We start from the raw sequence: 288,358 nt of genomic DNA on the forward strand, positions 1-288,358 counted from the left end.
TTCATTGATTTCGATAGTTTGATGGATATTATTGGGAAAATTTTGACCTTCGGCAACGACTTTTACTGTCACATAGTATTCACCATCTTCGGCAGTTCGAAGGCAATAGACTTGATCTAAATCCATGAATTCTGGTAAATTATTTTTGGTTACAAATATATCAGAGATTTGAGTTGTATCTTCCCAAGTTCCAGATATTGCACGGAACTCAAAAGTGCGTGTGTTTTCTCTTTTGAGATCTCTGATAAGGCGACGCATTTTTTCCAATCGATTGACCATTGATAGGCGATTGACTACAGATTCTTTACGGGTTAAGCTTTTTATATTGCTAACTGTAGTTGATCGAGATAGACCAGTATCAGAACTGGCAACAGATGACATCGTTTGACTTTTATGAAGACCATTGGTATGACTATCGCCATTTGTTTCGGTCAATCCGTTGGTGATGTTTTCAACTTTTGGTGTTACAACTAGTTCTGTGGTGTGATTAATTCGACCGAAATTGATGTTGGGACGAATGCGATCTGAAAATATTAGAAGAAAAAATTGACAGTTTTAAAAACGGAAACAAATATTCATGTACTTAAAAGAAGGAGTAGGCAATCTGTACTCGATCCGAAGAATTTCCAATTTTAAAACTTATGTTTGAAAAAAAAGTAATAATAATAACCTATTTGGTATGCCACTTGTAAGATGTCTACCAATATTGTTATATATTCTAATCGTGTATACTAGGCCAAAATTGTATTCTGGAAACTTTTTTCCAAAAATCTAATTTGTATTACTTTGGAAGGCAGGGGGAGGTGAATAACGAAAAAAAAGGAAAACTCATCTAATTATGGTAAAAATTGATTAGAATGCTAGAATTTTTTTTTTAATTCAAAACTCTCCAAATAGAGTCGATATGGTCATTTAAAAAACTTTTTTTTAAGTTCTATTTGTCGTATCAGGGAGATTCAGGTTTTCAGGTTAAGGGGTAATGACAGAGCATCAGTCGCATTCCTTATATTTAGAATGTGAATTTGTGTTATTTTAGCCTGCTTTTATTAATTAGAAAACTTTCGTTATTTAACCCCGATAACAATATAAAACCGCGATTTAAAGCTGCCAGACTTTTGAATTCGTTATAAGAACGCATCAGGATTTAAAACTGGGTACTCACATCACTCGAAAATTGTTTTGTTTTTTTAATTTTCTTACTTATACCTACAGTTTAAAAAAAAATGTTGGTGCCTTTGGTACTTTTTGGACCCGAAATTTGTTTACAAGGCTATTTCTTAAAGAAAAGTCATGAAATTTGGTACACTGAAGGATATTAATATGGAGAATACGAAAAAGCTGCTATTTTTAATTCAAAAGGTGGACAGAACTAGCGTTTAAATAGAATTTTTTTCTTTTTTTTTAATAAAATAAATTAGAAATTTATTACTATAAAAAAGGTATTTAATCTTAGATTTAGGTAATAGAAATGAAAAAAATTCCAAACAATTGAGAATACAATCCAAGAAGTGTAAAATTAGTAATTAGCAGTACTTGTAGACATTTTACTATGCTATTTCTTTCCTTCGTATTTTCCTTAAAACAAAAATTTTCGTCAAGAAATGTACGTGCAACAAGAAATACCAAAAGCATTGAACAGTTTTGAAAAATTGAAAAAAATTGAAATATAAAAAATAATAAATAGCAAAATTAATGTGTTATTCTCATGTTACATGTAAGTAACATGCACTGTCTATGACCACCAAAAAAAGGCCGGACATCTAAGAAAATAACTTTTTATATGTATAACAATAATGTATGCTATTTCCTATTATCCAAATAACAAAACACTTTCTGGATTAACATTTTTTATATCTTTTTTTTTCAAAATTATGACCATAAAAAAATTTTTTAGCAAAAAAAAATGTGAATTTTAGTTCCTCTTTCGATAAAAAAAAATTAAAAGTATGATATTTGACTAACTTTTTGTACTAATCCAGTAACTAGACATTATTATCTTTCAAATAAGCCATCGAAACCTAAAAAAATATTTAATAGAATATTTTTTACGAATTTTTAAATATATGTTACATAAGAGTAACGCTGGGTCCGAAAGGGTTAACGATACTTTCCATACGACCAAAATGGAAAAGAATTTTTTTTTCAAAAAGTTTTTTGTGTTGCAGTGGAACAGTAAAAAAATTTAAAAAAAAACAGGGGTATATTTAAGAATTTTTAAGAATTCTATTTAATGTACATTATAAGAAAACAAAATTATTTTCGAAATTAAGTGTGTACACTGTAGTCTTTTGTTTAACAAATTTTTTACCATTTTCAGTTGAACGGTATGGATACATAAAAGTGCGTTCAAAAATTGACTTTATCTTGAAGCAAACGCCTACCTATACTGAAGGGTTTAAAATTTAAATACGATACGACTCGAATTGCATAATTACTTAGAATACCTATATTAATTTTTATTTAACGCATCATCAAGTGAAAATAAGATGCACTTGGGAAGCAAACAAATTAAGAAGGCATAGGATAAAGGAAGAATTTAAAGTTACGAGAAATATTTAAAAATAACAAGAAAGCATTTGGGCGTAATGTCAACAGCGCGACAAATAAATTTCAGCACTTTGTCGAGCTTCAGCACTTTAGAAAATAAGTGTTTGATTTTTACATATTTACAATCTGTATCGGCTTATATACCTTAGTTTTTCGGTACGAAAATTGCAAGGAATATTGTATATTCCTTAGATTGGGTCTTTGTGGGCCTGGTTCTAGAAGGACACAATTGATTTTTAAAAAATCTAGAAGCTATATATTTCTGGTTATAGGTTTTCCGATATACATTACTTGATGATAACATTAATGCATTTTTTTTTTAAGTCTACTCGGTAACTGGTCTAGATTATTACAAATTATATCGAATCAAATTCAAAATGCATATTGCATATTGCTGAGTGGTCACCGTTGGACTTTGGTTATCGGAGCAAATAGATAAAAATTAATATGCAGCAACTTAAGCTGAAATGTAATTGATAGGAAAGAATAGAAAACTAACAGTCGACTCCCTCTAAGTCGAACTCCCTCTGAGTCGAATTTCCCTCTAAGTCGAACTTTTTCACCATTTTTAATGAACAATTTTGAAGAAAAAATATTAAATAAATCCCTCTAACTCGAACCGATTTTCGAATCCCGTGAAAGATCGACTTAGAGGGAGTCGACTGTATTTCTATTTAACCTAAAAGAAACCCGTTTTTAAATAATATTTGTATGTTTATGAGTAAGTCAGTAAAGTCACTTCTTCTAACAAGTGTTCAAAAACGTTACGAAAACCCTGTAAATAGCTTTACAAAGATAAAATGGATCTTAATATAAGTAGATAGGTACTCATTTTTCACCCAATTTAGAAGTAAAGCTAAGAAATCCTAACAAACTCAAAAACGTTATTTAGGAAGGTAGTAAATACGTATTTAGGATAGACTTATGAGTTTGATTAAACTACATAATTAAAATTTGTTTAAAAGGCAGTGTTCATGATTTAATGTCCATATGACTTACCAACAGTCAGTGTAACTTGCATCGACTTATTCACCCAAACAACAAGAAATTGCGTTGAGTTGATAATCTTTGTCTGCTCTAGCACACTATCTTGCAACTTCTCACTGCTAAGTTCCTAGAAAAAAAAAAAACGAAATACAATATCGTCATAAATAAAAATTTGGCACTATACAACTTAAAACAATAATTATAAAAATTAAAATAAAATTACAATAATTTCCCAGTCTTTCGATGACACAGGTGTCACATGGACACTCTTTAAAAGCTGCACATCATCAACCAAAGCACATTTAACTAAATCGTTTTCTTTCAGACCTAAAAGAAAAAGTGCGCCAAATAGAAAAAATATTCAAAAATTTAAATTACACATCTTCATCATCTCAATTATCATCAACAAATGAAAAAAACAACAAAAAAAAAAAGAAAAGAGGAAATCTTCAATTAAAATATCATGGCACTCGCCAATCGGACCAGGCCACAAAATATTGGCTCACCCATTTCCTTGGCAACTCTGGCATTGATCCCAATTTCAGTGTCTTTGACTGTGCCCGCGTGTGGCATCCACATTGCATAGTGGCAATATTTTCCATATGTCAAACTAATGCATCCTTTGTCCTGCAAAACCATTAAATCTATTAGAAACAACTAAATCCCCCCAAAAAATCTTACATAATCTATTTTGAATGTTGTAATCTAATCGGGGACATAGAAAAAAGAGACTTTTTTCAAAGAAGTCTCAACTTTGAACTCACATAAGTCGAAACAAGTTCATAGTAGTTCTCCGGCAGAGCAATGAAATTATTTCTCATTGGACGAAAAGTTACTTTAAATGTGCGTCGGAACATATTTTATATCTTTGTTTAAACAACGTGAATGAAAAGAAATTTATATTAATAAACAAATTACTAATGAAAAAATCTTTCTACTTTCAACACATTTGCTATACGCACACGGCACTAAGCAAAGAACACTTTTAATCTAGTTTCTTCTCTAGCATCTAGCTCTTTTACATGCAAAATACTCGCAGATTTGTGCTGGTAGGAAGAAAAATGCCAGGAATTTTTTGATTTTTTGGATTGTTGCCAAAATAGTGTAGGGAAATGTCATAAACAGCTGATTTGTGTTGTCTTTTCGGGTGATTGGGGCAACAACAAAAAACTATGTAAAAAAAATGTAAATATTGAAGTTTTTGTAACTGGAAGTTTGGAACAGTGCGAGCAGTAGAGAGATTGTGATGGTTGTTGTATTGACTAGGATGACTTTTGTATGTAAACGCAGGAAAATAACACGATAGAGTTGTGCAAATTATAACGAATAAGTGTTCGTTATTTTGCTCGATTATTTTTAAAACTTGCTAACGAGAGGATAATGATTAAATTACGCAGAAATGAACACTTTTATTTTTCAATTTTGATTTTTCAAAACTGCTGATTTGATTAGGAGAATTTACCATGATACAAAAACGCATATTGTGATAATTTTTCCGACTGCAAAATTTACAATAATGATGCAGAACTGTGTAGTTTTTTTCCAAAAACAAATAGTGCTCGAAAGAAATAAAAAATTTTTACTTTTGTAAATTTCCCAATTTTTCACTTTTTAGTTAGTTAAGGCTCAAGAGTTTTCTTAAAATTGTCAGTTTTGGTTCTTGATGCTTTTTTTAAATTTCAAATATTTCAAAATTCTAAATTTAAAGCCTTGAAAAAGACGTTTCAAATCTTTGAAACTTTGAAATATCAAATATTATATCATATTTTGAAATTTCGAAGACGTTTTAAGAAAACTCTTAAAATTAAATAGATAGTATACTAGTCCTGATGAAGAACGTAAACACGTTTGACAGTAATTTAAGAATAATTAACAACGACCTAAAGCCCGATTAGGATTTAAAATATTGTTAAAAGGTCACGAAGATAGAAATAATTTATCTACAGAATAGTAGAATTTGAAAAGCCTTGCAATCAAAAAAACAAACTAGATTATGCAATTTATGAGAAATCTTGAAGATTTCGTTGAGGATTTAAGGTTTTTGCTGGAAGTCAAGATTTTCGGCTTGAGAAATAAAAACAAAAAAAAAATGTAGCGAATTCAATTGAGTGAATGAATTAATTTTTAAATTTTTAGATAATACTAAATAAATGTTGAGAATCGGGTTCTGACTAAATTGTAAAGTATTTCGGACATGGACAAAAAAACTTCTAATTTTGCAAAGCTTTTGAATAAAGGAATCAACTAAATGATGAATACCTACTTTAACTTATTTTCTAGCAATTCTTTGAGTTTTTTAATGTCTGTTAATATCGTTCTTTTTTAAATATAGGCAAAAATACTACTTAGTGCCTAAAAAGTTGTCCCTTTGGTTGAATTTCATTTTTCTTGAAGAAAAAGAAAAAAAAAAACAAATTAGTAGAAAAACTATATTGAGTTATAAAATTAACATTATTTAAATTTACAAGTTTGAAACCCAAATTTTGATTGAATTGTTTGCTAATCACGGTAATATTGTGGTTTATCTTGGTAACTCAGTGGTATTTAAAGTTTTAAAGCTGATTTTTGGTAACACAATGAAATAAACTACTAAGAATATTTAATTTTTCTGTGATTGAACTTCATAGGAAACTCACGTTTTAATATTGTATCAAAAAAGGAAAATCAGCGAGCTTAATTATATGATTTTACAAATAAAACTGAAATTTGCAGTAAAGTAACTCATCAAAAAGTATTTTGGCCCATATAACGCAATACTTGTCAAACGAATTTGCTCTTAGAGTTCAAGTTGCTTACATTTTTCATGTTAAAAATTGGCAAATGTTAATTTAAAAAAAAAGTAAATAAAAAACTTCAATGAAGAAAAAAAGCTTCTTAAATACATTTGAGATCCATAAAGTTCAAACCAGATTAATTAAAAACAAAAACAAATTTCAAAATCATAAGCCATTTTTTTTTAACTATTTTTTGTATAGATAAGATACCTAATTTTAAAAGAAAATAATATAAAATTGAAATAGACCTTAATCTTTGTTGTATGTTTTTGGAGTTGTTTTATATAAATAGTTCAATTTTTGGCAAATTTCAGCAGATATTAAAAATTTTAGTTTTATTAAAACAAGAATTATTAAGAACAACTTAAACTTGTCCAACACAGTTTTTCCTGTTTATCTAATGGTTTTTCGGAATTTTTAATCGATGAAGGTTTTAACATAACCATATCTTCAGTTTCTCAGCATATGGTCATGAGGCTCGTAAGGGGCTCTTCAAACAGTGGCTTAGTTATGGAAATAAAGCGAACGCTGCAATGCAAGGCTTAAGTTATATAATATCTTCTAAAGCAAAAATAAAACGAAAACATTTTTGTTTTAATATTTCAATAAATTTATTTTATTTGCAATTTATTTTTTTTAGTATTTATTTAATAAATCAAAATTAAAATAATTATAATAAAAAAAATAATTACAATATTTAATAACAATAAAAATCTATGAATATAAACTACAAAAAAACTAAAACCACCCATAGAAATTAGTACGAACTTTATATTACATAAATTCGTACTTTCCTTTCAACTAAATCCATATTGCTAAATAATTGACTATGCAAGATAATATTTATTAAAAATATTAATTTCAAAAATTATTTCGAGAAAATATGCAAAGAAAAAAATTATAACAAACAAAAATTAAAAAATAAAATATTTACCCCCAAAGATATGCAAATTTCTCATCTGTTCTAATTCTTAATTTAAAAAATAAACTTGCATAATTAATATAATTTTTTATTTTTTTTTTTTTTTGATATTCGGTTCTGTTTTTTTTTTTTTTGTTTTTTTCTTCAAGCTTTAAAAAATGAGTTATTTTTATTTATAATTTTTAATTCAAAACTTAAAAATTAATTAAAAAATAATTTTATTTATTAAAAAATTTGTTAAATGTACAAAATATTCTCATGCAAATTCATGTAGGTATGTATAATTTTTTTTTTTAAGGAATATATAATATTTGTTTAGGTTGTATATATTATTATTATTATTTTATAATATTTTATTTATTATTTTATATACAAAAAACTTACAAATGTAGAAAAAAAATTCTATGGTTTAATATCAAAATTTGTCATTGTTAGTATTATTTATTATATTTTTTTTTTGTTTTTTTTTATATAATTCAAAAAATTCAAAAATTCTGTTTCATTTCGGTATAATAGTATATATGTATAATAATGTGTATGTATGTATGTACAAAAAATTTGTTTAAAATACATTGACAAAAGTGTAAAATGCTTGTATATATAGAGATTTTACTATTGAATACTGCGGTAGTATAATAAAATGCTTAAATGTTTAAATATTTATTTATTTTTTGTTTTTATTAAATTTAAAAATGGCAAATTTCAGAGACGACAAGTTTTATAAAACCTTTTGTTGTATTATTTTTTATTCAAGTTTGTTTTGGTAGCGAAAATAAAAAAATAATATTTTCGTAATTAATCAAAATTTGTTTCTCAAACAGAAGGCCTCCTGGTATTCTATTGATGATTTTTTTTTGTTTGCAGCAATTTATTATACAAAAAAAAATGAAAAATTGATAAAATGTATTTTTTGTATGAATTACCAAAAATATGTATGTAAACTTCAAAAATTCGTTAGTTTTTTTTTTTTTTAATAACTAATAAAATTTGTGCGCATAGTATTTTTTTTTAAATATCACTAAAAATCGATTTATATACAAAAAATTTCATTAAATTTCGCACAAATTTAACAAAAATAAAAAAAGATAGAGAGCAAATTTCCATCGAATTTGAAAAACAAAAAAGTAGTGAAAGCGATAAATAGATATTCCAGGAATGTAGTATACACAATTGCATAAAAATGGCTTAAAAATATATGATTTTTTAGAATTTTAAACATCCAACTCTTCAAGAGTTCGTGAGAGTCTATTGTTATCTATGCGACGTCGTTGACTTCTTCGAACTGCATCGGCACGTCTATACGGTTCACTTTTTAAATTCAATAGAATATCTTCCAAGGCTCCATTATAAACTTCGTCCTGTTGTAGAATCTTTTGTTCACGAACTGAACTATTTTTGTGAGTTGTTGTTTTACTTTTAAGCTCATTAATAACTGCTTCCTGTAATGAAATCGAAGTCGTCTGAGAACAGTAAACAGTGGGGTGGGATAAAAAGGAACACCATGGGAAAAATGGGGAAGAAAAAAAAAATAAAACAAACCCAAATTAGTATAACCATGACACCATTGTGAAACATAAAATTTTAAAATATAAAAATAAAAGTAAAAATTTTATTTAAAATATTTAAATGAATTTTATATAATTATTTTTTGTTGGTTTGGAAAAAAATGATGCAGAAAAAACGCAGGTAGTTTTTTGTTAGTTAGGGGGGGGTTTCATTTTTGGTAGAAAATTAATGAAGAATTTTGAAATGAAAATTAGCTGCTGACTTTGGATACAATTACAAAACGAAAAACACAAAAAGCACAACACACGCACACAAAAAACATAAAATGTTTCAACAACACGATTATACAATATGAATTTATTTAAAATCTAATAAATAAAATCTAATGGTATATAACTAAAATTAAATAATTAACTACTAAGGATTTTTTTTTAAATTATATTTAAAGCTACATCAAAAAACAAACTACGGTACGTATTTAATAGACAACACTTAATATTAAACATTTATTCCTAATATAAAGCTCTTTTGTATTTATTTATCACTAAATCGATATTCCGATTTTTAAATGGTTTTATATAAATTTAATCGTTTGCTTAGTTGTTTTCAGTGTCAACCACAAATTATTGTCAACTATACTTACAAATATCAAAGGAAAAAAAAAATAGGTACAAAGAAAATGTTTTACTGAGAAGCTTTAAAATTATCACCCTGTTCAAAAAATTTATAAAAAATGACTCATTCTAGAAGCACGAAAAAGGAGCCGCATCGTTTTTGTGAAACGAAATCGATAGCAAATGTTAGACATTTTGTTCCATTCTTCACAACAACCATATTTGGTTGTAATACATGTTTTTTGCAAGAGAAACTAGCTGACTTTAAAGACTGTAAATATAAACGACTAACGACTAATAAGTTTTTAATACATTACATCAAAACAAATTCTTTAGTCCGGTTCTCCATCACAGTCACAAGTTAAGAGAACAACAAAAATGACTACAATTCAGAGCAGATCAGAACTCACAAGGGTAAGAAGAAAAAAAATGAACAAGTAAAAAATGCAGAGGAGCCGTTCTTTTATTTTTAATTTAATAAGTCAAAATATTTGACTCTCTGACCAGTTAAATAATTTAAGTTTGCTATTTGAATGCAGCATAATTATCGAACATATAGCAGTGGACAACACTTAAACTTTAATATTGTTGCTTGCGGTTTTGAACTATCTACTACTATTTTCAGGTTGCAATCGTTTTTCAAATCCAATTTAAAGACAATTTACGTAAACCTATTTATTTAATTTGATTCTATGTGTGTTCAAATCCGCAAAGTAGCATCTCTGTAATTCCGTACCAACCACAATTTGAAAAATTTCTAGTAACTTTAACTTATAAAAAATACAATTTAAATTAACTGACCAATATTTTAGAAAGATACTTCGAGTATCAATCGTTTTTCAAAATATTTGAAGCTCTTCTAAACCGATGTGTACTAAGTTTAAAGGCAGGTCTAAAAACTCCTGCTACAAGTAAATCCAAAAACACTAGCATTAAGTTAAATGGATGTGATTGAAGCCTAGTACGCATTTCGCTTAATTTTAGCTGATAGTTAGATCAAGTTTTGTAAAAAAAAAGACTTGTTTGCACATATCTCGAAAACTGGAGACAATATCGAAACGGAACTTTTAATATGAACTCAACGACATTTTTAAACTTAAATCCTTTGTTAAGCTCTAACATTGCTCCAATTTTTGGTATATTACTTTGGTATCAAAATCTAATGCAAAAAGTTTAATTTTTTTCTGTGAAAATCAAGGTCAAAAACCCAGTTTAACACCTAGGGATGAAGCTTTAAGGTGAGGAATCTCTCAATTGAAATTGTTTTTAGGGTTCCAAAATTTCTATCTGTGGAATTTTTCTTAAAAATATATTTAAAAAAGGCACTTTAACAATATCTTTAGTGCTAGCAATCAAAATCTTTAAAGTGTAGAATACATTCCTAAACATTGAATAGTACACTTTAAATGGAATTTTTCAGCACCCGAATAATTAACTAAATGGTATCATCCGTTTTTGTAAAATCATCAAAAGTAGTATGTCCAGTTTATAAGAATTCCAAATGAAATTGGCAACCTCTTCCTTAAGGTTTTTATACTAAACAGTCAAGCAATTAAAAATGAAAATGCTCTAACTGAACGAGACGACTCAGTTTATAGATTTCTACAGTATTATTCTGAAAAGACTTTCAGCGATTTGCAAATATCAATCGATAGTTGATAAAAATTAAATTTCTTATTACTTAATTAAGAAAAGTTTTGAAAGCAGAAAATGGTCCTAATCGTTATTAAATGAAATCTAATTACAAAATTCGATTAAAAAGTTGACCAGTTTTCCTATAAATTAGGTTTAAAAATCCCAAATTTCAGTATTTATCAACTATCGATTGATAATTGTAAATCACAATAAGGCCGTTCGTCTAGGCTAGGCTATCACTATGCTAGATGATGTATACATTGATTTAATTTTTGGTTGTTGGTTGAGAGAAGCTTGTACTTTTTGTACTTTTATTAGTTGTTGATACCGAAGTAAGCACTAATTTTAATACTAGTATCTTGTACAAATAAGTATACAAATGGGATTTACATTTTTATAATCATAGGTAATCCTTGAAAAACTATTTTGTACTAAATTTCAATTTTTGCGATTCTATTGTGAATTTTCAATGCATTTAAAATAAAACTTAATTGCCTTAAAGCTCTTAAGGGTTAGTAGGTACCTATCTATGGGATACAACAATAACGACAAAACTAACTACAAAACGACACTACATAAAACATAAATACATAAAAGACAATAAAAAAATCAATACAAAAAGTTCATATAACAAAGATATTTAATGTTACAAAAAAATATTTCCAATCGCTCACTTACATTTATTTGAAAAATTATCAAACGACGACTAAGAAGCAACCATTTCCAATTAAACAGATAGAGTATCTACAAGTTTTTTTTTTTATTTTCTATGTGCATGTGTGAATGTTTTTTTTTTTTACTAATTATTCGAGCCTTTTTATGTTTATTATTAATTTATTTTTTATAAATTTATTTTAGCAGTCTTATTTTGTTTTTGTGTAATTGTTTTTTGTTTTCTAAAAATTTTATTAAATCACAACATTAAAGCACATATTCTAGGCTTTTGTTTCTTCAATATATTATTATATTTTATAACAATCATAGTCAACATGAGTAAAAATGTCTATCATCTTCCCGAGCTGAATTGGTTAATGCTTTGTGTAGAAGACTGCTTTCCATAGTCACGCAACCAAGTTTCTAAAAAACGATTTAGCCAATATTCCAATGAAGAATTCGATTACAACAAATAAATGGATAGAAGAAAGTAGTATTGCCAATTTGTGTGGGCATATATATTTAAATAAGAGGAAAATTAATGGAAAATAAAAAAGAAATTAAAAATACAATTAAATTCAAAGCAAGACATGAATTTCCACCAAAAGCCATAGAGACAGAAAGATAAAGCTTACCTGCTGTTTCTTCTGATTCATCTTGTTCCTAAGGATTACCTGTTCGTTTTCCTTTTTGCTAGCAGCCTGAGCGGCTGCTTGTTCTAATCGGCGACGTTGTTCGTTCTCTTGATCGTGCATCTAAAATTCAAATAATTCAGTTAGACAAATTGGAACTTGGGAACAAAATTATGACAACTAACCTTAAAGGCTCGTGTGAATCTTACAATCAATGCAAAGAACGCACTTGCATCGGCTTTCCTCGACGACTCTCCAAAATACTCTACACACTCTTTGAATGCATCCTGAGCAACTTTCAAATCACACTTGATCTTCTTCAGTTTATCCTCCGAGTTGTTTAGGAAATCCCTAAGAATATGAGTGGGTGCACCTTTGACTCGAATGTCAGCTTCCTTCTTCACCAATTCCATGCCCTTTTCCAGATCATGCATATCTGTGATGATATTCTCCAGCGATACCTGAGCTGCTTTGTCAGTACAGAATAATTCTGTATCAAAGTTAAGCAGATCAGGAAACTTTTGCCTTATTGTTGCGACAATATAATGCAAAAGCGATGATCGCTTGTCAGTGGATTTTGTATCGATTAGGGTGTCAAGACTTTGGAGTTTAAAACCATAAGCTGGACCACGCTTGCTACTATTTAAATAATTTCCAAATGCAAGCACTATCTCAAGGACGGCTCTGAATTTACGTGATTGTTTTAACGAATTGGATGCTGTATTGATTGCTATGATTTGCTATAAGACATAAAAAAAATTTAATCTTGAGGTCCAAAACATTTAAAGCTGTTCAAAAGACTTACCGGACTAATCAAATGAACACAATCAAAGAAATTACCCATATAATTCATAATGGATAATTTTGATGATATTCGTTCAACTTTGGCCAATTGCAACATGAATTTATCCTCTTCAGTAAGGAGGTTCTGATCTTTACGTTCGCCAATATATTCCTTATAGGATTTGACTTCAGCATCAGTTGGCACCATTTTTTGTAACAATTCAACATTTTCTAGCGAAAGTTTCTTCAGATCGAGACTATGTATCGCAGCTATCACTTCATCGATTGGCATATCAAGTTTTCGACGAGATATTGCTGTAAAAAAAAATGGAATTCAATTAACTATTTGAGTTGGTTTTTGGGAAAAATAAAAAGAACTTACCAATATTTCGTAATCTCGTATGCTCTAGCAGTGAAACGTTTTCTGGTTTTTTAAAACGCTTACTAGGATATGAATTGAGTCCATCGACTTCGGATTTACCATTTGCGATTGGACCGCCAATGCCTATTTTGAAGCGTTCTTCGAAATCAATAAAATCGATCTGTCTGTGAATTTTCTCATCGTCTAGTTCGTTGAAAATTGTTCCGCGAACCTGGTATAGATCAAAAAGAATATTGATATTATGTATTAGTTAAGTCGCAAAAGTATATAGAAATTGTATCATCAGTTTTTTTGTTGCAAAAACAGTTGTATGTGTAATGGTTGATAGGATGAAAAATGATAACAATATGTATTTTCGAAATGTAAGTGGATTTTTTTTAGATATTTGTTCGATGATGAAGATAAGTATTTGTCAAGTCGATGTACGCAACATGATTTAGGGATTTAGAAAAATTATGAAAAAATGATGCTTGTATGTTTTTATAGTTGAAAAAAAATTTTGTAAATGCTGGTGCATACACTTGCTCGAAACGTCCCAATTTTTTTTTATTCAAACTGAAACCTTCTTATTTTTTCACAAGGTAAAGGCAAGGTAAAATTTAACTAATCAAATCAGGGTATGTAATAATGTCGATTGTCCATTTGGCTTGTTTTGAGATTTACAAATTTGGTCATATTTGGTGTTTTAAAGTCGGACTTTGTTCCTGATTTTAAACATTCTTTTGCAAATTCTTCAAAGAGGCAATTCTCCTTAAAAAAAAATGATATTCCGTTGGATTTAAACTCTAAACTTTTGACGGTTAAATCCACCGAACTACGTGCTACGAGGTAAGTACCTACTTACCATGGTACTTAGGTACCATGCAATCAAGAGTGCAGGTGTTCTTACATGTTAAGAGAATACTCTTATTTCCTATTAATTAATGAGATAACTGTTGATTTAAGAAGTTTTGATGGAGTTAGCAGAAATTCTTTGGGAATGATGGAATTGAATAATAGATAAGTGGAATTGAACCAAAATTTTGATGTCAGACGATGGATGCGTCTTCCTTAGACCTATCAAACTGCATACCTAACTTAAATTCGCCCAAAAGTGGAGTTAGTAGGTTAACACTCTAAACCGATGGTATTAAATTAGGCATTCACTAAATAATTTTGAGGTCAAGAATTAAGCATGGATTCAAATATTTTGTTGTTTGTCAACCGTGTCAACTTTGAAGAAAATTGCATATTCTGGGGTAAAACCAGACTACTTTTACCCACAAAACCGTTTTTAGATACCAAAAGATGAAAAAACTATTATAAATAGTACAATTTCGTTTGCTTAGAGTGTAATGCCGTCTTTTCACGAGGCGATTTTAGCCACACACTAAGAGTATCTCGCACGGCTAAAGTCGATCTTGGCAATTCTTTTACATTTATTAGTATGAAATTCAAGGAATAATTTAATGTTGTTTTGCATTTATTCAAACATTTTATTATTTTATTTTTTAATAGTTTTTTCACGAGTGTAAAACGGAGTTACCCCCTTTTCACGACGATAAGTGGTATAGATAAGAGGAAACATCGATTGGATTGCAATAGATGGTTGAAAATGGGGTGTGGGAAGGAATTAATTTTAGAAACAGAATATTTATAAACATGAGGAAGAGAGTCGGAGGCATAACGGATTTTTTTGACACATCAGCATTTATATTATGGATTTCAGACTTGAATTCATTCAATACGACCTGAACGGATCGAAATGTAATTTCTTATCCAATGAAGAAGAGAATCATCGATACCGAGGTCTTGATGCCAAACTTTATTAAAGGCTTTTGGAATATCAAACGCAATAATCTTACTTTCTCCCAAACGATGTTAAGATTTGTTGATTTGATTTAAAGACCAGCTGACCTATCGCTACAAAAGCCGTACTGCCCGGTCACTAGGAAGCTTTCGTTCTTCAAGATATTTCATTTTCTGAATTTTAATCGGCGTTTCCATGAAAACAAGAGGGCTTCGGCAATCGGTCGATAGTTGAAAGGGCAACAAATATTTTCCTTTTTAAGAGACTGGAAAAATGCTGTTTACGGAGTGGTTTTGCTAGCCTCTTCAGAACGATGGGAGGATATTATCCGTCCCAGTGGATTTGTGTATGTTCGAAAGAAGTTTTGTCTCATGGAACGATGATCTGATTTGCCTATAGACGATAACACTAGGATCAGATCTAAGAATGAAATTCTTGCACAAAAATTGAGAGGCTAGATCTAGAAATCTCTTAAGAATTAGATTTTTCTACGAAAAGAATTTTCTCTACAAAATTTGAAGTTATACATATGTTAAAGGTCAAGTGGGAAAAATGAATGAATAAATGAAATAAAAATGATTATGAGAATAAAAAATATTTGCAATAAAACAAAAACTTCTCACGTATGCTATTTCTGAACCACTGACATTGACATTCTGATCTGATTTCTGATGCAAGATTAAAAAAAAAACACCATAAAAGTTTATATATTAAATTATTCCCTTGATTAATGATGAGCAAAAAACAAAACTATTCTCATCAACTTAATTCGCACCATCAATCAAAACCAGAAGCCTCAAAGATATGAGTTATATTGCAAGCAACGCACGACATCATCACGCAAACATTATAGACCTCACACCCAGTTCCCATCTAGCCTAAAGAACTTAATCATCTTCCTGGTGTGTAATCTCGTTCCACCTCTCCTCTCCACCTAACTGAGAGTTAGTTCTATGCCAGGGATTACTTCTTTCTAATTACACACACAAGGACTTAACACTCACGTTGCTAGAGCGTCGCATAGCCGTCGCTTGCGTCGTCACATTAACACTGTCCAACTGTCATATTTATGTCTCTCTGAAAATAAAATACCAACACGCAAAAAAAAGAAAAGAAGGAAGACTTGCCTCCACGAGTTTAGAGTAGAGGCATCTAACTTACCTGGTTAGGTTTCAGCGCAATCCAATTAAGTGTCGGCAACTTGTATTTGGTTTGCACCTTTCGTTTGATGGTCATCGCACCATCTGGAGCGGGCATAAAGCCAGCAGCTGGTGGTGGTGGCGGTGAGAATGTTGACATAAATGGTGGAGCTGGTGCTGGTGGGGGTGGCATTCGTGTCGTTGTTTCATGAGGGTTAATGTTCGAGTATGTCGACTCGTTGTCCCTCAAACCGCCGCCATTCATGCTTGGTGGCGGTGGAGGAACTGGTGGCGGTGGTGGAGGTGGTGAGACAGCACATGGCAATGGAGGTGGTGGAGGTGGCGGAGGTGATATTGATGATGTTAGAGAATCTGGTGAACCAATATTATTTCCGTTCATCATAATAAAACCACCTTCACCGTTGGAACCGGACCTAGGCAGAGACTTGGTAAGAGTTTGAAGTTCGAGATTCTTACTCTGCAGCATGGATTCTCGTTTCTTGAGTTCCTGCTCATTGTGTTTGAGAATCTTGCGAAGAGTCGATACCTCCTCGTCGAATTTACACTTGGTTGCAAGTAATTCTTCTCGTTCAGCCTTCAATTGCTCCATTTCAGTGTCCATTTCGGCAAGTTTATACATAAACTCTCGCTCTAGTTCGGCATTTCGGTCCATCACTCTTCCGAGATCATCTTCTAGTTCTTGAACTCTTTCCAGAGCTGCAGTTTTAGTCTCAGAATCCTCCATCAAAGCGGCAACATCGAAAACATTGTCCAAATATGCCGAGATCTGTACTTTGAGCTCTTCCGATTCGGTGAGTCTCAGTTTTTCTAGATACTTGTCCAAGCCAAGGGCTGTGAACTCATATTGCAAATGTACCCTGTAATTCATGTCCTCCACCGAATGCACAACAATATTCATAAATTGCATGCACGCCACCATAAAGTCAATATTGAAAGCCTCGAAGTTCATAAAGAACTCCATGAGCGTTTGGAAACGTCTCTTCTCTTGACACACTTCTTTGAAATTGTCAAATGACGACAAAATGATCTCATGACCACCTTTAACCAAACAAATAGCCGCCAGCAGCTCCAGCACCAGTGCCTTCGTTCGCAAGGACTTGTGGATCAAACTCAAGGCAATGCAATTAATCGCCTCTCGATGTTGGATCACCATATTGAATCCATATTTGTTGTTCATGATGGCCCGCAGGCACATAATACAAACATGTATATCATCGGTTGATGCACCCATATTCAATTTGGCAATGTGGCGGGAACGGCGTTTGATACTCGGACTATCAAGGACATCGGCCAGCGATGGTCGCAGAAATCCATTGGAGGAATTGTGATGATTGTGTCGGGAGGATGAGTCATGATGATGACTATTATTGCCGAGGGTCGAACCATTTACACCCTCATTATCACTACAACCCGATTGATTGTTAGTGCTAGCGAGATTCAAACGTTCTTCGGATTCGGTTAGGGCTTCTTGTATTCGTTGTTCGTGGCGCATCATTTGTAAGCGAAAACTTAAATAATCAACGAGTGCATCTAGACCTTGGTTGGTCTCGTCCAGGAACTCTTTTACCCACTCAATGTGATTGGTGCGCAGTGAGATTTCTAAATCACGTAACACTTGTGTGGACGTGGACTCACCGACCATTTTTCGTTTCTGGCAAAGAAAGTAGAAGAAAATCTGTAAGTATATGAGAGGCGCGCGGGGGGAAAAACGAGGGAAAAAACACACTGTGAGTTGGTTAAATACTTGGATTAAGTTTTTGTTTTTTTTAAAAGCAGCTACTATAAAAAGATCTCTAAACTACAAAAGAAAAAAGCAAATAAGTAAATTACAAGAAAAAAAAATAGTTTTTTTTTTTAAATAAAAAAGAAGTAAAATAAAAGATAGAAAATTTGCTAAAAGAAGAAGAAATGGCAATAAAGTAATTTAACAATTCTAAGCAAAACAAGTATATAACAAATTCTAAATACTACTTAAGAGTTTTTCATGCATAAAAAAGTTTAAATAAAGTACAGTAATATTGAACAAATTTTCATAATTTGATTAATTGTCAGAGAATCAAAAGTTCTAAGCTGGTTTTGGCATCCTTTTACGATCCTAGTTTAGGATATAGATAATTAGGTTTTTATCTCTAAGCAACCGAGTCTTTGACAGAAGAATACTTGATAAGACTGGAATAAACAATTAAGTATTTAATGCTTAAAAAAGAAGAAAGTTGAAGTTATAAGAGCTCACATTCGTGAAGTGCGGCAAAAAAGCTGTAATTTACAGTCAACTTCCGAAATTGGGTATAAAAGATGAGTAGCATGAGTGGCAGATTAAATAAGCTGGCTATTTTACTGAAGAAGAAGTAAAGCGTCTTTTCACAAGAGACTAGAAACTTTACGAAGGGCCTTCGGGACTCGTAAGAAACAATTTAAATATATAAACAGTACAAAAGAACAGAAACATTTCTTGGGGAAAATCTAATCACTTTTAACTTGATAAGATTTTCTTAGAAAAACAAGTCCGTTAGAAGTTGAAATCGAGAAAAAACTGGTGTGCATTCCCGACTTTACTTTTTTATTTTGAAAACTGAAAATTTCTTCAAGGGAAGAGTGCGACTGGGTACACTGATGGCAAAAAAAAAAACCACAGAAAAGGGAAATACATGAAAAATTTCGTCCCTGTTCGAGAAAGTCAATTTATTCAAAGAAAGAATAATTCTCTACAATTCAAATTCGTTTTTTCGTATAATAAGATTATTTTCGTTTTCATAATAATAAATTGATTCTTGGGAACAAACAAAAGTTTTGAAAAGTCGGATAATTCTTTTAACAGACAGTACTTGGCTGAATAAATTGGAAGTTGTATTTTGCAGTACTGCTGTAAATTTATTTTTTATGAACTCGAGGTATATATTTTGAAAAGATCTTAACGCACCTTCCTTCAGGTCGCATTCAGCTGTTCATTGAATAGATCAGAAGAAGTTGCCTTAAAAATTTTCATCGATTTTAATGCACGGAGGAGGTCTAAAAAACGATTCCAACGTCCCCCTCCATTATGTACGTTTGTTTTGGCGACAAAGAAATAATTTTATAAAACACGTTAAAACCCTCTACTGCATACGAAGCCAAATATGGTTTTGTCTGTTTGTATGCACTTTTATCTTCTCTGTTACAAAAAAATGGTAAAGATTACATACAATCCTCTTCTTTGTGTTTCTGAGAACCCATAGAGATAGTTTTTTCGTGTGTCCGACACAAAATAAAGGTGTATTTTATGATCACAGGTGAGTCGATCAGTCGTGTGCATTGAAATCGAAAGTGTAGAATATATTCATACTTTAAGTGTTAATTACTGCGTTCGTTTGGAAAGTAAAGTGGAATTAAAAATTTATTTTTGATCGATTGTCTAATTGTGTATGCTATGAACCAATTTTTATTGAAAAAAAATTATTGGCCTGATCTTGGGAGGGAAAAAAGTACGGAAGCCATATTTGGCTTCGTATGCATTGAGGGGTTATCAATCTACACAATTTGTTAAATTTTTTGTTTTAAAATTTTGTTTCTTTACATTGTTATTTTGCTTGGAAGCTATGTTTTATTTCAGAAATGGAGCCCCTTTGCTTTTAGAGACATTTTTCTCATGTTAACACCATTTCCAGTGGCGTAACCACAAAAATTGTAGGGGGAGAGGGGCTCACCTATAATATTTTTCAGTCATTTTATTACTTTTTAGTTTTTGTAAGATCTGGGAGTGGCTGAAAATGTTGGAGCAAGACTAACTTCGACAGTGGAAAGAATGTGAACCAGAAAAAATATATATAACGGACAAAAACAAATTGCTTTTCTCGGTTCCATGTCTTAAAATGAGCCAAATTTGAATTAATTCTTAACCTTTTGTAATGAAATGTATTTATTTTACTTTATTTTGTTTTTAAATGATAAATATTTATCTTTTGATATTTTTAATTGTATTCTTTACATAATCTGAATAAATAATATTTGTAAAATTTCTTACCCCTTAATGCATACGAAGCCAAATTTGGCTTATAAACAAATTTTTTAAACAAATTAATTTAAACAAATTTTTTTAATGAAAACCGTTTTAAAACAACCCAAAGAACCCATGTAAAGCATTTTTTAATTTTTTCGTCCGCTAATATTAATTCATGCAGTAGAGGGTTAAAAATAGAGGCCAAAGTTATTCTTCGATCCTATATTTTGTTCTCTTGCAAAACAAACGCACGTAATTAATTGGAGAGGCAATCTTTGAGGCCATTGCTTTTGAAAACAACAGTCAAAAATTTGATTTATTTTTTGTTGAAAGCTACGTTTGCACAGGCAACATTCGGCTAATACAATCATGTTGCCTTGACGGCAGTGACAGTGAAAGCAAACAATCAGCTCGAAGCTGGAAAAATTAGTTTATTCTCCATAAATATTAATGAAATAGGTAACTTTGTATTCCTTGGGTCATAGGTCATTTGTTCGGAATTTATATTAGTTGAATTTAAACTTATTCATTGGCGTCTTTTCAATATCGTTCATAAAGCCACGTCAGCTTTCTGGTTTTAGCCCAGGTAAAAGTGAGGCAAATTTTCAAGTCTGCCAGCATATTTTTGATCAATTTATATGATTTACTTTCGCTTGCAAAATGTACTGTCAAATCAGATAGAGCAAATTACTAGACAAAAAGAGGTAGAAATATGGTTGTATTGCAACTTAATATTGTAAAGTTTTTCAAGTACTTGTTGGTTCGGAGTTATTGGTCTGCTGAAGTAAAGTTGCAGTTCAAACATTTTTAATTGAACTTTGTCAGATTGAAAACGTTTATTCAAATATTTATTAGGTATAGAACAAGAGCTAAAAAATAACAGTAAACATTTAAAAAAAAAAAAATAGAAAACTATATTCTACAAAACATAAAAATCTAAAAATTGTGTTCATCGTGCATTGAAAAACAACTTTGTCTACTTTATGTAAAAACATGCTTTGAAGTATATTTTTTTTACATAGAATATATATTTTTAACAGAATTTTGAAATAGTTCCAAACCGAGTTTGTTAATAAATTTTGTTAAAAATACCTGTAGCCATATCTTTTTTTTTTTTTGAAAATTAAGATAAAAAAAAAATAATTATAAAATCAAACATTTGTTCAAAATGTGGTTGCAATATTATTTGCATTATTTTTTTGTTATTATTTTTTTTTGTTTTGGTCAAACTTACTCTGTGACTTCGCGAAGCTTTCGGATCTAAATAAGTTCTTAATTTATTTAAATAATGAGATGGTGGATCTTTCGCTCGAACCATTTCCTGAAAAGAAAAAAAAAATACAAAAAATAAATAGAAATTAATAAAAATCAATAAACTTCAAAAGTTATAAATCGACATAAGTTGGAAATTTCATCACTAAAAGAAAATTTTATAACGAACCATTAAGAAAGGAAATAGAAGAAATCATATCTTCCATTAAAAATGTGTCCCAAAAAACCCTAAATTTTATGGAAATGAAAACATCACCAAGCTGCTTTTTGATGGCTTTGGCAAGATTTCAATTAGATTATAAAAACCCATTAGCACTTACTTTATTCAAAAAGATGTTCCTTAACGTCTATCTATCTTACATCTTTCTTCGACTACATAACATTAACTCCCCATTTAAAGTTCTTTAAACTCTCAAAAACCAACAAAATAGAGGGTCGAATTATTGACTTCTTGAAGAAGACGGAACTGAATAAGGATAAGTATATTGATGGGTTTTCGTTATAAAGCTCTGATGTCAAAGAGGGTTGAACTCGTTTTTTTGTTGTTGTTCGGTGTTGAAGAAAAAAGATTTCAATTGAACACTTCGTCTACAAGAGTTAACCCTCATTCTCATCAAATGTTTCATTAAATTATGCAATCAAAATAAATTGCCACTTGTTTTGTGTGTGGCACAAAGTCAGATAGACACAGACAAAAAAAAAAAAAAATACAAAAAACAAAGAGACAACATCAATTTAGTGTTTAAAATTTCCGTTTTCTTTAGTTCAACACTTTCTGTCAAGTCAATAGACGATAGAAACGATTTGAATTGAATTTTAATTGAACATAAAAAGATACTTTTAGTGGAACACGAACAACAAAAGTGTCATGCTTTTTTTTTTGTATAAGACAATAGTTTTTTATTTTTATCGAATTCGCCTGCTGTTTTTCTTACGTTGTTTTTATATGTAAATCTACTCGAAAAAAATTTAATGACGCAACTAAATTGACAATTACTTAACGCTATTTTGCTTAGAAATGGTCACTTCTGGTTTTAAGTGATATCTGATATTGAAATGATAAAGATTATTAACATATTTATAGCTTGTTTTTTTTTAAATAAGAGATGATAACGATTGGATGCACATAAAAATCATTATTTAATATTATTTAGTAGTTTAATTGACAGGAAATAAAAGAACACATTTTCGACCTTCTGATTTAAAAAAAATGCATATTTTTATAATACAATCTTGTTGATAGTTTTTTTTTTTATTTTCATTAAAAGATTTTAATAATATTGTCCATCGCGTGCATATGTACCCTGACTAAATTATTAAGGTGTTTTTTGAATAAATTTGTATTTTAAGTGCATTTTTATTATTGGATTTCTCACGAAAATAACATAAATCTTGTGTAAATTTTTTTTAAAACAAAAAATTTTAAACTGTTTTTTGATGTTAAAATACAAAGTTCAGGGTTTTGGTATTGATTTAAAAATAGAAGACCTTGAATGTACATAATGGTATAGTATTTCATTTGATAAAATAAAATTTGCAATAACGGCACAAGTTTGAATTTTTTTTTTAATAATGCACTGGGTGTGGGGTATTGTGTCATGTCATTGACCTAATTTAATGAAAGCAAGAAATATAAAAATTAATATCAAATAAAATTGGAATATGTATAAGGAGAACGTGAAAGATGTGCTCGTCAAATTATCTAAATTTAATTAAAGGTAAAGTTTTAGTTTGAGTAATGCGAAGAGAGCGGGTAATATGGACCACCACCGTAAAAACTTATTAATTTAATCATTATTATTATGGTATTATTAAATTGAGATAAAGAATTTGTCATAGCATGCACCTATGGAAATATATCCTGAGTTCAAACACCTTCAATGTATCCAACCCAAATTACGTACATTTAGAAACAGTAAAGCCGATATTTTTTTCTTTTGTTTTGAAATTTGTGTTTTTAAAAATCGGAAAAGTCTTGATTGATTTGACAATAAGTACCAGTACGTCGTAGTTGCCTTTTAAAACAAGTTTACCGAAGGTGATATGCTCAAAAAAGCAGGAAATAAGGAAATCGGTTGGGCCTTTTCGGAGGATACAAATACCTTGACACGAGAAAAAAATTCTGAACGTTTATTTTTCATCACGCAGCAAAAAAAAAAACGTTTCTTAAATGTGCTTTTCGTTGAAAAAGTAGTTTTTTTTTAAATTATTTATTTTTTAATTTTTTTTTTTTATTTCGTTTCTTATTACCACAACTTAAGAAAGAACCATGAATCAACAACAAAAATCTAATAAAATATTGAACTTATTGAGTTTGTAAACATGTTCAGAAGTAAATAAATCTGGTTTTGTGATTTTTGCATACAAACATTTTTTGAACATCATTTTAAATTTTTAAAAATTTCATAAAAAATCAATTTGTCAGTGATAGAAATGTGAAATTAAATATTAAAGTTTTTTCATAGAAAAATATGTTACGCATACGCCAGAGTGACATACATTAACATGAAAGAAGATCCATTATATCAAAGAGAATAAAACTGAAGCCTTTAATTCATTTGTACTAAAGTTTGTTTTTTTATTTTTATAAATAAAAATAACAATACAAATTTAGTTATTAGCCGTGTTTTATTGGTACTCAGTATTTTATTGGGAAAACTTTTTATGCTGTAAACAACAACAATTGATTACTTTTATTTGTTTATTAATAATCTTTATTGTTGGAGGGTCAAAAATGTATTAGTTTAGAAAAAAATAAAATGCACGACTGGGTCGCACGTACTTGCTCTTGTAGTTCACAGTATCTTTATGTTAAATGTCTATTGGAAATTTAAGATTTTATTTAGTGTCGAGAAAAAAAAAATCAAAAGTTTAAAAATTAAATTAAAAATTTTTTTTTTCAAAAATGTTTTTAAAAATATTTTTTTTTTACATTTTTAAAATGATATCTGTAAATTTTTAATAAAATTGACTTATGCTTTGGTGAAATATATGAACTTAAAAAACATGTCAATTTTTGAAAAACGGCAACGCCATATTTCCGTTCTCCGAATTTTTTTGAGAAAAACTAAAAACGCAGTTTTTTTAGAACCAATAAGTCTATTACGTATACAAAATTTAATCAAAATCGTTAGAGCCGTTTTCGAGAAAGTTGCAATATCTCGAAAACATTATATGGGAGATATGCGTTAAAAAGGAGATATTAAAAAAATAAAAAAAACGGTCCTAGGGAATAACCTAAAAAGCTTCTGTACCAAGTTTCAAGCAAATCCATCCATCCGTTTAGGTCCTAGCTCGAGGTACAGATGGACGCACAGACGCACACACGCACAGACCGACCGTCGCGACGGACGGCATGACGAAAACCACTTTTTTGATCTTCTCCATCATCGTAATGTTGGTTTTGATTAAAACCTCAAATTTTTTTTTCTACACGAAACCAATACTTGCCCTATAGAGCAAGTAAAAATTCTCAATAAACCAACAAATAAAAAACTTTTGTTTATCCTAAGTAATCTTTTGTTGTTGCTTCCCGTGTAAAATTTTACTGAGCTAAGTACTGAGTTACCAATAAAACACGGCTATTATCATTTTTTATGCTGACCTTCAGTCAGTTTGGGTTTTTAACATCTTTTACTGTTCATAAATTTTCAACAAGCTTGAAAGAAAGTCCAAAAAACTTGATATCACAAAAGTCATTAAACATTTTGTTTCTTCTTTTGTCTACATTAATACACAAAGTCATTTAAATCTGTTCTTTTTTGCGTTCATTCAAGCAACCAAAATCATACACACATATGACCTAATAATCTACTCACCCATTGAATTATTGTTTGAACATTTTTATAATTCAATTATGCAGCTTTATTATTCAATTATATTATTTTATCATTTTTGTTTTTCTTACCCATTCGATGTGCACACACCCTTATTATACTATCATATCCATTCATAACGTAACCGATAGTATCGTAAGAATTAATTAATCATCTCTATGTATAATACGTATACCGTGACCGTATGGATTTCACAGTGCTGTCGTCGTATCAAGTTGAAAAATTTAAAATCTCAATAATTTCAATAAAATTTGATACCAAAAGATTGTCAAATAAATTTATTTGTTATTAATTTTAAAGAGAACATTGGTGACCAAAATAAAAAATCTATATACATAGTTTAATAGTTGATAAAAAATAAATTGTAAAAACAGGACAGCACTGGCAAAAATATATAGTACGAAATAGTAACGTAAAGTCAATGAATCTTTCGAAAACTACTTTCGAAAGGGGCAATCCTGCAACAAATCGCAGTCATGGTCGCATTTATCGATCTCCTCGGGATACGTGAAGGAATGTAAACGACATTTCGGTTAAATTGTTTTATGTTTTTTTTTTAATTTTTTTTTTGCAAATTAAATGGCAATTTATCGACCTTTAAAGTGCAAACAAACTATTTCAATGGCGTCACGTCGCTTTTTTTATTTTCAGTTATTGTTTAAAATTCAAAGTGACTCAGTATAATGTTTGTTTACAATAATGACAGAATTATTGGTGTGTGAGCTAATGATTTTTTTTTTTTTATTTTATCGTTCCCCATTCATGAAAATTAAATAAATCAAATATGGCTTCAAATAATTTGAATCGTTAAAAAAAATATTAGAACCTACTTTACTGAGCATCTGTTTCGTTTCGCATGAATTACAAAGTCCAACGATATGATCGTTAAACGCGCCACATAAAAATGATGTCAATTGACATCATAGAAGGGAGGCTTTATAAAAAGCCAAAAAGTCAATTAAACTTTACACACATGCTTGTGTATGCGTATTGTTATTATTTATTTTTTTTTTTTTTTGCTGACAATCCCAAACAATTTGTAAGCTCTACACGATCAGAGAGATGGAGCTCTCCGCGGATTACTAAAATTCTCGTATAGCCTGTGCCCGAGTGGTTGATGATACTGATATTTTTAACCAGTTCGCTGGTCGTTTGAATGGAGTTTTTTTTTGTAAGAGTCATTTCGCAATCAGAACGCGACGGTCGACCGGAACTTTTAAATTTATTGTAAAGGTCGAAATGGTTGGGTTGGGATTGAATTGGATTGCAATTGGATAGACGGGATTAGAATATTAGCAGCGTGAACTTAATTTTTTGCAAACCAATCGATTGAAACGGAAAGTTGAAATCGTATAATCATTCATTCTGTAAACAACAAAATGTATGTAGTTAGAATAAAAGTTGAACAATATGTTAAATACTGTTTATCATTTAACCCGATATTAAACGGTAGTATTCGGGCAATGTGGATTACCTTTTTGTTTTCAGTAATATCTTTTAAAATACCTATTACTTTTATTGGAAGGTCGGAAGTTCAATAAAAACAATTTTCTTGTAGTCTTTTCCAATAGGATCCATATTACCCGTAAAATCTACATTACCCGAACTTTCTCTACATTCAAAGTGTAGTATAAATGGGGTAGATTTCAAGGCATGATGGCTACTATTCCTACCTTTAGGTGGGTAACTTAGGTTTGAAACTTTTGTAGTGGTAAAACCCTACAGATTTAATAAGTTTGGTGCTTAGATGTTTCCATATGGGTTTATAGTCCAGTTAAAATAGATTTTTTTTTTTTTTTTTTCAAGTACAGAAATTGTAACAGGCTGATTTTTTGTATCCAAGTGAAACGTTATGAATTATCTTACGCAGGGCCTGTTATTAAGTTTTTTTTTCTGTCATATATTATCGATGGCATTTCTAATATAAATATATTTTTTCTAATACCCGAAGAATCTTCTCGAGAAAAATATCATTGAAATTCACGGGTTTGAACGTGACACTACTCAAAGTGTCTTGCACTCCAAATTTTTTGATGCAGAAATGTTCCTTGGGGTCTAAATATTAAGAAAAAAGCTTCTATCGAGCTATTCGTTTTTTGCGAGCTTAATTAGTTATGAAAAACCGTACTTTTACGTACTTTCACTCACGTTTTTGTTAATAACTCTGTTAGTTTTTTTCGTTTTTTGCGAGCTTAATTAGTTATGAAAAACCGTACTTTTACGTACTTTCACTCACGTTTTTGTTAATAACTCTGTTAGTAATAATGGTAGAAACAAATGGCTCTATTTTTAGAAGAAATATGACTCTTTTTAACTGCGTATCAATCAAATTGGTGTCAGTTTTAGATCTTGAGATATTCGAATCTAAGTCCGTTCATTTTTTCTGCCCTATTCGATTTCACCAATCACCAAGGTATACTTTTCTAATAGTTTTTCGTATGCTGAACTCGAATCCGAAGTCAAAAAAAATTCCATCACATCAAGTTTTTGAGATATTACCGTTAGAAAATCAAAAATACCCTTTTTTAACAGTTTTTGAGGTTATGTGCTTTTGCGTGATAATTTTTTATAATTACATTTGTAGCGGTTTCTTAAAGAACTAAATTTCTTCTTTTAAAATCCTTTTAAATCTTTTTAATATCTCTTTTGCTCTCTGAAAAATCCTAAGTTGAATTCAACATGTTTGGTGCATATTCTCTATGCAAAAAATCTTATGTTCGTTTGGCGTTTCATGGCAAATCTCAAAAAGTTCTTCGCTTTCAAATTTTGACATAATATTCTATCTGCATTCCTTTAAGTTTTTTGTTAAGTTTATAGGTAAGAAAATTTTTTAGATTTGCCATGAAACGCCAAACGAGTAGCATTTTTTACTTGCGATATAGGTACTATAGGGCATGTTTAGGATTCGTAAAAAAAATCAAAATCGAGATAACAATTTTACATGACATTACGATGATGGAGAATGCCAAAAAAGTGGGTCCGGCAATTCTGTCTGTGTGTCTGTCTCTATCTAGAGCTGCAGCCTAAACGAGTGAAGTGATTTTCTTCAAACTTGGTAGTTAGCAGTTTTTGGTGATTCCCTAGAGGGGAAATTGACATTTTTTTTTATGACCAAAACTAACGGTACCTGCCATATAACGGAAATAGAAAAGTTAATTTTTTTCAAAAACGGCTCTAACGATTTTGATTAAAATTTTTGTGTGTAGTACTACATATAAGGGCCAACTTTTTAAATAAAAAAAATATTTTTTGTACCGTTATTAACGGTACCTGTCATAGAACGGTTTTTTTCGTTTCTGAATATCTCGTACAACATTAACCCGATTTAAATGAAAATTTTTATACAAAAGTATGTAAGTAAAGATAATATTAAAATTTTAGAAAATTTTCAAAAAACGCATTTTTGGTTTTTTAAAAAATATTTCAAAATTTTTTTTTTGAAAAATCAATTTTTTGAAAACGGATCAATGAAAAATTTTGAAATTTAGTTTTTATGTGTAAATTAATTATTTCTTCAAAATGGCATACCAACTTTTTTTTTGAAAAATGTTAAAAAATTTTTATATACAAAAAATTATTTTTTTAAAAAACGGCTCCTACAGTTTTCGAAAAATTTTTTCTAAAAATACCTTTTTATACGAGAAATAAAATGGCATATTTGTTTTTATTTAAAGATAATTTAAAATGGAGTTTAATTAATTAAACAGATTTAATTTTGTATACTACCTACTTATGAAATATCTTCAAAATATCAAATTTTAAATTTCTTGAATAAAAAGTAATGTTATATTGCATAGTTTTTGACTTTTAACTCTTATAAGCTTCCATGCTAACGAACGCGTTAAACAAGCACTGAATATACGTTCTGTTTGGCATATAAACTGAACGTGAGTTCAGGTGACTGTACTAACTAAGTTTAATATTTTCAAAAGTTATTTTGCAATAAACCCTAAAAAATTGAATTTTTGCAGTTATCATCTTTAAAATTTGTTTGTCGAAAGTTGTCTAATAGAAATATCTCTTTCATTAAAAAAAATACTAACCAAAGTGTAGATTTAAAGTATTGCCCTAACTATGAATTAGCTGTAGCAAGTTCATTAATTTTATTTATGCATTTAATATTTTTTTTTGTTTTCAATTATATGTAATAGGCGTGAACATGTTAGGAAATCATAAATAGTTTAAAAATTAACTTCAAGATTTGTGTAACCAATAGGCGTGTTTTGGTTTCTTGCAACACCATAATAGCACCACTAATGCATATATAAGTACCAAATCAATTTTCCTTGGCCAGTCTTTAAAAATTTAACCTTAAAAAGTCGTAAAAGCTACAAATTGAATAAAATGTTTACAACTATTTTGTATTTTCCACAAAAAAAAAAAACATTTAAACTTCTGAGAATACCCAATTACTGACACGCAAACCCTTGACCTGAATTGTGTTTTCTTTTGTTTTTTTTTTTTATTTCGACAAGTTAAAAACATATAATCAAGTTAATTCAAGTAAATGCATTTAAATTAATCTTCTTCGACAAATGCTATGCTATTGGGTTAAAAGGTTTACACAAATAAACATTTTGTCTATTATCAATTAGTTTAGTCAATTAGCCTAAGGTAAGCCTATCCTCCTTCTTCTTCTTCTGTTGATAACGCCTGATTGCATTTCAATTAAATTCCTTTGGAGTTAAAAGATATTTATACTTCTTCTTGTAGTCAACCCTTACTCTTGAACCTGGTATTTGCTTACTTAGCCGTAAACTTACATACGACTGCTATATGGCTTCCAATATTTGTTCTGGTGTTCGTTTTAACCTACTGTTGATTCAAGGAAGGTATTTAATGAAGTGTATTGTATCCATTACTTGATTTTAATAAAAGGGGAATAATTTCCATCAGAAAATTGATTGGGCGAAATATTCAAATTATTCCCTTCAAGTTAAATTGAAAATCGAGAAAGATTAAAGTTTTGAAAAAAAAAGTTGGAGAGCTAGAAAAAAATGGAGAGTTTGACAAAAAATGGAGAATTTTAAAAGAAACTGTCTCTATTTTATTTCTTAAAAATATTGGCTTGAGGCATCAAACTTTATAATTTTTAGCCTGTGATTCATTCAAAAGTTCAAAAACATTTCAAATTTGGGAGCAAAATATCACACAATACTTTCGTTTGCAGTCAAAAGGCAATGTACCATGTCGCACGTCAAAAGTTGTATCCATCTTCTTCATGCTTTAAACCAAAAACAAAACAACAACAAAAAAAAGGTCAACCCCATCTCTCCATCCATCGCATTAATTATAATATTTCTCTCAATTTGCATAAAACTTGGATGCGCACACCCGGCAGTCAGTCACAGTGTACAACAGTGTACTATGGCTGACTGTATAATCAGTCATTTCCGTTTCCCTTTTGTTTGACAATGATGAAACCCTCTTTTTGTCCCGCGATGATGGTAGTGTGCTATTTTTTTTTTTTTTCAATTTTTGTTGTTTCTTTCTGTCTGGACTGGTAAATGGCTATAGTTTAGACTGCAGTACTTGGTTGTTTCTCTGGTGTTTTACTTGATGCTTTTGTCTAAAAAACAAACAAAAATAATGGCCACACTAAAGAGAAAAATCAAAGCGACAAAAACATAAGGCAGCATGCGCCTGGCTGTAGCACCACTTTGTGTGTACTATTTTGTTCTATCAAATGCCTAAGTTCTGACTGGGGAGAGCTCCAAACTCATAGATTTACTTTGTGTCTTTGTTGTGTATATCTCAAAAAAAGCGGCTTGTTTAGATTTTTTTTTTGTTTTTGTAATTCAACATTTTGTTATCTTTAATTCTGCAGAATAAGCGAAACAAATTGTCGTTAAGTTTTCAGGAAGCATTAAAAAGCTGTTCCTTTTTTTCTTTCCATTAAAAAAAAATAAAAGGAAAAGAGATAAAATTTATGGGGACACTATATTTTTGTTTGATTAGATATTTTGCAAAGGGTACCGCTTCCCGCACAACAGAAAAAAAAACAAAAACACACACCAAAGAAAAGAACATTGAACTGAACATTATGTTTTTGTGGTAGAAATTATCGTTGGTGGGTTGTGTTGCAAATTTTACATCCTGTTGAGTTCTTCTTGTTAATAAAACATTGTTCAAAGAATTTTATGTACACTTCCTGGATTCACATAAATTCGAAACATCAGAAGAGGATAAAAGACTTTTACCGAATAGAGGATTTTTATATAGGTTGTTAAGGTGGATCTGTTGATGGCAAATTTGAGGCAGTACATTGTCCAAGGGTTGAATTCCGGGGTTCTGTGAACAAAATGAATTAAATAATGTGTTTGTTTTTTCTATACCTATGTAAAACAAATTTGGGTCAGCACATTAAAATTCGCTACTTGCAAGCAAGACTTCAACACCTACCTACATCAAACTTTAATACAAATTGAAAAGATAGATTTCCTTTTTCGAATGACTGTCGAGTGATAAAAGTGGACAAACAGAAATTTCTGACAGGGATTGAAAAATTTCGTGGAAAAAAAAAGCTTCCAAAAGTTACTAAGATTAAAAAAAGATATTGTCAAGATGATAAAACAAAGAAAAATAATGACAAATTTATTCATTTAATGAAGGTAATCATCAGTTTCATGAGTTTTATTCGCACAGTGGTGCCTTTAATACTTTTTTGTGTTAAAAATAATTTGCACAGCCATTTCTTGACGAAAAGTCACGATATTTGGTACACTGAAAGATATTGGTATGGAAATTACGAAAAGAGTGCCAAATTCTCTTTCATTCAAATTTGACTTCAGATTCAAATTAAGGCAATATGTATTAAAATAAATTAGAAGCATTTATTTTGTAAATTTTATCTTCTTCGCTGGCTATAGGTCTTGTTTCGATTTTATCTAAACTTCTTTGTCGACGTTTCACGTGTGCTTACACGCTTCTTCAGGACTAAGAAAAAAATAATTCCAATTAATTGCTGTTAAAGGTTTTTTAGGTTTTTTTTTTTTTTTGTCTCGCTTCAATATTTCAAAAATCAATAAAAAATGACATTTTTTATTGATTTTTGAAATATTGAAGCGAGACAAAAAAAACCTAAAAAACCTTTAACAGCAATTAATTGGAGATCAAAAGATTAAAGATAAGTATTTATTCTATACGTTTTAGCATTTTTTAGAATTATTTTTTTCTTAGTCCTGAAGAAGCGTGTAAGCACACGTGAAACGTCGACAAAGAAGTTTAGATAAAATCGAAACAAGACCTATAGCCAGCGAAGAAGATAAAATTTATTTAATAAAGAAAGGTCACGGAATAAGGCATAAGCATTTATTTTGGTTTAATTTAAAATTAAATTTTCAGTTTATTTTTGAACATTGCAATTTTTTAGTTTTTCATGTTTTTGCTGTTATACATAGTTGGCAACAATATAACGTTAAATTGGTTCATTTTTTAAGCATATAAATAGAAAAGTTGTTACCCACTTTTTGAATATATTTTTCGAAGCCAAAAAGCACGGTTACTGTCAGGCTGTTTAAAAGATTTTCGTTTTTGCTTCTATTTTCTCGGTATCAAAAGTTGCGTATAACTTCTAAGTATCTTACTTTTTTAATTTGAACATAGTAACTGTTTGAGCCCTACCTGTTTTAAAAAAAATAAGAACAGGGTATTTATATAATCGCTAATAGAAGCCCAAGAGTATTAAAAAGAACATATATCAACGAATTTTCATGTCAATACGCAACTTTTGAAACTTTTTACTATAAAACAGACTGTAGAGTAGAATGGAAAGCGGTACCAAAAATTGTGTTTTAAAGTGGAAAAAACTCCGTAAAATCTAAACTACTGAACTGTTTTTGATGAAGATTTTAAGTATAATAGGAAATAAGATTACAACACCAGTAATTTCCGCCCACTGCCCCCCCACCAAAGTAAGTAAAAAATGGCTATTTAAGTTGAAAAAACTCGAAAACTAATACTTTTGCATGAAATTTAACCAAAATATACTGCCGTAACCAAAATATACTTTTCTGAAGGTTTTCGGTGTGTTGAACTCGAATCCGAAGTCAGAAATAATTTATTAGCTCCTGTTTTTGAAATATTCTTGTTAGAAAATGCAAAAAAAAAGGTTTTATTTTTACTATTTCGGACCTTATGCTTTTATATAAGGAAAATTGTCTAAAAATATTTAGTAACGGTTTATATAAAAACTGATTTACTTCTTTCAAGACCTGTTTAAATCTTTTTCTAATAGAAACCGTTACTAAATATGTTCAAACAATATTCCTTATATAAAAGAATAGGGTCCAAAATAGTTAAAAAAAAAAAACGTTTTTTCGCATTTTCTTACGGTAATATTTCAAAATCGGGAGCTGATTAATTTTTTCTGACTTCAAATTCGAGTTCAGCACATCGAAAACCTTCAGAAAAGTATATTTTGGTTTCAGCAACAAAAAAAAAAAATTAATTTTGTAAACCAGTGTTATATATTAGGTAGGTACTAAAAAAATCAAGTCAGGTTTAAAATGCATGTAATTTCAACTTCAAATATTTCTAGAAGATGAATCCGGACGATTACGGATGAAATCTTTGCAGGGAATTCTTGCTTAAAGCCAACAACAACAATGGCGGCAAATGGCGGTAGTGCTTGAAACTCTAAAAGTTTAAAATTAATAGCAAGTTTTAAATGTTTGTTGTTTAAAAACATATTTTACCTTATTTTTTCGCTCAAATAATGTATCGATATTATTTATGAATATATTTTTATCTAATTAGTAAAAGAATCAGTCTAAAAAGTTAAGATTAGAGTACCAGAGTACCAGAATTTTTATCTTTTTTTTTTACTAATTTTCAACTTTAAGTGTTTAATTCGACGTTTAAATATATTTTAATTGACAAACGGTTATTATTTCTTGGTCTAACAACTATTTAACTATAAGAAAACAATATTTAATCCTTAAAATTGTCACTTTCGAATAATAAGGATATTTCCAAATATTCCCCACTGTGCGTCGTCGTCGGTCGTTTCTGGTGTCTGCTTTTTTTTTTCAAACATAAGGAAATATGCATTAAGCATATCCAAAAATTTGCCATACAAAAGAAGTTTCATTTTGTCTACTATTCGCACATTAAAAAATAGTTGCCATCCTTTGGCTTCCAGAAAACATACCCAACTGTTTTTGCAATTAAATTATAGCAAATATTTTTTCGCAGGTTTTCAGTATTCAGTTAAATATTTTAGTCAAAGTGACTTCTATAAAATTTCAAAGTAAAACAGAACAATTGCTCACAAATTTCTTGCCGACTGGCTATATTTTTTTTTTTCGTTTGTAACGCAGTTTTGCCTATTATGTCAATTGTAATTTCAAGTTGCAATGATTCATTTATTATGTTGATTTGAATAATATTGTATATTTATCACAATCAGTCAAGTAACAACGTCAAGGAATAAATTAAAGATAAAAGTAGCTCAAGCCTTGAAAATGTCATTTAATGAGTAGTAAAGTTGGATTAAAGTGCAACAGCAATGCGTCTTATCCATTTATTGTTTTATTCAGAAAACGTGAGACACTTTTCTCATTTGTTCCGTTTATCTTTGCATACGATAAAATGAAAACAAAAAAATCTGTTATATTTGACTAGAAAAATTTACTTAAGATTGCAATAATATTTGAAATGCAATTCTTTGTAAAAATGAGCACGAGTAGGTGTACTTATTTGGATAGTTAAGTGGGATTTTTGAGATAAAATTTAAAGCAAATTACAATGAACTCTGATTTTGATATTTTAGAACATATGACATATTTCTAGCAAGTTAAAAAATCGTACGGAAATTTTTAATATTTGATAAAACGCAACTAAGTTCTGTTTCCATCATCAGAGTATTCAGGGTTACTCTCTGATTTCAATACTAATCTATTTTTTTCAATACGGTATTCTTTGACATTTCAGTATTATCGTTATCATTCATTGAATTTTTTGGTGAATTGAAATTTGCTTTTGAAATTTCCTTGAAAAAATTTTTCTGAATCATACTTTTTTCTTGGTGATTTATCATCAGTACGACAATTATTTAGCATCGAAAAAGTAGTTTCAAGAAACTTTCAGATATTTATGTTCTTCCAATTTGTTTTTCTCCTTAAAATCAACTAATTTCTTGGAAAAGTCGCTGATTCGTAGTTTTTAGTATCTTTATGTGTTCTAATGGAGAAACTTTAAATGGATGAGTCATATCATAAGAATCAATGACCATTATGATGTACTCTTGAGTTTCCTTTTAAACTAGACCAAACATCACCGATTTTTTACGTTTAAAAAAGAGTCATAAGATAATTTCGAAGTTCGCAAAGGCAGGCAAGCCCCCGAAGCACTTCACTGGAAATGTGTGTAATTGCAATTTTATATTTAATTCTGATGTAGTTGCGTACAACTTGTTTAGACTGCTTGCCTTTTTTTTACTTTTTTAGTTCCATAAGAGGTTCAAAAGTTCAAAACAAAATGTACAATTGAAAAAGTCCAGTCATTCGATCGTGTTTCAAGATTGTTTTTTTTTTTTTTTTTTTTTGTTATCTTATGAATCACTAAGTGAAAACTATTAATATGCCTACATACAGATACCATATAGATACTAAATGTCTTTTTCAAGTACTGCAATTGGCTACTTAATAGATTTATAGAGACATTCAAGTGTTACGACTTTAATTTGATTTGATATTAATTGAAAAATAGGAAAAAAAATTATTATATCGGATTTGTTTGTATAATTTATACTTGAGTAGTGCGGATAATATAATAGTAATAAGTGTGATTGTTAAATAATATTGAATAACGCCCATTACCAACCGTTTACTTTTGTCATTGTCATTTTGCTTTTTTTATTAATACTTTTTTTTACAAGTGCATTAAATGGCTTTACTGACACGTTAATTTTGAAATAGATTTTAAAGCGCAAACTAAGTTTTCATAATTGTTCAATTACGTTAAAATTGGTAAAGTTCATTAAAAATAAATTGACAACTGATAAGCTCCTTTTTAAAGGATTTTAAAAACCCTTCCAAACATAATCTGCTGATTTATTTTTATTTTTTAACTTAATTTTTTGCTGCAATAAAACTCCATAAATGTTTTTATTTTGTCATAATAAGAAAGAAAAAAAAATAATGTATCCACGTGCTGTTTTTAAATAAAGATGCTGTTTTACGACTAATAAATTACTAAAATATTGTGTCCAACTTTGAACGTGCCTTTATACATTTTTTTTTCGTTTTATTTAAGGTTTTATTACCTTTATGGTAGTAATGGTTATTCTATTTATAGCGCTGCGCTGGTCTTTTTGCAAATTTTTTCGTTTTATGGTTATTAGTTTTTTGCGAGAGGTTATTTACCTCATACTCTTTTTGATATTGAAAAAGATTTTATTATCTTTAGATCGATTTAAAAAAAAAAACACATTTAAGTTAAGAGTATTTATCAATAACAGTACTGAACAACTTAAAAAGTTTCTAACAAAAGTACATATATCCAAATTTCACACAATGTATATCTTTTCTTTAAAATTTTAAAAGATGGCCTGAAAGCAGCCAAAATGAACAGTAAAAAAAAAACTACGAAAACATATTTTGAATAGATAAGAAAAATGAAACTCTTTAAAAGTTTTTTTATAATGTCGTTTTCGATTGGCTCTACAGAAGCGTCCGGAATCATTCAGAAGCCTTCTGAAAGTGTTTTATTCGCTGAAAGAACGCTTCTCAGAATAAAACTCAAAATCTCTAATATTTAAATAATTAAACGTCAAACCAAATTTCCTAGTAGAAAAGCAAACTAAATTTATTTGATTATTCACATGGTATAAAATTTCACTTTATATAAAATTTCAGAATTGAGTTTAAGCGATTCAAACTGTTTTATTGGATTTCAGAATGAGTAAATACTTGAGTGATTATTATCGAAAACAACATAAGAAACTCTCACTTAAACTAATTTTTAATTTTTAAAAAGTAAGTAAAATTAAAACAAAATTTACTACACTTGGTTGCACTTAAGGTTTTTTATTGAAAAATTTGGTACTATAAGAAATTAAATATAAATTTTGTTATTAAAATTACAAAACATATAATTTAATAGTTTAAGCCTCTTAGTTATATACAGGGTGTCCTTTAGAAAATGGATAAGCCTAAAATGGCTGATAGGTGCACTTTTGACTGTTCTGAAACCGAATAGAAAAAGTTTCTATCGCAACCAGTTTAGAAAAAATTAGCTTTTTTCGTTCAGTGTACTTTAAATTTCATCATCTTACGTTTTCTTTAACCTCAACCACGAATGAATGAATTTTATAAATTTCTTATTTTTATAATTTTCTACAATAATTGGCTCACTACATAAGAAGTTAAAAGTTTTTATAACTGTTGCATCTTTTCTTTAAAAAAATTTTGAAATTTGTTTTTCGATGCAAAATGTAAACAAAAATATTTTATGAAAATTTTCAAACACCTGTGATATAAATAAAAATCCATAGTTTAGTTCTGACCAATGAGAAAAATGTTAATCTCTTGTTTGTATTTCTATAATTCCATAATTCCATATCGTTCCTCGCAATTGTTGCCAACCCAAAAATCACATGTCATAGCTTAACATAACTTTAGAATTCGTAACTTCGGTTTCGCGTAACTTTGACGCTCGTAACTCTGTCGCCAGTAACTCTGGTATTCGTAACTTCGTCGGTTTCCCTTTTTTTGTAGCCATTGTTCAACGGTTATAACGCTTTTCTAATAGTTATGTGTAAGAAGAATTATTGTAAAATATGACTGATTAAAAAAACTGATGGAATCCATGCATTTGTGACAGCAATGCGAAAAACTTAAGATTTTACAGTGAAAATAATTTATTAAATTAATAAGCTTTTTTTGCACTTTGGTACCAATTATTGTAGAAAATTATAAAAATAAGAAATTTATAAAATTCATTTATTCGCGGTTGTAGTTAAAGAAAACCTAAGATGATGAAATTTAAAGTACACTGAACGAAAAAAAGCTAATATTTTCTAAACTGGTTGCGATAGAAACTTTTTCTATTCGGTTTCAGAACAGTCAAAAGTGCACCTATCAGCCATTTTAGGCTTATCCATTTTCTACCGAACATGAGATTTAATTTTTCATAAACCTTTTTTTAAGATATTTTTTAAAAACGAATTTTTCAAAGATTACAAAAAAAATAAGGCAACTTATTGCTAATAAAAAACAAAAAGAATATTTAAAAAATCATTTCACAACTCAAAACTTATTTTGCAAAAAAAAAAAAAAAAAAAAACTTGTACATATGTAATCAAAACAAACAACATCTATATAAAATAAACAAATTTGCCTTCGGACTTTAAATGCCAAGAAGTAGTAATAAATATCAAACCCACATGTGTGTCCAATTTGAAATAAGTTAAAAAATTATTATGAACATTTATGAATGTATCTTTGTTCAAATGGATGGAAATGAAATCAGCAATTCGCTTGCTATAATCATTTATCTGAATCTTTAATTTATTAAAAGATTGTTACTATAATTTGCACTCTCCTCTACCTTCGAGCTCTCTATCCGCTTCATTTAATCCCCGTTAAACTTTAAATAGTAAGTATTTGCGCAGAGTAAATCTTATTTATTTATTATTTTTTTTGTATCTGCAATGCAAACAGGAACCGCAAGCGCCAATTACCTATATTCACCGGAGATCGTAAAAAAAGTTAAAAAAAAAAACTACAACAAAAAATAAATAAATAAATAAGTTAAAGAAACCGCAGAGTGCCATCCTACGCACGAAAAAATAATGAATTACGTTGCGAAACCGGACCGCAGCAGCAGCCGAGCCGGCAGCGGTGAGGTGGTGCGGCGTAGTAGGTATATCCATCTACTTTTGGCATTTGCGAATATTTTTTTTTTTTTGGTTTTATTTTGGAGTGAACCAAACAACTGTGAACAGAGAATGTGTAGTAAATTGTTGTTTTCACAGCTGTAGCGATTCAGTTGAATTTCACCAAGCATTTGAAGTGATTGCACATTTTTTTGTTTTTTTTTTTTTAATTTCAAAAAAAAAAAAAAAAATGTAACAACAATTCGTAGGGGTGTGCTAATGAGCGATTTTTAAAGAGCAGTGATAGCAGTGAGTAGCATATAAAAAGAGCAACTTTTAATCACTCTACAATTAGCTTTTAATGTCGCAAATTCCTCTGTAAATTTGTTTGATTTGAAGTATGACTGAAAGTATGATTTGAAGTATGACTGAAAGTATGGAATAAATAAAAAGGAAAAGAGCCGATAACATTTTCTAAAGAAGAGCAGTGAAGTAACAAAGAAAAGAGAACAGTTTTGCTTATGAAAACAGTTTAATCTAAACATAGAACATTTTTATTGTTCTTCCTGGTTACTTGATTTCTTCATGTTCATCATTGTATAAGAAATAAAATGCACCAATGGGATTACACGTACTTGTTCTTATGGTAAAAGTACCTAACTCTTATTTTAAAACTTTTTACCGAAAAAAATTAGAGAAAATTTATATTTTGTTATTTTTAAGAAATTTCATAAGTAATGTAAAAAACATAAATTCTGTTTTTATAATTAATTAATCACCGATTTAAATGAACTTTTACATAAAAGCAAGTATGCAATTTGATTTCTTGCATAAAAATGAATTAAAAAAAAATTCGAAAATCCTTACAGCCGGTTTTTAAAAAAATAATTTTTTAAATACCTATACTATATAAAAAATTTCGAACATTATTTAAAAAAAGTTGGTATGCTATTTTTAGAAAATATTATTCAACACCATAAGAACGAAATTTCAATAAAATTAATCAATCCGTTTTCAAAAAATGGATTTTCAAAATATATTTAAAATATTTTTTTAAAAATCCAAAAATGTGATTTTTGAAAATTTTTTAAAGTTTTTAAATAACGTTTATTTTAAAGTTTTTGTTTACAAATTTTGGTTGAAATCTGTTTTGTCGTTAACGAGAAATTCATAAATAAAAAAAAACCGTTCTATGACAGGTACCTTTAATAACGGTACAAAAAAATATTTTTTTATTTCAAAAGTTGTAATACTACACACAAAAATTTTAATCAAAATCGTTAGAGCAATTTTTTGAAAAAAAATAATAACTTTTCTATTTCCGTTTAAAAAAAGGTGGAAGAAAACCCTTGCAATAAGCGAGAAAGTAACAACATAGATTGGGCATTGAGGGACCGTTTTTTTTATACCAGTTTTATTCGCCCAAGCTGAACAATGAATCTTTTCAATAAAACTAGTTCAAAAAATTCTGGTAAAATTCATCTGAAATACTCCGATTAAAATCGAAAAACTGGTAACCTATAACAACTTTGGGTGCTCAAGAGCCTGCTGATGATAAGTCCATGGCCCGAATACAATTTTGCAAAGGCGCGCATTGCATTTGCCAGTTCAAATCACAACAACAAAGCCCCCGAAGGACTATTGAATCGACCCACGCACTTTGTTATGACAGGTTATAGGCAATTTGAAAGGTGCATTCGCTCGTGTGTAGATACACACACATTGAAAGGTGCATACATTTCTTGTTTTAGGCACAAAATCTATCTGATGAAGCAGAAGCAGAAGGCAGTTAAAAATTGGATTCTTATCACCTTTTCTGTATGTTGGAAAACGTCGTTCGTCGTCCGCCTCGTGGTCCAGATGTGGTGTTGTGTTACACTCAATGCAAAAGCATTCAATTTAAACTCGTATCCTGTCAACCTGGAGGGTGATGAAATCAACTCATCTCTCGTCAAGCTGTAGGCATATAATACAGTTGAAGTTGAAGTCTCTTTTTGGTTGGTTGCTTCTCTCTTTTAACCTATGTGATGGTTTTGTCATGATGTAATGAGGAAGTTGATATGATGTTGTGTTTACGAGGAACAAATTCTCTGGAATATGACGGGCCGTTAGGCAGTTTTCATTTGAAAATTATTGATCGATTGGCATGTTTATGGATTTGTAAATGCAATAAGAATATTATTTTTCCTTTGAGGGTTTGAGTGGAATACAGTTAGGAAATTGCAAAAAGGCATATTAGATTTCATAAATGGGGGGGAAATGATTCTATCTGTGGCGGCGGCAACCGGCGACGATGTGTGTAATAAAATAGTTAACCAAAGGGGATGTGCTCTTTGAATTGATAGGTAATTTCTGGATTATTGGGTTTAAATAAGGAAATTAGAGTTCTCTGATGAAAACATACAGGGTAGATCTAGATATAGTTTTTAATAGAAGTTTTAAACAACAATATGCCGGACATTTAAAATTAAAAAAGGAACTTGTAATTTATTTTAACCCTCATATTTTGAAAAAAAAATAGATATAGCCATTTTATCAAGCAACATAGGTAATCGAAAATTCCTATATTTTTTTTTTTTTTTGTTTTCCAAACAACAAGAAAATTCACCAAGTGCAACTTAAAGTTTGTTAAAAGTTTTCGCAAACATTAAACAATCGAAAGCGTCATAAATTATATTGTTTTTTAAAGCTTGGTTACAAGAAAGGTCCTAATCCACAAATTAAATGGAGTTGTCAAAACTATACATTAGGGTGTGTCTTAAAATCGAAAATTTTAATGGGTAAACCCTAGTTCTATTCTATATGTTGAAGTAAGTAGAGCTAATTATAACTTTTGTTATTGCATCTTTTAGTGCTAATTAAGTGCTTTTTTCAAAAAAAAAAAAAAAAAACAAAAAAAAAATCGAAGAAAAAAATTTATTTTCGTTTGAAAAAATATTTTTTTATAATTTTGGATTCGTAAAGCGCCTAATTAGTAAACCAAACCCTAGCGGCATACTAAAATAAAAGTGCAATATTTTTTTAAATTTCGTTAACCATCTCTAACAGAAAATTCTTTTTTACAAATTTTGTAGGAGTGGGGTTGTAAAACATCATTTTTACTTGCGATATACATAGGTACTATAGGGCAAGTTTAGGATTCGTAAAAAAAATCGAACTCGAGATAACAATTTTACATGTACGATGATGGAGAATGCCAAAAAAGTGGGTCCGGCAATTCTGTCTGTCTGTCTGTCTGTCTGTCTGTCTGTCTGTCTGTCTGTCTGTCTGTCTGTCTGTCTGTCTGTCTGTGTGTATGTCTCTATCTGGAGCTGCAGCCTACACGAGTGAAGTGATTTTCTTCAAACTTGGTAGTTAGCAGTTTTTGGTGATTCCCTAGAGGGGAAATTGAAATTTTTTTTTATGACCAAAACTAACGGTACCTGCCATATAACGGAAATAGATTTAAGTTAATTTTTTTCAAAAATGGCTCTAACGATTTTGATTAAAAATTTTGTGTGTAGTACTACACATAAGAGCCAACTTTTTAAATAAAAAAAATATTTTTTGTACCGTTATTAACGGTACCTGTCATAGAACGGTTTTTTTTCGTTTCTGAATATCTCGTACAACATTAACCCGATTTAAATAAAAATTTTTATACAAACGTGTGTAAGTAAAGATAATATTAAAAATTTAGAAAATTTTCAAAAAACGCAATTTTGGATTTTTAAAAAATATTTCAAAATTTTTTTTTGAAAAATCAATTTTTTGAAAACGGATCAATGAAAAATTTTGAAATTTAGTTTTTATGTGTAAATTAATTATTTCTTCAAAATGGCATACCAACTTTTTTTTTGAAAAATGTTAAAAAAAAATTTTATACATAAAAAATTATTTTTTTAAAAAACGGCTCCTACAATTTTCGAAAATTTTTTTCTAAAAATACCTTTTTATACAAGAAATAAAATGGCATATTTGTTTTTTTTTTTTTAAGATAATTTAAAACGGAGTTTAATTAATTATAAAAACAGATTTAATTTTTTTATACTACTTATGAAATTTCTTCAAAATATCAAATTTTAAATTTCTTGAATAAAAAGCTTTAACATTATAGTTACTTTAAGCATAAGAGCAAGTACGTGCGACCCCAGTCGTGCAATTTGTTTTTTAAATGCATTAAGAGTTTTAAAAACGTATTTTTTTGCCATGAAAAAACTTACATTTAAAAAAATTAAAGGCAGACCGAACATCCTCTACATTAAAAAAAATTATATTGCAAATAAAAATTACATTGAAAATAAAATACTTGATGAAAATAAAAAAAATCTGCATTAACAAAAATTTAATGTTTGCGCGAAATATTTTTTTTTTTTTTTTTTCAAATACCTTTTCGTGGAATTTTTAACAATTTTGACAAATATAAGGCCAAATAAATCACAATTTTAAGAATTTGTTTAATGCAAATTATTATTTGTATTTGCAATACAAATTTTATTTTCAAACCAATTTTTGTTTATTTGTGAAAACATTATTTTTAAGTGCAATTTTCTTATATTTACAGTAAATGTATATATTTTTTAAAATTTTAAATGTATTGCTTTAAAATTGAAATATGCTGTTGACTTATTTTTTTTAACTTCGACAATTTTAGAAGGAACAGTCTTATTGTTTTTTTTTTTTGCAAAATTTTGAACAAAATATCAACTAATAAAAGGACTCCTTTTAAAATTGTCGAAATGGAGCACTATGTTAAACAGAAAATAAATAGTAAAATTAAGATCGAGAAATGATTAGAAAAACACATTTTCCGCCAAATCGCCACGCATTACCATTCACGTTCTCCTGAAAAATTATTAAGATTTGGAAATTCGATTTCAACTAATAAAAGATTCTTATTCTAAGATTTGTACATGCTCTTATCTATAAAAAAAAAAAAGCATTACAGCATCGTGGTAAAAATAAGACCAGTTGGCGAAGTTAAAATGAAGTAAAACTAAAATTCAAAATTTCTTTTCATTTCTTTTCTTAGCGTCGTTGTTTAAAAAATAGGAAATACCGGAGTAATGAACCTATATCTGAATTGTACTTGGTAAAAATCTAATCGAAAACCAAGAACTATTCAACAACTTTCCTCCAGCCTTTCTTCATTGCACTATAAGTAAGATTTTATGTCAAGTTCAACAACTCCATTGAATACAAAAATCTCCTCATGATCTCCTTCGTTCAAGCTTCTATAATATCGATTTATGTGATTCCATTGTTTGCTCTCTATTGCACTGCCTCATTTCTAAATCAATCAAGTATTAAACGTAAACAAATGTTCATCTATTAGCACACGAGAATGCCATCTCTAATCTCTCATGAGAGAGATGTATTATGTGTATAGTCACGAGCACGACATACAACCAACGATGCATATAATAAAGAAAGAAAGCACACTCATTCATCCCATTCAAGGAAGGCAAGCTTACGAGTGTGTATAGAGAATGGAGTAGGAACTTCATTCGCACTTGATAACTCATCACTATGCATAATTAATGTCTCAACAATTCTATTGTCTTTAGTCATAGTCACTATAGTTTTTTTGTTGTTGTTTTTGTAGTTTAGCATTGTATATTCTCTTTTTGCTTCCCGGAGGCGCCGACAAGGTATTGTTGTTGTTTTTTTTTTATTATATTTTTTTTGTAACACTTTTCTTCGTATCTTGAGCACGCTTGAGAATGTTTAAGAAAATTATATGAATCGTTGGGTAGATACACTGCGTTTAACTTGATTAAGGACTAGCACTATTTTTTGTTGGGGGTTACTATGTAAGTCAAGTATCAAATAGAGAAACAAACCTTCCATTGATGATCAATTATGGATTATTTCATTCAAATTAAGAAACCTCTTGAGCAAATTTCGAACGGATTCGAGAACAGATTAAATAAGGCTAGTTTCTAGTTATAACAACATTGTTTTTCAAATGCCAGCAATTTTGTAATAATTTGGAAATCATTTTTTGATACCAAATTCAATTTACAAATAAGTGTCTAGAGTAGAGTTATAAAAATATCAATTGAAAAAAAAAAATGCACTTGAAATAAAACAACAATATTTATTGCAATTGAAAAAAATTTGCATAAAACAAAAATTCGTATTGTAACTGAAAAATATTTGCTATATTTATCGCATTAAAAAAAAATGTTATTGCAGCTAAAAAATAATTGCATTGAAAATAAAATTATTTTTACAAATAAAAATATTTTGCATTAAAAAAAAATTTATTGCAAATAAAAAAATGTCTGCATTGAAAAAAAAATCAATACAAAATATGTGCATTAAATATTTTTTTTTTTTTAATATTCGTCGAATTTCTTAAAATTTTGACAATTTGGCATTACATTATATTCAATATTATAGTTGAAATTAGCCAAATAGTCAAATTTATTTTTTTCAATGCAGATTTTTTTTATTGGCAATAAAATTCTTATTTTAATACAAAATATTTTATTTTCCATGCAAATATTTTTCAGTTTAAATAACATTTTTCTTCAATACAAATTTTTGTATTAGCAATAAAATTTTGTTTAATACAATTTCTTTTCAGTTGCAATAAAAATTGTTTCTTAATGCAAAAATTGTTTATTTGCAATTAATATTGCAAAGAAATGGAAAAAAAGCATTAAAAAAATGAATTTTTTACAACCCTGGTCTTGAGTTATATTTTAAATAAGTAAAAGTGATGACGGTGACCATTCTGACAAAAAAAAAGGTCTTAAAGCCAAGTTCTGACTAATTTTTTAAGAAAAAATAATAACTTATTCAAAAAAAAAAATTATTTTTTATTAAGAAAAATAATAAAAAAAATAAATACATGTAACTGAAACGTAGTGTATATAATTTTACTTCTTATCATACCAACGAAAGACTATGAATTAATTTTAATTTTAGCACAACTGATGCACATAGGGGAACTATTAACACGTTGTAAAATATGCATAATTAGTTCTTTGTCACTGAGTTTTTGTAGGTATGGTGTTTATTATGCAACAGAGTAGGTAAGTTTAAATTACCACCCGTTGTTATTCAATTAGTTAAAATATTTACCACGTGCCTTGGAGTCTTGAAGAAGCTCTTTTGCATTAATTTTGCATAATAAATTCTTTGTTGAAATTGAAAAAGAACAGTTTTTCTAGTAAATTTGTCTTTTCTTTGAAAAAAGTGCTAAATATAGGATCTTAAAACAATTATTATTCTAAACTTAGAGAGAGAGTGCTATGTGAATTGGATGAAAATGAACAGCAGTTGTAGTTTTTTTTAATTATTTTTTTTCTTATTTTCAATTGGAAAATTAAGTTATTTATTTAGATTTAAATAATATTTTCGAAGTCTTCCAGTAAACTACTTCTCGCTGAAAAATCAGACTTTGAACTCAAAAGAATTGTGTTGTTTTTGATAGATAATTAATATCTCAGCATATAATTTTCACACAAAAAATTAAAGGCAGGTTTTGAAACCTTGAACAAATTCTTAATAAGCATAAGCTATTCCCTTAAAAAAAGCTTTTCATGAATTTGAAAATCAAGGAAAAAAAAAATGTTCTCCAATTGAAAAAAAAATGTTTGCATTAAAATCAAATTTTTATTGCAAATAAAAAAGATTGCATTAAAAAAAAAAATGAATTACAAATAAAAAATTGTATGCATTGAAAAAAAAATTCAATGCTAAATGCATTTAAAATATTATTTTTTTAATATTCGTCGAATTTCTTTTAATTTTGGTTATTTGACCATACATTAGCTATTTCAACATTAATAGTGAACCTAATGTATGGTCAAATAACCAAAATTAAAAGAATTTCGACGGATATAAAAAAAAAATATTTAATGCACACTTTTTGCATTGATTTTTTTTTGTTTTCAATGCGTAAACAAATTTTTAATACAAAATGTTTTTATTTGCAAAAAATAATTTAATTTTCAAAAAACATAGCAATAAAGAACAAAGACGATCATGGGTTTTTATTGCAGGAATCATTAAATGATAAATGAAAGATAAAACCGCGGAAAGCCATTAAATAAAAGGGTGGAAATTGAAGATAGGGGACAAAAGCCCCCTATAATTCAAAAAAAATCTTTAAAAATGCGACTATAAGTATGTCTCTAGTAAGTTGAGATAAATTAATCAATTTCTTCAGCATCTGAAAGCTTGCAAAAACCTTCACTAAGAAGTTGTTTCGAAATCCAGACACACCTCAAATTCGAAAACAAAACTTTTCATTTTTATGTAATAAAAATGATTGATAATGATTTTATAATTAGCATTTTCTTTTTTTACCACAAAACTTACAATTACATTACAACATTTTCAATCACATAAGTCAAATCACTTTATTTTCTTATGTCTTACAAATCACATAAAAAAAAAGTGACATAACAATTTTCTTACAATAACTATTACCTGGAGGCCCCGTGTCTATACTATCCATCAATTAACCTCATTTCATTCACACTTCTCTCATGGAAAATTGTTATACTCTTTTCTTACAAACACTTTTTCCTTGAATGCGCTTTTGTGTGTACGCTGCGCGGTTACCTGTCAATACTAATTTTCTACAATGAACACGAAATTTAAAAAAAAAAAAAAATAGTAATATTACCACACAACTAAGACCAGTCAATGAAAAAATGACCGATGAGGATGACGATGATCAGCATCGAAAATGATAACGAATTGAAAATTTTGCTTCAAACAAAATAAAACAAAACATCAAAGATCATGTTACCGCTTTGTCCATCGAGGTGAGAAAGAAACAAAAAAAAAACATAACAAAAACATTGTAATACGCAGACGACTTTGTTCGTTGTTGATTCGAGAAATAATTTTTTACACAATGTTGAGCAATTTTCTAACATTAATCATTGGAATTAGGAAAAAATGACAAAGAAATTACATTTCTTGTAAGTTCAAGCCTCGATGGCACACGTTCGCGCATGTGTAAACGCTTGAGGGCATTCAAGGAATGTGTGCTGCAAATTTTATTTGACAAGAAGAATGTCACCACACAGGGTGTTATAAAATAACAATTTTGTGATTCAGCTTTTTTTTTAGTTTTTAAAGTAAAACTTTTTTGCTCTTTCAAAACGTCGATAATGTTGATTTGGAACAGCTTCCTTAAAGCTTTAAAGAAGTAAGTGGTGGCTTCTGTAAAGCTTTATAGAAGCTGAAATGTCATTTACAAATTTTACACAATGTTCATTTTCTAACTGCCTTGGTTTCAGGGTTGTAAAAAATAATTTTTTTTATGCATTTGTTTTCCATTACGAATTAAAAAAAATATTTATTGCAACTGAAAAAAATTTGCATTAAAAAAATATATTTATTGCAAGTAAAAAATGTTTGCATTAGAAAAAAATTTTATTGCAACTGAAAAATATTTTCAATGAAAATAAAATTTTTATTGCAAATAAAAATATTTTGCATTAAAAAAAAATTATTGCAATTTGCAAATGAAAAAATTTCTGCATTGAAAAATAAAATTAATGTAATGGGCATTAAATATTTTTTTTTTTAATGTTCGTCGAATTTCCTACAATTATGAGTATTTAACGATACATTTGCTTCAATGTATAGTTGAAATAGCTGATGCATGGTCAAATAGTCACAATATATGTAAGTAAGAAATTTGACGAATATTAAAAAAAAAGATTTAAGGCTCACATTTTGTAATGATTTTTTTTTTTTCAATTCTGAAATTTTTTTATTTGCAATAATTTGTTTTTTTTTGCAAAATATTTTTTTTTGCAATAAAAATTTTATTTTCAATTCAAATATTTTTTAGTTGCAATAACATTTTTTTTTTAGTTGCATGCAATAAATATTTTTTTTAATGCAATTTTTTTTCAGTTGCAACAAATATTTTTTTTAATGCATTTTTTTTATTTGCAATTATAATTTTTTCTAATTTCAAATGTATTTTTTTCTTTTTTCAATTGATATTTTTACAACCCCGCTTGGTTAAGGGTTTTAAGGAATTTTTATTTTTCATTTTCGAAAAATTGGAACGAATGGAAGAATCTAAGGAACACCCTTTATCAACATTTCCGTAATCCGCCACAGCCAGAGCACAATCCTTCCTTCTAACTAACAATCAATTACACAAAAATTAATGAAAACCCAGACCTCTTGACAGGAAATTGAGTTTTCATCTGCACTCTGTGTAATAGACGAAGAAGAGGCGAGTTTGGCCATCACCATTATCGGTGTAATAACTTGTGGAGACAACAACTTCTTGTGGGGTTCATTAATCCTTCACTTGTTGTTATGTATTTGCGCGCCACCTACTGCTATAGAGTAAAGTATAGACCTCAGAGCTAAACCATCAAGTCAGTCAAGCAAGTTGAATCCTAAACAGGAAGAGGAGAGGTCGGTATGTCTTCTTTCAGTTTGCCTGTTTTTTGTTTTTTTTTATATATTTTTTCAAGTCTGCCATTTGACTTTTCTGAGCACAAAAAACCACAAAACAAAAAAAAATAAAAAACTAGTTCCTCCCAGGGAGTATAGTAGCTATCATCTATGAAAACCTATTTGTAGACAAGATGGCACAGGGAATAAATACAATTTTCAGGACAGAAGGCGCTTTTTCGCTTTTGCAGAATTATTTATGTGTATGATGTATATTTGAGTACATTTCTTTCTCTTGCAACTCATTTCATTGCTGACATCAAGAAACGCCTCTTAGATTTGTTTGATACTTTATGGCTAATTGCTGCAAGCAAAACACTTGAGAATTTTTGTGTGCCCGCCGCTTGCATCTTTTGCTTTGTCGACGTTTTATATTGTTGTTGTTGAGATAACAAAAGTTGTTTTGGTTTTTTTGTTTTGTGTTCTTCTCTATTTCATCCGCAAATTAAGACAAAATACTAAAAAAAAATGAAGCGAGTGCACTTCAAAAATACAATATGAGTTCATTTTTAAGTGTTTCCATACTATCTAACAAAATATTATACCACATGATGAAAATGGAATGGAATTCCCTTTGTAAAAAAAAATTTGGTTGCTTCCCCACTAGCATTGCATCTCTTTTCTGTTTAGAAATGTCAAACAAAGCAAAAACTAAATTTCAAAAATTCCATCAATTTACAATAAAATTTCCGTTCCAATACTGTCATTTTACTGAAGTTATGAATGCAAACAAATGCAAATTTTAATGAAAAAAACACGGATTATTAAGAGAAGAAAGACCCCACGCGAATGACAGTTTTGATAGTGCTTTATCTTAAAATTTAGCATGTTTACTTGCATATGAAAACATTTAGTTGGCAATCTTTGCCGAAGACAATCGGTGAAAATTACGTAGGATCTATAAATTTTCTAGAAATGACAAAGGCACTAAGATTGTTTGGGGTTTAAAACAAGACCATTCGCTTCGAAACAATTTCTCAAAGTTCTGATTGATAAAAATACAAAAAGCTCCACGCTCAATAAAACCAAATGGTCAACTAAAATATATAGGTGCATTCATGCGGAAAGAACAATTAACAAGTAAAGATGATAGTTTCTTAACATAAACCGAAAACAAAAGAGGACCAAGAATGGATTCCTGAGGAACACCAGTAACATTTGACAAAACATTAGATGGGACATTTTCAAGAAAAAAATTATTTTTTGCAGCACCAAAAAAAAAATCAAAATTGTCCATGAGTTTTCTTTACAAATAGACATGATTGACAGTATCAAAGGCTTTTGAAAAGCCCATAAAAATTATAATAGTATTTCCATCTTTTTTCAATGCTTGTTTTAGGTTGAGTTTTTTGGAGATTTAAAGCGTCGAACAAGTTTTTTTTTTATTTTTAAAGTATAATAAGTTTTACGTCAATTAAATATTCTGCACTTTAAACTTAAGGCTATTTATTAAGATCAATTAATCAAGATATTTATTTTTTAAATTTATTTTTTTTTAGATAAAATTTATTTTGTTATTGTTTTTGGTGTTGTGAAAATATTCAAAAAAATTTTTTGAAGTGAAAACTTCTTTAGTATCGTAGTAATTTGAAACAAGATGAAACGAAAACGCGACACGAACATTCAACTTTTTATAACTTTTTTGTTTTAATAGATAGATGAATGAAATTTGTACTGTAGATAGGTAATTACATAAATTATAATTGTACAAAATTTCAATTAATTTCATATTCAAAATTCTGATATAACGGTAAAAAGATGTTCTTTTTCTACACACGTTATATCTTTTGATCTAGTGCACATACAAATTTGATTTAACTTTAATACGCATGCTGATAACATAACCTTTTATTTGATATATCACATATAACGGTACGTGCTCTACAAGTTACACAATCTTTAATTTAAAAAATCGCAAAATACCTCAAAACACCTGTGGAAATCTGTTGCCGATGACCAGCCACCAGTGTAGAAGTACCGTAATCTCAGTTCGATGTTTCGACATGGTTGGCTTAAAAAATTCTTACTTTTTTTGTAGGCATGGTAGAAATATGATTAAAACGTCATATGAAAGGTGATATAATATTTAGATTTTTTCGACTTTTTTTGTTTTTTGTAAGAAAAACGATTTTTCAAGGTTTAATTTCTACCATGTGTGAATTTTTTTTTTTTAATTTTTCACTTTCAAACTCGATTGTGGTGTTTGACACATTAAATGTATAAAAGTGGTTTAATCATTAAGATAATTTTCAACTTGATTTGACGCACGGTCTAGTGCATAGGGTTACTTAACTAATTTGAACAAGTACATTAAGTTAAAAAAGCACGTATACGCCATAGTGCACATAAGAGATTTTTTTTTTAAACTAGGTTATTGTATTTTTTAAATATTTTTATTTTACGATTTTAAAGTACAAACATGTTCGTAACTGCATAAATTTGAGCAAATCTAACCGCAGCAACAATAAAAGAAACGTAAAATGTTCCTCAAAGTAAAATATTTCCAACGGCAAGTTAAGGTACATTGATACCTTTTGAAAAAGTGCACTGTGCACATGAAGACTTTAATCAATATCGTAGCAGCTACTTAGGATAGAAAAGATTGTTATATGACATTTTCTTACCGTTATTTTTGTCTCAAAGAAGTCTACAGAAACTTCGCAAAATGGGTAATAGGTTTAAAGTGAATCGTACAATAATTTTTCAGCTTGTTACTTTTAAATGAATGGACTTTATAAAAAGCTTAAAAATATTTACTAATTTTTAAAACAAAAACAAATTGTCTAAAATGTATCCACATTCTACTGAAAGATTGAGGGTTAAAAGCTGTAAAAGATAAAATTAAAATCCGATTATGGCCAGTGAAGAACAAAATTTTTCATACTTTGAGAATTTTTTTTAGTTTTGAAACACCCTCTTAATTCAGGGTCGTCTATTAGGTTCACTGCTGTTGTTAAATTGAGTTTGAAATAAAAAGCATTTATCTTGAGTGCATTTTTTGAAAAAAAAAATCACAATGAACTCTTTTATCTTTTATTTCAAATTAATTCTTTTCAGAACATAGTAATGTTAAGAAGTTTCTAGAAACTCTCTTCGACTCTTCGAGTTAATATATAGCAAGGAACTGCATTATTCACCCACCCACACCCTATAAGACACCAACAACAAACAAATATTACGAAGTTCATGTGCATAGGGCCGTAAATTTTGTCACCAGCACCAACCACCACAGACAACTTAAAGTCGCCATTCTTGTGGTTTTCTTCTTTTTATTCTATAGTATCTTCATTCGAAAATAAACAAAGGAATAACTGATTCCAGAGCACAAAAAGTACTTATGCTGTTTTTTTCTTTTTCTTTATATTTTTTGTAGACAATAAGTCTGCAATTTTGACATTAGAAAAAAAAAAAGCAAGAAAACTCGCCGCATTGCATGGATGGCGGTTTCCTTTTACATAATCGTCCGGACTTTGGAATTGATTTTAAAGCGTTCTCGGTTGGTTGTTCGTGTTAACGCAAAAAAAGGGTTTATCTTTATGTATTTTTGGGAAGTAGACGACAACGATTTTTTTTTTGTCAACGAAATCAATAAAAGAAACTATAGAATTATGTCTAGAAAAAAAAAGAAGTCATAAGCTTACCTGATCACATATGATATCCCATTTCTTTTCGTCGTCGTAATTTTTCAATAGTTTCGCTTTATCTGGTGGTAAATCCATGGAGGCCTGAAAATAGAAAAATAGAAACAAAATATGAATAAGTATAGCTCCTTGGCATAGAAAAGGTTAAAGGTTGTAAGAAAAAATATAAGAAAATGGGGGAAAAGTGAAAAATAATGTCACAGAGGTCCTCAAGGGAACAAAATAGTCAAAAGAAAAACAACTTTAAAGGTCTTTTTTATGACATTTATTAAACCTTTGTTTTAATTTGCAAACACATAAAGGAATAATGTGTGCAAGTATAAAGTCACTTTTACGGTATGAGTTTATGGTAATTTTGGAGACTTGTAAATTTAGAAAAAAATTGAAAATAATTTTAAAGTTTAAGTGCGATAACTCTGCAGCTTATCACAAACTTACAGCGTACCGACACATAGGTCTTTCTTGTTTAATGCGAAATGTATAAAATGACAAATCATCGTTGAACACCCTTCGTTTAGGAAATATTCAAGAACAAAGTTTATTAAAGCCAATTTCATACAAATTATATTTTTTTTTATCTTAAAAACATTACTTTTCAAAAAAATTATAAATTTTTAAGGCAATAGTTTGTCCATCGCGATGTGGCCACAAACCAAAAATCATCATTTCGGAATATTCAAGAAACAAAATTTGCACCGAAAAATTCAAAATCTCAAAATTCCCAATTTATTTTTTTTCAAAATTAAAATTATATTCCGAACTCCATATTTTAGAAAACCCAAAATACGGAAATTAAAATGGAATAGTGAATAAACTTTTCAAAATTGTCTTCTCACTGAAACTTTTCTTAAATAAGACGAAAAAATCTGATAATGGGTTCAGGTCAGAATAACGAACACCAAAATCCCGTAAACCCAAAATATATGTCGAAATCCTGAAAATGATAAATTTTGGCAAAAAAATATAATATTTCTATTTTCGGGATTTTTAGTTTTCGGGATTCATTTCAGTACAAATTGAAAATCCCCGAAAATCGCAGCAAAAAAAAATGCTTTTTAATTAAAATTATATGTATTCGTAAGTAGAGCTAAAATTCTTTATGTACATTAGAGTGACCGCAACTCCCATAGAAAAAAATTTTTGTCGAATTTTTTTCGGGGGAACCCCATAAAATGTTCCGCCTTTGCAGATTTTTAGATAGCCAAAATTTCAGCTCGATTGGATAACTCTAAATGGTGCCGACACTCGCTCAAAGTATCAAAAATCTCTGTTTTTTCACTGTTTTTCGAAGAAAATTAGCTCTAGCTCCCAAACAGATCGGGTCATTTTCACTTTTTATATATTTAATTAAAGGTAGTGTTGTTACACATAATTCAGATGCTTAATTTGTTTAGTTTTACTAAAAAAGAAAAATATTGTCATCAATTTAAATTTTCAGTACTTACCACAAAAAGAGCTGAAGTGCAAACTCGATTTAAAATTAAACTTTTTTTTAACTGTTTTATTCTGCGGATTGGGATAGAATGGATGTTTCTCTATCTCTGGGCCCTCGGGTAGCAAAAGTATGAGGTATAGTCGTGGGGTGAAAGAGCTATTAACAATTAAACTTTCTTTGTTATTGGATCGATGTAAGGCATCTGATAGAAATGCTTCTCGCATAATTATAGCTACAATAGAAGCACTAGGGCAAAATCTAATTGACTTTGTAGTTTCAAAATCAAACTTACATTCAACAAGAAAAAACTTTTGCTTGGTTTAATGCCCCAAGAGATTATCTGGCTCCTAAACAAGATCTTGATCTTTTGCATAATTGCATTGAATACCGCAAGATAGACAAAGATATTTCAGAGAAGGCTCTTGCTAAATTCTCAAACCATTTATGGTATTTGAGTTCAGAGCTGGCAGGTCTGGCGTTCTTTGACCTAACTTTACGAGATGGCGAAAAATTAGAAACGGCCAACATAATTTTGAAAACCAGTGAAACGTAAACCAACAGAATAGTAAATCCAAAGCTACAGACACATGAAGATGAACAATTTGTCACAGCAGGGTTAAAAAATATTGTGAACAAAAAAACATTGAACTTTTTCAGCCGATTGAAAATAGAAACAAGTTTTCTCAAAGAACCTCCAAATCTTTGGCCCGAAAACCCGCATTTAAAAACCCGGCTTTAAAAAAGTGCAATAACTCTTAAAGTCGTAAATGACATGACAGAAAGAGGAGTCAAATTAATAACCGATTTTAATAACCTTTTTAAGTAAAGATGAGGAACAAAAACAATATGTACTTCAAGTAGTCAGTGAGGGCCGAAAATTGTATCCTGATGCTTCCAAAACTACTTTGTAAATCTCTTGATTAAATTTTTTTAGTATTTACTTCAATAATTATGTATAAGAAATGTAACACGATGTTATTTTTTTTGTTTTTTAGGCCTATGTGAATTGCGTAAAAAAGTTAACATAGTGTAAAATTTTTGACACTATTGAGGTGAATAAAAAAATTTCAGCTGTTAAAAATTTATTGGGCTCTGGGACCTGGTTAAATTTGAGTTAAATTTTTTTTGCAGATGGTTTTGTTTTGTATTTTTTTTTATTAAAAAGGAGTTTCATAGCAGAAAAGAAGCAGAGAAAAATATTAAACAATAAGCCATACAGCTGAAATTTTTTTGTTCACCTCAATAGTGTCAAAAATTTTACACGGTGTTAACTATTTAACGCAATTCACACACAGCCTTAGAATTCTGTTAAATGTTTCGTTTTTTTAAATAAAACAGTTTAAAAAAAAGTTTCATTTTAAATCGAGTTTGCACTTCAGCTCTTTTTGAGGTAAGTACTGAAAATTTAAATTGATGACAAAATTTTTCTGTTTTAGTAAAACTAAACAAATTTAGCATCTGAATTATGTGTAGCAACACTACCCTTAATTTAATATATAAAAAGTGAAAATAACCCGATCTCTTTGGGAGCTAGAGCTAATTTTCTTCGAAAAACAGTGAAAAAACAGAGATTTTTGATACTTTGGACGAGTGTCGGCACCATTTAAAGTTATCCAATCGAGCTGAAATTTTGGCTATCTAAAAATCTGCAAAGGCGGAACATTTTATGGGGTTCCCCCGACCAAATTTCGAAAATCGATTTCTTGCGGTCACTCTAATGTACATATATCAAAAATCATGGTTTATCATGGTGGAAATATTGAAAAAAAAAAAACAAAATTTTCATACCTAAAAAAAAATCATAAATCGCTAAAATTGTCAAATTTTTTTTTTTTTTTTTCAAAATTCCCTTGAATCTGTTTATCCTCCGTTTCATAACTTTAAGTAGTCATGGTATTTTATTAGTTTTGCAAATTTATCCTAAGAGTGTGGAAGCTTTTCAAGAACGAACCTTTCATAATATTCACTTGGAACGGAACATTCAGTTGAATATTTTTTCATTTTGTTATTTTATTTCACCAATTTTTTTTTATTTTGCAATTTGTTTATTTTATGTAAATTTGGTTTGCAACTTTGTACTCCTACTCCTCTTACTTTGACAAATTATAATGTAGGCTTTTCAGTTAATCTCTTTAATTATAATTTCCCATTTAACCATTTAGCAAAGAATATCGAATGAAATAAATAGAAGTATAGTTTGCAAGAAAAATTCTGACAAAAAAGGTAGTAGTTTTCTATTCAAATTAATATTTTGAAAAGTCATTATATTTATAGTTTGTATGTTTGAACAATTATGTATATCTGTTTAGCTATTTTATTTCGATACAAAATATTTCCGAAGTTTAAAAAAAAAAAGTTGCAAAATTGTACATATTGCTGCGAAAGAGAAATTACGCCAAAATATATTTCTTTTGCGACTGTAAAGTTGAACCATTTAAAGGACTCATAATATTTCAACTTTCAAAAAGGATGTAAGCAATTTTTTAATACTGCATTTCCGTTTTGAAGTCGCATACAAAAGACATTTAATATATAGGTAACGACATTTTTTTTTCTATTTTTTAACCAACAATCATAATAGGTACTGCACACAAAGTTCTTAGCCTCATTTATGTTCTGTTTTTTTCTGGTATATTTCTTTAATGTTTTCATTGTACAAAGAATTTTTTTTACACAACAATACAATATGTCTTCTTAATGGCCCTTAAGCTTGTCGACAAGACTTCATTTTTCAGCAATCTCTTGTGTATGTATGTTCCTGCGAGTGTTGTGCCAAAAATGTCTTGTTCCCTATATTTAATGTTTATAAGAAGAGTGCTCTTGTTTATAAAAGAATTTTTCCATTTCCGCAAATGGATTTGCTGAAATGAAAGTGTGTGTTGGAAAAGCCCACACCTTTTCGTAAGTGATGACTCGTTCTGTGATGATGATGCGGCTTTTTTGTAATTTACTTACACTTTTGTATGTTTGGCTCGCACAATCTACATTTTTCTTCTTTTTTTTTTCTGAGATTTTAATCGATATTTAATGAAAGTCATTTAAAAATCATTTTCCATTTATATACACAACAAAATATTATGTACTGTGGGTAGTGAAGTGTGCATGAAATGAAATGACGTAAATGCAAGCAGACCAGACTCTGAAACTCTTGACACGTTCTGATGCACTTGCTTGTTTGCATCTGCATTTTTAATTCTTTTAAGCTATAACAGAAGCAGAGGTGTTGTTTTTTTTTCTCTTTCTCGAATGGATTAATGAGTTCATGTATTCTGTTATGGATTATTCATCATTTGCAATTGGAAATCCAGACGTTAGGCCAACCAGTCACAAGGACGTTGGGTCCACCTTGGACCTCAGAATTAGTTTGGGCCTCAATCAGTCAAAATAGTAACCCTTCCATTATCAAGAATGATTTTGAAAGAGTCAAAATAAAGCTTTTAAAAGGTCTGGCGGAAAATTCCGCTAATTGTAAAAACAATTTGCCTACTTTTGAGGGTTTACATTGTACACCCAGAGAAAAAGTCGGTGTAAAATTGCCTTAGACGCCTAAGGCAAAATTTTTTCTATGAATGTTAGTTTTCGAGCATAACTTGCCTTAGTTCTAAGGCAATTTATGCTCGAAAATCCTAAGCTAAATTTACCTAGAATAGGCTAATTTGCCTTAGATAGATAAGGTGAATTTTTTTCTATGGATGTTATTTTTCGAGCATAACTTGCCTTAGGACTAAGGCAATTTTTGTTAGTTTTTTAACCTAGAACTAAGGTAATTTTACCTTAGGCCTAACAAAATTTTACCTAGGGCCTCAAATGTTAGTTTTCTAACACAATTTAGCTTAGGACTAAGGCAATTTATGTTAGACTTTTACCTAGGACTAAGGTAATTTAACCTTAGGCCTAAGCTAATTTTTTTTTTGGGGAAAATTTTTTTCAAATGTTATTTTCCTAACACAATTTTGCCTAGGACTAAGGCAATTTATGTTACACTTTTACCTATGACTAAGGTAATATTACCTTAGGCCTAAGCTAATTTTTTTTTGGGGAATATTTTTTTCAAATGTTATTTTTCTAACACAATTTTGCCTAGGACTAAGGCAATTTATGTTACACTTTTACCTATGACTAAGGTAATATTACCTTAGGCCTAAGCTAGTTTTTTTTTTGGGAAAATTGCTTTTTGCGCCAAAAAGAATGAAATGTTTTCCTTTTTTCTCCAATTAAAAAAAAAAGAAAACACTTCAATGACTAAAACGATTATTGAAAAATAATAATAAATTTGTGTTTTTTTTTTTTTTTTCCTTTGTATAGGCATGTATACCATAAAAAAAAAACGAAAACACACATATTTTTTTCGTTTTTTAATAATTATCAAAAAATGTTTTTTTTTTTTCACTTTCAACGAAATTTAGTTATTGTTGTTGATCGGCCATCATGGTTTGATTGAAAGAATTTTTTACCTAGGGCTTAAGCAAATTTTACCTAGGCCTAACGTAATATTACCTTAGGCCTAAGCTAATTTTTTTTTTGGGAAAATTGCTTGTTGCGCCAAAAAGAATGAAATGTTTTCCTTTTTTCTTCAATTAAAAAAAAAAGAAAACACTTCAATGACTAAAACGATTATTGAAAAACAATAATAAATTTGTGTTTTTTTTTTTTTTTTCCTTTGTATAGGCATGTATACCATAAAAAAAAAACGAAAACACACATATTTTTTTCGTTTTTTTATAATTATCAAAAAATGTTTTTTTTTTCACTTTCAACGAAATTTCGTTATTGTTGTTGATCGGCCATCATGGTTTGATTGAAAGAATTTTTTACCTAGGGCCTAAGCAAATTTTACCTAGGCCTAACGTAATATTCCCGGCAAAAATTTCAAAATTTCTTGGTTACCTTAGGCCTAAGCTAATTTTACCTAGAACTAAGGCAATTTTCCCTCCAAAAGTGCGAAAATAAATAAATGTCTGTAATTAATTAAATTATTTAGAAATACTAATTTTTCTTTAAATAAATAATTTGTTTGATATGAATAAATCAAATAAATATATAGTTACACATTTGTATTTTAATTTCCGACAGAATATATTAAATAAGTTTTTTTGATTTTCGCTTTCGTTTAGAAGTTATAGCGACTTTTGTGAAATAAAACATCTCGCAAACAAAGACATGAAATTTTTACTTTTTTCGTCATATCTTTTCTATTTTTGCTTTTTTTGAAAAATTGTCATATATAAAAGCTGTAGATTTTTTGATTTCCGACAGAATATATTAAATAAGTTTTTTTGATTTTCGCTTTCGTTTTGAAGTTATAGCGACTTTTGTGAAAAAAAACATCTCTCAAAGACATGAAATTTTGCTTTTTTCGTCATATCTTTTCTATTTTTGCTTTTTTTGAAAAATTGTCAGATATAAAAGTTGTAGATTTTTTAATTTCCGACAGAATATATTAAATAAGTTTTTTTGATTTTCGCTTTCGTTTAGAAGTTATAGCGACTTTTGTGAAAAAAAAACATCTCTCAAACAAAGACATGAATTTTTTACTTTTTTCGTCATATCTTTTCTATTTTTGCTTTTTTTGAAAAATTGTCAGATATAAAAGTTGTAGATTTTTTGATTTCCGACAGAATATATTAAAAAAGTTTTTTTGATTTTCGCTTTCGTTTAGAAGTTATAGCGACTTTTGTGAAAAAAAAACATCTCTCAAACAAAAAGACATGAAATTTTTACTTTTTTCGTCATATCTTTTCTATTTTTGCTTCTTTTGAAAAATTGTCAGATATAAAAGTTGTAGATTTTTTGATTTCCGACAGAATATATTAAATAAGTTTTTTTGATTTTCGCTTTCGTTTAGAAGTTATAGCGACTTTTGTGAAAAAAAACATCTCTCAAAGACATGAAATTTTTACTTTTTTCGTCATATCTTTTCTATTTTTGCTTTTTTTGAAAAATTGTCAGATATAAAAGTTGTAGATTTTTTGATTTCCGACAGAATATATTAAATAAGTTTTTTTGATTTTCGCTTTCGTTTAGAAGTTATAGCGACTTTTGTGAAAAAAACATCTCTCAAACAAAAAGACATGAAATTTTGCTTTTTTCGTCATATCTTTTCTATTTTTGCTTTTTTTGAAAAATTGTCAGATATAAAAGTTGTAGATTTTTTGATTTCCGACAGAATATATTAAAAAAGTTTTTTTGATTTTCGCTTTCGTTTAGAAGTTATAGCGACTTTTGTGAAAAAAAAACATCTCTCAAACAAAAAGACATGAAATTTTTACTTTTTTCGTCATATCTTTTCTATTTTTGCTTCTTTTGAAAAATTGTCAGATATAAAAGTTGTAGATTTTTTGATTTCCGACAGAATATATTAAATAAGTTTTTTTGATTTTCGCTTTCGTTTAGAAGTTATAGCGACTTTTGTGAAAAAAAAACATCTCAAACAAAGACATGAAATTTTTACTTTTTTCGTCATATCTTTTCTATTTTTGCTTTTTTTGAAAAATTGTCAGATATAAAAGTTGTAGATTTTTTGATTTCCGACAGAATATATTAAATAAGTTTTTTTGATTTTCGCTTTCGTTTAGAAGTTATAGCGACTTTTGTGAAAAAAAACATCTCTCAAACAAAAAGACATGAAATTTTGCTTTTTTCGTCATATCTTTTCTATTTTCTATCTCGCAAACAAAAAGACATGAATTTTTTACTTTTTTCGTCATATCTTTTCTATTTTTGCTTTTTTTGAAAAAGCATTTGTTACCCTTTGTTACCCTGCATTTGTTACCCTGCTTCACTTGCTTTTATTCTTCTTCACTTTATACCCAAAATGCCCCTTAAAGATACGCTCATGTCTTGTTTTCCCTCCAAAATTATTAGTTATAATTTTTACCCAAGCTAATTTTACCTAGGCCTAAGCCAATTTTACCTTAGGATCTAACATAAATTTACCTAGATCTAAGCTAAATTTACCTAGGTTCTAAGCTGAATTTACCTTAGGCCTAAGCTAATTTTTTAGTGACGCCATCAAATCACCTTAGAACTAAGGTGATTTTGTGTTAGTTTTGTTAGAATTGCCTTAGTCCTAAGGTAAATTTTCGCTTTTTACCTAGGGCCTAAGGTGATTTTGTGTTAGATTTTTGGAATTGCCTTAGGCCTAAGGTAAATTCGTTCTCAGATCCCGTTAGAAAGCGTGCTTGAACATCATTCACTTCGTAAATTCATGGCGTGCAGTTCAATTTAGTGCTAAGAAATATTTAACGTGTAAAAATTGTTTTAAAAAGTGAATTATAATATCAATAACCAAGGAAAAACAAAGAAAAGAAGACATAAATACTGTGAACCAGTTAATTAAAACAAGCGTTTTGGAAAATATATCAAAGTAAGTAAGTAAGTAAAGCAACAATCTTTTTTATACAATTTTATCATTATATATTTGCATTTTTATTTCACTCGTAGTAAAGTACTTATTCAACATTTCTTTTTTATTTATTTAATAATACAAATCGTGTGAACTACTCCATTAAATTAAATTAATCTTACAAAATAAGTTTTATTTTGGGCAAGTTTCCTTTTTTATTTGATCTTTGCTTCTGTCCATAAAGATAATTCTGTGATTTAAAATTATTACTTTGAATATTGCTTTAAAGCGGAGCGGCCGCCGCCGCCGTTCGGTGGGGTGGTGCTTCATTGTGGATTTGGGCTTCTCCAGCCACCTTCATCCTTTTATATTCAGTTATGCCCGCCAAGTAAATTGAAACCCCTTCTACGTGAAAAAAATTTACACTCAGCAACAGCGCCCGCCATGTGTATTCCAATTCTTCAACACAGAATGGATCACCACCAGCAAAGCAAACACAGCGTCATTCGGTCGCAGTGCTATAAATTTGCTGATGCTGGTCTATTGTTGATGACAATAAGACAGATAGATATTTGATAATTTTATATTAATTTAATTATTTTAATTTTGTATTCTGATACAAAATTTTTATCGGTGCTGATGGAAACATTTGATAATTCTTTAGATAATAGGGGTTTTTCTTTTTTAGTTCTGAACAGAGTCTGAACTGTCAAAAAAAAAAAATCTTATTTCTTTTTTGTTCAGAGCTTCAAAATGTGTATCTTTTTTGATCTCAAATCTGTTTCAATATTTATTCAGAACCCTCAGAACACGTTCAGTTCAGACTCTGTTCATCTCAACTAAAAAAGAAAAACCCCTAATTGAATCCGTTCAATTTGTTTCACGTTTTCCATTGGCGCGTTCATACTTGAGTCACTTTCCATAACAAAATTCTAAAAAAATAACGAAAAGCTTCAAAATACAATAAAATAAAAACTAACAAATCGACGGTTAAACTTCATAACATCGTAAGTCGAAAAATTCGAAAAAAAATGTTAATCCAAACAATTCAGAAAATTCAGAGCTATCTTTTGGTATATTCAGTTCAACAATGTTGTTTTGAACATTTTTTAGGAATGACGAAACTCAAAAGGTCGTATTGATAGATCCCATACAAAAACACAACATATTGTTTTTTTATTTCTGAAAAACTTGCAAAAACGACTTACGAGGTTATGAAGTTTAACCGTCGAAATGCTTTATTTTAAGTTCCTTTGGTATCAAAAAGTTTTAAAATATTGTCAAAAAATTAACGAATACCTTATTTTCAGTTAAATTAGTATCAAGAACTTTTAAAATACTTTCAATTGAAAGATTAACAAATAGTTTTAAAATTTGTATATCAATATCAAATGAAAAAAAACGAATAGCTAAGGAATACAATGAAACAAAAGCAACCAAGTTTGTTTGAACTCATAATTTTACTTACAAACAAAAGCTATTGCTATCTTTTAAAATATTTGTTTTCTCATTTTTCCACGAAATAAATTAATTGTTAGTTCAAGGCATTGAAATACGAACAAAAAATCCATACTATATACTCTTTAAGGCCCCACTACCACTTAGCTAGCTACAGATTTATTAACGAGTAATTAGCTGAACGCATTCATTTTTAAAGAGTTCAACTTTTCATTTAGTTTGACGTTTACAACTCAAAAAGCCAAAGCCAAATTTTAATTGTGGGTGAAAACCTTAAGGTGAGTGAAATAAACTTTAAATGCATTTAAAATACAAAAAAAAAAAACTTGAAGAACACATAGAACTATATTTCAATTAATACAAACTAAGCAAAAACTGAAAAAAAAGACATACAGAACTTTATTCAAATAAAACGAAATCGAAAAAAAACTAACCAAAAAATCAAGAAGCCACGCTTGAAAATTTTAACAAAACGAAAAGAAAAAGGTATGCTTTTTACATAATTATCATTATTTTGCCATTTAAGTACTAGGCATTTATAATTTCATGCCCACAGAAAGTTTTTGTTTTCCAAAAAAGACATACTGATACCTTATCTAGATAAAACGAAATCGAAAAAAAAAACTAACCAAAAAATCAAGTGGCCACGCTTGAAAATTTTAACAAAACGAAAAGAAAAAGGTATGCTTTTTACATAATTATCAATATTTTGTCATTTAAGTACCAGGCAATTATAATTTTATGCCCACAGAAAGTTTTAGTTTTCCATTTTTTAGTGAGTGGTTTGCAGTGCAGCTTCACAAATGCCAAAGGCATTTTACATGATTATATTGAATCTTGAATCTATACATACTTATATGTTTAAATTCAATGCATTTCTGGCTAACTTTTTCAAGCTCGTTTCGCTTGTTTTCCATTAGTTACAGGCAAAAACCAATTTGACCAAGTTACTTACTAACGTGGTTCATTTTGTTCAATTTAAAAAAAACTTATTTTTTTCTTAATCTATTAAAATTGTTTCTCTTACATATAGACTCATTAAAGCCGATCAAAAATCACCAATCCTTGACGTAAAATAAGACCCAAAACAAGAGCTAATAGAAGAATCGTGAAAAAACTACAACAAGGAGTTAAAGAAAAAGGTATGATTTTCAAATTTCAAGTAATGATTAGGTATTCAAGTACTAGACATATCGCTGGCTGAGAGTTATAGGGTTGTATGTCTGCAGGGGTTTCCAAAAAAACATACAACCTTATAATTCTCGGCCAGCGATATATCTATACCGCCGGGTACAAAGGGATTAAATCACAAAGTTGTAATCATCGGGTTTTGAGCAATAAACTCTTTATTCTCTTTCATTGGACATCAAAAACATAAAGCTAGAGCAAATCATTTCTATAAAAGTAAACCGATCAGTACTGAAAACCCCTTTGTACCCAGCGGAAAAGTCATAAGAATTTGTCCACCGAAAAATACAAAGTCCAAACTCATTTTACATTATTATATTGAATCTTGAATCTATATACTTATATGTTTGAATTCAATGCGTTTCTGGCTAACTTTTTCAAGCTCGCTACGCTTGTTTTCCATTAGTTAAAGACAAAAACTTTAGAAAATAATCAAATTTTATTTGGTAGCAAAAATCGTTTCCATAGGTAGCCACCCATTGACTCAATTCGAAGACCAATTTGACCCAGTTATACTTACTTAAGTGGTTCATTTTGTTAAATTTTAAAATACTAATTTTTTTCTTATCTCTATTAAAATTGTTTCTCTATACTTTACATATAGACTCATTAAAGCCGATCAACTATTTAAAGATTACCATACCTTGACGCAAAATAAGACCCAAAACAAGAGCTGATAGAAGAAAATCAAAAAACTTCAACAACATTGGTCAGGAGTTAAAGAAAAAGGTATGATTTTCAATCAATGATTAGATTTTTAGTACTAGCCATATATTTATGCCACCGGGTACAAAGGGATTAAATCAAAAAGCTGTAATCTTCGGGTTTTGAACAATAAACTCTTTATTCTCTTTCATTGGACATCAAAAACATAAAGCTAGAGCAAATCATTTCTATAAAAGTAAACCGATCAGTACTGAAAACCCCTTTGTACCCAGCGGAAAGATCATAAGAATTGATCCACCGAAAAATTTTATATTTCAATTAATACAAACTAAGCAAAAACTCAAAAAAGACATACCTACTGATACCTTATTTAATTAAAACGAAATCGAACAAAAAAAAAACTAACCATAAAATCAAGAGGCCACGCTTAAAAATTTTAACAAAACGAAAAGAAAAAGGTATGCTTTTTACATAATTATCATTATTTTGCCATTTAAGTACCAGGCAATTATAATTTTATGCCCACAGAATGTTTTAGTTTTCCATTTTTTAGTTTTGTGAGCGGTTTGCTCTGAATTTTGAATCTATATACTTATATGTTTAAATTCAATGCGTTTCTGGCTAACTTTTTCAAGCTCGCTACGCTTGTTTTCCATGAGTTATAGACAAAAACCAATTTGACCCAGTAACTTACTTACGTGGTTCATTTTGTTAAATTTTAAACTGCCTATTTTTTTCTTAAGTCTATTAAATTTTTTTCTCTTACATATAGACTCATTAAAGCCGATCAACAATTAAAAAATCACCATTCCTTGAGGTAGAATAAGACCCAAAACAAGAGCTGATAGAAGAAAATCAAAAAACTTCAACACCATTGGTCAGGAGTTAAAGAAAAAGGTATGATTTTCAATCAATGATTAGATTTTTAGTACTAGCCATATATTTATGCCACCGGGTACAAAGGGATTAAATCAAAAAGCTGTAATCTTCGGGTTTTGAACAATAAACTCTTTATTCTCTTTCATTGAGCATCAAAACATAAAGCTAGAGCAAATCATTTCTATAAAAATAAACCGATCAGTACTGAAAACCCCTTTGTACCCACGGAAATGTCATAAGAATTTGTCCACCGAAAAATTTTAATTGTTTTTTTTTACTTTTGGGAGCTGATAACTCAGCAGCTTCACAAAGTCCAAACTCATTTTACATTATTATATTGAATCTTGAATCTATATACTTTTAAAGAAACTTTGAAGAACACATAAAACTATATTTCAATTAATACAAACTAAGCAAAAACTCAAAAAAGACATACTGATACCTTATTTAAATAGAATCTTGAATCTATATACTTATATGTTTGAATTAAAGGCGTTTCTGGCTAACTTTTTCAAGCTCGCTACGCTTGTTTTTCATTAGTTACAAAGAAAAACCTTAGAAAAAACTCAAATTTAATTTGGTAGCAAAAATCGTTTCCATAGGTAGCCACCCATTGACTCTATATTTTACATTAAAGCCGATCAACTGTTTAAAAATCACCATTACTTGACGAAAAATAAGACCCAAAACAATACCCAAAGAACTTCAACAAGATTGGTCAGGAGTTAAAGAAAAAGGTATGATTTTCAATCAATGATTAGGTATTTGAGTACTAGTGATATAGAAGAATATGTCCACAGAAAGTTTTTATTGCTTTTTTAAGTTTTGTTAGCTGATTGCTTTGCACCTTAACAAAATCCAACCCCATTATACATAATGTTTTGAATTTCATATCTAAATTTGTATCTCTAACCCCTGATATATCAGAAAATAATGCTTATATGAAAAAAACGTTTATTCGTACGAATTAAAAACACATTTAACAAAACTTAGTTGAATTTGCAATCTACAATTTTATCTTTAACTTTAATCGCAATCGTTTTTTTTTGTTTAATTTAAAATTACAAACATAAGCTTGATAAATTTTGATTTGAAACAATTTTAAAGTAAAAAACTTTCTCACTTCTAATCAGCAGCTACTGAGCCAAGTTTGAAAACTTTATATACTAAATAGATTTAGTTCCGAAATAAAAAACAAAAACTATTCTTATTCATATTACAGTCAACAAGCTGAAAATGCATTGCGTTATCTGCTCAGAAGAATTTAATTGCTTAAAAAAATTATTCATGCATTTGAAAATTCTACATGGTTGTGATAAAAAAAGCAATTTGAAATGCTTTGAAAAATCATGTCAACAAATATTTAATGGATTACCTTCATATAAAAAACATTTAAGCACCCATTTGAGGAACTTAGATACAATTGAAATCGAACCACCACTAAATATGAACTCTACGCATGATAATTTAAGCACAAAAGCTGGCAATTCTTCTAGTATTTTTGAAAACATGATACAAAATAATCCTTATTCATCAAATGAACAAGAACTACCAGTATCAAATGGCAGTGCAGAAAAAATTCAAGCGCCTTTACAAAGCATTATAGAAAACAGCATACTTCAATTCGTTCTAAGTCAATACAATAACAATAATTTTTCTAGAAAAGATGCATTTACCATACAAAAAGCTGCTGAGAATTTTATTATATCACCATTGCTAGATATAGTGCTTGCCATTGAAATGTGTGAGGAAGATAAAAAAAAAATAGAGAATGTTGTTAAAGAATATAGAAAAGTTATTAATGAATTAAATACTGAGTATAAGCTTGAAAAGTTCTTAGAAAATCGAGATTTATTTAAAAAACCAAAAGAATTTGACATTAACAGAGAAATTTCTCATGTTATGAAAAACGGGCAGAGCATTTTAGAGGAAAAAGTAGAGAAGGGTATTCTTATGGACCTAAAATTTGAATTCCGAAAAATTTTTGAAAAACCAGAAAATCAAGAAGTACTTACAACTTTTTTGGATGAACATAGCAAGCCATCGAATATAAGAAATTTTATAAACGGAGAATTATGGAAACAAAAAAAAGCAATGTATGAAAATAAGAAGTTGGTACCATATTATCTGTTCACAGACGATTTCGAAGTAAATAATCCACTTGGAGCTCATAGTGGAGTTCATAAATTAACAGGAATATATTTTTCCATTCCTATATTCGAAAATTATTTTAAAGTCAGTGACATTTATCTGGCTGGCTTGATTAAGGCTCATGATATCAAAACATACGGAAATGATTTGACAATTTATAACCTTGTTCAAGAAATTATTTCTCTAGAAATTGAAGGAATTGACCTAATTCTTAATGGCCAGAAAACAACAATTTGCTTAGTAATGGGCCTAATTTTGGGAGATAATTTGGGACTTAACCAGATTCTTGAATTTAGTAAATCTTTCTCTTCTAACTACTACTGTAGGTTCTGTATAGCGCCAATTGCATCGACTAAAGTTATGTGCAAGGAAGATTCAACATTGATTAGAACTGAGGAAAATTATGATGAGAATTTATCTAAAGACTTTTCATCTACAGGAGTTTACAAAAACTCAATTTTGAATAAAATTCCTTCTTTTCATGTTGTAACTAATTTTTCCGTTGATCTTATGCATGATATTTTTGAGGGCGTTGCGCATTATAATCTGACACATGTAATACAACATTATATAAAAAACAAAGTATTTACGTTAGCTGAACTTAATGAATATAAGTTAGCATTTTCCTATGGAGATACTGAGAAAGGGAATGTCTTTAAGGATATTACTGTTCAACATTTGAAAAGAAAAAGACTGAATGCTTCAGCAAGAGAGATGTGGACATTTATTCACCATTTTCCTCTGATGATTGGTCACTTAATCCCAGTAAATGATGAAGTTTGGGAGTTCATCATTATTTTTATAAAAATGATTGATATATTGCTTTTACCACAGTGTAATGACAGCAAATTAGATGAACTTGAACATCTAATTGAAAAACACAATGAGTTATATCAAAATTTATTTGGCGATACTTTAAAACCTAAACATCACAATCTTATCCATTATCCTCGAATTATACGATATTCAGGACTTCCAAAATTTTATTGGTCATTTTTATTTGAAGCAAAACATCAAGAACTAAAATCATACAGTAGAGTTACATCCAGCCGTAAAAATATTTTACTTTCAATTGCAACGAAATTCCAATTCAAGTTCGCTTACCAAATTACTAAACCCAGGGACGATTTTCTTCAATTCTCCCATCATGATGAAATATCTTCTGTTGCTGAAAATATATCCGACCTAAGTTTCGATATATTAAATCTGAATTCAAAACATTTCGAAAAAATTGAATATCTAGGAACAGTCTATAAAAAGGGTTCTTACTTATCAATAACCAATAATTTAAATGTGATTTTTTTTATAATTACACGTATAATCATTTTAGATGCAAATAGAAAAATATACATGCTTTGCCAGGAAATACCAACAATATTTAACGATCATTATATGTCATTTGAAAAAATTAAGCCAAAAGAAGAAAAATTTATATTAAAATCAATTACAGCATTTGATGGACCACCACCGGTCCATTCTCATAAGATTCTTTATGCTGGTGAATTCATTCGCAAAAAACACTTTTTTTCATAGAAAACAACGACTTCAAAATGGATGCTGAATTACCAAGTAGTGAACTTGTTGATGGAAGTGACGTCGAAGTGAATCTTCAATCTGAACAAAGTTCAATAATTTATATGAACGAAAAAGGCGAATTATCATTAGTCAATCCCAATGATCCAAACCAATTAAACAGGGTTGAAGTTACAGTTCAAAATATCATTCCTCAAAAAGACGCTGAAACAAACGATGATGACTTAGAATTAGCCAATCTACTCATGTCGTGGGAACTCTATGACCAACTTTACAAATTTCTTAAAGGTTAAATCTCTTTTTTTATTTTATAGCCTGTTTCGACTTGAGCTGAAAAGGGATAATTTCGCAAATCGTCGCCGTTCAATGAAAACTCCCTAAGTCCATTTTTCGTTTATGGAGAAATTGCATTAGAAATTGGTTATCCAATATTAAAGATCCAAAAATGATTTAAGCTGAGTGTTTCTTTGCATTTTGGTAAAATAATTTTTTTTATAGAATTGAAAAATTAAGCTTCCGTTATTGGTTAACTTGAAAAATTTAATAAAAATCGAAAGTTACTTAGGGAGTTTTCATTGAACGGCGACGAAATGATCTCATTTCGGATGTTAAATTTTTTTAAAGTAAATTATCTCATTTGGAAACTCATTTTATAGAAATCATTTGCTCTGGTCGAAACAGGCTATTAGAAATCTAACCCAAAATACTTGTATTTGACAGACAAGAAAATCAACATTGAGGGGTTGAAATGCATGAAGGAAAGACATATCGACCAAATATTCTTGGAATTCCCAGACTTCAACACAAAAATGATCTTCGAGTCTAAATTAGGAATTTGGCAAAACGAAAATGTAAGCAAAACTTACTTTTCCAAATATGCATTCAGTTTAATTTTTCTTTTTTAAACAGGGAGTTTTTACTGTGAGTCCGAGGCCCGTTAATAAATTGACCAATCAACACTCAGTAGAATCGTGGGTTAACACTTTGAGTAGTCCATCGCCAACAAGTAGTTCATCGGATTCTGATGTAAGGTACCAGGTATATAATATAGATGGCAAAAAAAAAAAAAAATTTAATTTATTTTAATACATATAGATATAATTGTTTAATATTTTAATAAATAGACTAGGATATTCAAATTATGACATCTTGCACTCATTTAATAGATACAAAAGAGATCAGAACGAACATTTTTTTTTTTAAACCTAGAATGATAATCACATTTTTATATGTCTCAGAGAACGGAGATTATCTTTCTAGGGTTTCCAGGGATTTTATTTAGAAAATAATTTAAATATTGGCTATGCAACTCTGTTACATGGAGTGTTGCCTCCATCATCGCAGCAGTTTAATGGTAAATTGAAGAAATTTACAATTGAAGATTCAAGATCTTCTTTCACTCTGGAAGTGGAATATGCAGGCCAGGTCGAACCTATGCTAAAAATAAAAAGGGAGGAATGTTTAAAATCGAAAACAAAACTTCAGCCCCTAATAATTGTTGTTGGTGAGAGATTTCATTATAATAATTTTTATGTGTCCTTGGACAATATTATGTTTAAATTAGATACTTATTTGGACTGCATTATTTTTTATTTAAAGCTTGTTTATGTATTAAAAATATTCAATACCTTCCACAGTGTTTTTCGGTATGGGTTTTTATACAAATATTTTTCTTTAATATTCAAGACGGTAAAAAAATACCTTCTGTTTCCACTTTATTAAATGATATCAATGCATTAATTAATTAAATCATATCAATGGTAAATTGAAGAAATTCACAATTGAAGATTCAAGATCTTCTTTCACTCTGGAAGTGGAATATGCAAGCCAGATTGAACCTTTGCTTAGAATAAAACGGGAGGAATGGTATCCTTGGACAATATTAAATTTAAATTAAATACATATTTAGACTGTATTAATTTTTATTTAAAGCTTGTATATGTATTAAATATTCAATACCCTCCACAGTGTTTATTTTATGCCACGTATTCTTATTCAAAAACATTTTTTCTTCAATATTCAAGACGGTACAAAATTCCTTTTTTAAATTCATTAGTACTTTAAATGATTTACGTTATCAGTAACTCTATTTGAAAAAATTTTTTTTGAATGCAATTTGATTGTATGAAATCCTTCATCATCAAAGCATTTAAAAAACTGACTGTTCAAAAAAGATTTTTCACTTTCGAAGCGCCAGCCAAATATAACCCATCCTGCAAAGGAAAAGAAAAAATGTTTTAAAATCGAATATGAAACTTTAGTAGTAATGAGTGAAAAATCGATTATTTAATTTTAGGTAACTGTACTAGAAATTTTGAAGAAAACAGAACAGGGCAGAGCAATTTTAGAATCCTATCGCCTCAAAAATTGTTTGACTCCAGAGGATCGAACAAATTTGGTCCACAAAATTGTCCAATATTTTACTGAAAATAAAAAGAAAATGACGGTTAAGAGGTGTGAAATCTTGGCAGAGGAAATCGTAAAAATTTTTCCTACAGAAAACTTGGTTGGTTTTTTGGGGGTTCAAACTAAATTCGCTTTATATTATAAACTTTAATTACAGGGTTCGTACTTTGTTCGAGGGTTTAACAAAATCCCCCCCAAGGGTAAACTGTACGACCGATATAGAGGACAACGAAGATCTCTAAAGCAGCTCTATAAAACTGATCCCACGTCATCAAAGAAAGTTAAACTGGCAGAAGTGGAAGATAATTCCAAAGAGGATTGTGATGAAGAACCAATAAACGAGACCGAGATGCAAAGGGTTTGCGACGAGCTGAAACAAAACCGGGACTGGGAAACAGTTACTAAACAATGGAAACAAACTATGCCATTCAGGAGGGATATGATTTCCCAAAGCTCTGACATTGACCTCCACACAGTCCTTCAGGAGTGGCCGCTTTACAAATATTCACGAGCGCCAGAACTGGTAAGAACATTCGTTTTTAATAGGTTTTTATAAGATCAAAAAGCGTAGAGCGCATTTTGTTAAAGCGCTCGACGCTTTCTGATGTAACCATTTTTGATATAAGCCAATTAAATTAGGATAAAAGAGTATTTTCAGTTATATAAACTGTGTATATATTTTATATCACTAAAAAATTTCTTCAACTTTAATTAATTACATTGATGTACACAATATCTATAATCTTCTACATAATAGTATGTTTTATTCTGTCTATTAACAGATTGCCATGGATTACAATTTTATAAAACCGAATAATGGGTTCGACTTCACCAAATGGGAACAATTTTCGAAAATAGCCCTAGAATTGTTCACAGCGAGGATCAAGTGCAGCGCTCTTAAATCATTCCTCAATGAATTCAGGGAGAATATTGACGACCTTGACATAGGTAGAACCTTGTTTTTATTTAAACTCTTTTTTTTTAAATTCTGTTTTATTTTAATTTTTTAATTATTTTTTACTTATGACGTATTAATTTATTTTCAGATAACGTCAATATTGGCTATGCAACTCTGTTACATGGAGTGTTGCCTCCATCATCGCAGCAGTTTAATGGTAAATTGAAGAAATTTACAATTGAAGATTCAAAATCATCTTTCACTCTGGAAGTGGAATGTGCAGGCCAGGTCGAACCTATGCTAAAAATAAAAAGGGAGGAATGTTTAAAATCGAAAACAAAACTTCAGCCCCTAATAATTGTTGTTGGTGAGAGATTTCATTATAATAATTTTTATGTGTCCTTGGACAATATTATGTTTAAATTAGATACTTATTTGGACTGCATTATTTTTTATTTAAAGCTCGTTTATGTATTAAATATTCAATACCCTCCACAGTGTTTTTCGGTATGGGTTTTTATACAAATGTTTTTCTTTAATATTCAAGACGGTAAAAAAATACCTTCTGTTTCAACTTTACTAAATGATATAAATGCATTAATTAATTAAATTATATCAATGTATTATTTTGTACAGTCCATGTTCTACATATACAGTACTGGACAAAATAAAATACGCACTATCCGAACTTTCACATTTATGCTATTCTCGCTCCCCAAGTTATCAATAAAATAATCTTTAGTGAGAACTTAAATTAAGAACTTAAATTATTTTCTCTCTCGTTTCAAGCATTTTTTACATTATTTCGACAGAACCGTATAAGGATAGTATTAGACTTTCTTAATCACTACTTTAGATTATTTTATTGATAACTTGGGGAGCGAGAATAGCATAAATGTGAAAGTTCGGATAGTGCGTATTTTATTTTGTCCAGTACTGTATTTAATGTATTGCTGAAGTGAGTTTGTAAAAAGAAAGCATGTTCTTCCATTAAAAAATCTAAGAGTAATTTATATTTAATCTAAGAGTAATTTATGTTTAAACAAACAAAACGAAAATAAATTATATTTATAATTATAAAATTACATGATTTTTTTCTTTTTTTCAAAAAGGATTTTTTTCAGCTATGGATTCACCTAAGGAAATAGGTAAAAATTACCTAGGAATAAGGTAATTCACCTAAGGAACTAGGTAAAGATTACCTAGGAATAAGGTAAAATCTGCCTAGGAATAAGGTAATTCACCTTAGGAAATAGGTAAAAATTACCTAGGAATAAGGTAATTCACCTAAGGAAATAGGTAAAGATTACCTAGGAATAAGGTAATTCACCTAAGGAAATAGGTAAAGATTACCTAGGAATAAGGTAAAATCTGCCTAGGAATAAGGTAATTCACCTTAGGAAATAGGTAAAATCTGCCTAGGAATAAGGTAATTCACCTAAGGAAATAGGTAAAAATTACCTAGGAATAAGGTAAAATCTGCCTAGGAATAAGGTAATTCACCTTAGGAAATAGGTAAAATTAGCCTAGGAATAAGCTAATTCACCTTAGGAAATAGGTAAAATCTGCCTAGGAATAAGCTAAATCACCTTAGAAACTAGGTAAAATCTGCCTAGGAATAAGCTAAATCAACCTAGAAACTAGGTAAAATCTGCCTAGGCCTAAGCTAAATCACCTTAGAAACTAGGTAAAATCAGCCTAGGACTAAGCTAATTCACCTTAGGAAATAGGTAAAATTGAATTCCGAAAATGTAATTCACCTTAGGAAATAGGTAAAATCTGCCTAGGAATAAGCTAAATCACCTTAGAAACTAGGTAAAATCTGCCTAGGAATAAGCTAAATCACCCTAGAAACTAGGTAAAATCTGCCTAGGCCTAAGCTAAATCACCTTAGAAACTAGGTAAAATCAGCCTAGGACTAAGGTAATTCACCTTAGGAAATAGGTAAAATTGAATTCCGAAAATGTAATTCACCTTAGGAAATAGGTAAAATCTGCCTAGGAATAAGCTAAATCACCTTAGAAACTAGGTAAAATCTGCCTAGGAATAAGCTAAATCACCCTAGAAACTAGGTAAAATCTGCCTAGGCCTAAGCTAAATCACCTTAGAAACTAGGTAAAATCAGCCTAGGACTAAGGTAATTCACCTTAGGAAATAGGTAAAATTGAATTCGGAATATGTAATTCACCTTAGGAAATAGGTAAAATCTGCCTAGGCCTAAGCTAAATCACCTTAGAAACTAGGTAAAATCTGCCTAGGCCTAAGCTAAATCACCTTAGAAACTAGGTAAAATCTGCCTAGGCCTAAGCTAAATCACCTTAGAAAATACGTAAAATCAACCTAGGACTAAGCTAATTCACCTTAGGAAATAGGTAAAACTTCGGAGGGGAAATTTTAAATCACCTTAGGAAATAGGTAAGATAGGTAAATTTTATGTTAGGATTTAGGTAAATTTGAAAATTTTCGATTTGCCTTAGGAAAATAGGCAGAATTAGCCTAGGACTAAGCTACCCCAAAATTGCCTTAGTCCTAAGCAGAGTTAGCCCCCGAAATAGGCTAATTTTACACCGACTTTTCTCTGGGTGTAAGGAAAGACTAATTATTATCAAAACGTCTGCTATCTGTCTTCTCATACTTTAATTTAAGAAACATTTTTATTTATAATTTGGTACCATTATGAACCGAGAATTAACTCAAGACGTCTCCGGATGTAAAAGACCTAAAAGAAAATCATCATTTCCATTCTCAAGTGTAAATTTCCATCAACCCTTTTACTTTGACTCCCGCATCAACCATTTCTATTACATTGCTAATGATGACGATGATGACGCAAATGAGTTTACCAAGTTTGGGTTTCTTTTTTATGAATAAAATCGTGCCGCGCGGTCTTCATTTGTTTATGCAAATGATGATTTTCTTCATTCAGCGCCCTCTTGTTGTTTTTTATTTGTTTTTTTTTTTTTTTCAGTCAGTTTTTCCTGTTTCTATTATTTTCCGCCAGGTTGCTATGGATTCTATTCTTGTTTACCTTGCATTTTATTGAGGTGGAGTTAATTTATTAAATAAGTAGACTAGACATGGTCGTGTTGCTTTAAGAAAAAAACAAAAACAAAAAAAAAAACATAAGCAAAAGGAGGTAGATACTGCGACTGCAACTTGCAGGGAAGCGTGATCATGTTAATTCGATTCTATGGAAAAGTGGTAATGTGTTGAAAAAGAGTGTATAATTCTTTGTATGTCTTGCATCATGGCTTAGAGATTAGACTTTATGGTTTGTTGAAGAATGTAGTTTAGAAAAAGTTAAATGTAACTTACTCATGCCACGAGTATTGACTTACTTATAAATTAATTTATTTATTATTTCAAAAAAAAATTAATGGAAAATTGAGAGACAAAAATAAAACAAAATAATAAGAAAAGAATGCGGAAAAAATTTTGAATACTAATTTTTCAACTATAAAAAAATCTACTACAAAAAAAATTTAAACAAAAAAATCTGCTACATTAGGTACAGTAAAAGCTGCATTTTTACGGCAGTCAATAAAACACTGTGTTTATCTATTATTTCTAGTAGAAAATTGGTCTCAAAGTCAAAAATTATCATGGACATGAAAAAAGGAGCAACTTTAATAATTCATATCTAAGCAACCAAACGAGATATTTAAAATTTTTAACACATTTACAATGAATATCATTTTTTCGAAAAATAAATACCTTTATCAAGTTTTTACCATTATCATTAACAGAGAAATTATACTGGTCTAAAAATTGCACCTTTAAGGTATATGTTTTATGAAGTTTCTTTACTGTTTTTTTTTTTTACTAATTTGGTATCGCTGATTTTAAATCTGCCCTAAGTTTTTTTTAGCAGCTCTAATTTGGCTGATACAGGTATCTCGAAAACTGGATAAAAAATTCTGATTTGGAATCGAGTTGAGCACACTCAAAACATTTAGAAAAATATTCCTTATTTTGTTCCTGAAACCAAACCACTGTTAGCTAGGAAAATGGTTAAAAAGTGCACATCAAAAAAATCTATTTTCGAGATTTTATAACGGTAATATCTCAAAAACACAAGTCGATAAAAAAAATTTTGATTTCGGATTCGAGTTCAACACTCCCAAACGCCAAAACATTTAGAAAAGTATTATTTTGTTAGGTACTGAATAAAAACAATTTTAAGCTAGGGAAATGCATAAAAAAGACATATCAAAAAATCGATTATTGAGATTTAATAACGGGAATTTCTTAAAAACGCGAGCTTATTGAAAAATTCTAACTTCGGATTCGAGTTCAACACACCCAAAAACTGTAGAAAAATATTATTTTTTTTTTTTTTCTGAAACAAATCTACTTTTAGCTATAGAAATGCTTACATAATAGTAAAAAATCGATTATTGATATTTTGTAACGGGAATATCTCGAAAACGCGAGCAGGTAGAACATTTTTGACTATGCATTCGAGCTCAGCAAAAACCAAAAAAAAACTTCGGAAAAGTTCATCAAACTTCGTAAAACAATGTTATCATTATTCTGAGTAAAGGCATACCAAAGTAAGGGTTTTCTTAAATCATCGCAAATAGAGCTTTACTGTAGCACAATTTTTTTCTTAAAATACATCCAAAAATCATCCCTTAAATTTTCTTTATCTTATTTCGGGACACCCTGTATAATACTATTCCCATTTTGATAATTTTTAAAAATCTCAATCTCATGGCTTGATCTTGAACAACGCGACTTGAGGACATGAAATTTTTTCTAGATTTTTGAGTTATGTTATAGAATGTCAATATGAAGATTAGGGTGGTTAGATTAATGAAAAAAGTTAACAAGACCTTTTTTGTGGAGCAATCAATTTCCAAGAAGAATATGTCTTGCGCGTTTGATTATTATAATTTTTCAATTTGTTACAAAATTAAGAACAAAAAACGAATTTTTAAAGATTTTCTCGATTTTTGGACCTCAAATATCTATTCAACGGTTAGATAAACGAAAAAAGTGTATAAGGTCTTTTTTGTAGAGCGTTCAATTTCCTACAAGAATATTTTTATTAGAAGCTTGATGTAAAAATGGAAAATTGCAAAGCGGAGGACCTTGCCATTAATATAAAGAGCTCATATTTGGTGTGTATATTCTAGAGGTGTCTAGCAATCGATTTTTCGGAGTACCAAATAAAAAAAAAGAATTTCGATTTTTTTTTTACCCACCCTAATGAAGATATTGGACAGGCCAATCGATTTCAGTACAAAAAATCCAAATTTATATTTTTTTGGATTTTCGGAAAAAATACGAGTGGTACCCCTACCGAAACAAATTCTGTTTAAAAAAAATTGTCTCCAAATTAATTAAATGAGACATCAAAAGAGAGGTCTCTCTTAGGGCAATTCCATGGTAACTCACGTTACATTCACACAAATTTCCAACACATAAATAATTTTTTTTTGTCAATTTTAATGTAAATTGATACGAAATTACTATCCATGAATAGAGCATAACTATTACTTTCATAATTAACTAAAAAAATTTAATTTATTTTTAACATTTGCTTGGGAAAAATAAAAGTTTGATGGTAACTCACGTTACAAAAATCGGACACGAATTTTAAGAGTCAGTATGAAGTTTTTATGTGAAATTAAGAATCTTTATTTGTTTTTAATGAAGATTCCATACATAAAAAATTACAAGCTTTTATTGTTAGTGACAAAACCAAACATTTTTTCAATATTTCGAGGAAAAATTTTAAAATATTTAGGTAACTCACGTTACATTATTTTGGTAACTCATGTTACCTGTGATTTGTAGTTGTAAATGTAAAGAAAAGATGCATTTGCACTCAATTTTTTTTTAAATCGAATATTGTGTAACGAAGCTTGCTTAAATGTTAATTTATTTTACCAATAACGAGGGGGTGTTGTCATCGTCACTATTAGACTCATCATGTTTTTAGTTTCCTTGTTTTTCCGTCATTTTCATCTAAAATTGAGGAGCGTTTTTTCAAAACTCAACAAGTGCATTTTTCAAATTTTTCAGGAGAAGGTTTTTTCTTTCCCATTTGAATACAAAGTTGAATTTTCAAAAAGTAGAAATGAGGAGTTGTTCTTTCTTGAACAGCTAATCGACAGGCTTAATTGCTATTTCAATATTTGGGAAGATTCGTCCGTATTTTGAACACGAAAACACCGCGTTTTTTCAAAACGCAACAAATACAGGTATTTGTTGAGTTTTGCAAAAACGTTTATTTTTCTTTTAAATAAATAGATAGATAAATTAGTATTTAAAATCTTATTTATTAAAGAAATAAATACATTGCAATGAACTTATATTAATATTAACTAAAATAAATATTGAATAAAAAAAAACATTATTTTTAATCGCCATAGCGTCTTTCCATATCCTCTGTGGACTCCTTAGCGTTTGCGGAGAGAACAGTTTCATAGAAGTCCTTGGCATCATCCGGAATAATAAAAAATTTCATTAGCTTCTGTACGTCAGTCATCTTTTTTTCCGAAACTTTGTTTTCTGGGGCAACTTTTTTAAATTGGCAGTTTTTGGACACGCTGAAAAAACTGGCTTTTCAGAGGTGCATCCGTTACAGGAGATCCGCTGAAGGTGTCACTGACAGATAATGCTACTTTATTTCCCGTCTTTTCGTAGTAGGTATATCACTCTAACTTATTTTAAGAGGCAACTTTGACCTTATAAGTTTTTTTTTGAATCCAGCTTGTAGTCGCACACGGTCCAGTCTTTTCCGATTTTTCTTACGATTCCAATATTTTGAAGAACGTTGTAATATTCTTCAGGAGAAATGATGACTTCTTTCTTCCTATATTCCTTTTCCACTCGTCCAAACACACGATCTGGTGGCATGTAGCTGTGACCTGTTATTGGAAAATAGTGGTTTATATTTTTGAACATTTTGCTTTTTTCCAGAAAAGAGCATAGTGCAATCATCAAAATCGTGTTTTTATTTTGAGAAGCACAAGAGTCAGAAAAAAGACGTAGTTTTTTTGGCTTTGGCCCAGATTGAGTCTTCAGGCTTCCTTCAAGCTTTTTTAAGTATAGTCCACAACGATGGATGCTACTTCGTTTGCTCCTCTTGGGCCATCCGTCTCCAGCCAAGAATAAAACGTTACGTTTTCCTTATCTTGGCTTTCCATGTGGTTGACGATTCCCATGTTGTAAAGCCACACTTGTCTTGTCTTTGCACGTTGATATCTGGACATCATACTCTCATAAATTCCGAGTAAAAAATCTTTTTATATTTGGATAGACTGCACTTTTGTTTTCCAGTTTTCTCTTGTTCCGATACAAAAATATTGAACATTTTTTTGAGAGTCAGCTCTGGTGGAAGATAGCTTCTTTTGGATTTTTTTCTGGAATAATGACTTTCGCGGCAGTAGAAAGATGAAATGTGAGTTCTAACAGCAGTTGTTATTTCAGAATCAACGGGTTTAGCCCTGTTTCCTCCTCGTCGCTCTCTTGGGATGCCCATTTCATGCCCATATAATAATAATTGCTTTCCAACCACAGGCAAACTTTGTGGAGTTTTGCAAAAACGAGCCATTTTGTTGAGTTTTGGAAAAACCTCCAATAATTTTGTTGAGTTTTGCAAAAACCTCCAGTAATTTTGTTGAGTTTTGAAAAAACGCTCGATTTTAAATATTTTTTTAAATTAAAACTGTTCACTTTTTTAACATTTTTATTTTGTCATCTTGTGCGCCTGGTCGTGCCAAAAATTTCTATACCAATAACTCATTTTCGCAAAAAATGCGTTTGTTGAGTTTTGAAAAAACGCTCCTCAATTCTTCTGTTGTTGGCAAGCTTATGCTATAAAAATGCTTTAAGATTATTAAACTCCCTGAATTTTATGTCTATCCATAAGGGAACAACAAAGAATCTCTTCTTGCAACTTGCAAAAAGAGTTGACGTTTGTAAATAGAAATTTGCTAATAAAAAAAGTAAAAAAGACTGCATAATTTGTTCAAAATTCGTGTCCACTTTTTCATGGAATTACCCCTTAGTTCTATTTAGGAAAGAAAGCCAAAAGTGTCCTTGAGATCTGATTGTTGAGGAATTTTAAATTAAAGTTCTTTTTTTCTAAGATTCGCAGATATCTTCGGACCCTATTCTCGAACCAAGTTTTAATATGAAGATTTGAGTTTGTAGTCAACAATGTCTAAACATTTAGTAACAAAAATTAAATATTTGTTTTTATAGATTTTCGGAAAAAAAAATGCATTTTAAAAAGTTTCACAATTCTGCCAAATAGTACTCATATCTTTAAAGATTTTCAAGAAATAAAAAACCAAACAACCATAAAATAATGTTACAGGCATGAGGAGATATAAAATAAGATTGGATAATAAAATAATAAAAAAAAACAAGGTAAAAGTAGATCTACAAGAACAACAGCTGTTTAATGGCAAAAGCATGTTGCCAAAATAAAACCTGAAGGTCATTCTTCCAAACTAAAACAGAACATTTTTTTATTGTTTTCATCACAAAATACAAATAAAAAAAAAAAAAACAAATTTCATCAGGTCCTTAGTTTCTAATTTAAAAATTTTTTGTTTATTTTTTTTTTTTTTTCGTTTTCTCCACTTAAACCATGCTTCGATAAATTTATATAAAAACCAAAAGCAAGCCACACATTTTATTATTACGTATGTGCAGGTATTTGTGATTTTACCTGTGCAATCCATCTCATACCGTCACACCAATCCATTGCAGTATAGTTGGTATATTCTTGTTTATCCATTCAAATGAAGGTAATTCGAATTTTATGCATATTGCAGCAATTTTTATTATTATTTTGTACAAAAAAGGGGTACGGGAACGGGAACAAAGTACAGATATTTGCATGCATGGGAAAGTTTTAATTTTTATTTTTGTTGAATTGGCAATAAGTGACCAACAACGACGACGAAAAAACAGCAACGGGCGACAACAAACACGATGACAGCGAACAGACAGACATAAATATACTCAGTAATATGGGTCAATAAACTTGAGACATCGCATCAAAACATATAGTCATCGGGTGTTTATTTTATATTTATTATTTTTATTGCAACATAAAATGAACGTGAGAATAGGTATTTCCACACATTCAAAGTAAAAAATAAATGATTTTTATTCGAAATTACATTGATTTTTGAAAAAAGAATGGTTATAATGATTTCGGGATTATGCAAAGATCATAATAATAAAGTTACGATAAATTTAATATTTTCAATATTTTTTGTGTTTTGAGAACTTTTGTCAGGACTTATGAACTGGTAAGTTTTATTATTTGATAAAAGTTTTGAAACGGTCGAAGCTAAAATCCAAGTTTGTTATAAAGCTCCGTGAAGCCAAAATTGCAGCTCAAATTTTTGAACCACACTAGTCTAATTCTTTTGTCAACCTTTTGTCCACCCAACGTTAAGGGAATTTTCAAAAAACAATTTTTGTATCTATTGAAAAATTCAAAATCCTACTAAAATTTACATCAGACTTCAGGTGAGACTCTCTTCTATCTTAAGAACCTAAAAATGTCGGGTGCCAGATCTAAAATACGAGCAAATATTCGGCAACCTTTTTAGTTATTTCTTAAGCATTTGAGCAGGGTTGCCGACATTTTTTAGTTTCTAAGATACAAGAAAATCTCACATCTGTATACCTATATTTTAGCCTTTGTCAAATATGTACCATGCATTTTGGTTGAATTCTTGTGATTTTTAGTTTTTTTTAGGGTTGCCGAGTACTTACTCATGTTTTAGAGTTGACACCTTACATTATTTTAGATTAAAGTGAGTTTCCGCTTGATTATTATGCTAGTAAAAAAATATTTGTTTTGTGTTTTTCATTTGATAGGTTTGCCATATTTGTAGGGGAATATTCTTACAATTTTGACTTTTTGACCATACATCAGCTATATGTTATCTATAACATCGAACCTTATGTATGGTCGAATAGTCAAAATTGTAAGAAATTCGACGAATTTAAAAAAAAAAAAATTTTTTCAATGCAAAAATATTTGTATTACCACTAAAATTTTTTCTTGCAATGCAAAATATTTATATTTGCAATTTCTTTTTAATGGAATTTTTTTTTCAGTTGCAATTAATATTTTTTTTCTAATTCGTTTTTTTGTTATTTTCAATAATTATTTTTTTAACATATATTATTTCAAATAAATTTTTTTTGATATTTTTACAACCCTGGTTGACACAAAGAAGTTCTCATTTTTAAAGTGGCAACCTATTTTTTTTTTATTTAGTATATACTTATCTTCCATTTGACACCAATTTTTACCACTGACCTTAAGAGGTAAGTAACTCGACACGACGCACAGTGGGGCAGAATAGGTCGATTTGTGATATTAATTACTTCTGCTAATAATAAGACATTTTTTGTCACTTTATTTGGTTTTGTAACTAAAGTTAACAGACTTCATGAATTTTATGAACTTTTTTCCATTGAAATTTTTATTTTTCTCAAGGAAATTAAGTAAGGGGACAAAATATTAATACATTTGAAAAAACCTATAATTTTGAATTATGTTTTTTTTTGTATAAAAAGTGAACTTTATTTTAAGAAATAGTTCTTCAGTTTCAACTTAGAAAAAATTTTATGGGAAGGGGGCTGTATCACCCCTCGTACCGGTGGGAGGGGCAATTTTCTGAAAATTTAACCTTAAATAAAAAATAAAAATACATAAAATCAAGAAAAAGACATAGAATACTGTGCAATAGCTTTTTTGAAAGCTTATTTTGTATTCTTTCAAATGCTTTTCGATTTAAGTAGTTTTCGCGAATACTGAAAAAAATTGTCAAACTTGATGTTCAAGTCATTTTTTTTTTTTTTCAAATTTGCTTAGTGAGGTGGGACTTTTTTTAAAAAACCTTATAGCCGCATCAATTTTAATTCGAAAAAAAATTAATAATAAATTAAATTAAAAAATGTTTTAATAAAAAAAAAAGTAAAAAACAAAAGCACTAACTTTATATAACAAATCGCCCTATTTCACGAAACTTCTTATAATAAAATAAAAAAAAAAACAACTTTTAAAAACAAAAAAAAAAAATATTGTTTATAAGTAATCAGTGCATGATTGTCAAAAAAGAATGATTTTGTAATTTATTTTAATAAAATCAAAAAAGCACTTTCTTTAAAAAAAAAACCGTTTTTTGATATTCAAAATATCATTCAAAATATTTTAGGCAAACATTTAGCAAAAGTGTTTATATGGGCTTATAGAGTAATTGCTCATCATGCTTTCTCCATTTTTAGACTTGCTAAATATTTGCCTAAACAGAAGATTTTGAGAAAAAACTTTAAGGTGCGTTTCAAAAAATTCATTATTTTCTCATTCAATTTTTAAGTATAAGAAATTTTTTTAAATTTTTTTTTTTTTTTCAGAAGAATAGTAATTTACAAACTTTTATCTATGCGAGAAATTTGTGTTTTATTTTTTTCTCAAATAATTTTTTTTTTAAACAAATAAACAAAAGAACACCTTTATTATTACTTATTAAAAACTGAATTTTTGCTCTAAAACTCTGGACTTCAACCGCATGAATAAACATAAATCAAAGACTTTGAACAAAACAAATATGCTCATCTTATCAATTTTGCTGTTAAGTTTAGAAATCGTGATCTTTTTTTCAAATAGCTTTAGTTTAAAAAATAACCTTTATATCACCACACTATATGGGGCTGCCCCACTGTGCGACGGTCGCCTCTCCAACTAATAGATAAAGGAGAAGCGAAAAAAGGGGGCGAGTGGATGCTTTTCCACTTTAACAATTTCTTTAACAATTTCTGCCAAAAGTAAAGCTCATATGGAAAAATAAAATTACATAACCTTAATATTGAGAAAATTCCAAAAACAATTTTTTTGTTTTGTTTTTTGTATTTAACAAACAAAGTTTGATTTTTATAAGGTTTTTAGAAAATATGCTTTTTTTATAAAGTTTAATATTTTTTAAACAAAATATTTAGGTAATCAGGTTTTACGGTTTTTCCTATTTTTTTTTTAATAAGTTTTTTGCTTTGTCTGCAATTGTCTTATTTTCTTACAAAAAAATTAGTAAAAAATAAGTTTTGGTTATATAAATTTTGGTTAGAACATTTCCTACATGTCTGGAAAAACATTGATATTATTTTTGTTAAAAACGGAAACAACAATAATATGCATTTTTGGGATCAATTTTTCAATTAATACCAGAAATGAGGTGTTTTATACCTATTTTTTTATTATTTTTCATTTTAACACCATATAAAGTCCTGAGCTCAGAAAGAACTTTGATGAAAAAATCTGGAAATATCTTAAAGACCGACGCGACAGAGATATACCTATCATATTTTGTACAACTATAATTTTGTATTTTCAAGTTTGATGCTTCAAACAACTCTATGGACTAACCTAAGCTTCTGTCATTTTCCATTCTTCAATTTGTTAATTGAGGCTCTTGGTATACAAACATTTCAGCCTTTTTTCTTATAAACATTTTTTTTTAAACTTTTTTTTAAATTTTTCAAATATTGAATATGAATGTTGGCAACCCTTCTGTACGTTTTTGGTAGTTCGTCACCTTTTTTATAATTACAATTATTCTTATGGTACTAATTTGCAGCAATTTTTTTTTAACACTCTGATGAATAAGGCCGAGTCTTGCGTTTCAAACTATAATGAAAGATTTAGAATTGCCTTAAAACGCGTCTTTAATTAAAAATTATGAATACAGTGTAGGTTTTTATGGTTCATAAAGCTAACATGAAGATTAAACCCATTTTTTACATTTGTGTATTAAAAGTATGACGTTATTTGCAAAATTATGTACCATTAAAGATTTGCAAACATGAAAAACTTCACCAAACTCTAACGTGAAACAAAACCATAAGTCAAAAACTGACGAGGTCATAAGCATTCATTAAAAAACCGAGCGCATACCTACTTAGAGTTTCTATATTATTTAAATGACTTCCATAAATCTCCATTATTACTTAATTCCATCACACACAACACTTTAAATAAATTAGACAAAACAAGAAAAAATAACAAAACAAACCAACAACTTTTTTGTTTGATGGACTTGGTCACACCCAATGACGATAGTAGTTTTGTCCTTGAATAAAAAAGAAGAAAAAAAAAAACAAAAACAAAATTATTTTATCTTTGCAAACGAACAAACTGCAAACAAACTTTTGCTTTTTCAAAACAATGACCATCATCATTCTGCCACTTTAAGTAAAAACCCATATTTCCACACCCACAACCCGCACCTAATCAAAAAAAATATCAAAACATCCACCATGCGTGAAAAAAACGCATTTCCGTCTTATTTTTTTCACGCCCTGGTTTGCTGTTAATCAAATTTGCCAACTTTCGCTTATTGTTTTTTTTTTACTATGAACAAAAAAATACTTCTTCATACTTGGAGACGTATCGTTTTCCGTCCGTTATATTATCTCAGGGGAAATAAGCGTGAAAAATAAAACATTATCGACGCTATTATTTCAAACATGAAGAAAAAAAAAGAAAAAACAAAAGCAGATTAACAGACATTAATTTTTAACTATAAACATACAAACAAACATTTTAATAATAATTATGATTTGTTTAGACAACAACAGCCAAGCGGTGATAAAGTTAGCAACTAAAACAAAAACGGAAGAAAAAACTGCAACATGAGAAGCAAAGTGTATCTTTTGTCTTAAAGAGCAACTCACTCAAGTTACAAAATTTTCACTCTGTTTTAACTATCACGATTCACAAGTTTGAGTGCGTAGTAAAAAGGCGGTTGTCGAGAGTCAAGATGCATGACGGACTTGATGTGATGAGATGAGATGATTCATGATTCATAGGGTGCGTAGTGTATTGATGTGCTTGTGTGTTATGTTTGCTTTCGTCCTTATCAGCAATCTATCAGAATAAGTGCATTTTACACTCTGGACCAGTTGATTGATATCACTATTTTTTTTTAAATATATTTTAAAAATTTTTTTGCAAGAAAAAAACTTTAGGATGTGTGAAAAATCAATTTTCAATATACGTATCAGTTAAATACTTTTTATTTTAAAAAAAAAAAAAAAACGAAATATTAATATATTTTTTTATTTTCATTCAAAATGGCGGATTTACAAAATCAATGTCTTCACTGAATATCAAAAGCCAATTCTATTGAAATATTTAAATAATTTTTACTTTTTAAACCGAATTATTTTCTATTTAATGAAGCTATTCAATGACTTTAGATTTTTAATACTAATCAATTGACCCTGAGTGTTCTAGGGAACATGAAGGAATTGTATCTGATAAATTGTTATGCTACGCGTCATTTAGCCTGGAACATCTGCTGTTCATATTGGTGTCAATCTTTTCTTCTATCTTGGGTTATTTTTTTTTTCTTAAGTTTGTTTGATTTTCTTTTTATTTCTATAGCTCTTGTGAGTATTGAAGATAGTTGTTTATCGGATGAACTTTCATATCGTATTTCATTCAATTAACTCTAAATGAGTGTGTTTTATCCATTATATATCATTGTAACAACAGCAAATAATGAAAAAGTGATAATTAAAAATCTCTTATTTTTTTTATTAACCCTTAATGACTGTTTATCAATTTTCACAAAGTTCAAAAAATATTTTCTTAATGTACCTAATATTTTTAAAGCAGATTTTGGGTGCATGTTTTCAGTGTGAGATTATTTTGGGTTGCCTTGGTTTTCACATGATAAATTTTACACAAAGAGATTATTTGTAAAATTAGTTATTTTAATCCTCCTGAAAAACACACACTCTTAACAATTATATTCTTGGTCATTTCGCTGTTATTTAACCTGCATATGTATTTAAGTTTACAATTACTTTAAAACTAAAAAAAAAAATTGTGAACAATTTTATTTGATGGGATGTTTTAATTGTATCGGGTGTGACACATTTACTTCATTTTTTTTTTGTTCCTAGCTCGTGTACTATTCACTAAATAAAATACATGTACATTATAATATTTAGTTGTTAGTTTATGTTTAAAATAACATTTTTTAACCTGTCTTAAGTTTAGATGTAACGGGTGTGACGTTAGAAAATCAATTCAGTCTGCTAAGGCTTTAGGAAGCAGAATGAAAATTTGTGGATATCGTATTCATGCAGTTTTTAACATAACGGGTTTTTACCGATTACTATCTCAAACCATTTTTAAGGGATAGTAACTCTCTATTTCGCAGCTGCTTGGACCAGCAAGAAAAAGAAACGGTCTACCATTTCCTATGTCAATGTCCCGCCCTTGCTAGGAATAGAGCACTCTCTCTGGGGAGCGAATTCTTTAATGTCATAGATAACATCTCAGAATCAAAGATCAAAGACTTGATCTCGTTCCTAAATGCAACAAAGTGGATTTAGGACTGCCTAACACTTGTTTTTCCCTTTTTTAAAAACCAATTAAAAAATGTATTTCAAATAAATCCAATTATCACTCACAGGTTTCATAAGTTTTGGTATCAAAACGGCGCATCCTGCGCTAATTGGGTCAATCAAACATGGTTTGCCTTGACCGCCATCTCTACCTACCTACCTAACTCTCTATTTTGTGTTTTGAGCTATTTTTTAGTGGAATCCATAGGTTTTTAGGGTCACTGAAACCTAATCCGAAGTCCATTTTGCCCCATCAAGTCAGGTTTTCAAGATAACCTCAAAAAATGTTACAGCCTCAAAAAAAAAAAAAAAATTGTTTTGATCTGGGAGTTCGACTACGTTAATTATATGTTTTTCAGGTCGCTGAAACCAGATTCGAAGTCTATTTTGCCCTATCACGTCAGGTTTCCGCGATAACCTAAAAAAATGTGTTCGTTTTTTTTTTTTTTTTTGAGGTAATCTCGAAAATCTGTTATTATTGTAGTTACAATTATAAAAAAAAAAAAAAACAACAAATTTAAATAATACACATAAAAATCTTTTTCAAAGGAATAAAACAACGTTTAAAATCAAATTGAGCTCCAAAATAAGTATGCAATTTCATTTGTTTTATTAAGATGCATTTTTAGAAAGAATATTTTCAAAAACGTTAGAGCCGTTTTTTTTAAACTATTTTTTTTTTGAAAATGTAAAATTTTCGAAAATTTGATTTAAAAAAAAAAAAAATGTTAAAATTTTTTTATAAAATCCAAAAATTAAATTTTTTATTTTTTTTTTTTTTTTAAATTAATATGTAAATGATATATGTAAAAGCTTTAGCATGAACAAAGTTGTTGAAAGCGAATTATTAGTTTAGGAAGAAATCAGATTAAAAAAAAAACACGGTTCTATGGCAGGTACCATTAATATTGATTTTCGAAAAAAAAAAATTTCATTAAAAGATAGAAATTGCATTAAAACTACAAATGAAATTTTATAATAAAATTTGAGGAAATTAAACTTTTTCAAAATCGGTTTATGACCGTTATTTTTGGTCCAAAAAAATTGATTACAAAAACCCCTCTGAAGAGTAGCAAAAAAAATGCTATATACCAAGTTTGATGTTAATCGGTCCATCCGTTTAGGCTGTACATCCATATACAGACAGACGAACTAACGGAACCCACTTTTTTCCATTCTCTATCATCGTTCTGTCATGTCTGATTGTTATCTCAACTTTTTTTTTACGATATTATATCAAAGTACCTACATATATCGCAAATTAAAATATGTGTTTTTATAACAATTCAAAAATGTAACGGGTGTGAGATATTTTTATAACGGGTGTGACACTGTAAAAAAATTATTTTTAGAATGTATAAAAACATCAAAGAAAAAATTAATAAATAAATTTGAAATATTCAGGTTCTATTTACACAATTAATATTTTTTACTATGAAAGTATTTAAGTAAAATTTATTAGTATTTTAATACCATCATTAAATTTCTAACATTTTCACTTTAATTTTTTTAACCTATTTGTGGTCAACTTCCGTGAAATTACCCTTTGGAGATTTGGTTATATTTTTATTTGGAGATATTTTATTGTATTATTCAAGTACACCTCCGTTATTAAAAAGCTAAACTACAGAGATAATGCCTTATAGTCAGTGGCGGATCTAGTGGGGGGGGGTCGTGGGGGTCATGACCCCCCCCCCAAAACTCCAAGCATACATTCTCAAAAAATAAAATAAAACTAAATTAAATATAAAAAAGATACAAATATGTATTCTTAATAATTTTGCTAATTTTTGTTCAGTTGTAAAGGTTGGTTTCATAAAGTCAATATAAAGCATGACCCCCCCCCCCCCCCCCAAAAACTCCAAGCAAACATTCTCAAAAAATAAAATAAAACTAAATTAAATACATATAAAAAAATAAAAAAGATACAAATATGTATTCTTAATAATTTTGCTAATTTATAATTTAATAGTTTTCTTAAGTTTTTTAGAATTACTCCAGTCAAAGCGTCATTTGACCTTGCGCTGAGAGGCACTGTCTGTTTTTATTTCATGGATCGATAGGGGTATATTTAAAAGGCGTAAACTCAATTTCTCACCACCTGATCATTCTTTTTAGCGGAGTTATTCACAAAAATGCATTTTTTGGGATATTTTACTTCTAAGCTAATATCTTTGCTCCAGATTGTCGTAGACAAAAAAATAAACATACATTCTCTTCCTTATAATATTTTCTATCGTTGTATGTAATTTCATTGTATTTGAGTGAGTAAATATAAAATGGCAGCCATTTAAAGTCAAATTCTTGTTGTTAAAAAACACATTTTTGTCATTATTTCGAAAAAAGCTTATATCATGATTGACATTTTTCTGGCCTATTTTGTAGCCCTGTTCATGTCCTGCATTTTAAAGAAAAAATGAGCTCTTTATCACCAAAGATGGCCGAGCTATTGATAAATGAACGCATGCAAAACCGGTGCAAAAACACCCAAAAATATTGTTTTTTGGGAATAACTCGACTTCAGAATGTCCTACGGCAAAAAATAAAGGAATGAATTGTTCGTTACAACATTTTCTATCAATTTAGTGCACAATCTTTTTTTTGAAACAAATAAAAAATAAGTAATATTAAATCAAAGTCGTTTTTTTGTTTAGCAAACTCTTGCCTTATTATTTTGCAAGAAATTCCTTAGCATCAAATTGATTGCTTTAACCGTTTAGAAGATATTCGTATCCAAATCATCCAAATATCTTCTAAACGGTTAAAACAATCAATTTGATGTTAAGGAATTTTTTGTAGAACGTTGAATCGTCTACAAGAATACATCTTGGTAATTTGAAAATAATAAATTTTTAGTGAACTGGAAAATTTTTAAAAGTAAAAAATGTTTTTATAATTTATTTTAACTTTGACCTCGAACATCTTTAGAATGGTTAGATAAATGAAAAAAGTTACCAAGACCTTTTTTGTGGAGCAATCTGTTTCTTACAAGAATATGTCTTATGCGTTTGATTATATTCATTCAATTTGTTAAAAAATTAAGCACAAAATACGAATTTTTAAAGATTTTCTCGATATTTGGACCTCAAATATATATTAAACGGTTAGATAAACAAAAAATTGTTCAAGGCGCCTTTTTTAGAGCGTTCAATTTCCTTCAAGAATTTGTAAAGAAATTTGCTAAAAAGTCATTAATGATAATGATAAAAATGATTTTTTTTAGTAAAAGCTTGATGTAAAAATGGAAAATTGCGAAGCAGAGGACCTTCCCATTAATATAAAGAGTTCATATTTGGTGTGCATATTCTAGAGGTGTCTAGCAATCGATTTTTTGGAGTACAAAATAAAAAAAAAATAATTTCGATTTATTTGAATGCATATGCATATGCAGATAAAAATCATAACTTTCCTAACATCAATCATATTGTCACTTTTTTGCCTTAGCCACGTAACAAACACATCACATTTGTTTAGTTTATCTCTCTTTAATTTATTTATTTTTTTTTAAGAAAATTTAAAGCTATGTTATGTGTTCTAATTACCTTTACCTATCATATTTTAAAATAAATATAGAATACCTACATTTTTTTTTAAATACCAAAAAATATCTTTCGAAGCCAAAAGTGAAGGTTTATTCAAATGTAAAAACAATACCAACTCTAGTGACCTTTTAATGGTAAACAATTCCAGCCCAATACACAATCTCAACTAAGTTTTTTGTTTTTTTTTTGTTAAGTTTTCATAATTTATATGTACATAAATAATTTATATGTAAATGATTTATATGTAAATGATTTTGTTCAAATTAAAAACATATTTATAAAAATTTGAATTTGGTTGTCTTTTTTTTTCATCTCGGTCAGTGAGATTAAAGAGTGTTATGACCCCCCCCAAACAAAATTTCTGGATCCGCGCCTGCTTATAGTAGGTAGTACTTATATGCAATTACGAAAACAAAAACCTAATTCCAATGTTAATGTGTCGCACCTTTTTATTCTTCAGAAAAAAAGCAGAGTTATGGCCTTCTTCATTTCCATGATTCTAATCGTTGATTTATGTTTTATAATCGTCTGTCCGGCATATCCACTTTCCAGGCTCTGACACACAAATCCCACCCGCAACTTAAGGATCTACAACAGACATTTACACTTAGTCATTCACGAAGTGTTTTGTTGAAATCGCAAGCAAAAAAAAAATAGAAGAAAAAAAAACACAGAACGAGAGAGGATACAGAGATACAAAAACCAAAGAAAACTTGTATTATACTCGTATATTTATATATGATTATGAAATATTACACAGACGAGTGGAGAGTTTGATTGCGGCTATGAGATTATATTTTTGCCAGGAAATGGGTAGCTCTATAGAGTATATGAGTAGAGTATGATATCATATTCTCCCCCTTATAAATCGAACAGGAGTGAGAAAAATGTCAACTTGGAATATAATATTGTCGGTCGGTCGATTGGCTGGTTGGTCATTCAGGGTCAAAGCAGGGACAAGGATGAAGAAAAAATACCACGTTCGTTTGATGCGGGGTCGATCGTTATAATTCCATTAGATGGAATGAGTCAAATGTTAATGAGGTGACACCGATTGAGTTGGTATCGTATTTATGTCAAATTTAAAGTTGATTTGGGGGTTGAAGTTGATTTATCGAAACGAATGGTTAAAATATGAATCATTTTCAGATCAAGATGTTAGATTTTTTTTTTGCAATTTAGGTAGACGAAATTAATTTTCTACAGAAATTAGGTTTGCTTTTTTTTTAACTTTTATGACTGAATAATCTGGTTTGCATTAGAATAAGCAAGACAAACTTGAATTTTGGAGACTCGTTAATTTATGATGTCTGGAGAAAAATATTTGTACCGGAAATGAACAATAAATAGAAGTTTAACACTATGTTTTAACAAAAAATGTTTGGGGGGTTGGGGTCGATATTCTGTATGTTGCAAAATTCTGTACTCAAAATTCTGTATGCCAAAATACTGTATGTCAAAATTCTGTATGTGCAAAATGCTGTACGAACAAAATTCTGAAAGTCAAAATTCTGTTGAGCAAAATTCTGTTTAGCAAAATTCTGGTTGGTCAAAATACTGTATTTCAAAATTCTGTATATCAAAATTCTGTAAAATTGCTGTAAAAAATATCGTTTTGATAATGTAAAAACAATATTTTTTACAGCATTTTTACAGAATTTTGAAATACAGATATATTTAAAAGAGGGTTTACTATGAATTTCTAAGAGATCAACTTAATAAAGAGGCAAGCTTCTAATGCTGATTAATCTAGGTACTTTATTAGGAGCTACGAAAAAAGAGAGAGAAAACAAAACTACACTTATTTAAAAAAAAAACAATCTGAATTAAACCACGTTGCATACCTAAAACGGATTGAAAAAAAATTAAATTTATATTGATTTTGACATTTTTTTTGTAAAATGTATTTTGTATGTTTAAAAAAAATTTGATGTGTTCCTAGAATTGATCTACTTTAATAATTATGTTTGTATAAAATTACAACTTTACTGTCAATAATTATATTTAAAGCTACTATTTAGTGTTTTTTTATCAAAAGAAATTTCTTTAAAAATACTGTATTGAAAATACAGTATTTTGACGTACAGAATTTTACAAAACAGAATTTTGCAAGTCAGTATTTTGTTCATACAGTATTTTGACGTACAGAATTTTGTATTTACAGTATAATGACGTACAGAATTATGGTCTTACAGTATTTTGACCCTACAGAATTTTGTCGTACAGAATTTTGACAAGCAGAATAATGACCCGCTCCCATGTTTGGGATGTTTCAATATCGAAGAAAGAAATGTTAAAGGAAGGAAAAGCACTGTATGAATTTATAATTTTAATTAATTAAATATGATAAAAATATGATATTGGCAACACAATTTTTTAATCGTTTACGACTTTTTAAATTTTGACTTTTCTTATTTTTCATTCTAATCTAAAACTCATACATATTTTTTTTTAATTAACAAAAATTATAAAATGTTTTTTTTTTGGGTAATTGTATAGGTATGTAATTTAAAAAAAAATATAAAATTTGTTTTTATAATTATGTATGTACTAATAAAAATCCGTTTCTAATGATTTTCACTAAAAAAAAGTAAAGCCATTTCTTGTATTAAAACATTAAAATAATTTATATATATAAAGATGTTCTTACATTTTTCAAAAAAAGTTTGCAACCATTTCTAAGAAGAGAAAATATTTAATTAACACTTCAAATTGAAATATTTATTTTTTTTTAATCAAAAAATGTGTTTTTTGAAACTTGTATAGGTACTACAATTATTTCAAATGCGTTTATGTTGAAATTGATTAATTGTTTACCAGAAATTGAGAAATAAAAAAACGGTTCTATGGTAGGTACCGTGAGTAACGGTTCAAAAAATACTTTTAAAATTGCTATAGTCGTTTTTGCAAAATAAAAATATCTATTCTTTTTTGGTTATTTGACAGGTACCGTTTATTTTGGTCCTAAAAAAAAACAAATTTCAATTTGTAAAATTGTGTTCCCTATTTGAAAATTTGCTGTTTAATACGGTCACACCCGTAATTCATCTAAATTCAAAGTTGAAAGTATATTCTCAAATTGTACATGGTATTATAAAGAACGCTATGCATCATACTTTGTATTTGAAGTAAGTTCAATATGAATTCTATTGAGTTAGTAAAACTGTCACACCCGTAACGATAGAGACACACATCACAAACTTTTTCAACACAGATGTTATAATATTTAAGTAAGAGATTTTTTTTTTTACAAAATTGGACATTTATTGTCTTTTTGATTAAATTGGAAAATTCATAGACAAAGACAACAAACAATTTAACTTTCGAAACATCCATTTAATGGTGATACTCTAAAACGTATCATCTGTCATTAGAGTAATTTAAAGCAATCTTATTTTAATTTCACTTCAAATAACATTAAATTATTTATCATATAATTTACCCTCTAAAATGTATTTTTTCCCCAAGAACTCATATAACGATATTTAAAACACAATCACAATTTTAAATCTAAAATGACTTTCTAAATTGTTATTATTATCATTTTGAGTGTTTACTTAACCATCATCGCACCCATTTTTCTGCACTTCAAAAATTGGATTGACCATGAAGCGTCGTCGGTCGTTCGTTCGTTCGTTCAAGGCGTCAATTAGGTCACACAATATAAAAGAAAAGAATACCAACTAACACTTCTCGTTTATCCATTCCATATCCATGCAGTCATCTATTTCAGTTCTTAGAGTTTTAGAGATAAAAATACAAATACATAACAGGAACCCATTTTTTTTTTTTTTTTTTTTTTTTTGTAATCAACAATTGGATTGGATATGGATGGAAATGTTGTTGTTGGTGCTGCTGCTGTTATCTTCCAATCCAAACCTCCTCCTTCTTCGCTCATCACAAAATATTTTCAGTTCCAAGAATTTATTGAATTCTGCATACCTAAGGCATTGATGGCGGCGGCGGCGTCATCGTCTCATCGTCAGCTTCATTTTTATACCGAACGAACGCGTGTTGTTGGCACACTGCAGCTGGCCAAAAGGTAAACATCTGTGAAATGAATCGAACGAATGTTCTTTTTCAAGTACCCATTTATACCCTCTCGATAGCTATATCTATATGCCTTTATAGAGGCTGACGGCCATGAACTGAGTTCTGTATCTGTTTCTGTGTGTACTTCAAATTGTATTTTCGATTTCAATAAAAATAACACACAAAAAAAAAGAAAACTAACTGAATGACCAGAGGAGGTGATTTCTTCCAATCGAGATTGTAATCAAACAATCCACAAACCACACACCGTGAAAAATTTTATACTAGAAAGACGTCATTGTCATCGAAAAACCAATTCCTTTATACAGATTTTGTATGCTTCATTCAAGTATTCACCCACACTTGGATTATTGCATTTTGGAATTTAATTCAGTTAAAAAGGGATTGGAAGTCGGGAGCATTCTTGTCGAAATATACGACTATATGTGGTTTTTTTTTTTTGTAAAATGTTGGTCTTTTATCAAAACAGATACAAATGTTTATATGACATGGAAATTAGGGTGCCATAAGGCTATTTTATTTTTGGGGCAAATTTTTTATTTTTCTAAACGTCTGGATTGTGTTTTTGATTATCTAACCAACTTCTTAATATTTTAAGATATTACAGGATTTTTCAAAGATATTAACCATAAACAATGTAAACTTTATAATGTTTTAAAACCATTGATTTATTTTTTTTGCTAAGGAACTTGACCAAGACCATTTGATCACTGACATGTGTGCCCCTTAAAATAGAAAAATGCATATTTAATGCAACTTGCTTGTTTTTTTTATACCTTCAGCTTCAGTCCCATCTAACACCACTTTACCCTATAATCTCACTTACAACCTGTCAATAATAAAGTGTGTGGGTTTATTTTTACATTCACTCTTAATACGGTATCAGATTTCTTTTGAATTCCCCTTTATTGCTGGGAAATGCATATTCAACAGATAAATCATGTTTTTTTTTTTTTTTAATTTTTAATGCACCTTTAAATAAGAAATATAAGAAGCCACAACCGGTGTAGAAAATTGCAGCTTTGAATTATAGATATGGGTAGAATATAAAATCAATTGAATATTCACAAACTATTGTGAAGTTTTTATTTTTATTTTATTAATAAAAAATAAATAATTATTTCCTGGAATACATTTAAAACTCATGTCGTATTTATCAAAAGACATAAATTTATTTGTTATTTTGTAGGAATTTCAAGGACTTTTCTGTAAAAAAAAATGAATAATTTTGCAGGTAAGGAGTTTTTTGTGGGAATGGGTTAATTTTGGCAAGTTCTTGACAATATTGAGTAAAGTTTTGGATTCATTTGCAAATTTTAATTTTGAATTAAAAGCTCAATTGTTGTTGTGCTTTGTAGCTTTTTTATACTTTACTTCGCTAAAGCAAAAGGAAGGTAATGTGTTTGCCAGGGGAAACCAAGGAAGTTATGAATACCAGAGTTATGCGGGACGGAGTTACGCGATTCAAAGTTACGAAAAACCGAAGTTATGAAAGACCGAACTTACGAAAAACCGAAGTTACAAAAAACCAGAGTTACGAACACCAAAGCTATGAAACGATGTTTTTGGGTTGGCAACCATTGAGATGACCGATATACTGGAGGAACATACCAAAAAGCCAAATATTATTTTCTTCAATTTTTATGTAATGTTCATTCGATAACCGTGGTCGTGTACCACATCTTAACACAAAAAAACTATATTCCAACAGTAATAAGTGGTATACATATGAATACGACTATCGGAGTGCTAAACACGAATGTTAAGTTGTCCAGCAATTTTTTTTTTTTTTTTTTCAAGAATATATGATAAATTGGTAAGTTAGAAGGCTAATAACACATAAAAACAGGTAGGTACTATCTGATATTATGCACATGAATTTTATGTATTTTGAAATGCTGGATGCAAAAATGTTTGTTACGGGTGTGACACTTTAACATATAATTTTGTGACTTATATTTGTCCAGTAATCTTATCATAAAAACTCTTTTTAAAGCATTTACGGGTGTGACGAAAAAATAGTACGGGTGTGACAATTTTATATCACAGCTATATACGAGTGTGTATTCATAAAATGATATCCACTCATTAAGAATTCCTCGCAAGAAAAATAGCCCCTGCATGTCGTCGGCGTAAAGCAAAATTGTTCTAAGTTACAAAAAGCAAATTTTACAGGGGACGATTTTTAAGTTTGAAATTGATTTAAAGCGACAATTTTCGTTTGCTATTCAAGTTATATTTTTTATAAAGCTTGTTCTTTTCTCTTGAATAAAATATAAAAGTTTACCTCATTAGTAAGTGCATAGTATTTTTAAATATTTTTTTTTTTTTAACTAAAAAACCCAAAATTGGACATAGAACAATTCTTATACAAGTACGTTTTTGATCACACAGGTCATAAACTGAGTTTTTAATACTCGAAACGATCTTCATTTCTGTTGAAGGTTATTATATTTGAATTTTTGACTGTGAATATTATTTTTGACGTGATAACGTCTTATAAATCGATGAACCATGGCAGCCACCACAAAAAAGTGACGCCATTTTCTAGCGTTACACTCTCGCACTTTCGCAGTGCGGCAAAAATTTAAATTCAAAATTAAAAATAAACTATTAGAGATACAAAAATCTCCTAAAGCTTACTTGAAAGATAATAATCTAAAGCCTTATCCAAATGAAGGATTTTTAAAAATTCCGTCATTTAATAGGGTAAACAGGGGTAAAACGGAAAGATGAAATTTTGGCTTAAATCTATTATAGATAGAGGAGACTGATTTGAGGATAACTGCATTTAAGAAAAAATTCTAAAAAATTCTGGAACTCCGCTATAACGTTTTGTTTGAACGTTGATCAGGTGTTGTGGGTATGACAAAATGTTGATTATCGTTAGGGGAAATTTTTTTGACAATTCTAAAGGTGCCAGGTGAAAGATGAAGGAAAAAAAAATTAGGCGTCTCATACGGATTTTTTTCCAACACTCTGCGTTTCGAAATATGAATTTTTGAAAAGTACCTACTTTTTTAGTGATATTTTTGGGTAGTTTTTGATTATTAGATTTTTTTGGAGCGTTCAAAAAATCTCAAGTTATATGTGACATGTAGGGCTGATAAATGCGCATACATGTGGAATCGTTAAAAGAGTTTTGACTGAATGCGGAGAAAAATAAGTTTTTAAAAAACAGGTTTTTTGGCCGTTTTTAACCGATTTTCATAGTTTTTTATTTTTACCCTTTTTTCTTTAATAGATAGAGGAATATTATATATGGAGTAATGATATACCATAACTACGACTATGTGTGTGCGAAATTTCAATCATTTTCGTAAACACAATTTTGAGATAACGGTAAAATAATGAATTTTAAAATTCAACAGGTTATAACTTTTTACCAAGAGCAGATAGAAATTTGATTAAACATTTATGAGCATCCTGATACAATTACCTTTCAATTGGTATATCACACATAACGCTAGACTAACTACAAGCCACCCAATGTTAAATCAAGAAACTTGCGAAAAACATCATACCACCAGTGGAGATCTGTGGCGCTATGAACAGCCACCAGTGTGGGAAGTACCGTAATCTCAGTCTGGAAACTCCACATGGTTGACTTTAAAAAATTCTAACTTCTCTTGTAGGCATCTTTGAAATGAGATTGATACGTCATTTGAAAGGTGAAACAATAAGCTTTCACATGGTATAAAATTGTTTATAGGTTGTTAGGGAAAAAATTCATTAATAGCATGAGAACATAAAAGTAAATGTTTTTTTGCTTTTTTTGATGAAATTTCATCGAGTTTAAAAAATTCTTCTTCTTCTTCTTCCTTTTTTATCGGCGCTGTTATGATCTCGATGTCGAGGGGATCATAACCTTCCCACGTTACTGCTTCACACTAGTGATCCGCCTGTGGGGTTCGCCGGGTTGACCTCAGAAATAGGCGGCAAGCCTCCCGGTTTTGTATTGTTCCGTTTCTGAGGCCAACTGAATGCTGGTGTTTTTGCATTTGCTTGTACCAGGAGTTTTTAGGCCTACCTTTCTTTTTATATCGAGTTTAAAAAATTCTAGCTCTTTTTATTTATATATTTTTAGCTAAGACAATAAGCTTTCAGATAGTGTAAAAATTTGTATAGATTGTTAAAAAAAATGGATTTAATAGCGTGAGAAGATAAATTTTCATGTTTTCTTAGCTTTTTTTTGATAAAAATGATTGTTTTAAATAAATTATTTTAATACTTTTTGCTCATTGTAAAAATTTAAAAATGGTTTTATTATTTAGAAGAAATATTTGGCTTTTTAATGGTATAATTTTTTTTGTGAGCTTTTAAAATAAAAAAAAATTATTATAATGAGAAAAGAAAAACGGTATTTTTTTTTTTAGCTTTTTCTTGTAAATTATGATTGTTTGAAATAAATAAACCCTTCAAATGGCTCATTTTAAAAGCACACAACCTGTTTTCTTACGACGTTATCACGTAAAATCATCGTCCGTAAACCGGATTTACAGACAACCTCTTTTTCTCTCGCTTTATATTTTCATGATTATTCGTCGATTTTAAAATGTCCATTCATTAAATTACTCTTTTGAGAATATTTTTAGGCACCATTGTAACAAACCTTGTTTTTCATGAAGTTTATATTTTATTTCAAAAACTCACCTGCAAAAAAAAAAGAGAAAAAATGAAGTTAGTAAAGTATTGTTATGTGCAACATTGTATTAAATTAAATAATTTCCCCCATATTGTGTTAAAAAAAAAAATGTTTCTTTTTACAAAGCTAAAATATTTTTTAAAATGTTTCAAAACTTCTCCACACCCACTCAACTAACATTTAAAAAGGAAATAAAGTAAAACAAAAAAAGAGTTATAAAAAAGCTACAAACATACTTTTATTTTTAATTTAAATAAAATAAAAACACCCCTTAGTCATCACTTTTAAAGTGCATAATGAGTCCTTATACAAAATCACAATGGATTTCAATGACAAATTTTTATTCTACTCCATATTTTCACATTTTTCGACAAAAATGAAACAAGAGTCCCACATTTTTGGGGGGCAATATGCAAATTCATTGAACCACTTCACTTAAAGGTTTAATTGTGCACTCAAGTGGGTGGAATATTAAAGCAAAATAAAAAAAAAAAAAATTAAAACGAGAGTATAATTTGTCCCCGGCCTAATCAGTAGACAGAGAGTAAAAACCTACATACAAATATATATTCTAGTACCGCCACCGCCTATCCCATATTCCCGGTGCATATTTTCATAATAATCTTTTTTTTCGCTTTCATTTCTAAGGTTTTTCTTTTTTTTTTTAATTTTTTTTTTCTGTGTTTGCATTTTTTCAATAGAATAAGAAGCACACTCGTATAGTCAAATCAGCAATACGACATAGAGCTCGTGTACCCTAGTTATTTAAAATGCGCCCTCTTTCGTCATTCAAGCTATAACACAAGCTCTATAGAATGAATATAGAAGGTCTCTATAGAAGGTATACAATAACACATATCACAGTGAAAGAAGACATAACCACCGCGCGCGCATACTATAAGGAATAATTATTATTCCCTTTGTTCGTTCATCATAATATCGTTTCTCTGGATGAGGAGGAATGAGAGAAATGAAAACCCATCACCAGTTTGTGGGATACACTCTTTCGAAAGATATAATATTCCATATGCAAAATTGCTTTCAAAAGTATCGGTATGCCTTACTTTATGGGATATGGTGTATAGACGACGTCATCCCCAATGTGGTTTTTAGGTGCAGTGTGGCAACAGGAGCATATTTCGTGTCAGTCTATTGGAACAATAATTCTAAAACCTAAAGCTCTTAAACTCCCTCATTTGTTGCATGAATGATGCAAATTCATATGGCAGCATGCTTCTGCTTCATGTGCGATGAGCAAACACTTTAAAAATTGTTTTGATTATTTTAGGCTTAGCAATGTAGAGATACAGGTTAATTACACGGTGTTACAAAAATGAGGTTTTAAAATATACGCGGGCGGAGACCTATCAGGTTTTGTAGAGCTAGTCGCACTGAATACGAAACGGTATTTGAAAATCCCCTAACACCCCCAAAATCTGGAGTTACGGGCAAAAAACGGTTTTTTGGACCTTCAACCATTGAAAAAATTCTAGCTTCGACAATTTTTTACCCATTTTTGATTTTTTTACAGTTTCTGATAGAAAATAAATATACTTTTTTAACAATGTATAAAACATGTAACTCGGTTAAACCACTTAGAATTTATAAGATGTCAAAGTTCAAAAATTCAATTTTTTTTGTCATTTGCCCAACTTCGGCATCAATTTAAAGTATATGTTTTCAAAATAACATGCTTTTTAAAAAATATATTCTAAAACTATATCTATTTTCCAATTAATCGAGGTATTTTGTATGAAAATCACTTCAAAATTGGCTTAGAAAAAAAAAATTTTCGATTTCAACCCAGATACAGAAGCTCGAACTTTTAGGTATAGAACAAAAATGTTGTTTCGGCACGCAGTAGGATAACTTGGGAGCCAGGATTTGATAACGGGTTTTTGTAGAGGAGCTCAATAAAAACATTTTTTTCTTTGGGAGGGGGGTCTATCTCCCCCCGTTTAGGTGGGAGGGGCATTTTTCTAAAAAAAAAATTATCAAAATAAAAAAAAATTATTAAAAAACAACGGCAACACTTACAGTAATAAATGATACCATTTCCGAAAGGCAAAACTGTACATTTGATTTTAATTTTCAAATCAATATAATATAACCAATAATTTTTGAAATAATCGATTTCAAAGTTAAAAATAGACGAACAAAAATTTTTAAAGCTCATTTTATACTATTTTTGTTCAGACTGTGAATTTTAGTAAAAAAATTACTCACACAGAAAACTGCCTCAATTGATTCCTTATCGAACCGTGAAAACTATATGTTTCTATGTCTTCTAGTTTATGAGTAAATTGAAAAATAAAAACAAATAAAAACAAAAAATATTTTGAAAAAAGAAAAATCTGATAAAATAATTTTTCAATTTTCTCAAAAACTAGAAGACATAGAAACATATAGTTTTCACTGTTCGATAAGGAATCAAGGCAGTTTTCTGTGTGAGTAATTTTTTTTACTAAAATTCACAGTCTGAACAAAAATAGTATAAAATGAGTTTTAAAAATTTTTTTTGATAAATTTTGATAATTTTTTTTTAGAAAAATGCCCCTCCCACCTAAACGGGGGGAGATAGACCCCCCTCCCAAAAAAAAATGTTTGTATTGAGCTCCTCTACAAAAACCCGTTATCAAATCCTGGCGCCCAAGTTATCCTACTACGTGTCGAAACAACATTTTTGTTCTAGGTATACCTTAAAGTTCGAATTTCTGTATCTGGGTTGAAATCGAAAAATTTTTTTTTCTAAGCCAATTTTGAAGTGATTTTCATAAAAAATACCTCGATTGATTGAAAAATAGATATAGTTTTTGAATATATTTTTTTAATAGCATGTTGTTTTGAAAACATATACTTTAAATTGATGCCGAAGTTGGGCAAATGACGAAAAAAATGGAATTTTTGAACTTTGACAGCTTATAAATTCTAAGTGGTTCAACCGAGTTACATGTTTTATACATTGTTGAAAAAGTATATTTATCTCCTATCAGAAACTGTAAAAATTTTTTCAATGGGATAATTTCCAAAAAACCGTTTTTTGCCCGTAACTCCAGATTTTGGGGGTGTTAGGTGATTTTCAAATACCGTTTCGTATTCAGTGCGACTAGCTCTACAAAACCTGATAGGTCTCCGCCCGCGTATATTTTGAGTGTTACACCGTGTTATTATATTGTGGGATTATAAGTATTATGAATATTAGCTGCAAGAAGTATCACGAGTTAACCAGTTAAAATAGCGGGATGTCGAAAGTAAGTATCACCAGTTGTCCTAATAAGTACCCTAGTATCACGGATTATCAAGCTTAGTATCACGGAATAGACAAAAAAGTATAACAGGTTTTCGTGGCAAGTATCACGGGTTTCTCACAAATAAATATCACAAATTGTCCAAGTATCTAATTACACTGGTCTGCAAAATTTAACTTTTTTTTCTCCTTCAAATAATTTTTTGATATTATGAAAGATTAGACTTTCCTGAATCTAAATCTGGTTTCAGAAAAATTCTATCAGGTACCATTTTCGTAAAAATGATTTTTGAAAAATGTGAGTAGTTCTTAAAAAATCACCCTTTTGGATTCATTTGAACTTGTATAAAATAATTAAAACTTTTTGTCGCATTGAGCTCAAATTTGGAGGACTTATTTTTCATAATATGACCTATCGATTGACACCAAATATGTTCTTTTACATCCATGTTTACTCATTTTTTTAAAATACTGATTGACAAAAAAAGCGTTCCTCAGAAACGGAGCAATACAAAACCGGGAGGCTTGCCGCCGATTTCTGAGGTCAACCCGGCGAACCCCACAGGCGGATCACTAGTGTGAAGCAGTAACGTGGGAAGGTTATGATCCCCTCGACATCGAGATCATAACAGCGCCGAGAAAAAGGAAGAAGAAGACTGATTGACAAAAAAAGCAGACATTTCGAAATCCTTTACTTTTTAGTAAATCCAACATGAACAAAAGCACCTTAATTAAGGAAAATGTAAAATATCAATGCCTATTATATTTAAAAAGTCAAATATGTAAAGAAAACCAAAATAAAATACATTAAACAAAATTTTTACGTGTTTTGTTATTTTATATATTATTTTTCTATTTAGAAATATCTTTTTTGTAATAAACCATACCTTGTAAAGCTTCAGATTTATTTTTACTAGAAACAATAGTACTTTTTTCTTATAGTTTTTGATGTGCTGAGTTAGAATCCGAAGTCAAAATTCTATCACGTCAGGATTTTAAGATATTCGCATTAAAGTATCACAAAATCAAGTTTTTTTTTAGAAAATCTCAAAACAACTACTTTATCTCAAAAACCAGAGCTGACCGAAATTTTTTGAGTTCGGATTCAAAATCAGCACACTAAAGTCCATTAGAAAAGTATACTTTTGTTCTAGGGAGAAAGATATATTAATTTTTAAAGATCAGTTTCTTTATGGTAAGATATGCGAAACCTACTAAACTTACTTAAATTAGGATATCTCGGAGAAGAAAAGAGATATTGAGAAGATTGAAATTGAATTTGAAAGAAAAAAATAAGTTCTTTCATAAACCGTATCAATTTTAATTGTAAAAGATTACATTGTGCCAAAATATTTCTTCGAAAACAGCAACAAAATAGGTTTTTGAGATTTTCTAACGGGAATATCTTAAAAACGTGACGTGCTAGGTCAATTCTGACTTCAGATTCGGAATCAGCATACAAAAATCTTTTAGAAAAGTATAGTTTTATTTAAAGGAGGATTTCCTTGCAGACCAGTGTTATTAGTGTGACGGGTTGCCCCAGTAAGTATCACAAGTTGCCCAGTGAGTAACATGGACTACCCAACTAAGTGTCATGGAATGGCCCAAAAATATCATAGGTCTTCTTGTCAAGTATGACGGGATTCTTTCATAGTTATTAAGGTTTGTTCCAACTTTTATTACGGGTTTCCTTGGTTATCATGGGATTCCCTGGGAAGTATCACAAGTCGTCCCGGTAAGTATCACGGGCATAGTCACTGGCATTACTCAGGAATGTATTATGAATTGCCCTTGTAAGTACTGCGGGTTTCCCGAGTAGGTAGTAGGTGTCAAGAACAAGAGTTTCCAATAAGACGGATTTTTCTAATAACTATCACGGTTTGTCTAGGAAAGTATATCTACCTGTTGAAAATAAAGGTTAGTAACACAAGTAGTCCTTGTAAGTATGAGGGAAATACTTTCTTCGATTTAGTATTAAGTCAAGTATCACGAGTTTCCTCTTAAATATCACAGACTTTCCTTACAATTAAGATTAGTATCATAGGTTGCCCTGGCAAGTGTCACGGATTGACTAAGTAAGTATCACGAGTTATCCTTATTAGAACTTCGGGTTCCTTCAGTAAGTATCACGAATTATCAAGCTCAGTAAAGAAGAATGGTTCAAAACTATAACGATTTTTTTTTTGTAAGTGTCACGGGTCTCGTTTGTACTTGCTATTAATTTCTCTAGTAAGTATCACAGCTTGTCCCGGCAAGTATCACAGGTAGCCCACGTTATTATCACAGGTTGTCCCAAAGACCGGTTGATCATATAAGTATCAAAAGCTACGATAGATAGTATAGCGGGATACCTGGTGGGTATCATGGGCTCTCCCGAATGATATCACAGATTTCCCTGTTAATCATTTAGACTAAATTTTTAGCGTCAACTAGGGTGGTCTTAGCTTAAAGTGCCCAGTCAGCTTTGTTAATAATAGAAACATTGAAAGGTTTTAGCTATAAGACTTCTATAAAGCTTTTTCCAGATACAATGTTCTTACGGAAGCTATAACTTCGTTAACAACTTCTTTAAAATTGTTTAGGAGTGTTTCGAGAAGCCTTAGTGAACTTCTGTAAAACATGGGTAACTGAGCTTATAGAATTTGAATTTAGGAAGGACTTCTATAAGACTTCTTTAACAGTTTCCGAGTAGCTTTATATCTTCTTTACTATTAAAACTTATTTGGATTGAGCATTTTTTGTAAGTGTATTAAACTTCAACTTCATAAAGTCAAAAATATTACTCTGAACCGTGATGTTCAATCCATATCTTCAAGATACACAACCAAACATACAATATTATGTTGGGAACATGTGTTATAAATGTTTCATATTCGTAGGTACGAATACGCGACATTCTAGAATTATTCGCAGAACTCCATCTGTTGGGGTCGGTTGTTTTATTTTTTTTTTTTCTTATAATCCATAAACTTTAAGAGTAAATCATCATAAGAGTTCAGACAACTACAAAAAAAAAAAAAATAAAAACAACCAAAATAGGGTGCACAACAATGTGGACTTCTTAATAAAATTTATGATGAATGTGTTTAGCTGGTAGTTTTTTTTTGTAAAGGAACATTATATTATGTTCAAAACTACACTGTCGCTTATTAGTATACGTCGTCATCATAAAAAGTATACAAATTGCAAGAAGTATGTATTTTGCATAAGAAGATGAAGAAAAAAAAATAAACATAATGAAGCACATCCTTGAGTTTGTTTTATTTATAAAGAAAGAAATTTTCTTTTTTTATATAGGTACGAGTATTTTTTCTTTCGCGTAATTCTTGTTTTTTATTTGTGTGTTTGTAAAGAAATCGCGCATTGTATTGTATTTGATCCTTTTGTAAAAGAAAAGATTTGTGTGTGTGTTTTTTTTTTTGTTGAAAGGAAAAGTTCGCCACACAAAAAGTCGGAAATGGATATGAAAATTGTGTCAAATGCGTGAGTGCGTTTTAAATAATTGTGTATGTGCAGTCAGAAGATGTTTGTTGAGTTTGTAAGAGATTTGTGAGTGTTCCCACTTTGAGAAAACTGCAGTAGATGTCAGGCAAACGAAGAATATAGCCACAGCAAAATGAGTTCATTTAAAAGTTTATGAGAAACAATGACATTTTTAGGACTCGAAAACTTGTAAAAAAGTTTAGAATTCAGGGTCTAAAAATTTTGAACAGTAAAAAAAAAAACTATGCCAGCCAAACATAATTTTTGTAATTATTTTTGAGATTTTATCTGCTAACTTCAGATTTGTTTTAGCGGAAAATTTAAAAAACTCAAAAACCAAGAGAGCTTAACATTTTTTAGATTAGATATAATTTTTGAACTTAAAAATTTTGGACTCCGCCAAAGTAAGGAGCGTAACAAAGGATCATTTTAATAATTAAAAAAAGGGGCCACGATTTCACTGTAATTCCTTACAATGTTTATAAAACCATTGAAACAGTTTAAACGACTGTTTTTTAATGACACATATTTTTGGGAAGAGGTCAAAATTCTGACTTAAAAAATCCTGGTTTTCAAAACTCTGCCTTTTTAACGAAAATTCTGTTAGTAAAAATTTTCTTTTTTCTATTCGGTTTCTCAAATGTCAGAGGATGGTTTTACAAGTCTTCAAAAATTAAAAAAGGGTTTTGAAAATCTTAGAAACGCGCCTTTAAACACTTTTCCAAATCCATTTTAATATTTTGCAGAATTTTGTAAAACAGAATTATGAAAAGCAGAATTTTGAAGGTAAAATATTGTAAAAAAGAAATTTGACAATACTGTTTTTTTTTTAATTGCACCTCATTAACGTAATTCAACATTTGTACCTTAGTAAAGAATTTTTTTTCTGTCGCAAATATTTTTTAAATGCATAGACTGACTTTCTTTCAACTAGCTAAAAAGAAACCATGTTGTATGGTAAAAAATATTTCATTTTTTATTAAATTTTTTGAATTTTCATCATTATTTGTTAAATTATTACATTTTTAATTATTTTTAGAAAATATTTAATATTAAAAATCTTAGTATGTATATATTTATTTACCAAAAAAAAAAAAAAAAAATAACATGCATAAAAAATGACAAAGTACAGCTGATTTTACAGAATTCTGCAAAAAAAAAAAAAAAGTGTTAGAAAATGTTAAAAATACGCGTTTTTTAACATTTTTCAAACTCAGAATTTTTTAAAACAGAATTTTGAAAAGCAAAATTTTAAAAAGCAGAATTTAAAAAAACAGACTTTTAAAAAGTAAAATTTTGAAAGCAGAATTTTGAAAGCAAAATTTTGAAAAAAGAATTTTGAACACGGCAGAATTTTGACCCCAATCCCTTTTTTTTCAAAGGGAATGTTTAGTAGGGATTGGGGACAAAATCCCGAAAACCGAAATCCCGAAAACCCAAAATCCCGAAAACCCCAAATCCCGAAAACCCAAAATCCCGAAAACCCCAAATCCCGAAAACCCAAAATCCCGAAAACCCAAAATCCCGAAAACCCAAAATCCAGAAAGACCAAAATCCAGAAAACCCTAAATCCCGAAAACCCCAAATCCCGAAAACCCAAAATCCCGAATGGGATCCCGAAATCCCGAAAAATTATATAAAATGAAAAATTTGCGCAAATTTTTCATTTTATATAATTTTTCGGGATTTCGGTTTCCAAAACAATACTAAGTGTGAAATTAGGGTGTTATTACGTAAAAAACAATATAAGTTTATGATTCCGTTAATATCTCTTTTTTACATGATTTCAAGTTCTTAGGTATTGTGATTTCAGCAGTGTTTTGTAATGATTGAGTTAAGTTGGAAAATCGTTGAACTAAAATCAAAAGAATTATGAGTTTTAATATTTAACTTATAATAATTGTTTTTAATTGGTTTTAATTTTATGTTTAAGTTAAAATTTCAGTGAAACACAGTTTTGAAGAGTTTTTTATTTTTTCTGTTTTTTTTTCGGGATTTTGGCCTTTCTGGATTTTGGGTTTTCGGGATTTTGGTTTTTCGGGATTCTGGGTTTTCGGGATTTTGGGTTTTCGGGATTTTGGGTTTTCGGGATTTTGAGTTTTCGGGATTTTGGGTTTTCGGGATTTTGGGTTTTCGGGATTTGGGGTTTTCGGGATTTAGGGTTTTCTGGATTTTGGTCTTTCTGGATTTTGGATTTCGGGATTCTGTCCGTCTCCCGTTTAGTAGTTCTTGTCAAACACAGTCGAAAAAAAGTTAAACTGCATCTGAATGCGGGTATCATTTATTTCCATCGATATTGATGAGATTGAACAGAAGTTAATTAAGTTACTAGCACATTACACTCATAACTGGACATGGTGTATGAAAATTCATTTCAACATTAAAAAGAATAATTTGAAAAAAAAATGCTTAGTGCTATACATTTACAAATCGTAATTTCTCTTTACGAACCACAACAACATAAGTTATTTTTTTTTTTCCTCAATAAATGGAACTTTCTAACCACAAATAAACAAATCATCATTATTATTGATTGATTTTTTCTGTATTTAAATCATTCAGTTTCAAACTAACATGTCATGTAATTAACACCGCTGTCAATGTGGTGATGAATTGGTGTTGAATTAGTTCATTTCACCTCTCTCCAACACATTGAAAAACCGCAAACAAAACAAAAACTGAACAATATTTGCCCCAGTGACATGTCAAAAAATGACAATGCAAATTGGATTGATCTAGATACCCGAATAATAAAAAATAAAATATAATAATAGATGAACATGAACATTGAACAAAACACACAATTCACCCTCTCTTTCACTGCTCTAAATGAATGCATTCTTCTTTTTATTTTCATTTAATTCAAGTTCCAAGGCAATGTCATCGGACTTTTGGTGCCATCATGATATCCATAAAATAGACGACACAACCGACAACGACGCCCGCCAGTCAGCTGCACATTATTCTTTAGCAATTATAGTGGCACATTGTGCATAGGCCTTTAAGCCATTTATAGTCCGGGTTTTTGTCTACTTCTTTCGTCTTCTTCTCTCTTATTTAGTTGTTTGGTTGGTTGAATAGAGTTGGTGCATTAGTGAATACTGGGTGATGCAGTGTATGCAACGTGCAACCATGGCACAGTGATTTGTGCGTCCTTCCCTATGGCAAAAAGCAAACACAACAACAACAACGCAGCAGCATACTTATGCAGAAAATTGATAACACACTGGAATTGGCACTCTGGCATTTGACGTGTTTATTGGCTTCGTTATATGTGCTTTAGGTGATTTTTTGTGATTTTTATACATACCCCATTTTGTTTTTAGGGTAAATTTAGTTTGTTTATGAGAAGATTAAAAATGTTAACGACATTCCAACGATATTTATATTGAGTGTGTTGTAGAAAAGCCCTTAAATATAAACTAGTTTCAAATCGATTGCAAACCAATTTCAAATTGATTGCAAACTAGTTACAAATCAATTGCAAATAAGTTTAAGATCAAACTATAGTTACAAATAAATTAGTATTGAACTAAAACTAAATAGAAAACTAGTTTCAGAGCGAAAGCAACTTAGTTCCGAATAAGTTGCTGACTGATTTCAAATCGATTGCAACCAAGTTGCTAATCGATTGCATTTAAGGTCAAAAAGAATTCCAATTTATTTCAAATATAATTTGTATCGGAAAGAATTCAGTTAAAAATCAATTCTAAACTCGTTTTAAATCGGTTGCAAATTGGTTTTAAATCGGTTTTAAACTGAAAATCATCACTTATTTTTGAGTTCGTAAATTCCTTTAAACTCCAAGTTCTTCGAGAAGTACAAAAAACATAAAATCGATTATTAATTTGTAATCATAGGGTATTGCAACATGCTGTAAAGATTTCATTTATATTTTCATCTGTGCATTTTGTTTTTCTCAAAAAACCGCATTAAACCAAACTAAGACATCGTCGATTCTCAGTAAATGTCGGCACTTGGCGCATAAACTCTAATTAAATCAATCAATCAAATTGATAACTCAATTATTTTTGTCTCGTAGGTTATACCCTTTAAATCTTCTCTACTAGCTGAAGCATCTGCAGGATTTAGTTTTAGTGGGTTTTGCAGTTTTTTTTTTTTTATTTTTAGTTTTTTTGTTTTGTTCTTGTCTTTGCCAATATTTTTGCCATTGCCAGTTTTTTTGTTGAGTCTTGGTAATGGTAAATTGTAGCACTTATCCAAGAATTACGGTTGTACTTGCGTGTCAGAAGGATAAACAGTTTTTTTTGTGTTTTGTATATAATGCAGACGTTGCACACAACGAAATCCTTTTCGATTCATTTTAATTAAATTGAAAGTAAAAAAAATGTCATGTCTGTTTTTTTTTTTTTTTGTTGTTTATTTTTATTTTTTTCATTTTCTTCTTCTTTTGGGTTGGTAAAATGTATAAATGTTCAGTTCAAGGCACTTTCGAATAAAAGTTGAAAATTGAACATGGACACGGACAATGCTATTTTGTTAAAGAAATAAATCGTAGTTGTTTATATGTCATGATCCTAATTATGGTCTCAGATGCACACAGTGTGTGTTGACGGTGATTAATGGAAGCCTTGAGAGAAAAGTGTGCGCATTCCGCTCAATCACAAGGATGATTGTAGGTTATATTCTTTTTCTTTTTTGTATGACTGTTGAAGGAGGACTTTTTATTTTCAATTCAATTGTTTGTGAATGACGACTATAAATAGAATTCCAGATGATATTTCCGCTTTTTGTGGATATTAAACGAAGGAGTTTCTTGTTATATTTTAATTATGCCAGATGTTTTTTTTTGCAATATGAAGATGTTGTTTTTTTTTTTTTTTTGTATTTGTAAACGCGAAAAGAATTGATGATAATTTGGGTGCGTCAGAAATATATATCATTATTTAGTTTTTTTTTTTTAAAGTGAAAATTATTGACTGAGAATGGAAAATATTTTTTTTTCGATTTCTATTATTTGTAAGAATATCACAAAAATAATTGAGAAAACAAAAATATATTTGAAAAGACCAAATATACTATTTTAGACTATTTTAGAGAACAAAAAAAAGCTGAAAATGTGAAAATGGAAACAGATGGTTAACAAAACATTTTTAATCAAAAAATCAAGGTAAATTTTCAGGCGAAAATAAAGTTTTCTAATTATTTGAGACTATTATAGTTTTTCAAAAATATTTCTTTTTTTTATTCAAATTACGTTATTGTACCACAATAAAATGATCTGTTTTCATATAGTCCTTAAGCTTAATAGATATTTACAGTTAGCGATCTCAATTTTGTATTTTCCAAACAGTTTTTTTTTCTCTAAAACCTATATATTCAAAAGTTATTAGAGGTCAAAGTCTAACTAACCATTGATTTTACTACCTTCCAAATTTTATTCGAAAAATTAATTTAACCTTCAAGAGCTTTTAATTTTTGTATACAAGTATTTTTTTACAGGGTTAGACATCCAGAGTTTGCGTGATAGTTGTGCTAAGATAAAATGTTACCATTTGAAATATCAGTAAATATATATATCGAAGGATTTTTTGACCCCTTATTTTTTTCAGACGTTGCAAATTCCTGCAAATGCTATGAAAAGAATTAAACTCAGCAGTGACTAAAATTTCTAGAAACCAAGTTTTAAAAACTAAGGAGCTCCATGAAGCCAGGAACTGCGGCGATCTCAGAACTTTTGAACTGGGGTGGTCTAATACGTTTGTCAAATGTTTTTCCACCGTTTGTCAAACGTTTTGTCCAACGTTTGCCACCGTTTGTTCACCCTTCAATAAATTTGAGGCCACAGCTTTCATCTTAAAATAAAATTTTGGTTAAAACTAAAAAATTAGATCACAGTTTCCAATGAATAGGTAATAACTTTACAAATGAAATTAATACTCTTTCATATAAAATCTACCATTTTGAGAAATTTATTATTTTGCAAATCAAATTCACCTTCGTAATTTGAAGTTGTTATATTATACTTGTTGGTCTCCTTGAATAGACTTACGATTGAACCGATTATATTAAAAAACTCTCACCAGCTAATTTTAAAGAAAACTATGCACAAAATTAAAAAAAAAAAATCTCCAAGTTTCCAAACGACGTGATTTTGTTTTCAATATTCCCATTCAAAATAAGTAGGTAGTAAGTTTTGAAAAGTTTTACTTACAAATTTTGAAAAACTGTTAAAGCTGATAGAAATCTTTCAAAATTGGCATCTGGCTCTTCGACCATTTTATTCACTATTACTTAACTTAAGGAATCAATAATTTTGTTCTTAGCTCCCTTGTTTCGAACCAAAAGTTGCCCAACTTGCTGTTTTAAAAATATCCCTGGGATATTTGTGACAGTTAATAAAATAAAATGTCAATTTCAAATGTTATTTTGAATGATATCATTTTTTTTTTTTTTTTGAATTAATGGTTTCGAATATCATGCTATATGTTTAATTAATCAAACCAATGTGAAGCATTAAAGCCAAATTACAAATAACAAAAAAAACTCCGAACCAATGGTTTTTTTGCGAAGAAAAAAAATCAACTTTGTCACACACTTCACTTTTTTATTTATTTTAAATTATTCAACAACTATCATCTTTAGTGGAGTAACTAAAGCTCAAAAATTGGCAATATTAGGGAACCCGGCCGAACAGCTTAGATTTTAATGATCTTTTTTTTCAAACGTCGGTAATTAAAAATACTTTAAAGTCTATAGATTAAAAATTGCCGGTGTTGCCGTTTTGATTTTTTAAATTTAATTGAAGATTTTTGTGAACAAAAACAATTTTTTTTCAAAAATTTTTCTTAAATTTCATAAATTAATTGATGCCAAAAGATTGTCTAGGAAATTCAAGGAAAAAAAATATATGGGAGTGAGGGACAATCTTCCATAGTTCAAGCGATAGATGCAATTTTCTTATTAATTGACTTCAAACACAAAAAAAAATATTTGAACACAACGGCAACACCTACAATATTCAAATATACATTTTTTCAAAAGCTAGAAGCTTAGTCATATATGTAACATGTCGTTTTTTAAACTTGGTCGTAATATAAAATGCATTTATTTTCAAATTTTTTTGGCCGCATTTATTATGATTTCAAATTATAAAAGGAAATATCAATATGTATTACGTTTTATAAACAAAATTAAAAAGTATTTCATTTTCGAAGAACTTTTTTTAATAAAAGTTTTGAAAAAAAAATGCAACTTATTTTTTTTTTAAAGTTCAACACCTAAACATAAAATTATTTTTTATTCATTTAATAACCCTTACTGTTGAAAGTTTAATAGCAAAAAGTTCCTATTTACCACAGTCTTTGAGAAAATTAATTATTTCAATGCAAAAATTCAGTTTTAATAAAAAAACCATTGAAATTGAAGTAATTTTTCATTTTTTTTTTCAAAAGTGTGATATATTTTACCTTTTTTGCTTCGAAATTCAACTGATAATATTTATGGCCAAAAATTTTTTTAAATTAATTCATATTTTATTAGAAAATTTAAATTTTAAATTTTTCTAATAACAATTTTTTTTTTTTAATTCTGAGTTTGAGGACCATTTTTTCAAAAAGTCTTGATTAAATTTAGTGGATTTAAATTTAAGAGATAAGAATGAGCTTCTGGCTTTTTTTAAATGTATTTTAAAATATTGTAGGTGTTGCCGTTGTTTTCAAAATATTTTTTTTTGTGTTTGAGGTCAGAATGTTAGAAAATTGCATTTATCGCTTAAACGATGGAAGATTGTCCCTTACTACCTTTTATATATTTTCTTTAAATTACCTAGAGAATCTTTTGCTATCATTTGTTTTATGAAATTAAAGCAAAAAAAATGGTTTTGTTAAAAAAAAATTTAATTTTAATTTTAAAAAACAATACGGCAACACCGGCAATTTTTAATCTATAGACTTTAAAGTATTTTTAATTACCTACGTTTGAAAAAAAAAAAAATCGTCAAAATCAGAGCTGTTCGGCCGGGTTCCCTAATAATTTGCTTTAGTTACTCTACTACTTCACTATTTTAAGAAATGGGTACATGAATAATTTCCCAAAAACCAACAATTATTTTTCAATAAAAAGTTCCTTGCTTTTTTTTAAATTAAAAACAAAATTTGAAATAAAAATGAAAATAAAAAATGACATTTCAAAGCAAAATCCCAAGTTTACTCGGCAAACTTCTGATATTTTCGGAAGTTGAGAAAATCAAAAAATGATAAACTTGAGATTTAAAAACTGAAATCTAAAACCGTCAACTTTCAGTGAATAAAATCGAATTCTCAAGATGAAAATAAAAAATCCTCCAGTTGTTTTCAACTTTGAGTGAATAAAATCGCCGATTCGGGTTAGGAAAAAAATACGATAATACATAATTAAATTTTTCGTAAAAATTTGTTCTCAAATAAGAGGTTCTAGCTGTAATACACTTTCTTAATTTCTTTTCTTTTTCATTATTTTATTTTATGAGACATTTAGTTAATATAAAGATAAAATGATAAATCGACATTTTTGGCGGGAAAGTGTTTTAAAATTTTGTATCATAACCTACTACACATGTTATAGCTAAAAAAATAGCTTTTAAACACGTACAATGTTTAACATGTGTAATTACTCAATTAATTTATAATTTTCAACAAACTGTAACGACCTTTGTGAGTGAGTTGCCAATTACTAGAAGAATGATATCATAATAATAATGATAATTGCTTCGTTTTTTTTTGTTTTTTCTTCTCTTTTGATACAGAAAAATGTGCAAATTGGTTTGTCCAGAAATAACTCTATTCAGAAATTCATAAGCTATTTCTGGGTTTTGAGTAGACTGTATTTATTTACTTTTTTTTTCAAAGAACCATTCAAAGTAAGCAAGAAGTAACTACTTAAAAAAACTAAAATACAAACACGGACCATAGAAAGTCCAATAGAATGCAATACGACGAACCGAGTTTAGAGAAGAAAAAAAAAAGAGGTGTTAAATGTAACATTCATCATAAATACACAAAAATACATGAGTTTAGTTGTATAGCAAAGTAGGAAGTAAATCCTCAATGAATTCTCAGTAAACCCTTCGTAGTCTTGTAATACTCTCTTCAAAACATGGTATTTTCTTGTTGTTGTTGTTTTTTTTTTTTTTTTCATTTTCCTAGGCCTTATGAAGCCTTTATTAATTTCTACATCCCTCTCTTACCAATGTACACATAAATAGAACGTGACTTTTGACAAAGGTAGACACTTAACAGGAATAGTATTTGCTAGGTTCCTACCTACAACATGATGTTTCATGGTAAATATATTTCTGGTATGTACATTTCATTTTGTCCCGTCTGGTGGACTTGACTGGACATAATATGAATTTGTTTGTATGTTCACATCAACGACAGTACAAAACCGTCTTCAATTGACTCTCTCTCTCTCTCTCTCTCTCTCTCTCTTTTCCAAAAGTCCTGCCTATAATAAACAGCCAGGGGTCAATGTATCTGAAGAACCATTATAACTCTACCTATGATGGGAAAAGTTCAATATGGATTTTGTTCATCGTCGTTGTTGTTGTTGTTTACTTTTTTTTTTTTTTGCAAATCCTTTGTCTTAAAATCTATGCACGGTTGGATATATGTGATATTTATGTATAAACTGCAGGAGAAGGAGATGTAAAAAAAAGGTAAATAATGGAATTCCCTATACTACCTTTAAGTCGACCATCATTCTGCTGCTAATTAGCTCAGGGTTTTTCTGCTCACGTTTATATAAAATTTCCGGACGATGAAAGTCTAGATCCTCTCTGCCAAAGAAAGAAAGGAAGAATATATTTCCTTTGAAAGGATATCATCGTTCGTTGTTGGAGAGGAAAGTGTGGGAGAATGACACTTCCTAGATTTAAAAAAAAAAAATAAGTACAGTATACAGGGTGTCCCAAAAGTAATGGATCAAACGAAATATGCTGATAGGCCAACTTAAGGGCTCTCAGAATTTGGTAACTTGTTCATCCCAAATCCTTACGGTTTTCGATTTAATGCAGTTTTTGTGAAATTTCGAAAAATGCCGACTTTGCATCAGTATTTTGCTTCCTCCGCTCATAATTGATTTTTGTTTTTTACAATTCTTCCACTAAAACATTGCCTAATAATAGGAAATAATTAATTAATCAAAATATTTTTTATTTCATACGCCATTTTGCTGCAAATTAATTAACAGTTCCATGTTTTATAAAAACTCAATTTCTTACTTTTATTTCAGAGCAGCATCCCGAAAAAAATTTGCATGGTGTGATACTGGTTTATTATTTTAAAAACTTGCCGTGTTATTGCAGTTTTCAAAAATGTATAAAAATTTGCAAAGTTGAAATTAGAACGAAAGATATTACAGTTTAAATGCAACAAAACAGGGCTTTTCAGATAAAAATAACAAACGAAAGTCGAGACTTTTATTCAAAAAGAAATAAACAAACAACAGTCGAGAAAATGTGTTTATTTTTCTTTGTTATTTTTATCTGAAAAGCCCTGTTTTGTTGCATTTAAATTGTAATATCTTTCGGTCTAATTTCAACTTCGCAAATTTTTATACATTTTTGAAAACTGCAATAACACGGCAAGTTTTTAAAATAATAAACCAGTATCACACCATGCAAATTTTTTTCGGGATGCTGCTCTGAAATAAAAGTAAGAAATTGAGTTTTTATAAAACATGGAACTGTTAATTAATTTGCAGCAAAATGGCGTATGAAATAAAAAATATTTTGATTAATTAATTATTTCCTATTATTAGGCAATGTTTTAGTGGAAGAATTGTAAAAAACAAAAATAAATTATGAGCGGAGGAAGCAAAATACTGATGCAAAGTAGGCATTTTTCGAAATTTCACAAAAACTGCATTAAATCGAAAACCGTAAGGATTTGGGATGAACAAGTTACCAAATTCTGAAAGCCTTTAAGTTGGCCTATCAGCATATTTCGTTTGATCCACTACTTTTGGGACACCCTGTATAGAAGAAAGGAGGGAGATTTTTATCGTTGAAAGATTTTTTATAAAATAATATATAGGAAGGTACATGGCCAGTAAGTGCATTACTAACAAAGGATGAAAATTGGAATTGGAAAATATGCTTTTCTGAATTATTTACTGTCTGTAGATTTTGATCAACGAAAAGATTTTCAAGTTAAAGCTAAAAGAAGTTACGGTTATAACAAAATCTAAAATTTGTTTTGTTTTAGAAATTTTAAGATCAGAAAATGTAAGTTGTAAGAGTATTTTTGATTTTTTTTTCTGTTCAATTTGATATTTTCATTTTCATTTCATTTTTTTCAATTGGAGAATTGATAATTCTTTGTAGGTGGCTGCAGTGTGGTCCCATTTTATTTTCCTTCATTTTAAACTTTAGAATCCGTGAGAAAACCATAAATCCAAGTTTCGGTCAATAGAAGTCGGTTTTGTTTTTTTGGTAAAAAGGATTATTTTATTAATTACACTACTTAACAAGGGTTTTGTTGTCGAAACGAAAATACTTTTCCGAAGGTTTTTGGTATTCTGAACTCGAATCCAAAGTCAGTGAAGTGAATTGGAAATTTTTTAAAAATATAAAATGTTTTTATAATTTTTTTTTAACTTTGACCTCGAATATCTTTAGAATGGTTAGATTAATGAAAAAAGTTAATAACACCGTTTTTGTGGAGCAATCTGATTTCAACAATAATATGTCATGCGCGTTTGATAATTATAATTTTTCAATTTGTTACAAAATTAAGAACAAAAAATGAATTTTTAAAGATTTTCTCGATTTTTGGACCTCAAATATCTATTCAACGGTTAGATAAACGAAAAAAGTGTATAGGGCCTTTTTTGTAGAGCGTTCAATTTCCTACAAGAATATGAAAAGAAATTTGGTAAAAAGTCAATTAATAAAAAAATTATTTTTTTTTTAGTAGAAGCTGATGTAAAAATGGAAAATTGCAAAGCGGAGGACCTTCCCATTAATATAAAGAGCTCATATTTGGTGTGTATATTGTAGAGGTGTTGAGCAATCGATTTTTCGGATTACCAAATCAAAAAAAAGAATTTCGATTTTTTGACCCACCCTAATGTGTATGTATGTTCTATGTGTTACAAGATAGACGAAAATTAAATTTCTAGTCTTCCTTAGTCTTTTAAAGTAGGTACAATGTTCATAAATTACAAATAAAATATCATTTTTAAACCAAAATCTTCCACACAACCTTTAAAAGAAAACAAATCCAACTTGAATCCCCTCGTGAGGTTCTCACTCTCAAATGTCAACAAAAATTCAATTTTTTATATACATAGGGTAGGATGGTATAAGAGTGCGCGGTTGATAAGAGTGCGCAAGGCCATTTTCTACGGTTTGAAAGGGAATATAAGACTGAATGCACTTATTTTGGAAAGATCTAAATGATTTTGATCTGCTGTCAAAATTTCATGCAAATGTGTTTGTAAACAGAGGTGCTAGTTAAGTTTAAGTTTTTTAGCACTTTTTTTTCTAATATTTCTTGCCAAACAAATTAAATTTTCCGCTTAACAACAAAAAACAACAATAAACAAAGTATGGGACATTAAAAAGTCGACAAAAAGAAACATTTGAGAAACACGTAAGACTGGTCAAAAAGTGCATTGTGAAATATATATATATTCTTCGATTACATGTCTGAGCGTGTAAGAGTGTGCACCATGATGATGTATAAGAGTGCGCGGGTTATAAGAGCAGTAAATGCTATCCAAGGCTTCAAAATAACAGGCATTTGTCCATATACCAGCAAACAGCAGCTAGAAAAAGCAATTCCAACCAAAAAGAAACCAAATAAAAGTTTTACAAAAAACAAGCGAATGAGAGTAACTAGGAAATATTGAAATTTTCTCGGAACCATTAATCGAAGACTAAATTGATTGTTCCTCATGCAAGGAGTGATGGGTCGATAAATATTCTGTTTATTTAGAGATAGGCAATTTTATTTGCGACTTTTGTGCGAACTTACACCTGTGCGCAGCTGCGCACTCTTAGAAACTAAGCCGCGCACTCTTACACAATAGGATGTATAAGAGTGCGCAAATTTCCTAATGTGGTATTTTGTTTATAACTTTTGAATTAATACATTTTTGTTACCAGTTTTAAGTTTTTTTCGTTGCTTTGATTATAAACTAAAAACTATATATAAAAAAAGTAGTTAAATTCTTTTTGTTATTGTTTTATTTGGTATTTTGTCTAAAATGCGCACTCTTATACCACCTTACCCTACCTACCACTACCTATGTAGGTAGTTCTTTGAAAATGAAAAACATCGATTACTTATATCCCAGCTGTCAAAAACATCCCCAAATTGATTTTCCTTGGGGCAAAAAAGCCACCCTTTTTGAAGAAAATAATGTAAATTTTCAAAAACATACTTCTTCTCTTTTAAACAGAAATATTCTCGTAAAATTCATTCTAAGCCACAAACAAAACATACATTCAACCGGTTTTTCTGTAGAAACTTCGACAGCAAGCTGATCAAAATCAAAATAACAAATAAAATGGTCAATATAAAATAAACTGATATTATATAGCTACAGTGTATCACAGAATTATTCATTGAAAATTTTCAAAACTTATTTTGTGATGGTTTCGTGGAGTGAAAAATTTACAAAAAAAAAAGTTTTAAAACGCAATTTGTGTTCTCTTTTCACAAAAAGAATAATTTTAACGAGAAAATAATCTGTTTAATTTTGTACAACAAAGTCCTGGTTAACTTGTCTGTCTGTACGTGACTTTTCATTATTATTTTTTTTTTTTTTGTAGTATCTTATTTAATGATATATATAAGGAATTAAATTGTAACTGTCAATGATAAATAAATATGTTTAATATTTGAGTTTCATTAAAACTCTTAAAAAATGAACTATAAACCAGAGTTTTGTCTGTACGTGACATTGATTTATCGAATCAAACAATTGTGTTTTTTTTTAGCTGTTTCGCGAATATTATTTATCCATCCTCTCAACTTTCTAACAATTTTAAATTTTAATCTTTAGATAACGGTGCATTAAAAAAAAAAGCACTTTTAAATGCCATCGATCCAGATAATAAAAAACAGAAAAAAAAAAACACACAAACAAAACCTCCGAACAAAACCAATTTCTGGACTTTTGTTCGTTCTACATTTAAAAAAAATCCAGTTTTGGCTCTCCCCAAACACAAAATAGCAACAATACCATAAATGTAGGATTGGATATGCTCGTCGACTGTTGCCAAAACAAGCAAAAAGGGTAAGAGGAATAGTTTTGCAAATGTGTTATGGTTATGAAGCGAACGAACTACTATAAGCCACAAAAAGCAGAGAAATATCAGCCAGGGAATGAATACAAAAAAAAAAAAAACAAACAACATGAAATTGAATTCAATCCAAAGTTTAGTTTTATTTTGTTGTTGTTGTTTTTTTTTTTTTTTTTGTACTAAAGGAGACACGGTGACTGAGTCATCCCGCACAACCAGATCCAGAAGTAAGCAACAGAGTAACCATCAACATCAGCAGCACAATGACTGGTTTGGTTTTTGATGTTTCTGTTTCTATAGTAGTATTGTGCTGTTGATAGTATTAATTTTATTGCAAAATGCTGTGAAATGGAAAAGTATCTTCTTTAAAAATATAATCTGCTCATCATAAAACACAAACAAACTAAATAATAAAAAACAAATAATCAACTAAACAAATCGCAAATTTTTTTTTGTTAAAAGTGAGTGAATTCACACAGCAAAGAGCTTCTTGATGTTTATGCGATTTCAAGGCATATTGTTGTTCGTTTTTTTTTCTGTACAAAATACCAACAGAAGTACAAGAATCTTCTTGGGCTTGGAAGATGAAAATTATATTCATGAAAATATGAGTCACTTTGTAGCAGTTTTTCTTCGCAATTCCTTCCATCTTTCTGAACACACTCTTTGATGCTTGGTATAGACTGCATTATAATACTTCTTATATGTTTTGGATTGGTATTTCTTCAGAAAGATATTTGTCTTGTTTTGCATTTTATTTTGGCGAACAACAAAAGTGGATCCATATTCGTTAGCTACAAATGCACATACAAGAAAAAGACTGACGAATTAGGGGAATCTGGGGCTAAATGGCGCAGTTAAGCCAACTTATTCCAAGAATTAGGGATCTGAAGATTTATGTAAAGAATTTTGACTTTTAAAATTTTTTTTAAAAAGTCCCACAAAAACCTCTAAATGTTGGTTGGATCAAAATAAATGTTTTAAACAGGGTTGACAGATAAGTTCTTGAACTGCATTATGATGGTAAGTGATAAGCAAACCATCAACCCTTCCTCTTGTTTTTTTTTCTGGTTTCGAATTGAGTCATTTCACCAACCTATCCTATTTTAGTCTGAGTTCCCCTAAAAACAAGGAATCGGTTGAGTGGAAATAGAATGCGGATAGTGTAGTGCCGCATGGCCGTATCGTACTTTGATGTCGCGATACTACAAAAAGAATGAAAAGAGTATATGACGCAGTCCTCAAGAATATCTTAAGTCAGAAATTAATCGTCTGGGAGTGTAGACTGTAGAGGTACTTAATACTTATATGCCTTTTGGCACAGGCATAAGTTCATTATTTGTACAAACAACAGGATGAAAACGCAATGAAGAATTTACTGAACCTAAAATTTAAACAGCAATTAAAGAAGATATCTTATTTTTGCAAATTATATATGATTATTCAGAAATAAGCTTTGATGTCATAGTTATACTATACTCGTATGGCAGACGAAAAATTTATTGTTTTCTTTTTTTTTTTTGATACTAATTTTGTAATTAAAACTCAAGGGCAAAGTTGTTGTTTAATGTATCGTAAGTTGATGTTCTTGAACTTTGTCAGAGTGTAAAGAAGTTAAATTTTTGATGTCTACGTTGAACAATTAATTAAGTTTTATAAGATGATATTTTTGGGAGAATCAAAAAATTTTTTGGTGAATGCTTATCTAGATGCAGAAATTACAAAAACATAAGACAAATATTTATATACATTTAGCGAAAAAAAAAAGTTTTCATCAAACAAAATCAAATTTATTAAAAAAGGCTTAAAAATACGAGAATACCAATACACACACGTTTTTTTATTCGCATTTTTCAAATCCAAATAACTTTTAAAATTAAAAAATTCATGGAACTTTTTCGTAGAAAATACTTTTGTCTATTAGTTTGGTGCATTTTTTTAGCAACTAAGCCATTTAAGAGCATGATGGAGCAAAGAACTACTTTGTCGTCATTTGATCAATTAGTAAAAATAAAAGCTGTCAAAACGCAAAAAAACTTGTGAAAACCTTCTCACTCAAATTTATCATTTATAAACCCATAATAATGCAAAAGTGATTAAATTTTTTTAAGTTTTTAAATAAATGGTATTTTGTAACTAATAATTGCAAGTATGGAAAATAGTGTCACGACAATGTTTGTTGGTTATATGAAAATCTATAAAGTGAGCATAAAATAGGTCTTAAAAGCATCAAAATGCTGTCTAGCATCAAAATGCTCTATGACATCTTTTTAAGAGATTTTGACATCCAAACAAAATATGATCTAAAATTTTTTGTGTAACAATATAAATATTTTTTTTTAATCGAAAGAAGGAGGTTCTCAAATCTTCTATACTTATTTTTCTTTTTTTTATATGCTTGTAACGTCAGAACTTTCGACTGGGTGATCCGATTTTATGATTTTGTATTTGAGGACTGGTACTTCCAGACTGTTCCTATATACTAATATTATGAGTTTCGATGCATAGAAGTCATTTTTCTTTTTCTTTTTTTTTTTTGATAAAAAAGATTACCATTTAATTTTAAAGTTCAAGTGACATCAACTCCAAAGCGTTGGTTGATGTTTGCCAACACTTTCCGTTTTCATAAAATTGATTTTTCAAAACAAAAAAATTGAAACTTGGTTATGAAATACAATAATTTATTTCTTTATTTACATAACACTGTGCAAGTCGAAATTCTTGACAGGCTCGCGAATAACTGTTTCGCCCTATTTCGGACCCGAGAAATCCATTGGCATCATTAGTTTTTCGATTTATCGGTACGACTTCGAACAAAATTTTTTTTGAAAGTTTTTTCAATTATTTTGAGAGTTTCCCACTGTTTTTAGTCATTTTCAACCAAAAACAATATTTATTTGCTACCAGTCGAAAGACATTATAAACAATTTTGAACAATTAATTTGAAAGTTTAGTGATTTTTTGAAGAAATTAAAAAAAAAATCGAAATTTTTTACATTTATCGTTTTTTCGCTGTTTTTGTTCTCTTTTGCACAAATACATTGCATGTTTTCCATTAAAAATTAATTTAACTGTTAATTTAGTGTTGGTTAAACTTCGACAATCTATCGATAGCATCGATAACAAAAAAATATCGAGTATATCGATACTTCACAACACTATCGATAGTTTCAATACTTCCAAATTATTTTATCACAAGGCTACCGATATTATCGATAGCTTTGAAATTAATTAAACACAATTTGAACTACAAGTTAAGTTTTCATTTGACATTGGATGTAAACAACGAATTAACATTGTGCTTGGTAGATATCTATAGTTTCCATTGTCGATTGTATCGATAGTTTTAAGAAAAATAAATTGTTCAAAATTGTTTATAATGTCTTTCGACTGGTAGCAAATAACGTTTGAGCAGAATTATTAGCTACATAAATATTGTTTTTGGTTGAAAATGACTAAAAACAGTGGGAAACTCACAAAATAATTGAAAAAAACTTTCGAAAAAAATTTTGTTCGTAATTGACAATTTGACCTTACATTAGCTTCAATATTATAGTTGAAACAGCTTATGTATGCCTAAATAGTAAAAATTGAAAAAATTTCGACGAATATTAAAAAAGTGTTTATTGCACACTATCCTGATTCAAAAAAAAAAATTTTTTTTGTTCAAAGCATTGTTGAAAATATTGTTGGAAATAACAAAAAAAAAAAATAATGTAAAAGTTTCAGTTTCTATTTCCCATACGATTTGTATGGGAAAGATTGTGTATTTGTGTTTAGAATTTTTTATCTTTTTAATGGTTCATCAAAAAGGCTAGATTTAATCATTTTCTTGTATAAAATTGAACGCTATACAAAATTGCATTTATAAAATTAAAAAAAAAACCGACGCGAAAAAATTAATTAGAATAATTTTTAGTTGAAAAAATGAATAATTCGAATTTATTGAAGAAATCTAATATGATAGTATTAGGGGTTTGAGAGTTATACATATAAAAGGATCTGTGAAACCAAAACACAACAATAAATACAAATATTCGAAAATTTTGCCAAATGTTAATTTTGAAATGTTAACATTAAGGGCTGAAACTTTTACAGTATTTTTTTTTCGTCATTTTCAACAATATTTTTAACAATGCTTTGAACAAAAAAAAATTTTTTTTGAATCAGTCTATTGCACACACCTTGCTAATTTTTTTTTTCAGTGCAGATAATTTTTTTTTTTGCAACATTTTTTTTTAAATGCAATATTTTTCTTTTTTTTATCTTCAATACATTTTTTTTGTTTGTTTTTTTTTTTTTTGAATAAATCTTATTTTTTATTTCAAATGCATTTTTATAATTGATATTTGACATTGAAAAAAAATTGCTTTACAAATGGTTACCTATGTACATAGGTAGTGACCAAGTACTACTAAATATTCAATTATTCAAATTGCAATTCTCTATTAAATTCCATGTTTGTATACAAAAATTAATAAATATTAAAATAATTCTGCAATAAAAATAAATACAACTCGAGAGTTCGTGTTTAATTTAATTAAAAAAAAAAATCTTCAGTTATTATTGCACATTGCTAAATAGCATTTCTAATTGCAATTTTATTACATAGCGAAAACAAAAATAAAACAAAAAAAAAAAAGTAAAGAAAAATAATAATTATTCAATTGAATCTCACGGTAACAGGTTATTAACGTTATTGAAATTAAAAAAAAATATATATGTATATATTTATTCCAGGCACGTTCATTTTTACTCATTCAAAATTTTCAATAATATAGTTGAAGGAAAAGTGGGAAATGTTGTTTAAGTCATGGTTAAGAGATTCTGTAAATTTGTATTTCTGTTGGCTAACTCTGACTAAGTGACTTATGATGGAGGAGTCCGTCAGCTTAGCGTTTTCGATGTGGAACCTTCTAATTTCAACTTTGTTAATATGCGTTATACTATTGTTAGAAGGTGTATATATAAATGTGTGTAACTGACTAATGATTATGCGCAATTGAATATGTTTAATAATTTTATTCCCGTTGAAACCGGCGGCGACTATAAACCGCGCCGGAGCCGGTCGCCCGCTATACAGTGGTCCTGTTTCACCAAACAAATTGCTAATTTTGAAAAAAAAAAATTACTTAACCATTTTAAGAAAACATATTTTGTTAAGTCAATATCAGTTCCCAGAAGTTTTTTTGGCAGGATTATTTCTTGCGAGAAATTGGACGTTTAAGTTATACAGAAAATTGTTTATTAATTTGCTGAATTTCTATCTGGAAATAATAAAAATTGGTCTAATGATTTTTTTATTTTTTTTTTTTTCTACATATTTTCGAAAAGTTTAACTTTTAATAATTTTAAGTTTTTTTTAATAACTTTCAAATTTAATTCCAGAATTTAAAAATATTCGATCCACAGTGTTCGTTTGCCGGCTGTTGCTTCCATCATCGTCATACATCGGCACCTTCTCCAACATTATATTTGGGAAGTCGGCGGCGATCGACGAGGACGTGCGGCGTGAACACAAATTTAATTTTTCTTTTTTATTGAATGACTCATATAGCTTTTGTTCAACAAAAAAACCAAGCTGTTTATATTAACAAATGTTGCAGTCATCTATAAAAGCAAATTATATTCGAATAAACAAACAAAGTGACGGAAACAGATTTGTCGGAAAAAATAAAAGATTATTTATGAGTCGTTCAAGCACTCACTATAATAGTTATGGAACCACACAATTAGAATAATTTATTTTTTTGAAAGAGAATCCAACAACAACAATATAAAAAAAAACAATATCAAAGAATTGTCCCATTTGAATCGGAAACAAAAAAAAAAGTTTTGCAGCTGAAAAACGCCGCGACGAATTACATACGAATAAGAAAATTATTATCAACATATTGGAGCCAAGTAGTTTGTTGCTGTTGGTAGTAATTCGTTGACAGTTTTTCATTTTGGAATCACAGTCATGTTTTGGAACGTGCTGTGGCCATGAAAATAACATGTTCTACTAGATTTATGTATTTTTTTCATTTTGACCAGAACTGGAAGCAATGGATGTGGTAATGACTTGACAATTGTTGTGTAGTTTTTTTTTTTTGTTTTTATTTTTTTATTTAAGTGGCGACTGCTTCGCAATTAAAAGTGAAATTAAACAAGGAATATACGAAAACAAAGTCGTATGCGGTTAAGGTCGTCATTGTTATTGTTATTGAACTTGGGTTTCGTTTTTTTTTTGTATTCTGAAGATGAATACCTAATATATGTTGGGAGAAGGAAGCTTGAGTATCTATATAATTAACTATGAGATCTTTTTGTAATTACTCATTTTATAATTAATTGTTGAGAAAAAATGTTCTGTTAATAAGTCGTTGATGAAGTCACTATAAAATTAATTTTTAATTTGACAAAGTAACTTCTGAGACAAGTATCGTTACCCATGGATTATAGTGGCAAATATTAACAAATAAGATTGAATTTTGCTTATAACTTATAGAGAAAATGTTTGTAATACATTCAAGAAATGGAATTTTAATACCAATTTAATGTAATGTTCCTTATAGTCCCCAAAATTACCTACAAACTGAGACTAGAAGAAAAATTGACTTAATAGTACCACCTTTTTAAGCATTTTTGCAAGATTTAATGTGCAATGTTATTAAATTAATACCACATTTCTATGGAAATTTTTTTTCTTGAAGACATTGGTTTCAACTTACATAGAAAAATGGTATTAATTTAATACCATTGCACATTAAAGCCTAAAATTGGTGGTACGATTTTCATACCACTGCCCCAAAAAAAGTTAAGGTTAAAGTGAATTCTGAAAGTTAGCAGCTCCTTTACAATATCGCCTTCCCTACATTTACCTAACTTGATCTTGATTTTTTTTTTATTGCAGCAATGATTACTTGTTCTTTTTTGATACAAAAAATTGTTCCCAAATAAATATTTTTCTAAAACAAGTACATATTTTCCTTAGTGTAGGGTTTTTATTGGATACAAATTTGCATTAAATTTTTCCAAAACTGCCGTATATGAGAAAAAAAATTGATTTAATGGTAATTTTTACTTATTTCAGTTCCAAGCACTTTTTAAAAGCCTTTTAATGCCTAAGAAAAGGACGTACTGCCTATGTACTTTGCTTTTAGGAAGCTATTTTTATAAGACTTTAAAAAGATTGAATATTAAATATAAATCACCGCCAAAACACTTTTATTACAAAATTTAAATTGTACTTAATTGTAACCGAAACTATGTTATTTAATTTAACAATTTTAAGTAGGTAATAAAAAACATCTATCTATTAAATATTGGGGTTAATAATACCAATAATTTGAAATTTCTCGCTATTGTTTTAGAAACACCGATAAACAAGAACAAGATGATACGGGGGAGACTTCCTAAAGTCACACGCATAACATCTTACTTGAAGATATTCTCAGACAATAGTTAGAATAATTCAAATATTAAAAACAATGAAACTAAACATACAAAAACATGCCAAAACCACTCCAGGCTATTTCTTTAATGTGAGGAAGATATCATAACAGCTGACTTAAATTTTATTAATTTAAGTCAGGGTGTTTTTTCCGAAGAGACAGTAAAATCTGTAATTGGTCCCAAAAAGCCAATGATTCATTTTATTTATGGTTTTGATGACAAATTAAACATTTATAAATATGTTCTTACACGATTTACGCGAATCATTGGCTTTTTTGGACCAATTGCAGATTTTACTTTCTCTTCGAATAAAAACACCCTTTCACTCAAGATAATTTTGTACAGTTTATAGATTCTTAATTCTTATAACAACCAAAACATTTACACCAAGTTTTAAAAATTAATAAAATTTAAGTCAGCTGTTATGATACCTTCCTCACACACAACTTAACCCATCAAAAAAACACCTTTTCACCAAAAATAATTTTAAGAATTTTATGAATCCTTTGTTGCTGCTTTATCTAAAACCTTCATCCCGAATTTTATCAGTGTAGCATGTTTTTCACATGGATTTCGGTTATATTTTACTTGTTGAAGTCAAAAAACAAGCACCCTTGTTTTTAATCGGCAATAACTTTTCTTAGAGCAATCGTATTGACTTTATTGTTATGCCATTAGATTCAGCAACAAAAAATACTTTGAAAACATGTGTCATATGATGATATTCGACAAACAATTTTTTTCAGTATATTTTTGACCTTCACCCCCTCCCTCTTGTCCGCGAAAAAACAGCCTTCCACCCAACTTTTTTTTATAGACTTCTTTGGGATAAGAGCAAACTTTTTGCCAAGTTTCATGAGTGTAACAATTTTTTTTTTAAATTATGCCTATTATACCTGTAATAATAGCAGAGTTCTGCTAAAAAACTAAACTAATCTAAAAAGCCATGAAAGCTGTTAAAAGCGGTCTTCGTTAAAGTTAATACAAACATAGTTCAATTTTCAAAATTTTAAATGTCGAAAATAACGGTTGTTCGCACTTTACTTGTTAAATTGTGAGTAGTCCCAAAATGAGTTTATTCATGTCAGGCTATATCCAACTCAATAAAGTGCTTCCGCATTACCTTTCAAAGTATAGAAGGAAGAATATAAAAACTCCAAAAATTGAATTCCATAAATATTTGTTCATTTAATCCAATTTAAACGGTATTTGTCTTTAGTTATTATTTAATTTGAAAAATTTAACGAACTGAAGTATGTCAATAATGGCATATTGAATTGAAATCAATTCCCTTTTACTGGAAAAAGTCATAAAAACAAAAAGAAACATCTACATTTTTGACAAATTATCAAAAGTTTGTTTTCCAATTCCAATAAGAAATAAAAACTATCAACTTTAATGTTTGTTTTAAAAGTTAGCCCACACTCTTCCAACATAAAACACACAAAAGCCATTTGTAAGTATCTTGAAAACGAAAAAAAAAAATAACTTCAAACATTAAGGTATCGAATTTTATTACTTTTTTTCAAATAGTTTGAATCGTCAACACCTAACGCCCAGAGGTGGAAAGAAACATTAGCATGCGTAATATTTTTTAAGCAAAGAAAACAAACATCAACAACAAAAAAAAAAAAAAAGAAGAAGTGGAACGTGGGCAATTATTATGTTTTGATTGATTGTTATTTTTATGTTGTTTTTTTTTGCTCTGAAGATGATGACGATGGTACAAAAAAGCTGGAAAAGAGTATTGATTTTTTTTTTTTGTTACAAGAATTCTTCGAACATAAGAAAATACAAGTTTTATGTATGCGATATTTGTCATGGATATGTTAATTGGAATTGACAGTAAATTTATCGGTCATTACATTTGACATTTAACTGGAACCAAAAATGATAAAGTTTAAACAAAAATATTAATAAATATTCCACAAAAAAAAATGGTTTTTTTTTAAACAAGATTTTTTAAGTATTTCAACCTTTTTGACCAGTTTTTTCTGTTTACAATTTATGTGAATGTATCTAGTCATTAAAAAATATCAACATGACATCTCTCTGACAGACATGACTTTTCAGCTAACGGCATTGTTTTATTGATTACGTTTGTTCGAAAGCGTGCGCTCGCGCAAATGAAATGAAAATGTTAATGGAATGAGTTTGTTAACATCTCGTTTTGAAAAAAAAAAATGTTGTTGGAGTAATTAATGTCAGAGACGTCTTTTTGAAAAGGCCATAAGCAATCTATATGACTTTTTCACTATTTGACGTCTTTTGAAAAGGCCAAAAGCATAATGAATATACTTTTTTTACTATTAGTTTGACTTTGAGCGAGCTTCAATCTGTTTTGCATTTTCATCAAAAGAACTCTCAGGTCTCTACAAAAAAAAAAAAAAAAAAAAACAACATAATCATATGGTTTTAATGTGCACGCATCACGTTCATCTAAAAACATTTTTTTTTGTTTCTATCTTATTCTTTCGCTTTTCCTTCGGTTTGCACTTAAAATCTTTGTATTCTTCTTTTGCTTTTTTTATATTTATTCACTTCACAGTTTTATGTGTGAACTTGATTGGATTACGCCCTTGCCCTTGCCATTTGCGCGCACTCCTCTCATCAGAATTTATATATTGTGGGCCAAAAAGATGATATGCCAAAGCCATGGGCTTGAACATGGCCATCATCAGGCCATTCCATGCCACCGCCACCATCACCGGCAGCAGCAGCAGCAAGCAACATTCGCTCTGATGTGTATCGAATATCTTATTCCGTTCCTTTTTGTGATGATGCTGATGGATTCCTCGTGTGGTTTAGGTTTTGGCGGTTGGCGGTGATGGTGAATCATGAGGCCTCTTTTAGATGCATGCACTCTTTGTAAATAAAAAAAAAACACATATGCCTAGCTGGAGTTTTACCCACACCAATGGACTAAGAACATATGCAAACTCTAATGCTGCTAAGTGTGGTAAAAGTTATTCTTGGAAATGAGAACCATTGTATTTCATAAAAATCCGATTTAAAAGGGTTGCACTCTTTTTTTTCTACCTTCTCCGCTTCTTCTCTTCTATTTCGATGGTAGAGGAATCATCATCGTCGTCGTCTTCGATCACATATCATGCGCCTGTCCAATGTATCTTAGAGCAGAATGAGTATCGCATGTTAAAACAAAAAAAAAAAAAAAAACAAGAGGATTGAATAGATACTTACGAGAAAAGTACGTGTGCTTCATGTGTATGGATTTTATGAATGAAAAGATTTCAAAGTAATTCGGTGTAATAGAGTGCATTGAATAGATAGACAAACATTGTTGCCAAGTTAGTTTTATTTAAGAAGTTTTGGTATGTATTGGAGGATTGGTAAGTGTTGAAACCTAACCTAACCTAACCTAACCTAACCTAACCTAACCTAACCTAACCTAACCTAACCTAACCTAACCTAACCTAACCTAACCTAACCTAACCTAACCTAACCTAACCTAACCTAACCTAACCTAACCTAACCTAACCTAACCTAACCTAACCTAACCTAACCTAACCTAACCTAACCTAACCTAACCTAACCTAACCTAACCTAACCTAACCTAACCTAACCTAACCTAACCTAACCTAACCTAACCTAACCTAACCTAACCTAACCTAACCTAACCTAACCTAACCTAACCTAACCTAACCTAACCTAACCTAACCTAACCTAACCTAACCTAACCTAACCTAACCTAACCTAACCTAACCTAACCTAACCTAACCTAACCTAACCTAACCTAACCTAACCTAACCTAACCTAACCTAACCTAACCTAACCTAACCTAACCTAACCTAACCTAACCTAACCTAACCTAACCTAACCTAACCTAACCTAACCTAACCTAACCTAACCTAACCTAACCTAACCTAACCTAACCTAACCTAACCTAACCTAACCTAACCTAACCTAACCTAACCTAACCTAACCTAACCTAACCTAACCTAACCTAACCTAACCTAACCTAACCTAACCTAACCTAACCTAACCTAACCTAACCTAATCTAACCAAAAAATAGGCCTAAACCGCTTATTTTGTTGAATTTTTTTGAATCCGGTACTTTTTCGTAGTTTTGTCCAGGAAAATCTTTGACAGAAATTTCAAATACCTAACCACTTTTTCAATTCCCAAATTTTCTACTCTCGACTTCGAAACACTCTTATTTTTTCAAATTTCTATCTCCCGAATCTGTGTGTTTTTTATTACTTTTCTATATTTAGGGTCCCACAAGGTAGCCATTAAGATGTTCTTCTTTTTTAGCTAAGTTCGAATTTCTCGTCTTATTTTTCAAACTGTCTTCTCTCGACTTCGATCCAGTCTTTTTTTTATCGTATCTTCCGAATCTATCCTCTTTTACTCTTTTTCTATTTTTTTTTTGGGGTTCCACAAGGTAGCCATTAAGGTCCTCTTCTTTTTGTCGCTAAGTTCGAATTTCTCTTCTCTTCTTTTTTTCAAACTTTCTTTTCTTTGTCTTTTTTTCAAATTGTATCTTCCGTATCTTTCCTCATTTACTCCTTTTTTATTTTTGGGGTTCCACAAGGTAGCCATTAAGGTGCTCTTCTTTTATCGTTTCATTTTTTTTCTAATTTTTCAAAGAAATAAGTGAATGTCTTCCCCCTAATCTGGCAACATTTGGCTCATGCCATTTGGGATTATTGGAAGGAAGTCAGTGTAATGCACATAAGCATTTGTACAGAATATAGATTAACAACAATACAAAGTGTAGGAGGAGGAGGATTGAAATAAAGATGAGGATTGATTTGAAGAATTTCGATTTTTTTTTTTTTTTTTGTATTCCACTGCTTTTACTTTTGGGCTTTTGTTGTTTTATTTTTCTTTGTTTTTTTCCCCTAATGTTAATATCTTTGGATTTTATTTTTTTTCTTCTTATTCCTTTTATTTTCAATCTATATATAAGCCGGAAGTTATTGGAGGGCATATTATCCAAATGCACTCAATTTTTTGTACTCTCTCTGTGTCTAAGTATAAAAGTTAGATATAGCAAATAAGCGAGGGTGTGATTATGATTACTTTCGTTTTCTTTTACTCTACTTTTAATATAATGTTTTTGTTGGGTTTTTCATTTCTTTTACTTTTTCTTTCATTGAGTGATGTAATTTTTGTGGGGAATTTTTTTCTTGATCGACAGAAATATATTTTTTTTTTTTGTATTTAGAGTTCATGGTACTCTCATGTCAAAAAGATACATTTTTGTTTTTGTGAAGGGGAGGGGGATATGGAATTTATGACAAATGCATTTGGTACGCCTGCCAGTCGTTTAATAAATTCAAATAAAGGAAGAAAAAGATAAAGGAATATATTAAGAGGGTGGTATATGTAGACACACATCAGATACACGGAACAAAACAAATATTTATTGCTTCATTACAAAGACATTCGATGAGATATGAAATCGATTTGAATTTGTGGCATTTCTTTTGGAGCATGCTGAGGAGGATTTATGTGATGTAAAGCTGAGTTGGATTTTTTTTTTTTAATGAATAAAAGTTATTAGTTCATCAAATATGAATTCTTCTTAATTTAAAATAGCATAAGTTATTTTGATTTGTTTTTTTTTTTGACAAATTCAAGAGACAGTATTTTGTATCAAATCACTCATAAATTATATACAAAGAATGAAAGCATTTGATTTGGCAAATATTACGAATAACTTAAGAAATAACTTTAACAAGTATTTTTTTGGAAAGTATCACAGATTTCTTGGGCAAGTATCACGAATTACTCTTTGAAAGCAAATATCACAGGTTAGTTTTTAAATATCATAGATAACTCTGCTTCAGCACGGTTTGTCTCCGTACCTGAGTACCACAGATTACTTCGAAAAGTATCATTTATTCCAATAAGTATCACGGCTTATTGCAGTAAGCTAAGTATCACAAGTTTAATTACACCCCAACTTTACAAGCTAACTTATTTAGATCACAGGATCACAGTGGTGAGCTTAACCTTGCATCGGTACCAACTGCCACTTTGAATAATGGGAAGTGGCTCTAGATTAGTCTTCAGGATTGCAGATAGCTTACCGAGAGATCTTTACTGACGATAGAAAAAACATTCGAAAACCTCCACATTCATTTTGTACCTGAGTGCATAACTAAAAGAGAGATTTGGCCCAAAAATTCGAAAATCGTGTCCTCGGCGTTTGGGTTCTATGGAGAAACCTTTGTCGCTTCTCCCGCTGGGCCTTGAGTTTTTTGTTTACCTACTGGCCTATTTCACACCGTATACCTTCCTTAAATAACTTCGGCAACTGGTTTTGCACTGAGTTTCTTAGGGATTTACTAGAAATTACACGAATTTCGTACATTTTTTTTTTTAATGTTTCCACCAATGGAACCAAGGTTCCTATCCGTGCTGCAGCCTGACGATACTTTATCAGTTTTTCCGCAGGCTGTACCCGGCTTTTTGATCCTACCGCTACTTGAAGCTTGATTAACCTTTATGTTACCGATAGGCATAATTTTGTATTATTTCATTGTAACGGGCGTTATATAAAATTCAGTTTTATTACCTAATCTTTTCAGAACCTTTAACACATGATCCGTGAAATATAAAACATCCGCACATGCGTAACGGGTGTGATTTCTTATTTACCATTCTTTTTAATTTTCTCAACGCATTGTGACAAGACAAAACAGATTTTAATAAATATAATTTAAAGAAATAATACAGAATTAGTTGTTAGGGCTTTAAAATACTTTATGGTGAGTACAATAATGAGGATCGGTTGATTATGTCACACTCGTTACAATGAAAATAGGTACCCTTTTGTTTTAAGATTTTTTTTTTCAACCCGTTTTTTCAGTTGTGATTGATCATAAAAATCAAACATAAATACAGTTTGATTATAAAAAACCTGAGATTATTATTAAAGTTAAAAAAACAAAAATTTCAAATTACAAAAACCGATTGGAAAATTCAACTTGAAGTAGGTATAGTTATCTCTCTAGTTCGTGATTTGAAGCATGTTAAACATGATAATAAATCAGTACACATAACATCTCAGACCCAGGTCAATTTCTATCCGACACAGTGTGCTAGTTTAAACAAAAAAATATATTCCATAATCAGAGGAAACTACACACAATTATTTTATTGGAAATTAAAGCAACAATATCAAATGAGGTTCCCTTCTAGAGAATCAACCAACAAAAAACAACCCAACCAACAATTTTAATCTAACTGATGCAGAGCCAATAAGTCCAAAGTCGAACGTCATATCATCATATCGTCGTAGATGGCGGCTCGACTGGCGTCTTTTTCCATGGATTTCAGTTCTGCTTCTTCTATATGCGTGTTTTGAAAAAAGAACAACAACTTTTATTTCTAAGAAACTATTTTTAGAATAATTCCCTTCTGTGTGTGACACAACGGAATGCCATAAATAGCAGAAATTATGTGAGGCTTATGCGTGCGTTTATATAAAAATATAAAAAAAAAGAGCTGAATGCATTTATATGCAGTGGTGCGTTAGAAGGGCGCACGCGACTCATTTAAAATAAAATGGTGGGTGAACACATAACATGCAATGCACCCACCATTACAACACACTCCAACAAAGTCTTAACTTCCTTTTGGAAGCATTACCGACATCTGAATCTTCCGGTCTTAATTTTGCAATTCTGTGCCGCATCATCATTGAACGCACCCAATTGACGACGATAAGCTAAAGCTTCCTGTTATTATGTTCTAATTTTTGTTGGCTAACTTTGTCTCTTCTTTCCGGTGAACTGGTACAAATATTTTCGAAATTTAAATCTTTACTTTGTTTACGAAAATCTTCAAAAACTCGAAATAACAAAAGAAACGAAAACAAAATATGCTTCAAACTTGTTGGAATTTGATTTTGTTATGAATATTGATGAATCTCAATCGAAACGGAATTATAATTAAATCTCTTACGACACATTCTCTTTTAAAAGTTATGGGAATGCGGTTTAAATTAACCCAGTGACCTTTTGATAATGCCTGCATGCATAATATGCATGTATACATGAATTGGTTTAATACTTTTTTTAGGTTTTAATCTTGTTTTGTTTTTTTTTTTTAAGAAAGAAAAAAAAAACACAAACTTAGAATTGGAACGTTGTTGTAATGATGTCACCGGGAAATAAAACTTTGAGAATAGCTTCAAATCAGATCTCGATTAGGCGAACAGGAAATTCAACAGTTGTAACTGAACAGTTTTTTGGTTTTAATTGATAGAACCAGTTTTAGATTAATACTGTAGATCAAATGGCTTTTGTTCAATTTCTTATTTTTCCAAAAAGAATAACAAGAATAGAACCAGTTATAGTTTGTCTATTGCCTACCTACCTGCAAATTGATTGTTTATTGCACTATGAATGAATTCATAATCCAGTCATTAGTGCGGTGCAAAATTAAATTCTGGTTTTTCAAAAGTAGATTAGTAGTTCTTAATTTTTTTTTTAAATTCAAAGCAGACCTGCAATCATGTTTTCTATTTTTATCAATTATGTAAAGAAAAACATTGCAAGTTATAGAAAACAGAAGTGATAGCACAGCCAAGATTGCAAATCAATCATTTACACACGAATCTACTGTAAACAAATTGGAGAGAACTGATAAAGAGGTAACAATCTTTATCAAAAGCGTTGTTTGCATTTTTCGACGAGTTAAAGGAATTAGGTATCTTGGTTTCACCAAAGATGTAATTCAGGACTCCAGTAGTTTTGGTAAAAAAGCAATACTTCAAACACCACCCATTACCTAATCTTGTTAAGTTATATTTTGCATTGCTCATTAGTTTATTGAAGATGTAGGTACAAGAAAAAATCGTACTAGGTACCTATAACATCAAAAAAAAAATTAAAGGAACAACAAAATTCGTGATTTTTTTTAGTGACTTTCGATAAGTATCTCAGTGAAAAATAATCGTATCATGACAAAACAAAAAGCATTTGAAAGCTTCAATCTTCTAGTTTTACATTTTTTTTATTTCAAATGGCGAAATAGCAAAATCAACTACTCAAAACCAAAATTTTCCAAATAGTTTTTGGTTTTATTTTTCAAAAAAGTGGGAAAATTTTTTCTGAAAAAAAAAAATGATCATTATTTTTAGAAAGGCTACTATCTATTGAGCTTTAAGATTCTTTTTTTCTACTCGTCTACATTTTTTTTTTGCAGACTGAATTATCATCAACTATCAATACCTCGACAACGGATCACTTTAAAGAAAATATGTACATTTAAATTCTCAATTTAATTTTCTACAAATTAATTAAGTCTACTTTGAATGAATTTTCTGTGAAAATCCTTTAATTTTTTGGGCTAGTGTATTTATTTCATATAGATAGTTTAAGTTATAGTAATGGAAGTGTTAAGTTTTTTTTAATAAGATTTAGTGCTAAAATTTTTGATTTTATGAGACTTTGAATTTTTTAGTACACATTTTTTGTTTTTAATTATCTTCTGATGATTTTTAGTTTGTATCCATTTCTCGAGGTGGACTAACGACTGCGCCGGCCGTTTGAATTAAAAAAAAGTAATTTTTGGGCATTTTGAAATTTTCAGTACATACACTGTGGCGTATGCGTAACTTTTGTTGGGAATTTTGAAAAACGTTTTATAGACAAACGATGATTTTTGGTATATGCAAAGAACTCAAGGTTGACAAAAACTATGATTGGGGATTTTCAGTTTTTAGTGCAAAATTTGTTTTTTTGAATTTCTCCTAAACGGAGGGTGGAAAACTATAATATTTGGTAAGTATGTTGTATATAGAACTTGAGGTGGACAATCAATTGCGATTAGTTGTATATATTTGCCTCAAAATTTGAGTGTTATAGACGATTGACAAAATTTGCTATATCGCACCCCCGGTGGAACAACGACGTAAGTGCAAATTTTGAATTTTCTGAGTTAGGTATGCCATAGTTCCAAGAAAAGGTATTTCCTTCCGATGAAACAAAGACCCAATTGAAAATGTTCTATTTGTATCCAGGGGGCAGAAATGTATTTGGACCGTTACATTGTTTTCAAAGGTTTTCAAAATGTTTAATCTCGTTTTCTGAAAAATCAACATTTTTGCACTTACGTCGTTGTTCCACCGGGGGTGCGATATGTAAATTTTTTTTAAGGGTGCACAACTGAAAATGTTGGTTGAACAAAAATGGACAAAAGGTGGTCTTTTTTTCGTTTCCTAATAAAATCCGACTTTTGAGATAAAAATTATATTTTTGAAATTGTTTTAAGGGCACTTTTTCTAGAACCGTTTTTTTGTTTTCAAAAATTTATTGCAATAACTTTTTTTTGAAAGTTTCTCAGCAATGAAGTCAACATTTTTCAATATGTTAACAAATTTTGCATTAAACAAAATTATTTTTTGAAGATCAAAAATGGTTTTTATGAAAATACTCACAAAATCTGATTTTTGTTACCCATAATTTTCCTTTTTTTTTTATTCCTCCGTGTTTTAATGTCATGTTTTCATATCAAATCTGTTTCAGTTATTAAACAAGAATTTTATATTATTAAAATTGCAATTCTTCCAAAAAAATGATGCAAATTGATATAAAAATCCGCAATCTCAAATTAGAACGTTATGAAAATGATATATTTTCCCATCTATTAAATATTAAACTAGCGCATGTAACAGCTATTTCATAACTTTTTAATAACAAAACGATTCGCTGATTTACCCACAAAAAACACTTCATTGTGCTTGGCAAAAAAACCACAACATTCCAAGTTTAAATATTTATTCCACAATCAGCTTCATTTTCCGGAATATCAAACCACAAATAAAAAACCTACAATAAACTTGATCAATCCAATTGCAATATCAAATAAAACAAACCAATTACCATAACAATAAAGTTAAACTCGTACCTAACATGTACTTACATCAAAACTGCACCCTTTGTGTTTTATTATAATCTGATATATTCGCACATATTTGCTCCCATTCTTATCAGTCAAAAGGTACAAAATCTCCCATTTCTTTTATATTTTTTTTCTGAAAAATTCAGTGAACTCAAATACAATTCGACACACTATATGCCTTTGCCTACCTTCACCCAACCAATTCAGTAAACACAACAATACCAATAAAAATGAGATTCCCATGAATCATTCCAAACAAAAAAGACAACAAAAAAAAAAAAAAGAAATATGTAAATGAAAATGCAAACCTTATCGAATCCCACAGAGAACCCCAGAATTTTTTGTTTATTTGGATTATTTTCTGTTTGTGTGGTAGAGAGAAGAGATTTTTTATCATTTTGAACTCTACTCAACACACCCAGAACCAGAACCACTATTCTATAATACTAGCCAACAAAAATGAGTAAACCACAAACAAAAATCATGGGAAGGGCTCAGAATCAGAAACAAAAAAAAAGAGAGTAAATTCAAAAAAAAAGACTTCCATAAAAACAAGAAAAAAAAACTATAACATTTCAAAGAGAAAAAGAAAACAAAAACTTACCAGAACTTTAGCAAATCGTTTATCCAATTCAGCAGCATCGGGAATTGGTTGTTGTGGTCGACTTCGAATACTCGATTGTCTTACATGATATTGATTTGTTGTTGCCGCCGAAATCGAACTCTGCGGCGAGTTCACATAGAGCAAATCGTGTTTATTTGGGAAACTAGTGACTATAGAGCACACTCCTCCATTTCCCGTTGAACCATTTCCATTCCCACCTCCTAAACCAACAATTCCATTCATCTGCGATGCATTGCCATCGGACAGAGAATCTGATTGTGTCAGAGGTCGAGATTTGATTGTTCCCATTTTCCCAAATCGCAAAAGACTGATTCCTCCAACGAATCCCAAGCCGGTTGTTCCTCCGCCACCTCCAACTCCCCCGGGCTTGACTTCACGAGGTTGCCTGTCGCTAATACTGCCCCCGCCACTTCTGTAGTCGTCGTTGACTACAGTTGTTGCTGCTGCAGTATCGACGAAGCAAAGCTTTGTCGGGCAACTATAAAGTTGCTCCCAAATGGAATTTAACAGATCCAGACCACCAAGATTATATTCAAACGGTATATTGAAAAATTACTATTACTCTTGCAAAGAAGAGGTTGATGATGCTGATTTATCCGGACAGACATAAGGGATACATACAAAATTTTCGTTAAACACAATTTTTTTTTTTGTTTGGTTTAATTCGCTTTTTTTTCAAAATCAGAAAAAGAAAAGGATCAAAATGATGAACACAAAAAGCAGCAAAAAAAGAACACAGAGGAAATAAAAAAAAATCCGGAAGCAATACAAAATTAAAAAATAAAAATAAAAAACGTGCGCCCAACTCCTACTTTTGTCTCACAGATTTCAAGTGTTTTTTAAAAATTTTGAAGTTATATTTCTTATGCGGCGTTGAAGCATGAAAATTTCCTTTCTTGTTTAATTTTTCTTTATTTATTCTAAAAGCATTTACAAAAATTTAATAAAAAATAATAAAAAAAAAAACATAAGAAAGCAGCAGACAATTTTTATTTCTTTTTTTTTTTCAAAATTTAACAAAAAATAAAAAAGTGCAACAGGTTTAGCGGTAGCTTCACGCGCCCCCGGAATGCAGTTTAGTTGTTTTTTTTTTTTGGGATCCACAAAATCCACACAATTATTTTGTGTAAAAATGTCTTTTGTTTGATTGTGTGTGTTAAAGTATTAAATTTTTCGGGTAGGTGTCCTTTTGACGTTTTGTCGTGTGTGAATTTTATTTCCGCGCGGATGCAAAAACGAACAGAACTATTTTTCTCTTGTTCCGTCTGTCTGGTTTAAATTGTTGGTTGTTGTTGTTGTTGTTTTTTTTCTCTCGTAGTTGTATGAAAATTCTCGATATAAAAAATCCTTTTTTTTTCTTCCTTTGACCAAATAACCGGCTTATTGAAATTAAAATCACTACACTAACTAGGGGAATTGTAAGAAAATAATGAATTAACAATTTGTTTGCATATTTCTTTTTGTATTTAAAAAAAAAATTATAATAATAAAAAAATTTAACAAGAAATTGGATTTATAATTTATGCAAAAAAAAAAAGAGTAGAAAACACACACACATACACAGAACAATGGTTGGTCGCCTTATAGCAGGGTGCGACACAAACACACACACACACAAGGGAAATAGATGAACGTGAATTTATTGCGCGAAATAACCTTTCACGAACGCGACAATTTTTAGACTGTCTGTATTTTGTGGTATTTTAATATTTTACCGAGCTGAATGGTGTCGATGGGATTTTTTTTTTTGGGAAAATGTAAAATTAAAAATTTGGTAGGGGAATTTTTGGTGCGGGCAATGCTTTTTTGCTGAATTGAATTTGACAGATAAAGTGAATGCATTCAAAGATTGTTTTGAAAAAAATTTAATAGAAATTAAGGTCATGATTCTATTGTGAATTTTGTTTATAATTTTCGCGTTAAATTTTTTCAATAGCGAGCGGGGGGGGGGGGGGAATAGTTAAAATTTAAAGTGCTTTAAAGCATGCCAGTGTTGCCCCTGACAACAAAAACCCAAAAAGGGACTCCATAGAAAAAAGGGTTGCTTTCAGAAGATAAAAGTTGCTGAACCACGGATTATATTTGTACAACTGGCCCTTATAATGTGAACTGTGATGTTCAAATGACATTTAAGCAAAATATATTCTTATTCAGGCTCTAAACCACAGTACACATAAAAAGGTAATATATTCCGAACTGACATTGGTCGCAAAATTGTCAAAACATGACAAATTGGCGATGTCAGCTACCGAATTCTTAATTGTTTAAATTACCGACGAAAAACGCACAAAAACCAATAAACCACGCACACCACTAATTTTTAAACAATTATTTACCATTTCCCGCGATGAAACACGAAGAAAATTTGTTATTTTTCAATTTATAATATTTTTAAATGACATTTTATAAATTAACAGGGCTATTCTGGAAAACCTCACTGATGCCTTACAAGTCACAAAAACCTCACAACTAGAGTTGAACTCGATTTTGTGACTTTTTCGTATTCTAACGAAAACCTCACAGTCACAAGAACCTCATAAGGTGAGGTGAGTTTTGTTTTGTGAGGTTTTTCGTATTCTGGCGTACCCTCACAACTTGTGAGCCTCATAAAAATTGTTAAAATTGTGATCTCCTTCAGAGCAGGTCACAACTCACAAATTATTAGAGTTTTGAAATTTTTTGTATTTCCATAAAATATTTTGAGAACAATTTAATTTTTTTTTTATTTGTGAATCAACAAAAATGCAAAACAAAATCTATAAGCAATTCCAAGAAGACTTACTCCAATGTGTCCCAAACGTTTGTCTTTGGATGTTGGTTGCATCTGGAGATAATTTCTCAGTAGTCATCGATGAATATTTGGAACTTGGCCATTCTACTTTAGCTTTGGATAGCCAATCAGATCAGAAAAGGATGAGAAGAAAAAGCTCTATTTAAATCTTATAGCCTGGTACGCTGCTCGCGCTAAATTTTAGCTCCCATACAAATTATCGAAAATTTGTAGCCGAGATAAAATGGATCCCATACAAGTTATCGATAACTTGTATGGGAATTTTATCTCAGCTAAAATTTAGCGCGAGCAGCGTACCAGGCTTATGAAAAAGGAGGAAGAATGAGGAAAGTCAGTTATTGCCACTTAATAAACAAACAACAATATATCGCATGTGAACCAACGGGAGTGCATAAAAACTTATACATATGTCGAATAAGATCCAACTTATCATCTAATTGACTCTTATTGATTGAATTTAACATACAAGCTTCGGATATCTGACAAGCAAAGAATCATTGTATGGGATAAGAAGGTAATTAAAATCCAGCACCTAAAAATGCCACACCTCCTGGTAATACTTAGAATCCACAATTAAAATTATAGCAACAACAACACTATCAACAACAGATTGATCCAAATCAAACATTACATTATTGGAATGTCCCGGAATATTAAAGGTGGCTTAAGTCTAATTAAGAAACGAGTACATACATAGCTGAAATTTTCGTTTATTATTCCACAATTTTTAAACGACGATTTTATTTGTAAAAAAGCAAAAGAAAAAAAAATGTGTCATTGGAAAAAATAAAATAAGAAACAAACCATTGAAATTATACTTTTTTTTTATTTGAATAGCATTTTTAGTACAAAACAATAGTTCTCTTTTCTGGCGAACTAAGGATTTTAAATCTGATTCATTAGAATTGTTTCTAAGGACATTAATCTCCCATATGCGGAGATTCTCATTTGTAATCTCATAAGCGATGGTAATAATTTCGACATCGATAAGAAGATTGGTGCTCAATCCCAGATGATATATAGGTATACTCCAGTACTTCTTCACTCTCTTGATGCAGACAATCGGCAACTAAATGCGTATAGACTTTATACTTTGAGGGTTGGCGAAAGCATATGTCGCAGCATTTCTTGAAGTTAGCGAGAGCATGTCACAGCATTTCTTGAAGTTTATTTGCCTGGAAATGTGATGGTGGTACAATATTTGTTAACCTTCGGCGGTGGGTCGTGGGCATGGGTAAGCAGCAATCGAATTATCTAAATAAAAATTCTTTTAGAAAAAAAAACTGCGTTTTGTTCGTCAATCAATCTTATACTACGTTTCCACCTACCCTAAATCCAAGATTTAGCTAAGTAGATTAAGCATAAATCTCGAGTGTTATTCTAAATCTCGGATTGAAAGTAGGTGAAAATCTTAGATTTAGGGTAGCTGAACCCAAATCTGAGATTTAGCGAAGTAGATTTAAAATAAATCTCGAGATTTATTCTAAATCTACTTAGCTAAATCTCGGATTTAGCGTAGATGGAAACATAGTTTTACCTGTATGGTCTACTGTTTGGATCCTAAGCATATTTTCTAAGATGATGATGCTTGGAGTGCGCAGTGATATAATTGTCTAAGCTCTTTCTATGCCAGTTTCAAATGGTGGTTGACTTTTTTCAGTTGTATAAGCATGAGAATGAGCGACATGTTTGTGGCGTTTGTTTAACTTTTCCACGCAAATCTCTCACCAATCACTGAGTAAAAAGGGATTCAGAAAACTCTTTTACTGCTGATCATTGTTGACTGCGACATGAGAAAGAAGTGGTGGCAATCGACGATCATCTCTGCGTTAGACATTTGTAGATAACTTGCATTGTTGTTAAGTTTGTCAAAGTCGTCATCTTCACAGTTTTCATCGGAGGCACTCGAATTGTCTAAGAAGAAAACAGATGCGTTGTCTTGATATTCTTCATTCTTAGGCTCTGCAGCCACAGCTCCACCGTCAGTGTAACCTAATAGAGAAATGTTAAAGATTTTGGTATGGCTCATTTAAAACAAAAGAATGCATACTTAAAATTGTATTTACATTCTGCTCACGTCCTCCTTCTGTGAAGATGTCATCGGGCTGTGAATTAATAAATCTTATGGGATATGTTCTTTGATTTTGATGACTCTGGCTTATCTTTTTATTACATACGTGTAGTCGAGATAAACGTGGTTCTTGACTGTTTCAGCTAGTTTATTTCCTTACATACGGTTCTCACTTCGCAGGTATCCTTTTGATTGGGAGCTGGAACAATTGAATGTTTCTTTTGTGAAATTGGACGTTCTCTTTGCTGGAATACTTTTCAAGAAGTCAAATTTCATATCACTGTCGATTCATTAACAATGCAAAAATCATGAACACAGAAAGAAAAAAACCTTTTAGAAATAAATTTTCAAATTTGTTTGACAAATCAGCTGGCTGTCAAAATAAGAAAACTCACCCCTATTGTGGTGAATTTGTTGTGAGGTTTATTATGAGGTTTTTCGCAGAATACGAAATTGTGACAACCTCATAAGAAACCTCACAAAAATAACCTCACAAAAAATTGTGACTTGTGAGCATCACAACTCCAGAATAGCCCTGTAAAACAAAAACAAATTTCCTGTTTACTGCGATTGAAATATAAAAATTAAAGGCCGACCTGACAGATTGGTGCCCATTTTTGACAAACAAATTTTGACAACGTTCGGAATATATTACCTTATTATGTGTACTGTGGCTAAAGTCTACTTTGCTAAATTGTTTAACTATGAAAAAGCGATATATGTATAAAACCCATCTAGATCAAGTTAAAAAAAGATTGAGTTGTTATTAGGGGTATTCATATACCCCGCATATGTACCCTCCGGTGTGGTCAAGCCTTTATGGTCTTAAAATGTAGTTAAGAATATACAAATGATTTTTGGTTTTTTGCAAAAAAAAAAAAAATTTGAATCCAACATGGATGCCATGGCCATTCAAATGGTTTTTTTTTTGTGAATTTTTTTTTGCATCCATCATGGATGTAAAAGCTGAAACACAATCACGCTTTGCCGTCGATTTTGACAACTGCGAAAAGTTCAACTATAGGAAATCTGTGTATCCTCACACAATGACGCTTTTCTTACGTACGCTTTTTTTGACAAACGTAAGGAAACGTAAGAAAGCGAGCAAAAGTTCAACCAGACTGAACTTTTGCTCGCTTTCTGACATTTAACAGACATAGTTACAGTCACCCACATTATTATTGCGCCAAATGTGAATAAAAAAAAAAAAAATAATTGCAAAACTATGTGTGTTTTTTAATTTCTCTATATAGATTTTGCACAAAAAAAAACACATCGAGATATTTTAAATCAAAACAATTTACGTATTAAAAACAAAAAAAATTTAATGATGTTTTAGACTGAGTTTTATTGTTAAAAACAATATATTTTGATTGGTTTTGTTTTTATAAATATAGGATTAAAGAATAAACAAATTTCTATGCATTTTTTAAACACATTAATATCCTTTTTCATTTTTCCACAATTAAATCAAGATAAAGACTTGGCCCAATAATTTTGTGAGCGAGTGTGTTTTTTTTATTTGACAGCAGATTTTATGTTGCAATCAGCTGTTCAAAGTCAAAGTGACAGAAGCGCGCTTTGAGGATTTCTCAACGTAACGCAACGAAGCGACGCCCTGAAGCGTGATTGTGTTTCAGCTTTAATAGCCATACCTACAATAAAGACAAGAACAACATTTTTGACAGACAGCATGTAGCTATTTACTGTGGTGCCAGATATTTGGACGGATTTCAAATATCCCGATGCCGTTTTTTTGTGCAAAATCTACACAGAGAAACAAAAAACACACCTGATGTGAAAAAAATCCAGAATATTTTTTTTTATTTTTTAAAATAAAACAAACAAAAAAATTGTATGTAATAGCCTTTTCACACCAAGCCAAAAACGCGGTTTTTGCGAAAAACCCCAAAAACCTATATCAAAAACACAAGTTTTTCCATACATTTTTCATAAACCACAAGTTTTCGTAAAACACAAGTTTTTGATTAAACTCGTCAAAAACCTGAAAATGAAAACATTCAACTCCAAACGAAATAACCAAACAAACCTTTTGAGAAATTCAGCAACAATTCAGCACACAAAAAAAAAAGAACTGACAGCAGACAAAAAAGAAGAACTGACAGGCAAAGATAACTAGTAGTTTTACAAATGCGGTTTGTTAATTTTTTTTGATAATATAAATCAAATTGGTTTTTTTATTTCTTTCATTAATTACAGAAAATGGCATAGCACAAAAAAAAAACAAAAAAATAAAATGATGTGGGGGACCAAAGATGAGGAGTTCCTGTTGGAACTTTGTCTAAAGAATTTGAGAGGCGGCCAATTTATTATTCTCTCTATATTAAAATGAAACTACATAATTTAACGACCAAATAAATAAAATTGTATTTAAATTGTCAGAGTTTATTTTATTTGATCAATTTGGTGAGCTCAAGCTGATTGTAACAACAAAAATAAATAAATCCCACTGAAAACTTGACATTTGGATGTCAAAACATTATAAACGTCAAACAAAAACCTGTAAACTTGTGGTGTGAATGCTTTTCAGGTTTTTGAAAACTTTTTGCCATAAACCGCGTTTTTGGGTTTGGTGTGAAAAGGCTATAAAAAAAACCACTCATGAATGCCCAATGGAACGCACCAATCAGCTTCAATGAAACCACCCCCTTAATCATCGTATCTTCGAACGCACTCCTTTGCTGTCATTTTTCTATTTTTCTGAATTCTGCAACTTCAACAACAAAACACGCTGACCAAAAAGCAGCTGGCTATAAAATTTTTGTTTCGTTCTCAGTTTCCATTCTTTATTTTCACATAAATTCAGTTAAAAAACGTAACTATTTTCATAACAGTGCCGAAAATACCTACCCAACATTTGCAATAAAAAAACAATCCCACAAAAATGGATATCGAACGCCAAAACAAACACAAAAAATCCCCTCGAAAACCAAATGAAAACAAATCCAAAACTACTACAGAAGAAATTCGACCAAATGTCAAAACAAAGAAGCCACCACTGCCAATTGTTGTAATGCAACAACAAAAACCATCTTTGAGTCGAAAGAATGCTGGTACAAATTGGTCAAGTGTATTGGCAGCAATAAATGCGGCCGAAGGTCCAATAACATTACCAGAAGCCATAGAGGCTACACGTAAAACTGTCTCAACTTCTGGTTTACCATCGACCCAAAACCAACCTAAAAACAATCGCAAAAAACAACGCTACGAGATTGTAGCAATGGATTGCGAAATGGTTGGTGTTGGACCTAGCGGCAATGATGATATGCTTGCTAGGGTTTCAATTGTCAAAAAGAGTGGCGAAGTTCTGATGGACAAGTTTGTCAAACCAAGAGAACCTGTCACTGACTATCGGACAAGTGTCAGTGGCATTCGACCACGAGACATTGAACATGGGGAAGAGTTTGACAAAGTTCAAGCTGAGGTTATTGTCCTGCTTCAGGGCAAGATCCTTGTTGGCCATGGCATTTATAATGACTTGGCTGTTCTTCATATTAAACATCCCGCCTCAAATATCAGAGACACGGCGAGATACAAGCCTCTTGCTCGTCTTGTATCAAATGGCCGTACTCCGAGTTTGAAAAGACTTAGCGAGGCTATTCTCGGCAAAGAGATTCAAACTGGAGAACACAACTCCGTGGAAGATGCTCGGGCAGCAATGAGCATATACAATCGCCTTAGCATCGATTGGGAAAAGTACATCGAGAAGAAGAAACGAAGCCACAAATGAAAATAACTTTCCTTTTTTGTTTGAAAACAATTTTATTATTTCTATTTTTCTCACTTCTAAAATATTTAAAAAACAAATAAATCAAAAAAATGTAAAACACAAAAAACACTTTTGTCCTATTTTTCTGATAGCGACCAAAGTTTAAGTTTTTCCTAGCGAATAATTACAAGAAAAAAAAAATCTTTTTATTTACATTTTTTTATATAGATTTTTATAAAAATATGAAAAATTTGTTGTTAAGTTTTCTGCACTTTTTCGCTAAAAAATCCATTTAATCGATGATAATAATAAAGAAAAAATCTATCGCAAAAAAAAAAATTGTATTTAAATTTGTAAATTGAATTTATGTTTTTTGTTTTGTTTTCTCTACAACATGCTCTTATTTTCTTCGTGGTCTTGATATGAGAGAGAGTATTAGTATTAAGCTATACTCGGTGATGTTGATGATGATGACTCTACTGTTGGTATTGTCGTTGTTGTTTCTGTTGTTATTGCTTCTTCTTCATCATTATGCGATGAGGACGGTGATGCTGCTGCTGATGATGATGATGATGACGATTCGTCATCTTTCATTAATTGCTCTAATGGTTCTTCTGACGTCGTTGTCGCCGCCGTTGATGGGACATCTATTTGACTATTTTTGATTGCATTATGACGCTCGAGGAGATCCTTCCATGGATCAACAAGCATTGACGGATGGTAGTAATCGTTTCTAGAATTGTTGTCCGATTTATTCTGCAATGACAAAAATATAGTTGAAATGGGAGTTTTTTATTTTCTGTGCATGCAGAATTCTTAACATGCTATAGTTTGCTGGGTTCTTTCTTCTTAATTCTTAACTTACTTAAAATTATATCCATAACTTACGAGTAGAATATAATTTTTCACTTCTTGTTTTTATCATTAATTGGTCGATTAAGGGTTAACGATAATAATTTTATTTGATTATCTAGACCGGAGCAAAAGCTTCCCGGGAAATGTGTGATTGAATACAAGCAAAACGAAAACTAATTATTGTACATTCTCTAATTGCAACTTCTTCTATTTAATCATTTTTATCAACAAAAAAAAACCGACTTTTATGGATCAAAAATGGGTTTTATATTTTTTCTCATATTTTCTTTAGCCAAAACTGAACGAAATTGTAATGGGACTACACTGCAGACACCAGTTTTCCTATACAAAAAGAATTATCAAAATTGGTTCACTCAGTCCAAAGTTACATAAAAAAAAATATACAGACGAATTGAATACCTCCTCCTTTTTGGAAGTCGGTAAAACAGTTTACTTGGTAACAACTTGCTTGTAAGAGCTGGGTGTTGTTAGAGTGACCTATATCACTGGAATGTTATATCTCGTGATGTGACAAGAGCTGTAGTAGTGGTCTAATACCAATGCATTTAATAATAAGAAAGTTTAATATATCTCTAAAAATGGTAAAGAAAACTACAACTTTTTAAACACGAGATTGCGGATATCGGTCCGCAATGAATTTAAAATGCAACAAAAGCATTGTTTCTATTAAATGATAATGATAACCAGTGTAGTTAGAATAAATTTGAAGGCAAGGAGCTGAATTTAAAAAATTTGCAGCCAAATAATACCGCTTTGAAAAAAAATGGGTCATATAAATATACCTATAATATAATATTAAAATTTCAGTTAATTTGCCTCTGTTCATGTCTGTGGTGGATTTTTTTTTTTTTTTTTGTAAAAAGCTTTAATTTTAAGAGCTATATTTTTATAAATCGGAAATCTAAGTTTTTGGAGCAAATGCATTTTTCAAGGAGCGTTAAATAGCCAGCAATAGAATTTTTTACTAATGCAATTTTTCCAAGGTTCACAAAAAATAAAATCTACTTTAAAAATTAAAAAAAAAAATTGTGGAAACATCGTCCCCATGTCAGACCTTAAGAAATTTGCAGATCGCGTCCGAAGGTAAGTAAGCCTGCTTACCGTTTAGTTCATCAAAGTTAACTAGCAACTTCTGTCGAAATGATGTTGTTATGTCCACAAACGAGATGCGAACTGGCAACAAATTTAAGTGCAGCATATAAAATGAATCGACTAGAATACGTTGAGCTTTTGGGAACTGACAAATTTTTCTGAGAAGCTTTCCGATGTGCGAGTGACTTTTTAGCAAATTTATGAAAATGAAGTAACAAGAATAGATGCTGATCTTTGCGTAAAGAGCTCTATTTAATCGTTTTTTTTTTTTTTTTAATTAATCAAGAAAATTGTAAAATAGATTTGTTTTGTTAAAGGAATAAATAGCTAGATGATAAATTAAGGGGTTTTCTTATGCAAAATGCAAGAAGGTTCACACAGTTTATACTTTTCCTTACGATTGGTTCTATTGAAGAGTTAATGAATTCTTCAACATTTTAAGAATTATTGAGTGAAAATCAACCAAGGGAAAATAATGAAATTTATTAAATAATAGATGAGTTAAAAATTGATGTTGCTTTTTTTTACTATCAGACATGGAATATTTTCACACATCGGCCTAGAATCTAAATCTGGAAAATTGGGAAGACTATAATGAAATACCTATTGGAATATAGTTTCAAATTTGTATGTGGTTTGTTTTTTGTTTGAAAAATCAGGGCTTAATTAATTTAATTTTTATTTTCAGGTTAAGAATTTTTAAATAATAATAATAATAAATATATTTCCAGCTTTTTTTACCCTAAAAACTATTTTGTTTTATTTTCCTCTTTTAGTTGGCAATTATTTGTTTGATTTTTATTAAGGTTTGGTTCAGGTTTTTATTGTGATATTTTGGTTTTCAGAAATGAATTGATGATTTTTTTAGGTGAAAATGCAGTACCTTGCCATATTATTAGGCCCAAGCGAAAAAAATAAAATTTTTTGCTTCATGTTGCTGAGTTTTTAAAGTTTTTGTCGAAATATCTTAAATTTTTTTCTGTCTCATTTACTTACACTAATCATGTAGATATGGATTGAGTTAAAAAAAAAGTTAAAGAATTCATAAATTTTGATAAAGAATAACGTGCAAAAGAGAATAAGCTAAGAAGTTTTCTATGGAATTCATGATCGGAAAATTTCATCTTGAATCAATACAGAAGATCTGATCGTTTGGTTGTTAAGTAATGTTCTTAGATTTGGGACAGTTTTTTTTTCTCGTAGAAGATCAGACGAGCAGAGCTATTCACAGTATGTTTCCACCTTTTTTTTTAACTCAATCCGTATATACATGATAAGTGTAAGTAAATGAGACAAAAAAAAAAAAAACTAAGACATTTCGACAAAAACTTTAAAAATTTAGCAACATGAAAAATTGTATTTTTTTTCGCTTGAGCCTAACAATATGGCAAGGTACTGTAGTTATTTTTGAAAACTTTTTTAGATTTAAGGCCGTCGCAAAAAGGAGACAACTATTAAGTATCGGCCGATAGAAAAGTTTGCTCCCGAAGGTACAACATTTCCTTTAAACAAAAGTATTTAGTACCTAGTCGACTATTATCTTTGAAATACTTTTTCAGTATAGCAAAGTAGTTTTAAGTAATAAAAAGTAGATAAATATTTCCAAAGGAACGCAGCTATTATTATCAGCCGAGTGTGCGCATCCAACCAACCCGACCCAACGGACGCATAGTTTTGCAAATACTTGACATAAATATTTTTCAATATTTTAGTCAGTTGTTGTATTTACTATGGACTATGGTATTAAGCTTCATTTCAGCAATTGAAAATAAAAAAAATAAAGAAAAGTTTAACACACGAAATGGTTCCACGTTAACGAATAGGTACAATTATGTGCCATTTCAATGGAAGTAAAAGACATAAATCAAGTAATACATTCATTAATTGGTTTCTCGTGAATAGTTGGGAGTTTCGTTCTTCCAAAATGGAAATAATAGAAAGTAATGAAAAGGGAATAGGTTCTAAAAATGAACTCAACAAACCAAAAAAAAAAAAATACTGACCCAATTCAAAAAGAACAAAAGAAAAGAAAAGGCTCTTATAAGAAACACTTGTTTCATAAAGGAAGCTTGGGTTGGGACAAGGGACATCGATTTTTAAAAGAAGAAATATTGTCATTTCGATATATCCACATAATTATCATCTTTCTAAATAAATCTAAGTTTTAAGGCGCCAAAATTCATAATCCTCAAAATCATTGGTTTTTCGCTAAGATTGTCTATGATTATAATTTATTAATGTTTAATAGTTTCTTAGAATAATCAAAAAGGGTTTTGCAACCAGGTAGAAAGTGTAACCAAGCGTCTTTTGTCCTAAAAAAAATACCCAAACAAAACCAACTCCATTTTTTCTAGAATACTTACATATTTCTGTCCATAATAAGGTTGTTGACGATTCCCACTATATCTCTGCTGATGATGTTGATTATAATTTGGTTGCAGGTTATTTTGATAATTATTTTGATGATTGTGATGGCCATTTCCACCAGAATTCGAATTATTGCCGCCACCTCCTCGATTTGCATTGAAATAACGATTGTTTCCTCCTCCACCATTGCCACCACGTCTGCGATTATTACTATTATTATAATTTGATTGGTTATAATTTATATTTCCATGATTATTATAATTTGTATTATTTTGTTTATGTGGAGTTGATGAGTGCATTTTGGATTTGCCAGCAAATTCAGGCACAAAACCTTCGGTTTGTGATGGATATTGAGGCAAATGGCGGGCATATGGTGATTCCAAATTTTGACCATAGTTTTTGCGCGGCGTACTCATTTTTAAAAAATCACAAATTATTAATTTTATAAGACACTTTTGCAAAATTTTAGAATATTTTTGTAAACAAAAATTTTTGTTGTTCTTCCGTCTGACAAGCAAGAAAAATGTATCCTAGTTCCACACATGAGAACTTATCAAAATGGACAAATGAAATAGGTTCCACAATAATAATTAGGAAGAAAAAAAAAACTCATTCCATTTCCATTAAGAAAATGGACGTGTTCAGGGAAATAAAATGTGGTAATTGTATTAAGGCGAAGTTTACATTTAAAATAATTTCAGAAATTGACTTTGAGAAATAGTTTTTCAAAAAACTCTTAATATCATTCAACATAGCTTATATTTAAGTTTGAATTTATTTTAAATATTAGGTGTGTTTTTTTGTTTATCTATATAGATTTTGTGCAAAAAAACGACATCGAGATTTTTGAAATCGAAACAATTTACCTACGTGTTAAAAACAACAAAAACTTTATCTGTATAGATTTTTGAAAAATCCAGATAATTATCCAGATTTTACTTTCTCTCGATAAAAACAGTAGTGCCAAGGTAGTTTAATTGTTGTGTTCATACAGAAATATCTGAAAATATTAAAAAAAAAAGCGGAGAAAATGAGGTTTGAAAAAAGCTCTCATAGAAAAAAATAATCAAAAATTTGTTTGACATAGTTGCATTGAAATGTTAATATTTCGGTATATACGCAATGCACTTTTCAGATAAAAGTCTGAAATGGATCCTGATAAGATTGTTGAACAAATACATATATACATAAAATTTCCAAAGTTTTTTCGAAAAGTTAGAAATAAAAATAAAAAAGTTTCCACGTTTGATTTTTACAAAATCGAAAAAAAAATTCAATATGGATACCTTCAAACGCTTATAACATAAGAACGACGCAACTAATTTAAATGGTTATGGTCTTAAAATGAAGCTATGAATATACCAATGATTTTTGGTTTTTTGTGAAATTTTTTTTTTTTAATCCAACATGGATGCCATCGCCATACGAATGGTTTTTGTTTTTTTGTGAAAATTTTTTTTTGCATCCAATATGGATGTAATGGCCTTCCCACTTCGGAGTTAAAATAAAAAAAAAAAAACAAAAGCAACATTTTTGACAGACAGCTGCCAAAGTTTATGTACAGTGGTGCCAAATGTTTGCATGGATTTCAAAAATCCCGATGTGGTTTTTTTGCACAAAATCTATATAGATAAACAAAAAACACACCTATTAAAATAATACATATTTTCAGAAATTAAAGTTTAAGGCCTTAACTACAATGACCTAAAAAGCCATTCAACAACTAAAAAAATTGTACTTTAAACCAAAAAATAATCTTTTTCTATCATTATTTTTAATTTTGTGGTCCGAAAACTGTCACAAAATGAGTTTGAAAATTTTCATTTTCTGCAAAAAGTGGCTGATGTTATACCTTAAAGGTACAACTCAACGGCCACTTTTTGCAAAGAAAAAAAAAACAAAAAGTGAAAACTTTCAAACTCATTTCGTGACGGTTTTTCTGACCACTGCAGAAAGATTATTTTTTGGTTTAAAATACAATTTTGGTAGTTTTTTCCAAAAACAAATAGCGCTAGAAAGAAACAAAAATTTTTCCATTTTTTTACTCTTTAGGTCATTGTAGTTAGGGCTTAATTCTAATATAGTGTAAGAGTGTACAAATTGTTATTTAGACAAAAAAAAGCTTTCTGCATCATAATTTTAATGGTCAAAAGAGACGTGCAGTTTTTTCACTGGAGCAAAATAAAATAACACGGGCTCTTATATGAGAAAAATCTGCATGCAGCGCAGAGTTGAGTCATTCCTACTAACAATACTAATAAACAAAATTGTTTGTCGGGATGTCTCTATTTTTAAATTCATGCCAAGTTTCATTGCAGCCACAACAAGAAACAACAAAAATACAAAATACTTGCTATTTGGCATTACTGATATTAACTGTTGACACAAAAAAATAATAGATATCAAGGTTATCAATTTTTTGACAGAAATCGGCATCAAAAATTTAAAAAGTATAATGCACATGTATTTTGGGCTTAGTTGTTTAAGCCTAGTACGCTGCTGAAGCAAAAAGAAATTTTCCATACAAAATTTCATTAACGAAATTCTGTAGAGTTTTCACTCATTTGTCACTTACTTTTTACTGTCCTGTGCATTTTTTTTTTTTTTTTTGACTCCAAGAGTAGTTTGACGGTTTTTTCACTTTTAATTCATTTATTTCTTGCTTCAAAAATTATTTTCTGTTGATTTTTCTTGATTTAAAATTAATTTTGAATTTTTTTATTTTAACTTTGACAGAATACTTGATGATATTCATTCGTTAGCATTTTCGTTGTCGACTTTGGAGACTTGAAAATTTTTCGTTTCGCATCAGCAGCGTACTAGGCTTTAAGACTAGTACAAAATTTAATCCATAGAGGGTAAAGTGTTTTTGATAACCGTTGCGATGTTTCAAAAACAAAACAAAAAAAAATATCATAATCGGAGCTTTTCGACTCTAGTTTATTATGGTCGTACTCGAGAGCAAAAAATTTGATCATCCAGAACACAAAAATAGTTTTGAAACTACGACAAAAATAAAAGTTTTTTGAAGTTTTATCTAGACCATTTTTTATAGGAATCGCCCTACAACCATTTCTTAAGACTAATATTTTGTTATAAGAATAGAAACTTTAAAGCCTAGTACGCAGCTGAAGCGAAACGAAATTTTCCATAAAAATTTGTTAATGAAGCAAATACGTGCGACGCAGTCGTGCACTTTACATTACTAGTTTAACGAACAAAAAAAGTTCAATGACCTTCAATTTTATTAAAGGCACTTTTTACTGTGTGACTCTATGTGCTCATTTTTACTTCCAACAAAAGGAAATGTAGGTAGGTATTGCTAAAAAAATACCTCCGTTATTGCCTAACTTCAATGCAAAGCTGCATCGATTCTCTACGACAGGGGTGGCAAACCTTTTAAGAGCCCCGCCTATGGCGTGACATATAGTTTTGATCTAGGTTTTTAGTGACTACTAGAAAGTATACAAACTAGGAACAAAAATAAATAAACTTAAGCAACGCATCAACAAAATCTCAAGAAAAATCTGTACTGGAAAAATCGTTGAAAGTTGCTCAAATGTGCAATTGGATTACCCAGTTGGTGGAGTGCCGGAAATATTTCATAGCGTGCCACTAATGACATGCCATTGGTTCGCCATCCCTGCATTACGATTTCTTTTTACATATCATTGCCTCTTATGAGCTTTGCTGACCTCTACTTTTTCATTTGCTTCGGGTGCAAGTGGCCTTGAATGAAAAATCTTACTATACATAATTTTGTCTTAAGACATAACTGAATGCTTCTTATGTATCCAAGCCAAATGCACTAAAAAAGCAATGATTTTTTTAACAAAAATGTACCGTTAGAATCACATGATTTATTCATTCTTTTTCTTTTACCAAATTTTATTAGCAATTTTAATTTTTTAGTATGCTTAAGACACTCTTAGTGAAAAGACTCAAAACCATAATTATGTCAGGCGCAGGTAAAGTTTTCAAAATACGTAGGACCCGTTCAAGTCGGGCTGGAATTAATTTTCCTGTATCACGTGTTTTACGTTATTTGCGTAAAGGCCAATATGCTGACCATATTCAAGTTGGTGCTTCTGTTTATGCATCTACAATTCTCGAATACCTTGTTGCAGAAATTCTTGAACTATCTGCAGCTCGTGCGAAAGAAGGTAGATGCAAAAGAATTAAGCCTCGTCATATACTCTTAGCTGTGAGAAATGATAACGAACTTGATGAGCTACTTCAACATGTAACAATTGCTGAAGGTGGCGTTATTCCACATATTTCTGAGCGGCTTTTACCAAAGAAAAGTCGTTTAAACAAGAAGAAGTGAGAAGATAACAACATTCAGCTAAAATTGAAATAAAATGTTCTTTTGAGAACAATTATAGAAAAATTCTTGCTGTACGAAACAAGGATAAAATTGCGAAAAGCAAAAAAAACGTTCTTTTCAGGACGAACATTTTATTCAATTAAGAGATTGAAATTTATTTCAAAAAGGTATCAAAATCACAATGAAAACAATTTGGGATAAACGCAATGGACTTAACTTCACAGGACATAATTCCACAATGGCTTGATACTACAATCTTGTGGGAAATAACTCCACATTCGATTAGGGACTTGTCTACCAAAACCTTTAGTATCCCCAAGCATTCACATGCAAGCTTTGCAACTTGCCTTCTAACCGTTGTTTTGTTTAACATGGGAGCTAGATTAGTGGACTTATGTCGTATCTTAAAAAAACATTAACTACCGAATATTGTCTCATTAGAGCAGGACATTAGTTCATAATAAAATTGTTGAGTTATGAACCACAGAGATGAGAATCATGAAAATATTGAGTAACGGTAAAATAAGAACAGACAAAAAAATCAATATAAAATTTTCAAAAACTGTGAACAGTTTTTGCTTTAAATTTTTTTTAAAGGTTAACATTAGATTTTTTGAAATCTTTTTTAAATTTGTTGAGAATCCGAGAGTTCTTAGTTGGACCTTCAAGGATTTTTTTTGAAATTTCGTACCTACTTATTTCTGAAAAAAAAAGTTAATATCTCTTCAATTTAAAAACATTTTCGTTCTCAAAAGAACGTTGTAAGTTGTTTTTAGGTTTTGAGGTTTTTTAGGTTTCCCTTTTATTTTTAGATCGGGAAGGTTTTTGTTCTCAAAAGAACATTTTTTTTGTTTTGTTCAACTGAACTTTAAGTTGTCTTCTCACTTCTTTTTCTTGAACTGGCTTTTCCTGGGTAAAAGCTGTTCAGAAATATGTGGGAATACGCCTCCTTCAGCAATTGTAACATTTTGAAGTAACTTATCAAGTTCCTCGTCAGCTTTTATAGCTAAAAGTATATGACGAGGACTGATCCGTTTTCTTTTATTTTGGGTAGCACAATTACCAGCTAGTTCAAGAATTTCTGCAACCAAATACTCTAGAGCCGCAGTCATATACACAGAAGCACCAACTTGAATGTGCTCAGCGTAACGACCTTTACGCAAATATCGTAAAACACGTGATACTGGAAAATTTAATCCAGCCCGATTTGAACGGGCTCTGTGTTTTTTATAAACTTTACCTGCGCCAGACATTATTTTACACGAGTTGTTTCACTGGGGGAGTTTTAAACCAAACTGAAGCAAACAAAAGTTAAAAGAATGCAAAACAATTTTAGCGGTACTTTTGTGGGGAAAAAATTTGTTGCTAATTGGTTAATTGGATAGAGCGAGATAGGAAATTATATTTTGTCTGCAACTTTTACAAAAATTAGTTTTTTTTGTTATGCTGATGGTTGTTTTAGTCAAAAGAAGTATAGGAAAAGTTGAATATCGAGACATTAAGAAAAAATAAATGCACGATGACTAGTTGGACAGAATGAAAAAGTTTTATTTTTTAAATGGTTTTTAACTCGAAAAAATATACTATCTTTAAAAAAAAATAAACAAATATAATTTTTTTTTGGAAATTAAACATACAAATCGTAATATCCAACTAAAGAATAAGAATTCAAGCATAAGTGATGCTGGAATTCTTATTTATTTGCATTTATGTGCAAAAACTCAAAAACCAACAACTTCTTGCCTTTTGTTTCCAAAAAAAATAAGTTTCGTTTTTTTATGAATACAAAACTTTAAGAATAACAACAAAGAGCTGAAAAAATAATTGGCTCTTAAAAATCTAATTTTTTTTCCTACTTTTTTTTAAGTATTTCAAGATGCAGAGTATCTTTAAAGTTGGTAGTAAATAAACAAGTCGACATTTTTTGTCAAAAACGGCAAAACTATGTACCTATATTTCAGTTATTCCTTTTATAAATATTTTGAGTTTTATATAAATGAACCGCTGCACCAAATTCAACCAAAATCGTTGGTCGTTTGTGAAAATTTTTTTTAACTCTAATCTCCTAGATGGCTAATATTTGAGAAGTGACGGAAAAGCGGATACAAATCAGAAAATCGTAAAATTTTAAACCAAAACACTTTTCAGTTTTCACCGGTTTTCAGAGTGCGTTTTGAAGGATTGGAAAAGCTCCTCCTCATTTGTTTTAAATGAGTGTTGCCAGAACATTTTAGAGGCAATGGAGCCTAATTTGAAAAATCTTGAGCCAAAAATAGCCGCTTCCAAAAATGGTCAAAAAAGCGCATATAATTTTTATTTTATATAAGACTTTTGATTTTTTTTTTACTTAGGTGTAGGTGATAGGTGTATGTAAGTTAAGTTCATCAGATTTCAAGTATTATTATTTTTTTTTTTTCATATTGTTCATAAATTTTAGTTTTCATGCTCATTAAAATTAATTTTTAATGAATTAAAAATGAAAAATGTGGGCAAATTATTGTCTCTTAAATTATATTATTGTCTGGTTAAATTTTAATTCGTCAAGTAAAAAAATTAAAGAGCCAAATATTTATAAATCGGAAATCAGTGTTGCCAGAATATTTTTGAGGCAAGGAGCCGATTTTGAAAAATCTTGGAGCCAAAAATAGCCGCTTTCAAAAATGGTCCAAAAAAACGTAAATCAATTTTTTTGTGGTATGAGATTTTTGATTTTTTTTTAAATTTTCAGATAACTTTTATTTATCAGACTTCAAGTATAATTATTTGTTTTGTACTTTTTTGATACACTCTGGTTATTATGCTCATTAACTGGTGTTAAATTGAATTTGTAATACACAAAAATGAAAAATGTTTGCAAATTGGTTGTCTCTGTTCACATCTTTGGTGGATTTTTGTTGTAAGATCCTTTGATTTCAAAAAGGAGCCTTATACAGCTATGTTCAAAATTAAAAGAGACAAATTCCGATAAATCGTAAATCAAAATAATAAGGAGCGAGTCAAATGTTTAAGGAACTTGTTTGGCGATAAATAGCTGGCTCTGGCAATACCGTCGGAAATCACAATTTTAAGAGCGAGTTAAATCTTGAAGGATGACGATAAATAGCCGGATCTGTGTCAGTTCTATAAAATTAACCCTATATAGTATATCACCATTTGACATTTTTGGAAAAAAAAATTCTACAAAAACCATATGTATATTTCTTAATTTTTAAATGCTTTTTTGTCAAAATAGTACAATGTACACTGTACATTGTACAGTATATTTTACTATGATACTTTTAATTTTTAAAGTTCGGTTTTTTTTTTTTTTTTGAATTGTAAATTATGTTAACTGGAATGAAATGAAATCACATATTTTAACAACTTACCAAAATCATTATTATGTTGAGTTGCATTTTTCGATTTTTACTCACATAAAATACAAATTTAAAAATTAGTTCAAAATATTAGTATTAAAAATAGTTAAATAAAGGTTTAAACAAAACTAATAATAATATTATGAAACTTTGACTAAGGTTTTTCTAGATAATTCGGAACTCTTAACATTTAGAACATAATTCTTTAAGCGCTCATATCTAGGGTTATAAAAAATCATTTTATTATTAATGCATTTGCTTTACATTACAAATTTAAAAAAATATTCATTGTAAATAAAAAAATGCATACAAAATATTTATTGGAACTGGAAAATATTTGCATTAAAAACAATTTTTTATTGCAGCTTAAAAATATTTTCATTGAAAAAAATACATATTTATTGCAAGTTAAACTTTTTTGGATTAAAAATAAAATTATTGCAAAAGAAAAAATGTTTCATTGAAAACAAAATTTTTATTACAAATAAAAATATTTTGCATTAAAAAAATTTTAATTGCAAATACATTTATTTTTGAATTTAAAAAAAAAGAATGCAAAATGTGTGCATTTTTTTAACACTCATCGAATTTCTTACAATTTTCACCACTTGGCCTTATACTAGCTCCAATTTTTTTTTTTCTTTTAAAGTCAATACATACATACATATCTCCAAAATATTCTGAAAAAAATTCACGCCAAGAAAACGTTAATAATTTCTCTTTAAAAAAGATTTTATCATAATGTTAAGGTTTTGTGCAATCTGGGTGTTTGAGATTCCCCCCTTTCTTGAAACAATATTCGATTTACCGGTATTGTCTACACCAAATTATTATAAACAAAGAAAAAGTTCCCAAAAAAAAATGTAACATCCATAAATCCTAGTGGTAACTTCTCAAAACAAACAAAACCAATTCCATGTCCAATTCAAATTATATAAATAGCAGTGTTTTCCTAGGAAAGCTATTCAGTGTAATTTTGTGTCTACATTTGTCATAAGGTCTCGTGTTTAATATTTTTTTTTTTTAAGTCAACATGCCACCTAAGGCAAATGCAACTACAACAAAGAAATCTGAAAAAGCTCCAAGGAGTACAAACAGATCTCTTGATTCGAATAAGAGGAAGCGTAAGAGGCGTGAAACCTACGGTGTTTACATATACAAGGTATTGAAGCAAGTTCACGGTGATACGGGAATATCATCGAAAGCAATGCTTATCATGAATAATTTTGTGATTGATATTTTCGAGAGGCTCGCAGGCGAAGCATCACGTTTGGCTCAATATAATAAGAAACCAACCATAACAAGTCGTGAAATTCAAACAGCTGTGCGTTTGTTGTTGCCCGGTGAACTAGCTAAACATGCTATTAGTGAAGGCACTAAGGCAGTTACTAAGTATACAAGCTCCAGGGAATAGTTTTCTTGTGTACTTTTCACGTTTTCTTTCGTGTTTATGATAATGATAAAGGCCCTTCTAAGGGCCGACAGTAAATTTTTAAAGAGATATTTTATTGATATTCATTCTTTTTACTTGCTCTATAGGGCAAGTATTGGTTTCGTGTCGAAAAAAAAATTTGAGGTTTTAATCAAAACCAACATTACGATGATGGAGAATTCCAAAAAAGTGGGTCTCGCAATTCCGTCCGTGCGTCTGTACGTCTGTGCGTCTGTGCGTCTGTGCGTCTGTGCGGTTGTGCGTCCATCTGTACACATTTCCACAGCCTAAACGGGTGGACGGATTTTCTTCAAATTTGATACAGATGATTTTTATGGAATTCTGAAAGTTGGTTTTTTTTTGTTTTTTTATATCTCGTTTAGAACGTATACCTCCTATACAAAAAAATACGATATTACGAATTTCTCGAAAACGGCTCTAACGATTTTGATCAAACTTTGTATACGTAATATTTGAAGCAATGGCAATAAAACTGCATTTTTATTTTTTCTCAAAAAAGTCAAACAACAAAAAAAAAATTTTCATGCCCTAAATGTCGGCTCTTCCCCAATATCAATTTTTTTTTTTAGTTAGGAGCCAGCTTTTAAAATCTACAAGTAGACTAACATAAAAGTGCTTTGAACTGCAAGAGCAAGTACGTGCGACCTCAGTCGTGCATTTTATTTTTTTTTTGCATTAAAAATTCCACAACAGAAACCTATTTCTAAGATTTTCTTAGCGGGTCAGCTAACTGGAGTTTCCTTACTGTAAAAAGCATTTGCTTCTATACAAGGATAGCAAAGCGTAGAATTTCTGTCTGTTTTTAATCATCGACAGTTTTGACCGCTATGCAATTGAATGTTAAAATTAAAACGAGACAAATAATTCAGAATGTATAGATGCTATTTAAACATACTGACAAACTGTACATAATGAGAAATAGAGGTAATAGGTCAAACATAAAAGTAAATATTTTGTTTACTTTTTTAGTAACTAGAAAAGCAGATCCATATACTGCCGTGCTAAGCAAAAAGGGCGCATATCCATTTTTGTAGTTTTGAGATAAATGCATTTTACTGAAAAAAGAAAAGGTTGAGAATTGTAAATGTGCTCAATTTCAAAAATGATTTAAAGCAACTTTTAGTAGGAAAATTATAATTTTTAGTTTACACAATAATTAAATATTGTTCAAGTTTCCCAAATGTGTATCTATTTTTTTTTATTTTTTGAGTTTTAGTAATAAATGCATTTTTCTATTGAGGAATACAGCGGAGTAATATCGTTGTGCTCATCTTCATTGACTATTTTGAGCCACTTAGAATTGAAAATGCGTTGTTTTTAGTTAACATATAATTGTTTCAGGATGTCAAATATGCCTTTAACTCAATTTTGGATTTTTGGCTCATGCTTAGTACGGCAGTATAGGTAAGGAATATTATGCATTTACAATCAACCGGAATGAATGATTTTATTTTCATAGTCCACGATTCTAAAATCTACTATTGTAAGGGCATCTAAATTGCAATATTGAACTAATTAAATACCTAGATTATTTTGAAAATGAAAATTATAATGATACTTTATAATTTTTGTGGCGAAAAAAGTTTTGTAGTATAAACTATAAAGAATATTCATCAGTTTTTTACCGACTTCCAAAAAGGAGGAGGTATTCAATTCGTCTGTATTTTTTTTTTTTTTTTTTTTTTTATGTTTGTTACCGCATAACTTTGGACTGAGTGAACCAATTTTGATAATTCTTTTTGTATTAGAAATATAATAAGAAACCAACCAACCAACTGGTGGCTGCAGTGTGGTCCCATTTCAATTTCGTTCAGTTTAAGTCATATGAACTATTAGAAAAACCACAAAACCCCGTTTTGAATCATGGAAGTCGGTTTTTGTTTTTTTGATAAAAATGATTATTTATTAGCATATGTACATATTTAAAGCGATTTATTAGACATTCAAATCTAGGACGATTTTTCAAAAACTTTTCAAAAATACTATCACTTATTATACTCAATAAACTTCTATCATTGAATAATTATATATAGAAGTGACACCGATAGTTTCTAGCGCTACACAATTTTATTTTTTTCGGCAATCAGATGTACTAAAAAATCCCCAGAGAGAATGGGGCTTGTCTTAGAAAATTATTTTTCCAAAAATTTGTTTTTAAAAATGGAAATTTCACAAATACAAACGTAACAAAACAAATATCAAATAAAAATAAATTGTATCGACACGTCGACATCCTATAGTAGAAAAAAAAATAAGGAAATTTTACTCACATAAAACATAAAACAAATATCAAACAAAAATAAATCGTATCGACACATCGACATCCTATAAATGAAAAAATAAAATAAGGAAATTTTACTTATACATACAAAATTACACAAATATCAAACAAAAATATTGAAAAGTTAGTTATCCATAGTAACTCGAAACTAAAAACAAGAAATTTTTTATTAACGACGAGAATTTAAACAAAATTAAATATTATTGTTGTATATCCTAGGCACGTTATACCTTATAGGGCATGAAAGTTACCCTTGTTTCAATAGTCCTATTAGCGTAGGTGACAAGGTGATTGCTGTTTAATTTTGCTTTCTGAGTTCGTATCCCCACAGAGATTGCTATTTTTTATATTATATTTTGTTTTGGAATATTATGAAATGCGTAACAATTAGAGCCTTTTTTTGCTGAATCGAAACTTAAGCATTTAATTACAACATAAATCCTTATGTGACAGTTTACGCCGAAGTTAAAATAGAGCCTAAAAGTTTATGTTCAACATGAATTATTTAAGGTTCGTTTCAGCTAATGTAGACCAGTGCCAATCCGGTTTTCAGAGGGCAAAAGTTGAACAAATTATTACCAGCATAAGGGTGGTGGGAAAATTTAGGATAAATGGTATATGAAAGGGGAAAAATAAATTGCCCACAAAAAAATTGGGGGAAAGGGGGTGGGTGGGCGAAAAAGTGGGGTGGGTGTCAAAAATCATGGTTTTTTACGATTTCTGTCAAAACTAGACGTCCTATCGAAAATGGCCCTTAAAGAAAAAAAGAAAAACGTTAAGAAAAACTCAACGTAATAATTTAAATGAGGTAAGAGCTCAAACCAATAAGTCGTTTTGGCTCAAACTTTTTGTTTATTTTTGATTCCAAGGAGGGGAAATTGAAATTTTTTAACGGCACCAACTAGAGATGCTGCGAATAATGATTCGGTCGAATACCGAACATTCGACCACGCTTATATGTACATTCACTTACTATTAGGCTATTATTACTATAATTCACCAAAGCTTATCATTAGTAAATTTGATTTTCTACGAGCCTTCCCAATAATCAAATTAAAGGTTCACTTAAATATTTAACTGAATTATACATATTTCTCTCAACCAATATAAACAATTTAATACTCAGATTAAAGGCTAAAGCTCGGCTTAATTTAATACTTGAGTTTCATAACCATAAAATTTAACCGAGCATTAGCTTTTAACCTGAGTTGTTTTTATACACTAGCCCAAAAAGTTTAAGGAACAAAGGAAAATTGGTGATAGCTCCAAAACAAGTACCAATTCGATTTGATTTTTTCTACTAAGATAGATTTTTAGAAAAAAAAAATTTCAAAATCGTTGGAACCTTATAAATTTAAAAAAAAAAAAAAAAAAAAATAAAATTGGTATGCAATTTTGTAGAAATTACTAATCCAAAAACTATTATTTTCCCAAATTTTCTTTCTGTTTTATATCTAAACTATATAAATGCTTTTGTATAAAAAATTCGTTGAAATTAAATTGGTAGTTTGGCACGGTTCTACGGTAGGTTAATAATAATTTTAAAAAATGTCCATGATTGCCCAAAAACTATTATATAATTTTTTTAAACAAAATCACTGGTACCGTTTTCGAGAAAATTAAACATTTCCTAAATTGGTTTATGACAGGTATCGTTATTTTTGATAAAAAAAAAATTAGTTCTAGAAACCCCTATGGAGATTCTGCAAAAAATGCTACATACCAAGTTTGATGTTACTCGGTAGATCCATTTAGCTGTTCCTTTGGGAGGTGGCAAAGTACTACTTATAGTTAACTAGCGATTTTCAATAGAACGCACTTTCAACGAATTCAATACAAATCGTATCACTCGGGAAGAAGAGCATGAGTAGGTAGATGATAGTACTAGATTAAACAAAAAATCTACTATTAGCAGACTACCACCTCCAGTGGAACAGGGCTATAGTAATCCCATGTCTGATTGTTATCTCAACTTTTTTTTTGTACGAATGCATAGCTTGACTATATCATGACAAAATAAAAAGCATGTAAAAGCTACATTCTTCTAGTTTTAGAATCTTAGAACCAAATATGTATTTTATTTCAAATGGTGAAATAGAAAAATCATTGGAACTATCCCAAAACCACATTTTCTTGCATTTGCGATCAAAATATGCCCTTTTACCTTTTGAGTTTATTTGAACATTTTATTTATAAATATCGTTTAAATTTTAGATAACAAAAATGTTTTAATTAAAAATAAAGAAAAGTATCCAAAAATGGTACGAAAAGATTTTTTTTTCAAAATTTAACATTTTATAAAAACTTTTAATTTTTATTTGCAGTTGCAAATTTGAACAAAGCCGTATATCCAGAGTCCTTGTTCGCAAACATATGTAAATCAGTTTAAGCAAATAAACGAGGTTGTTTCGTATTGTATTAAAATACTTTAAAATAATGTGAAATATGGCCATATTGTATGAACTTGATCCCTACCTACTCTTGCATTATGCGGTTTAAGAAAATAGTAAGTATATGCCACAGTGCATGTGGAAAACATTCAAACAATGTGAACTACAACTTTGGCCTAGATATTATTACAAAAAGCACCCTAATCAAAATTAAATAAACACTTCTATAACTGAAGAAAATCTTCTTCTTCTCGTTAATAAAAACAAAAAACAAAATCCTTCCAAACATACATAAGAATCAAACATTCAAAAATAAATATTCAATTCAAAATAATACAAAAATTTAAAATAAATTCAATTTCAATATTACAGAAACAAAAAACAAACACACTACTAGCACAAAACAAAACAAATACAAATACACCAAATATAAATAATATTGTAAATGTGGTTACTTAGTAACCAAAAGTCCTTTTCAGGGATTTTTCGGCCATCGAATACACAATCCTCAAACGATTGTGGCTCCACCCCTAAAACATAGCGGACGTTTTTTCCGGTGTCACTTCTATATATAATTATTCAATGCTTCTATGTAGGATTATTTTTTAGTGAAACACTATCGGAGTTTCGTAGAAATATTGTATAGTTTAACAAGAAAAAAAAAAACTCATTCCTATTTCATTGATATCATATTTTGGACAGGTAAACCATTAAATACAAAAATAATACTCAATACTTTATTGTTTCATTTTGTATTCTTACTTCGCTTTCTGTTAATTCGTTTTTCACATCTTTGTTTTTGATAAGTTTGCATTCCTTTTTTGGTTTTTCGATAACTTCGTGTTTTGATTGATTTGTGATTTTTGAGCATTTTGCTATCCGTACTAGCAGTTGGCGTTTACATGCATTACAAAAACAACACGCAGCTGCCGATAGCAATAGAAGCTTAACCAAGCTTCGGATAGAATTTTGGCGAAGTGTTTAAGTTTACGTATTCCTTTCTCTTGGTGCATGCATATACATTTTTGTTCAGTGTTGATATTTGCGGAAAAAACACGCCTTCTCTTATTCATTTGAACTTGATAAAACTAGGAAATTTCTGATAGCCTAGTACGCACATCGGGAAAAATTTTATTTCTCATACAAATTTTTTCTCCGGACAAATTTTGTATTGAATATTTTTCCAAGCAGTACGCAGTTCACCCGCAAAATTTAACCCTTTTGAACCCAGCGTTACTTTCATGTAACATATATTAAAAAATTCGTAAAAAATATTCTATTATATAATTTTTTAGGTTTCGATGGCTTAGTTGAAAGATAATAATGTCTAGTTACTGCATAAGTACAAAAAGTTAGTCAAATATCATATTATTAATTTTTTTGTATCGAAAAAGGGAAATTCATTTTTGCGTAATATTTTTTTTTTTTATATATGGTCATAACTTTGAAAAAAAGAAGAAGTTGCATACATTATTGTTCTATAAAAAATTAATTTCCCAGTTGTCCGACTTTTTTTGGTGGTCATAGGCAGTGCATGTTACTTACATGTAACATGAAAGTTACACATTTTAGTTTTGCTATTTTTTATTTTGGAAAATAACTTTTTGCTATTCATATTTCTTAGTTGTGATGTTTTTGACACCATAATACTGAAAAAACATTTATTAATATTGATTTCCATAGCTTGGGTTCGAAAGGGTTAAATATTTGGAGCCCCTGTACAAAAAAAGTCTCCACTTAATTTTGCGCGGACAAATAATGTGCGAAGCATTATTCTGCTGGCAAAATTGTGACAAGAAAAAAAAAATAAAATACATACTTATAAAGTGAAGGCGAAATAAATAAAGGTATAACTACAACGGCCACTTTTTGCAAAAAGTCAAAAAGTGAAAATTTTCAAACTCATTGAGTTACAGTTTTTTCGACCACAAAATTAAAAATAATGATGCAGAAAGCTTATTTTTCGGTTTCAAAAACAATTTTTGTAGTTTAAAAAACACAAATAGCGTAAGAAAGAAATAAAAAAATTTTAGTTTTGTAAATTTCCCCACTTTTTCACTTTTTAGGTCATTGTAGTTATGGCTTAAAGCTCAGAATCAAATACAAAAATTTAATTTAAAAAAAAAAAAAAAATGTATAAATTGATAGAATGTACTTGATTTCTCCAGCTTCAACATTTTGCGCGGGATAAAAAAATGTTTTGTAGAGATTAAAATTGTAGAGATAAAATTTGTTTTTTCCCGATCTGCGAACTAGGCTTATGTAGGTACACAAAATCCTTAGATCCATTTTTGCGAAAAACAGCTTTTTGCATTTTGGTCATATGGCAAGTACCGTTAGTTTTGGTCACAAAAATTAAATTTCAATTTCTCTCTTAATTACCAAGTTTAGTTTGAAGCAACTCGCTCCAGTTGTTTATCGGACCTACTATTTTGAAATTTTGCATCATCAAAATGTTATGCCTGATTGTTATTTCGAGTTCAATTTTTTTTTTTACAAAATTGTATATAGTAAAAAATTAAAGAAATAAAATAAAATAAAATACTCGGTCGCAGGTTCTTGCTCTTATTGTAAAAGTTGTTAAAAATACTCTATTTTTACTAAAATACTCTATTATTAATAAAAGAATATTTTTATCTTATACGAAATTCATTATAAATTTGCGTAAAATTTGTTTTTAAGATTACAAAAGCATCTCTTTAATTACTTTTTGACTTCCAAAAACGTATATCATCATACAATTTCCTGGTAGATATATGTACCAAAGATTTTTTTTGAGCCATTTTTTTTTTAAATAGTTTTCTTTTATATAAAATATTCAAATATTAAAGAAAAAAATTTGTTACGTCAATAAAAAGGAAATACTAATCCACGACGCATAAACAAAAATTACAATACAAATCATAAAAATTGATTTTTCAAAAAAAAAAAACATTTATGATTTGAAAAAAAAAACTTTAACACAATACTTAAAAATTTTAATTGAAATCGCTGTAGTTTTTTAGCAGAAATCAAAATCGTGGAAACGGTTCTATAGAAAAAAATATATGCTCTTATTTTATTTCAAAAGTAGATATTTTTGCCACGATAACGTATTTTTTTTTATTAAAATTCTTAGAGCATTTTTTGAAAAAACAAAATTTTTCTGTTTGGGCCCATTTCAGAAAAGTGAAGTACGCGAGTATGGAGGACTAGAAAGTAGTATAATACTCCAATCGGTGTACTTTCGGCAGCACTGTTTGCAAACTTTTCTATTGTGAATCAATCCATCACCTAACCTATTATTGTGACTCAGCCATAAAATAATCATAAATGTCAAAATAAAGATTGTTTTGTTAAGAATTTTCCAAAAAACCAAAGAACACAATTTTATAATTTAGCATTTAATTAACAATTCTACATATAAAATAAAACAAAAATGTTAATTCCAGAAGACCAACAAAAATACAAAATACTTGTTGAGAAATTATATCGAAAATGCCAAGATACACAAACAGAAAATGAACGTTTAGTTTTACGGTAACAATAATTTACCATTCTTCTCTTATTTTATTAATAAACAATTAATTTAGAATAACAAATACGAAAAAAATACTAAAAAATCGTATAAGAGATGTTGAAATACTTAAAAAACGCTTAGATCGTTACAATGACAATTGGCGACATGTTCCAATGGTTGTTCCACATCGAACACGCAAAACCGAATTGAAACGTGGTCCCAAACCGAAACCAAAAGTTCCAGGAGAAACTCCAACTCGTGGTCGTGGACCAGGCAAACAAAAGAAAGCAAAACTAAAACAACAGCAACAACAACAACAGCAGCAGGAACAACAACAACAACAAACTCCATCAACTCCAGCAGAAAATACATCTCCAATTAAAACGACTGAATAAGATTCTACTGAGCCACAAAGATCTGCGTTTTTATTTTTATATTGTTCTTTCTTTATAAGCTCTCGATTAACAAATAAGTTTGTAATTAATAAAATGTGAAAATAAAAATTATAAATGTGTTTTTTCTTTTAAATAATCCCTGAAGGATTCTCTTAAAAAATAATATACATGGATTAAACATTGAAGGAGTGAGTAGGTTCTACACGGTCTCAATTGATTATTCGGTTTGTCGAAGGCGGGCTAGACGCTGAGAAAGCTCATCTTGTTCCTGTGAGACTTGAGTAGATGCCCCAATTGTTGAACCTTGTGGACCACTTGGTAGTTCCATATTCAATTCCAATCTGAAAGAAAAAGAAAGAATAGTAAGTTCATCTTCTTGCAAAATATAAAACACATGCAAACTTGAACATTTACTTGATCATAACTAAAAAAAAATGTTTTTTCAGCAAATCAATTAGTATCGATCTATTGTTGTATGTAAAAAGTTAGTTTGTAAAACAAAACTAGTGCTCCTTCTGGGTCAGTTTTTAAGTTAAGAAATGATTTTATGCAGATTTAAAGATTACTTTATTCCAACAACTTCTGCATTAATAACTCAAAACTCGTGATTTTTGAGTTATGACAGTATTCAAGTAGATGAGTGATATGAGTAATCAAAATCGTTACTGTTTTCAGTATGGTTACTCCAGTCAAAGAAGATATCCAAAGGTGGATGATAATTACATATGTGTACCAGTGTTTTTCAAACTTTTTGAGTTCACGATCCCCTTGAGAGGAAAAATATTTTGGCGACCCCCTCAGACTATAATTATTATTTGTCAGTACATATTTTTAAATACGTAGCTGTATTCAATGTACCCCTTCAGAACTTGGTCTAGTAAGATTTTACTTATTTTTTTCCGTGTTGCTTGAGATAACAAAAAATATAGAGTGCCTTACAGTTATTTTCATAACTGGTGACAATAATTGTAATTGCAGTAGTCTTGCAGAAATTTTCCTTTTCGGAATTCTTCAATATAATCAATATAGCTATTGTGATTTATATTGATATTGAGGACCATTTTTTTTTTTTCAAAACTCGGCGGATGCCTTAAGAATAAAAAGTACTTCTTATTCTTAGCAAATGCCAAAATGCTAAAATTTAATATTGGACAGATAAACTAAGAAGTATTCCACTTTCTGATAACACTATCGGCAAAAGAATAAGAAGTGACATTGCATGCAGGACATGTTTTTAGAAACCTTTCGCGACTTCGAATTGGATTGGACAAAATGTTTTGCTTGTTGTGGCGATGGTGCCAAAGCTTCTACCGACAACAAAAGTGGACTTATCACAAAATTTTAAGTGAGTTTTTCCTCATAAGAGATTTGAAACATCTTGTATGCAGTTAATAAAAAACACTGTGTGATATTTTGTAAGACAATGTTTACTTTTGAACAAAAAATTTATTAATTTTGTATGCTTTTTAACCGTAATTCATAAATGGCTAACTTTCAGTATCGTCAGATAAATTAGAAAAAATGTCTAGGCACATTTGACTTTTGGTCCAAAGTTACAAACATTGGGCTATCAGCAGTCAAAAAATTTGATTTCTTGGATAAAAGGAAAGTTAACAGAATGTCATTTGATGAAAAAGCTTATATTCGACACCCTAAGAGCATAGGAATGTAATCCAAGCACACTCTCCCCATTCCAGTTATAACGGGGAGAATATTACAAAGTTGCAAAGTTGGATAAACTGATGCGCAAATATGAAACAAAAAAGTATCAAGAATTTTAAAAAAAGAGTTCAATCGTGCACTTTGTGATAAAAGCATGAAATTAACATCGTTGGTAGTACTCAATTTAAGAGTTATTTTGAGATATTGGGCCACCTTGTATTCCATTCGGAAGGGTAGATACAACACTTTTTCTGTGTTGCACTCGATTTGTTGCATATCGTAGTATAGGCAATGAAATATTGTATTAATATGATACATGATTTCGAGGTATTTTCTAACGCCCGATCGAATAAAATCAATACCAAAATGTCTCGACCATCATGTAAAAAGTTATTGCACTTTTTATAAATTGTCTTTTACTCAAACAGCAAGATTCAGAATATTACCAAGTACTCCTTGAAAAAAAGTGGTAGGTTGATAAAATTTAGTGTGGACTTTTCTAATACCATAGAAAAAAAATAATAAAATATGTCCATCAAAAAATTTCAGGTCAAAGGGTGTTTTTTTTTAGCGAGAAAGAACACTTTTGAAATGGTACCATTGCAACACATGGAAAATTTATGAATTTTTTTGAACCGCATATATATTTTATACATCGTATGAGAATCAAAAATAATCAAAAAATGAATTATATTTACCATGGAACATTGAATTTTCATGCAAAACTTAAATTGCTTGCTTTTATTTTTTATTGAATTTTCATACAAATTAATGTTTTGAAGGAGTGAGGTGCAAAAGTAAAAGTATGAAAAATAATTGTGCAGTTTGTGACAAAGGGATCAAATTAATAGGATTGTTAGTACAATATATAACCCTCATTTAAAGATATTGGGTCACTTAATATTTTACCTTTAAAGATGTTTATAACGATGCACAGAAAGCAATTTAAATGAAGTTTTCTGAAATTTGTGATTATTAGATGGCTCATGTACATCCTCATAGGTGAAATATTAAAAGGCCCAATATCTTAAAATGAGGGTTACATATTGTACTAACAATCCTATTAATTTGATCCTTTTAACACAAACTGCACAATTATTTTTCATACTTTTACTTTTGCACCTCACTCCTTCAAAACATTAATTTGTATGAAAATTCAATAAAAAATAAAAGCAAGCAATTTAAGTTTTGCATGAAAATTCAATGTTCCATGGTAAATATAATTCATTTTTTGATTATTTTTGATTCTCATACGGTATATAAAATATATATGCGGTTCAAAAAAATTCATAAATTTTCCATGTGTTTCAATGGTACCATTTCAAAAGTGTTCTTTCTCGCTAAAAAAAACACCCTTTGACCTGAAATTTTTTGATGGACATATTTTATTATTTTTTTCTATGGTATTAGAAAAGTCCACACTAAATTTTATCAACCTACCACTTTTTTTCAAGGAGTACTTGGTAATATTCTGAATCTTGCTGTTTGAGTAAAATACAATTTATAAAAAGTGCAATAACTTTTTACATGACGGTCCAGGCATATTGCTATTGGTTTTATTCGATCGGGCGTTAAAAATTACCTCGAAATCATGTATTATATTAATAAAAAGGTTTCATCAGCTATACTATGATATGCAACAATGCGGGTGCAACACAGAAAATCTCTTGTATCTACGCTCCTGGATGGAATACAAAGTGGCCCAATATCTCAAAATAACTCTAATATTGAGTAATACCCATGATATAAATTTCATGCTTTTATCACAAAGTGCACGATTTAGATGCTAAGCCGCCTCACTATGATGCCTAATCACTACCAAAAAATTTGACGTTTGTGAGTTTACCCTATTATTTTGATCATTTTCTGGTAAACATTAAATTTCTTTGGATAAAACGCGTTGAAAGACCCATATGCTAAGTAATAAAGGATACGTCCTTCAAGTAAATAAATAATATATTTTTAACAAAGAAAACAAAAACTGGCCGCTTTCTTATAGACTGGACCAAATTAACCGCCTGAATACAATGGTGTAGCTGTGGCTGTAGCTTGTAGCGCAAGTTGAAGAATTTTCAACTTTTTGCTCAGCTGCCGCCAAACTTTTGTAGGGTAAAATTTTGACAGTAGTACAAGCTACAGCCACAGTTACACTATTTTATTCAGCCAGTAAAGTAGGAAGCACCAGCCTTAAAAAAAAAGGTAAAATCAAAATCGGTTTACCAGTGGAAAGTTCCGAAGTACAAAAGCTTAAAAAAAAATTAAAATTAAGTGGAATTGAAGATAAGTCTTTGGGAAGATTAAAACCGTTAGATAAAAGACGTACATCTTATGGTACTAGTTTAAAGATGCCCTATAGATTTTTTGTATACCATATTATAGATCAAGAATTACGTTACAAGCTTATTTTATGCTCTCTACTATCGTAATGTAAATTTTGATCAAAATCTAAATCATTTTATATTGTGACTAAGAAAAGGGATGAACTTATGGTGTTTTCGTTTTGTAAAAAAATCAATTTATTTTTTGATCTAAATCTGTAAAAAAAAAACTTATGTCGTTTTCGATTGGCCGTCCGGAAGCGTCCGGAAGCATTCAGAAGCCTTCTAAAAGCGTTTTATTCACAAAAACATGACAGCTTAAACGCTTCTCAGAAGTAAAATTCTCTTCTTGATTTCAAATCAGAATCGACTCAAAATTACTTATACATAGAAAATAAATGTCAAACAAAATTTTCTCGTACAAAATTAAATTTTTTTATTTGATTATTCACACCGATACAAACTTTCAGAATTGAGTGGAAACGATTCAAACTGTTTTATTGGATTTCAGAATGAGTGAATCCTTGAGTGAAACCAATCGAAAACGACATTACTTCATTGTAGTTGAACAGATCAAAAATTGTTTTTTGACAGATTTAGTTCAAAAAATAAATTGATTTTTTTAACAAACGAAAACAACATTAATTAGTTTTTCCTCTTAAATGAAATCAATTGATTGCACTTGGTAATTTTTCAATGTTTTTTTAAATTCCCGTTAGAGCGATATTTTCGCCCTACAATATATTTTTTTTAGTGATAGAATGGGAGGATAAGACTATTTTCATAAAAAAAACTCAATTTTACAAATTATGTAGTTATTGAGTTTTTCCCTTGAGCCGTCACTCAAGTAATTTTTTTTTTTAAGCTCAGGTCTGAGATGAATTTTCTGAGTGTTTACTCAAGCATTTACTTAGCGATTTCTGCCACCTTAATCAAGTCAAAGCTTGTTTCTTGCTGTCGCGACGAGCTAAGGGTTCTTGGTATGCAGCATAATGCAAGACTCTGCTGGGTTCCCGGCCACAGTGATGTGTTCGGCAACGAAAAAGCGGACAAGCTTGCAAGAGAAGGCTCAGTACTTAATCCTTCTCTCATAGACCATAACATCAGAATCGCACAATGTGAAATGAAACGAAATATCGTCAAACATATTTTTCAAAAAACCAATGAAAGATGGAACCTCCTAGATACCTGCGGTCACACCAGGAAACTTTGGCCGAATTACGACGAGAAAAAATCTAACAAGATCTTACTACTCAGTAAACCTTCCTTAAGATCTCTTATAGGTGTCTTAACGGGACATAACCTACTGGGCTACCATAAAAAGAAAATAGGGCTTAGCACAGATGACTTATGTAGAGGCTGCGGCAATGAGGACGAACAGGAAGACACTACTCACTTCCTCTCTCACTGTCCAGCACTCTTGCGCACTAGAAAGGCATTTTTAGGGGACTACTTCTTTAATGAATAAGAAGAACTATCAGAACTGTCAGGCAACAGCCTACTGAACTTTGTCAAGTCTACCAAATGGCTCGACAATCCATAGGATTCATAGGATTAGACTTTTTTAATGAGGTTATAAACACTTCAGGGTATCACAAGGGATCTACATTGATCTAAGTGTGACGGTAACAACATCAACTGTCAGCCCATTTAACCTCAATTGGTATTCATAAGCTAAAATTAAAGAAACCCTTAGGTTTTCTTAACGTAACGAATAGCCAAAGTAAACCAAACGCAAGAGCAAATGTTCACTTGAATAAAATTTGAGCGACGACTCTGGATTCTGCTCAGTTAATTGAGAGCTCGGAAATGATATAGAAAAAGAAACAAATTTATTTCGAACCTCTACTTAGGCACCTCTTCCGAGTTAATTGGAATTTCATGACGATATCAACAAAAAACTCTTGACAAAAATAATTCCATAACTTACCCCGCTTCATCGGCGACTTGTTGCAACAAACTATCAACATCTCCCTGTGGCACAGATGTAGTTGTTGTATCCGACATTGTATTCTCCATAACCGAACTTTGTACGTCCAGATCTTCGAATTGCGTTTCGAATTTTTCCATGAGATTCGATATCTTCTCCAAATTCATTCCCTTCATTGCTGCATCCATTGCCTTAACCACACCCGCCATCGAACTGGTGACTTTTCGTGTTGTCAAGGCCGATTGCACTCGACTGGCAACGGCGTCAACACGAGCACTCATTCGCAAATAATTGACAGCTTGATTCTTTTGGCGAATTGCATTCTCGGCATGTATTCGAGCCACATCCATGTTACCTTTTTGGATGGCCTTTTTTGCCTTGGCCTTTTCGAGTTTTTCCTCTTTTTCGCATCTTTTTGACTGTCGTTCGAGATCTTTGACAGCAAATTTTAGATTAAACATGTGTTCTAGATAATTGCTTAAGAATTAAGGAAAATAATAACTTGCAAAAAAAGAACTTTTTAGTAATAAAGGGATTTTCATTGTTTAATAAGATAGTGGATAAAATATTATATCTTTTTTTTTTAAAAAGGATACTTTCCATTGCAGAGACAGACATATCGTTACCCAGTTTGATTACTTTTTATGGAAAATGAAATAAAAAAATAAAAATTTTTAAGATAAATTCGGATGAATTTGTTTTGGAAAATTAAAGCGAAATTAGCGTTTTTCTTTTAGAGAAAACAAAATTGTTTTTCTTTCTTCAAAGTAATGAAAAATGATTCATTATTTTGGGGGATGACAGCATAGACGTCAAATTTGTGACAATAACAAAATAATCTTTTATGTGTTTGGTGTGACATCTATTGTTAGAAAAGAGAAATGAGGGAACGAAATATTTTTGGGGAATGAGTGATAACGAAACGGAAGTTGTAGAGACAAACATTTTTAAAATTTTTTTGAATTATTGACCGGTGTGTACTAAATAAGGAGAAATTGTAGAATGTTTCGAAGTAAGATTTTTTTGTAATTTCTGATTGGGTATTGGATTGTGAAGGAGAGTTAACATTATTCAGCTAGAATGTTATTGAAATATAAAGGAGAAATAATCGAATATGGATGGATAGCAGATTTTCGAAAAAAAAGTTTCATTTTACGAAAAGATGGGAAAAAAGGGTAGGTATATTTTTGATGGGAAGGTCCTTTTTACTTCTTTGTTTTTAGTACTACTTATGTAAATTTTCAAATTACTATTGTCGTTTTCTTTCACTCCAATGAGAGTACCCTTTTAGTACTTATTTTTGCACTTTTGAAGGTTTCGTGTTCTTTGACGCCACAAAAGTGTAAAAAAAAAATTACTCCGGAGTAATTTTAGTACTACGGAGTACCCCGGATTTACTCCACATTTTTAGTCAGATTTACACCGATTTGCACACGCACTTGCACACACACTTACGAATTTGAAGTTTGACATTTTAAAATTTTGTTTGAAAATTGAAAAATGCGAAAAGTTTTTCTTTCAAACTCTTTTGTTATTAACAGAAAACAACCATTATGAATATATCTTACTGTATTACATTCCGCCAGATATATTTCTTCCATTTTTGCGTTAATTCTTCACTTTTTCCAAAATGAAATTGAAAACCGAATAAAAAAAAAGTTCCCGCCAGTGTTCTTCATCAATAAAAAAAAATCCTGTGCCATATAACAAAAAAATCCCATTTTTTTCTGCGTTGATGGGATATTTTTATTTTACAACTATAAAATCAAACTAAGGGTGTGTGTCAATTAGGCTGAAAAAACCGATCAGAAGCATAATGAAAAATATACCAAAAGTAAAACTAAGTCCGCTTCTACACGAAGACGCAAAGCGCGAGACGCACATAAGAGCAAAGGAGAAATAAAGTTCGAAAAAAAGGGAAGGAAGATTCTCTACCGTGAGTCTCCGGTAAAAAAATTTGTGACTCTTTTTGACGTTTCTCTTTGATCTTGTTCTTTTTTTTGCTCTTCTGCTTTGTTTTATTTCGTCGGTTGCGGAATCTGCTTCGTCGGTTGTGTATTATTTGCGTGTATAGTAACGTTTTTAATTTATTCAAAAGTTTTCGTTGCATATAGCCCCGCACGGGAGTTGTTTTTTTTTTTGTATATTTTGGTGTTTTTTTTTTTAATTAAAATACATACATAGTTTGCTTCTACACGAAGACGTAGACGCACAAGATGCTCATAAGAGCAAAGGAGAAATCGATTTTTCTCTCTCTCTTGTTCTTATGTGCATCTCGTGCGTCTACGTCTTCCTGTAGAAGTCGTCATACGAAAACAAGAACAAAATAAAACCAAAGAAAATAACTGTCAAATTTGCGTCTTCAAAAAAATAATACGTGTAGACGCACCGAAACGAAAATCAAAAGGAAATTGGAAGATGATTTCTGCGCCTTCCGTCTTCGTGTATTATGCTTCATATGTTATTAATATTAATTTTTCTTTTCAATTCATAAAATGTTTTCCCTAGGCCTGTTATCACTATTTTTTTCAAGAAAATTATCCATTTTCGCCTTGTCACACACACAAATACATAAAAAAAAATTACTCTCATTATGTTCTTTCACTCCAGAAAAAGGAGTAAAAATTTAGAGTACTCCTTAATAGAGTGAAAGAAAACGACATATAATAATAATTGTCTATGAAGGAATTTTAACAATATGATAAACGGAAACGGATCTAAGTACGTCAAGATGTTGATAGTTGATGTCGATTTCGAACATCAATTGTGTCAAATTCTTAAAAGAAAAAAAATGGTTGTTCAGTAAAACAAGCTCGGCAATCGATTTTAATTCTACTTTTTTTTTTTTTGGTTGAAAGGAATTCGGCATTACTCTCTTGCAATACAAAAAAGAAACTAAAATGTTTTTTGCATGAATCTAGTATAATTTAAAAATTAAGTAAGGACTTGTTTTCAAAATTATGGCAAGGGATACTATAATAGGTCTGTTTGGGTACTGCCTAAAACAGAAATATTTCAACTTTTTTCAACATTTCCAGCCCAATTCCTGTTTGGGTACTCTGAAATTGTGCATTTTTTCACAAAAAAGATGGCCGCGAGAGAGAAAAAAATTTCCCCTTCGTGCGAATTTCTGCCCCAAAAATTTCTTCGGACAAAAATTTGAAATCTGTCAAAAGGTAGTGCTTTCTCTTTCTTTCTTATTTGGTCTTGTAGCACAAAAAAAAAAAAAAAAAAACTACAAATATGGCAGTGTGGCTTTGTGTTTTGTTTTTATTTTTATTTATCGCGTTTTAGTGGTGTAATAATCAAAATAAATAAGTGTTTTTATGAAAATAAATAATAAAAAAGTGTTTCAAAAATAATACAAAGTTGTTTTAAATTTTTTGTTTCTTTATTTATTTTTTTCAATTGGTGTTGTTTACATTTGTTGTTGTTAAAAAAAAGCAGAAAATTTTGTCTTAAAGTGTTTGGGTACTTTTGCTCAATTTTTTTTTCTCTGAGAGGATTTCATCCCCACTCCTCAAAATTTGACAGGTTTCATATTTTTGTCCAAAAAGAACCCAAACAGACCTAATAGGTATCCATATTTTTATAGATCGAAAAAAGTTTAGTATTCTTTTTAACGAAATTGGGGAATAATAGAGTAACTAATATGTAATACCTATACTCCACCTAATATTAAAATTATTTCTAGTTTAAAATTTTCGTTTTTATAGTTAAAGAATTTCGAAATACTTGAATTCGAAATTATAGTAGGTACTATTACAGGAATCCCCTCTCAAAATTACTAAAAAGGACTCTTTATTCCTATAAAGCAACACTTTCGTCTTACTATAATTTTGAGAGGTTTTCACTTTCAGCTCCATCTTTGGAGATTTTTTCTCTCTGAAATAACATTTAAAGCATATTTAAATCGAATCGGTAATGTCTTTTATACAAATACATTTTTATTGAAAGTACATACGTAATTCATTCTACATTTGCCACGATATGGCGTTATAAAATCTCACCTAAACCAAGAGTTTTGGCATCCGATTTAGCTTGACATCTCGTTTGCGTTATTAAAGAAAACAAAGAGATTCAATATTTGTATTTCCATAAATGTCTTCAAGGGTCATGGAAATTTAGTGAGAAAATATTTTTGCCTGTTAAACGACTGTAATTTCTACTTCGATAATTATGAAATTCTTAGGGCATACTTTTTTCACCTCCAATCGAGTCAATAAAAAAATCATTATTTTTTTGAGACTGTACTGTATATAATCGAAAAACGCCAAAAAAACTGTTATTTTTGACATTTGTTTTTAATGTTCTTAGACGAGTTTTTTTGAGAATTATTCAAAGGAAAGTGAAAAATCTCACGAAAAAGCTCGAAAGTCAATCATATTTTAAATAACATTTTTGTTCCAAAAATTTACCTATCCCAAATCATTTTTACTGGAAATAAAAGGTGAAGCAATTCACCTAAGATTTTGTTATTGGATTTTATGTTTGACAAAAACAATGCTTTTAATTTATATCAAATACATATTTCTTAGATAACGTATTGGAAATTAAAGCTTAAAGTTAAGTATCAGGGAGAAAAAGGTAAAAAAAATTAAAGGTAAAAAAAAATATCTATTTTTTTTTGCAAAAAATAGATTTTATTTTATGACGAAAACCACTATTTCGAACTTCTCCATTATTACATTACATTACATTACATATTAATCTAATCCGAAGATAAATCTACGGACTAGACACACACTACAGCTTCGGAAACTTAGTCCATTTTGCTGATACAGCACAAGACATTAATACAACAGAGAGAAAGACAAAGAAAGAAAGAACAACAGAAACACATAGAAACACATAACTACGTGGCACAGAGGGGGAGACATCGTTGACAATTGTCTCATGTTATCGCACAGGTGGCTTCAGTTAAGCTGGCGATTTAGAAAAAACTTCTGAGCCGACCGTTGGGTTCGAACCCACGATGTCTGGCTCTGAAGTCATCTACTCATTCCTCTGTGCCATGGCCACCTGCTCTCCATTATTGTAATATTGGTTTTGATTAAAACTTAAAATTTTTTTTTACACGAATATTTGCCATACAGGAGCAAGTAATAAATAAATTTTGCGTATGTTTGTCATTTATTTAAAATTAAATTAAAAATAGGTTTTTGTGAATCTTTTTTTAATTAATTTTTTATTAATTAAAAATTTCAAACATTTTTCAGTAAAATTATAAGGCTCATTCTTTCTAAGTATTTTTAATAGTACTCAATGTTTGTTCCGAATAATTTAAATTAAAAAAAAAAAAATAGCACGCATACACCACAGTGACCCGGATTTTTTTTTTATTTATAACTTACAATTTTTTTTTGAGGTATTACCTAAATTAAATAAAGAGTCAAAGACCTCAATATATAAGGTAACATGCTTATATCAGATTAAAACTGCTGCGAGTTAATGTCCAGCTTTCCGAGAGTTGATTTTTTCACCTTCAGGATTTTTGAAAAACTCCCATAACTCTTAGTTAGGTTTAGGTGAGGACGAGTTCTACTATAAGGCTGCCTACTTAAATAGGTCAGACATGAAATCCGAAAATCATAAAATTTATAAATATAATTTTGCCTACACTTAATTGAAAACGCCCCATTTGTTTTAAATAAATCTTCATAATTAGTGGAGTAACTAAAGCTCAAAAATTGGCAATATTAGGGAACCCGGCCGAACAGCTTAGATTTTGATGATCTTTTTTTTCAAACGTCGGTAATTAAAAATACTTTAAAGTCTATAGATTAAAAATTGCCGGTGTTGCCGTTTTGATTTTTTAAATTTAATTGAAGATTTTTGTGAACAAAAACAAATTTTTTTCAAATATTTTTCTTAAATTTCATAAATTAATTGATGCCAAAAGATTGTCTAGGAAATTCAAGGAAAAAAAATATATGGGAGTGAGGGACAATCTTCCATAGCTCAAGCGATAGATGCAATTTTCTTATTAATTGACTTCAAACACAACAAAAAATATTTGAACACAACGGCAACACCTACAATATTCAAATATACATTTTTTAAAAGCTAGAAGCTTAGTCACATTTGTAAGTTAAAATTAAGTTAATTGAATGAAGGGCTTTTGAAAGAATGGTAATTGAACTCAGATTTTTGAAAAAAAAAAAAATACGGTTTATGAAAAAAATTAAAAAGGATTTCATTTTCGAAGAACTTTTTTTAAAAGAAGTTTTTAAAAAAATTTAACTTGTTTTTTTTTTTTTTTTTAGTTTTAAGTTCAACATTTAAATATAAAGTTATTTTTTATTCATTTAATAACCCTTACTGTTGAAAGTTAAATAGCAAAAATTTAAAGTTCCTATTTAAAACAGTCTTTGAGAAAATTAATTATTTCGATGCAAAAATTCAGTTTTAATAAAAAAAACCATTGAAATGAAATAATTTTTCATTTTTTTTTTTCAAAAGTGTGATATATTTTACCTTTTTTGCTTCGGAATTCAATTGATAATATTTATGGCCAAACATTTTTAAAAAATAAATTCATATTTTATTAGAAAAAATTTAGAAAAGGGTCATTTATAATTTTTTTAATAACATTTGTTTTTTTAATTCTGAGTTTAAGGACCATTTTTTCAAAAACTCTTAATTAAATTTAGTGGATTTAAATTTAAGAGATAATAATGAGCTTCTTCTTTAAAAAAATGTATTTTAAAATATTGTAGGTGTTGCCGTTGTTTTCAAATTTTTTTTTGTGTTTGAAGTCAGATTGTGAGAAAATTGCATTTATCGCTTAAACGATGGAAGATTGTTAATTACTCCGATATATTTTTTTCCTTAAATTACCTAGAGAATCTTTTGCTATCATTTGTTTTATAAAGTTTAAGCAAAAAAATGGTTTTGTTAAAAAAAATTAAATTTTAATTTAAAAAAACAATACGGCAACATCGGCAATTTTTAATCTATAGACTTTAAAGTATTTTTAATTACCTACGCTGAAAAAAAATCGTCAAAATCAGAGCTGTTCGGCCGGGTTCCCTAATAATTTTCTTTAGTTACTCTACTAAATCTCAATGTGAAATGAGATTTGTAAGAAAACTGCTTTTTTGAAAGAAAATTTTAGAAAAGGAATCTTTAAATAACTCAAATAAATTCGTTGGTTACCAAGGAAATCGATGACATTGCCTTTTTTTCGATAAAACCTCGCATCTACACAGAGAAAAATATGACCCGCTAAAAACTAACAGATTGCCATATTGTTTTACCGTCCATACATTTCATAAGGAAATCTTATTAAAATCAACGATTAATAAGGTTTTTTTAAGGAGATTTCTTATTATTTTTATAGAGAAAATCTTATTAAAATTTGACTGAAAAGTTGATTTTTTTTGCAAGTTAGCACTAGAACAAAAATCGCGATCAATATTTTCATGGCAGGTTGGTTCAGGTGGTAAGGTGTGCGACTAATGATTTGAAGTCTCCAGTTCGATTCCCAGCCTGGTCATCGTTTTTTTTATTTTTTTGCAGATTTTAAAACAATAAGGAAAACCCGATTGTTTTAATAAGGTTTCCTTCTTGGATGAAAACCATAGAGAAATCTTATTGTTTTTGTTCTATTTTATGTGGTCTATTTTTCTCTGTGTATAACTCAAAATCACACGTACAGTAATCTCTCGTAATCCTTCCGCCAAAAGACGGAAATAACTCATAAATCGATAACGACTTATTCTATAAAGACACGATATACGAGAGAGGCGTGCTTTACAAGTGAAATTCCTAATCTTATCCTTGACTCGCATATCCATTAGGGTGGGTCAAAAAAATCGAAATTCTTTTTTTTTAATTGGTACTCCGAAAAATCGATTGCTAGACCCCTCTAGAATATACACACCAAATATGAGCTCTTTATATTAATGGGAAGGTCCTCCGCTTTGCAATTTTCCATTTTTACATCAAGCTTCTACTAAAAAAAAATAATTTTTTTATTAATTGACTTTTTAGCAAATTTTTTTTCATATTCTTGTAGGAAATTGAACGCTCTACAAAAAAGGCCTTATACACTTTTTTCGTTTATCTAACCGTTGAATAGATATTTGAGGTCCAAAAATCGAGAAAATCTTTAAAAATTCGTTTTTTGTTCTTAATTTTGTAACAAATTGAAAAATTATAATGATCAAACGCGCAAGACATATTCTTGTTGAAAATTGATTGTTCCACAAAAAAGGTCTTATTAACTTTTTTCATTAATCTAACCATTCTAAAGATATTCGAGGTCAAAGTTAAAAAAAAATATAAAAACATTTTATATTTTTAAAAAATTTCTAATTCACTGAAACTTCATTATTTTCAAATTAGCAAGATATATTCTTGTAGGGGCTTAAACGTTCTACAAAAAATTCCTTGGAATGAAATTGATTGCTTTAACCGTTTAGAAGATATTCGTATCCAAACCAATGCTCACTGATTTCAATAGTTTTCTTATGACCCGTATGCATTGCGATTTGGATACGAATATCTTCTAAACGGTTAAAGCAATCAATTTCATTCCAAGGAATTTTTTGTAGAACGTTTAAGCCCCTACAAGAATATATCTTGCTAATTTGAAAATAATGAAGTTTCAGTGAATTAGAAATTTTTTAAAAATATAAAATGTTTTTATATTTTTTTTTAACTTTGACCTCGAATATCTTTAGAATGGTTAGATTAATGAAAAAAGTTAATAAGACCTTTTTTGTGGAACAATCAATTTTCAACAAGAATATGTCTTGCGCGTTTGATCATTATAATTTTTCAATTTGTTACAAAATTAAGAACAAAAAACGAATTTTTAAAGATTTTCTCGATTTTTGGACCTCAAATATCTATTCAACGGTTAGATAAACGAAAAAAGTGTATAAGGCCTTTTTTGTAGAGCGTTCAATTTCCTACAAGAATATGAAAAAAAATTTGCTAAAAAGTCAATTAATAAAAAAATTATTTTTTTTTAGTAGAAGCTTGATGTAAAAATGGAAAATTGCAAAGCGGAGGACCTTCCCATTAATATAAAGAGCTCATATTTGGTGTGTATATTCTAGAGGGGTCTAGCAATCGATTTTTCGGAGTACCAAATCAAAAAAAAAATTTCCGATTTTTTTGACCCACCCTAATATCCATATCCATATTTCTATGTTTATACCAACTTTTTACACATTCATATCATACACAGTGACATCTAATTCAAAATTTCCTTCCCGCACGGAAGCATCTATATACTCCTATACCAATTCCTATATAGTGCAACGAACGTATAATATCAAACTCAAAAATAAAGTTAAAAAAAAAAACAAGAAAAAAAAAACATTTTCGTCAAAAAGTCTTCAAGATCCCCTATTACTGAATTGTTGACTGCGCGTTTTTTGACATTTTTTTTTTTCATACTTGACTGCAGTTATCCTCTCTCTGTGCCTTCTTATACAAAAGGATGTACAATGTGCATATAAATTTACAATATTTTTACTCGTATATATAAAAATATTTATAATATAAGTTCTAGATATAAAACGAAACACCCAGGATAACCCAAGGATAAAGCACTCAGAATGAATAGCAAAGGCAGATTTTGCTCAAACTTATAGTTCGCCTAACACTATGTCGTCATGGTGCTTGTCGATATACGCCATTTACATACTTCAGTTTTATTTTTTTTATATATTTTTTGTATAGTATATATTTTGTCAAGTGATGTCCTTCTGCTATATTCCTTATTCTTTCGTATAAGGAAACGAAAGGAAAAATTTGAATGTGTGTTTGGATATGCTTTGGACAGATTTCAACAATGAAAAGTTGTCTTCCGCCATCGTTACTTACCTCATGCGGGCTTGTAAAGCAGAGATATAGGATTTTCGTTTTTTTTTTTTGCAACGTACTTACTTTTACTTATATTTCTACGTAGAGGGTTTTTTTTTCTTTCTTCTCGGAAGATTTTTGTAATGCTTTAGGACAATATTTTTTTTATCTGAAGTGAAAAGTAAAGAACTTAAATTGAATGACAACGATGGAAGTATTTTTTTTTGAACAGAAAAAAAAAACAAGTAGTTTTTGAATTTACTGACTTACTTATGATGTCATTTTAGTATGCACAGAGGGACTGTAAATTTGTTAACAAGCTTTTCGGCCTGATGCGTTACACAGATGAGTTTTTTTTTGACACACGATGCAACAGCAATTTTTACTCTTGCATTAGGTACTCACAGTTATATTGAGTTTGAATAACTTGTGCGGTGAAGCTGCGGCTGCGGCATCTCACAGGTTCCCAAAATAACACTGCGTAGACGTCACCTCAAGAGCAGTAACATCCATCAGTAGATAGCCGCAGCGGCACCGAGCTTGGTGTAATTCCTATAAAAATCATGCTTAAAAAAAGCTCATGTCTGGACCGGGCTTTCAGCCACCTGAGTATCACTTTTTCTAATATTTTATTGATAAATAGGGATTGAAAAAAAAGGTTGCTTCTGTCGAAGGTTGTTGATGTCGAAAGCTGAGCTAATGTAAGAACAAATCGGAGTGGAAGCTTTCCTAGGTTGTAAATTTCATTTATCTGTCAAACATATTATCTTTTAATTTCTGTCGAAACACAATACCTAATAATATCCAATTACACGGTGTAACACTCAAAAAATACGCGGGCGGAGACCTATCAGGTTTTGTAGAGCTAGTCGCACTGAATACGAAACGCTATTTGAAAATCCCCTAACACCCCCAAAATCTGGAGTTACGGGCAAAAAACGGTTTTTTGGACCTTCACCCATTGAAAAAATTCTAGCTTCGACAATTTGTTACCCATTTTCGATTTTTTTACAGTTTCTGATAGAAGATAAATATACCTTTTTAACAATGTATAAAACATGTAACTCGGTTAAACCACTTAGAATTTATAAGATGTCAAAGTTCAAAAATTCAATTTTTTTTGTCATTTGCCCAACTTCGGCATCAATTTAAAGTATATGTTTTCAAAACAACATGCTATTTAAAAAATATATTCTAAAACTATATCTATTTCCCAATCGATCGAGGTATTTTTTATGAAAATCACTTCAAAATTGGCTTAGAAAAAAAAATTTTTCGATTTCAACCCAGATACAGAAATTCGAACTTTTAGGTATAGAACAAAAATGTTGTTTCGGCACGTAGTAAGATAAGTTGGGCGCCAGGATTTGATTAAAGGTTTTTGTAGAGGAGCTCAATACAAACATTTTTTTTCTTTGGGAGGGGGGTCTATCTCCCCCCGTTTAGGTGGGAGGGGCATTTTTCTAAAAAAAAATTATCAAAATAAAAAAAAATTATTAAAAAACAACGGCAACACTTACAGTAATAAATGATACCATTTCCAAAAGGCAAAATTGTGCATTTGGTTCTAATTTCTAAATCAATATAATATTACCAATAGTTTTTGAAATAATCGATTTCAAAGTTAAAAATAGGCGAAAAAAAATTTGTAAAAACTCATTTTATACTATTTTTGTCCAGACTGTGAATTTTAGTAAATAAATTACTTAGACAGAAAACTGCCTCAATTAATTCCTTATCGAACAGTGAAAACTATATGTTTCTATGTCTTCTAGTTTTTGAGAAAATTGAAAAATAAAAACAAATAAAAACAAAAAATATTTTGAAAAAAGAAAAATCTGATAAAATAATTTTTCAATTTTCTCAAAAACTAGAAGACATAGAAACATATAGTTTTCACTGTTCGATAAGGAATTAATTGAGGCAGTTTTCTGTCTAAGTAATTTATTTACTAAAATTCACAGTCTGGACAAAAATAGTATAAAATGAGTTTTTACAAATTTTTTTTCGCCTATTTTTAACTTTGAAATCGATTATTTCAAAAACTATTGGTAATATTATATTGATTTAGAAATTAGAACCAAATGCACAATTTTGCCTTTTGGAAATGGTATCATTTATTACTGTAAGTGTTGCCGTTGTTTTTTAATAATTTTTTTTTATTTTGATAATTTTTTTTTAGAAAAATGCCCCTCCCACCTAAACGGGGGGAGATAGACCCCCCTCCCAAAGAAAAAAAATGTTTGTATTGAGCTCCTCTACAAAAACCTTTAATCAAATCCTGGCGCCCAACTTATCTTACTACGTGCCGAAACAACATTTTTGTTCTATACCTAAAAGTTCGAATTTCTGTATCTGGGTTGAAATCGAAAAATTTTTTTTTCTAAGCCAATTTTGAAGTGATTTTCATAAAAAATACCTCGATCGATTGGGAAATAGATATAGTTTTAGAATATATTTTTTAAATAGCATGTTGTTTTGAAAACATATACTTTAAATTGATGCCGAAGTTGGGCAAATGACAAAAAAAATTGAATTTTTGAACTTTGACATCTTATAAATTCTAAGTGGTTTAACCGAGTTACATGTTTTATACATTGTTAAAAAGGTATATTTATCTTCTATCAGAAACTGTAAAAAAATCGAAAATGGGTAACAAATTGTCGAAGCTAGAATTTTTTCAATGGGTGAAGGTCCAAAAAACCGTTTTTTGCCCGTAACTCCAGATTTTGGGGGTGTTAGGGGATTTTCAAATACCGTTTCGTATTCAGTGCGACTAGCTCTACAAAACCTGATAGGTCTCCGCCCGCGTATATTTTAAAACCTCATTTTTGTAACACCGTGTTATTGGATATAATGTATGAATTCTCAAAAATTAGGGTTGCTCATTCTTGGTTTATAAAACCGCTGTTGTCAGTTTGGTATTGAAATGTCTCATTTCCATCATTTCTTGAAATTCGTATAAGATAATGATTATTAAGTGGGACATAAGTTCCAACATTTAAATTTAGGACTTATGTATAAGATGGGAGGGGCTTGTAGGTCTCAAATTGAATTTTGGACTTATGTCCCTTATGAAATTATATCCGATTAAAAAAGGTGAATGTTACTTCCGTGGGCGTTACGTAATGCGTTTGCTTTTTTCTTTAACTTTTTTCTGTTTCTGTGTCTTATTTTTTAAATGGGGATTCGGAGTTATTTCACTTTTGTCAAAAGCAATAGAGTCAAGTTTTGGAATTCAGTGTTAGGTATATCATTGTATTTTCTAAAGTGCTGCTCAAACTTCAAGTTGTTTTTTACTGTTGCTTTGGTTCCAATAGCGTTAGCAAAATAGTGACTATAGTCGCTATTAAGGCTTGCAAAGCCCTGCAGTCAATATAATCATCGTGACGCTTTGGCCAAAAATCTTGAAATCATCTCGAGAGATCAGGTACCACAGTCGTTAAGGGCGTGTGACTATTCAATAAATTAAATTAACACCTCGTATATTTCAAAACATCAACAAATTTATCACTTAAAGTTTTAAGTCTTAACACCTTGATGTAACACCTGAAAAGAAAAAAAAACGTTTCTTCTAAAATTAAAAAACCCACATGACTGACTGTATATCACCTCAACAACCATGTGATTCCAAAATATAACTTAAACGAAAACCATTATATCTACTTTGGAAGTTTTCCAAAAGATTAAATTCAGAAGCATTTGAAGAAAAAGAACCCAGAATCAACAGGCACATCACATCAAGAAAAAACATTTCATCCACAAAAAAAAAAAAAATTCACACTTTCGGAAATATTTTTCTAGCAAAGTAAAACAAAAAAAAAGACAGTAAGTAAGAAAAATAAAAAACAAAAACACAACCCACCTTAAACCCTCAACTTGTTCCTTAGTGCGAAACCTAATTCACAAAGTTGTCTTTTAGCGACACTTTTGACGTGCATATGTCACTTTAACTTTATGTTCTCCATCCCAGCTTCTCTGTGTATTTTCATTAGACGAAACACTCTGAAATCAAATACCATCCTTTTCCAAAAGGCATCACAGCTATCAAGAGTATAAGGTTGAAATATTTGTTGTTGTTTTTGAGCACAGCTTATGACAAGTGCATAGGTGTATTTTATGCCTGGCGCCCAACGCCAGCCACCATGCGTCGTCCTCTACTCTCTTGTGTAAAAGTTCAAGAAGTTTTGTTATCAAAGAAAAGTCTTTTCCATCTTCTTCTTCTGTAAACTTGCCACAGTTAAAGTAACTTTTTCAAAGGCATATAACATATCACTCTGACAACAATGAAGGTCGTTTGAATTCGAGAAGAAAATGGGAAGTATAGCTAGTGTGTTGGCGGTGTGGTGTTGAAAGTTGTAAGGTTTGAGTTATAGGTGCCATTTTGTGTAGGCGCCCATATGGTAGCTATTACATTTTGTAGTAGGTGCACCATAAACTAGTTTTTAAAGAATTTCTTTTTTTTTTAGCTTTTTTGCTCTGCCACTTTTTCTTCTTCAAGTTTACAAACTTTATAATATTTGGAATTTTGTCTTAAAGAGAAAATGTCGTGTGTCTAGCTTTTTCTAGATATATCTTTTGGTTTTCTTCTCCAACAAAAGTGGTTTGGTATATGTGGGAAAGGTCCTTATATTGGTCAGAATTTTGTTCTAGATTTCAATTTAAATCTATTTTTAAAGGGATGTTGCAAAAACCACAATCCAGTAACAAGAAATTGACTATAAATTTCATATAAAATGTAGGTACTTTAATGATAGCTTCATATTTATTAGAGATATGCATAGATATATTTTGACGAAGGAGGAACTCCAGTCATGTATGAAATATTTTTGAATTCCTGGAATAGACATATCCACTGACCTGTGTGTGAATATCAGGAATATTGTATTTTGTGTTGAACCAAAAATGCTTAATAAATACAACAAAAACATTTTGACACTTTGGGGTGTAAAATATTTGACAGAATTTCAAACTAAAATACCTATATAACTCATTCAAGAGAAAATTAGGTTATATTACATAGATATTTCATGTGTTTCATGCACATGTCTAAATTTGTAAAACATTTCTTTATGGTTTTTATTTTAATTAGGACAAGAAATTTGGTTCTGGGTTATGTTTTGACATAAAAGGTATAAATATTAAGGCAATTTATTGATTTTTAAAGGCTTATATTATTTGGACTTCAGCAAAGACTGGAAATAAAATAAAAGAATTTGACCTCATACAAAATAAGACTTCAGCAAATTAAAATTTTTCATATTGTATGAGGATTTCATGGAATAAAAAGTGTGACTTCATGAAAGAATTTGACCTCATACAAAATGCCACTTCATTAAATTAAAAGTCTTCATAATGTATGAGGACTTTATGGAATAAAAAGTGTGATTCGTTAAAGAACAAGTCATCATACAAAATGCGACTTCATGAAATTAAAAGTCTTCATAATGTATGAAGACTTTATGGAATTAAAAGTGTGATTTCATGAAAAAACAAGTCCTCATAAAAAAAGCGACTTCATGAAATTAAAAGTCTTCATAATGTATGAGGACTTTGTTGAGTAAAAAAAGTGTGACTTCATGAAAAAACAAGTCCTCATACAAAATGCGACTTCATGAAATTAAAAATATTCATAATGTATGAGGACTTTGTTGAGTAAAAAGTGTGACTTCATGAAAAAACAAGTCCTCATACAAAATGAGACTTCATGAAATTAAAAGTATTCATAATGTATGAGGACTTTGTTGAGTAAAAAGTGTGACTTCATGAAAAAACAAGTCCTCATAAAAAATGCAACTTCATGAAATTAAAAATATTCATAATGTATGAGGAATTTGTTGAGTAAAAAGTGTGACTTCATGAAAAAACAAGTCTTCATACAAAATGCGACTTCATGAAATTAAAAGTATTCATAATGTATGATCACTTTGCTGAGTAAAAAGTGTGACTTCATGAAAGAACAAGTTCTCATAAAAAATGCGACTTCATGAAATTAAAAATATTCATAATGTATGAGGACTTTGTTGAGTAAAAAGTGTGACTTCATGAAAAAACAAGTCCTCTAAAAAAATGCGACTTCATGAAATTAAAAATATTCATAATGTATGAGGACTTTGTTGAGTAAAAAGTGTGACTTCATGAAAAAACAAGTCCTCATACAAAATGAGACTTCATGAAATTAAAAGTATTCATAATGTATGAGGACTTTGTTGAGTAAAAAGTGTGACTTCATGAAAAAACAAGTCTTCATAAAAAATGCGACTTCATGAAATTAAAAATATTCATAATGTATGAGGACTTTGTTGAGTAAAAAGTGTGACTTCATGAAAAAACAAGTAATCATAAAAAATGCGACTTCATGAAATTAAAAATATTCATAATGTATGAGGAATTTGTTGAGTAAAAAGTGTGACTTCATGAAAAAACAAGTCTTCATACAAAATGCGACTTCATGAAATTAAAAGTATTCATAATGTATGATCACTTTGTTGAGTAAAAAGTGTGACTTCATGAAAGAACAAGTTCTCATACAAAATGCGACTTCATGAAAATAGAAGTCTTCATAATGTATGCGGACTTCATGGATTGAAAATTTTGACTTCATGAAAGAATTTGACTTCATTCAAAATGCGACTTCATGAAATTGAAAGTCTTCATATTGAATGAGGGCCTTCTGGATTGAAAATTCTGACTTCATGAAAGAATTTTACTTTATTCAAAATGCGACTTCGTGAAATGAAAAGTCTTTATAATGTAGGCGGAGTTCATGGATTGAAAATTTTGACTTCATGAAAGAATTTGACTTCATTCAAAATGCGACTTCATGAAATTGAAAGTCTTCATATTGAATGAGGGCCTTCTGGATTGAAAATTCTGACTTCATGAAAGAATTTTACTTCATTCAAAATGCGACTTCATGAAATTGAAAATCTTCATAATGTATGTGGACTTAATGGATTGAAAATTTTGACTTCATTAAAAAAAAACACCTCATTCAAAATGCGACTTCATGAAAAAAAGTACCTCATTCAAAATGCGACTTCGTGAAATAAAAAGTCTTTATAATGTATGCGGACTTCATGGATTGAAAATTTTGACTTTATGAAAGAATTTTACTTCATTCAAAATGCGACTTCATGAAATTGAAAATCTTCATAATGTATGCGGACTTAATGGATTGAAAATTTTGACTTCATGAAAAAAAGTGCCTCATTCAAAATGCGACTTCATGAAATTAAAAGTCTTCATAATGTATGCGGACTTCATAAATTGAAAATTATGACTTCATTCAAAATGCGACTTCGTGAAATAAAAAGTCTTTATAATGTACGCGGACTTCATGGATTGAAAATTTTGACTTCATGAAAGAATTTGACTTCATTCAAAATGCGACTTCATGAAATTGAAAGTCTTCATATTGAATGAGGGCCTTATGGATTGAAAATTTTGACTTCATGAAAGAATTTTACTTCATTCAAAATGCGACTTCATGAAATTGAAAATCTTCATAATGTATGCGGACTTCATGGATTGAAAATTTTGACTTCATGAAAAAAAGTACCTCATTCAAAATGCGACTTCATGAAATTAAAAGTCTTCATAATGTATGCGGACTTCATGCATTGAAAATTATGACTTCATGAAAGAATTTGACTTCATTCAAAATGCAACTTCATGAAATTGAAAGTATTAATATTGTATGAGGTTTCAGGGAATAAAAGTGTGACTTCATGAAAGAACAGGACTTCATATATCATTTTTGTGAAATATTTCTATTTTGTAAATAAAGTAAAGTTATAGAGCAAATGGAATAATGTGTAAAAAATCAGACTACTCATCCCATTTTTTGTTCATAAATGTTCCTGTTAGAAATAATTTCACTCTTAAAAAGTTCTATATTTATGTCTTTTAACCTTTAATTAATATTAACTGGTATAATGTTTATCTGTATAGAATGATATACCTACTGTTTTCGATAATTACGAATACAAATCTACAATAATGTTTGATTATTCGTTTTTTTTTATGGAATTTTCCGAATCACGTTTTATAGAATTACTATTCACAGACATGCTTCTTTAAAAACCACGACGAATTCCTCTTATGAACTCAACCTGATTGGAATTTAAAAGAAACAAATAAAATAAGAAATATCTACGACAAAAACAATTACAGGCCATGAGTTTTCCTTTTCCGCAGCATTTAAAAACTTTTTTTTTTTCCAACTTCATTTTGTAGGTATATATTTTGTTTCTTTTCTTTTCTTTATTTTTTTTTTTTAATTTTAAACTTTGCCGCACTCATTTTGGCAATGGCCCCAATTTAGGGGGATAAGACCCTTTTTTTTTTGTGTATAAGAATGGCATTCGCTTTCTTTTCGAATCAATTCAATTTTCCATATACCGGCAGCACCGGGTGACGGCGGCGGTGGTGCTGGGTACTGATGGGTGCTATGTTGATGCCGCATCGGCATCCATAAATGGAAATCGGTTGAAATGAATTTTTATTTCATTGTTGCGTATAGAAAAGTTTTGTGTATAGTTCCGTTCGTTTTCCATTTGCCACCCAAATACCATAACCATCACCACCGACATAGAAGCACTCACTGTCACTATGTTAGAGCAACAGCAGCAGCTTGGAGGATAGCTGGCTTGGGGCTGAACACAATAACTTGACCCTATTTTTTTTTTTTTTCTTTTTTATTGAAAGTGTCATAAAGGAACAAGGGAGGCAAAATGAAAATCCATTTAATCTTCCCTCACTCTTTTTTTTTATACATACATTTTTTTGCTTTGCTACAATTCACATTAATTTTTGTCGATTTTCCGGAAAACGTGCAGCGGTGACGGAATAGCGTTACGAAAGCGAACCGAACGCAAGACGTTATGATGATTTTTTTTTCTTTCTATTTTTCTTTTCTTTTCATTTCATTTTGTTGTAGGATTTCCTTTTTTTCTTTTTCTTTTAGTACTTGAAATCGAAATGTGAAATGAAAAGCGTCCAACTGAACGAAGGATAAACATGAAAAACCGAAAAGAAATAAAAATAAAAAAAAAATCAGCGAAAAAAAAGTTTGCAATTGATTAGTCTGGTGACCTTTTTTTTGAAGCAGGATGCAGGGACGTTGAAGACGAACCAAAAAAAAAAAAAAAAATCCGTGATTATGAAAACTTTATCCTCTTCGATGAGCAAAAGAGCTACCAAGCTGAAAGAACATCGCTTATACGCGAATTTTTATGTGAGCAAGTGAAATAAAAGTAATCGATTAGGTCGTATGCACTTGTTCCTGCCACTAAAAAGGACATTTCGGAAAACATAAAAAAAGTGTAAAATAAATTAAAAAAAATTTCATCGAAATCGGTTCTGGTATTTTTGAGAATTATGAGATAAAAACCATTAAAAAGCTCTATGGTATTCTAATTTGAAGAAAAATGAAGAATTAATTAGGTACATTTCTTTTTTTCACAAATCCAAAACATGTCCTTTTTAAGTAAAACAAAAATTCACATAGCCTTTAGTTCAAGTGAAGAAAAAGAAAATTGTCCAAAAAATTCACAAAAACAAATAAAAAAACAAAAATTAAGAGTAGGGTATACCGAACCGATTAAGGCTTAAGTTGAGGCCAGAGGGTGTGGTCGTCGGTCTTTGGTAAATTGGTCTCAACAATTTTACGCTATGTTTGTTCACCCTTCTCCCCGCCTCGCTTCTATACTTATTGACCCCAATAAACGATAAACACTTTTTGAACTTTTAATTTCGTTTTTAAGACCGTCAACCGGACTTTTGCTCCAATAGAGAGACTATATGATAAAGAAAACAAAAATGGACGGCGGCGGTGATCCCGGTCCCAGTGCTGTTGGGTTAAGGTCGTTGTATATAGGCGGGTTTTTTATCAGTGGGTTTTTTTTTTTGTATACCGAACTCAAATTTAAACTTTGATAATTTGCCTCTGAATAACGATTATATAAGAATTATTTTTTATTTTTGTTTCTTCCAAGTCGATTTTTCCTCTTTGATTCCTTTATCATCGGTTCTAAAAAGTCATGCCATGTCTATCTTATATCTCTGTGTTGGCTGTCAAATAAATGCTAATTACACTTTAAAAAATCAGACCAAGAGAGGATTTTTTTGTTGTTTTCGTGTGAGTGAAGGTAAAGAGGGTCAGATTGTGATTAATTTGGTTAAGTTATCATTTTTCGTTCATTGAGTACTCAAGAATGATCCTTTATAATCAGATTAGGTAGGTACACTATAAATTTTACTTGCGATATACATAGGTACTATATATCAAGTTATGCATTCGTAGGTACAAAAAAAAGTTGAGATAACATTTTTCCATGACATTACGATGGTAGAGAATACCAAAAAAGTTTGTCCCGTAAGTCCGTCTGTCTGTCTGTCTGTATAAGGAGCTACAGCCTAAACGGATGGACCGATTAATGTCAAACTTGGTATGTAGCGTTTTTTGGCGACTCTCCAGAGGGGTTTTTGGAATTAATTTTTTTCGACAAAAAATAACGGTACTTGTCATGTAGCAAAGTTGAAATTGCTCAAAAACGGCTCCAACGATTTTGTTTAAAAAATTCATATGTTAGTTTTAAGACAAGGTCTATCTTCTAATGAAATTTTTTTTTTTAAATAATTTTTTTACCTGCCATAGAACCGTTTTTTTTCCAAATCCGATTATCTCCGAAGCTGCTTATTCGATTTCAACGAAACTTTTTGTGAATAAGCATTCATATAATTTAAATATAAAACAAAAATAAAATTTATAAAATTTTTGGATTTAAAAAAAAAATGTGAAAATTTTTTTTTGAAAAATCAAAGTTTCGAAAACTGGACATTGAATTTTTTTTTAAATTTTGTTTTTTGATGTTGATTAGTGATTTCTACAAAATGGCATACCAATTTCATTTTAAAACTTTTTTTCCCAAAAATTATTTATAAAAAATTAGTTTTTCAAAAAACGGCTCTAACGATTTTGAAAATTTTTTTTTCTAAAAATGCATCTTAATATATCAATCAAAACTGCATACTTGTTTTGGAGGGCAATTTGATTTCAGATTTTATTTTATTTTTTTTTTTTTTAATTTTATTTTTTTTCCAAATTTCTATATAAAAAGTCTTAAAAATTGAAGCAACTTTAACTCTAAAAGCAAGTTCGTGTGACCCAGTCGTGCATTTAATTTGTTGTTGTATTGTACCAAGAAGCAAAAAGAAATGAAAGGGATAGTTGAAAAAAGAAAAAGTGGAAAAAGAAACGTCAAAAAAGAGTCTCGGAATTTCGACCCACGACTCTCCGTTCGGATAATTTTTTGTTTTATCTTTTTTCTCTTTTGCACTCATTAGTTTTGAAAAGAGGAGCGCCTCTTGAGGCTTCGTGTAATAGCTAACTAAGACGGCGACCTATTTTGTTTGTAGTTTGATTTTATTATGTAGGAAACGGGACTTGTTACTTCGATAACTTCATCTTCCTCTTCACTTTAATATCTGAAAGACAGGAATGGGATCTAAGCTTGCTTATCGGTAAACAGGGTATTTATTCCATTCTAAAACGATGGATCAAAAACTGAAATTGGAGCAGAAGCTGGGTTGTTTTGAGAATTCGAGAAACAATGGATGAATCAAACTCCTTAAGGCTGAGAAAAAGCAGAATTGGTAAAAAAGAAAAAAATTATACTCCTCCTGCAGAGTGCAGATTAAAGCCTAATCATGTCGAAATGTGCAGGAATACATATAGATTTTGAATTTATTTTAAAGAAAAATTCAGAAATTTATTCAAATCTATCAAAATGATATAAAAGGTATCTTAAATTTGGAATTGTCAACGCCCTACTTTGGTTGAACACTCGCAGTTTCTTAACTTAATTATAGCTTTACTTATCCATTTACCTATTAAAACCCAATTTAAAAGATACAGGCGTCAATAAATTTCATACATATGATAAAGAGCTATATTTAATTCTAGTTTTTATAGAAAGTGAGACCCTTTTTTTAGACTACTTGAATGCAAACATTCAAAATAATATACTCTCCAAACTATGTACGTTATATAAAACTCCTATATTATATAGCTATAATTATAGCTAAATTTTGTTTCTATTAAGTACAACAAAATTAACTCGTTGTATTAATTAAGCTTGACACAACAATGATCTATTTAATTTTCTATAATGTTAACCTGCATCCTAAGCATTGTTTCTAGTTAACAAAACTATCAAAAAACTCAATTCTATTTTTATGTAACAAAAATAAACACAAAATAAAAAATAAAAAAATATCTATACAATATTTTTATTTTGTTTATTTGTACAAAATATCCATCGGAATTAAATTCAATTCACTAAGTCTAAATGGCGTTAAATAATATTCAAGCAAAAAAATTATACATCCATATATAGTATATAAATATTCATTGAAAGTATAAACCTTTAATTAAAAGGGGATATTCATTGACATTATTGTGTGTGTGTATAGGTATGAACAACATATTGTGGGATTAAAAACGCCAGTTTAGAATCACTGTTTTAACTTGGTTGACTGGACTGGATTATCAACACGCAATATTTAGTTTTTGGGTTCAAATAATTGGAAAAAAGGGATTAATGGTTATGTTATTTTTTTGTGTCTGATGTGTGTTTTTTAGTTGAGTTGTTTTTTGTTTTCATTTTTTCAATGTGATTAATTTTTGTAGTTATTTTTTTTTTTTGTAAATGAATGGAAACAAAAAATAACAAATAAGTATTGTGTAGGTATATTTATTCATATGGAAAGGTTATGTTATGTACCTAAATCTTTTGTGTATTGTTTTAATTATTGTTATAACATAATGGCGGAATTTTTAATTAAAATATTGATAGTAATTTTTTCAATATTTAATGCATTAATTTAATTTTAAAGTAGTTTTGATTTATAGGATATTTGATGTGAAGTACTAAACTCTAAGAATTTAAACGAAATGGAATGAATTCTAATACAGACTTAAAGTTACAGAAATTTCCTTGTTTTTAATACTCGCCTCAAAAGTCTCCTCTCCTTAAGGCTTGATTTTAAAGGTATGTTAATGAAACTAAAATAAATATTTTGGGGTGTTTGAAACATTTCACATTTTGGTTAGTAGAAGAAAGTACAATTACATTTTTTTCCAACTAGTTTATCAAAAAAAAAAAAAAAACATTGCCAGAGGCGAAAGCTATCCGAAATTCAATACCATAGGTACTTAAACTATGTATTTAAATAATGTTTCATACTAAATAATGTTTATACAAAAACTGTAATTTAAGTGGTTTAAAAAACATTAAAGTGCCTGTGAGTCTGTCTGTATATATCTTAATGTATACAGTCTAAGCTACTGTTAGTTCTTAGTTCTCTGAGATTCCCTATCGGAGAAATTGAAATTTCATTTTTGGAACCAAAATGAATGGTACTTGTCATATGGCCAAAATGGAAAACGTGGTTTTTCTCAAAAACTGCTTTTATGATTTTGATTTAAAAAATACATATTAGGTCCTTTTTTTTATCGTTATTAACGTAACCTGCTATAGAACCGTTTTCTTGGTTTCTGAATTTCTCGTCAAAAATGTTAACCAATTTCAAAGAAAATTTTTGTACAAACACCTTTTAAAAATATTGATTTATTTATTTTTTTTTTTTAAACGGGTTTACTTGAAATCTTGTTTAAATATGGATAATTCCACCCCAGTTGATCACAAAAAAAGCAGAAAACGAAACTGAACGTTTAAGAAATTAAATGATTGTATTAAAATGCTTTACTTTAATAATTTGATATTATGCAGTTTAGTTTTTTTATAAATCTAGTTAAAGCCAGTGGAAGCTCATTTTGTCATTTTTATCCAAAATTGAAATAATTTGCTCAAAAAAATCTCGAGCCGATTATTTTGATGTATACCTAATTAAATTTTGACCCTAATTAATTTATTATTGCGAAAATAGTGCTTTAATATTTAAAATTTGAAGTTATTGTTTATATATTGTTTATATACTGTTTGAATGCGTTTTTCATACAAAGTCGCACCCGTTACAAAAAAATGTCACACCTTTACATTTTACCCGTATAAACTTAGCATGACAACTTTTGAAAAGTTAATTTTTTTTTGGCTCAGTAATTGCCGCATAATTGCCGTGTTTATGCCGTGAAGTCAAAAAAATTGCCGCGAGCTTAGTTTGGTCAGAATCGGTAAACCAAGTTTGTCATGCTAACTTTATATAAAGTTAGCATGACAACTTTTAATTTTTGATCAATTTCAATTTTTTTTTCGCTAATTATTTAAAGCTTAATTGCCGTAATTATGCCGTGAAATCGAAAATAAACTATCTCTTTTGGTTTTCTAAAAAAAAAAAAAAAAACTATTTTTCGTTAACCCTATTCCATATAAAGTTAGCATGACACACCCTGTATTTCTTAAATCCTTGGTCAATTTTTAAATTTTTTTGGCCAATTAATTGCCGCATTGGGTTAATATAAAAACTGCAAACTCAAAAAAATTGCCGCGCTTTTGGTTTTTTCAAAAAAAAATAAAAACTGTTTTTGGCCTCATATCGTATAAAGTTAGCATGACAAACCATCTATTTCTTAAATCCTTGGTCAATTTTAAAATTTTTTTGGCCAATTAATTACCGCATTGGGTTAATATAAAAACTGCAAACTCAAAAAAATTGCCGCGCTTTTGGTTTTTTCAAAAAAAAATTCAAAACTGTTTTTGGCCTCATATCGTATAAAGTTAGCATGACAAACCATCTATTTCTTAAATCCTTGGTCAATTTTAAAATTTTTTTGGCCAATTAATTGCCGCATTGGGTTAATATAAAAACTGCAAACTCGAAAAAATTGCCGCGATATGAGGTCAAAAACAGTTTTTAATTTTTTTTGAAAAAACCAAAAGCGCGGCAATTTTTTTGAGTTTGCAGTTTTTATATTAACCCAATGCGGTAATTAATTGGCCAAAAAAATTTTAAAATTGACCAAGGATTTAAGAAATAGATGGTTTGTCATGCTAACTTTATACGATATGAGGTCAAAAACAGTTTTGAATTTTTTTTTGAAAAAACCAAAAGCGCGGCAATTTTTTTGAGTTTGCAGTTTTTATATTAACCCAATGCGGCAATTAATTGGCCAAAAAATTTTAAAATCAGACCGAGCAAATTTTTTTTTATATATTTTTACATGCGAGCAAAAAAATTTTGTTGAAGCCTCCCTACCCCTTATACAAAAAACTATTTCGTAAAATACCATATAAAAACACTAGATATTACACTGGCCAACAGTTTTCAACTTTTTAAAATTTTCCAGAAAGATTTATATCAAATTTTATAGATTTGGGTTCAGTTAGCTCCAAAATAATATTGGTTTCTTTCTAGCAGCTCTAGTTTTTGAAATATTTAATTTTTCATATTTAAGGAAGTATTCATACTAATTTTTAAGTTTTTCTTATTTTGAGCGTTTATTAAAATTTTTCAGAAGAAATTATTATTGTTATATCAATGTATTTGGGGTCAGTAAACACTAAAAATCACATTAATTTTTTTCTAGGAGCTCTATTTTTTGAAATATTTGAGTTTTCCACATTTTGGGGGTATTTTCGTACTAATTTTAAAGTTATGCTTATTTAAACTGTTTGTTAACATTTTCCAAAATTTTTCTTATCGAACCTAATGCATTTGGGCTCACTAAGCCTAAAAATCACACTGGTTGCTTTCTAGGAGCTCTATTTTTTTAAATATTTTAATTTTTCACATTTTTGGGGTAGGTAGTTTATATAATAAAAAAATTTTACAAAAAAAATTTTATGAATTTCAATGCCTTTTCATGTATGAATAATTTAAAAACTAGAGCTGCTAAAAAAAAAAACTAATATTATTTTTGGAATCAGCACTTCAGCACCCTAAATTTAGTAAGAATTGATAAACAACGGTCTGGAAAATTTTTGTGTGTGTTGGGGAGTGTTATTAATGGTTTTAACAGCCAGCAGATAAATCATAAATGGACTTTCTCCTTCTGATGAGACTTATGTATAATTTTTTTCAAATTTCTTTGTTAATTAAAAGTTTTGAACATACAAAAATAGCATAACGAAATCTTGAACGAAAAATTTCGTTTTACTTTTCGTTTTTTAGTAGATACCTACCGCAGCTCTAGGGAAACTTTGGAAAATTTTCACTCATTAGTCACTTACTTTTCATTGTCCTGTGTATTTTTCCTGATTTCAAGAGCAGTGTTTTTTCACTTTTAATTTATTTATTTCTTGTGTTAAAAATTATTTTCTGTTGTTTTTTCTTGATTCTTAATTAATTTTAATTTTTTTTATTTGACTTTGACAGAATACTCGATGATATTTTTTCGTTAGCATTTTCGTTGCATTTTCAGCTGCGTTCTAGGCTTTATGAAAAATGTATTCTCTAAAGATACAAATTTAACCTGCACCTAGAACAGGATAAATCTTTAGCAGCTCAAATGTTGTCCTTTCACCTCTATAGTGTCCATATCCTTGGCTAAATAAATTATTTTTTATTAAATGTCAATGTAAAATAAATTATATTTCAAGTCTGAATTTGAAAAATCGAGTTGTAACCCCTACTACCTAAGTTCAGCAAAATATTTCAAAAATGTTTTTTACTTTTACGCTAGTTAAGTAAGATTCAAATAGATATGTAGGTGTAGAAAGTACAAACATAATCAGTTTTTGTGATAGGTAAGTATCTACAGAAAAAATGCAACCCAAACGTCAATATATATCGTTTAAAAATGAAAATTTCCAATATTCAGGTTGAAAGAACAATTTTCTTGCATTCTCGTTTCTTGTTCATACTCAGCCTAGTTTGCTGCGTTACCACAAGCTTTTACAAGTCAGTAATCTGAATTTGAATTATTTAGCATACAACTGTTTATGTCGTATTATTTCAAAAGTGAGCTCTTTTAGAAAAAACAAATTGTATACTTTCTTAAAAAGAAGCGACAATCAATTTATGATTATCCATTTTTTTGTACAACTTATGGTTCCGACTTATAAGAGGATCGAAAATTTCATACAAATCAGTAGGTACCTACTTCTTAAAAAAAAACAAAATACTTTTTTCATATACCTATTTTATTTTGTTCAAATCTTTTTGAAACTTAACCGCCACAAAATTGGAGATTTTCGATTTATCACTAAAATATAAAAGCAATCCATCAAGTTCGGCATATATGTATATGCACAAGTATGTATAAGGGTTGTATTTGTTCAAATTCTCATCATATTATTTTCTAAAAAAATTTCGGGGGGGGGGGGGGGGTTAAACCCCACCCCCCCTAAATACGGCTATGATACATATATGTTAACTGGAAATGAAATAGAATCTTTTTTACTTGCTCTATAGGGCAAGTATTGGTTTCGTGTCGAAAAAAAAAATTTAGGTTTTAATCAAAACCAACATTACGATGATGGAGAATTCCGAAAAAGTGGGTCTCGCAATTCCGTCCGTGCGTCTGTGCGTCTGTGCGGTTGTGCGTCCATCTGTACACATTTCCACAGCCTAAACGGGTGGACGGATTTTCTTCAAATTTGGTACAGATGATTTTTATGGAATTCTGAAAGTTGTTTTTTTTTTTGTTTTTTTATATCTCGTTTAGAACGTATACCACCCATACAAAAAAATACGATATTGCGAATTTCTCGAAAAAGGCTCTAACGATTTTGATTAAACTTTGTATACGTAATATTTAAAGCAGTGGCAATAAAACTGCATTTTTATTTTTTCTCAAAAAAGTCAAACAACAAAAAAAATTGTTTTCATTTAACAAGATTTTGCCCTAAATGTCGGCTCTTCCCCAAATATCAATTTTGTTTTATTTTAGTGCCAGCTTTTACAATCTACAAGTAACATAAAATTGCTTTGAACTGCAAGAGCAAGTACGTGCGACCCCAGTCGTGCATTTTATTTCATATTGATTACGATATCCACGACTTTTCATTCAAAAATCTACAGTATGGCTTCTAAAATAAGTCACCAAAGCAGTCTGAATCGGTTTTCTAATGTCAAACCCGTTACATCTTTATCTCAAGAACTTGTGAACTTGAAAGAAAGGTTAAAAAATGTTATTTAAAAAAAAAAAAATATAAATATCAACAACTAAATCTATTAAATAGTGAATAGTACACAAACCAAGCACAAGATATAAAGTAACTATGTCACACCCGTTACAATGGAAATACCCATACCTATGTGAAAAAACGGCATACCTATTTTTCGCTCTTTAGGTTCAAGTAAGGCATCAGTGAAATAGCCAATTGTGACTTTGTGATAAATTTGGATTAATGCTTTAGTAGAAACTTGGTATACCTACACGCTATTTTGAGATATTTTGAAAATATGATTGTCGGTTAACATCCAATTTTAAATAAACTCGCTTTTGTTTGATTTTGTTTTCTTTGCACTGATGCATTTAAAAAAACATAAAATGCAGAATGATTATGAGCTTCCGTAATGCACTATTTTTAGTTGAACCTTGACAAAATTAACACTTAAATTACTTTTTTTGTTAAAACTTAACCACAATAAACAAATATGCAAAAATCAAAAATTTTTAATGTCCCTAAACCTACTTTGAAAAAATGTTGACATTTGTATACCTGCAAAAATTATCAAATTATTTGATATGAAAATTCAATTTTGTGGATTCTTTTAATGCTTAATTACAACACCATATTATTTGCATGAAAATATCCTGTCATTTTGGGGACATTTGGGACCATATTTAGAATATCAAACAAAAACACATACTTTGCTTTAATTACAACGGATACCCACCATAACCCATTCATGAATTTATTCGGAAGTAAAAAACCACAAAAAGCAGTAAAAATAAAATAATATTAGCCTAGATTTTATTCTAATAATGATTTTAATTTAACATTACAAAAAAAAAAAATAACTTTTGTCGTGTGTGTATAACGAGTATAAAGTCAAAAAGTCATCAATCAAACCTACTGTGACCAGAAATAAATTCTAACCAGAAATCCACAACGGCAACCATGATTGAACCATACATCCGGCAAAACACTTTTCGATGGTAAAACATGGAAGAGGCCCCAAAACCGCATTCAAAGCCAAAAACTGTATAAAACGCACTCTGGCCCCAATTTTCTACTCATTCCCTATAACCCTCTGGTAGAATGGAATGGAATGAATAGTATATTAAATCATCTGGTCACGTTTTTGAATTATGCAAAAGCACTATAGTACGTTTTGGCTAACTGTATGGGGTTGGTATTGCAACCATTTTTGTAATTTTCACTAGTCCTGTGGTTATTCGCACAAATAATAATTTACATTTTTGGGTTTTGATATAGCACACATACACACACTGACACAAACCCAAAAAATTAAAGGAAAAAAGAAAACTTTTGAAAAATAAATAAATAAATAAAAACGTTGCTTTTTATACTACAACAACTGAAGCAATTCTGGCAAATTTTAATGAAGCACTTCCGCTGGGATGAACGACGACGTAGCGGCTGCTGCGTTATAGTTTTGAAGTTAATAATATTGTGTAGCCCTGGAGGGAGAAGATACAACAAAAAAAAAAACCTAAAATAAACAAGAAAAAAAAAATATTATTTACGAACCATGACCTTTTTAATGGTCAAAAGGCCAATCAACAAAAAAGCAAAAACGAACTATAACTGCGCGTTGGTATAGGGTTATATGGTTATATCTACCTACTAACGTAACGTGTATACTGACCGAAACGAATCTAGGGAGTACCTAAATTTAAATCCTTAATTTGTTATATGGAAGGGAAAATATTTCACAAAATATAAATTCGTTTGGAAATGAAAATGAAAAAAAAAAAAAAAATGAAAAAAAAAATTGTTATGAAATTAAAGTATAGTTGCAATATTCCCGACGAGGTTTTCATATGAATTACACATTTAATTGCACAGTTGACTACTGCTCGCTGATTCTAATTTGAATTTTATGGTTTGGCTAAAAGAAGCAATAAACGAATGCAAATTTTAAATACATATAAAAGGGAAGTTATTTTTTTTAGCATGGAGTTACTATAAAATTTAAAGTGGTTTGAAAAAAAAAGGACTTTGGTCATTTCTTTTTTTTTAAAGTTTTGCTGCCATTTTATGTACATAAAGATGTAATGTCTTCTAGTAATTTTGATTTTTCAGTATTCTGCATTTTATGTAGGTACATTAGGGTGTCCGTTGGGAATTTAGAAAAATTTTTTTTTGGAGGTCACCAGCCCGTGCCTTACTTTCCCCATACAAATTCGTATGGGAAGTTTGTAACTTTTACATACATTTTTTTTCGCTCGAGGTAAATCGTATATTTTTAAATTTTTTGATAATTGTGGTAGGAAAATGGGTCCTTTAAAAGATCACATTCTAAATTTCCCGTTATAAAATTGTTTTAATATTTTATTTCGAATTTTGAAATTATTAGCTGTTTTTGTAGTTTTTGCTTTTACGTTATATTTTTTTCTTCTCAAAGTACACAACTTTAACTTGCCACAAAATTTTTGATGCAGTTTTATTGGTTTTTAATTCTTTTGAAATATTGCATTCAAAAATGTGCGTATAAATTAAAAATTTGTAATCTTAAACGATTTTTTAAGTTTTTATTTGAACTGTTTGCCGTTTTTATACGTATACATTTAGTTTTCTCGAACCACAAAAGATTTGTGTACAATCTTTTTATTGGGTTTTGTTTAACAATTATTCACCTAAAAACGGTAACAAAATGATTGCTAACAAAAAATGTGTAGTATTTTATATAATTTATTTATAATTTTCATTTTTTACCTTAATTTTTTATATATTTTTCGTTTTATGTCTAATTCTTTTTTTTTCACATTTTCAAGCATTACTTGAACAAGAAAGAAGAAATGTTAATAAATATATAAAAAGAATCATCAAATGTTTTCAAAAAATAGATTTTTCAAAAAAATAAAAAATAAAATAAATAAAATGTGTTTTTCGAAACTTGTATCAAGGGGCACGGTAGTGCCCAGCCAAGTTCTCTAGCAACTTTGGCACTACACTCTTATTTACAGGAAACAACTCAGGCCATTTTCGACCAACCTCTAACTTCCACACCAAATATGCCAGAAATTTTAAACTGCATTTGTTGAGCTGGCCGAACCCAAATTCCTCACAAAATTTCAGCTTTTTACGATGAGTAGTTTCTGAGATATAGGACTTCAAAAATCGCGAAAACCGTAACTGACTCATTGACTCAACGACTCACTGACAGATCATCAAAATTATGGAGAACTTCCCGCTATCGTAGAAACTTGAAATCTTACATGGTGATAGGACTTGTAATGTATACAAAGGAAAAAATCGAAAATTTGAGAATTTCAGCCAGGGGGCGTGGCAACCGCCCATTTCCGCTGAATTTTCATTAAATATAATAGAGCACTTCTGATTATCGTAGAATCTTGAAATTTGGTAGAATGGTAGAGCTGGTAGTTTATACAAAGGAACAAAATTAAAATTTGAGAATTTCAGCCAGGGGGCGTGGCAACCGCCCATTTCCGCTGAATTTTCATTAAATATAATAAGAGCACTTCTGATTATCGTAGAATCTTGAAATTTGGTAGAATGGTAGAGCTGGTAGTTTATACAAAGGAAAAAATTTAAAATTTGAGAATTTCAGCCAGGGGGCGTGGCAACCGCCCATTTCCGCTGAATTTTCATTAAATATAAGAGAGCACTTCTGATTATCGTAGAATCTTGAAATTTGGTAGAATGGTGTAGATGGTAGTTTATACAAAGGAAAAAATTTAAAGTTTGAGAATTTCAGCCAGGGGGCGTGGCAACCGCCCATTTTCACTGAATTTTCATCAAATATAGAGATTTTCAATTCTACAGCCATACCTTGCAAAAAGTAGTGAAATCACAACAAAAACATTACTGTTAAAAAAGGAGCCAAGTTCTCCTATGTTCAAATTATGCTAGCACAAAAAGTACTGAAATGTAAAAGTGTACCAAGTTCTAAAGTTTGGGTTCAAATTCGTATCAATACAATTTTGATTGTTTACTTGGCAATTTTTGAAATAACTTTAAAAATCGGTAATTAAAGGAAAAATTGTCAAGAGAACAATCAAAATTTTATTGATACGAATTTGAACCCAAGCTTTAGAACTTGGTACACTTTTACATCTCAGTAGTTTTTGTGCTAGCATAATTTCAACATAGGAGAACTTGGCTCCTTTTTTAACAGTAATGTTTTTGTTGTGATTTATTTTTCTCGAACTACAAAAGATTTGTGTACAATCTTTTTGTTGGGTTTTGTTTAACAATTATGCACTTAAAAAATAATATCAAAATGATTGCAAACAAAAAATGTGTAGTATTTTATATAATTTATTTATAATTTTCATTTTTTTACCTTAATTTTTAATATATTTTTCGTTTTATTTTTAATTCTTTTTTTCACATTTTCAAGCATTACTTGAACAAGAAAGAAGAAATGTTAATAAATATATAAAAAGAATCATCAAATGTTTTCAAAAAATAGATTTTTCAAAAAAATAAAAAATAAAATAAATAAAATGTGTTTTTCGAAACTTGTATCAAGGGGCACGGTAGTGCCCAGCCAAGTTCTCTAGCAACTTTGGCACTACACTCTTATTTACAGGAAACAACTCAGGCCATTTTCGACCAACCTCTAACTTCCACACCAAATATGCCAGAAATTTTAAACTGCATTTGTTGAGCTGGAAGAACCCAAATTCCTCACAAAATTTCAGCTTTTTACGATGAGTAGTTTCTGAGATATAGGACTTCAAAAATCGCGAAAACCGTAACTGACTCATTGACTCAACGACTCACTGACAGATCATCAAAATTATGGAGAACTTCCCGCTATCGTAGAAACTTGAAATTTAGTAGAATGGTAGAGCTGGTAGTTTATACAAAGGAAAAAATTTAAAATCTGAGAATTTCAGCCAGGGGGTGTGGCAACCGCCCATTTCCGCTGAATTTTCATCAAATATTATAGAGCACTTCTAACTATCGAAAAATCTTGAAATTTAATAGAATGGTAGATCTGGTAGTTTATAAAAAGGAACAAATTTAAAATTTGAAAATTTTAGTCAGGGGGCGTGGTAACCGCCCATTTTCTCTGAATTTTCATCAATTATAGAGATTTTAGTTTCTACAGCAAAACCTTGCAAAAAGAAGTGAAATCACAACAAAAACATTACTTTTAAAAAATAGCCAAGTTCTCCTATGTTGAAATTATGCTAGCACAAAAAGTACTGAAATGTAAAATTGTACCAAGTTCTAAAGCTTGGCTTTAAATTTGTATAAATAAAATTTTGGTTGTTTACTTGGCAATTTTTCAAAAAGCTTTAAAAATCGGTAATTTAAAGTAAAATTGCCAAGGGAACAACCAAAATTTTATTTATACAAATTTAAAGCCAAGCTTTAGAACTTGGTACAATTTTACATTTCAGTACTTTTTGTACGATATTGCACAAAATTGCACTCTCTTCCAAGTGCAAGTTCTTTAAGACAACCTTAAAATTAATATTCTTCCAATTTTCAAAACTTCACTAAAAGATGTTAGTGTCTGAAGCCTTAAATCTATTCTCTATTTACCTGACACCTAACATTGTTAGATATCAAATAACCAACTTTTTTAGTCAATATCATTTTTTTAGAACTTTTCCTTCAAAATTAAAGAAGGTATCACAAAAAAAAAAAAAACTGTCTCACGTAACCAATATAATCTAACAACAAATCCTTATTCGAATATGTTACTAACTGTAAACAACACCCTTAGTGATTTAATTTAATTTGATATCAAATGTGCGAATAATGTTTATACTTCTTTAAGCCATACAAATACAATACCTACTTTTGTCAACTTTATTTGTTCACTTTTATTTTCAAAGCCGATTCAAAACAAAGTTTTTACAAAACACAAAAAAAAAGAACTATTCCTTTAAACTTTTTTTTTCCCCCTTTTTCTTTGAAATTCTATGGCTATTTGACTTTACTTGGAAAGGAAGGAAATAGAAGTTACAATAGACTTCTATAGATATAAAATTCCAAAAGTAAATTTTCGATTTCTAAAGTTCTATAAACTATGAAACTTAAGTTCGGTGATATAGAGACTTAAAATAGATTCACAAAACCTTTAACAGTCGATATCGATTGATAGGAATCTCCCAAAAATGGTATATTTTTAAAGAGTTATTTTAATCAAAACAAGAAAACAGAAAAATGGCTGTAAAACTGCCTGATCTGTTAGATTATTTTTTTATCTAAGACTTTCTGTATTCAAATAATTTCGTACTCTATTTTGGGTTAAACTTAAATTCAATTAAGTGGATTGGACTGTTCAGTCTTTGTTCTAAATTTAAATTGTGTCGTTTGTGTCTGATATTGTCAGACTTACACCCAATTTTCCGGATGTTTTTTTTTTCCACTCTCAACCCTCCAAAAAAACAAAATGACTATAACAATAAAAATAAAATTTCTCTCCAGTAATTGGAGTTTTTCGAAGTAAAATGTGAGCACAATCATGTTAAATTGTCTAACACAGTAAGAAGAACATCCAGAATAGGATAGCAAGCAAGTTGTTAAAGATCCTAATAGTATAGTACTCCACAGAGTTTGAGTTCTATATCGAGCTACTACCCCAGAAAACCATCTAGCTCTCAAGTGTTCTTAATGGGTGGCAATTTCAAGTTGTATTCTTCTTCTTCTTCTTGCAACAAAAAGTGATAAATTTATGTGCGTTCTCAACTTTTGAGCAGTTTAAAAGCACAATGTTGACGACGAGGACGAAAACGACTACGACGATGGCAATGGAAAATGGAGGATGCTGGTTTATACTTGAAACGAGAGGTAGCGCAATACTCTTCTCTCATAAATTACTTAAAAGGTATTCAACATCCAACGCGCATAGAGTGTTGTTTTGTGTACAACTTGAAAATCCAATTTTGGAGCCTTGACAGTGGTTCGAAATCAAAAGGCAATAAATTTTGATTTCAATATTACACTTTACAAGTATAAGGCTGTGTTGGAGAAGTGCTATTATTAATATGCAATTTCAGCTTATAACGTTCTTAAACAGTGTAATATTGAAATAATATAAAAGCCATGTCATGAGTGGTTATGGATATTATTATATAGCAATTTGAGAGATACAAAAAAAAAAAAAAAAACAATTTGAGGTGGTTTTCGGGTAAGTGTTGCCAATTTAAAAAAGTTTAAGAAGAAATATTTGTATGCCGTGTTATAAGCTGAGAAAGAAACAAGAAAGAATTGTGATTTATATGATAACAAGCACAGATTCTTTTTTTTATCAAATCATTACATTTAAAAAAGTATGTGGTTATGACTCGTTAGATTTGTTTGGACTGAAATTCAAATTTAAGTGAAATGCATTATTCAGGAAATTAAAAGGGCTACAAAATAGGTTAGAAAATTGTTGAAATTTTTTCGAAATAAAAATGATAATGTGTTTTTTAACAACTAGAATTTGACTTGAAATGGCTGCCATTTTGTATTTACTCACTCAAATACAATGAAATTACATACAACAATAGAAAATATTATAAGGAAGAGAATGAATGTTCATTTTTTGGTCTACGACATACTGGAGCAAAGATATTACCTTGGAAGTCAAATATCCCAAAAAATGCATGTTTGTGAATAACTCCCCTAAAAAGAATGATCAGGTGGTGAGAAATTGGGTTTAAGCCTTTTAAATATAACCCTACCGATCCTTGAAATAAAAACTGACAGTGCCTCTGTGCGCAAGGTTAGGCCCTTTTTTCCGACGCTTTGAATGGAGTAATTACTGGGTCAATTTAAAAATCGGGAGCGGGTCATAATTCTGCTTGTAAAACTTCTGTAGGACAAAATTCTGTAGGGTCAAAATACTGTAACACCATAATTCTGTACGTCATTATACTGTAAATACAAAATTCTGTACGTCAAAATACTGTATGAACAAAATACTGGCTTACAAAATTCTGTTTTGTAAAATTCTGTACGGCAAAATACTGTATTTTCAATACAGTTATTTTTAAATAAGTGTAGTTTTGTTTTCTCTCTCTTTTTTCCGTAGCTCCTAATAAAGTACCTAGATTAATCAGCATTAGAAGCTTGCCTCTTTATTAAGTTGATCTCTTAGAAATTCATAGTAAACCCTCTTTTAAATATATCTGTATTTCAAAATTCTGTAAAAATGTGCGCACTTTTTTACATTATCAAAACGATATTTTTTACAGCATTTTTACAGAATTTTGATATACAGAATTTTTATGTACAGAATTTTGAAATACAGTATTTTGACCAACCAGAATTTTGCTATACAGAATTTTGACTTTCTGAATTTTGTTCGTACAGCATTTTGAACATACAGAATTTTGGCATACAGTATTTTGGCATACAGTATTTTGAATACAGAATTTTGCAACATACAGAATTTCGACCCCAACCCTTAAAAATCTGTCCTATCAAAAATTACAGAATTCTGAAATCTTAAATCCTTTCCATTTTCCTAAAAATAAAGTTATCATAGGTCGTTTCAAATCAAAAGTCCCATGGATAATTGGGTTTTGGGTTTTATTTTATTTTTTATGCTATTCATATCCTTTTTTTAATAAAAAAATGCTTGGTTTAATAAACATAAAAAAGGCATGCATGTCCTGACTAAACCCCTAGTCCTAGAAAAATGGTTTATACCTTTTTGAAAAGGGAGTTTAATATAGATAAGAACCTCATCAAAAATGTTTACACTAAGGCTTTATCTAAAAAATGGCCTCATAGGTCAACAAATACCTTTTTTAAAATGAGAAAAAACTTTAACCTTCTTGGGGCGCCATCTAGCGTCAAAATAAAAATCTGAAAAAATTAGGGGATTTTTTTTTTATTATTTAGAAACACTTGATTAAAAAATAACGAACGCCCTAATGTTCATACATATTAACGTTACCTGCAGAAGTATTGTTTTTCTATTCCTGAATTTTTCGTTAGCTATGTATTTAGCCGATTGCGATGAAAAATTGCAAACAAAATTCAAACAACACATTTTTTGGGTTAAAACAAAATGACACACCTATTTTTTTGAAAATTTTTTTGAAAATTTGTATTATTAATTACACGGTGCGACACTGAAAATACACCCGAGAAATAACATAGTGTAGGGTGTTCGTATGGTCGAATAATGCATAAAAATATTTTTGTTATATTTTTGGAACCCTCCATTTTTTTTTTATTTACAAAAAACCATTTTTACAGACCTTACGATGTAATCTATCAATATTTCAGTCATTTTTCTAACAACTCTCAATATGTTATATGTTTTTGGAAAGAGGATTTCCAGACCTTTTGAATGATGTATATAAGTCTATTGTTTAAACAAATTAAGTGTAGGTTTTTATCCCACAAATCTTGAAAAAGTGATTTTTTTCCCAATTTTTTCAACTTTACCCAATTTTTTTTGCAAAATAAAACAAACAAAAAAATAAAGTAAGGTTATATTCTGAAAGAATATACATTTAGGCACAAATTGGCGTATTTTTTTTATTGAAATTGACCAAAACTGCGGAATCTATGTTATTTTTTCGTAAATAGAAAATGTGGCTTTTCATGATGTGAATTGCAAGGTGCACAATAGGGTGTTCATTATTTTAAAATAATAAGAATTTCTATGCTCCTAGGATCTTATATGGTTGGAAATAAACTAAAAAAAATATTTTCCAAGTTTCAAGTCTCTAACTTAATTCTAACCCGTGCCGCCAAGCGGTTGAAGTTTCTTATGGGAATAACATGGGGTTTCTTGGACCTTGTTCGATCAATTTTAAATTCCAGCCAAACCATTCGTTCAAAAAATTTAAAACTTTACAGACTCAAATTTAATAAGTGTAGCTATCATGTGAAAATTTTTAAGATTTTTAATTGTTATAATTTTAGAGATTTAGCTTGGTAAAAAAAAGTCATTTTTTCAGACTTTTTCAAAAATCGCTTTTTACCCGTTTAATCTATAACTATGTACATATGTGTTCGAAATTTAAGTTCAGAACTTAAAAATCGTATAAAAATGAATAGGTAGTTTAATTTTTAAAAAATTTTATATTTTTAAATCGATAAAAAACTACTAATATTAACATATAAAAATACAACTTTCACTTAGTTAAACTTCGTCTAAGTTGAATTTTCCTCTAACTCGATTTTTTTTCTTAATTTTTCACAATTTGATTTGATAAAATAGTAAAGTTTAAGAATTTCTGAACTTCGTATTCATGAATAAAATTTAAAGCAAACTCTTTGATTTTCTTCATGTGCAGCTATAGTGGCTAAAATTTTCATCAAATATTTACTTGATAAGTTCAACATGATAATAGTAGTGTGAAGTTATTGTACTAGATTAAAAAAAAAAAAAACTCTAATAAAAGTGGAAACACTCAAAACCATCAAATTCCAAAAGAACAATGATAAATAACGCAGATTTTCTCTGCACATGCAACCGTTTTATTGCATTTGCATATTATTTGCAACCGCATTTAATAATAATATCACATAACAATGCGATTGTAGCGTGAAATTCCAAAATTTCTATCCATATCACTCTTTTGCTATGCTACACTATTGTTTTCCATATAAAATTTCGGTAAGTCTCTCCTCCATTCCGCATGTTACCGTCGTATATAAATATTTCAATTCAATCATCATTGTTTGCATTTTGTATTCTAAGTATATTTCGTAAATCCACACAAAAACAACAACATTTTAGTGGGTAAATTTTGTATTTTTAATATAAATTGAAAATACAAAATTTTAAATTAATCTCAAAAGCCTTTTCCGCATATACATAAATATCTCTGTGTCCATGTTTCCATAAATTTAAAGCAATTTTCACACCAAAAACAACACTCGTTCGGGAATTTTAAAATCGAACAATAAATGCATAATATACCTAACGGTATATTACATCATATCACACGATCATATGAACACACAGATACACCATCATCATCCCAGAATGACAAACTTGTGGACTCAAAAATGTCCTAAAAGAGAGAGAGAGAGTGATATTGGCATTTAAGAAACGTAATGCACATGCACTCGGGCGTATGCGTGATATTTATTCCAAATAAATTGTATGTGATTGTAAAGATTGTGTGTGTGTGTTAGTATGCAACAATTCCCTTTTGGGATGTTATAGCTGTGGGTTTGGGTTATAAATGAATTGAAATTTTATAGTCCATCAAACTAAAAGAACTTGTAGATACACATTCTACTGGGCAAATTGATTGACATGTCCGATAGTGATAGAGGAATTTATATTATGAATGGGGTTGGGTTTGGGTCTTTCGATATGATATAGAATGGGTAAGCAAGCAGATTTCATGGTGTATGGTAATTTGTCTTGCTTGTGATGTGTAACAGGTACCACATTAGCACATGAATCGAGTGATGAAGCGAATGTGTTGTCCATTTTTCACTGAGAGTGCTCGTGGGTATATCTACTCTATGGTATCTTGAATGATTATAGTGTATATGCTAATGGAATTGAGTGGATATAGGAGTGCACCCTTGCGATAATCTTATAGCCTGCGGAGTAGATATATAGTATAAAACGGAAGAGAGTACGTATTTCCACTCCATCATTCTCGACCTGATTGCCTTATTGCGTTTCAAGGCATCATTCTATATGCAGTTGAACCAATATTTGCTTAGTAATTGAACCGTGCAATATTCTCTTGGTCAATTTATTATACACAACATATTGAATCTATTCATATTGATGGAATTTGTTGCTTCAGAGATTTACTTTTTTCCTTATAGAAACAGACATGGTAAATAGAGTTGATTGGTGAAGATTTGTTGTCGTCGTCGTTGATAGCATTTGTATGGTTGGACTAAAACAAATAGTATGGAAATGTTTGCTTCTAAGCATAAAGTGCTTTATGTGCAACCTGATGAAATGACAATAAACTGAAACAAACCTATTAAGTTTAGGGACATTTTGAAATAAGTTAACAATCTTATGGTAACAGATGGATTATTCGTTTTGCTTGTACATAGGTAATGTGAAAAAAAAATAGAGCTACTATCCGAAGGATGGGTTGGTTTACTTTTAAGCTTGGTATGTAGCCTCCCCAGAAAATAGAAAAAGATAATAAAATTTAAAAAAGGGAGACTTGACGAAATACTAAACCTGGAAAGGGACTTGCATTTTGCATCCAGTTGTTCAAATAATAGCAAGAATTGTTCTGAAACGCATTATAGAACCCCTATAAACCAAACATATGAACTTGAATTTACTGACTTCATCAACTTCCAGAAGAATTTCGCCACTGATAACAAGAAGTTTATCCAAATACTTCACCCTGCATGTATGAAAGATTATTATCATATGAGTTTGAATTTCAAAGTGGAGTCAGACAGGGATGCATACTGTCACCTAATTTGTTTTAATTGGTGATAAGAGATGCACAGCCCGTAATCTTGGTAATACAAAAGGGATTTCAATGAACTCTGAAGCTGGAGGGAACTGAAGTGCATATTCGGAGACTGTACAAGATGTACTTGAACTTGAGGTTCTATAGGTTGGCCACGGTTTTAATACGTAAGAAAGTTTAATTTTGACCGATACAAAATGACCGATACTTTTTATGCATGTCCTAAAATTGTAGTCCCTCTATAATCCAAATAGCGACCTTCGATTTACTTAGCAGGAGCTTACACATAGAAAAAATAACATCAGGGATGTAGTTAAATTTACCAGAAATAAAAGCTAAATATTCCAGATGTAAAGTTATACCAGCGTAATTTTCTCTCTGTGTAGAGAATAAAATTGGTTTCAAATGAAAGATAAGTTGAAATTGAAAAAGAAAAAGAAAAGAAAAAAGTGTTTCCACTTTTAAAATGGGATCTACTTTGTGGCAACCTTATTCAAAAGAGAAATTTGCTTAATTACAAAATTTTTCATATCTTTGGAGTTTGGTCAGACAAGGAAATGTTTAAAATGCCAAAAATTAATAAAATAAATAAAGAAATTGACCCCTTAATTATCGTACCTAACTCTATTAAAATGAAAAAAAAAAAACAAAAAATCTTTTCTGAACAAAATAATTTTGATTTTATATTCACTTATCTCAATTAGACCAGTGCCAATCCGGTTTTCAGAGGGCAAAAGTTGAAAAAATTATTATTAGCAGCAGTGGAAATTTAGGATAATGGTAAATGAAAGGGGAGAACTAAATTGCCCATAACCAATGGCGCTTTAAATCGTGTTTTTTATGATTTCTGTCAAAGTAGCCCTCCCATTGCAAAAATATAAATACAACAGAAACATAACAAAGTAATATTTCACCAAGTTTTGTTAAAATCCAACCATTTTTGTAAAAGATACAAATAAAAAACAAAAATTTGTATATTTGCATTTTTTCTCAATATTTTTGAGGCTTTATAAAAAATGGTAAAAGTTGTAGTTCTTTTTATAATCTACAACTTTTGTATTTAATTTTTTGAGATAGAAGGTCTACTTTTGACAGAAATCATAAAAAAACACTATTTTTGACACCCAATTTGTTTGTGGGCAATTTATTTTTTTCCCCTTTCATATACCATTTATCCTAAATTTTTCTATCACCAATATCCTGCTTATAATTTTTTTTTTTTAATTATTGCCAGGTACTGGTCTAAATGCATTCACTCTCTATTACATTTAAAGCCCCAATTAAATATAAAAAAAACTGTCAAATTGCTACAAATTTTTAATTTTCCGCTTTAAAATGGCGACTTTAAATTTAATGGAGTGTGAATAAATTGGGGTTAAAAGGCTTAAATACACACTTAGCTTTAGCTGATTCTCATATGCCCAAATGCAAGTAATATCAAAAATACTTATTTTTCAGACAAAATGTATGATATTTGATGGAGTTAAAGACTTAAATAGACATAAGTCATTAGACGAGACTCTTTTTGGCAAAAAAAAAAACATGCAGAAATCCGTTTGATTTAACATAGATTCTATTTGTTTTAAGCATGTCTTTTTTCTCTGTGATGGACTTACAGAATTTTCAAATAACTTTTAAAATTTCTAGTAGACAACATTTTTGAAATATTACATCACTGTAAAATGCATAGTTTTGAATCCACAAAATTTACTAAGTAGAAGAAGCAGGACTGAATTTAGAAATCGAATCTCAACACATACAAATTAATTACTCCAACAAATTCATAAAACTTTCTTGCAGTCCTTGTGAAAAAGTCAACCTTCCTGTAATTTGTTCCACGAAAAAGCCTATCTATCCAGAACCTAAACATTAACAGGAAGTTCTAAATTTCCAAAGAAAAATCCTTCACTTATATTTTAAGAAATTGATTTATAAAAAAAAATACACTCTAAGAACATACAACCAAAATTTGTAGAGATGCCGCGAACATTGATTTGGCCGAATACCGAATACCGAATATTCGGCCGCCGAATATTCGGCCAAGGTCACTCAGAAAAAAAAAACGTTGGTAATTTCAAAAATTTCAAGTCGCTGGCTGAGAATTATAGGGTTGTATGTCAACTCACCTTAGTTTTGAGAAAATCAAACTCAAAGTTTTTTTAAGGCTGGTTTTTGGATAAAATAGTTACATAGCAGTAAAGTATTGATGTAATCTTATAAAGCACCCTAAAAAAATCATAAAACCATGAAAAAAACATTAATTTCACCACAAAAAAGGATTCTATGAGCATTTTTAGAAAATGACATAGAACCTTTTTATGAAAAAATTTGTAAAAAAATTTGAAAACGGTTCTATGTTCAACATAGAACCTTATAGTTATAAAGAGCTTACATGTAATAAATGCATTTTATATGAAAAAAGTGACTTCATCGTGAAATAGGCTTTGATTTAATTTAATTTTATTCAAGTTTTGCACAAAACAGTCAAAATCTATTTTAAATGACAGAAAAGAAATACCACAAATCACGTTGTTGCATTTATAGAAAACAACAATTCCTACTTTTGTTGAATTAGGTACACAGAAAAAAGACATGCTAAAAACATTTAGAATTTGTATTAAATCAATCGGATTTTTGCATGCTTTTTTGTCAGAAAGACAGTCGTCTTAAAACAATCATCTACGGTGCAAAATTTATGCCAAAAAAAATTTAAAGTTTATTTAATCTTTTAATTCTAATAAGTACGCATAAAATTTATGAAAAATCATTTCAATCTTAGCAGGTATATACACTTCTAATTAAAATGAAGTGCACTTTGATTTTAAAAATGTTTAAACAAATTTTACTTATTTTTATTAGAAATCTTATGAATTTAAGAGGATTGGATTTTAGAGGAGTATCATCTTGTTTCTAAGTTGCTTATTTGTCTCCATGTATAACGTAAGTAAATTTGCTTCAAGTTTTGGGTACTAAGGTGACTTCTTTTATTTAAAGTTAAGGAATCTAAGTGTTTCTTTAACTTTTGGTCTATTAATACGAACTATGAAATTCCCAACCTCGATTATGAAAAAAAAGTTTTCAAAAAATCACTTCCAATTCCAATTCTTGGCACACAAAAAACAGTATTTTAAATTAAATATGATGTAAGAATATCTAGGTTATGAATTATTGCAAAAGTTAAGGTTGGATAGTACATATTTTGGTTTAAAGAGTACAGAACGAGATACAAAAATTCTATGCTGTTAAGCAAAAGCCTGTCCGCTAACTTTATAGTCGATAGTTGATAGTCAAAAACGACGAATTATGGAGCAAAATCGTCGTTTTTGACTGTCATTTATTGACTATCAAGCTAGCCGACTCCATCCCTGTTGTTCAATACCAGCAAAAACATCAAAAGATCTTTTATTTTTACTTAAGTTAGAAAAAAGATCATTTCCATAAGATTTCATTTTGAAAAATTTGCGTAAAAAAGTTCTATGTAACTTAAATCAATGTGTTTTTGAAGTTATACTTCTTATGGGAGGGTGGGTATGAAAATTTACTTTTTGACAAGAATGTCAAAGGGATTATGACGCGATCACCCTGGGTAGCAGGGCTGTCGTTTCACCTTTAGAGTACGCAGTACTTTAGTATTTAAAAATGCAGTACGCCGCAGTACGGCAAACAAAACACACAACACGTAGCAAGTTACATGTTTCATGTGGCAAGTTGCATGTGGCAAGTTGCATGTGGCAAGCTGCATGTGGCAAGTTGCGTGTGGCAAGTTGCATGTGGCAAGTTACATGTGGCAAGTTGCCAGGGTTGCAAAAAGCTAAAATTTCAGCTCAGCTCACAGCTCAGCTCAAATTTGAGCTAGGTACCATAGCTTAGCTCATTTGAGCTGAGCTGAGAGTGAGCTGAGCTGAAAGTGAGCGCCCCAACTTCCAACGCCTATATCTCGGAATTTTGAAAAAAATGAAAAAAAATGTTTTGATGCCTAAAGGTAGCGGGGACTCTAACCTACATTTGGGTACAACTTCTATCCCTGTAGGTACACGCGTTTTCAAACCAGGAGAACTTAAAGGTAAAAAAAAAGTTGAGCCCGATTCTGAAAAAATAGGCATGATGTGGCGGTTTATCATGCAAGGCGATTTTTTAAAAATCTGACAATGTGCAAAGCGTAGGCCCATGACACAAGCTATCATTTGGCATCACTCCCAAAAATTGCTCTCAAGCGGCTTAGCTTCCAGGAGCGTTCAAAGATTCGGGGATTTTTCGAAAAAAAAATTTACCCAAACTTTCAAACACGATTTTCTCGGAATTTTGAAAAAAATCGAAAAACCGGATTATACCACTTTCGGGTAGCTGAGAATATAAGCTTTTATATGGCACCACATCAAAGCGTTCGAACGCCTATATCGCGGAATTTTGAAGAAAATGAAAATAAAATTTTTGATGCCAAAAGGTAGCGGGGACTAACCTACTAACCTAACTAACCTACATTTGGGTACAACTCCCATCCCTGTAGGTCCACGCGTTCTCAAACCGGGAGAACTTAAAAGTAAAAAAAAAATAGACACGATTCTGAAAAAAAAAGGCATGATGTGGCGGTTTAACATGGAAGGCGATTTTTAAAAAATCTGATAATGTGCAAAGCGTAGGCCCATGACACAAGCTATCATTTGGCACCACTCCCAAAAATTGATCTCAAGCGGTTTAGCTTCCAGGAGCGTTCAAAGATTCGGGGATTTTTCGAAAAAAAAATGTACCCCAACTTTCAAACGCGATTCTCTGGGAATTTTGAAAAAAGTCGTAAAACCGGATTGTACCTGATTTTTTTGTATGATAAAAAAAGAAATATTTTACTAAAAAAAATAGAAATATATTTACTATTAACCCTAGAAAGATAATATACGTCTGTAAGATGTATGGCGTGTTTTATCTAATTCAATTCAAATTTCTGGGTTTTTGTTAAATTGATTTGATTTATTATATCACTTCTTTAAAATAATCTAAGTAATGAGTTAAATAAATATAAATATGACAAAAAGTGTTAACATAAGACCAAAAATCTTTTTTAGAATCATACGTCTCTGAGACGTATATTATGATTATCTTTCTAGGGTTAAAAAAACCAAGAGAAAGATCACGAAAAATTATCTGTTTTATTTATAAAAATATCCATGTGCTAAAATAATTCCATTAATAACTAGAACCAAACATCTTAAGCTATGGTATTATATAAAAGTTTAAAATATCTTAATATTTCATTATACTTTCCAAATAATAATAATCAATGTATCCTCTCACCCATCACAGCTCAGCTCAGCTCACTTTACTTTAGCTCACCCAACAGCTCAGCTCAACCATCAGCTCAGCTCACTTTCAGCTCATCTCAAATGAGCTGAGCTATGGTACATAGCTCAAAAGTCAGCTAGCTCAAAATTTGAGCTGAGCTGTGAGCTGAGCTCAGCTCACTTTTGAGCTTTGTAGCAACCCTGCAAGTTCCATATTGCTACTACTAGTGCTGAAGCACACACAATTCTCATAAAATTACCATATCGCACATTTATGCGCAATTCATTTAGTTTCGTTAAGCGTATACCGTACGTTCTGAACCGCACAACATGTGTAAATTTCACAGAATAAATTGAAAACTACATGGACGCAAGGAGGATGAAAGAATTAATTTATTGTTCACTTGATAAAAATGTTAAAAAAAACGAAGTGTGGATTAATTATTTTAATAATAGAAATTAAAAATATCAAATGAAATTCATTTACATATACTGAATCAGAAGTATAACTTCAGTCGCGTGTACATGTGTACACACACTCTTTTTTTTGTTTGAAAAAATCATTAAAAAGGTTCTATGTTGCAATTTGAATAACATAGAACCTTATTATATTAATACATGTATGTGAAGTCATGAAAGTTGTATGTTTTTTTTTACCTGTGCCGTCGCCATTAATTTTTTTCTAATTTTGGTGTATAAAACTCATTTTTTGTATTTTGTATGAAATACACCCTTATAATTCTCAGCCAGCGAAGTGTTTATAGTAAAAGACTATTTTTCGAAGTGAGATACTCAACAAATGCGGAACAAATAGTTTTCATTCACCACAACTTGCCTTTATTAGATTATAAGTACTAAAATTACAATTTTATAATAAAACACACATTTTGGAATAATAATTTATATCTTTTTTCTTCCCTATTTAGTATTCGGTATTCGGCTGAATAGTTAAACTATTCGGCCGAATACCGAATACCAGAAAAATAGGCCGAATACCGAATAGTGGCCGAATGTTCGCGGCATCTCTAAAAATTTGTTTAGAAAGAAGAGTATATGAATCCCCTAACTGCAATGTCTAATGTCCGCACAGTGTTTTTCTTTAATCAAAACCACCACTGTAGTTGGCCATTTAATTAACAATATCGACAAAGCAATAAATCATTGAAATTTATGAGTGGCAAAATAGCATGAGATAAATAATCTTTTAACCACACAAATGCTCTCTCTGGTCAGTATAATATACCTCTAAATTAAGGCGATGTTTACTTAGATAGAGCCATTCAATTTCAGGAGAAATACAAATAATACTTAATTTGATAGACGCAACTCTTTTCCACAAACTTCTCAGACCTTGGAATAATTTTAATGGTTTACTTTTTCGTCTATCGAAATCTTTAATGAAATTGCATAAATTCTGTCACAATTTTTTCATGGAACTCAATATTTAAAAAAAATGTTTATGTTTAATTTTTAAGAAAATTTAATACTCTCATTTTTTTGAAAACATAAAAATCAAGTCAGAACAAAATCATTGCAGTTCGCATAAAAAATCCTTAAATTTTCGAAAATTAAATAATTTTCCAGAGCCAAAATACTGAACATAAAGTATTGAATATTTATAGCCTGCCTCTTGGCCTCGTAGAAATTAATTAATTTTTAATTTAAACTTCTCGATATGATGGTGCAGATGCATTAAGTCAGAAATATGGCAAATATATTATACTCGTATCTCGTGTTGGTAGTACAAAAATACAACAGATAAAATCAGACAACACTTGTTGTCTTAAAAAAAACATACAAAAAAAAAATATAAATCATTTTCTGTAGTATAGTAATACTCTTGAAAAGTTAATTTCGTTATCTCTGTGTATATATAAACGACTATTTGCTCCTAGTGCTTCAGATTTTTTGAGTAATGGATTGTAATTCCGAATGAAATGTTGTCTATTTATTAAAGTTGTAAATTTACGGTAAGTGGTTCGGTTCGGAGTAATAAATAAAGGATTAATTTATCATTGCAAGGAAAAATAAAGCAAATGTTAAAGTTATTCTAGGATTAATTAAAAAGGAGGCATACTTAAAGTTACATACATATGTGTTTGTGTACGTGTCGTCGTAGTCAAAGGATAATTTAGTCACATTTTGGGTTTGAGGTGAAACCACATTAACACATTAAAAGCATGTGTGACAACAATGATTGATTGCCTGTGATTGTTTGAGTTAAAATAATTAGGGTATCCTTTTAATGGTTTGCATATTAAGATTTTTTTTTTTTTTTAATGTTCTTATTGTGTATATGTTGGCAGGTGGAAATTTTATAAAACACGTTTAACGAGTGAGGAGCATGCATTTGAAGGAGGCTATAGATTTTAATTTATGATTAGATTAAGATGTAGTCTTCTCAGCCATTGACAAAATTCTACATTATACAACTTACAACAAGGACTAGGATAATTAGCTTCTTGTACCACACAGCAGTTTTTTGTACTAAAATGAAACGATTCAAGATTAATTCCTTGGATGAACATTCATGGAGAAATAATTTATTCTAAAACAATTGGAATCTGTATTAGTTTAAGTGGATTTTTGCATAATTCTGAGGGTCCTTACCATTTTTTGGGCACCTGGAAAAATTCAATGTATCACACCCTTAAAAAAACGAATATGTTTAGTAAATGCTAAAAAGATATTAGAATTATTTCAATATTAAAACCATTGCATGGCTGCCCACAAGCGACCTTTTAAAAGGCCCTCCCCAAAAGGCGTCCAAATAAAAATATTTAAATTACGTATCATATTGAACATAATAAAACTGAATACCCTATTTTTTCAATATACCCTCAAAATCTGTTTCTCAAAATCCGTTTTTTTAGACCTTAAGTCATTACAAAAATTCTAGCTTCTTCAATTTTCCAAAGGTTTTAATTGACAACAAAAAGTTCAATTAGAAATAAATAAGGTTTAAAAAATTCTTAAAGCTACATAATTAAAAAGTATTCTTTAAATGGATGTCCGAGTGAAAAAAATGTGAAAAACGCTATTTTTGAAATACTTGGAGTCTTTAGGATTCAAACGAAAAACAAATATTTTGTGTGACAAAGGTCTAAAAAAGCACAAAAAAAAAAACAAAATATGCAGCTTTACTAGGTCACGAGGAATGCAATTAGAATATTTGTTTTGTTTTTTTGACATGCATTGTAATTGAAATATGAAAATGTGATACATATTTTATTTTTTAAATCAAGAAAGTCAAAAAATAACCAAAATTTGAAAAAGAAGTGGCGTGTTATTTATTATGTATACCTTTCATGTCAATTTTTGGTGAATTATTTTTCAAACATCATCGGTTTTGACCACTTTTAAACGTCCATATTTTTTATTTTAATGTGTGAGTTTAAGATCAATCTTTCACCTTTTGTTAAGAAAATAGGGTTTTGACCTTTTTCTAAATTCACTTAGGTTTACTTTACTCAAGTTTCTAAAAATCCTGAATATTCAAAGTTTTAAAGTGATTTGTTTCTGGCATAGGTTTAATATAATTATTTATTTCTAAGCTCGCGAAGTCGAAAAATAAAAAAAAATAACTTTAAAGCGTGACAACCCTTTTTCTTTAAATACTATCTTTATGAAAATGTAACTGTCAAATGTGTAACCATGATATAGGTCGTCCTATGGCGGTATCTTCCACTGTTTGTCAGGTTTATTAAATAAAATAAAGTAAAATACTTTTGGGTGAAAGGGCGTTTTTTTTCGAAGAGGGAGTAAATTCTGTTATAAGCCCAGAAAGCCAATGATTAAAGTAGAACTTCTTAGAGCAGTAGTATAAAAGTTCAGTTTGTCAACAAGATCAAAAATAAAATGAAGTTTTGGGTGAAAGGGTGTTTTTTTTTAGTGAAAAAAGCGTAAGTATATGTATTTGCTACAAAGAATACATTTTTAAAATGGCACCCCATTTTAACCTAGTAATAATGTTACATTAGGATAGTAATGAAGTATCTATAGAGGTCATACAATTATCTTGGATGAAATTGTATTTTTCGAGCAAGGGAAATGTAGAGATTTTAAACGGATGAATTTTTGTTTTCTTCAATTAAAAAAAAAAAAAAACCAGAAGCTCATTTTATATCTGTTTCCATTACAAAAATAACGTCTATATCAATGCAACATACCTAAGTTTTTTATTCACGAATCAATGGTTTTTCGGGAATGTGCTCCTTAGGTATTCGAAAAAAAACACCCTTCCACCCAAAATTATTTTATGAAGATTATTTATTTTGTTTCCCATAATGTAATGTTATTACCAAATTTCATTAAAAAAACACCTTTTTAGGAATGATATTTTTATAGAGATTTTAGGTTCCTGCCCCCAATCTCAAAGTAATATTTTACATGAAAAAAATTTATAGACTTATGTATATTATTCGTAATTTCCATGAAAAATGCAACATTTTAAGTAAAATTCGTATAAGGGTCCTATTTATACCATTGATTTTATTGAACCTATCGCGGATTTTCCTTTCCCAAAATAAGTAAAAGGATTGAAAAAAAAATTTGAATTTTTGAGGGTTTTTTTTTCAAATTGTTGAAAATTGTCGTATTGAATTCTCTGATACAGCAATTTGAAATTTAAAATCTTTATTTAAGAAAAACTTTTTAGTACAGTAGGGTGGGTCAAAAAAATCGAAATTCGTTTTTTTGATTTGGTACCTCGAAAACTCGATTGCTAGACACCTCTAGAATATACTCAAAAAATATGAGCTCAATGCCCACTGATTTCAATAGTTTTCTTATGGTCCCTATGCATTGCGACTTGGATGCGAATATCTTCTAAACGCTTAAAGTAACCAATTTGAGGCCAAGGACTTTTTTGTAAAACATTTAAGCCCCTACAATAATCAATCTTACTAATTTAATAATAATGACTTTTCAATGAATTAGAAAATTTTGAAAAGTAAAAAAAAGTTTTTATATTTTTGCTTTACTTTGACCTCGAATATCTTTCAAATGGTTAGATTAATAAAAAAAGTTAATAAGACCTTTTTTGTGGAGCAATCTGTTTCCTACAAGAATATGTCATGCGTGTTTGATTATTATAATTTTTCAATTTGTTACAAAATTCAGAACAAAAAACGAATTTTTAAAGATTTTCTCGATTTTTGGACCTCAAATATCTACTAAACGGTTAGATAATTCAAAAAAGTGTATTTAACCTTTTTTGTAGAGCGTTCAATTTTCTACAAGAATATGTAAAAAAAATTGGCTAATCAATAAATAAAAAATATATTTTTTTTTTGGTAAAAGCTTGATGTAAAAATGGAAAATTGAAAAGCGGAGGACCTTCCCATTAAGATAAAGAGCTCATATTTGGTGAGTATATTCTAGAGGTGTCTAGCAATCGAGTTTTCGAAGTACCAAATCAAAAAAACGAATTTCCATTTTTTTGACCCACCCTAATGAACAGCGGACCAAAATGTTTGAAATTTTCATATTAAACTCTCTTGTATTTCAAACAGCATTCTTTCACTTTGATGAAATTTTATTCTAATTAAAGTTCTATTTGGAAATCAAGAATATTCAAAACTTACATAACCCTAGTAAGGATTTTTCCACAAAACTGGTTAAGCATGTAAAATAACTACAAAACTCTTATTAACCCAAAAAAAAATAATTATTAAATTTTCTCAAAGCATACCTACATTCATTGAATTATATTCTATGAAAAGTCAAATTCTTCATTAGCTTTTTTTTTTTAAATTATGACCAATTATTATGACTTACTCTTTAAACAAAACACACAAAATAGTTCAGTGAAAATTATGCAAAATAGTGTATTTCTCTGAATTTTAGTTTTTCCTTGATGATCGCTAGAATAATAAATTATGTTTTTAAACATAATTTCTAGTAAAAACGTTTGTAGGTTATTTTTTTTTTTCATGGAACAAAATATAAAACTTTATAGCTTATAATAAACTTGTGTTCATAGCAATTCAATTCGTTGAACCATTTAGAAGTGGAAATCGTAGTTTTTTTTATCCATTTTCATAGAATATTATAACAAGCTTGTGCCTTAAGTTGAGAATCGAAAAAAAAGAGTATTATGAGGAGAACATGCAGACTACAATTATTTCGGAAATTTCTTTTTCAATTTAAGAGTTTTTTTATTTGTACATTTTTTTTTTACTAAAAAAAGTGCTTCGTTGCATGATGATGAGGGCTAAACAAAACAACAAAAAAAAAAAACTTTTAATCAGCTCTCAACTCATTTATTTAAATTCAAACTGCAAACTCTCATAATCAACCTCAAGTAGTGTTGCCATAGCCAAGTCTAATAAAAAACACAAAAAAATTAAAAAAAAAAACAACAACAACAATGAACAGCAAAAAACCCTTCTACTCAAAACTTGTACCACGAAAAGAATCTCAGCAAATACGAAGCAAACCAAAAAAAAAACAAACCCAGAGTCACATATTTTACATTTTTATTCATGTTTCTTCATTTGTGGAACTGAGTGCTACTTAAATGAGACAGAAATGGGTTGACTCCTGGTATGGTTGCAAAGGATAAAGGACATCACAAAATGAACACACACACACAGAAAAAAAAACTATACAAGCTAAAAGCATTTAATTATATAGATGCGAAAATTAAGCCAAACAAATGAACTCTGATTTTGGTATTTTTGCAGCCATCTGGTACTTTACTGACTAAGGATATATGCACCAAGCCAGAGCCAACACACAATATAGAGGTGGTATATTCTGGTCAAGCAGCAGGATGACTGGGACTACCCTTGGCCTTATCTCTTTTATAAAATCTTGGAAAGAAAACGCTGCAGGACACATGTGGTATATTGCGAAAAATCAAGCTAACTAAGTTGGTTTTTACTGACCAGAAAGAACGAGTGAATATCGTTCGTATATGCGCGCATTATCCGCAATTCTAAAGCCAACAGCTTCACCCACAGCCAACACCCAACGACCCAAACATAATTTGCTGCGCTAAATTATAATATTTTTTTTCCTGCCCATCCGTTTTTTGTGTTGCAAATTTTTTAATTTACCATTTTTTTTCTTCTTGTGTGTCCACCCTAAAACACCACATTTCATACCTCTTATCCTATCAGCTCAGTTCACTAACTCATTTCATCATATGGTTGGCTAAGAGGCGCCCGCCACCAGGAATAGTGTAGAATAGTACTTAACCAAACGGTAAGGTTGATAATTATGGTGACCATCTTTGTCTTAGTTTTTGTTTTTTTTTTTCAATTAAAAGTAAGATACTTTTCCTGAAATTAAAAAAAAAAAAAATATCTACAACTTTTTTGTCATTTCCACCAAAAATTTAAAAAGTTTTAAAAAATTTAAAAAATTTAAAAAAAAATTATTAATTTTTTAATTTTTATTTGTGACACAAAAAAAAGCTCGCCTGGTCACCGTTAATAGAGAAGATACTAAAGCAACGTTTTTTATAATAGCAATGTAAAAGGAAGGATATGCAGAAGGTTCTTCCTCAAAACACACCACACCGCAAAATGTAACCATTTTTTCGGAAGCGTGATGGTCTGATGCTGGTATAAAGCAGAGTTTTTGGTTGTGGCTGTACATAATGGTGTATAGTTGTCTTCTAGTCTCTTTTCTAGTTGATATAAATTACATATTATTTTTAAATGCATATTCTTAAAATGTATTCTTGGTATATTATGCGTACCATGACGTAACCTCCTTTTAACAGTACTTTCATGCATAGTTCATATATATTTTTTAAATAAAAGAGAAAGGATATTGTAGTTCTTTTCGTTTTGTAGTAAATTTTTGAAATATGTATATTCGACGTTATGCAATTTACTATTCTTTTAGATAATAAAATATATTTACTTTATTTATCTAGTTGAGTACTTGAGAAAAGTGTTGCCATTGACTTTAAAGTAGTCATATACAACTTAGCGAAGCACTTTTTGCAAATCCAATTGGGAGTAATTTAATATTTTGTTGGTTATAAGGATGTAACTGAAATTTTGATTTTGCTACTTATTAGCAATAAAATAGTAAGAAAATATTAAACTTGCGAAAAGAAGTGCTTCGCTAAGTTCATACTCATGTTTTAACCCCTTTTGTTTGAGAAATTTTCTTTTACATGAGCCAGAACAAAAATAAGTCCTTTCTTTATAAAAAAAAGCCATTCAACGCTGTCGATAAAACCTCATTGAACTTTGATTTTCTATTTCTTAAAAATAACTGCTAATATTAAAAAAAAAAAAAAAAAAAATAAAAAATTTATTAAGAATGTAAAAATATAAAATTTAAGTGCAAACTAATACATAATTTAATAAAAAAAGAGCATTGTAAAACCTGATGGAATTTTTAAAATAGCGAATTTTCCTATTATCAGCCTCCAAAATCTTTCATAACGTTAAAAGGAAATGTTTTTTGACCTGTGTGACAAAGATTTTCAATAAAAAAAACGTTACGTATACACCATAGGGACCCGTATGTAAAAGCGCATTTAATACGCGGTTTTTTTTAATAATTTTTTCAACAATTAAGTTTTTATTATTATTTTAAAGAATATTTTTTTTTTAAGTATGTACAATACACAAAAAATGTTGGACATTGTTTGGTGCTATAAGGTACGACTTTTTATAAAGAAAATGTCCACTATTGTTTGGGTTGCATTACGTAATCTTTTTCAAATAAAGTTATTTTTGTTTCTAAATTGTACTTATTACACTTATTGGCTTGACTTCGCCTTCAAATAAGTACAAATTCAGATTTTTTATTTTAAATTTTTCATCAGGAAAAAAGTTATCAAATGCATTTTTTTATAACAAAATACTTTTATACAGGGTGTCCCAAAAGTTAACGTCGAAACGAAAACGGTAGATAGGGTAGGTGGTGACAGTTATTAGAAAAATAATAAAAAAAAATCGCAGCCATATATTTTGGGAGTTATGGGCATTTGAAAAAAAGTCGAACAAATGGTCACCCTGTGACGGTTTTTCATGTGCCGTGACTACAAATCTTAATTTTTCTCATTTTTTTCTTTTGTTACGGAACCTTGAATAACCTTGCTATCAAATGCATTCAAAAATTTTAACTCAGCTGCATCAGTTTTAAAGAAAATATTACTTTTTTACCCAACTTAGTACTAAAAAATTTTACATGACTCTAATTCAATGAGCCGTAGTGTAAAAAAATGCACTACGATGTTTCGGAAAGTTGCCTTAAAAGTTGGTGTGTTCAATTCTCTTTTCAAAATGGTATAACATTGTTGGAAATATTTCATAAATAACCGAGATAAAATTTTTTTTCTTAAGAAATCCGACTTTATTTTAGGTAATTTTTCCATATTATTTAAGTTTTTGTATTCTGAAAGGTTCTGAAACTTGAATAATATGAAAAAATTACCTCATAAAAAAGTCGGATTTCTTAAGAAAAAAAAATGTATCTCGGTTATTTATGAAATATTTCCAACAATGTTATACCATTTTGAAAAGAGAATTGAACACACCAACTTTTAAGGCAACTTTCCGAAACATCGTAGTGCATTTTTTTACACTACGGCTCATTGAATTAGAGTCATGTAAAATTTTTTAGTACTAAGTTGGGTAAAAAAGTAATATTTTCTTTAAAACTGATGCAGCTGAGTTAAAATTTTTGAATGCATTTGATAGCAAGGTTATTCAAGGTTCCGTAACAAAAGAAAATAAATTGTACGACTGGGGTCGCACGTACTTGCTCTTATGCTTAAAGTAACAATAATGTTAAAGCTTTTTATTCAAGAAATTTCAAATTTCATAAGTAGTATAAAAAAATTAAATCTGTTTTTATAATTAATTAAACTCCGTTTTAAATTATCTTAAAAAAAAAAAAAATATGCCATTTTATTTCTTGTATAAAAAGGTATTTTTAGAAAAAAATTTTCGAAAATTGTAGGAGCCGTTTTTTAAAAAAATAATTTTTTATATATAAAATTTTTTTAACATTTTTCAAAAAAAAAGTTGGTATGCCATTTTGAAGAAATAATTAATTTACACATAAAAACTAAATTTCAAAATTTTTCATTGATCCGTTTTCAAAAAATTGATTTTTCAAAAAAAAATTTTGAAATATTTTTAAAAAAACCAAAAATGCGTTTTTTGAAAATTTTCTAAAATTTTATTATTATTTTTACTTACACACTTTTGTATAAAAATTTTCATTTAAATCGGGTTAATTTTGTACGAGATATTCAGAAACGAAAAAAACCGTTCAATGACAGGTACCGTTAATAACTGTACAAAAAATATTTTTTTTATTTCAAAAGTTGGCTCTTATGTGTTGTACTACACACAAAAATTTTAATCAAAATCGTTAGAGCCGTTTTTGAAAAAAATTAACTTTTCTATTTCCGTTATTTGACAGGTACCGTTAGTTTTGGTCATAAAAAAAAAATTTCAATTTCCCCTCTAGGGAATCCCCAAAAACTGCTAACTACCAAGTTTGAAGAAAATTACTTCACTCGTGTAGGCTGCAGCTCCAGATAGAGACAGACAGACAGACAGACAGACAGACAGACAGACAGACAGACAGACAGACAGACAGACAGACAGACAGACAGACAGACAGACAGACAGACAGACAGACAGACAGACAGACAGACAGACAGACAGACAGACAGACAGACAGACAGACAGACAGACAGACAGACAGACAGACAGACAGACAGACAGACAGACAGACAGACAGACAGACAGACAGACAGACAGACAGACAGACAGACAGACAGACAGACAGACAGACAGACAGACAGACAGACAGACAGACAGACAGACAGACAGACAGACAGACAGACAGACAGAATTGCCAGACCCACTTTTTTGGCATTCTCCATCATCGTAATGTCATGTAAAATTGTTATCTCGAGTTCGATTTTTTTTACGAATAATAAACTTGCCCTATAGTACCTATATCGCAAGTAAAAATGAGAAAAATTAAGATTTGTAGTCACGGCACATGAAAAACCGTCACAGGGTGACCATTTGTTCGACTTTTTTTCAAATGCCCATAACTCCCAAAATATATGGCTGCTATTTTTTTTATTATTTTTCTAATAACTGTCACCACCTACCCTATCTACCGTTTTCGTTTTGACGTTAACTTTTGGGACACCCTGTATATATGTACTTTTTCAGTAACGGTAACCTTGAACAATTTTTGTGTTGTGAAATCAGATCCAAATAGTGTTATAAGATCGAAATTTTAAGAAAATTTTTTTTTTTTGGATTGAAAAACGCCTATTTCAAAAATTGTATTAAAGGCTACAACATTATAATCTCGTACTTTTCGTCAAATTCGGAATAAGTTTTTTCTGTAAAAAGTAGTAATTCTTATTAAATGTATTAACATTTTGGAAAAAAAAAAACAAAACACTTTTTTTTTGCCTTTCGTTTTCCTTCTGACAACATTATCAAAAGACTTAATTTACTAATGGTTATCTAAAATACTATAAGAGCAAGTACGTAGTACGTACAACTCTGCATTTTATTTTACCAAGGATTTGTGGATTTTAATTAAAAAAAATCCTTAAAAATTCGAAATTTTTTGTTGACTATTCCCAAAAGTATAATGAAATCATGCATAAGCAAAAATAATTTTTAACACGATTGCCAACAGAACGGTATTGATTGAATTTCCAGTTTTATATTACCTATCTTTTTACCAACTCTTTGATTTCCAGTTCATTTTCAAATTTGCCCAATAACTGCAGAAATAATAACAAAAAATAGCATAAACTTGTTGATTTTATCATGGTTGTTTGATTATCTCCATATAATATTGGTCTAAAATTTAATCCTCTCGAAATGCAAACACAATATTATTTAAAGCTTATAGCTTTATAGTAAGTTTTGGTTTCACACGAAAACATATACCTCTTGTTGATGTGAAATAAAATACATACATACACTGCCTTTGTCGCATAAAAAGCTTATGTTATTATTTTTCACAAAAAAATATCAAATTAAAATAACAACACTATCGTGTCGTTACTCACATACATAACTAAACTATAACATATGAAATACGAGTAAATGCATCAATTTTAAAATTTAATCTGTGTCTATCTACGTATATTATTCAAACATCCTAATTTAATATTAAATATGTATTTAAAATCTGTTTAAATTCTATGAATTTTTTGTTTTTATTTATAAATTAATGGGAAAATATAATAATTAAAGCTTTGATTATATCCTTTTTAATTAATCAAAACCAATACAAAAACAAAAGAGTTGATTTTTTATTGTTTTCTATATGATTATTATTTTTAGTGGTGATTGAAAAAATAAAATAAAAAATTTAACATATTTTATTTTAAGGATAATGTCAATATTCCAGAACTCAAATAAAAGTCATGCTATGCGTGAACGTGACCCCCTGATGTTTTGACACTTTTTCAAAGGAATTTTAAATTGAAAATTTTAATAGTGACATAAATTTGTAGAATTAACCACATTTTCTGTTTAAAAATGCATAATATATTAGCTTTAATATAACAACTTTATTTAGTAGAAATTTAATTAAGGATTTACGTGATATGTCAAAAATAAAAAATACTCTGTAATAAGTTTATTTTGCTTCCTTGACTCTAAACAAACATTTTAATGAAATTAGGTCCTTCGATGTCCTAAGTTCATTTCATTCCGTTTGAACTATTCAAATAATCTGTTCACCAAAAACGATAAAAACTATGACACTTCCTTAAATAATCCTTCTAATTATAGCAAACTTTAAAAACACCCCTTCTTTGTATTTAGAATGTCAGCTCACGTAGAATATCGGTTAAGGTTGAAAATAGTACAAAAAAGTTCATATCGCATTTTGCCCTGAACCGGAATCGACCGGTCATTCCAATTTTACCCCAAAGGGAAGTTAATTTTAATTTTTTTATTTTGCATTTTGTAATTTCCTGAACAAAATGATGGCATAGCAGGATTTCTCATTTAACCTTTTTTGGAGTCGGGCCGCATTGCATTGTACAATTATAATTAGTGTTCGTTCACTTTATTTACCTACCCAGAGAAACTACTGAAACGAATATAAACGATAACGGCAGCGGAACGTATAGAACGTTCGCCATCCGTACACCGCACATTCATCATTACTTGGCATGCCGCAATTCCACGCTATTGGCGGATTACCTTTTTGATTGCAATTACACATCGACCGATTTGACCAATTAGTAGAGAACAACCCCACAGCTCCCAATTTTAAGTCCTTCATACTACCTCACACTATAGCGCATCCAGAGCTATGAACTATTATTACATTCCCACCTCTTACCATCTCCTATCTACATCCTTTTACGAAGAAATTTTCTGGTTGAATATTTTTGGGATTCATCAAAAAGTCGTTGCGTTTTCATGTTAAAGTAATCAAACTTTGTAATCATCTATCTATACTATTAATTCACTGGCAGCAAATTTTGAGTCTATTAAACGTTTTTACCTCAACTAATTCATTTATTTTCCAATGCGCGTTACAAGCTGCCTAGCCTGGATGGGTGCACCCATTCAAACCAAAACACCCTCAAAGGGTGTGAGGAGCTGTCTATATCCGCAAATTCCATCGATTAACATTGAATTGGAAAGATATTTAAGGAGCGTGAGATCCGTATAGCCTAGTCTACTTTGTGTGGTAGTTGATTGTTTCAGAGAATCCAGCTCATTGTAAAAGGCAACATTTTACGTGTTGAATTTAGCATTAGAAACTAATTCAAAAGAACATGGTTGCCAAAATGTTTTCATTTTTCGTTTTTATTTTTCACTTTTTATTTTTCATTTTTCAGTTTTCAGTTTTCATTTTTCATATTTCATTTTTTCATTTTTAATTTTTCATTTACATTTTGCACTTTGCATTTTTCTTTTTTCATTTTACATTTTTCATTTTTCATTTTTCATTTTTCATTTTTCATTTTTAATTTTTCATTCATTAATTTTTTGCATTTTGCATTTTTTATTTTACATTTTTTGTTTTTCATTTTGCATTTTGCATTTTGCATTTTGCATTTTGCATTTTGCATTTTGCATTTTTCATTTTTCATTTTTTATTTTGCATTTTGCATTTTTTATTTTTCATTTTTCATTTTTCATTTCTTATTTTTCATTTCACATTTCGCATTTTGCATTTTGCATTTTTATTTTTCATTTTTAATTTCTCATTTTTCATTTCGCATTTCGCATTTTGCATTTTTTTTTTTCATTTTTCATTTTTCATATTTCATTTTTCATTTTATCATATTTCATGTGTCATTTTTTATTTTTATATTTCAATTATATTTCTTTCATTCACATTTTCCTTTTAACTTTTTATCTTTACTTTTTTATTCACTCTCGTTTGCTTTTCCATTTTTAATTTCATTTCCGTTTTCACTTTCAGAAGAGTGTTTCATTTACATTTTATTTTTATTTTCATCTAAACTCTTATTTCACTTTCATTTTCTATCTCAAAGCTTTTTCATTTCATCTTCATGTTTATTTCTATTGTATTTTCGCTTTTTCAAATAGGTCCCTTTTTTTTCATTTTTGTTTGTATTTTATTTTCATCTTTATTTTCACTTTCATTTTCATTTTCGTTATTCATTTTAATTTTTAATTGTATTTTAAAGGATTTTTACGAAATACTATTTCACTTTCATTTTCACTTTTATTTTTACCTACATTTTTACTCTCATAGCGTTTTCACTTTCATTTCCATTTCCACTTTTATTTCTGATTCTTCTGTCTTCATTTTAACTTTAATTCTTAATTGCATTTTATGGAATTAATTCGTTTACATTTATTTTCACTTTTATTGGTATTTCATGTTCATTTTCACTTTCATTGCTATTTCAATTTGGCTTTTGTTTTCCATTTTACCTTGCCTAAAAAATTTTGCTTGCGGTTTATTTTGACTTTTGTTTTATATTTTATTTTTATTTTCATTTTCATATTCATTTCCACTTTCACTTTCATCTTAATTTTCATTTTTTGCTTTTCACTTTCAATTACAGTAACATCTTTAGCGAAGAAAAAAATATAACAAAAATAATAAAAAATTATTAAAATTATTTTTATTTTAAGTGGAGTGATTGAATATAATTCAATATAAGTTCAAGTGACCTCAACTCCAAAAATTAATAAAGCGTTTCGTACTTGGGCGAAACGCTTTATTAATTTTTGGAGTTGAGGTCACTTGAACTTATATTGAAGTAACATCTTTAGGCTATTCACATGAATTTAAATTTTTGGCCACGGAATAAATTAATTTTCATCATTTTCACTTTTTCATATTAATTTTCTCTTTCCTTGCAATTTCATTTTCACTCTCTTTTATTCATTTTACTTTGATTTTTATTTTACTTTTATTTTTTCGTTGCAAATTAAATTTCATTTTCATCTTCATTTTCATCTTTATTTTCACTTTCATCTTCATTTTCAGTGATTCAGTTCATTTTTATGACTTTCACGTGCTCACAGTTTAAATATTTTTTTGTTACTTTTATTCACGAGAGTTGGCAATAATAACATCACTCAACAATCACGCATACCGTAGCGAGAGGTGTTCAATGGTGCATATAATTACGAGTATATATCGTATATCTATGTATTTAGAAGAGTAGCAGAACCAGGAAGTGGTGGACTAGAAATGAAGCACCGATCCGGCGAGATACCTTTTATCGAATTAACTGATTTGTAATTAAACAGGAAACACTATTTCCCTTATTTCCCCCATTCTTTTGTATACTATTAAATGGTAGATAGAATTAGAATTTTAGGATTAATTTTCTCATTTGATTTTCAAAAACTGAATATAAAACACGCATTGGTCGTATTATATTGATGGCGGTGACCAGCGCGCCAGCAGTGTTATCAAAAAGAGCGCAGCGCAATATCCCAAAACGACCGAAATAAATGCGCTATTATCTGCTGATGTAGTTTTGAATCTATTTTATCGTTATTTCCATAATTAACACAATTTTGAAATTGATGCAATTTATATACGATATAAACTGGGACATTTTAAAATTTAAGTTTAAAAAAAGGAGATTTTCCTTAAAAAAGGATAAGAATAAAAAAAAATATTAAACTGCAGTAAATACGAATATTTATCCTTCAAAGGTTTTCTATAAGACTTGTTTACAGCATATGTAAATAAGACTAAAACCATTTTGAAAGTAGAGACACTCGAAAAGAGAACGAAAAATAAATTGAGGATATGAATACTACGTCAATAACGACTGCTATCCTGGTAGCATAAAAGTTAACGAATATTTTCTACTTTTTTTTTTATTGTTACTGAGAAAGTGTATTTTTCAGTTCCATACGTTCAGACAAAAAGTATTCATTTTACTATTAAAAGAATGCATCCATACCCTTAAGCTCTCTGACCAAAAATATAATGTTACGACTTACGATTTCCATATACTGACTTGGGTCAGAGTTGAATTACCAAAATTTTTACTTGCGATATAGGAAGATACTATAGGACACGTTTAGGATTCGGAAAAAAAAATCAAACTCAAGATAACATTCAGACTTGACATTACGATGATTAAGGATCCCAAAATAATATTTTTTTAACCGTTATATTTTGCAATAGAACCGTTTTTTGTTTGGTTTTTGAAAATATCTTGCACGACTAATATTAAAATTTTAGAGAATTTTTAGATTAAAATTATTTTTTTTTTTTTGAAAAATCAATTTTTTGAAAACGGGTTAGTGAAATATTTTGAAAATTGAAATTTCGTTTTTAAGTGTAGGTATATTAATTATTTCTTCAAAATGGCATACCAACTTTTTTTTTAAAAAATATTATACATACATATATAAAAATTATTTTTTAAAAAACGGCTTTAACGATTTTCGAAAATTTTTTTCTTAAAATTCCTTTATTTTTACAACAAATCAGATGGCATACTTCGTTTTGTGATCAAAATTATTAAAAACGTCCTTTCATTAATTTGAAAACAGGTTTTACGTATTTTCATACATTACACTGGCCAACAATTTTCAATTTTTAAGATTTTCCAGAAAGATTTATGGACCAAAATACTATTTAGTGCCTAAAACGTTATCCCTTTGGTTGAATTTCATTTTTCTTGAAGAAAAAGTAAAAATTTGTAGAAAAATTTAGATTGAATTGTTTGCAAATCACAGTAACATTGTGGTTTATCTTGGTAACGTAGTGGTATTTAAAGTTTTAAGCTAATTTTTGGTAGCAAAATGAAATAAACTATTAATTGAAATTAATTTTTCCATGATTTATTAAAGTATAACCATTCTATGTCAACTAAAATATGTGAAAATATATTGATACAAATTTACATTTTTTTTTTCAAAATTCACTGAACTAATTAGGCATCAAAAAGTATTTTTATATCAAATTTTATAGATTTGGGTTCAGTAAGCTCGAAAATCATATTTCTAGTAGCTCTAGTTTTTGAAATATTTAATTTTTCATATTTGGGGAAATATTCATACTAATTTTTAAGTTTTCCATATTTCGACTTTTGAGCATTTATTTAAAATTTTCCAGAAAAGTTTATATTACATAAACTTAATATATTTTGGGTCAGTAAAGCTAAAAATCACATGTATTTATTTCTAGAAGCTCTATTTATTGAAATATTTTAGTTCTCCCCGTTTTGGAGGTAATTTCGTACTAATTTTCCAGAAAATTTATTATCGAATTTAATGCATTTGGGTTTACTAAGCCTAAAAATCACACTGGTTGCTTTATAAGAGCTCTATTTTTAATTGCGATATAGGTACTATAGGGCAAGTTTAGGATTTGTAAAAAAAAATCGAACTCGAGATAACAATTTTACATGACATTACGATGATGGAGAATGCCAAAAAAAGTGGGTCCGGCAATTCTGTCTGTCTGTCTGTAAGAACCTCGAGCTACAGCCTAAACTACTGAAGTGATTTTCTTCAAACTTGGTAGTTAACAGTTTTGGGTGATTCCCTAGAGGACAAATTGAAGTTTTTTTTTTAGGACCAAAACTAACGTAACCTCTCATATAACGGAAACAGAAAAGTAGATTTATTTCAAAAACGGCTCTAACGATTTTGATTAAAATTGTTCTGCTTACTGTTACAGATAAGAGCCTTCTTTGATAATAAAAAAAATATTTTTTGTACCGTTATTAACAGTACCTGCCATAGAACGGTTTTTTGGATTTATGAATTTCTCATAAACGACAAAACAGATTCGAATTGAGCACACCGAAAACCTTCAGAAAAGTATATTTTTGTTTCGGCAACAAAAAAAAAGTTTAATTTTGTTAACCAGTGTAATTATTTAAAAAAAATTTAATTTTTTCAAAAAACACATTTTTGGATTTTTTAAAAATATTTCAAATTTTTTTTTTGAAAAATCAATTGTTTGGAAACGAGTTGGTGAAAAATTTTGAAATTTTGTTTTAATGTGTAATTAATTATTTATTCAAAATTGCATATCAACTTTTTTTTTTTTCAAAAATGTTAGAAAATTTTCTGATTACTGTCACCACCTACCCTATCTACCGTTTTCGTTTTGACGTTAACTTTTGGGACACCCTGTATATAAAAAAATATTTTTTTAAAAACGGTTCTAACGATTTTCGAAAATTTTTTTCTAAAAATTCTTTTTTATACTAGAAATAAAATGGCATACTTAGTTTTTTTGTAAAAGATCATTTAAAACGGTATTTAATTATTTATAAAAACAGATTTTATTTTTTTTTGCCCCTCTAACGAAATTCCTTGAAAATATCAAATTTTAAATTTTCCCTTATTTTGTTCAGTGAAAAACTTTATAATTAGAGTAACTTTTACCATAAGAGCAAGTACGTGAGACCCCAGTTGTGCAATTTATTTTTTTTAGATATTGTCATTTTTCACATTTTGGAGCGTTTTTAAAGTTTTGCTGTAAAAATGTATTTTGAATGTAATGTATTTCGGTTCGGTAAGTAAAATAAAAATACAAAATTTTACAAAAAAAGAATTGTATAAATTTCTATGCCTTTTCATGTATGAATAATTTAAAAACTAGAGCTGATAGAATAAAACTTATGTTGTTTTCGGAATCAGCACCCTTAATTTAGTAAGAAATATCTAGGAAATTTTTGTGTGTTGGGCAATATTATCAAAAATACCTATGCTTTAGTAAAATCAAATTATAATTTTCCCTATTTTTGTTTTTTTTTTTTTTTTCAAGAAAAGCTTAAAAGGAGATGGCACATTTTTGGGCCCAGTGTGTTCACTAACGAAATGGGTATCAAATGAAAGGTGACGGTAAGCACATTACGTGGGTAAAATATTTTCCAATTCGTTAGTGGGATTTTGGAGATATTTGAGTTTGAAGTTTCGGATTTCAAAATCAAGATTTCAGCTATTTTTTCGAACAATTAATCGTAGAATGCGTAGAAAGGACTTTTTAGATTGGAAATTAGTTAATCTTTCTTTTTCTAGTACATCATTTTTCTCTAGGAGTTATACGTTCAGAGTAACAGAACCGCAAAGTATCTCATTCTCAGTAATTTCGCACTTAACTCTAAGGGTTGTTTAAAATATTTAAAATATCAAAAAACACACAATTTTCGGTAGTGTAACTCTGAAATTATAACTCCTAGAGAAAAATGATGTACTAGAAAAAGAAAGATTAACTAATTTCCAATCTAAAAAGTCCTTTCTAGTTTTCTGTCCGACCAGTCGTTCTCGAGATATTGAGACCAATGCGTTTTTCAAAATGGCGGTCGCCCCACAAGACCAAACAATACGCAGTCTGAGATTTGTACTTGGGATAAACCCCTCTTCAATACTGCATTCAAACTTAGCTGACGTCATAGCTTTTTCCAGATTTTTCCCCATTGACTGAACTATAGTTTCTATTCTTATTATTTAATAGGCATATTTAAGCGCGTTTTTGTGTATTTTGCTTATTATAAGGTTTTTGTATGTTTTAAAGAACTATTTTATATATAGAATTAAAGGTAACACATTGAGCTATCGAAAAATTGCAAAAAAAGTGCATGTCCAAACTGAATATTTTGATATTTCGATGTGCCAAATGCCTCGCTTAAAAAAATCACCTTTTGAGAAGTAAATACCTAATATGTATTATCTTTTTTAATAAAGAAAAAAACTTTTGATACAGATTTATAGACAAGAGAAATACCTTTTATTTGATACCAATATTATTTCTGTACACCCATTATTACGCATCCTACGATTAATTGTTCGAAAAATTAGCTGAAATCTTGATTGTGAAATCCGAAACTTCAAACTCAAATATCTCCAAAACCCCACTAACGAATTTGAAAATATTTTACCCACGTAATGTGCTTACCGTCACCTTTCATTTGATACCAATTTCGTTAGTGAACACACTGGGCCCAAGCTCCATAGAAAAATGTGCCATCTCCTTTGTATCTCAACAGCAAGTAGGTACGTGCAACCCAGCCGTGCATTTTATTTTTAACTGGCTACGTGGGAACATAATTTCGACTAGTTTAGCGAATGTTGTTGCTAATTAAAATGTTTCCTTTTCTTGAAAATAACTTCCTTGGTAAAAATATTTGTTTTGAAATTTGAATATTTTTTTTTCAGTTGAATGTGTTTAGAATTTTGGTTAAATGTGTGTATGAAATCCTTATTCGTTACTTAATTTAATTATCTATTTTTAGTATTTATGTTGAACATTCTATAAATTCTAAAAAGTTTTATTTAGGTATACCTCGCAAAATTAATTGAAATGAATAGGTAAATTATTGATTCTAGGTATTTTATGACGTGAAATAAAATTTTTATAATTTAAAATGTTGATTAAAAATTTTGGCTAAGGTTTCAATTATCTCTAACCAATGTTGTCAAAAAATTTCCCACAAACTACTTTTATTTATAAATTAGATTGATATATCAAAATAAATACAAAAAATAAATGCATTTGATGTAATAATTAAAATTAAGTGGTGAGATGACTTTTTATATACGATTTTTTTGATGGTTATTTACGAAAACATAAAAAGTAGATAGATATTTTAATTTAATAATGGAATTTAGAGTTTTTTTTTGTTTAAAGCTTCAGGCTAAAAATAGAATTAGATTTAAAACTGTTTTGAGTGGGTGGGAGTGTAAATTTGAATTAATTTCATTGGATTTTTTGTATATCAATCAACACAAACACTCGTTCATTGTGTTTCTAATTCGTTTCCTCTTAATTTATAGATTTTCCCGGAATTTGTTACAATTTGATATCTAAAAATTTGTCTCTTTGGTTGAATTTCACTTTTTATGAGAAAATAGGTAGTATAAAGGAGATGGCACATTTTTCTATGGAGCTTGGGCCCAGTGTGTTCACTAACGAAATTGGTATCAAATGAAAGGTGACGGTAAGCACATTACGTGGGTAAAATATTTTCAAATTCGTTAGTGGGGTTTTGGAGATATTTGAGTTTGAAGTTTCGGATTTCACAATCAAGATTTCAGCTAATTTTTCGAACAATTAATCGTAGAATGCGTAATAATGGGTGTACAGAAATAATATTGGTATCAAATAAAAGGTATTTCTCTTGTCTATAAATCTGTATCAAAAGTTTTTTTCTTTGTTAAAAAAAATAATACATATTAGGTATTTACTTCTCAAAAGGTGATTTTTTTAAGCGAGGCATTTGGCACATCGAAATATCAAAATATTCAGTGGTGACATGCACTTTTTTTTTGTAATTTTTCGATAGCTTAATGTGTTACCTTTAATTCTATATATAAAATAGTTCTATAAAACATACAAAAACCTTATAATAAGCAAAATACACAAAAACGCGCTGAAATATGCCTATTAAATAATAAGAATAGAAACTATAGTTCAGTCAATGGGGAAAAATCTGGAAAAAGGTATGACGTGAGCTAAGTTTGAATGCAGTATTGAAGAGGGGTTTATCCCAAGTACAAATCTCAGATTGCGTATTGTTTGGTCTTGTGGGGCGACCGCCATTTTGAAAAACTCATTTGTCTCAATATCTCGAGAACGACTGGTCGGACAGAAAACTAGAGAGGACTTTTTAGATTGGAAATTAGTTAATCTTTCTTTTTCTAGTACATCATTTTTCTCTAGGAGTTATAATTTCAGAGTTACATTACCGAAAATTGTGTGTTTTTTGATATTTTAAATATTTTAAACAACCCTTAGAGTTAAGTGCGAAATTACTGAGAATGAGATACTTTGCGGTTCTGTTACTCTGAAAGTATAACTCCTAGAGAAAAATGATGTACTAGAAAAAGAAAGATTAACTAATTTCCAATCTAAAAAGTCCTTTCTACGCATTCTACGATTAATTGATCGCAAAAATAGCTGAAATCTTGATTTTGAAATCCGAAACTTCAAACTCAAATATCTCCAAAACCCCACTAACGAATTTGAAAATATTTTACCCACGTAATGTGCTTACCGTCACCTTTCATTTGATACTCATTTCGTAAGTGAACACACTGGGCCCAAAAATGTGCCATCTCCTTTAGTGGAGAAACTATATAGTCCGTTATAAACAACAAAGGAAAATATAATCAAAATTTTGTTCGCAAATCACGGTAAGATTGTGGTTAATTTTGGTAACGCAATATTTTTCCCAGATTATCAATTACAGGAAATGAAGTAGAATTTTTTAAATTACTAGTATTCAGCGTTGTACTTGAACATTGTTGTCAAAGTAATGAGTTTTTTTTTAAACTTTATTCCTACTACCCTGCGTTACCATGTGAAAAATAACAAAAAGTTACTGAATTTTAATTTAATGTGTCTCATTTTCTTCAACTTGTTGTTACTCTTAAAAAAAAAAAACAATTATAGCCATTGGTCAGGGTGAATGAGCTGAATTAGACTAACTGTCACTGACAGAAATACCAGTGTTTATTGCGTGACCGTTGAGTTACTGCATTTGAAAGATAAGGATTGAAAATATTTTTGTATTGCCTTTTGTTATTTTTATATACTGAGTTGGTGCTCGTTATTTAAATAATGTTCATATTTACGATGGTATGAAAACTGCGTTACTTCTCCACTGCGTTACTTTAATAACGCAGTTTTTTTTTTTTTTTTTATTTTTTAGATTTATTTTTATGTTATTAAATTCAACAAATTTTTAATAAATCTATTGAATTTAGCTTATTCAAGGCTTCAAGGGGGGGTTTGCCCTTGAAGCCTCATGTGACATTTCTGTATCAAATCGAAAAAGATCGCAAAAAAGCTGTACAAACTTTTTTTTGAAGCTTCTAACATAATCTTTAAGTATTGCTTTATCGAAATAGCCATATTTCTAATAATTGACACCAATAGTTTTTAAGAAAGTGTCTAAAAATATATATTAGATAGTTTTTTTTTATTAAAACTTTTATTTATTTAAACTTTTTTTTTGCTCCCTAAATATCGAAATAACTAAGTAAATAATGAATTTATTGAATTTTAAAAAAATACGTGTTTTATTGTAGGTAAAGGCCAATCGATTGACATTACTAATTTTAAAATTAACGATCTTGGGTTACATGGGATTAAAAATGTTATAAGCACTTTTGCAAAATAATGCTTTAAATTTAAATTAGTAATGACTTGTATATAAAAATCATTCATTTTATAAAATCCAATAAAAATAGGATGTATATTGTAAAATTTGGTAAAATGGATAATGCGCGCATCATTGACGATATTCACTAAAATCATCACTTCTACTTGAACTATTTTTGTACTGTTTCAGTCGTATTTATTAGAATTTTGTCTACTTATACACTGCATAACTTTTTTTAAATTGTTGAAAATATGATTTATTTAATGAAAATAATAATCACATTATTCGCGGTAAAGACAATCTACTCTTGTGTATAAATTTGACTGCTATAGGACAACAATAAACAGGGTTTTTGATCAGATTTTCAAAATTTAAACAGTTGTTTAAAGTTATACAACGTTTATAAATACGGGGGAAAAAGTACTTCGTTAAACATTTTTTTGAGCTTTGTAGTATTTGAAAAAAAAACAAAAATGTTACATTCATGAAATTTGGCAAAAAGTTTGCTTTTGGGATAAAAAACAAGGATAAAAAAAGTCTATACAAAAAGTTGGGTGCAAGATGTATTTTTGGGGACAAGGGGGAGGGAGTGAAGTTCAAAAATATATTGAAGAAAATGGTTTCTGAATCTAATGGCATAAAAACAAAGTCAATACGATTGATCTAAGAAAAGTAATTGCCGATTAAAAACAAGGGTGCTTGTTTTTTTTTACTTCAACAGGTAAAACATAATCAAAACACATGGGAAAAACATGGTACACTGATTAAATTTGGGATGAAGGTTTTAAATAAAACAGGGATAAAGGATTCATAAATTTTTTAAAATTATTTTTGGTGAAAGGGTGTTTTTATCATGGGTTGAGTTATGTAGGTGAAAGGGTGTTTTTTTCGAGGAGACAGTAAAATATATAATTAATCCCAAAAAGCCGCCAAAAATTTGTGTAAAACGTCTAAGAACTTAAGCATAAACGTTCAATTTATCATCGAAACCATAAATAAAATGAATCATTAGCTTTTTTGGACCAATTACAGATATTACTCTCTCTTCGAAAAAAAACACCCTTCCACCTAATTTTTTTTATAGACTTGGTTCTTATCCCAAAAGCAAACTTTTTGCCAAGTTTGATGAGTGTAACAATTTTTGTTTTTATTTGTTGATTTTATGTAGGTTAGGGTGGTCCCATTTTTTGGTTTTTACATTTCCGTTGTTCCCCACTCAAAAATTGGTTGCATATGTGTTTTGTATTACTCACGTGAAATTTCAGCTTTTTAGGTGAAGTGTAAGTGGGCGCTCAACAGGCTCAAAGTTTTTCCTCAGATGCTGTTCTAGCTAGGTACTCATGCCTAGTAAATTACTTTTTTTTAATTTATCAAGTGAATTAAGTTGCGAAGTGGTAAGTTTTTCATGAAATGTTTTTTCTTTCATAAAAAACACTAGTTAAGTGTGTAAGATTTTTTTGTTCATTTAAATTCGTCTGTAAGTATTTTTTGCTTAAAGATAAAACAAAACAGAATTGATCAATGAAATATGAATGACTCAAAACCAAAGAAACATGAAAATCATTAACTTGGCTGTCGGAAGCATGCGTGCTTATCATATTTAAGCCAAATTGCAACTCAAAGCCAAGTCCTATTACGATATAATCAGATATTAAGGGTAACAAAGTCTAATATTTCAAAGCTGATGAGCTCCCTCTTTCTTTTACTTTTGAGAGCTAAAACTCTCAGCATATGTTGGTATAGATGTCTGTAGCAAAATAATGGGTGGGGAAGTAATGAATTTGATGGTTTATTTTTTTGCCTTATAACGTGGACCACACTAATGTAGGTACTATCGTTTTAGTTTTCAAATAAGTAAACAAGTTGGTGTATACAAGAGTTTCAATTTATTCGGTATAAAAAGGTGACTTTTGGTCAGAAAAATCTACTTCATCGAACCCAGGTACCTATGTATATAAATTTCAGAACAATTATTTATTTTGCTAACTCATACAAGTATCCAGAGAATTATAAAAAAAACTTCGAACATTTTAGAAAAACCAAAAAAATTTGTACTTATGTCCGTTTTAACTAAACAAAACCAAAACTTAAGAAAAAAATTTTAAAAAAATCAAACAATTGTTTATTCAAGTTTGTAGTTTATTTATAATAATTGTTGAATTTAAATATTACGGGTACCAGTACATAAAAAGAAAAACTGTATAAAAATTCCTTAAATCCCTAAAATGGGCTGAATAGTTAAAAAAAGGCCATAACAAAATAAAAAACTGTTCTCTGGTTTTTAATGTACTAAGGTTTTCTCTGATTTTAATTAAAGATAAGGTAAATTTGTTATTTTTTTTTTTTCAATTTGCTTTGTAATTTCACTCCCTGGGTTTCATTAAGCTCAAAAGACTCTTTTTTAATATGGAAAAGATGTCAGAAAAATGACAGCATACAAATTATGATAATATCTTTTTGAAGCGGACCCCCCATTACCATATATGAATTTTTTTTTTTACTAATTTTTATTTGTCAATCTTTACCCTTTTTACACAATTGATAAATCCTCCTTAACGCAGGGAGAGGTCTAAAGCTATACAAAGAACCCCTAAACCATATAACACTTTCTCAAGCTTTGAAAACTCCTATATGATGGTTTTGGTTACAAAATGAAACCACCTGTAAACCTTAAATGGAATTTCTTTAAACATCATGTGTAAACATAATCACTGCCGCGCGGTGGTAATAGTGGCTATGATGTGTGTTAGGGTAAACTCACATATCCCTTCATATTTCCCATCATTATACTAAACATACTTCTTGTACATATACATTTTCTATTTTATAATGTTCATCCTTTTCCCTTAGTTAAACAATCTTCATGATTTTATTTCGCATTATGCAAATTTTTATTCATTCGACAGTGTGTATATAGAACATTTATATTGAGAGAGGATACAAGGATCTATCTATACACAACACACATTGACATTTCTCCACCCAACCAACCGCACACGTCCGATGCCATTTTGAAGCCCATTCACAAACTTCCGGCAGATGAAAGACCAAAGATAGCGCAGACATTTTACATTTTCTAGGATTTTCCAACATACCTACTATATACATTTTCATAGAGATATACATTTTGTACAGTTACAAGTACAAAAAAGGCCACAGGAAAAGCTCGAGAACGTAATCAATGTGACATTTAAATAGATGAAGGCAAACGAGCTGGCATTTAGATCATGATGATATTTATAAATGTCTCTATATGTTACATATCTAACATACACACATGCAAGCATGTGTATATTTTGATGAAGTTGAGTGAAATCTAAAAGACATTCATAGCACATCACAAACGTGTACTTGTTACATATAAGTAAAGGAGATGGCACATTTTTCTATGGAGCTTGGGCCCAGTGTGTTCACTAACGAAATTGGTATCAAATGAAAGGTGACGGTAAGCACATTACGTGGGTAAAATATTTTCAAATTCGTTAGTGGGGTTTTGGAGATATTTGAGTTTGAAGTTTCGGATTTCACAATCAAGATTTCAGCTAATTTTTCGAACAATTAATCGTAGAATGCGTAATAATGGGTGTACAGAAATAATATTGGTATCAAATAAAAGGTATTTCTCTTGTCTATAAATCTGTATCAAAAGTTTTTTTCTTTGTTAAAAAAAATAATACATATTAGGTATTTACTTCTCAAAAGGTGATTTTTTTAAGCGAGGCATTTGGCACATCGAAATATCAAAATATTCAGTGGTGACATGCACTTTTTTTTTGTAATTTTTCGATAGCTTAATGTGTTACCTTTAATTCTATATATAAAATAGTTCTATAAAACATACAAAAACCTTATAATAAGCAAAATACACAAAAACGCGCTGAAATATGCCTATTAAATAATAAGAATAGAAACTATAGTTCAGTCAATGGGGAAAAATCTGGAAAAAGGTATGACGTGAGCTAAGTTTGAATGCAGTATTGAAGAGGGGTTTATCCCAAGTACAAATCTCAGATTGCGTATTGTTTGGTCTTGTGGGGCGACCGCCATTTTGAAAAACTCATTTGTCTCAATATCTCGAGAACGACTGGTCGGACAGAAAACTAGAGAGGACTTTTTAGATTGGAAATTAGTTAATCTTTCTTTTTCTAGTACATCATTTTTCTCTAGGAGTTATAATTTCAGAGTTACATTACCGAAAATTGTGTGTTTTTTGATATTTTAAATATTTTAAACAACCCTTAGAGTTAAGTGCGAAATTACTGAGAATGAGATACTTTGCGGTTCTGTTACTCTGAAAGTATAACTCCTAGAGAAAAATGATGTACTAGAAAAAGAAAGATTAACTAATTTCCAATCTAAAAAGTCCTTTCTACGCATTCTACGATTAATTGATCGCAAAAATAGCTGAAATCTTGATTTTGAAATCCGAAACTTCAAACTCAAATATCTCCAAAACCCCACTAACGAATTTGAAAATATTTTACCCACGTAATGTGCTTACCGTCACCTTTCATTTGATACTCATTTCGTAAGTGAACACACTGGGCCCAAAAATGTGCCATCTCCTTTAGTGGAGAAACTATATAGTCCGTTATAAACAACAAAGGAAAATATAATCAAAATTTTGTTCGCAAATCACGGTAAGATTGTGGTTAATTTTGGTAACGCAATATTTTTCCCAGATTATCAATTACAGGAAATGAAGTAGAATTTTTTAAATTACTAGTATTCAGCGTTGTACTTGAACATTGTTGTCAAAGTAATGAGTTTTTTTTTAAACTTTATTCCTACTACCCTGCGTTACCATGTGAAAAATAACAAAAAGTTACTGAATTTTAATTTAATGTGTCTCATTTTCTTCAACTTGTTGTTACTCTTAAAAAAAAAAAACAATTATAGCCATTGGTCAGGGTGAATGAGCTGAATTAGACTAACTGTCACTGACAGAAATACCAGTGTTTATTGCGTGACCGTTGAGTTACTGCATTTGAAAGATAAGGATTGAAAATATTTTTGTATTGCCTTTTGTTATTTTTATATACTGAGTTGGTGCTCGTTATTTAAATAATGTTCATATTTACGATGGTATGAAAACTGCGTTACTTCTCCACTGCGTTACTTTAATAACGCAGTTTTTTTTTTTTTTTTTATTTTTTAGATTTATTTTTATGTTATTAAATTCAACAAATTTTTAATAAATCTATTGAATTTAGCTTATTCAAGGCTTCAAGGGGGGGTTTGCCCTTGAAGCCTCATGTGACATTTCTGTATCAAATCGAAAAAGATCGCAAAAAAGCTGTACAAACTTTTTTTTGAAGCTTCTAACATAATCTTTAAGTATTGCTTTATCGAAATAGCCATATTTCTAATAATTGACACCAATAGTTTTTAAGAAAGTGTCTAAAAATATATATTAGATAGTTTTTTTTTATTAAAACTTTTATTTATTTAAACTTTTTTTTTGCTCCCTAAATATCGAAATAACTAAGTAAATAATGAATTTATTGAATTTTAAAAAAATACGTGTTTTATTGTAGGTAAAGGCCAATCGATTGACATTACTAATTTTAAAATTAACGATCTTGGGTTACATGGGATTAAAAATGTTATAAGCACTTTTGCAAAATAATGCTTTAAATTTAAATTAGTAATGACTTGTATATAAAAATCATTCATTTTATAAAATCCAATAAAAATAGGATGTATATTGTAAAATTTGGTAAAATGGATAATGCGCGCATCATTGACGATATTCACTAAAATCATCACTTCTACTTGAACTATTTTTGTACTGTTTCAGTCGTATTTATTAGAATTTTGTCTACTTATACACTGCATAACTTTTTTTAAATTGTTGAAAATATGATTTATTTAATGAAAATAATAATCACATTATTCGCGGTAAAGACAATCTACTCTTGTGTATAAATTTGACTGCTATAGGACAACAATAAACAGGGTTTTTGATCAGATTTTCAAAATTTAAACAGTTGTTTAAAGTTATACAACGTTTATAAATACGGGGGAAAAAGTACTTCGTTAAACATTTTTTTGAGCTTTGTAGTATTTGAAAAAAAAACAAAAATGTTACATTCATGAAATTTGGCAAAAAGTTTGCTTTTGGGATAAAAAACAAGGATAAAAAAAGTCTATACAAAAAGTTGGGTGCAAGATGTATTTTTGGGGACAAGGGGGAGGGAGTGAAGTTCAAAAATATATTGAAGAAAATGGTTTCTGAATCTAATGGCATAAAAACAAAGTCAATACGATTGATCTAAGAAAAGTAATTGCCGATTAAAAACAAGGGTGCTTGTTTTTTTTTACTTCAACAGGTAAAACATAATCAAAACACATGGGAAAAACATGGTACACTGATTAAATTTGGGATGAAGGTTTTAAATAAAACAGGGATAAAGGATTCATAAATTTTTTAAAATTATTTTTGGTGAAAGGGTGTTTTTATCATGGGTTGAGTTATGTAGGTGAAAGGGTGTTTTTTTCGAGGAGACAGTAAAATATATAATTAATCCCAAAAAGCCGCCAAAAATTTGTGTAAAACGTCTAAGAACTTAAGCATAAACGTTCAATTTATCATCGAAACCATAAATAAAATGAATCATTAGCTTTTTTGGACCAATTACAGATATTACTCTCTCTTCGAAAAAAAACACCCTTCCACCTAATTTTTTTTATAGACTTGGTTCTTATCCCAAAAGCAAACTTTTTGCCAAGTTTGATGAGTGTAACAATTTTTGTTTTTATTTGTTGATTTTATGTAGGTTAGGGTGGTCCCATTTTTTGGTTTTTACATTTCCGTTGTTCCCCACTCAAAAATTGGTTGCATATGTGTTTTGTATTACTCACGTGAAATTTCAGCTTTTTAGGTGAAGTGTAAGTGGGCGCTCAACAGGCTCAAAGTTTTTCCTCAGATGCTGTTCTAGCTAGGTACTCATGCCTAGTAAATTACTTTTTTTTAATTTATCAAGTGAATTAAGTTGCGAAGTGGTAAGTTTTTCATGAAATGTTTTTTCTTTCATAAAAAACACTAGTTAAGTGTGTAAGATTTTTTTGTTCATTTAAATTCGTCTGTAAGTATTTTTTGCTTAAAGATAAAACAAAACAGAATTGATCAATGAAATATGAATGACTCAAAACCAAAGAAACATGAAAATCATTAACTTGGCTGTCGGAAGCATGCGTGCTTATCATATTTAAGCCAAATTGCAACTCAAAGCCAAGTCCTATTACGATATAATCAGATATTAAGGGTAACAAAGTCTAATATTTCAAAGCTGATGAGCTCCCTCTTTCTTTTACTTTTGAGAGCTAAAACTCTCAGCATATGTTGGTATAGATGTCTGTAGCAAAATAATGGGTGGGGAAGTAATGAATTTGATGGTTTATTTTTTTGCCTTATAACGTGGACCACACTAATGTAGGTACTATCGTTTTAGTTTTCAAATAAGTAAACAAGTTGGTGTATACAAGAGTTTCAATTTATTCGGTATAAAAAGGTGACTTTTGGTCAGAAAAATCTACTTCATCGAACCCAGGTACCTATGTATATAAATTTCAGAACAATTATTTATTTTGCTAACTCATACAAGTATCCAGAGAATTATAAAAAAAACTTCGAACATTTTAGAAAAACCAAAAAAATTTGTACTTATGTCCGTTTTAACTAAACAAAACCAAAACTTAAGAAAAAAATTTTAAAAAAATCAAACAATTGTTTATTCAAGTTTGTAGTTTATTTATAATAATTGTTGAATTTAAATATTACGGGTACCAGTACATAAAAAGAAAAACTGTATAAAAATTCCTTAAATCCCTAAAATGGGCTGAATAGTTAAAAAAAGGCCATAACAAAATAAAAAACTGTTCTCTGGTTTTTAATGTACTAAGGTTTTCTCTGATTTTAATTAAAGATAAGGTAAATTTGTTATTTTTTTTTTTTCAATTTGCTTTGTAATTTCACTCCCTGGGTTTCATTAAGCTCAAAAGACTCTTTTTTAATATGGAAAAGATGTCAGAAAAATGACAGCATACAAATTATGATAATATCTTTTTGAAGCGGACCCCCCATTACCATATATGAATTTTTTTTTTTACTAATTTTTATTTGTCAATCTTTACCCTTTTTACACAATTGATAAATCCTCCTTAACGCAGGGAGAGGTCTAAAGCTATACAAAGAACCCCTAAACCATATAACACTTTCTCAAGCTTTGAAAACTCCTATATGATGGTTTTGGTTACAAAATGAAACCACCTGTAAACCTTAAATGGAATTTCTTTAAACATCATGTGTAAACATAATCACTGCCGCGCGGTGGTAATAGTGGCTATGATGTGTGTTAGGGTAAACTCACATATCCCTTCATATTTCCCATCATTATACTAAACATACTTCTTGTACATATACATTTTCTATTTTATAATGTTCATCCTTTTCCCTTAGTTAAACAATCTTCATGATTTTATTTCGCATTATGCAAATTTTTATTCATTCGACAGTGTGTATATAGAACATTTATATTGAGAGAGGATACAAGGATCTATCTATACACAACACACATTGACATTTCTCCACCCAACCAACCGCACACGTCCGATGCCATTTTGAAGCCCATTCACAAACTTCCGGCAGATGAAAGACCAAAGATAGCGCAGACATTTTACATTTTCTAGGATTTTCCAACATACCTACTATATACATTTTCATAGAGATATACATTTTGTACAGTTACAAGTACAAAAAAGGCCACAGGAAAAGCTCGAGAACGTAATCAATGTGACATTTAAATAGATGAAGGCAAACGAGCTGGCATTTAGATCATGATGATATTTATAAATGTCTCTATATGTTACATATCTAACATACACACATGCAAGCATGTGTATATTTTGATGAAGTTGAGTGAAATCTAAAAGACATTCATAGCACATCACAAACGTGTACTTGTTACATATAAGTAAATTTAATTTTAACTAAAAAAAAAAAATTGAAACAAATCGACACTGTGGAAGGAAGCAGAGTACAGTATAAAAAAAAAAGAAACAACAACAAATCTTGATTTGTCAGAGATTCCTGAAATCGGTTTACGTAACTTGAATTAAATTATCAGAACTCCACATCGCTTCCAGGTTAACACACAGAAGAACGCCAAAGCAACACGTGTGTTTTTTTGTTTTTTTATAAAACCTTTTACTTAACAAGATCAAAGGTTATTTTTTTTATTTGCAGAATTTTTGATGATGAAATTCTTTGGCAGGAAGCAAAAGCAAAAGCACCAGCAGTGAAGTAGGTAATTAAATTTTGCAATATTTAGAGCTTAAAACGAAGCAGAAAAGCGACTTTCAAAGCAAATTACAATTTCCGATGTAATTTTTTTTTTATGTTCATCAATTACTTGGAGCTAAGAATATGATTATGACAGATTTTTTTGGAATAAAAAAAAAATATTATTAAGGATTATAATGAAATTTGTGTACTCGTTTATACTTATATTAAAATAAACTGCACGTTTCAGTTGCACGTTATTGTTCTTATTTTCTTATGAAATTATAATTTGAAGCCTTTCATTTAATTTCATTTTAATCTGAAAGGTTAAAACTTCTTAAAGATTGCTAAAACGGTGTTTTCTTATTGAAGCCATACCTACCTTTGTTAGTTTCCTATAGGAAGTTGTTTGAACGTGTTTAAAGAGACATACGTTCGAATGGTTGGCTTTAAAAAATTCTCACTTATTTTGTAGGCTTCGTACAGATATGATTGAAGCATTATATTCAAGCTGAAATAATAAGCTTTTAGATGATACCAATTTTGTTATAGCTTGTCATATAAAAAATGGATTTTTTAAGTGATGGCAGAAAAAAAGTTTGATTTTTTCACTTTTTTTTTTTATAAAAATAATGATTGCTTTTAGTAAATTATTTTTATACCTTCCCCAGATTGTAAAAAACGTAGTCTGGTTTAATTCTTTCGAAAAAATATTAAGCTTTTTAATGGTATAATTTTTTTATAAGCTTTTCATTTTTTTTTTAGCTTTTTCTTCTAAATTATGATTGGATTCAAAAAGTTATTCCGTTTTTCTACAAAACATATAGATGTTAATATGTAGGGTCTTAATCTTTAGCTAAAGTACTTTACTATTTATTATCTTATAAATTATTTAACAAGAAAGTTGACAAAAACATAATTTTTAAATCATTTTTTTTTTTTTAACAAAAACACACAAATTGTTTTCTTATGACAACGTTACCACTCAAAATTATCGTCCGTAAACTGACTTTACAGACAACCACAATGATTAACAGTTTTGATAAAAAAATGTTTGCAATGTTACAAAAAAGTTGGTATACCTACACTTTTCTAATAAAAATATATACATATTTGAATAGTTATTAATGGCACCTGTCATAGAACCATGGGGTTGGGGTCAAAATTATGCCGGGGTCAAAATTCTGCTTTCAAAATTCTGCTTGACAAAATTCTGCTTTCAAAATTCTGCTTTTCAAAATTCTGTTTTTCAAAATTCTGTTTTTCAAAATTCTGCTTTTCATAATTCTGCTTTTCAAAATTCTGCAAAAAATTAAAAAAGGGTTTGGAAAATGTTAAAAAGCGCGCGCTTTTAAACATTTTCCAAACCCTTTTTTAATTTTTTGCAGAATTCTGTAAAATCATCTTTTTGAAAAATTATCTGCTTATTTGATTACTTACACACATAATTTGTCATTTTTTAAATGCGAATTAATTTTTGTTTTATAAATGAATAAATTTGAAAATATTAAGAAAAGGTTTTTAATATTAAACATTTCCAAAAATAACTAAAAATGTATTAATTTATCAAATAAAGATGAATATTCAAAAATTTGAATAAGAAAAGGAATATACAACATCGGTTCCAATTAGTATACATATTTTATTTGAAAGAAAGTCAGTATATGCATTTCAAAAAATATTTGCGACACTTAAATAAAAAATTTAGGAAAGTACCAATGTTGAATTACATTAGCAAGCGCATATGCTATAAAAAAAAAACAGAATTAGCTGAATTTTTTTTGTTCAAATATAATGCTGGCAGAATTTTGAAAAGCAGAATTTTAAATAGCAGAATTTTGAAAAACAGAATAGAAAAAAAGCAGAATTTTGAAAAACAGAATTTTCGCTGAAAAAGCAGAATTTTGAAAAGCCGAATTTTGAAGCCAGAATTTTGACCCGATCCCAGAACCATGTTTTGATTTTTTAATTTCTCATAATCGATTAAGTTGATTTCAACAAAACTATTGATAAAATAACTGCGATATTAAGATTTTTAAAAAATTAAATTAAAAACTCATTTTTACTTGCGATATAGGTACTATATATCAAGTTATGCATTCGTAAAAAAAAAAAAGTTGAGATAACATTTTTCCATGACATTACGATGGTAGACAATGCCAAAAAAGTGGGTCCCGGAAGTCCGTCTGTCTGTTTGTCTGTCTGTCTGTCAGTCTGTCTGTATAAGGAGCTACAGCCTAAACGGATGTACCGATTAATGTCAAACTTGGTATGTAGCGGAATTTGGCGACTCTCCAGAGGGGTTTTTGGAATTATTTTTTTGGACCAAAAAAAAATTTTTTTGAAAATTTTTTTTTTTTAAATCAAATCATTGAATTTTTTTTGAAATTTTGTTTTTTGGTGTTGATTAGTGATTTCTACAAAATGGCATACCAATTTTATTTTAAAACTTTTTTTACAAAAAATTATTTATAAAAAATTATTTTTTTTTTTAAAAACGGCTCTAACGAGTTTGAAAATGTTTTTTATAAAAATGCATGTTAATATATCAATCAAAACTGCATACTTGTTTTGGAGGGCAATTTGATTTCAGGTTTTGTTTAATTTTTTTTTTTTTGAAACGAATTTTATGTTTTTTTTTTATTTTTTTTTTTTGTATTTGTATAGTACCTACATTCCCAAATTTGTACATAAAAAGTCTTAAAAATTTTAGCAACTTTAACTCTAAGAGCAAGTTCGTGCGACCCAGTCGTGCATTTTATTTGATTTAAAAATATATCCAATTTTTTTGTTTTTTTTTTATAAATTTTTGAAAACGGGTTGATGAATTTTTTTTGATACTTCGTGTTCAAATATTGATTAATATCTTATGAAAAAAAAAATTATCAAAAAAAAATATCTTTTTTTGAAAAAATTTGACAGCTGTTATATTTTTTTTTTTTTGAAAATGGCTGCTCAAAAGATTTTCAATATAAAGATTTCTAAAAACTCCTTTTAATACAAGAATCCAAAAAATTTCATACTTACTTCGTTTTACGGTGAAATTCCTTCAAAACGATATTTAAGCAATTATAAAAACAAATTTGATACTATTTTAAATGTTCTTATAATACGTTGATTCGGCAGAGTTTCTGATGATAAAAGTGCAAAATGGTCAACATCGATGGTGCTCACGAGCATTTATCTTAAAATGGATACCACGTAAACTCATTCTCTTTTGTTGAAAAAGCCAAGAGTTCATACAAATATTTCGTATGAAATAGTTTAAAAAACAAAAACGGAAAATTCTGTGCTTGTCTGAAAATAACCTGATAGTATAAATATTAATTTACCAAAATTAAATAAAATATTTAATTTAAAAACTTATTTAATATAAAATAAAATTAAACAAAGTTTATTTTTTTTGTGAAAAGATTTTTTTTTTCTATTTTTGTTTTTATTATTTTTGTTTCAATTTTACATTCTTGAATAATAAAAAAATGTGTAGTCACTTATAAAGAAAAACCATAATCAAATAAATTAGTCTCATTAAAAATGCTTTGAGACATGTTACATTCTCGTAAATTAAACATTTCAAGTTGATATGGTTTTCTGTGTAGGTATAAAAATTCCCCTTCCTCTTTTCAAATTTTTTCCTTACCGTACCTAATGTCATATTATTTTATAAAGAAACAACTTCATAGGGAATTAAGTAATCTAAAAGGAAAGAAAAACCGTATACAACAAACAAAATACAAAACTGAACCAAAAATATTTATAATGCGCTAGGGACACATCGGGAGTGGGTTTTATACATAAAAGACAGGGATCAACTTCCGTTTTTCATTTTATCCAAAGCAATGGAGTTGTCTTTTTTGTGAGACAGAAAATAATAAAAAAAACAAAAAAATTTACAGCGTTAATTTGACGGAAAATCTGGAGCATACATTTTTAATGTGAAATGCTGCAAAGGGAACACCCTAATACACTTAGTAATAAGTTTTTTAAAGGAAAGTTATATAACATATAAATATACCATCGTTATGTTGCTTCACCAGGATAACTAAGGTGTTGCACAATTATGTGAGACGCCAAGTAAAAGGAGTATGCGACTTTGTTAGCAAATTAAGGTGAAAATTCATGAGTTCTTTGTTCTTTACTTTAGAGAAGATAATTTACCTAAAAAGCTAAGAAATTTATGAAAAGAAAAGTTTCATTCTTTGAAGTTTATTTGAAAGTTAAAAACATTCATGAAACACCTCTTTTTTATGTCTTTTATTTTTTTTTAATGAACAGTTTTATTGCTTAGAAGAAAATTAGTTACGTTGTGTCGGAAAAAAATTGGAAAAATAAAAAATATTTTAGAACGAAAAAGTTGCTGTCGTGAAAAAAAAAACAAATTTAAAGAAATGTGATCTCTCACTTAAGATTTTTTTTGTTTAGAATTTGCTTATATAGGTGAAAAGTGAAAACAAAAACACGGAGAAAAAGAACACATAAAAACAAGCGGATTCCACATTAAATTAAGCGGGTTTCTGCTTGGTTTTTTTTTATGACTTCCGTCTTAAATTTAGCGGAAAAATTTTCTTAATTTTTTGAATGTGCAATTTTGGAAGAAATCCACTTAATATAAGCGGAAAATCATCTTATTTTTTGTGTAATTTGCTTATTCTAGTCACAAGTGAAAAAAAAAATTAACTTTCCCAAAAGAGCCACTACACGTGGAAAAAAGAACACGTAAAAACATGCGAATTCCACATTAAAATAAGCGGATTTCTGCATGGTTTTTTGCAAAAATGTCTTCCGTCTCAAGTTAAGCGGACAAATCGTCTTAATTTCTGAGTGTACAATTTTGGAACAGATCCACTTCATTTAAGCGGAAAATCATCTTATTTTTTTGTGGAATTTGCTTGTCTTGATCAAAAGTGAAAACAAAATAAAAGAACATTCCCAAAAGCGCACCTACATGGTGAAAAAATAAAACCTAAAAACAAGCAGATTCCACATTAAATTAAGCGGATTTCTGCATGTTTTTTGGCCAAAATAACTTCCGTCTTAAACTAAGCGGACAAGTATCTTAATTTTTTGAATCTGCAAATTTAAACAAAATCAACTTAATTTAAGCGGAAAATCATCTTATTTGATTGTGGAATTTTGATGAAAAGTGAAGAAAAAAAAGAACATTCCCAAAAGAGCAACGACACGAAAAAAATACCACCTAAAAACAAGCGGATTCCCTATAAATTTAAGCGGATTTCTAAAAGTTTTTTTTGCCAAGATGACTTCCTTCTTAAATTAAGCGGACAAATGTTCTTAATTTCTCGAAAATCCACTTAATTTAGCGGAAAATTTAGCAGCCACTACTGTTGAGTTACTAGTCGAGTGCTTTACCATCAAGCTATCACGCTGTTGGAAATATGTACGTATTATAAACTGTAACTTAAGCTGAAGTCTGACGATGAATTTTTAAAATTTCATTTTTAGTCTGTTTTTAAGATGAAAATTAATATTAAATTTGGGGTAAAGTTCATCTGAATTGACAGAATTTAAGCGGATTCCACTTATTTTACACGGATTACACTTAATTTAAGCGGATTTTTTTTTTAGCGGAAACCATAATTTAACAGAATTTAACCAGATTCCGCTTGTTTTAAGCGGATTCCGCTTATTTTAAGTAGAAATCCTATTGTTTTTAATTTTGCGGGATTTAAAGTGGGTATCATCTAATTTTAAGGTGACCTTTTTTCTCCATGTATAATATTAAGATCAAAATCCTTTCAACATTGCATGCAAATTTAGTTTCCTACTTTCAGTTTCAAACAACATTCTTTGTCCTAAAAAACTCACCTCTAAGGACATTTGGTATTTATTATTTGATGTGGACTTAAATCTTTTTAAATATTCAAACACATGTTTATCGCATCCTTATACAATATTAAATTTCAAACAAAAAAAACTTTTCCAACTATACCAAGAGAGCTTACCTTACATCCAAACACATAGGTAAAACATCCTGGATGGTTATAACAAGCGTCGCGTTTCAAAACAATCAAAACTTTGTTGCAACTTTTCTATAAATTTGTTACAACAATCCATCAATCTTTTTTTTTTTTTTTTATTTCAAGCTACACAAAAAAAAAGGTCAAGTTTCTTCTTCTCTATGAATGAAGGCCAAAAGTTAACTTTTAAACTTATTTTTTTTTTTTCTTATTATTAGCAAGGTACGACACTATACCATCAGGAGTAGCAGCTGCAAGGACTTGCAATCATGATTTTGTGTGTGTGTGTGTATGCGCGTATAGCATAAATTGGTTTTGGTTTTTCCCTCCCTTGCTGTTGCACCACGAAAAATGTTATTGTTTTTAGCAAGCAGCAAAAAGTTAAGTAGCAATATAATACAGAGAGAAAGTGTGTCCTCTGAAAGCCTTCATTGGGGCTCCTTACCTTATATTCTCCCTCGGGTATGTAAGTTTGAAAATGAAAATGCTAGAAAAAAAAAATTAAAATTAAAAAACTTTTCATTAAATTTTTATTAGTAAATTGCTTCTCTCGAAACCTTGCCTTAGAAACGTGTTTTTTTTTTAAGTTGAGTTTTTGCTTTCAAGTCAGGCCAACCAACACAAGACAGAGACAAAACGCATTTGCAAGCAAACCCTTCGCCATCCTGTCAGAAACGGAAGTTTTATGCCTCCCTTAGAGTTTGTGTTTATGTGAAGAAGAAAAGTTAGGACGCATTTTAAATTATTATATTCGAAGGCAACACTCTCTCCTGATGTCCTTCACACACACACACACTTAAACAAATTTCAAACACACACAACTTTAATGCATTTAACACGATTAAAATTTAAATAATTGAGTTAAGCTATTACGACTTAATTCGCCTCAGTACCCAGCCAGTATATTCACTTTCGCATTATAATTATTGTTCTCTTTCTGTATATGCGTGTGTGTGTATTTTGTTGTTGTAAAGGAGGATGAAGGATCTATTTGTAGATATGTAGGTAGAAATATAGAAAGTGCATATCAAAAGCAAGTGGCTGGCAAATCCAATTTGTGAACAAAATTATAACTGGGCTTCTTGAAGGAGAGAGTCCTGGAGGGAAGAGTGTATGTAGGCAGGATCAATGTCGCTGCCAACAACGACGACGATAGAATTGGTGTGGGTGGTAGTGAGTGTGATGTGCATCATAAGCACTTAATGGAATCTATGCTAAATGGACGTTAAATAATTTAGATGAAATTGCTTTCTAGTATAGCTTTGTTTCTTTCACTCTTTCTCTTTTAATCGGTTATTGTTGTTGTGCAGTTAGTGTTATATGCTCTTTAGCGTGTATATTATCCCTTATAATTGTTGGATGTCCTTTATAAATGCCTTTTTGATTGTTATTTTCTAAGTGTTTCTCAGGGAGACATAATTTCTGTTCTATTCTGTTCTGTTTGTCTGTTCATGGATTTCTATAAGTGCAAAGCGTTTCTATAAACTCCCCCAAAGCAATGTTTTGAAGAATTAATGAACGATGCAAAGGAATCATTATACCCAAAGTCACCGAAAATACACAGAGAAAAATTATAGTGAAAGTTTTTTTTTTTTGGACATTTTTCTATGCAGACAGGACAAGTTATGGAGTTACAAAAAGTTTTTACAGCTATCAAACTTCCAGGAAGTTGAATTTATTCCTAAAAGCATTTATTTCTCGGAAAAATTTAGTATACACCTACTGTAGAGTGGAAAGGAATCCCTTATAAACAATTGAGCTCAAAATAGTTTATTAAAATTGACACTTCTAGGAAAAAGCAGATAGCGCTGGCCTCAAAGGAATTTTTGTTTTTATTCATCATATTTTTGTAAATTAACCAACTGTTATTTTATGCAGGGAGGTTTGAAAGTTTTAATAGTTTGAGAGTTAACAGCAAGTTTGTGGAATTAAGGTTCAGACAAAATATGTGTGCATTCGTGGGCTTAAAAAAGTTCGATTAATTGAAATAAACGACTTTCCATAAAAAAAACCTTCATTTTGTAACTCAGTCCGAACAAATTTGAGTCAAACATAATCAGCGGCTGGGTCGCACGTTGCTCCTTTGTTTAAAGTTGCTTAGAATGGTAAAGTAACAAAAAAAAACTTGGTTTTACCCTCAAGTTACTAAGTAAAACCCATGTAATTTTGATTAATTTTCAAAATCGACAAAATCAAATAATTTATTTTCAAAAAAAAAAAACGCTTCTGCATACAAATTTTAATTTAAACTCAAAATGTAGAAATCAAGAAAGTGGTTCCCTGACAGGTTCCGTTTATAATGGTCCAAAAAATATTGTTTTATATTTTCAAAATCAGACTTTGATTCATAAAGCTCACAGGTTTTTTTTTTTAAGAAAATCGTTAGAACCCTTTTTTGAGAAAACAAAACTTTTTCATTTTGGAATCTCCTCTAAGGGATCTCCCCACACCATTAAACCACCAGCATCAGTGGTTTGGTGTCCAGCTCGAGATAGAGATATACATTTTATGAGAAGAAATTGTTACATTTTAGAAAATAAAAGATTCCTTTAAGATTTGGTAATAAATTGATTCTTCTTGCAATTGTCAAGTTCGAAGCTCAGCTCTTTTGTTTTAAGTTCATATGGAAACTAAGATTAATATTTTCTATAAAAAAAACTATGGTAATGTTATGCTGTCTGTGCATCGACGTCGGTGTTTTTATGCAACTGGTGTATCCAAGCTGCCATTTGTAAGTATTTCGTATTGCTAAAGAAATTGCAAGACATATTGAAATATATTTTTTTTTTGCTTACCTAATTGTTTTTTTTTTTTTTTTATAGCAAAATGTAATTTTCAATCATCACTATAATGTTGCAACTTCTTTGAAGGTATACAATTTTTGAAAGATTATACCTAATTATTGATTTTCTTTAATAATTTCATAGGTTTTTTGAAACCTAAGTGAAAAAGCTGTTGGCTTTTTGCGACCAATTTCAGATTTTACTGTCTCTTCGAAAAAAATACCCTTTAATCTAAATTTTTTTTTTTATAAAAACTCTTTATTCTTGCTTTCTATCAACAATTCAATGTTTTCAACAAATTTCATTAGGGTGACCCATCATTTTTGTTTTCACTAAAAAAAAAACAATTTTAACCATGATATTTTTATATACACTGTAGATTCTTGTTTCTTATCTCAAAAGTAACATAATTCCTGAATTTCATTAGCGTACTACTAGTATTACTCTTGTATTGCACACTTTTCCAAATATAACCAAATTTTCTCTACACCTAAAAAAAAACACCCTTTCACGTGAAAAAAATTTATAGTTTTACTTTATTCGATGTTCCCATGGGAAAGACAACATTTTTAATAAATTTCGTAAGGGTAACTTTTATACCATTGATTTTATCGGACTTATCGCGGATATCCCTTATTTTCCCAAAAAAAACACCCTTTCACCTAAAATATTTTTAAAGACTACTTAGATTCTTGGTTTCTGTTATAAATCAAACATTTGTACCAACTTTCATTGGTGTAACAATTTTTTCCCAGTTTTTGTGGTAGTAATTCCGAATTTCATCATATCTTTAAAAAAAAAACAACTCAAGAAATTTTTGTACACTTTATGGATTCTTAATTCTTATACCAAACAAAACTTTTTTACCAATTTTTAAAAATTAATAAAATGTAAGTCAGCTGTTATGATACCTTTCTCACACACAACTAAATCCATCAAAAAATCATCCTTTCACCAAAAAGAATTTTAAGGACTTTATGAATCCTTTGTCGCTGCTTTATCTAAAACCTTCATTCCGAATTTTATCAGTGTAGCATGTTTTTCACATGGGTTTCGGTTATATATTTTACATGTTGAGATAAAAAAATAAGCACCCTTGTTTTAAATCGGCAATAACTTTTCTTAGAGCAATCTTATTGACTTTATTTTTTATGTCATTAGATTCAACATCAAAAAATACCTTGAAAACATGTGTTATATGATGGTATTCGACAAAAAATTTTGTTCAGTATATTTTTGACCTTCATTCCCTCCCTCTTGTCCGCGAAAAAAACACCCTTCCACCCAACTTTTTTTTATAGACTTTTTTGTCCTTGGTTCTTATCCCAAAAGCGAACTTTTTGAATTTTAGTTTTTTTTTTTTGCAAATCGTAATCGTAAAAAATCGTTCTTTACACAATTTTTTTGTACCTTAACTTCATTTATACTTTTCCTCAATTCAACCAAAAACCTAAGAGCCCCATACAAGGTTTCAGATATGACTCAAATTTAAATTTTTTCACAAGCTTTTTCAGTTTCACTCTGGATTAAGTTTATATATATTTTAGAATTTTTTTTCAAACGGAACACACAACAAAAATTTGTTCCTAATTTTTCTCAGTGCATTTCGCCTTTAGCACAGTTATAATATCCATAAGATAAACTTTAGGTATATCTTAAACGTTTTATTACTATTACTAGGATATTTGGTAAATTAAAGCTAAAGGATTATATTCCCTTGAATTTTGCTCCTCTCTGCTGTGTCTACTGACACTAATGTGCTCCTATTAAATTCAAAATCAGTTCAATGTTCAACGTCATTCAGTTTTTAAAGAATAACTAAACTTCATGTTGCAGTTTAGTTTTTTGAAGCCTTTAGGGTAAATCCAAGACCAGAAAATAGAATATAGAAATATAGTTATATAAAATGGTTCTCTAAAGATGCTATGCAGTAGTTGAGCTGATGAATATTTTATGCTCATGGCTCTGTGTATAAAAGAAATCATGATGGCTATAGGGAAGTAGTATATGAAAAGTATAAGTATCTTGTTACTACAGAGTAACACAGTAATAGAGAGAAAAGATATCCCCCAGCCAAATCGGTTTGTGAAGAGCTCTGGTAATAGTAAAAAATGCACGATGTACTTAGAGGATATCTTTCAGAAAATTGGACGTTTTGTGCGCGACTAAAGATGGTAGTAAAAGAGGGAAAAAAGAAAAAAACGTTAAGTACGACACCTAGTATAAAAGACGTTTAAGATTTGAATACTTATTTCAATATGCAAAGAAATAAGTTTTCCTAAAGTTAAATAAGAGTGAGATTTGAATTTATTAAGGATAATTCAACAAGTTTTTTGATGAGAAAATTGAAAATGAAACAATCCATTTCAAGGATAATTCTGAAAATTTTCTACATGAAATTAAATTGACAACTCAGGCAAAAATTCTTGTGTTTTAAATTCAAATTCGAACTAAAATATTTCTATCCTTCAAAAAAATATATGATTTTTTCTATCAAATATCATAACTCGAATAGAACAACAAAAAAGGATAACAATAACAACCATTCAATTTCAATAACATTAAAGAACAATATCTATACAGAGCTTACAAATCCAATTCCCATGTTATATTTTTTTTTATTTTAAATATTAAACTGCAGTGTACGACATCTTAATCAAAGTACTGGCACATGTGTGTTCGATATGTATTTTTTTTTTTTTATTATTTGTGTCCAATAGCGAATTCTAGCATTCATATACAATTTCCATAGAGGATTATTTGCTTTTTATAAATTCATTTAAATAAAAATAAAAAGAGGAAATAGGTAGAAAGATATAAAAAAAATAGTATAACATAAAAACCATGTCCCCGAATTGTGTGAGCCAACAACAACAATAACAACAACTGGACGCACTCACAGGTTTCGTATTTATTTATCAAATAGTCTGCAAATAAAAATCCAACTAACAACATTATTTTCGTTAAAAAATACACACAAAAATCTGAATTTAACGAAGTGATACACTCTGGATTCGTGATGTATATCTGAATGCAATTAAAATAGAAACATGAATTACCTAAACGATTTACTTGGGTATTTATGATTCACAGAAATGTTTTTTTTTTAGCAAGTGTCATGAAAGCTTACATCACTAAAACCGTTATCTTGATTTCTTACTCTGTCCTGAATGATCTTAGTAATTTCAAATTTTTAAACAGAAGCGTTTTAGAAGGCATGTATATTATTAAAATTTTAAAAAAGTTAAAAATTGATACATACTTACTTTTTTTTTTTAAACCTACAAATGTTTTTTGAAAACACTGACGAATTTTTTTTTTTTTAATTTTATTTTAATTTGTTGAGTAAAAATTTCTGAAGATAGGCATTACAACTTTTTTTAAAAAAATGTTTTTAATTCTGTAACCAAGAAATCAAATGACATACTTCGTTTTTTTTTTTTTAATTTTAAGAAATATTTTCTTTAAAGATACAAAATCATCTTATAAAATTTCATTTCAAATTTAATTTTAAATATCCTTTAACGAATTTTTATATAAAAAGCTTTGACATCCTTAGCAATTTTTACTAGGTACATATTTGGTAATTCCACGCAAATTGACCACTAATAGACAAAAAAATGAAAGTGAACCTATAAAAAATCAAATGATGGTAATTTAATACTCACAATCTCACATATTTATTTTTTACATTAATAATTTTATATTAGTACAATTTTGTGGAGTTTTTGAGTCAAAATTGGAAAAAATTAATACTCTAAGGTCCAATTTATTCGCACTCCATTAAATTTAAATTCGCCATTAAAAAAGGGAAATTTTAAAATTTGTATGCGATTTGACAGTTTTATAATTTTTAATGGAGCCTTTAAAAATAATGGAGAGTGAATAAATTGGGCCTAAAAGTTTTCAGAGGAAGCATTATTTAAAAAACCCTAGATTAAACTGTATTGTGTATTGCTAGGGGACGCTCATTTTTATTTAAAATTGAAATAATTTGCTCAAAAAAAAAATCTCAAGACAATTATTCTTATATTCTGACCTTAATAAATTATTTATTGTGTAAATAGCTTAAATATTTCATATTTAAAGATATTGATTTTTTCTTGAATGTTTATATGTTCTATTAAAACAATGTTACACCCTTAACTTTTTTATGAGTTGTTATGAAAAACACAGTTTATTATAAATTTCCTTAAAATATATGCCTACTGGAAATGTTATAAAATCTTATTTTTTAGTCAGCTATTACACGAAGCCTCAAGAGGCTTGACTCTTTTTTCGAATTTTCTTTTGATAATCATTCTGTGAGGCGCGTACTATTTATTACACGATGCCTATTGAGTCAAGGACTCAAATTTGACATTTCTCTTTTGATTTAAAATTTGTTGTTGTATTAAAAACTAGATTCATTGTTGAAGATATAAAAATTAAATTCATTATTAAGTGAATTGTACACAAACCAGGACCAAAAAATGAAGTAACTGTGTCATAATCGTTGCAATTTAAATAAAAGCAAGTACGTCGTACATTTTAATTTAATTTTATTAAAGTACCATTTCTATTTTCCTTCTTTAATGTTCATTTGTATGATAAGAATCAAATATACAATTTTAAATAGATAATAGATTGGATAACATGTGAAAAGTCTTCAATTTTTTTCTCACCACTGCACACTGGTCGATTCAGTACATCGTAGCTGGTCAAAAGTCGAAAAAAAGTTGTTGTCAACATAAAAAATACCGTTAGGCCGAAAGTAAATATTCTTAAACAACAAAAATAATTTTTTGATGCCGTTATTTTATTCATGGGAAGCATCTCAATGTAATCATTCATGATTTGCTCACTCTTTATTTTAACGTCCGCGAGTTAACAAGTGTTTACAAAGTGATAGTTTATGATAAAAGTGAGTAATTGAGTTGAACAAAAAAATGTCAGAAAATGCTAGTGGTATGCATTTTTAAATTCAATTTGTTTTTTGTAAAAAAAAAGTCGAATTCTATTTCTATTAACTGAATGTTGTAAGGCATTTTTTTGATAGTTTTCAGATGTTTGTTTTTTACTTCTTGGACGATTAAAAAAAAGTGCCGAAGAGTGCCATCGTGAATTTTTTATATTTTGTAGTTTGAATCATTACCTTTAATTTAATGCTAAAACTAAGTGCCGAAAACCGCCGCAAACTATTTTTTTCGTCTTTTTCAGGTACCAATTCGCTGTTTTTAAGGTGACCATTTTTATTACGGAAGGACATTGTTCAAGATTGTCTAGCTTGTAGAGCATGAACTGTTATGTGTGATATATGAAATGAAAGGTTATATTATCTCTTTTCAAAATTAAAATAAATCAAATTTAAAAAGATATTTTGTGTCAAAAAAAAGACCATCTTTTTACCGTTATCTCAAAAATGTGACTATGAAAAAGATTGAAATTTTGCACAAATATAGTCCTGGCTTTTATTTATATTTCCTGTTAATTTGATTAATATATCTATCAAAAAGAAAAAGATATAAATAAAAAACGGTCAAAAGGTCTCAAAAACGGTCAAAAATTTGGGAAAAAGAAATATTTTTTCCCATTAAAGATATCTCGGGCAATAAAAAAGACATCAGAAAGATTTAAACAGGCATTGAAAGATGGAAAACAGTTCTTATAGAAACCGTTACTAAATATGTTCAAACAATTTTCCTTATATAAAAGAATAAGGCCCGAAGTACCAAAAAAAAACGTTTTTTTGCATCTTCTAACGGTAATATTTCAAAAACGGGAGCTGATTAATTTTTTTTAATCGGAACTCGGATTCGAGTTCAGGACACCGAAAACCTTCAGAAAAGTGTATTTTTGTTTCGGCAACAAAACCCTTGTAAACCAGTGTAATAGTTTAAGCTGTACATTGATAATGAATATAGCAGCTAAGGTGAAAAAACTGCTAACAGGCACGGGAAGATTTGTAAGACGTTATCACTTTAAAAATAATATTCCAAGCCAATAAGACATATAAAAGAATTAAGTCCACCTAGTGACTCAAAATCGACCACTGTGCACTGAGCCCATACAGGAGATCAAAGGTAAATCTTCGTTGACAATTTTCTTTTTCTTCCTTTTTTGTAAACTAAGCATAACATATTTTTTCGTTCAAAACTTACTGTTCTCAAGATGCTAACAGTTTACCTGTTTAGCTATTTTTAATTAAAAAAAAGTTGCGTATACACCGTAGTGTCCTTTATTTATAGCAATATTGAGTAAGATTAGGATTGTTGTTTTTCCGAAACGACTTTTACGATTTGGATTAGAAAATACATATATGTACATATTCAGTCCTACTAAAATGCACTTCTCCAATGTTAATTTTTTTTTTTAAACAAATTAAGAAATTATTATTATTTGCTTATTTAAAGATTTTTTTTGCGTAAGACACACAAAGTTTATTTTTATAATTTCTTAAATACTTATTTTAAATGATTTTGAATATAAAACGAAATATGCCATTTGATTTTATATAAGAAAGAAAAAAAAAATTGTTAGATCCAGTTTTGAATGATAATAATCTTTTACATATACGAGTTTTTTAACATTAAAAAATTGCTTCGTCACTTTTCAATAAAATATTGATCAACACTTAATAAACAAAAAATCAAACGAAGTTTTCAGAAAAAATATTTTCAAAAAAAGTCTTACATTTTAATCTTAAAATTTTGATTTTTTGATAATTTTGCAAAATTTTAATATAATATCTATTTTTTTTATAAAAATTCTCACTGAAATCAGCTACAAGCTACTAGAAATTCAGATACCAGAAAACGATTCTGTAAAAGGTATCATTTTAACGACGATGGTTCAAAAAATATTTTGTTTATCACAGAAATACCACCTTATTCGCAGAGTTTCACAAAAATATTTAACAAAAATCATTTTTTGGAAAAAACTCAACATTTCTATTTCCATTGTATGACAGGATTAGTTTAATTTTTTCTCTATTGCTATGTTTGATGTGCATATCGCAAGTGAGGAACATTTTTGTAAAAAAAACTTTCTAGTCACCTTAATTTTAAAATTAAGAAATATTTAAAAAAAAATTAACATTAAGAAATATTAAAAAAAAAAATTATTTATTTTTTTGAAGAATCAATTTTCTAAAAATGAACAAATGAATTATTTCAAAATAATCCAGTCAAATAAGGATTTAACCTCGGAATGAATGTTAGTAGACATTTTTAATACACATATGATACATGATTTCAAGGTATTTTTTAATGCTGATTCCAAAAAATCTAAAATCAAGACAATCTGCCGTCTCTGGAAAAAGTTATACCTGTTTTTCATCTTTCAACCCATATTATTATAACAGTTGCTAACTTACTACCGAAAAACCCTTAAAAGTAATGGTAGCGGAATCATATTTTGCATGAGGGTTTTCATATCCATTATCATTAAGAATCAAAACAATGCAATGCAAAAAAACATTTATATCTATGACAAAATGGTATTTTTTGAGAAAAGGGGAAATTTTGGGATGTGCACTAAAAAACATCCTGGTACAATCTTGGAATTAGTGCTATTAGGCTAATTTTTTTGTTTCTATCTTTGTTTGGATATTCTATAACTTATGTCAAAAATCTAAAAAAATCTCATGACCGCAAGTTCTTATTTTCCAGGTTAAACTAAGTTAGGTGCAGATTTAAAAAAAATAATAAGAACATTTTAGATTCTTATATGTATACCAACATAACCCATATCATTTCAAGGTATTTTTTAACGCTGATTCCAACAAAACCCACAAACAAATCAATATGACCATCCCTGAAAAGTAATGTACCTTATTCATGTTGATCTGACACAAATATCTGAAGAGTAGTTTTTCAATTTTTTCAAATCTGCACCTTATCTTCAAAACAAGAAAATTAGGACTTGCGGACATGAGATTTTTTTAGATTTTTGAGGGTAGTTAAAGAATATCCAAACAAAGATTAAAATGAAAAAAATAGCCTATTAGCACTTATTCCTAAGATGAACAAGAATCTTCTTTAGTGCATATCCTAAAATTTGCCCCTCCATCAAAAAATACCATTATTTCGTAGGTATATATATTTTTTGTAGTGGATTGTTTTGATTTTTAATAATGATGGATTCTAAAATCTTCATGCAAAATTTGGTTCATTTACCATAACTTTTAAGGGTTTTTCGGAAGTAAGTTTGCAACTGTTATAATAATATGAGTTGACAGATGAAAAACAGGTATAACTTTTTCCAGAGACGTCAGATTGTCTTGATTTACCTTGAAATCATGTATCATATGTGTATATAATACCATAGCCTATTTTTGCTAATTTTGAAAATCTCCATTTCGCGATTTGACCTTGAAATCGCGACAAGCGGACATGAGATTTTTCTAGACTTTTGAGATATGTTTTAGAATGGTAAAAGGAAGATATTGAGCAAAAAAAATTTCTACTAACATTCATTCCGAGATTTACCCCTTTTTTCTCCTTATTTTACTGTATTAAAATTTGTTTTATTTGTCAGTAATATTTCCTTTTTTAAAAGTCAAAATAAAATTGACAATATTGCCTATAATGATAATGATAAAACAAATTTTTCTTCCCAAAGTGACAATGGAGATATTTTGAATTTGTGAAAAATTGAAATAAAAACAAGTTTTTGAATTTGTCAAAATAAGGCTGTTAGACTTTTTATAGAACCTAAATCACGCTTAAAAATGAGAAAAGATTCTAAAAAAATTAATTTTGTACGCTCTTTTGTATTTCTGAATTCAAAAATTGCAGCAGATGTTTGTTATTGATTGCGAAAAGTCCCAAATCAAATGACACCGAGTATATCACTGGGATGCTGGTTAAAATTGCCATGTTTTATAGCAATTCTGCATAAAAAAGAAATGAAAGAAAAAAAAAATACACCTATACAATTTTTTTTTCACATGAAAACTAAATATTTTATTATTATATTTTTTCATAGGCACAATTTCACATACAAAAGGGTTTTCAATATAAAACAAAACAAAAAATATAGAAAGAAAAATCAAATAAAAAATAAAATTACAAAAAAACAAAACAAAAGGAACGATATGATTGGTAGAATAACGAAAAAATCGTTTGCATCTTAATTCAATTCATATTTTTGTCAGTTTGGGAAATATAATTGGATTGCTTTGAAATTGTAATTCTCGTTTCTGTGTTTTGTTTTGTATTTTTTTTTTAGATTTTTATTTGTCGGTATCGACGAAAGGATATCATGCAAATTAAATTACCTGGAATTCTGTGTACTGAAATTGAGGGAACTAAAGGAAAAATAAATATATATGTATTATTGTATTTGTATATTTTTGATCACAGGTGGAGTGCAATTGAGTTAATTTTACTTGTAAATTTAGTTATGGAAATATAGAAATCGATATATTGATATCGATATCAAAATTTATTATATTAGAGAGAGTATATTATAATATAACTGGGAACTCATTAAGGGGTTTAAAATATTATTGAAATGTTATTACCATATACACTAGTTTGAATAAACGTGTACTTACTCGTACAAGCTATTTGGTTTTGTAAACGTAGGTAGGAATCAAAATTAGGCCAATTTATCCCAGAGGAATTTTGTTTACGCCTCATCAATAATATGAGTAGTTGGTTCTAAATACAAATTGAATTGAAAATATACATATACAAATGAATCATTAGTCTGTAAATTATGTGTTTGATAGAAAATAATCATAATATTTTAACTGGCACTAAAACTGTCCCCAAACACACACAAAGGTATATCGGCTTTATATAGACCGAAAATAATGGGAAAAAATGGTGAAGTTTGAAATAGTCTATCGGGTATGTGATATAAGTATGTTGTCTCCAATTTTTATTTACTTTGTTGTCAGTGGTGTTTTTTGTGCAGACCATGTTTTCCGACCGATGATCGAGCTAAAGATGATCATTTTCTGATTTTAGCATAAGATTACTAAGAACAGTTCAAGCTTCAGCCTTAACTACTGAAACGATTTGTTTCCGACTTTAAAGATAAGGGTTTTGGGCGAATCCTTAGAGTGGAAATTGAAATTTTTTTAGAACCAAAATTAACGGTACTTTCAATATGACCAAAATGAAAAAGTTTGCTTTCATGGAAAACGGCTCTAACGATTTTGATTAAAAAAATATGTTTACTATGGCAAATAACATCCTATACTTTTGAAATAAAAAAAAAAAAGTTAGAAAAAGTCTATCCGGTATCTTGTGATATAAGTATGTTGTCTGCAATTTATATGTATTTTTGGGCGATTCCTTAGAGGGGAAATTGAAATTTTTTTTAGGACCAAAATTAAAGGTACTTTCAATATGGCCAAAATGAAAAAGTTTGCTTTCATTGAAAACGGCTCTAACGATTTTGATTAAAAAAATATGTTTACTATGGCAAATAACATCCTATACTTTTGAAATAAAAAAAAATTTGTTTGAACCTTTATTGAACCTGCCATAGAACCGTTTTCTTGGTTTCTGACTTTCTCATAAACTTTTTCATGAAGTAAACCAATTTTAACGAACATTTTGCACAAAAACGTTTATAATGCTTTACTGTTGAAATTAAGAACAATTTTCAAAAAAAAATTTTTGGATTAAAAAAATAAATTAAAAATTTACGTTCTACTAGAGTCCTGAAGAAGGGTACCTAGGTATAATCTTACCCGAAACATCGACTGATTGAAATAAGAACGAACTCAAGAAAAGACCTATAGCTCACAAAATCCAGTAGAGTTTATTTTACTAAAAAGGTAGAAGGCATAGGAACATTATGATTTTTATGATTTGATACGAAATCAATTAAGGCAGTTTACTTTGTCGTATTGAAGTCCACAGTCTTTGTGAAAATTGTACTCAATGTGCTTTTTAAACATTTTTGTACAAGTTTTGACTTTGAAATCGGGTATTTCAAAAAGTATTGATTAAAATAACTTCATTTTAAAATTGATATTAAGTTTATAATTCTAGCTTTTGAAAAAAGTATCAATCAAAACTGTAAGTGTTGCCGTTGTTTTTTAATAATTTTTTTTAATTTTAAGTATTTTTTTTAGAAAATTGACCCTCCCTCCAAAATGGGGGAACATTGACCCTCCCTCCCATAGTAAACAATGATTGTATTTAACCCCTCTACGAAATCTCATTATCAGTTCTTGGTGCTTAAGTAATCATACTTTCCCCTCAAATGTTTCTGTTTTACTGAGTAAAACTAAAAATGCTAAAAAAGATAGATTAAAATGGCCATACTTCGGTCAATTTTCAATGAAAAAATTTAGTGAGTACATCATTTTGAAGGAAATTTAATCTTCTTTTTTTCTTTGGAGCAATGTTTATGTCTATCTCAACCCAAAAAAAATGTACAACTAAAAAAGCAAAAAAACTCAAAAAATCGATTTTTTTGATATTTTTTTTATGATTGTTTCGACTATTTTGGTATGGAAATTTTTTTTTTTAATTTTTAAAAAACATTATTCCAATTGAAAATTTAATTCTCTACAAAAAGTTGTATGTACATTATATCAAAATTTTGCTTGGTTTACGAGGTATATTGAAAAAACCAAAAAGGGGGCTTTTGCACCCCTATCTTCAGTTTCCACAATCTCATTTAATAGCACTCCGCGGTTTTATCTTCTTTTATAACCCATTGAACGATTCCTGCAATAAAAACCCGTGAACGTCTTAGTTCCTTTCTAAACTACATAATCAATAGCCTATAACGCAAGAAGCCATAATTATTTGTTTCAAAATGTGTTTCTGAAAAATCAATTTTTTGAAAAAGGGTTGAGAGATTTTTTTGAAATTTTGTTTTTATATGTTGAATAATAGTTTTTATTAGGTAAGGAAAACAATTTTTTTTTAATTTTTAAATTTTTTATTTAATAAAAATTCCAAACATTTTTTTTTATACAAAAAATTAAATTTGTATTTGTATTTTGTATTTGTATTGGAATAATATTTACATGATACAATAAGATTTACATCTTTTGCTAGTATGAAGACATGCTTACCAAGTGTTTAAAATTAACAGTTATTTAATATATGATCAAAATAAAAAAATATGAATATAAATATGTACAATTCGATATGAACAAATGAGAAATTAAAATTATGAAAGAAATAAAACTACATATGAAAAATTTATAATAAAAAAAGATGTCATACTAAGTTTAGAGGCCCCACGAGATATTATGTAGTAAAGAAACCAGACCTGCAAGAAAATTTTGGTTTTCAGTTATGAATAGAGTTTAAAGAGACCTTGGATTTTTTTTCCGAGAATACAAAAAATAAATAAATTGATTTGTAGTTGAATGCATAGGCCTGTTGATTATGAATTCATAACTTAAATTCAAAACCAATTTCGAAACTTTGGTCAAAAGAAACTTATCTCATCAGGAACCAGACCTCCAAGACACTTTTTGTCACTGACAAAGACTTGATCTTTCAAAAGAGTTGAACCGATTAATTGGTAAAACATTCTCACAAGAACTTGATAAGCCTCAGGCATCAAAGATTAAAGACTTGATCGCTTGCCAATGAGCCAGAAAGGTAACAAACGGGTTTCTTCATAGCTTACCAGTAGCTTAAGGTAGCGTACCAGAAAATTTCAATATGATGGTTCATCGATTGTCTTCAAAGGCACAAAAGTTTTCATTTTGATTTTGATAGTTGATCCGAAAACTTCATTTATTTTACAGTTTCCAAATATAAGCCTCGACTTTAAGAACAGTTTTCGATGACAAAATGAGTGAAATGATTGCATTTCTGTGTGACGATTGATTGGACGGAAATCATAATGCTATTCAGATGGTGTCCAAGTTTTGATCCTTGAGGAACACGAGCTCTGATCCACTTAATTTGTAAGTGTAAGTAAGTAATGATTTGTAAGTCTCCATTTTCATAAAAAAAGTTCCTGGAAGATTGAAAAGAAAAAGTAAACCCAGAGAGTGCACTTTATGGAAAAGGGTTTCTTGAATCCATACCCTGTCAAATGCTTTTTTAACATCCAGAAAGTACACGACTCTAAATTGGTTTCAAGATGAGGTAATGTCTTGGTGAAACTTCAAGAGCAGTTTTTTCCGCTTAACTTTGAAAGCAACTTTAAATTGCGGAGTTTTAATCAGCTGCAATCGTTTCATTTTTATAGATAACACCAATTTTAATTGCTATGTGCTACTACTATAACAGTATAAATAGTAACTACAAATAATAATATGTAGCTTTCCGTGTGTAACCAAAGTCTAAAACATAATCCTTCTCACATTTCAAAATTTGTATAATTAATTTCTCAAACACCATCATTGCCATACAAATTGAAAAAAAAAACATGACCATGAACTGAATGCCAATTAAAAGTCCTCCACCATTACAATTATTCTTCTTCTGACATTTTCACTTTACATGCACTTGATCTTTAAAAACCCCTTTACATAATCAAAAGTAAGACCTCTTTAACTATTTTTTCGTTTTTCTAAATTACTTTCAATTAAAAATAAAAAAAAAAAAACTATCCAACACTCATTTTTAACAATCTTTCACCTTTCCCAATACCTAATAACGAAAATTAAATGTCGACAAAAATCCTTTCAATATGGGTAGAGTAAGAAAAAAAAAAAAAAATAAAATCCTATCAAAGAACCAATTTACTTAACAGGTTGCATGTCCTCTTTTTCATTACACCACGAACTAGTTCAAGCATTAATTTAATTATCCTTTTAAGATTCTTATAGATGAAAAGGAAAATGAAGAAGTATAGCAAAAGCAAAATGAGATAAAAAAATGAGAGAGAGAGCGAAGCAGAAGAGAGAGAAAAATCCCTTGCTGATGCCTTTGTATAGGATGATTTAATTTTTTCTAGCTTTTTGCCCATCCTGTCAGGACGACGACTCACACAAAACAGGACTCGTCGTCGGTGGTGGTGGCGGGACTATAGTATGCTACCGTTATAAGAGACCAAGTCATTGAAACTATGTCAGGAGCTGATGGTGTTTTCTACTTTTTTTTTTCTTCTTTAAGTTTTAATTTTTCTTCATTTTTTTCTAATTTCTTTTTTTTACTAAAAACAAGAAGATGAGCAAAAACCAAAGAACTTAAATCGCTTTGGTTTTTTTATTCACTTGCTCATCCATCCTCAACACGTCCTTTAGCACCTTCAGCTTTTCTATACCACCAGCCAGAATCTTTTTGCTTCGTCATCATTATCATGTTGTGCCGCACATAAATGTCGGTTAGTTTACACTTTTGAAGCATCTTGTCATTCCCATCGAGGGCCGAAAAAGGTTATAGATGATGATTGGGTGTGAGTAAAAGCGTGAAAGTTCCACAGGCAGGAAGGGAGTTAGAAGAAGGATGTGTTGTGGAATATTTTTAATTCCCTTAATGCACGACCCAATGCAGGATCATTTATAATACCTGATTTTCACTATTCCCACCAAAATCATTAATCACTTTTGCATATGATTGTAGCTTAGCGATGAAGAGCGCGGTTTGTGTAAGGAAAAGTGTATAGTGTAAACGACCTATGTGTCGTTATGGGGCTAGCGAGTACTAAAATGGTATACAAGAAGGATGAAGAAAGTACTCGCCTCTAAATACATGAATGAGGTGAGAGAATATACTTGCTTTATTCTGCTTTCCATAGAAACATACACTTTAACTATTTTAATACGATTACACTGAAAGGAATATTGCCGTAAAAATAATTAAAAGCTACTTCGCAACATATTGCAGCAACATTTTGTTTCTCTGATGTAGGGGTAACTCGTTTTTTGTTCGTCATTTTGCTGAAGCTAACTTTCACTACATATAAAAATTTCAAAATCGTTAGAGCCGTTTTTTAAAAAAAATACCTAATATAAATAATTTTTTGAAAAAAAATTTTTAAATAAATTTGGTATTTCATTGTGTACAAACTTTTCAACACGTAAAACCGAAATTTCAAAAAATTTCAATGTCACATTTTCGAAAGTTTGATTTTTCAAAAAGAAAAAAAAAATTTCAAAATTTTTTTTTTTAAATCCAAAAATTATTTTTTTCAAAATTTTGTTTTTAGTTTATGTTTTTGGATAAAAAAATCCTAAATTTGTAGGAGCAGTTTTTGAGAAAATTAAACTTCTCCGAAATCGGTATATGACAGTTACCGTTATATTTGGTCCAAAAAAATTAATTCCAAAAACCCCTCTGTACAGGATCCAAAAACTGCTACATACCAGGTTTGAAGTAGATCGGCCCATCTGTTTAGGCTGTAGCTCCTCATACAGACTCACAGACAAAATTTAAAACGATCCTAAGTTTACAGTAGGTAGTCACTGTGGCGTATACGTAACTATTTTTTGTATATTAAATTAAAAATATAAATAAAATGATTTTCACGGTAGAGAGTCATATTAATGTAAGTAAGTAAGTAAAAAATTAATTTATTTATATTCTTATATTAGGTATGTTATTATACATAGATTTATAATTTTATGAGTTGATAAGCTATTGCCTAGCCGCCAGCCTAGTTAGCAATTTTATAAATACACATATTAATGTTTTCATAATATAAAATGTCCAATTTTTTTTCAATTTTAAGCTGGTTTACAAATCAAACATAATCCGTTATTATTAAGAATCTATATTAAGATATTGCTTTTAAGAAGTTACGTAAAATTTTCAAGTTGCATTCGTTCAACCAGAATTTTGCATAATAGTATTTTAAAACATACAGTATTTCAGCCCGTACCTAAATTTTGAACGTATTACCTATTAGAGTGTGTCATAATGCAAAAGGATGGAATTTTCAAATGGAATAGCTTTTAAAAGTTGCATTGCTTTTCAAAATTAAATCCTGCGTTTACAATTTTCATTTTAATTAATATCTTTGGCTCGCTCAAAATATAGGAAGAAATCGAAGAAATTTGGATTTTTAGAGATTTTTGAAACATATGTTTTTTTTTTTTAATTTCACCGTTTGGATACAAAAAAAAATATATTAAATATTTTTAGGCTTTCCGTGAAAGATAATTAAAAAAAAAACTTTTAAGCTTATATTTGATGAAATTGAACACTTATGAAAGAAGCTGCGAAATAAAAAGTGGAGGGAAAAAAATCATTTTTTCATATAAAATCGTTTTATTCTTAACAACCGATTTGAGCGAGCCAAAGACGAACGATTTATATTTAAAAAAACAGAAAAATCTCTGGAGCTGTTAAAAAAAAGAAATAGAGACAGACAGACAGTTTTTAAGAAAAAAAATTAAGTTGCCATTGTAAAAGAAACTATAAGAGACACATAAAAAAGTGTCCAAACAATTCACTGAATAGATTTCAAAAATTTTGATTTTCAAAAAAAAAATTAATTAAAAAAAAAAAGCCAAAAATATTTTTTTTCTGAACAAAAATAATTGTTGAAATCGAAGTGGGCCCAAACAGCTGAGATGATTTGGTTTAAACTTTAAATTTAAAAAAAATATTTTTTTAATGCAAAATTAACTTAGTTAAAAAATTATTTTTTTTTTAATTCACTCAGTTTGTTTACTTTTTTTAATTATTTTCAGTAGTCTTTTTTATGAAAAAAAGTTATTTTTTTTTAGGAAATAAACTGAGCTTTAATAATAAGTGAACAAAATTAATACTTATTTACGTGTTTTTTTGAATAAATGATATTAGTGTTAACTAATTTAAATTTAAATTAAAAAAGGAATCTGTATTAAATTGATGAGTTATTTTTTCTCAGTGTAATTTAAATAAAAACAAAAAAATAAGAAAACAACTTAGGCATCCTAGCCAACCACAGAGCAAGGCGAGGTCGAATCCAAGAGCAAAGAAGAATCAAAAATTTAAGAGGAGAGATGTTGCAAAAGGTGGGTTATTAGAGGTCATGAATGAGTTTTACGTTAAAGGGATGACTTCGCAGTATTATCCTGGGTTAGCTATTTTCTTTCTTTTTTTTATAAAAAAAAAAAATATTTTGATTTACGTTGATTGTGCTATTTTTGGGTAAAACCACCTGGGTGCATAAACCTAAATTTATTTATATAGTTCAAATATTATAGTAAAATCGATAATGTTCTTTTTTTTGCTTTTGGTCGGGTACAGGACGTGACGCAACTTAACAGGTTAATCGTTTGGGTAGTGTGATATTTCATTTTATATATTTTTTTTTGTTTTTCATTTTGTTGGTCAATGATTTAGTCACTTATGGGAATGGGTTCATAAAAACAATCCCATTTGTGTGTATGGTAGTGTGGAAAAAATGGATATTGGAGTAATTTTGATGTCAAGTGTGGTCATTTAAGGGCTATCTTTTTCTCTAAAAAAAAAGTGAATCAAGTAGAAAAAAAAAAAAAATACAAATATTAATGGAGATAAAAGGTTTTGAAAGTTCAAGGAGATCTCTATAATGGAAGATTATTAACATAAAAGGTTTATTTTGATTTATTTGGTTTTATGTATTATTTTGTTTGTAAAGTTTTCTATTTTGTATCTATTTTATTGGACTGTTTTTGAAAGAATGTTAATAATGTGGTTTTTTATTGAAACAAGTTGAAAAATTTCATGTTTAACGTGGCCCGACTTTGGTTAAAAAATTTTTGTTTTTACTTGCGGTATGGGTAGCATATGTTATGTAGGTCAAGTTAAGGATTCGGATAAAAAAAATCGTACCTACTCGAGATAACAATCAGGCAATAAGATGACGGAGAATGCCAACAAAATAGTCGGTACCGCAACTCTATCTGTAACTATCACGAACTAAAGCCTCACCTATCGAAGCGATTTTCTTCAAACTTGATATTTATGAGTTTTCTAAAATTCCCTAGAGGCTATATTGTAATATTCTTTAGGACCAAAATTTTTGGTACCTTCCAAATAGATAAATTGAAAAGAAAACTTGCTTTTCTCAAAAAAATACTTACGATTTTGATTTTCGTAAAAAAAAAATTTTTTTAACTGTTTATAAACGGTACCTGATTTATTAAAAAGAAGTAAAATTATAGAAGAACACATTTAAAAATCCAATTTTTTTTTGAAAAAAAAAACGATAATTGAAAACGGTTTAATGAATTTTTTGAGGTCTTTGTTTTTGAGTGTTGATTAATATTTTTTAAAAATGGCATGACAACTGTTTTTATATAAAAAAATATTTTTATAAAAAACGGATTTAATGATTTTTTTCAAAAATTACTTTTTATTTATTTTAGTCAATTAAAGAATGAATTTAATGTTTTTTTTTTTTTTAATTTATGTTATTTTATTTAATTTAAACTTGCGTTTACATTTTTTTTAATAAACAATAGGACAGAAGTAATTTTATTTGGAATAGCAAGTTCTTGAAACCTATGCATTTTATTACAATGGGCTATTCTATGGCAACTCACTTTACATTCAGAAAAATTGCCAGTACCTATAAATGTATTATAATAATTACTTTCATATTAAGTAAAACATATTTATTTAAAAAAAATAAATAAAAGTCTATACTGGTAACTCACGTTACAATAATCGGACACGAGTTTTAAGAGTCCGATAGTATGAAATTTGTTTGTGATATTTAGAATCTTGATTTGTTTTTAATGAAGAATCCATAAATACAAAGATATTCGGATCCAAACCAATGCCTACTGATTTCAATAGTTTTCTTATGCTCCGTATGCATTGCGATTTGGATACGAATATCTTCTAAACCTTTAAAGCAATCAATCTGATGTCAAAACTCTTTTGTAGAACATTTAAGCCCCTACAAGAATATATCTTGATAATTTGATAATAATGACTTTTCAGTGAATTGGAAAATTTTGAAAAGTAAAAAAAAGTTTTTACACTGAGGGAAAAACCGCAACGTAAAATGTAATATGTTCGACGTTAATTTAACGGTGAAAAAACTAACATGAAATATCTTTAAATTAAAATTGAAACAACTTAAGAAATTTTTTTATTTCAGTCGGACTTCAGCTTTTGTAGCATTTTATCACCCTAATTTCCAACAGTGAGATATCACAGTGGTAAGGCATCTGCCTAGTGACTCAAGAGTTGTAGGTTCGATCCCCCAGCGGCTGCCGATTTTTTTCTTTTTTTTTATAAATTGATGCTTTTTTCAAAATTGAAACAACTTTGATTTTAAAATTTTCGTCTTCAACGCAAAGTCATTCCGAAAAATAGTTGAATCAAAGTGGGTTTCGTTGATTTTAAGTTGTTTTTTCCCTCAGTGTATATATTTTTTAAACTTTGACCTATTATATCTTTCAAATGGTTAGATAAATAAAAAAAGTTAACAACACTTTTTTTGTGCAGCAATCTGCTTCCAACAAGAATATGTCCTGCCCGTTTGATTATTATAGTTTTTTTAAATTTGTTACAAAATTAAGAACAAAAAACGAATTTTTAAAGAATTTCTCAATTTTTGGAACTTAAATATCTTTTAAACTATTAGATAAATGAAAAAACTGTACAAGGCCTTTTTTGTAGAGCGTTCAATTTCCTACAAGAATACATATGTAAAGAAATTTGCTTACAAGTCGATATATCAAAAAATAATTTTTTTAGTAGAAGATTGATGTAAAAATGGAAAATTGCAAAGCGGAGGACCTTCCGATTAAGATAAACGGCTCATATTTGGTGAGTATATTCTAGAGGTGTCTAGCATTCGAATTTTCGGAGTACAAAATAAAAAAAAAAACGAATTTCCATTTTTTTTTACCCACCCTAATATTCATGTTAAATTCTTCTGGGGTTGGCAAGCTTGTATGATTTAAAAATGCTTTTAGATTATTATTAATACTCCCTGAATGTAATCTCTAGTCATAAGGATTATAATAAAGAATCTTTTCTTGCAACTTGCGTGGCCGTTCGTAACTATTGATTTTCTATTGGAAAAACTTAAAAAGCCTGCATAATTTTTTGTCCACTTTTTCATGGAATTAGCCGTAAAATTGGATTTTTTTTTCATTTTTTTTAAGAAAAGTAGTTTTTTATAGGCTTCGAAAAATCTTCTTATCATCTTGTTAGTTTGAAACGACAGCTATCACATGAAACATTTTCTTACCAATATTTGTATTCCACAAGGTTACATTCTTAGTTCTATTCTTTTCATTACTTTCATTGAAGATTTTTTTGAAAACAGAACATTGTTTTAGATAATATCTACTTTAATATTCAAATCAAATAGCAACTCTTACACTTCAGCTTCGAATCGCAGTTACCTTCACTTAAATAATCCAATGTCTTAATCTAAATCTTCACAGTTAGCAACTTAGATATGATTTTCAGTCAACGAAAAATAAGGACAGTTTCTAATAAACTATGGAAAAAGTGACTTTATTTACTTTAACTCCGAAAATTGTAATTAAAATAATAACTAAGCGTTCAGTTTTGATTTAAATTAAAATAACCACATAGACAAAAAATTCAACAAACATGGTTAATACCAAGTCTAATTTTATTATTCCACCAGTTCATACCACATACCAATTTCTAAATGTCGTAATGTCGTCTGTCACTCAATACGAAAGTCTAAGGAACCTTATGATGATGGCAAAACTTAGCAAAAATTAGTTCCTTGTCAGATAATGCAAAATCAGAGCAAACGATTTGTTCGGCTTGTTGAACTGCAAATGCACACTAAGCATCTAATCCAATTAAAAGTTCCATATAAAAACATACCATACATTTAAGGAAATACTCGTACATAACACAGTTGTACCCTATAAGTGTATAAGTACCTTACTATAAAGTACAACTGTATTTTTGTTCTATTTTTATCAAAAGTCCTTTTTTCTTGATTTTCTTCTTCATTTTCGTTCTGAAATAGAAAAACGAAAAAATAGAAAAAAAAACATCAAAGAAGAAAAAGAAAAAAATAACACAAAAAATCACTTAGCTATTACAATACCACAACGGAAACATTCTTCACCATCATGCAGCACCACAACTCAAGTAATTCTTAGTTCATTGGGGGATAGAAAAAAGAGATAGGATAGGTAAAGGTGTTCCACCCAGCAGGTGTACATCCAGGCAATTGAATGTGAACCTCAATGTAAAGGATTTCACCCTCAACCAACTGAACGACCGACCGATATTATAACCAACAACGTGGAAACGGATCAAGAATGGACGAGTTAAAGTGGAACCTAGAGGAGATGGTGGACGAAGGCAAATACCAAGAGAAAATATAGGAGCATCCAATCAATGTTATACCCTCAGCATGATACAGAGACCTACTAGCAACCTTGGAAGGAATAAAAAAAAAATATATTTTTTTTTACTAAAGTGGTAAATTTAGCACCAAACCTTCAGGAAAGTACACACCAACCATCCTATCCTAGCCCCCCACGGCTAGAAAAAAAAGGAGAAAAAAAAAAAATTTGTCGATGATGAGAAGTGATAGTACTTTTTTTTGTTTCTTTTTTTTTTTTATTTTTCTAGACAAGATTTTCCATGTTGAATGGAAAAAATCCTTACCTCCTCCACATAGCGTAAGAGGAAACATACATTTAGTTGAAGGCTAAAATTAGCTGAGGATAAATGAGGAATTGAAATCACTGGCAGGTGTGGGCCATTAATCTAATGTGATAGAAAACTTTTTAAGAGGATTAAAATTAAAATGAAAATTGCTCTACCCGTGTGTGTTAATAAAATATTCGCTAGCTAATTTTTGCTCTTTCGGTAATTTTAACAATAAATTTTATCTATATATTTAGCAAAATTAATGATTTATTTTGTGATATATTTACTTTAAATTTGTATTTATGAGTTTCAAAAGATCAAATAGTCCCAATTTTTGGTAAGTGCGGTTAATATGGCATACCCTAATTTTTTTTTTAAGAGTTTTAATCATCATTTTTACTTCTCAACAAAAAGTTAAAAGCAATAACTTAAAAAAAAACTTTATATATGAGAGTTTGAATAGTAAAATATGGTCCACTAGGTGTTAAATATGGCCAACGAAAATTCAAATACAAAACATTACAGTATTTATCTAAATACTTATCTAAACCTCAAAATAAAAAATAAATAAATAAAAGACTAATTAAGACGTATAATAATATTATGGCATATTATGGGTAATATGGCCTACTTTTCTAGCATTCTCTATCCTAACACATTTGCTTCCAGTTTTGCACGTCAAGTTGATTGAAGTCAATTTTGCGTGTGCCATCTAAACCGAGGTCTTCCTCTTCTTCGCCGTCACCCTTATTTGAATTTGAAAGCTTCCCAGGCTGGAGAATTGTTGTCAACACATTCCACATGATCTTGTCATCTCAAACACTTCACCCGTTTGGCTAAGTTGGTGTCCTAGTATAACGATACAGTTCGTTGTCATTCCCACTTCCTTAAAACATTACGATTTCCGTTTAAAATAAGTGGAATTCGCTTAAATTCTTTTAAATCTAATATGAACTTCATTTTATTTTAATATGAATTTTCAACTTGAAAAACTGACAAAAAATAAAAATTTAGAAAGATAGTTTTTTTTTTTAATTTAAATGTTTCCACATAAAAATAAGATGATTTTCCGCTTAAATTAAGTGGGTTTCATTTAAATTTGTACATTCAAGAAATTAATGGATTTGTCTGCTTAATTCCAGACGGAAGTCATCTAGGAAAAAAATCCATGTAAAATTCCCCTTAGTTTAATACGGAATCTGATTGTTTTTAGATGTTTTTTTATGCTTGGATCACCATCAATCTGTACGGGATAAAAAATCTGCAGACAGCGGTTTTGTATGAAAAATGCTTTAAAACATAAATCATTTTGTAACATCTCTTAATTTCCACGATCGCTTCTTTCTCGCGTTGCTTCTTTTTACTTGATTTTACCTGATAACGGCCAAGTCAATAGGAGGATTATGTGGTTCCCGATAATTATGTTTAATTTGGTGCAACTTGTTATAGCCTATAACTAGCTGACAAGGAAGACGTTTTCAACTATATATCAATTTTCAAATTTCGACAAAAAGTTAAGAAGTTATTGTGGAATAGATGAACATTCGTATGCATTGTACCTATGTATATTCATCTATTCCCCCATAGCTTCTAGCTTCCTTACATCAGTTTGACAAATGAGCTATTATTGGAAGCGGACAAGCATTCCGCTAGTTATCGGCTATTAAGTGTTACATTAAATTGAATATTGTGCCCTCTAAAGGCTAAAGTAAGAAACAATAAATTTTTTTTTTTTTTTTTTTAATAAAATACTTTATCACGAAATTATAACTCCAAACTAATTTTAGTAAATAAAGTGTATCAATAGATTTCATATTGTCTCTTTTACTTGACTACCGCAAAGCTTAAAGGGCGTTTATGTATTTTACTGGTTAATAAATTTATTTGAATACGACGCCATATAGAGTCTGACTAGATGGCAAGCAAGACACTTCCAACGACACCCCATTTATCAAATTACGATAAGTAGTTAAGAAGCTATGATGGAACAGATGAACATACCTACTTATAAATTTTTTCATTTGTTCCATCATAGCTTCTAAACTACTTATCATAGTTTGACAAATGGCATATCGTTAGAAGCGTCTTGCTTTTCCGCTTATTATAGGCTGTAAGGCATTATGTTATATTGGATATAACGCCCTCTAGAGGCAAAAATCATAAACTACACAACAGTTAGATTTCAAAGTCCTTTAAAAAGTTAGAAAATGTTTGTTATAATCTTCAACCAAAACCTTCAGTATAAAAATGAAACCAAAATCAATCAATCATATTTTGCACTGTTTCAAAATTAAATCGTTTATATCAATAAATGATTCATTAAACCAAATCCATAAATTTATGTCATAAATTTAAACTG

The 288,358-nt window shown here is 29.5% G+C and overlaps 10 protein-coding genes and 1 long non-coding RNA gene across 21 annotated transcripts in view; 5 read left to right on the plus strand and 6 right to left on the minus strand.

Annotated features, from left to right (window-relative positions):
- The window catches only part of LOC129918818 (uncharacterized), a 14,415-nt gene extending 9,785 nt beyond the window's left edge, over positions 1-4,630 (minus strand). Inside the window, exons 1-5 of the mRNA XM_055999559.1 lie at positions 4,299-4,630; positions 4,041-4,161; positions 3,758-3,861; positions 3,547-3,661; positions 1-524 (exon numbers count right to left, since the gene is read on the minus strand). The exon at positions 1-524 is cut by the window's left edge and continues 496 nt beyond it. Coding sequence (XP_055855534.1) covers positions 1-524; positions 3,547-3,661; positions 3,758-3,861; positions 4,041-4,161; positions 4,299-4,391 — 957 coding nt within the window. The 5' untranslated portion in view covers positions 4,392-4,630. The remainder of the gene's footprint in view (positions 525-3,546; positions 3,662-3,757; positions 3,862-4,040; positions 4,162-4,298) is intronic.
- A 3,053-nt stretch (positions 4,631-7,683) lies between these two features.
- LOC129919943 (formin-like protein) lies at positions 7,684-142,576 on the minus strand. Of its 8 annotated transcripts, none has more exons than XM_056001061.1 (10): positions 142,444-142,576; positions 140,863-141,470; positions 53,358-53,441; positions 21,596-21,682; positions 16,387-18,060; positions 13,437-13,647; positions 13,077-13,369; positions 12,457-13,011; positions 12,275-12,394; positions 7,701-8,690 (listed from the first exon to the last, which is right to left on the minus strand). In XM_056001061.1, exons 2-10 carry the CDS (start codon positions 141,169-141,171, stop codon positions 8,442-8,444), a joined length of 3,582 nt encoding a protein of 1,193 aa, XP_055857036.1. In that variant the 5' UTR covers positions 141,172-141,470; positions 142,444-142,576; the 3' UTR covers positions 7,701-8,441. The 8 variants fall into 8 exon arrangements, 7 of the variants coding, with proteins under 7 accessions (XP_055857042.1, XP_055857041.1, XP_055857039.1 ...); XR_008773147.1 differs by lacking the exon at positions 142,444-142,576 and adding an exon at positions 11,664-12,062 and having other exon boundaries at positions 8,557-8,669; positions 140,863-141,550; XM_056001067.1 differs by lacking the exon at positions 142,444-142,576 and having other exon boundaries at positions 7,684-8,690; positions 140,863-141,435.
- LOC129919944 (uncharacterized) lies at positions 70,030-73,925 on the plus strand. The gene is made up of 7 exons (XM_056001068.1): positions 70,030-70,300; positions 70,733-70,863; positions 70,922-71,038; positions 72,309-72,518; positions 72,576-72,941; positions 73,201-73,366; positions 73,465-73,925. The coding sequence occupies exons 1-7, from the start codon at positions 70,030-70,032 to the stop codon at positions 73,923-73,925; spliced, it is 1,722 nt and encodes a 573-aa protein (XP_055857043.1).
- A 1,950-nt stretch (positions 142,577-144,526) lies between the features above and the next one.
- On the minus strand, positions 144,527-146,249 carry LOC129919948 (uncharacterized). 4 transcript variants are annotated; one of them, XR_008773149.1, is made up of 5 exons: positions 146,141-146,249; positions 145,852-145,998; positions 145,725-145,795; positions 145,212-145,666; positions 144,527-144,928 (listed from the first exon to the last, which is right to left on the minus strand). It is a non-coding gene; the product is annotated as an uncharacterized LOC129919948 (long non-coding RNA). The 4 variants fall into 4 exon arrangements; XR_008773151.1 differs by lacking the exon at positions 146,141-146,249 and having other exon boundaries at positions 144,528-144,928; positions 145,725-145,779; positions 145,852-146,038; XR_008773148.1 differs by lacking the exon at positions 146,141-146,249 and having other exon boundaries at positions 144,528-144,928; positions 145,852-146,038.
- A 2,275-nt stretch (positions 146,250-148,524) lies between these two features.
- On the plus strand, positions 148,525-149,509 carry LOC129919945 (RNA exonuclease 4). Its single transcript, XM_056001069.1, has one exon. It carries the CDS (start codon positions 148,651-148,653, stop codon positions 149,494-149,496), a length of 846 nt encoding a protein of 281 aa, XP_055857044.1. The 5' UTR covers positions 148,525-148,650; the 3' UTR covers positions 149,497-149,509.
- Positions 149,510-149,624: 115 nt separating this feature from the next.
- LOC129919947 (putative uncharacterized protein DDB_G0286901) lies at positions 149,625-154,354 on the minus strand. The gene is made up of 2 exons (XM_056001070.1): positions 153,807-154,354; positions 149,625-150,231 (listed from the first exon to the last, which is right to left on the minus strand). The coding sequence occupies exons 1-2, from the start codon at positions 154,224-154,226 to the stop codon at positions 149,917-149,919; spliced, it is 735 nt and encodes a 244-aa protein (XP_055857045.1). The 5' UTR covers positions 154,227-154,354; the 3' UTR covers positions 149,625-149,916.
- A 3,300-nt stretch (positions 154,355-157,654) lies between these two features.
- LOC129919614 (histone H2A, sperm-like) lies at positions 157,655-158,255 on the plus strand. The gene has a single exon (XM_056000558.1). The coding sequence runs from the start codon at positions 157,724-157,726 to the stop codon at positions 158,135-158,137; it is 414 nt and encodes a 137-aa protein (XP_055856533.1). The 5' UTR covers positions 157,655-157,723; the 3' UTR covers positions 158,138-158,255.
- A 763-nt stretch (positions 158,256-159,018) lies between these two features.
- LOC129918948 (uncharacterized) lies at positions 159,019-159,451 on the minus strand. Its single transcript, XM_055999719.1, has one exon. It carries the CDS (start codon positions 159,388-159,390, stop codon positions 159,019-159,021), a length of 372 nt encoding a protein of 123 aa, XP_055855694.1. The 5' UTR covers positions 159,391-159,451.
- Positions 159,452-162,462: 3,011 nt separating this feature from the next.
- Positions 162,463-162,969, plus strand: LOC129918947 (late histone H2B.L4-like). Its single transcript, XM_055999718.1, has one exon. The coding sequence runs from the start codon at positions 162,527-162,529 to the stop codon at positions 162,905-162,907; it is 381 nt and encodes a 126-aa protein (XP_055855693.1). The 5' UTR covers positions 162,463-162,526; the 3' UTR covers positions 162,908-162,969.
- Positions 162,970-170,863: 7,894 nt separating this feature from the next.
- LOC129919036 (target of Myb protein 1) lies at positions 170,864-171,626 on the plus strand. Its single transcript, XM_055999841.1, has 2 exons — positions 170,864-171,136; positions 171,190-171,626. Exons 1-2 carry the CDS (start codon positions 171,036-171,038, stop codon positions 171,509-171,511), a joined length of 423 nt encoding a protein of 140 aa, XP_055855816.1. The 5' UTR covers positions 170,864-171,035; the 3' UTR covers positions 171,512-171,626.
- Positions 171,509-178,215, minus strand: LOC129919035 (charged multivesicular body protein 1b). The gene is made up of 3 exons (XM_055999840.1): positions 178,018-178,215; positions 177,422-177,887; positions 171,509-171,852 (listed from the first exon to the last, which is right to left on the minus strand). The coding sequence occupies exons 1-3, from the start codon at positions 178,037-178,039 to the stop codon at positions 171,729-171,731; spliced, it is 612 nt and encodes a 203-aa protein (XP_055855815.1). The 5' UTR covers positions 178,040-178,215; the 3' UTR covers positions 171,509-171,728.
- Positions 178,216-288,358: the final 110,143 nt, after the last annotated feature.

The sequence above is a fragment of the Episyrphus balteatus genome, chromosome 4 (assembly GCF_945859705.1).
Source record: "Episyrphus balteatus chromosome 4, idEpiBalt1.1, whole genome shotgun sequence".
Lineage (NCBI taxonomy): Eukaryota > Metazoa > Arthropoda > Insecta > Diptera > Syrphidae > Episyrphus > Episyrphus balteatus.

Excerpts from the sequence above, each read along its gene's own strand:
- LOC129918948 (XM_055999719.1), bottom strand. The coding sequence starts at position 159,390 with ATGTCTGGCGCAGGTAAAGTTTATAAAAAACACAGAGCCCGTTCAAAT.
- LOC129919945 (XM_056001069.1), top strand. The coding sequence starts at position 148,651 with ATGGATATCGAACGCCAAAACAAACACAAAAAATCCCCTCGAAAACCA.
- LOC129919943 (XM_056001067.1), bottom strand. The coding sequence starts at position 141,171 with ATGGGAACAATCAAATCTCGACCTCTGACACAATCAGATTCTCTGTCC. Across the intron at positions 18,061-21,595 it reads AAGCTTCGCGAAGTCACAGA|ATTTTCTTCTACTTTCTTTG; the intron begins GTAAGTTTGACC and ends ATATACTTACAG. Across the intron at positions 12,395-12,456 it reads GATTCACACGAGCCTTTAAG|ATGCACGATCAAGAGAACGA; the intron begins GTTAGTTGTCAT and ends TTTGAATTTTAG.
- LOC129918947 (XM_055999718.1), top strand. The coding sequence starts at position 162,527 with ATGCCACCTAAGGCAAATGCAACTACAACAAAGAAATCTGAAAAAGCT.
- LOC129919947 (XM_056001070.1), bottom strand. The coding sequence starts at position 154,226 with ATGAGTACGCCGCGCAAAAACTATGGTCAAAATTTGGAATCACCATAT. Across the intron at positions 150,232-153,806 it reads CTTATTATGGACAGAAATAT|AATAAATCGGACAACAATTC; the intron begins GTAAGTATTCTA and ends TTGTCATTGCAG.
- LOC129919036 (XM_055999841.1), top strand. The coding sequence starts at position 171,036 with ATGTTAATTCCAGAAGACCAACAAAAATACAAAATACTTGTTGAGAAA. Across the intron at positions 171,137-171,189 it reads AATGAACGTTTAGTTTTACG|AATAACAAATACGAAAAAAA; the intron begins GTAACAATAATT and ends CAATTAATTTAG.
- LOC129919035 (XM_055999840.1), bottom strand. The coding sequence starts at position 178,039 with ATGTCTGTCTCTGCAATGGAAA. Across the intron at positions 177,888-178,017 it reads GTCTGTCTCTGCAATGGAAA|AACACATGTTTAATCTAAAA; the intron begins GTATCCTTTTTA and ends GCAATTATCTAG. Across the intron at positions 171,853-177,421 it reads CAAGTCGCCGATGAAGCGGG|ATTGGAATTGAATATGGAAC; the intron begins GTAAGTTATGGA and ends TTTTTCTTTCAG.
- LOC129919944 (XM_056001068.1), top strand. The coding sequence starts at position 70,030 with ATGGATGCTGAATTACCAAGTAGTGAACTTGTTGATGGAAGTGACGTC. Across the intron at positions 70,301-70,732 it reads ACTTTACAAATTTCTTAAAG|ACAAGAAAATCAACATTGAG; the intron begins GTTAAATCTCTT and ends TGTATTTGACAG. Across the intron at positions 70,864-70,921 it reads GAATTTGGCAAAACGAAAAT|GGAGTTTTTACTGTGAGTCC; the intron begins GTAAGCAAAACT and ends TTTTTTAAACAG.
- LOC129919614 (XM_056000558.1), top strand. The coding sequence starts at position 157,724 with ATGCTTAAGACACTCTTAGTGAAAAGACTCAAAACCATAATTATGTCA.